This window comes from Vanacampus margaritifer, chromosome 18 (genome assembly GCF_051991255.1).
Source record: "Vanacampus margaritifer isolate UIUO_Vmar chromosome 18, RoL_Vmar_1.0, whole genome shotgun sequence".
Lineage (NCBI taxonomy): Eukaryota > Metazoa > Chordata > Actinopteri > Syngnathiformes > Syngnathidae > Vanacampus > Vanacampus margaritifer.
This window is the reverse complement of record NC_135449.1, coordinates 3,751,786-4,034,897: the sequence shown is the minus strand read 5'-3', so window position 1 is coordinate 4,034,897 and position 283,112 is coordinate 3,751,786. Positions and strand designations below refer to the sequence as shown.

General features: G+C 40.7%; 16 protein-coding genes, 1 long non-coding RNA gene and 1 other non-coding gene across 38 annotated transcripts in view; 6 read left to right on the top strand and 12 right to left on the bottom strand.

Annotated features, from left to right (window-relative positions):
* The window catches only part of svild (supervillin d), a 39,530-nt gene extending 3,462 nt beyond the window's left edge, over positions 1-36,068 (top strand). For both annotated transcript variants that reach the window (XM_077550272.1, XM_077550273.1), the window contains 28 exons: positions 7,017-7,497; positions 10,870-10,910; positions 13,719-13,771; positions 15,583-15,674; positions 17,952-18,027; positions 19,617-20,062; positions 21,372-21,513; positions 27,256-27,403; positions 27,579-27,665; positions 27,733-27,819; positions 27,895-28,072; positions 28,152-28,324; positions 29,018-29,173; positions 30,103-30,239; positions 30,305-30,452; positions 30,666-30,811; positions 30,877-31,055; positions 31,172-31,307; positions 32,239-32,539; positions 32,635-32,789; positions 32,867-32,969; positions 33,847-34,054; positions 34,122-34,255; positions 34,359-34,514; positions 34,583-34,726; positions 34,911-35,023; positions 35,080-35,235; positions 35,337-36,068. In XM_077550272.1, the coding sequence (XP_077406398.1) occupies positions 7,124-7,497; positions 10,870-10,910; positions 13,719-13,771; positions 15,583-15,674; positions 17,952-18,027; positions 19,617-20,062; positions 21,372-21,513; positions 27,256-27,403; positions 27,579-27,665; positions 27,733-27,819; positions 27,895-28,072; positions 28,152-28,324; positions 29,018-29,173; positions 30,103-30,239; positions 30,305-30,452; positions 30,666-30,811; positions 30,877-31,055; positions 31,172-31,307; positions 32,239-32,539; positions 32,635-32,789; positions 32,867-32,969; positions 33,847-34,054; positions 34,122-34,255; positions 34,359-34,514; positions 34,583-34,726; positions 34,911-35,023; positions 35,080-35,235; positions 35,337-35,423 (4,356 nt within the window). In that variant the 5' untranslated portion in view covers positions 7,017-7,123 and the 3' untranslated portion in view covers positions 35,424-36,068. The remainder of the gene's footprint in view (positions 1-7,016; positions 7,498-10,869; positions 10,911-13,718; positions 13,772-15,582; positions 15,675-17,951; positions 18,028-19,616; positions 20,063-21,371; positions 21,514-27,255; positions 27,404-27,578; positions 27,666-27,732; positions 27,820-27,894; positions 28,073-28,151; positions 28,325-29,017; positions 29,174-30,102; positions 30,240-30,304; positions 30,453-30,665; positions 30,812-30,876; positions 31,056-31,171; positions 31,308-32,238; positions 32,540-32,634; positions 32,790-32,866; positions 32,970-33,846; positions 34,055-34,121; positions 34,256-34,358; positions 34,515-34,582; positions 34,727-34,910; positions 35,024-35,079; positions 35,236-35,336) is intronic.
* A 165-nt stretch (positions 36,069-36,233) lies between these two features.
* Positions 36,234-84,151, top strand: znf281b (zinc finger protein 281b). 4 transcript variants are annotated; one of them, XM_077550278.1, is made up of 12 exons: positions 36,234-36,443; positions 36,618-36,695; positions 64,610-64,767; positions 67,405-67,515; positions 74,745-74,964; positions 76,394-76,612; positions 79,092-79,604; positions 79,686-79,799; positions 80,633-80,756; positions 81,099-81,182; positions 81,267-81,385; positions 82,403-84,151. In XM_077550278.1, the coding sequence occupies exons 7-12, from the start codon at positions 79,161-79,163 to the stop codon at positions 83,993-83,995; spliced, it is 2,478 nt and encodes an 825-aa protein (XP_077406404.1). In that variant the 5' UTR covers positions 36,234-36,443; positions 36,618-36,695; positions 64,610-64,767; positions 67,405-67,515; positions 74,745-74,964; positions 76,394-76,612; positions 79,092-79,160; the 3' UTR covers positions 83,996-84,151. The 4 variants fall into 4 exon arrangements, with proteins under 4 accessions (XP_077406404.1, XP_077406400.1, XP_077406401.1 ...); XM_077550274.1 differs by having other exon boundaries at positions 81,090-81,182; XM_077550275.1 differs by lacking the exons at positions 36,234-36,443; positions 36,618-36,695; positions 64,610-64,767; positions 67,405-67,515; positions 74,745-74,964 and having other exon boundaries at positions 76,329-76,612; positions 81,090-81,182.
* Positions 63,215-74,034, bottom strand: kcnj19b (potassium inwardly rectifying channel subfamily J member 19b). The gene is made up of 3 exons (XM_077550280.1): positions 72,795-74,034; positions 66,368-66,584; positions 63,215-65,863 (listed from the first exon to the last, which is right to left on the bottom strand). Exons 1-3 carry the CDS (start codon positions 73,461-73,463, stop codon positions 65,223-65,225), a joined length of 1,527 nt encoding a protein of 508 aa, XP_077406406.1. The 5' UTR covers positions 73,464-74,034; the 3' UTR covers positions 63,215-65,222.
* A 6,064-nt stretch (positions 84,152-90,215) lies between the features above and the next one.
* Positions 90,216-95,105, top strand: muc13b (mucin 13b, cell surface associated). Its single transcript, XM_077551520.1, has 12 exons — positions 90,216-90,228; positions 90,754-91,011; positions 91,105-91,227; positions 91,340-91,449; positions 91,546-91,604; positions 91,672-91,835; positions 92,367-92,495; positions 92,632-92,677; positions 92,775-92,812; positions 92,968-93,055; positions 93,883-94,171; positions 94,279-95,105. Exons 1-12 carry the CDS (start codon positions 90,216-90,218, stop codon positions 94,504-94,506), a joined length of 1,545 nt encoding a protein of 514 aa, XP_077407646.1. The 3' UTR covers positions 94,507-95,105.
* Positions 95,106-99,138: 4,033 nt separating this feature from the next.
* Positions 99,139-139,778, top strand: lrp2b (low density lipoprotein receptor-related protein 2b). Of its 3 annotated transcripts, none has more exons than XM_077551003.1 (77): positions 99,139-99,424; positions 99,577-99,693; positions 99,809-99,925; positions 100,655-100,798; positions 101,165-101,281; positions 101,347-101,475; positions 102,679-102,848; positions 102,924-103,147; positions 104,203-104,409; positions 104,478-104,680; positions 104,748-104,888; positions 105,400-105,609; positions 105,691-105,883; positions 105,994-106,119; positions 106,820-106,950; positions 107,033-107,170; positions 107,232-107,510; positions 107,618-107,857; positions 109,359-109,481; positions 109,565-109,681; positions 109,753-110,130; positions 110,380-110,628; positions 110,927-111,135; positions 111,855-112,039; positions 112,112-112,340; positions 112,414-112,591; positions 112,689-112,817; positions 112,904-113,070; positions 113,714-113,857; positions 113,928-114,037; positions 114,115-114,292; positions 114,366-114,579; positions 115,160-115,396; positions 115,470-115,661; positions 116,817-117,289; positions 118,196-118,643; positions 119,328-119,493; positions 119,565-119,723; positions 119,798-120,087; positions 120,166-120,369; positions 120,872-121,114; positions 121,212-121,337; positions 121,415-121,534; positions 121,606-121,737; positions 122,659-122,860; positions 122,957-123,252; positions 124,485-125,001; positions 125,817-125,972; positions 126,044-126,214; positions 126,288-126,511; positions 127,173-127,350; positions 127,818-128,014; positions 128,082-128,327; positions 128,951-129,076; positions 129,147-129,266; positions 129,339-129,455; positions 130,478-130,594; positions 130,680-130,817; positions 130,899-131,021; positions 132,956-133,084; positions 133,168-133,299; positions 134,323-134,448; positions 134,517-134,660; positions 134,732-134,897; positions 135,028-135,156; positions 135,920-136,140; positions 136,202-136,384; positions 136,452-136,571; positions 137,196-137,283; positions 137,357-137,421; positions 137,508-137,661; positions 137,831-137,894; positions 138,011-138,136; positions 139,014-139,106; positions 139,263-139,343; positions 139,452-139,508; positions 139,608-139,778. In XM_077551003.1, the coding sequence occupies exons 1-77, from the start codon at positions 99,400-99,402 to the stop codon at positions 139,647-139,649; spliced, it is 13,359 nt and encodes a 4,452-aa protein (XP_077407129.1). In that variant the 5' UTR covers positions 99,139-99,399; the 3' UTR covers positions 139,650-139,778. The 3 variants fall into 3 exon arrangements, with proteins under 3 accessions (XP_077407129.1, XP_077407130.1, XP_077407128.1); XM_077551004.1 differs by having other exon boundaries at positions 139,260-139,343; positions 139,611-139,778; XM_077551002.1 differs by having other exon boundaries at positions 139,260-139,343.
* Positions 139,779-140,697: 919 nt separating this feature from the next.
* On the top strand, positions 140,698-160,409 carry LOC144038691 (MAGUK p55 subfamily member 3-like). 3 transcript variants are annotated; one of them, XM_077551371.1, is made up of 19 exons: positions 140,698-140,859; positions 144,301-144,460; positions 144,928-145,046; positions 145,636-145,713; positions 145,791-145,871; positions 145,926-146,063; positions 146,127-146,208; positions 147,113-147,198; positions 147,840-147,914; positions 148,003-148,199; positions 148,896-148,960; positions 149,813-149,830; positions 150,014-150,043; positions 159,013-159,171; positions 159,247-159,327; positions 159,417-159,510; positions 159,597-159,705; positions 159,840-159,962; positions 160,227-160,409. In XM_077551371.1, exons 2-19 carry the CDS (start codon positions 144,421-144,423, stop codon positions 160,407-160,409), a joined length of 1,758 nt encoding a protein of 585 aa, XP_077407497.1. In that variant the 5' UTR covers positions 140,698-140,859; positions 144,301-144,420. The 3 variants fall into 3 exon arrangements, with proteins under 3 accessions (XP_077407497.1, XP_077407495.1, XP_077407496.1); XM_077551369.1 differs by having other exon boundaries at positions 159,013-159,327; XM_077551370.1 differs by lacking the exon at positions 150,014-150,043 and having other exon boundaries at positions 159,013-159,327.
* LOC144038693 (uncharacterized) lies at positions 158,688-160,312 on the bottom strand. Its single transcript, XR_013289268.1, has 2 exons — positions 159,639-160,312; positions 158,688-159,563 (listed from the first exon to the last, which is right to left on the bottom strand). It is a non-coding gene; the product is annotated as an uncharacterized LOC144038693 (long non-coding RNA).
* Positions 160,410-161,005: 596 nt separating the features above from the next.
* On the bottom strand, positions 161,006-165,486 carry psmc5 (proteasome 26S subunit, ATPase 5). Of its 2 annotated transcripts, none has more exons than XM_077550877.1 (12): positions 165,379-165,486; positions 164,654-164,725; positions 164,510-164,579; positions 164,337-164,434; positions 164,205-164,261; positions 163,027-163,257; positions 162,837-162,963; positions 162,575-162,765; positions 162,404-162,502; positions 162,210-162,320; positions 161,242-161,328; positions 161,006-161,163 (listed from the first exon to the last, which is right to left on the bottom strand). In XM_077550877.1, exons 1-12 carry the CDS (start codon positions 165,400-165,402, stop codon positions 161,110-161,112), a joined length of 1,221 nt encoding a protein of 406 aa, XP_077407003.1. In that variant the 5' UTR covers positions 165,403-165,486; the 3' UTR covers positions 161,006-161,109. The 2 variants fall into 2 exon arrangements, with proteins under 2 accessions (XP_077407003.1, XP_077407004.1); XM_077550878.1 differs by lacking the exon at positions 165,379-165,486 and adding an exon at positions 165,288-165,349.
* Positions 165,487-165,906: 420 nt separating this feature from the next.
* On the bottom strand, positions 165,907-174,109 carry smarcd2 (SWI/SNF related BAF chromatin remodeling complex subunit D2). The gene is made up of 13 exons (XM_077550876.1): positions 173,658-174,109; positions 172,553-172,752; positions 171,986-172,028; positions 171,775-171,897; positions 170,463-170,582; positions 169,844-169,939; positions 168,608-168,709; positions 168,360-168,521; positions 168,163-168,260; positions 166,973-167,108; positions 166,783-166,905; positions 166,591-166,692; positions 165,907-166,507 (listed from the first exon to the last, which is right to left on the bottom strand). The coding sequence occupies exons 1-13, from the start codon at positions 173,796-173,798 to the stop codon at positions 166,454-166,456; spliced, it is 1,500 nt and encodes a 499-aa protein (XP_077407002.1). The 5' UTR covers positions 173,799-174,109; the 3' UTR covers positions 165,907-166,453.
* A 458-nt stretch (positions 174,110-174,567) lies between these two features.
* atxn7l3b (ataxin 7 like 3b) lies at positions 174,568-181,895 on the bottom strand. 5 transcript variants are annotated; one of them, XR_013289307.1, is made up of 14 exons: positions 181,672-181,895; positions 181,417-181,592; positions 180,887-180,958; positions 180,600-180,734; positions 180,469-180,524; positions 180,344-180,395; positions 180,153-180,205; positions 179,913-180,054; positions 179,796-179,837; positions 179,166-179,225; positions 179,021-179,089; positions 177,628-177,705; positions 177,422-177,545; positions 177,319-177,345 (listed from the first exon to the last, which is right to left on the bottom strand). XR_013289307.1 is itself a non-coding variant. In XM_077551746.1 (12 exons), the coding sequence occupies exons 1-12, from the start codon at positions 181,679-181,681 to the stop codon at positions 178,911-178,913; spliced, it is 906 nt and encodes a 301-aa protein (XP_077407872.1). In that variant the 5' UTR covers positions 181,682-181,895; the 3' UTR covers positions 178,300-178,910. The 5 variants fall into 5 exon arrangements, 3 of the variants coding, with proteins under 3 accessions (XP_077407873.1, XP_077407874.1, XP_077407872.1); XM_077551746.1 differs by lacking the exons at positions 177,319-177,345; positions 177,422-177,545; positions 177,628-177,705 and adding an exon at positions 178,300-178,949; XR_013289308.1 differs by lacking the exons at positions 177,319-177,345; positions 177,422-177,545; positions 177,628-177,705 and having other exon boundaries at positions 179,035-179,089; positions 179,796-179,863.
* A 242-nt stretch (positions 181,896-182,137) lies between these two features.
* Positions 182,138-193,429, bottom strand: slc4a1b (solute carrier family 4 member 1b (Diego blood group)). Of its 4 annotated transcripts, none has more exons than XM_077550902.1 (19): positions 193,331-193,426; positions 193,047-193,202; positions 192,738-192,786; positions 190,170-190,344; positions 189,947-190,082; positions 188,654-188,726; positions 188,473-188,515; positions 188,097-188,284; positions 186,729-186,933; positions 186,441-186,644; positions 186,225-186,373; positions 185,118-185,312; positions 184,797-185,045; positions 184,645-184,734; positions 183,716-183,882; positions 183,068-183,309; positions 182,804-182,973; positions 182,547-182,720; positions 182,138-182,463 (listed from the first exon to the last, which is right to left on the bottom strand). In XM_077550902.1, the coding sequence occupies exons 4-19, from the start codon at positions 190,327-190,329 to the stop codon at positions 182,383-182,385; spliced, it is 2,526 nt and encodes an 841-aa protein (XP_077407028.1). In that variant the 5' UTR covers positions 190,330-190,344; positions 192,738-192,786; positions 193,047-193,202; positions 193,331-193,426; the 3' UTR covers positions 182,138-182,382. The 4 variants fall into 4 exon arrangements, with proteins under 4 accessions (XP_077407028.1, XP_077407030.1, XP_077407026.1 ...); XM_077550904.1 differs by having other exon boundaries at positions 188,097-188,281; positions 193,331-193,425; XM_077550900.1 differs by having other exon boundaries at positions 186,441-186,933; positions 188,097-188,281; positions 193,331-193,429.
* Positions 193,397-193,469, bottom strand: trnar-ccu (transfer RNA arginine (anticodon CCU)). Its single transcript has one exon. It is a non-coding gene; the product is annotated as a tRNA-Arg (tRNA).
* Positions 193,470-195,651: 2,182 nt separating this feature from the next.
* Positions 195,652-219,593, top strand: ngfrb (nerve growth factor receptor b). The gene is made up of 6 exons (XM_077550905.1): positions 195,652-195,893; positions 201,369-201,510; positions 205,767-206,129; positions 214,505-214,733; positions 215,321-215,481; positions 216,645-219,593. The coding sequence occupies exons 1-6, from the start codon at positions 195,840-195,842 to the stop codon at positions 216,980-216,982; spliced, it is 1,287 nt and encodes a 428-aa protein (XP_077407031.1). The 5' UTR covers positions 195,652-195,839; the 3' UTR covers positions 216,983-219,593.
* A 12,637-nt stretch (positions 219,594-232,230) lies between these two features.
* Positions 232,231-239,756, bottom strand: spop (speckle type BTB/POZ protein). The gene is made up of 10 exons (XM_077551572.1): positions 239,677-239,756; positions 238,488-238,693; positions 236,767-236,888; positions 236,531-236,682; positions 236,305-236,432; positions 235,224-235,401; positions 235,097-235,152; positions 234,893-235,015; positions 233,936-234,078; positions 232,231-233,465 (listed from the first exon to the last, which is right to left on the bottom strand). Exons 2-10 carry the CDS (start codon positions 238,563-238,565, stop codon positions 233,321-233,323), a joined length of 1,125 nt encoding a protein of 374 aa, XP_077407698.1. The 5' UTR covers positions 238,566-238,693; positions 239,677-239,756; the 3' UTR covers positions 232,231-233,320.
* A 1,299-nt stretch (positions 239,757-241,055) lies between these two features.
* On the bottom strand, positions 241,056-247,258 carry cenpt (centromere protein T). The gene is made up of 15 exons (XM_077551771.1): positions 246,944-247,258; positions 246,644-246,749; positions 246,449-246,575; positions 246,313-246,382; positions 246,099-246,238; positions 245,893-245,950; positions 245,704-245,813; positions 244,830-244,887; positions 244,593-244,732; positions 243,788-244,420; positions 242,574-242,819; positions 241,773-241,860; positions 241,530-241,691; positions 241,361-241,465; positions 241,056-241,288 (listed from the first exon to the last, which is right to left on the bottom strand). Exons 1-15 carry the CDS (start codon positions 247,027-247,029, stop codon positions 241,159-241,161), a joined length of 2,259 nt encoding a protein of 752 aa, XP_077407897.1. The 5' UTR covers positions 247,030-247,258; the 3' UTR covers positions 241,056-241,158.
* Positions 247,259-247,744: 486 nt separating this feature from the next.
* LOC144038912 (cytochrome c oxidase subunit NDUFA4-like) lies at positions 247,745-260,489 on the bottom strand. Of its 4 annotated transcripts, XM_077551775.1 has the most exons (12): positions 260,164-260,488; positions 259,871-260,095; positions 257,658-257,815; positions 256,089-256,202; positions 255,856-255,981; positions 254,819-254,947; positions 253,304-253,508; positions 253,078-253,231; positions 251,621-251,826; positions 248,516-248,604; positions 248,336-248,396; positions 247,745-248,018 (listed from the first exon to the last, which is right to left on the bottom strand). In XM_077551775.1, the coding sequence occupies exons 2-11, from the start codon at positions 259,974-259,976 to the stop codon at positions 248,373-248,375; spliced, it is 1,311 nt and encodes a 436-aa protein (XP_077407901.1). In that variant the 5' UTR covers positions 259,977-260,095; positions 260,164-260,488; the 3' UTR covers positions 247,745-248,018; positions 248,336-248,372. The 4 variants fall into 4 exon arrangements, with proteins under 4 accessions (XP_077407901.1, XP_077407899.1, XP_077407900.1 ...); XM_077551773.1 differs by having other exon boundaries at positions 253,078-253,508; positions 260,164-260,489; XM_077551774.1 differs by having other exon boundaries at positions 253,078-253,508; positions 259,871-260,489.
* Positions 260,490-262,140: 1,651 nt separating this feature from the next.
* On the bottom strand, positions 262,141-270,174 carry rundc3ab (RUN domain containing 3Ab). Of its 2 annotated transcripts, none has more exons than XM_077551777.1 (11): positions 269,751-270,174; positions 268,282-268,397; positions 266,827-266,954; positions 266,643-266,728; positions 266,471-266,560; positions 266,321-266,401; positions 264,653-264,818; positions 264,413-264,570; positions 262,956-263,075; positions 262,769-262,869; positions 262,141-262,699 (listed from the first exon to the last, which is right to left on the bottom strand). In XM_077551777.1, exons 1-11 carry the CDS (start codon positions 269,843-269,845, stop codon positions 262,557-262,559), a joined length of 1,284 nt encoding a protein of 427 aa, XP_077407903.1. In that variant the 5' UTR covers positions 269,846-270,174; the 3' UTR covers positions 262,141-262,556. The 2 variants fall into 2 exon arrangements, with proteins under 2 accessions (XP_077407903.1, XP_077407904.1); XM_077551778.1 differs by lacking the exon at positions 269,751-270,174 and adding an exon at positions 268,619-268,795.
* A 583-nt stretch (positions 270,175-270,757) lies between these two features.
* Positions 270,758-283,112, bottom strand: part of pth3r (parathyroid hormone 3 receptor) — a 12,925-nt gene continuing 570 nt past the window's right edge. Inside the window, 12 exon segments of the mRNA XM_077551772.1 lie at positions 270,758-273,058; positions 274,793-274,834; positions 274,915-275,056; positions 275,118-275,212; positions 275,554-275,620; positions 275,687-275,747; positions 275,818-275,971; positions 277,104-277,260; positions 277,328-277,422; positions 277,492-277,616; positions 277,704-277,814; positions 279,031-279,136. Of these exon segments, the coding sequence (XP_077407898.1) occupies positions 272,594-273,058; positions 274,793-274,834; positions 274,915-275,056; positions 275,118-275,212; positions 275,554-275,620; positions 275,687-275,747; positions 275,818-275,971; positions 277,104-277,260; positions 277,328-277,422; positions 277,492-277,616; positions 277,704-277,814; positions 279,031-279,136 (1,620 nt within the window). The 3' untranslated portion in view covers positions 270,758-272,593.

Sequence of the window (283,112 nt, the reverse complement as noted above, 5' to 3'; positions counted from 1 at the left end):
ATTAATACCTGAATGTTTTCAATCTTATTTCAAAGCTGGCAAGTTTATAGGCAAAAGCCGTCCATGCGCGTCCGCCGCAGTTTTACGGCTTTCACACGTGCATCGTGGATGTTGCCGTAAAACGCGCTCGGATAATTGCGCGTCAAGATTTATGTTTGCCGTCCAAATGTGTAGTGTTTATTTAAAAGGCCTCTTGGAATACGGTTTATTCTCCTGCCATGAAGTAGTTAATACCACTACTCTTAATACTAACCATCTCTAAGCTATAAGCCCCCCCCCCCCCCCGGCAAGATGGAGGACCCCTTAACCTCTCCATCCCCGACTCGCTAGCATTCCATCCAGCCAGATGGCAGCTGAGGGAAACCCCGCAAGTGGGATTCCCGCGATGACACCCCTTCTCCCGTCCTCCTCCATGGGGCGACCAGATTTGCCAAATTACAAACCGGGATCCGACAATTTCGCTGAAAATTAACTATCAAAAAACTCTCAGAGAGGGGGACCAGTTGAGGTGGCTCGGGCATCTGGTTCGGATGCCTCCTGGACGCCTCCCTTGGGGGGTGTTCCGGGCATGTCCTACCGGCGGGAGGCCCCGGGGACGACTACGTCTCTCGGCTGGCCTGGGATCCCGTCGGAGGAGCTGGGTGAAGTGGCTGGGGAGAAGGGAAGTCTGGGCTTCCCTGCTAAAGCTGCTGCCCCCGCGACCCGACCCCGGATAAGCGCAATTGAAGACGGAACGGAACGGAAAAAACTCTCACCAGGAATTAATTAGAACAAATTTTATCACTAGTCAGTCTGATGGCTGCTAGTTCGCTAGTAAATCATGAATGTACACGCCAAAGTGGGAACGGTTTAAACAAAGCCTCTTAAGCTTTATTTTTCTATTATAAGTAAGTCCAGTGCGGCGAAGTTCATCCTGGCCGACGTCTTTTTGCCGTTTTCATCATCGCTAGGTTGAGTTTATTTGAAGGGTTCGCCGGAGCGAAGCGGCGTTTGGTAGCAACGAGTGGGAGGCCGATGTTTGAACTGCGGCCATTGCGTCGGTCCAGTAAAAAAGCATGCGTGTCATGAGAAGTCCACTCGAGCATATGATGTGCGTGCGCAATATGGTCCCCCGGTGAGATAAAGCCCCGTCCACCGCCACCCCGCCCTTCCCACACACAAACACACAGAGAGTCAAACACTATTTTCCGTGCTTTCTGCCTTGTTTTAGAGCCACAGTGTGCATTTCCTCGCGGTTCTTCACTTCGTCGCGTCGTCCTTCGTGTGTATGTGCGTGCGTGCGCTCGCGTTCCCATACGACACATTTAATGGCTCCTTTCAATGCGGCAAACAGAAGGCCGGAAACCAAGGACAAAGAAGCTAGTCTGTGTAAAAATAGAGCAAAACACACACACACTCCTCTGTGCAAACCCTCGCAGCTCGATTGACTTTGAATTACTGTATTTTATCCGATACTTACAAAAAAATTATAATTAATTGGTCTATAGTATAGATAGAGTAAGTATGTAAAATGAGGCTTGAAAATGCTGTGGGCGTGTCCACTGAATGAGCTGAATGTCCCTCTCAACTGTCTTAAGGCCTCCGGTGGTTGATTATATTCTATTCAACAACAAGGCACTCTAAGTACACTCTGATAGTAATGTTGGACTTTGTAAAAAAAAAAAAAAATAATAATTGTTAAGCTTGCTCTCATGGCCAACAACGAGGCGCTCTAAAGTAGCCACACCAGCACGAAGCCCTTGTCCTCATGCTGGCAGTCACATTGGACTTCATTTGTCTTTTTTTTTTCGTCACTCTTCCGCCTTCTCTCCGTGACATGCGACACTCGTGGTTGACAATGAGGCACTCTAAAGCAACCGGCCTAGCTGCATTTTGGGGGGTTTAGGCATAGCAAGGCCTTTATTTAACGTTTTTATACACATTGAACATTATAGATCGATGCCTAGTACTCTAAAGCAACTTGGAGGAGGGGATGTTCTTTTGGGGCGACAATGGCGACTCCACCAAAAAAAAAAAAAAGCAGTTCAGCCGAGTTTTTACAGCGTGTGTTACTAAGGGAAAAAAAGCCGAGCTCAGGCATGAGTAACCGGGGCCTCGTTATGTCAACTGGCTTCCGGCTGACCGGCTTCAGTCGGCGGGAGTTCTGGTCAAATGGATTTGAGGAGGGTTTACGTCTGGGTACGAGTACAGAGCAATAGATTAGTCTCAGGCCCAGTGTTAGCCCTCCCTCCTCCCTCCTCCCCCTCTTCCTGTCTTCTCAGGCGGCAGATGTCGTCCTCGCGCTGCCCCTCCGACACTATGCTCGGCCATCGCGGCAACCCCGGAGACATATGGCCCACAAACCACACCATTGCGCACCCCCCCCCCCCCCCCCCCTCACAAAGGCCCGTCGTCTTCAGCCTACTTTCTAGCTGCTTTCCCCTTCACGTCGCACACACCCTTTCATCCTTCCCTTTTTTGTATCCTCCACCCTGAGTACTTTCTTCCTTCCTTCCTCTGTTACTGTACACTCATATTCAGGGAAGAGGTGAGTCATGTGATTTTTTTTTTTTTGGGGGGGGGGGGGTGAACAAAACACCCTTTTGAAGCATTCTATTTGTGCGGCCACATTTCAACAGGATGAAGTGTTCCAGCCCACAATTGTGATTAAAAGCTAGGAGGTCAGATACTTAAAGTCCTGTAAGTGCTTAGTGATTGCTTTTTAATTCGAACCACGTTGGCCCCTCAGCGTGAGCTTGATTGTTGTTTGAGGGTGGCTTAAAAAACGGTCACACCGCCCACCAGCCCTCCCCCCTTGTTGGTTTCTGATACATTCGATTAATTAGAGTTGTACCATCCGGGACGGGCGGTCACATGACCTCTGCAAAATCTCGGGTCTTTCATTCAGTCGTTCATCGCACGCAAGATTTCACTTCAGATGTTTGAAATGCAAAAGGAAGTTTCCATTCTCCGTGTGTTCCCTCCAGGAAGAATGTGTCAGGACCTGACGCCATTAAACTGCATCCTCTTTTTTTTTTTGTACCAAAGTCTGTGCGTCGTTTTTGTTGGAAATATGGACTGAAAAGAAATATCGTCTCGCGTGGAATCCGTCCTTGCCAATGCAAATATTCTACGCGTAATATATAGTATGTGATCCGTTTTAGCTGTTGTTGTTGCTGCGCATCAGATTTTGCAAGAAGTCTCTAGACCTGCGACTGTAAAAGACCTCTTCAAGCATTGCTCATTAGAAGGAAAAACACCTGGTATATATATATATATATTTTTTTTTTTCCATAGCCAAGATCCCCTTTTTTTTCCTAAAAAGAAACCACATTTTATGACTTGGGCGTAACCAGCATTCCTTCTGTCCTCCTGTGTGGACATGTGGAGGGGGGGGGGGGGGTAATATGTGGACAAATGTGTTTCAAGTCGACTTGAACATCTTGCAAATGCAATTACAGTACAACGTCTGAAAACACCTGCTGGATATTTTGCCGAGTGCCCCCAATGATCTCACTGGGGCACCTTGTTGACAAAGCCGGGTGCCAAACACCTGGTTATAAGGTCAAAACCTGATTGGCGACGTTTCCATGCTGTCAATGTTCGGGTTAAGGTCAAAATTCCAGTTTCTGAAAGGTTCGGAATAACCCAAGAACAGTTACTTGCATATCCGTAATCTGATTGATCCAGATCTAAACCGCAGACGTCATGAGGCAAATGGACATTATTTCTGCATTAAACCATCAGTAAGACAAAGTAGTCCCCAAAAGTGTCCTACTGTGCTGCGTCCCAAGTTTCACCGTGTTTGTTTATCCCTACTTGTGTATATTCCCGGCAGGTAGCGTGCGGGATGTCGCGTTAAAAGTACTTCCTGTACTAAAAAGGAAACAAGATTCCTTGTACGTAAAGCATGCGCAAATTTGGGTTAGAAAAGGGGGTACCCCAAGGGTCTTATTCGGGTCTTTTGAAATTCGATTAAGAGCATATTTGGATTTTTGCACGGGGTTAAAAGGGACTTTAAGTCTGTGCCAAACACTCTCGAAGCATGCGCAAATTTGGGTTCGAAAAGGGGTACCCCAAGGGTCTTATTCGGGTCTTTTGAAATTCAATTAAGAGCATATTTGGATTTTTGCACGGGGTTAAAAGGGTTTGCATGTAAACGTAGTTATTGTACCATTGGTCCGTGGTCTGACCAGCATCGACCCTTGAGCCGAGGCAACCCAAATGGCACCATGGGCTCATCTTATCTCATCTGAAATTCTTGTAAACCTGTTGCTTCTTGTCGCGCCGTCGACTGGTTATTCACGATCCATTTATAACCTCCCTTTTTCTTGGCCTCAAACTCGAACCATTTAACATAAAACGACCCACTCAAGATGGAGCACTTGAACTTTCCAAGTGGACGTCCGTCTGTTGAACCCGAGCGAACATTTCACATTCCCTTATCAATCTCCTCTCGTAAGAGTCCTCTGGGCATTTTCCGGCTTTGACATTTCCTGATTGAATTAAATAAGGGTATATGGCACAGTCAGGAAGTGTTAACACTTGGCTTTTGTTGAGACGGATCTTCCGCCCCCCCTTAGCCAGTAACGAGTCCCAGTGGGCAACAGGAGGTTAAAAGAGCGCCCCCCGTGACTGCAAACAGAGGATCCCGTTGGTTTGCATGCCCTTGAGGAGCAGAAATAAAGCAGCCCTTGTAAAACTGGTATAGCGACATACCGACCGAGGTAGATGAGGTTGTGAAACAAAAACTGGAGCAACTAACGCAGTTGTCAACAACAGTCCTATTTTTGAGAAGAAAAAAAAAGTCAAATCTGTGACTCACTTTTAATGCCTGTTGCTGAAAATAACAGTGGCACCTTCCAAACAAAGTAGCCCCCGACGTTCTGGTTGTGCTCGCTCGGGCCTCAGTGGTGCCGTTTTGCACTCCTTTTTTAGCAAGTAATCTTAGGTGACTTATGTACTGTAAGCTCGTGCCTACTCCTGAAATCAACATGCAGCCTCGGGATCCTTTTTGCCTTCTTAAGGCAATTCGCGAGGATGCGAGTGACACGTGAGGAAGGTGTTCCAAAAAGTAAAAATAGTTTTTGGGAAAAAAAAAAAAAGCAAAGTAAGTCTGCTTTATTTTAGATTTGTTTTGTCGTTTTGCAATGACCATATTTGGTAGTGAAACAATGACCATAAAGTGTCAGTTCTGCATGAAACTATTGGTGGCAAGTTTTTAGCATTGGACCCGCACGCACTAAACAAGAACGCAAAAGTTGTCGCAAGCCTCTTTTATTTATACAGATATTCTGAAAACGGTCTGCATCAGTGCCGTAACAGAAATCTCTGCGTTTACTCGACACAAAGATGATTTGTAGAAATTAGCTACGTGACAAGTGGCTGACAGTCAAAGGTTTTCTCTTGAGTAGAAGATTGAAAACAAAAGAATGGAGGTGAACGTTAAGAAATCATATAGTTGTTATGTTTCTAGTAGATGTTTCTGGGGTTGGTGAAAGAGCCCGGTGGATTTCACTTTCCTTTCTTTTCTTTGATCCTTCCTCGGGTCTCCTGACAACCTCACGACTCTAGCTGGATTCTGAAGTATTCGGTTTAGGTGAACGGTATGGGATTTTTTTTAATAGGTTTTAGGTGAATTAATGAGTACACACTCACTCACGCGCACGCACATACAGTACATAATAAAAAAAAATAAAAAAGATAGCAATAATGATGACCTGTCGAATCGGTAAAATTGCCCAATGAACAATACTGAGCTCTCTCTCAGAGAGGTGGAAAAAAAGAAGTCCTTAAGTTGCACCGGTTTACTCTAATTTGAAGGTGTTTTATTTTTAACAAAATTTAGTCCGCTGGACTACAAGTCTGTGCCAAGCGCTCTCCACTTCATCCTCACTGTGTTTTGTCAACTGGGGGGGGGGATTACAAGAGGTTCGGGCGAACACCGTAATATTTGAGAGCCTTATTACTCTTCGGAGAGCAAGAAAACCCGATTCTGGCTCGTTCTCACCGCCCAGCAGGTGGTCATGAGTCAGAGCCGAGGGCCTGCGAGATTTCTTCAAGCTCCACTTGTATCATAACAGAAAATGTTCTTGGAGTCAGCTAATTGATTCCACTTCATGAGCACGCTCACCTCTCCGTACCCCCGCGCACCGAACCCCCCCCCCCCCCCCCCCTCCGTTCACTCGCTCGCTTTTTACTGTCCTCGCTCTCGTTACTCGCACCGTGCAGGCAAACGCCACTTCTTGCCAACGCGTGAGAGGTCACGTGATGCGCTGACCTCGTACTCCGCGATGCCCCAAAGCACCTTCAGCTTACTCGTGCTGGAAGGGGCAAGCGTCTGTGGAAAAGCCCCCCCCCCCCCCTACCTTCCATGTGGAACGCGCCGACGTCTGACGTGCGGTTTTCTGCTCTTCAAATATTCAGTGGAACAAAAATGAGCTCATCACGGCGTTCTAATTCGTTCAACCTCCTTTTTTTTTTTTTTTTTTGGATGAAGTTGTCAAATTGTTATTGAATATTCCGCAAAATGTCAAAAAGCCGTGATTGTTTTTACAGCTCCGCTTGACCGTAGTTGGTGGATAATATATGCGGACGCAACCACGCTTATTTCGGCAGTTAGTGGGAAATTCAGTTTCTCATGCGTATGTTTGTAGTAAATACAGAGCGGTCGTGGTTTGGATCATGTTCAAGAGGGGATTTAAAGACCCCAATTAGGTGAACGTTAAAATGGGGTCGAAGTCTTTTAATAATCCTTTTCCAATCGGCTGCGACGGTTGATGGAATCGATGTCATGAGAGTCTCCGAGCGGAGCCGGCTGACATCATTCTCATTCTCACAGGCGGCTGTTAGCGGACTCAAAGGGGCTGGGCCCGAAGCGCCGCAGCTGAGCAAACTGTGGCCAATTCCGTCTCAACGCTGGCGACGCACTCGCTGTCATTTTAAATTGAGTTTGACTTCCGTCTCGGAGAGACGTTAAAAGCACACTCGTACAATTTTGTCCCGTCGGTGATGTCTTCCTGTCTTGTTCATTTCAGCGCCGTCGTTCTGATGGAGTGAGACGTATTTGGTCCACGCATCGGAGCGAGTCTTCTCCTTTTTTTGCATCTACCGCCTGAGCTTCAGCGCCATCCAAGTTGCAAAAATGGACGCCGTCGACACCTTGCAGAGTTCCGAGCCGGAGACCAAAGCCGAGCGGATCGCCCGCTACAAAGCCGAGCGCAGGCGGGAGCTGGCCGAGCGCTACGGCAACCCCGACGAGTTCACCTCCAAGTATGCGCGCACCCGGGAGAGGAAAATTGCGGATCCGTCTGAGACGGCAATCAAGGCGAAGGGCAAATGTGAGGATAATGGCTCGGAGCAAACGTACGCCAGGAGGGGCCTGAAGAGTCAAATTGAGATCGACGCTGACGTCAAAGCAGATTACGGAATAGAGAAGAGCGCTTGCGTTCAACGGGGCACTCGGATGACTTCTGAAACAGAAGTTCAGACTTCCACCAAGACATCATCCGACATTAGGTGAGTTGGTTACGCTTGTACATCAACTCTCCAGGTTTTTCTCACATTTCGAAAACATGCATGTTACGTTAATTAAAAACTAATAAATTTCATAACTTTTCTTTTGCTCCATATTGCTCGCCGTTTTAGACTATTTTGACTGATCTTTCGAGACCCACTGAATTTTGTATGAACTTATCAAATGAGTAGACTTTTTTTTTTTTCTTTTACCAGAAAAAAAATATTTCAAGTATTTTTTTATGTTTTACAAATCAGCTGTAGAACATGGTTTGTTTGTATCAAAAACACAAATTTCGCACCCAAAAAGCAGAGAAAACTAGCTTTTCATGAAAAAAAAAACACACCGACTTTCGACATGTTGATTTTTCTCTCCCTCCTAATTGACTCTAAAAACCAAGATTTACCCCCTTAACTCATTCCCAGCCATTTTTTTTTACTGAAGCAACTCCCGTTTTACTTGGATTTTGACAGATTTTGCAAGGCTCACAGAATATTATGTTCTCTTGCTATAAAAACATGGAACCTACCAAAAGAAAGATTAGTCTTTTCTTTCATCAGGAAAAAAAAAGTATATTTCTGTCTCCGTTTTGCTGAAATTAGCATTAGAATATAGTTAAATTTCGTCATTATTCACAAACCTGTTGAAAACACTGGGAAAAAGAGCTTGTTGCAACATGGCCCTGGCTGATCTCTTATACTCTGCTGCCACCTGCTGGCCTTTTTTTTTTTTTTTTTATAACTACCACTACTTTAAGCGGCCTCTTCAGGTCAGAAGCTGCACCAAAGCTTTCTTTATGCTTTGGCATTTAAAAAAAACAAACAAACATTAAAACGTATAAAAACGTTTTTGGGAGTGAATGACAAAGTATTAAAAAACATATTTATTAGTTTTTGGGTTTGGATGAGTTAAAATGTATCTTCTTCCCAAAAGATGTGCTAATCTCAACTCCAAAAACCCTTTTCCATGCCTATGCATTGGAAAAAAAACGCATATTCGGCAAATAAACACGTCGGTGGCAGTAAACGTTCCAGCTGATTAATATAGTAAACATCTGCCAAAAGTGGATGGCTGTTTTAAGACTCAATGGCTAATGTGTCTTAACCGCCTCCCAAATCAAGTGCGAAAGCTAACTTTGCTTCCAGCAAAATGTGCCCGAGTCGAACTGTTAGGGTGCAGGAAATGAAGAGGGAGATATTAAGCCTTGACGTAAACACATCTGCGAGCATTTCCTTAAGCGGCCATGTGCCGGCAGTTGTATTTATTTTTGCCACGCTGTGTTTTCCTGCACGGGCATGCACGGACCTTGTTTCGTTGGACTCCAACGTCCTATGAAAAGTCCCGACTTGAAAAGACTTTCCAAGCGTTTCGATTGGACCGCCGGGTGGCCGGATGGAGCCAAAAACATGTTGAGTCACGGCCCTGCGGGGGATGTTTGAGCAGCAACCGAGCTGAGGATTCTGCGACGCGCGCAAAGCCCGACTTGTCTGTTCTCAACAAAAAAAAAAAAAAAAACAGCCCGAGGAGGGGAGAAGTGAGAAAGACAGAAAGAAGTGTTGATACATAGTTTGGCGCTTGCGGGGATAAGCGGCGTTGCAGTTTTGCCAAATGTTCATGCCTCGTGGGTAATCAAGCGAGATATTGGGAGGAGGAGCGTGATTGATGAGCCAGGGACCGCTTCTTTTTATTAATTCGAGGAAGATGAGTCCCAACACGAAGCACTTACAGTAAATGTTAGTCATGCCATTTTCGCACTGGTTCTAATTTTGTGCTTCATATAAAGCCACACGTGCTTTATCGGCCAGATCATAAATATATGCTGAAATGAGCCACAATTGTTATTATTCACTTCTTTGAACTTGTCGCGTGCTTACCGGCGGCCCTTTTGGTTGACTGGCGTGTTCATTGCGATGACACTTGACGCTCATGATTACTGGCCCTTGTATGGCGAGATGTTTGCAGGCCCGCGCGACAGAAATAGCACAAAGGAAACAAGAGAGAGCTCAGTTAGCCCAGCGATAATTTCAACTGTCAGCTCACAGGTTTGTCACAACCAAACAGGAATCCTTCCGTGTACAATACAACAGTTCGCTTTTAAGTCAATGGCGGACTCATTTTTCGATCTAAAATTGCTCATATGTGTTTCGGGACATTTGCACTCTACTGTGGAATAGTGGTCCCTTTTCTTCTAATTTGAAGTTTGTGATTGTAAAACGGTCACAAGTTGGTGGCCGGCGTCCATTCATAATATACAGTATTTAATACGATGTTAGAAAACCGTTTTGTTTTGTCGTAAAAGACGGGAGTGCATTTAATGGACTCGTTTCACGATGAAATACATCAAAATATGTATTTTAAAAAAAAATCGTCTTTTATTAGCGGGATATATCCAGGGCTGGACTGGCCATCTGGCGTAAAGGGCAGATGCTCGGTGGGCCGGCATATTTTGGGGGCTGATGCAGTGCTTTTTTTTTGTTATTATTTTTCCTCCATTTTACCCCAAGAGACTGGCCAGCAATTTAGAGGGGCTCGGCCATTAATCCATTTTTTGAATATAGACGGCAAACTGAACAAACATCAGTCAAAACATCAGTGGCAGAACAATGTATTAGACAGGTATGGTCAGGAGTCAAAATGGCAGGGACGATTTTTTTTTTTGGGTGCCAGTCCATCCCTGGATATATCTTAGAAGGAAATGGCCCATTTACAGTACTGACGAGTTGATTGTGGTTTGGGGCCCAAAATAACAAATGAAGGACAGAAGAGAAGCGATCCTTCCAAAGTCTGCATTCTAATCCTTTTCTGCGCTTATTTCTCCAACCATTGGCCCGCTTCCTTGCATCACTTTACACCCTCGGCGACATCATATGAAATGGGAAATGTTTAGCTTTTCGCACTTTTTTTTTTTCGGTCAAACTTATGCTGAAATGCGCAGTCATGATAAAATAACCTCACGACCTTCTAAAAAATACCGCCTGTGCAGACATCCCTTAGGTTAGTTTAGTTTTTCTCTACCTTTTTTTTGTCCACACACCAACCCTGACTCGTCTTTCCCCAGCGACCTCTGACCCCGCCCAGCTGCCCGCCGCCGCCGCCGCCACCACCATCATGATGCTTGATTATATTCAAAGCAGGGCGCGTCCGGCCCCTCCCCCTGTTACATCACTGCTGCTACCCCACAGGCAGCTTCCGTCTGCATCCATATTTAACGCCCGTTACTTCGAGATGAACGCTCGCTTCTCATGCAACCGTCTTTTTGTAGGATGCCCTGCTTAATTTTTTTTTTTTTTTTGTATGCTGCTTAATATCTGTCATCACCTCAGTATGTTGGAGTGACCTCACGTGTCTCCTCTCTCTCTCTCTCTCTCTCCCAGGCATCTGGCAGATGATGACATAGACGACGACGAGTCCAAGGGTAAGAACAAGTCTCCACTTTGACTTTACTGGGGTCTTGCGTGGCGGCTCGACTTAATTTTGGCCCGCTCAAACATGTCGTATACGTTGCTTGCGATTCAGAATCGCCTTGTGGAAGTGTTTTGGCACTGCTCGGCTCCAACGTTAGGTCATATGATGTTATAGCGGGAGTCGGTCGGTCTCAGCCAGCTTGGGTTGTAAAACCTCATTGGGGGCTAGTAACAAGAGCGCTGATTGTTTTTTTAATTTATTCGCGGTTGTTCACTTTCAGTGGAAATAATAATACATGGTTTGAAATTGATTATACTGCATATGCCGCAAAATGGCAGCAAAATCATAAGTTAAGTACTTTCGATCACTTGCCGCAGTATAGCGCCAACTACTGCTGAGGAGTAAATCTGACATCATAAATCATCAATCCTAAATCTGAGTATCTGTGGCCAGTGTCGGCAGCCTTCACGAGTACCCAATACCTGGTATCAGTGCTTGTCCGTCCCTCGCCTAACTAACCTAACGAAATTTGTCTCCTCCCCTTATTTCAATATAGTTCCCCGGCTCCAAGATGGCGCAAAAGTATTTTTTTTTATATATATATATATATATATATTTGACATTGCTTTGGCCTAACTGGGGAGTCTTTCAGTGAATAAAGGAGGATAAAAAATGTGCAAATCTTAACCCTCTGTTAGTTAAAGGGACAATGTAATGTATAGAAAAAAATGTTTTGCAATGTTCATTCATTTGGGAAAAAAACACTTAATTTCAATAATATGTACACCAAAAAATCTATCACTTCAACATACGTTTTTTTTTTTTATATATATATATATATATATAATCGTAGGTTTAGTAATCACTAATTATCTTACATAGGCCGGGCCACACCTTGCAGGAGGAGGCTGACATATTTTTGCCGCCATCTTTCTGCTACGGATACCTGAAGGACTTGGCGAATGTTGTAATCGATGCAAGGCTTACAAAGTCTATCTGAGGCAGGTGTGCTATAAAATGAACACGCTTCCAACTTAGGTTTATTGCATTCTAATAGTTGACCACGAGATGGCACTAAATGCGACACACTGTCCCTTTAACCACATGTTGCAACAGTGTGTGCCTCCATTTTTCCATCATCGTCATTTTATTTTAAACACTCATTCCACTTGACAAAAGTTCTATTCTACTCTAGGTAACAATTGTTTCATAATATTCCCCAAAATGCAATTGCAAAACAAAGGCCCGCCCCTGCTCGGCTCCTCCCCCCCCCCGCGCGCGTGCGTGTGTGCCTGCTGCCAGTTTGTGATATGCATACATGTGTAAATCCAGCAAATGAGCGACCGTGACAGATGCTTAACGGAAAAACATGATGATGTCATCGCTTGAGCTTCTGCAACTGGACACTAATGGAGAAGTTAAACAGTAACCTGCCATTCAGTGTGTTTGTGTTTTTATAGACGTTGACATATAACAGCTTTGCGGGGTTTTTTTTTTTTTCTATAATGTATTCTTGGCGTGACGCTCAGCAAATCGCTACAGTATGATCCACTTTTCAGATCTCCGCAATGTCGCGGCAAGCGGAAGTAGGTCAGGCAAGCAATAAGTCGATTGATGGCGAAGGAAGGAGACGTTGGAAGTCGTCTTCTTGGCCGGCCTGATGCCGTAATAAAGATTAAAGATGACATCAGAAGCAAAAAGCGAGAAGTCCAAGTGGAATCGGCAGCACTCTGCGATGCTTTTGTGTTCAAGTCGTCCCCACTAAATCACAATCGGCTCCGGGGACGGCAGGAATGATGGAAAGCATCGTTTAAAACTGCTGGACCGCGGCGTCAAGTGGAATTTGACGGGGTTTTTTTGAGTGTGCGTGTGTTATTCCTTTCACTTTGGCTCATTTAGTCAAGCACTTTCTTTGGAAAGGGTTTGCGCCAGTGAAATGGCACCGTTTCGAGCAATAAAAAAAAAAACGATTTGCAGTGAGAGAGCAACATTCAGGCTCCCACACACAATAGAATATTATTCTTCGATAAATGGTTTTCATTAGAACAATTACATGAGAACTGTAACCAAAACCGTAATCTCTTGCTATTCACCAGTAATTGATGCCCGCTCTAAAAAATGTTTTATTATTGCCTGTTTTAATAGTCGAAACCAGAAATATTCCCACAAACTATGACCCAAAACAGTTTGTCATTTCAAAGTCATCTTACGTTAGCCGTAATAATAAATGACTTCCAGACGTTTGTGTTTGGCAAAAAAAATAAATAAAAAATCCACTGAAAGTCTACACTGGGGATGTTCGACAGCGCTATCGTCGTCGCGTTGTCCTACTTGTGACGACGAGCGGCGTCAGCGGCTCCTCTCGAGCAGAAGCCGACGTCTCAGCGCCGCTCAGCTGTCACTGAGACTCGAGTCTCGACCCGACCGAGGACGCGCAAGATCCAGACTCTTAAGATAGCGACAAAAAGCCTCACAGACACTCCATATACTCACGTTTGTATCCGCTAGCCCAAAAAAGCCAGTTTGCATGCACACAAGCTTCCTTTGCGTCATTCGGCCCCGGGGCTCCCATTTTAATACCCTGTAAGCATCCCTATTAATGAGCCATTGAGGCGGCTTTTTGGCAGTAGCGTTGCGTGTTTACAAATAGCCCGTACTGGGTTGACCATGTTTGGCCCGAGCGCCTTCCAAAGTGCGTTACTGCGCGGGTGCCAAATGTCCGTCTCCCGGCCGCCGTCCGCCTACCTCGCCTGAAGACGTGTGACTTTTAAGAACCCGCCTTCAAAAAGATATGCCCTCTTGCTGTGGTTTCTTTCAGTTGACCAGAAGACTCAGGACAAGCGGAATGACACTGCTAAGATGTCTCTTGAGGTAGGATTTATTTTTATTTTTATTTTGTAGCTGTTTTATGTCTCGCACTTTTTTTTTTGTGCTTTCTAAATCACGTCGAGTTCAATTGATTTCTATTTATTAGGGCTAATTTCCCCAATCGATTCGATTTCAATTTTTCCCCGATTCGATTCGATCCTGCTTCAATTCAATCGAGATTGATTAATTATGGAACGTCAATTCTTCTAAAAGATCAAGGGCATGATTTAAAAACTCCACAAGCAGAGGCTGCAAATGGTTAAATAAATCAATAATTGTAAATAAAGATGCTGAATGGTCATAAAGTGCAGGTCTTTTATTAATTTAAGGAAATACTTTTAAGTTGATGTGGCCAATACATTTTGAGAAAACAGTAAGATACCAAAAAATTAACCTTTTAAAATTCTATTTTCTTATGAATTTATGGGGAAAAGGAGATATAAAAATAATCAATTCATGGTTTTATGAATCAATATCAGGCTCAAAGAAAATCGATTCGATATCGATTATTCGTTTTTTATTATTATTATTATTATTTTTTTTTTTTTTTTTTTTTTAAACCCAGCCCTAGTATTTATTGTTTTAGATCAAGATTAGTCCCAAAACGGGTCACAGGTTTATTTAATATTTTTTTAAAGTGTAAGTTATTTTATTCATTATCAAAGACACGCCAGGATAAAAGGCTTTCTCATTCATATTTGCTGGACGAAATAATGTCTGTCCCAGTCTTTATCATTAGTTTGCGTGTCCACTTTACTGTGGCTTTTTTCGGCACTGTGTTCCAAGAACGTATTTTATTCATCAAGATCCCCCTTCATTAAAACCTAAACGCTCAAAAGGACTTACAAGGCCGCTCGCAAGAAACCAAACTTCGAAAAACATGGCTGCAAAAACAATGACTTAATTTCAACAGTTTGTGATCAATTATTCGCAACTGCCAAGCCGATTTCCTGACCGTCTTTCCCACCGCAACCTGAGATAGCTCCATTTACAGCAAATCGCGCAATTCCAGATGGCATCAGCCGGGGCCGTCTTGCACCTGGTGGCGCGCTTGGCCAAAGTCGTGACACGACACGGTCTGCGGAGGTCAGGAAACTTGACTTGCGGCGCGCCGGGACATTCGGGGACGAAATGCGTGCTCAGAAAAAATAATAATAATAAAGTTTTGGAGATTTGGGGGTTTTCCCAGCCTGCTTATGTTTCAGAAAGGATGTTGGATGTAAATAGCTGTTTTGTAGCTTGCCCTTCACCGAGCAGGAGCGATGCCAAGCTTGGCCAAGTAAACCCAGATGGCAGTAAAAAAAAAAAAAAAATGCTGGGAAAACGGAATGCTGTCGCAACACTCTATATCTCTGCTATTCTAATCTCTCACCTGGAAGTCGTCAGAAACCAAAAGGAAAAAAAAAATGCTTCAACTCTCTCCGTTGACAGCCGGGTGAGTCAGCGTCTCCGACAGCAGGTGACAAATGCGTGTCGGCCTTTCCGGATCAATGGAGGTCATGAAATGTAGACTGGAGAATGGAAATAAAAACGGACTTATATTTTCCTCGTTTCGGAAAATACTGCACTCGCGTTAGCTTATCTCTCGTTTTACAATATGTACCAAGGGAGGTACTTTTTGACTCATAAATCACTTTCACACCCCGCGCTTTGAACTCTGATCGACGGGGCGACCCACAACCTCTGCTCTTTTATCAAGATTTTTTTTTTTTTTTTTTACGGTCCTCGTATTTTCACTTCTGGTTTGCTCTCGTTCACGCGACAAAACAGAAGTGACGGCAGGCGTTTCTCCCTCCTTTTGTTTTATCCTGAAGGATCCGGAGGATGGCAGCCGCGATCGTGACGGCGGCAGAGTGAAGCGTCAGCTCGTCCACGACGGCGGTAATGAAGAGGAAACTTTTTGCCGGTAAGATAACAAGAAGTCTGTTTAGCTTGAGTGGACGCTTAATTCTTACTGTGTGCTTAATAGATTGGGAAATAATTCATATGGGCGGGAACTTGTATTATTTTTGTAAAAAAAAATAAAAATTTTGCCGGGTGACGTATTTGTCGAGTGCTGACATAAATAAAAATAAATAAAAAACGGTATTTCTTAATATGTCTTAAAGACATACAATATTTTGACAGACTGACAGAAACGTATCAAAACAAATGACCGCCAATCTTAGTCTTAATCTCAGCGGTGGTCAAAATAGCTAAATGCTAACAAGGCTAACTGCTAACACACCACCTTATTTTTTGGACTCTCTGACCCGCGTAGACATTTACGGTCGGCCATTTTGCTGCTTCACAGTGCATTATTGTCTAACGACAGCAAAAGACCAGATGTCGTTGCGTGATTAGTAATCAGTCTACTTTTATGACAGCTAGCTTTTGTTGACTTGATTTTTCTGATTCCCTTCCCCCCCGAGTCACATAATCCTTTTCTGCTGGCGGACAATTTGGATTCTATTAAGTCGTATTCCTTCCTTGTTTGTTTGTTTTTTCTTTGCCGCTTGGGCCACGTTGTCCAATCCGAAGAAAAAGCGGCTCACTTTGACACGAAACGGCACACAAACCAGGCTGGGCGAACAGATAACGGAGGTCATTCCAGGCCATCAAACGTTGAGAGCGAATAACCAGAGCGCCTGGACCGCTGCCAAGCCCAGCGGCCCAGAAACGAGTTACATTTTTATCAACCTTTGTTTTTAGTCCATTGCCGTAGTCAATAAGGCTGGAAAATGGGACGAGAATGAAGCGGCACATTCAATGGCGCTTCCCCTTCCGCCGATATTCATGAAAATCATCCTTCCTGATTTTGCATATCGTTGCCAAAGGGAACGATATCTTTTGCGGAAGTAACCGGACCGACCTGCAGAGCTTCTTCTAATGCCACAATGACAAACTGATTTGATCTTTACTCGCTCGCCAATGTCGCCACGGTGATCCGAATCAGAATGGCGGGCAGAGCTGCAGCTTTTAGTACTGTGGCATTTCGTGGCTGTGTGTGTCTACTGGAAGGTTAAAGGCATCATTCTTCTCTTCTTTTTGTCCAGTTTGAACTACAACTTAATTGATGCTATTATAAAAAGCTTTATTAGCGATACATGATTTTTATTTTATTTTTTTTTTTTGATGAAATGTTTTCAGGTTCTTAACAATCATACAAGTGTAAAGACTCTTTGTAAACAAAATGTTTCCATATCTCACACTGTACCCCCTTTTTTCTTAACTCATTCACTCCCAGCCATTTTCACCGAAGCAACCCCCTTTGCTCCTGGCTTTTCGACTGGATTTTGCAAGGCCCACAGAATATTGTCTTCTATTGCTATAAAGACATGGAACCTACCAAAATAAATATTAGAGCCTCTTCTTTCATCCAGAAATCAATTAGCATTAGAATACAGCTAACTTTCATCGACATTCACATTCCTTGTGAAAACACAAGTCAAAAAGAGCTTGTCGCAACATGGCCCTGGTTGATCTCTTATACTCTGCTGCCACCTGCTGGCCGTTTTTTGTAATAACTACCATTGCTTTAAGCCACCGCTTCATGTCAGAAGCTGCATCAAAGCCTTCTGTATGCTCTTGCATAATTATTTATTTATTTTTTTAACGTATAAATACGTTTTTGGGAGTGAAGGACAAAGTATTAAAAACATATATTTATTTTACACATGTTTGGGTTTGAATGAGTTAAGGCGATCAGATCAGGACAGCTCGAGTTGGCATTATGGCTTTTTTCCATGATGATTATTTTATTGTATTGTCCCGCCCACTAAACTGCAAATATAATATTTCCTACAATGTTCTCATGATTTCCCAATTAATTTCTCTTTTTATGACTTGAGGAGTTCCAGAAGACTCCGACGCGCATGCCAGGCTTTGCCGTGGCGCTCTCGTCCTCATTAGGATTGTTTGCAGTCACGCTGGCCCCGCACTGACATTGACGAGCGGCCATTACTGTTCATGTAGCGCATCGGGTGATTCATTAGGGACGTGAGACGGGGGAATTTCTGTAAGCCTCGAGGAAACCTTAATAACAGATAACAGATGCTGTGATAGCAGAAAAGGGGGCTTAAGGCTCCCTAACCCCCGACCCCCACTTTGATGACTTTTCCTACGTGTCATCCATCACGTTTAGGCAGAAATGTTTCCCTTAAAATTTGCTCACGTCTTCTCTATGCGTTCTTTCTGCCAACAGCAACGAAATGGAGGAGAAAGCCACCGTTGAAGAAACGCCATCGAAGGAGCGAGCAGAGGCTCGAGAAGAAATAAGGGTTGGTCTTCCAGAATTTTCTTTGAACCTCACCGGAGAGCTGGTTTCGTTTGCACACGACGCCGGTTACGTGTCGCGTGGCTTTCATCACTCGGAACTGCGCACTGACTTGATTGATGCATACAGCGTAATTTATTGCACCGACATGTCATTTAGACGAGGCGCATTCTTTAAATGGAGCGTCATCGGATCCTTCCATCTTATAGGAAACGTTGCTCTGGTGTTTTAATTTGTTGTTTTGCACGAAACAAGACCACCCGCTTTGCATTTTTCACACCCGACCTTCGCCGCGGCGGCCTTTCCCTTCATCTCTGGAATCAGCACTCACTCGTGACCTTTGCACTCCGGTAGGGACGCCGCCTGCTGCGGTTCCAGCTGCGCTCCTGGCATGTCATCTATTGCATATTGAAAACATGTTTTTTTTTTAAAGGCGCATTTGTTACGACTTGCATCTGTATGCTTTAAAATCTGCACACGCAGAATTAATGGCGTGTCTGCAACATTGCTTCTGTCGACGTGACGCAGCATGTGGTTGTGGTTAATGTGTCTGAGAGACACGCAGGGATTTTGCAAATAGACTGACAAATAACAACGACAGTGAGTTCCTGTAGTGTTTATGAGCAGCACAGATAACAGATGGGTGGAAAACACTATTTTTAAAGTATTCATTTATACATCTTCATTCATTCATTCATTCAATTGCTGCACTGCCAAGAAATGGGAAACGATCATAAAAAAAAAGGAAGAGGACTCGCTCACACAGTTCTCCAAATTGGAGGCGGAGCTTCAAGCTGTTTGTTGACTGTAAAGCTGACACACACAAAAGAAAAGTAAACATTGCACACTATATTGACGCAGTTTAATTCGGAAAGTGGAACTCATATTATCCAAATTCATTAAAACAAAAAAAAAAACATACTTTTCAAAAGACCAAATCTTACCTAAAAAATCGTTTTGATGTAATGTTCAAAATTCTTGAATTTGATGCTTTTGTTGAGCTGTTGTGAAGCACCAAAATGAAAATGAAATTCTCAACATATTCGATTTTATGTTGTGAATTTATACAACGAATTTCACTTTTACTAAAAATACATGACCGTTGTCCAACATAATTTGAGATGCACCTGTGTCATTTCATAGCTAAATTATCATAGCTAGCAGGAAATTAGCATTGATGTCGCGGTGGTTGTTAAACCTTCAAACAATTTCTTGGTCAACGCCCACAGAGCAAACAAAAGCGCAGCATACGACATTCCTCACAACCTTGAGACAACTTCCGTTGTGATTTTGCACTCTGAATGAATTGAGACTGAAAAAAAAAAAAACACTTAAAATCTGTCTCATGGTGAGACTTTGTTGTCGTCCCACGTTACTGTCAGGCTGCAGGCGTTTTCCCTCACATATTCGCCCTTTTCATGTCAAAACAAGCCCCTCCCCCGTCCACGCCATCCCGGCACATCGCTGGTCTAACCCACTAACCCAGAAAGCCTCGATAACAGCAGTGAGTCATAGTTGCCGCTTTTGTTTACTACTCGTTTAACGGCTCGCTTGTAAAAAAAAAAAAAAAAAAAACGATTTTCTCGTCCGCAGAGGCCCTCGCTGCAGCGCCAGGACTCCGGGCCAAGAGGCATCAAGGGAATCCTGAAGAAGAGCCGCTCAACCAGCGTCGAGTCCGACCAGAGCGAGGGCTCGGCGCAGGAGTGCGCGCCGCTCCGGCAGAGCAGCGTCACGCTCAGTCACCCCGAGAGCGAAGATGCGGAGGATCGCGATCGGGCGGACGATGTCGAAGACGACGACGAGGGTGAAAACGACGGAGGCGCCGACTCGTTTCTGGACGACGCGGCGGACGGAGACGACTTTGGCGTCCAGAGGCGGCGCAGCGAGCGCAGCAGCGGCAGCAGCGGCAGCCGCGGCAGCCTGGAGGAGATGCGCAGCCCCTCGTCGGACGGGAGCCTGGACATGACGTCCAACGTGTCCGAGGACACCGAGGAGATGGACAGCTTGGATGGAAGCCAGGGATCCTCCAACAAACACAGGTTTGAATGTTACTCGCAATCAATTCAGGCACATTTTGCATACTTAACAGCAAAATTGTCAAATGGTTGAAAGAAGCGACAGGTTAGAAAATGTGACACTTGCCTTTGAAAAGAAATAGGAATTATTTTGTGAAAAGTTTTGCCCCAGTGGTTGCATTTGACCAACAACAATCTACATCGAGTCGTACATTTATTTAGAACACATTAAACAATATATACTATGGAAGAAATCAAATGCGCTCAAATATTATTTTGGAGGTATCTGTACTTTTGACGGTAACTAGAAATGACAAATTAGAAGAATAGAAGTGCCATAAATTTCATGCAATTTTAAGGAAAATGCTATATTGAGATATTTTTCCTTAACTCATTCACTGCCAGCCATTTTCACTGCAATCTCCTTCGCTCCCGGCTTTTTTTACTGGAATTTGCAAGGCCCATAGAATATTGTGTTCTGTAGCTATAAAAACACGAAACCTACCAAACGAAAGATTAGTCTCTTATTTCATCAGGAGAAAAAAAAAGTATATTTCTATCTGTTTCCGTTTTGCAGCAATTAGCATTAGAATATAGCTAAGTTTCATCATTATTCACTCGTCTGTTTAAAACTGTGGGGGAAAAGGGACTTTTGCAACATGGCCCTGGTTGATCTCTTATACTCTGCTGCCACCTGCTGGCCGTTTTTGTAATAACTCCCATTGCTTCAAGCATTCTCTTCAGCTCAGAGGCTGCATCAAAGCCTTCTGTATGCTCTAACAGAGTGCTTCTCAACCCTGGTCCTCGAGGAACCCTATCCAGTTTGTTTTCTATGGTTACTTCAGCCAACACAGGTGATTCAAACGATCAGCTAATCAGCAAGCTACGACAACGATCCCCACCTGTGTTGGCTGTGGGAGACATGGCGGGATAGGGGTTACTTGAGGACCGCGGTTGAGAACCACTGCTCGAGCATAAAGAACATATATAACATCACTTCTTATGTCTTTGGGAGCATGGTCATATTTAAAATAGAACATATTTATATGTTTTTGGGAGCAAATGAGTTAAAAATGATGTCATTTTGGAAAAAAAAGTGGTATTGAACATCCCTAGTTGAAATTTAGGGTTACACACGGCAGTTATGTTTAGTTGGCGTTTTTATGAGGGGGTCCTTGGAAAATGTTCCCCCCCCTTGACCCAAATAGTTTCTCTGCTTTACAGCACAACAAGGAACAATATTGAGGAAACTTGAGCCCCAAATGGATGCCACATGTAGATCAGTTGACACGCGTTGATTTACTTTCTAAGCATTTTGTCTTCTATTTTTCAGACTTGCGGAGTTCAGCAGCAGCGGCGACGGCGGCGAGACGAGAGAATGGACGAAGAAGCCCAAACCAGCGGCCGTGATTCAGACATCGCTAGCCGATCGCTTCAACCAGCTCCACGATGCCGAGGGCGCCTGGAAGAAAAAGGTGATTTTTTTTTTTGTTGTTGTTATTCTTGAGTAAATATGCCGTGATCTGCAAGCTCATGTTTTGTTATCAGGTAAAAGAGCTTTAAAGAGTGGAGGTGAAACTACTTTACGTGTCTAAGGGCTTTGCCGTGTCAGCTTTTTGTGGATTCCGCTACCTTTTGTGTGGAAAAGTAAGCACTTGGCTGAATCCGCTTTTGTTCTTGCGCTGCTTCCAGGAGGGTGAGAGATTCATTGGGCCTTTGGGAGGGCTGTTGCACATTTGGGGAGCAGCGATGCCAAAGAATCCAGGCTTTAGCTAACCTCTCCTTGTACAAATAAAAGCTTACGCCGTGACCACACACCTGCCGGCCTTTCAAAGTCACGCTCGCTTCTCCTGTTGTTGTTTTTTTTGCCCCCGACTTCCCTCCGCCCCTCTCACCTCAATGGCAAAGAATTCCCTCTGAAAACAAGCTTGTGCCTAATATAGACTTTGTATGTTAAAGCAGCTAGCTTGAACGGCGAGCTAACATGCGGAGGTGGAAGTGCAAAGCTCGTTTTTACATGCATACAAAACAAACAATACAAACAAGTGCTTAGCGGTGAAATATGAGAAAAAAAACATAGCACTACATAATCACTATGCATTTGGTTAGTCCAAATATAGCTTTCTGCTGTAGTTTGCGAAAAAGACTGCACTATATACCCTTTGTTTGTACACAAACATTCACGTTATAAATAGTTTTCATCAAATTAACTTTCCCCTTTGAAATGAATAGAAGTGCTTTTAATCTGTTCCAGTCTTTCAAAAAAAAACTGAAAAATAGCTACCTCGCTACCACCACTCTGTAAAGGCATGGCAGGTCCGTTGTTGTCACCGTCGCGTTCTGACAAAATCACGTCGGGGTCACCAATTGTGGAGATGCAGTAAATGTACTCTCCACACAAAAACGGATACAGAGTAAGCAGCAAGCTTCTCTTGTTCAACACTTTCATTAGCATCATCTCTTTCAAGTGTACCATCCCTTTGAACCACTCCCAGCCATTTTCACTGAAGCAACCCCCTTCGCTCCCGTGTTTTACTGAATTTTTACTGATTTTGCAAGGCCCACATTATGTTCTATATTTCTATCTGTTTCGGTTTTGCAGCAATTAGCATTAGAAAATAGCTCGGTTTCATCATTATTCACAAATCTGTTTAAAACTGTGGGGAAAACAGCTTTTTGCAACATGGCCTTGGTTGATCTCTTATACTCTGCTGCCACCTGCTGGCCATTTTTTGTAATAACTACCATTGCTTCAACCGTTCTCGTCAGTTCAGGAGTTGCAACAAAGCCAGCTGTATGCTCTAGCATAAAAAACGTATAAATACGTTTTGGGGACATTGGTAATATTTTAAATAGAACATATTTATACGTTTTGGGGAGCAAATGAGTTAAATGTACAGAATTGGGGTGAATGTCTCTCCCTTGTAGGTCTACATGTTATTTTTTTTACAAAATGTAACATTGTCCCGGCGTAGACAAGAGAACATCAATTAGTGAAACTATGCATGTTTGTTTCTCTTTTGAAGAAAACCTCATCGGTTTTTTTCCCCTGCCTCGTCCGCGGGTCATTTCTCCGCCCCGCGGTGGACTTTTGTTGCTCTTCGGTTGATATATGGGCGAGCGGGGAAATGTAACATGCTTGGTACACAATCATGGCCATCCCCAAGCAGCTCCAGATGTTTCCTGTTACCTCTGCAAAATAGTTCTCCGCGCCACCGTCGTCGCGCTTTAAAAAAACTCTAAAGAATTTTCATTGCCGCTCTGGATTTGTCATTATAAAGCTTACATAATGTCCGCAGGTTAATCATTTAATTAAATAACTTGGGAGTTCTGACTCCACATTAAAAGATCAATTCTTTGGCATTTTGTTTTTAATAGGCGCAGCAATTCATTAAAGAGCGGATATAAAACATATGTCGAATGTTCCATTCCTTGAAGATCTCATGGTTTCGGAGTGTGGCGATGACTCAGCGACCGGCCTGTCAAAACACTGTCTGTGCAGCGTTGCACCCTCACCCCCACTCACAGATAACAGTCCCGTAAGACAAATGCTCTGCTGGAAACCCCCCCCCCCCCGTGTCTTGCTTCTTGGATACTGTTGAATATTTGAATGAAATAAAGATGCATTGAGTTATCTGCCATACGGTGCATAACTGTAACATAACCCTGTTTAGAAAAAAAATACAAAACAATTCCGATGTTGACATTGACAGTTTAAATTAACCCTGGAGAACCCAAGAACCCTTTTCTTCTTTGGAAAATTATGAATTATACATTAAAGGATTGCCAAAATACCAAAATATATGTTTTTTCAATGTTTTTTTCAATTTATTCCCTAATTTAGGATTAGGGCGAAATTTGACCCTTTGGGATTTAGGGGGTATCATGTCGAAAAATCTGAACAACAAAAACTGTCAGTAAACTATTTAGAATTTCAGAAAAATAATTAATCAAATACCCAACAATGAACAATATAATTTTTTTGTTTTATTTGTTGCATTTTAGCCATCTTGTCACCAGCATTCTGGCTCATGTAGGTGCAATATTCATCCACTAGATGGCCCCATGCAGGGGTCAGAAGTGGCACTCTGGACTTCTGAAGTTAAATTTGTAAAAAAAAAAAAAAAAAAGTCTTTGTTATTTGAGTAGCAGAATTTATAGGGGCCAAATTTGACCCCGTGGGTTCTCCAGGGTTAAAAAAAAAAAAAATCACTCTTTGTGAATGCACATCCATTTCCCCTTGAATTTCCTCTTGTCCTCGCTCATGCACTTGTTTCGTTCTAACGTTTTCCTCTCTTCATTCCCACTTTCCCTCTCTCGCCACCTTTCCTCCCTCTTTGCCCCCCCCTTCACATTTGTAGTGTCCCCTCCCACCAGACCACTCTAGCCCTTTCTCTGACTTTGACTCCTGCCTGTCGACCTTTCCCGGTGTCTTGAGGTGAGTAGTGTGCAACGCGCGTCGTGCGCCCCCGAACGAGCTTTCATTTGAACACAGAGTGCCAACTTAGGACTGTTAATGAAATCAATTTACATCCGCAAATGAATTGTACAAAGCTGATGTGCCATTAGGAAGGGCTGAGGAAGACGGGTTTCCTGTGGGAGACCAAAAGCCTTTTTTGGCTCCTCCCCCTGGACTCTCTGGGGTCCTGTTAGGTTTATGTAGCATTCCCCCCCACACACACACACTTTTGATTGGCTCCAGATATCGGCTTTGCCACTCCGCAAGTGTGTGAGAACCATTAAAGGGCTTTCTGTCGAGGTATCGGGTGTGAAATGTTTATGTAAACAAAAACTAGCTGCACAAAAAGTGCTTGCTAGTCAAAAAGTGACTCATTTTGATGTGTGCGCTAACCGCGTGCGTGCGTCATTCTATCGCTTTGAATGGCAATGCAACGTGTTTGGCGCCGGCCCAGAAAATCTGTTTCCACTTTTACCTTTTTGCTGGCAATTTGGCAGCGGTTTTTTTGCATAAATTCACAGCACATTGGGCCATTTTTTCACCATTGTTGCTCAGGCGGGGTTTATCTACTGGCCTGCGTGGAACAATAGAGCAAACCCGAGCTCCGTTAATGCCAAGTTGTCCGAAATTAGTGAGGGGAGGGATCAGGCGGCTTACTCATGGGAACAGTAAATATATTAAGTGACTTGCTGACTGCTGACGCGATTCAACGTTTGACCTTAGAGCTGCAAAGAGCCTCCCTGATTCAGTGATTTATCCGCCATCATCTACATCAGGTGAAAATGGCAAATCTACCGTACTTATTTACGTACGAATTTACAGACAAAATGTAAAAAAAAAAAACCAACATTTTAGCAATCACATCCCAGTCAGTAAAATTTTTTATGTTTACATGGAAATTTGGAACTGCTAGTTTGGAGTAAACATTTTTGACCGGCAAGTCTGTTTGAAAGTAGTTGCGAGTACCTTGGAATGTACATTTGAACATACTTGAGCGTGCTTGTAGGCTAAACGCTAAAAACGACAAGTACCTTCGAGTGTACATTTCCAAGTCAAAAATGTTCACTCCACATTGGAATTTCCTCACTTTCGTACTTTTAGGAAAGGTGATGTACTAACTCTTTGACTGCCAAAAACGTTAAATAACGTTTAGTAAAATCCTATGGAGGAGTGCCAAAGACGTTAAAAGACGTTTGTTTCAAAACAGAGGTGAAACTAACCATTTTCTATTGTTGATTACTGAAAAACGGAATAAGGTAGAAACAAACTTTTTTTTCTGATGAAAGATGAGAGTCCAATCTTTCATTTGGTAGTATGTGTGTTTCCATAGTCCAAACACATAATTTTCTGTGGACCTTGAAAGATCAGTCAAAAATGCTTAAATCGGCTGGCACCCACGGCATCCCTTTTCTGAAAACGTCTGGCAGTCAAAGAGCTAAAAAGTGAGATATAACTAAACTGACGATTCTATGGTGTACCACTAGAGGGAGCCTGTGTTTAGCAGGTCCACACCGCTCTACATTTTGCCCACCCAAACAATTCCATCAAGTGATTGCAGGTTACATTTGGCGATTTTTATTTATTTTTTTTTTTTTAAAACACATAATTTTCCCAAGTGTACCACGCGTGGTTTTATTTGCTTTGTTTGAGTGCGCTACAAATGCATGTGATGGATTTCAGGCTGACGACATCTTTTTAGTAAGTAACATAGACGTGCTTGTATTGTATCCATTTCATGACAGATTGACAAGATTGGCTAATTTTTGAGGGGAAAACGTGCCCTAATCTGATGCCACATTGACATCAGTTTGGCTGCCGTTCACCGCTGGAGCACATGCCCCCCCCCCCCCCCCCACACACCCCCTTAACCGTGCACATCTGTAGATGTTTAACTTGGCTCGTCTGGCCTTCATGCTAAAGACGGTTTACAAGTTGGACGCCAGCAAACGTCTTTCATTACTGTCAGTTACTGCAAGCGTGCATGCACGCTGTAACGAATGAACTGTTCGTTTCCAAATATAGTAACTAAGATGTTCACGTTTGGCATTGGTGAACTTTTGCAACTGTGTGGGATCTTTTTATGGCAAAAAAAAGGTCACCTCCATTCGTTGCAAATTACTCCTTGCTAGCAAATGATAAAGATGTGTTGTGTAGTAAAAAAGACATTTAGGGTGATAAAACGCTTGAGAGGTGAAGAACTGTATCATTGGTTAGCATAACACGGCTCCTGGGGGTCAATTGGCCGTAAGGGGATTATAAATGGCCATTGGATTTTTTTTTTAAATAGAGGTGCAAAAATGGCAGCAGAAATGAATCAACTGAAGCATCGGGTGATGAACGGCCCACCGGGATTGCAGCGTTGCGCAACATTTCTCATGTGGGTTTTTTTCCAAGAGAGCAGTTTTAAACGTTGTTTTTGGAAGGCGCGACTCGCCACATAAAGAAACTGACGAGGATACGATTTCAGTCGACACGAATAATTGCCGAGTCGCGTCGGGAGGCGACGGGTTCACGCGGGCAAGCCTCGTTACCCGCAAGGCGAGTCTCCCAAATTGAGAGTTGGTCGTGTTTCACTTCATTTAGCCAGCTAGCATGAGCTAAGTGGTCATGTTTGACGACTGAGTTGTAAACATAACCTCAATTGCTGTGTTTCCGTGAAGAAATATTTTTTCTACTCTTCTCGATGCTCAACCCAAACTAGGTCTACATGTTATTTGTTTTTTCTTCCCCCCCCCCCAAAAAAAAATTATTTGAGCAGAAGTCCGGCATGGAGGCGTCGCCCAAGGTATCTCTGGCTGATAGGATGAAGATCCTCAAGGACAAGGAGGAGCAGTGGAAGAGTAAAGGCAAAGGAGCCGCCAACGATTCGGTTCAGTTCACAGTCGCCGGGCGCATGGCAAAAAAAGGTGAGGCTGCAAAGATTGTGGCTTGAAATGGCACGACTACTTTTTTTCCCCCTATTAGACAAGGCTATGTCCTGACTAAATGAAGCTCCTCCCCTTACTTCAACTTGGTCCCTTGACCTCTAGATGGCACCAAAAGCAATGTATATAATTATTCTCGTCCATCATGTTTCACCAGGTCTAGTGTCAGACGTGGGGAAGGGAGAGTCTCGTCTGACCCCCAATAAGAAGTCAAACCCCGCCACGCCCGTCAAGCCGCTCGAAGGTAGCGAACACTCCCACTTTTTTTTTTTTTTCCTATCTTGAGCATATTTGATTGCTCTGGTCCGTAGAAATCTCCAGTAGAACTGATGTCAAGGTGGAAGGAGACAAAAGGCTCGACAAACTTGAGTCCTTCCTGGACAAACTTCATAGCAAAGGTACAATCTTCGTTTTTTTTTTACCTCTCTATTTATGAAACTAAATTACTGTCCGGTGTTCTTTTCTCTCCTCAGGCGTGAGCAAGGGCAAGACATCCACCATCGAAGTGACGGCAGAGGCGGAGAAAGAAGTGATGACCCTGGACGATGACGAGACCTTCGGCAACTTCTACAGATCCATCTCGCCCTCGGCCTTCCGGGAAGTCATCGTGACCCAGGAAGACCTGAGCCAGATCCAGGCCAACACGCCCACGTGGGTCCAATTCAAAAGCGATGGAAATGAAGCCATTCGTGGGGAAGGCCATATTGACGAAGATCAATTTGTTTCTCAGGCTCACGTCAGCTGTGGCCGAGCATAAGCGCGCGGTGCGGCCGAACCGGAGGAACCAGGGTTCGAGGAACCCTTTGAGGGCGCTTGCTGCACGCAACGACATCCGGCAGGTGTACACGGAACAGAGGCTCAACATCGCTAAAGTGGAGACCAAGAGGATCCAAGTGGAGCGCAGTAAGTCATAGACCACTCACCTTACGTCAGTATTTCAAGGCAACGCTCGTTTTACATTAGAAAAACGTCACAAAAGTACTTTATATATAAATTAGAGATGGTCGCAAATGAACTCATTCACTCACAGCCGTTTTCACTGAAGCAACTCCCTTCGCTCCCGGCTGTTTTACCAGATTTTGACTGATTTTGCAAGGCCCACAGAATATTGTGTTCTATTGCTATGAAAACATGGAACCTACCAAAAGAAGGATTAGAGTCTCTTCTTTCATCAGGAAAAAGTATATTTGTATCTGTTTTTGCGTTTTGCAGCAATTAGCATTAAAATATAGCTAAGTTTCATCATTATTCACAAATCTGTTGAAGAGAGTTTTTTGCAACATGGCTGTGGTTGATCTCTTATACTCTGCTGGTGTTTTCTTGTAATACCTACCATTGCTTTAAGCGACCTCTTCAAGACAAAAGCTGCATCAAAGCCTTCTTTCTGTACTTGAGCATTTAAAAACGTATAAATACGTTTTTGGGAGTGCAGGACAAAAGTATAAAAAAACATTATTATACACTTTTGGGTTTGAATGAGTTAATTTACAAACGCTGCCATTAATTTCAATGAATGGCAAAATGCTGATGCACAACATCCCATTTAGGATTTAAGAAATGGTTGATCTTGTGTCTCGCTGCTTCGTGTCCACCTAGTGGCCAAACACTCCAACCTGGCCGACGTGGCCTTGGCGGGCCTGGCCAGCAAGGAGAACTTCCGCAAGGTCAACCTGCGCAGCGTCAAGTCCACCGACGTGGTGACCAACAACAGCGCGCTGCCCTTCCACAAGCTCATGCTCATTCGCATCAAAGGTCAGACACAGGTCTTGTTATGCTGGACGTTTGTGGAAATGCTGTGTTTGCTCTAAAAACAGTTGGGTCAAAAGTAGGCCAATTATGGATCAAAAATGGACCGATTTACTTTATGGGTCAATCTGACCCAACTTTCTGGGTTGTTTTATATAAAATGACCAAATTTTTTGCCCCAAGTAAAGGATTTGACCAATATTTATGAGTTGTTTTACACTAAAACACCCATTTCTTGACTCAAAGTTGGGTCAAATTGACCCAAGTAGAGGACCGGTCCATTTTTTACCCATCGTTGGGTTATTTTTGACCCAAGAGTTTTTAGAGTGTTTAGTGGTAATTTTACATTCTAACCGAATTTAACAGTTTGGTCAAAAATAACCCAAAGTGGGTCAAAAAGGGACCAATAAGTTGACCCTAAAAAGTTAGGTCAAATGAATAACCCCAAATTTGGGTTGCTTTGTGGGTTATTAATTTAATATTTACCAACCTTTTGGGGTTAAATAATTCTAAAAGTTGGGTCGGTCATTTTTTTCATCCAATTCAATTGTTTTGTGGGTTATTCATTTGACCCAACTTTTTGGGTAAATTGAATAACCCACAAAACAACCCAACAAACCGGGTTGCTTTGTGGGTTTATTATTTAATTTGACCCAACGTTTTGAAATAAATAATTCAAAATGTTGGGTCTGTTCGTACTTGCCCAAATTCGGTTGGGTTATGCAATTAACCCAAAAAGTTGGGTCAAACGAATAAATCTTAACACAAGCCAAAAAAAAAAAAAAAAGTTTGCTTTGTGAATTAATAGTTTAATAACTCAAAAGTTGGATCAGTCCATTTTTTTACCCAATTTGGGTTACCGTATTTTTGACCCAACTGTTTTTAGAGTGTTGGGTCTTTCACATGATGTTGATTAACATAAAGCTTGTCTGTAGGTCGGAGGCACGTGCAGGTGCGCCTGCTGGAACCCACGTCCAAGTCACTAAACAGCGGCGACTGCTTCCTTCTCATCACGCCCAAACATTGCTTCATGTGGAGCGGAGAGTTTGCCAACGTCATCGAGAAAGCAAAGGTAAAAGAGCTAACAGGATTTGGGATTTGGGCCGTGACGCGCTAAATCTATCCTGCCGGCACCAGGCGTCGGAGATGGCCTCCTTCGTCCAGGCCAAGCGGGACCTGGGCTGCAAGGCCTGCCAGGTGACGGTGCTGGAAGAGGGCATCAACACCGACAGCAAATGGGCCAAAGAGTTCTGGAGCCTGCTGGGAGGGAAGAGCCCATATCGAGGTTTGTGAAAATTGCACATTGACTAACACAGGCAGGAGACGACTTGAGTCACATGACTTGAGCCAAGTCGATCTTATGACTTTGCACATATGCGACCCGGTCCCACCTCTGCTGGTTAATGAGGCGTGCGAGTCTTACTGGTTCTCAGCGTGATGGTTTTAGCTCCCCCTGCTGCTCGCCACATATGCTCACCCTGGTGTGTGCGTTTAACAGGGGCGGGAGAGCCAGACGAGGACGAGCTGTACGAGAGCGGCGTGCTGGACTCCAACGGGGTCTACAGACTCCAGGGAGACAAACTGGTCCCCCATGAAGACGCGTGGGCCTCCATTCCGAGCGTCACCTTGCTTGATTCCAAAGAGGTACGCCGGTAGCATGAGGAAACGTTTTTGAGATTTGTACTCGTTGCCGTTTCCTCCGTCTTCAGGCCTTGGTGTTTGACTTTGGCGGCGAAGTGTACGTGTGGACCGGCAAGGACGTGCCGCTGGGGGACAGAAAGGTGGCGGTCAAACTGGGCAAACAGCTGTACAGTGGCAGCTACGACTACAGCATCTGCAGGGTTAACCCGCTGGATGCCTCCTGCGCCAATAGCGACGACGTGCCACAGTGAGTGGCCGCTTTGAGATTTGTTGGCTTAGTGCACCCCCTACTGGTGACATGTTGCCATAACAGCAAGCGTTGATGTCATCATCAACATGGCCGATTGTCCACTTTGTGCTCAGGCAAGGAGAGGGCCGCCCAAGTTGGACTCTGTTTGGCCGCCTGTCGGAGCACAACGAGACGTCCTTGTTCAGAGAGAAGTTCCTGGACTGGGCTGAGAGGAGGAAGGAGGAGGCGGCGCTAACGGAGGAAGTCAAGGTGCTGAAGGATTTTTATTTTTTTTTTCTGGATTCATTCCAAATTGGACACAGAGGTCGTTTATTGGTATCCGTTGGTTAGAATTTTTTTCTTTGTTCGATGTTTAGACATTTCGGCAACAGAGCAGGGTTTTCTGGAATATAATTTATCTTTGGCAACACCCCGAAGAAGAAATTCATTAGGGTGAGGTCTGGTAATCATCAACTTGAATTAATGACAATTTTTTTTTTTCTTCCATGATTTTACATAAAAATATATTTTAAGAATGTTTGTCTTTAATTGATGTTTAGATGTTCTTATTCTAAGCAACAATAAAAGCCATTTACTCTTTAATATGAGTATTTCGGGCTTATTTTAAAATTTAACTATTTGTTTTAAGCTTTTTTTAAAGATTTTAATTGACTTGAAATGAGGCCATTTAACCTTTAAAAATAAGCATTTCTGACTTATTTTAGTCTTTGACTGCCAAAAACGTTAAATAACGTTTTGTAAAATCCTATGGAGGAGTGCCAAAGACGTTAAAAGACGTTTTTTTTTCAAAACAGGTGAAACTAACCATTTTCTATTGTTGATTACTGAAAAACTGAATAAGGTAGATACAAAATTTTTTCTGATGAAAGATGAGAGTCCAATCTTTCATTTGGTAGTATGTGTGTTTCCATAGTCCAAACACATAATTTTCTATGGACCTTGAAAGATCAGTCAAAATGCTTAAAATCGGCTGGCACCCACGGCATCCCTTTTCTGAAAACGTCTGGCAGTCAAAGAGTTAAGATTTAATTTCCTTGATTTGTTGCTTGGCAGATCATTTCACTTGTTTCAAGTAAATTTTCACTAAAAACAAGTGTATTTTATCTAATATAATTAAGGGGACGTGTTTTTGCAGTGACATGTAATGGGAAAAATAAATATATATATTTTGTCCACTCAGAGTCCAATCCACTCCAGCGTCCGCTCCTCGCCCGACCTGGACCTGCAGCCGTGCGACGCCAACGCGCTGCTGGACAACGAGCCGCCGGCGGTCGGCACCGTCCTGGAGGGCGTGGACGTGCAGCGGGGCCACGGCGTGGTGAGGACGGAGGACGGCAGGCAGGCGGAGCTCTCCACGCTGGCCGTGGACGCCTGGCACATTAAGGAGTACGGCGAGGAGGAGTTGCCGGCGGAGAGCCTGGGGCAGCTCCACGAGGGGGACGCCTACATCGTCCGATGGAAGTACTCCATCACCACGCTCGGTGGGGCTTTTTTTTTTTTTTTTTTTTATAAAGAGTTGTCGTTTCGACCGCCATCGCCGCTGCACTGCCGCAACCCGACTATTTTCTCCCTCTAGTGGGAAAACGGCAAAAACCCGGAGAGCTGAGCGCCGGCGTGGCGGGCAGGGAGAGGACGGCGTGCTTTTTCTGGCAGGGCCTCCAGTCCAGCGTTAGCGAGAAGGGAACCTCGGCGCTCAAGACGGTGGAGCTGGGCAGCTTCAGGGGCTCGCAGGTGGGTCTCGACTGCCAACGCGCGCTCCAAATCAAGCCCGGTTTGCAAACTGAGCGCTTGAATGTGATTGGCTGCAGGTGCTGGTGAGTCAGGGGAAAGAGCCGCCCTGCTTCCTGCAACTGTTCCAAGGTGGTTTGGTCATACATAAGGGCAGTCGTGACAACTCAGAAAAAAACTCAGGTAAAAGGGACAATTTAGAGTCTAATATTAGGATTGCACGAAAAAGAAAAAAAAAAGTTTGCGTAAATGTTTGAAAACGAAAAAGTTTAAAAACTTAATTCAGTGATTCTTCACATACCACTAGAGGGAGCCATTTTGAGATCTATTCTAACTCTTACTGAGTATTTCCCTAAAAGAAAACCCATAAAGTGCCAGCCGATTTCGAGCATTTTCACTCATTTCCAAGCCTGACCAGAATATTGTGTATTATGAAAGATTGGATTCTGCCTTTTCTACCTTATTCTGTTCTTTAGTGATCACCATAGCTTGGTTTCACCGAATTCACCTATCGCTCACAAAATGACGAGAAAATTAGCTTTTTGTAAAAAGATGCATTTTCTGCACAACAGTGACTTTGACACGAATATTTTTTGGTTTTGTGACATTTTCAAACATCTCAACAGTCCTTCCCTTCCCTTCATTGAACAAGAATAAAAACAATGAAAATGTGTTTTTGATGGCAAAATGATCAAATTAGCATGTGTGGGAATGCTAAAGCATTCAAATCTTAGCATTCAGCTTTTCAGCATTCCCACGCAATTTCTGCAGAAATTGCACTTTATCTAGTTTACAGAAGATGTTTGTCAACAAACATTTTCACATTTGGTAAATTACTTGCAAATTATCAGAAAAGTGTTTGTGTACGTGTGTTTTAAACCCAATATTTTTGTGTGTGTTGCAAAGTTGCAAAGAGAGCAACTGCTGCCATCAAGTGGTCACCATTAACCATTACAGTGCTTCTCTCGACACTGTTACGTGACGTCATGCTTTTATCTGACAAGAAAATCTACTCAGTGGCAGAAAAAAAAAGAGTTATTATTGTTGCTGCTGCCCCCAGGAGGCTGGAGGCTGTTCTGCGTCCGCGGCGAAGTGGCGGCGGAGGCCACGCTGTGGGAGGTGGCGTGCACCGGCGCCAGCCTGCGCTCGCGGGCCGTCCTCGTGCTGCTCCACGCGCGGGACGCTCGTCTCTACGTGTGGCACGGCTGCAAAGCTCACGCCGGCGCCAGGCAGGTGGCCAAGCGGGCCGCGGAGCGACTGAGCCAAGGGTAAGGACGGCGCGCGGATTGGACGCGCTCCGAGGTCGGCCGACTGACGGCTTGCGCTCTCTCCAAGGCGTCCTCCCGAGTCGGGCCTGAGCGGCGGCAGCCGCGTGGAAGTTGAGGAGGTCGAGGAAGGAAGCGAGCCTGCGGAACTCAAGAAGCTTCTTGGCGTGCAGGACAGGAAGTCGTACGACTGCATGCTTCAAGGTATGCCAAGCCAAGACACACATTTGGCCTTGGAAAGCACAGCGCACTCCCAAAAAAAAAAAAAAAAAAGTCACAAAAATGAATGTGTGTCGACTGCTTTCAGATCCCGGCAAGTACAATTACACCCCCCGGCTGTTCCGGCTGAGCGCCAGCTCGGGCGTGTTCGAAGGGGAGGAGCGTCTGTACCCCGCCAGGGTGACGGAAGGGGTCATGGCCATGCCCTTCCTGCAGGAGAACCTCTACTCGGCACAGCAGCCCGGTAAGCCCGACGCCCGCTCGCTCGCCCGTCCTCACCTTTTTGTTCATCGCGCCTGTATCCCGCGCCAGCTCTCTTCCTGCTGGACAACCGCATGGAGGTGTACCTGTGGCAGGGCTGGCAGCCCGAGGAGGAGCAGTGCACCGGCTCGGCAAAGATACGCTGGGACATCGAGAGGAAGTGCGCCATGGAAACGGCACTGCAGTACTGTAAAGGTCAGCAGTTGTTTTGTTTTTTTTACACAGTTATTAAAAGCCGAAAACCTGGGTGGGTCAAAGGTCAGAAGCTAGCTTGAAAGATTGTCAGCAACTATGTGACAGCCACTAGTAGCCGTGATTTGAAAAAACAGCAAGTATGCTAACTGAGCATGCCTTCTCACCATTTCTATTATGTTTGCAGAAAAGAGCTCTCGGCGCCCCCCTCAGGCTTATCTGGTCATGGCAGGCTGTGAGCCACTCACCTTTACCAACATCTTCCCTTACTGGAAAAAGGACCCCAGCATTGCCTCCAAGGTGAGGAATATTATTTTCGGTGACTTTTAAACACTTTTAACAATTGCTGTTTTTAGTCTGAGGGTTCCAAAAACAAAGTGGCCTTAGTGAAGGAGGTGCTGTCCAAGCTCAGTAAGCTCCAATACTCCATCGAGGAGCTCACCGGGTCGCCGCTGCCCGACGGAGTTGACCCTCTCCGCCTGGAGGATTATCTTTCCGACCAGGACTTCAAGGTAGAATGAAGCCCCCCCCCCTCAAAAAAAAAATAAAAATAAATCAATTGGGTCCAACAAGCTTTGTAACGCTCGTCTCGTAATTTGTCTTTGTTGTCTAGAAACTTCTGGAGATGAGTCGTGTGGAGTTCAACGCGCTGCCAAACTGGAAGCAGAAGAACCTGAAGAAAAGCAAGGGGCTTTTCTAAAAGCAACGACAAAAAAAAAAAAAATCTTACATTTAAAAATCACCTCATTTTGTAAAACAAATGTACAATTTTGTATAGTCTTTTCTAATGATACTTTTAGCCAATTAATCGTGCAATTTTTTTTAAGGAACTTTTGTGTTCCTTGTGCTAAGTAAGCTCTTTATGCTCCTATCGTGTAATATACTGTCAATGTATTGTTTTAATCCAATTAGTGTTGCTTTTTGTGCCACAATGTAAAAAAATAAGGCCAGTGGCTTAAAAGTCTGTTACATGTGTTGTTGTCCAATAATTGACTTTTGTCACCTGATGCCTTACAAAAAGCGGACATTATCTCCCCCTGCCCTCCAAAAACAAACAACAAATATGTACATTTTTTTTATATTGTTTAATTTGGTGGTAAATAATTGAGGATTATTTTGAATAATCTTCAGCAACTGATCTTGTAAGGACCAAATAAGACTTTCTCTTTTTTATTTTTATTTTTATTTTTATTTTTTAAGACTTGCCAACAGTGTTTGTGTGGAAAGTATTACATGTATCTCATTGAACATGTCATACATATGTTGCATGACTTCCTAGCCTCCTGAATTGTTCGTTTTTCTGCAATATGATACTTTTTTGTTTGTATAAAGAAATACGGATGGATGGCAATTTTCCTTTTTGGCACATGAAAAACAAACGTGAATAAAATGTTTGTTTAAAAAAAAAAATGATGCCACGGTATTTTAAAAATCATCGTAACTATTCTTTAAAAACAATCATGTAAAAAAAAAAAAAAAAACTCACACGTGAATGCAATTTGCGGTGGTCACGTGATAAGCGACGAGTAGCAAGCAGCTAGCTAGCCGGTGGGTTGTCTAAACCGCCAAACAAAACTAGGGAACTAACATACACATAAATATGTAATTATATTTAACTATATACTATAATGAGTTCCTAGGGGATAAGGGCAACCATTAGAACACAGTCTTAGTATTCTTAATAATAATTCTTAATACGCGTGTGTGCTCGTCCAGGAAGGTGAGTTTGTGTTTCCATTTTTGGCATTCCAACTCAGAGTTCAAGTCAGTTTCTTGTTTGACCTTGTGTTTATTTATTACATCACATAGTGTTTTATTTGTCGCTTTTAATTGTACCAACGTGTATAAAAGTGCCTGAAGTATTTATTTTTTTCCCCCCCTTCCTTCTCCGTAGAGGACTGCAATGTTCATCTTTGTCCACCAGAGAGCGATATGTGATCTCATTTGTACTGTGCTGCAGCTCATCTTTCAGGTAGGACTAGTGTGAAAAATGTTACACGTCATGTTATCGGTTTGGGTGATTTTTTTTTTAGCAACTACACGACTACATTATCTCATACTGAGTCAAATACGGTATTGATACAGCTATTTCAAATTATAGCTTCATAAAGCGTATAAGAAATAGTGGTGTCTATTATTGTTGTTTTTATCTTTTAAGTTAGCAGTTTGCTCTTTAATAGTTATTGTTATATTGACCATAAATAATGAATGAAATCGGTTTCAGGTGTCAAGTTCATCTAAGTTACCAATATGTGTTTTTCTACAGTCGTTCCCAACCACCTGCGCCTCAATTAGACGAGATCTCAATTGTTTAGTTACTAGTTTCCGCATTACCTGAAATGACTGAAGCATCACAAATATCCCTCTTTTGATTGAAGAATCAGCTGTATTGATTGGATTTATGTATCGATCTGCACATCACTAATGTGGGATCAATTCAGGTCTAGGAAACTTCCGGGCTTGGTTTTGCAACACTGGGCAAATTCCGTTCGATCCTTTTACTTCCAAGTACCAAGAAGTATAAAACTTTGCGGAACCTTTGCTGGAAATGCTGCTCAATTTTTATGAGCCACAATATATAACGACCGCTGGGCATGATGCTGTTCTACACCACTAAAAGCAAAACCAAGACAATAAAAAATAATAAGCATTATTAGATTTGTCAAGCAGACTTTTTTGGTACCGCTTGTATTCAATGTCATTAGAAAATGGACGGGGAATTTTTTTTTTCTTCTTCACAGTTATAAAGTCATGATGTTGATATTGCATTTTTTTTGTAAATTTGGATCTCTCATCCTAATTTGTTGTTTGTTAGACATCCATATAAATGTGTCATGGCTGCTTTAGAGCGCCTCGTTGTCAGCTGTGAGTGCACGCTTGTTACATGGAGATAGGTTAAAGAGTGAGGGTGTTGGGTTCGAAAAAGTCGGACTTGGCAGCCAGTGAGTTTTGCTCTAGGCATTGTCGCTTTAGAGTGCCTCGTTGTCACAACATTGAAAAGTCGCACTGATATATATATATTAGCCACCAAATGCTTTATGTTGATCGAACATGCTATTTACACTTTTTTAAAATTATCCTTAAATGTACACGAGAATTGTTTTCTATTTGACTTCAACGAGTGAGTTTCTCTTCATCACGGCGGTTGTAGTCAACGGTACACTGGCTTGGCGCATCCCTTTTTCAAACTTCCACACAGAATGAAATGAGGGTGAAAAATCCCCCAGCGCGGTTGGCAAACGCGTGGCGCTGCCGCAGCTGCGGGGACGAGCACGCGCACAAAAGGCTGCGCGCGTATCAGCCGCGACATCGGGCCCGGCTTCCTGCAGATGACAGATTGATTGAAACCTCTAACTGCACCTCTCATCCATCATTCCGGCCTGTTTCTCATCCACCAGCTGCTCAGCTTTCCTCCTTTACATCACCGCACACACACACACACACACACACACACACACACATACAGAAATGGACGCCATGTTATGATAGAAAAACACCTACACGGCATCCTGGCGGACACGCAAACAAAATGAGTCAGTAGTTTGGCTTTCCGGGAGAAACACATGCTCGGTTAGTCAGTGGCCGTGAACTCCTCTCCCACCTGGGCCGCATTAACCCCGCGCTCGCTTGCTCTGGACAGGTGCGAGCACGTTTCCGTTTGGCTTCATGTCGACTTTGGCTTTTGGAGAGAGAGGTGGCGCAGCTCAAAAGACGAGCTGTATAAAAGTGCATATGGCGGAAATGTTCACTTTCTGTGAGTTGCTATGATGTGAGCAGTTCAGTACGACGGCGTATACAATATATATATTTTTTTTTTTTGAGGTTAGGGGCAATATTTAAAGAAAAAAACATGTAAAATTGCGAGTTTATAAAGTGGCAAATTTGCGAGGAAAAACTAAAACTCGTAAATTTGCCACTTTAAATTTAAATTTGCGAGAAATAAACTCCGAAACTTCCAAGAAATACACGTAGCGTAGCTATAGTCTAATGTGAGGATTCATTGGTGGTTAACGGGACACGGTTTATAAAATGAAAAGGAACGATGGAGACGGATTCATTCTTAATTTCAACTTTACTCGTCGTACACGGCAGCTAGAGCGACAACACTTCCTGATCCCCTATCAGCTGACTAAACACTAACCAATCAGAAGCTAACATACTTTAGGTCAATGCAAGCGTATGACGGAGAGCAGCAGATTCGACACATCAACTTAGCTACTTGTACAAAAAAAAATATCCAAAATGTATGAATGTGTAAATAATAATTTGGTAAACATAAATGTACAAGTAAATATTTATTTTACCAAATTAACTTAAATGCTTGATCCTCAGGGGTGTGGATCTTGGCAAAGCGAGGCGTCTTTGGAATGCTTAACATGATGTGGTTAAAGCCATAACTAAGTCCTTATTTGAAAACCCAACCGAAAAGTATTGGCACAAACATCCGAGTAGTACGCTACGTGTATTTCAAGTTTTTTTTTTTTCTTCTTGCAAATCTGCCACCTTATAAACTCACAAATTTGTGAGGTTTTTTTTTCTCTGTATATTGCCCCTCCCCCTTAAAAAAAAATAAATAATAATAATTATATGTGGACCTAATACGCCGTCATAGTTTAATTTGTTGAAAGGAAAAAAATACCCGTAATGCTGTATTATCGCCATCTTTTGTGTTCAAGTAGCCGTTGCTTTACGGGTTATAATGCTGTGACGCCAATGCTATTCATTAGCCGGTTTATGCCATTATGTGTTAGCATCAAGCTAGCAACTGTTAAGGCAATTTATATACAGTATGTTATATAGTATATTATGTGTATATGTATGCGTGCAGCATTTTAGCTGTTGCCATTTTCACTTTCCACACTTTCAGCAGCTTCTCCATCTTCTTATGAAGTAAAATTCGGATAAACACGCCACGTTTGTAACCAGCCGAACACGTCAAAAATGTCTTTTGATCCATTGAGCTGCAAACTTGTGTCGATGACGCCTGCCACTTGCTGACAAAATTCATCTCATTTAGACCTGAAACCACTGGCTAATTGTCTCCAGTGGTTTCCCCTTTTGCCTGACAGACAGTTGTAAATATATTTGCGCCGTCACGGCGTATAAGCAAGAAAAATCTCAAGCAGCGTGTGCCATTCATTGGTGGCCAATTAAAATGGACGGCTAGCGAGTAATGTTGATGAATGTGCCAGCGTGTAAGCAGGCTGGCTGACGCTACTTAGCCTGCGCGCTAATAAGCCCGCTAACCCTTAAGTCATAAAGACATTTTATTATTGAAGTTTATTAATGCCACATTTGCTTGTAAAAATTTGAACATAGTTATTGCCATGGTAACCTTAAATCACCTTTTAGTAGTAAGCAATATTGGTGCTTTTTTTTTTTTTTGTTGCGTTAGCATCTGTGCTAGCAAATGTGTTGAGTGCGGTTCAGCACTTTTGCAAATTTTTCCACTCGCATTAAAATTATTGCACTGTTCTGTATGGCTTTATTTCGTATTCACACCAATATTCACCATACAACTGTTATCCAAATTGTATTTATTTATTTATTTTTGCTGTTGTTTAGCCTAAATCTCTTGTGTGTTAGCGGTAGCATCAAGGCTAACTTCAGCTTTGTAGTTGTGTACAAGCTTTAAACATTCTAAAACATCCCTGTTTTTTTTGGGTTTTTTTTTTTACTTCATCTTTGTAAGTAACATAATGTATTGTAATATGACAGTAAATAGTTTTATTAATTAAAAACTTGCATACATTTGTACGGGGAAAAAAAGACCTTCACTCAACCAAACCCAATTGCGTAAATAAGGTATTTGTTCGGCCTTTTATTTGCAAATAATGTGAAAACATTTCATTTGATTGGATGATGATGAGTCAAAGAAACATTCTCCTTGGAAAACCTTGATTTTGTCAGACGTCTCTTCTTGGCTCGTCAAACAAAAAAACTCTTCTTGCCATGTAGACTGAACAAATGCATTCACACGCGCGACCTTCATTGCTAAGAGCGATCAATACAAAACAATAATGGATGTTTCTGGCAGCGCGCTCATTGGCTTGTATGCTGTTAATTTTTTTATTTCAATTTCAGGATTTAGAATAACGTTAATGTGATGACGAATCTTGAAAGAAAAATAGTGATCACCTTTAGATGACATTTCTAATCGGGGCAAAAGAAAAGGAAAACAATCGTTTTAGGAAAGGTTAGCTAATGGCAATGTCTGGTATTCGCCGTTAAAAAAAATAAATAGTGATAGTAAATTGTCCTGTATCACTAGGGGAGAAAAAAAGTTAAAAACTTTTTTTTTTCTTACCTTACAAAAGCCAAAAGTGGATTTAAAAATATATATATGTACATCAAAATGTTGTTAATTTTTTTTCTAACCTTTCAAGTAATTTATTGCATTTCCAAAGTTAAACTGGCACCGCCAAACTAAAATAAAAATGACGACAAAATATAAATATATACTTTTACACAATGTTATTATTTGTTGTAGTATATTTATTGGCACTTTTTAAAAATTTTGGAGAAATCGGCCTTATTTTAAGATATTGGATACTCATGGAGGCTGCTGATACCTGCCACCGATACTTACTGTAAGGCAAAAAAAAAAAAGTAAGACCTCCTCTACAGTAGTTGGCGCTGTCCACGTTGGCAAATCGTATATAATTTATACTGATATTGAACATAATTTTTTATTTTTTTTTTTTAAATACCTAAAAGTATTTGTCATTGTTGGCCTCTGCACATAGTTAAGTAAAACTGAAATACTTTTTTTTTTTTTTTTTTATGTTTCAATTTTCATTTGGCATGTAATATTGTATGTCTCCATTTATTTTTGTGCTCGTTAACAAGAGCACTTGTCGTACCTCCAAAATCAAATTGACAGCTCTCATGGTTGGTTAGCGACCGAGCTATCCACAGGAGGCCCCGACACACACACACACACACTCGGGTTCCCGACACCGTTCTCTGTGCTTGGTTGCTTCTTTGATCCTTCGCTTGCGTGGATGCACACGCTGATGCTCATCAAATTGGACGCGGCGTATCGCATCTCACCACCACGACAACGTATAGTATCCGTGCATGCAGCATTTAAAGAAGTGCTACATGCACCTTTTGAAAGCCTCCAACGGCCTCTCGGTCGCCCCACTTCAAAACTCTTTTGAAAAATGGATGCATGTTGAACGGGCTCCTCGGGGACTCGATGATGCCGTGCGTTACACCGTGTATGCGTGCGCGTGTTTACGCTCACTGAACTGATGCAACATGAAGTAGAAGAAATGGAGTGACTTTGAACACAGTGCGGCGAGGTGCTGTATAAGCCAAAAATAACATTTGCCTCTCATGTAAAACTTTTTTTTTTTGTGAGACCCGTTTTTTACTAAAGTTTTGACCTTTTTAGTTAAAAGAGATTTTTTTTTTTAAATGCACGTGGAATGGAAGACATCTCAAGTCTGTGTGTGAGAGGTTTGGTCGTGTGAGTGAGGTTTTTTTGTAAGAGTGGGTTTTCCTGGAAGAGTAATTCCTGTATGTGAAAGTTCTTTTTATTCGAGTTTTCTTTTGTGTATGTGAGTTATTTTTTCTTTTCTTTTTTTATGAAAGGGAGTTTTCTTTGTGTGAGTCTTTTGTGTGCGTGTGTTTGCGCCCACTGAACTGATGCTACATGAGGAAGAAAAAGAAATAGAGAAACTTTGAACACAGTGTGATGGGGTGCCGTATTAGCCGAAAATGGTATTTACCTCTCATGTGCAACTTTTTCTTCTTCTTCTTTTTTTTTGGGGGGGGGGGCTTTTTTGATGAAAGTTTTGACCTCTTTGGTTTAAAGGAGAGTTTTTTTTTTTAAAAATCGCATGTGGAATGGAAAACATCTCAAATCTTGTGTGAGAGTTTTGGTTGTGTGAGTGAGGCTTTTTTTTTTTCGTAAGAGTGTTTGTCTGTAAGAGTGAGGTGCCAGGGAGTTTGTGATAGGAGATGTTTTTTTCAGGTGTATAAGACTGATGTGGTCAAATGTGAGAGGTTTCCTGTTGTGTGAGTTTTTTTGGGCTGTATGTGAAAGTTTTCATGCGAGTTTTCTTTTGTGAATGTGAGATGTTTCTTTGAGTGTGAGTTTTTTGGGTGAAGGTGAGTTTAATTTGTGTGACAGTTATTTAGCGTGAGAGATGCATTTTTGGGTGAGTGGGGTTTACGGCGAGAGGTTATTGTGATGCATATGATTTTTTTTTTGTGAAAGGGAGTTTTTATTGATGAGTGAAGTGTTTTTGGACCTGTGAAAATAAGAGATGATCTAGTTGCATGTGAGAGTGCGTGAGAGAGTTCTTGTCTTTCTGATGTTGTGCGGCACAGCCCTAGTTTTCCCTCAACCTTTCTTGAGACATTTTTTCTTGTCTCGGTCTTTTCAGTATACAATAAGGTCTTGTTTGTTTTTCTTTCCACTGCGTGTGAATCATGTATGGAAGCAGATGGAGCCTTTGACAGCGTTTTGAGGAGGAGGAGGAGGAGGAGGCGGCAGGCGACACTGCGGTGATGTCACTCACTCGGCCCTCTTCCTGTCTGCCCTCCCTAATCGAATCAAGTGGCTGTGGAGCTCTCGAGCCCACTCTAATTCCATCAGATCCGGATCCCCACGCTGCAGGGGAAGGTCGTGTGTCTCGCTAGATTTGTGTGTGTGTGTGTGTGTGTTTGTTTCTTAAAAAGTGCGGATCAAACAGCAGGTGCAGTCAAATTCATGGAATCCCTCCACTGCTTGATAAATGACTGTCCACCTTGCAGTCCCGCCACCAACCTTCAAGGTGACCACCATGGAGCATTTAAAAAAAAAAAAAAACATTTTAGAAGGCATATATTTGAAGAGACTGTGGTCAAGTTGTAATTTGCAATTAAAAAATGTTGCAGATTTTCACAATTTACTTAATGTTAAAGATTAGGTAGCTCTTAATATGAAAATAAAATTGCACTGAGCTGTCACCGTCTTACAAATGCAGTTATGCCATCTAGTGGCAGAAAAATGACCAACGCAAATCAATATCACTCGTTTTTTTACAGTACAGTACATCGTTTTAATTTTAACTCAATTTTATGAATTACTAGACTGAAATTGTGTGGGAATGCTAATAGCTGAATGCTAATAGTTGAATGCTAAGCTGAATGCTTATGAAGTAAATTGAAAGATAAATTACGTGGAAATCATAAAGTACTAATTTGTCGTTGAGAGATAAATGAATAAAAAGAGCACTTAAACCCGGGAGGCGTACATTTTTGAAGCAAGTTGAAATTTATATGGACAAGTGTTATCTGAAAGTACCCTCTATTCATTTAAATGGAAAAAATGCACACAAAAATCACTCTGGCAAACAAGAAAAAAAAACTCAACTTATAGAGCAATAACAGAAAAGGTACAAGAAGCTCCTCCCCCTCACTTCAACATAGCATGATGATGTCACAAGAGCACAAATTTTACATTAAACTTTAATTTTGTCCTGAGCACAGAAACGGTGAATACGGCAGTGTTTCCGCAAATAGTGAATAATGTCCTCATCAGAATTTGCTGACTTTGTTTGGATTACATTAAGTTTTGTCACGTTTTCCTCCTGTGCCCGTTCGTTGGCTGAGCGTGTCCTGTGGAGGTGTGCGATGTGAGAGAATGATGTGATGGAGTCGGGTCCAAAGTAGCGCCATCGCAGTTGAGCACTTATAAAACCGGCACTGGAATGGAGGCGCGTGGGTGTCGTCAAACACTCGTCGATCTAATTGCATGTCCACATGGCAGATAGGATTTTTTATTTTTTTTTTTAAGTAGCCAAACTGTATTTTGTGCTTAATGTGCTTTGACTTAATATCTAACAATGGTGGCCTCCCGTAGAGGCACAGGAAGTAAACTTTGGTAAAGGTGTTTTGTAGAACACTCCAGTAATTGCTGTCTATAGTGGGTGGAATTATGCACGATCATTTGCATAATGTCATTTTACCCCTGCTCGGATTTGTTTACGTATGCAAGTAGGCTGCACGGTTGCAGTCGCTTTGTCTCATCATCAGCGAAAAATACCGTTGTCAAGTCGTGGATGTTTTGTTTTGAGAGGGACGATGCCGTTGAAATGTTTCGTTGTGGTCATTGAGCTCGCACTTAACATGAACAAAACAGCAGATGATTGGATTATTCTTACAGAGCAGGATTTAACCATTGATCAATATTGTATCAGCTTCTTATGCACGTGTCTCGTTAAAAGCTAAAAAAAAAATGTCAACTACTGTAGTACTGTCCTGTTAATATACTTTGTTTTCCACATTTGGAAAGAGGGACATTGAATAGAAGGGGATCGGGCGTTGAGCCTTGTGGGATGCCGTTAACTGGACCTAGTCCCATTGGTAGTTAAGAGATGAATTTGTATTCATTATTCATTTGATATTTGACTTCTTATTTGTTACCGTACAATATTGTCACTTGAATTCAAACAAATATGTCATGTTGATTATTATTCATGATTGCGCTTGACCCTTGACCCTTTCAACCTTATCTCCACATTTCAAGGTCACATTTATTCATTTTATTTATTTTTTTCCCCCAACAAAAATCCCTTTGTTCACTAATGAGGCCTCGCAAAGCCGAGCCTGTCGTCACCTCTACTTAGCCGCTCGCTCTGCGGGCCCAACGTAGCTGCCAATCAACGCTAAACGACAGCAGCGGTCGCTGACGCGCCCGTCAACGCAATTAGCGGCAAGCCGGTACGCCGCGAGAGGCCATGTTTGATTCATGACACAAGCGTGATCAGGTGTGTGTGCGTGCGTGCGTGCGTGCGTGCGCGTTCCACTTTTGTGCAGTGCCTCAGAGGGAATTGCGTGTTTCATGTTTGCATGGATGAGCAGTGCATGACAGGCAGTAAGCCCCGAAAGGGAGCGCTGTCTGCATGTTTTTTGCATGAGTGCACATTTGTGTGTGTGCGCGTGTGTGTGTGTCTTATAAACATTCTGTATGCAAGCACATATGCTCCTCATGTTTACCTTCATTATATAGCTTGCGAGAATTGATTTGCGTCACAGCAAGCAGCAGTTTGGCAGATAGTAAGCAACTCTTCAAAAAAAAAAAAAAAAGGAAAGAAAGAAAAAGGTTTGAAGCCCTAACCATAAACGGGCTCACAAGCATATATTCTTTATCCTCTGCAAAAAACCAACCGCTTTACTACATCTTACTGAGTCTCTTAATTAAAGTAATTGGGAAAGATTTCTTCATATGTGTCTGGCTATTGTACTGCCCCCTAGTGGCAAGTGCAATATTATAGAATGCAGTTTTCATATTAGAATTATTTTTTTTACTTTTTTTTTTTATTGTGGCTTTTCGTGTGCACTTGGTTGCAATGAAATGTCGAACTTTTTCATTTCGTTTTGAACTTTTTGTATTTGTTTTTTATCTCTACCAAATTTATGTGCACTGTATTGCAAAGTATTTTTATGTTTTTTCTTCTTTCTTTTTTTTATTTGATCGCCACCAGACTGATTTTCTCCCCAGTTGTCATTCTAGTTTAATCGACTCTCAAAGAAACACTTTTGTGAAAGACTTTAACTTCTTCACCGAGGCAGAAAAAAAGTGAAAATGCCTCCTTAAAGAGTGACAGTTTGCACTGTTGATAAATGGTTCTTCTTTTCAGCAGCGACAGCTGCACGCTGGCAGAATCCTGATTTTTTTTTTTTTTTTTTTTTTTTTTTGCCGCTCATGTTCGTAGAAAATCTGTTGTTCAGCTTTTAAAGACTCGAATGCAACTTTTTCCCAAGCACAGAATCCATAGAAGCGGATGGCTAATAAATATCATCACCTAATTGGCCAATGGCGACTTCAATGTTGTATTGCAGCCAATATCACGTGAAAGTACATTTTCTTGTTGTGCTTACCTTGCAGTCGCCCTACAACGCGACAAGCGAGCCTTTTTTTTTTCTCCACGTGAACATAACTCTTAGAGTGACGGAGAAGCCGGGGTGAGGCTACTTTACTTTAATGGCTCATTCATTTTTAAGTACCCCTTTTTCTGGCGGCGCCCCGAGCTACAGAATCGTACCACCGTCCGCTTCACGAGAATACAGACGAAGCCGCGTTCACTATTCATGTGATGGCGCGCGTCGTCCTCGTCGAGATGCTACACGGATTCTTTGTCGTTGACATTTTACACTTCAGGGCCGGTCGGTAAATCACAGCGCTCCAGTTAAATCGTCCGATAGATCAGTGTTAACAAGCAAGGGGCTGGATTTTAATTGCGCCGCTTGGGTTGTTTTTAATCTGGAAAGTATCACATAATCGCTTTTCGCTGATGGATGATTATCTAATTCCCAAACATGCTAATTGCTGCACGTGCGTCTCAACAGACGTGGGAGTCTAGGCTAAACCTCGAGTCGCACTCGAGGTTTAGCCTTCAAAATGGATGGATGAAATATTTTTTGTCAATTATGGGAAGAGGGCCTTAAAAAGAATCGCTTATTAAATCGCAATAGCAGATTAGTTGTCATTAGTTGCTCTTCATTTTGTCGACTAAAATTGCACTTTATTTTTGTCGACTAACTTAGTCGAATAAAATTGCTCTTTATTTCATCAACTAGAATTTCTCTATATTTTTGTCGACTAATTCAGTCAACTAAAATTGCACTTTATTTTCGTCGACTAAAATTGCACTTTATTTTTGTCGACTAACTTAGTCGACTAAAATTGCTCTTTATTTCATCAACTAGAATTTCTCAATATTTTTGTCGACTAATTCAGTCAACTAAAATTGCTCTTTATTCCGTCAACTAAAATTGCACTTTATTTTCGTCGACTAAAATTGCACTTTATTTTTGTCGACTAACTTAGTCGACTAAAATTGCTCTTTATTTCATCAACTAGAAATTCTCAATATTTTCGTCGACTAATTCAGTCAACTAAAATTGCACTTTATTTTTGTCGACTAACTTAGTCGAATAAAATTGCTCTTTATTTCATCAACTAGAATTTCTCAATGTTTTTGTCGACTAATTCAGTCAACTAAAATTGCTCTTTATTTCGTCAACTAAAATTGCACTTTATTTTCGTCGACTAAAATTGCACTTTATTTTTGTCGACTAACTTAGTCGACTAAAATTGCTCTTTATTTCATCAACTAGAATTTCTCTATATTTTCGTCGACTAATTCAGTCAACTAAAATTGCTCTTTATTCCGTCAACTAAAATTGCACTTTATTTTCGTCGACTAAAATTGCACTTTATTTTTGTCGACTAACTTAGCCGACTTAAATTGCTCTTTATTTTTGTTGACTAACTTAGTCAACTAAAATTGCTCTTTATTTCGTCAACTAAAATTGCACTTTATTTTCGTCGACTAAAATTGCACTTTATTTTTGTCGACTAACTTAGCCGACTTAAATTGCTCTTTATTTTTGTTGACTAACTTAGTCAACTAAAATTGCTCTTTATTTCGTCAACTAAAATTGCACTTTATTTTTGTTGACTAAAATTGCACTTTATTTTTGTTGACTAAAATTGCACTTTATTTTTGTTGACTAACTTAGTCGACTTAAATTGCTCTTTATTTCATCAGCTAGAATTTCTCTATATTTTTGTCGACTAAAATTGCTCTTTAATTCGTCAACTACAATCGCGTGTGGTTGTTTCGTAAGCTATTTTAAACTAAAGCAGAATTCATCGAACTTGTTTGCTGTTATGTGTTAGGGAACGTGGATTTTGTGTGAGCGCGAGCTCTACCGTTCTTGGTCTCGGTTTTTGTCAAACAAATGCCCCAAAAAAAATGCGTCTTGGACACCAGCGCTACTTATAGTCTAAAAAAAAAGGGTAGAGCAAAAATATGAAACTGACTACATCTGAATCATGTTGAACGCACTCTGGCTTGTAATAAGAAGGATAACCTCTTTTGTCGCCATGGCGACCCGGGACAACCTACGTGTATCGGTGAACCGGCAAGGACACAAGCGCAGCGCTTGTAAAAACTCATCAATGTTTATTTCCAGACACGGGTGCTATAACAAAGACAAGTTGTGCTAGGGTAGAGAAACCAGCAGCGGGGAGAAAAAAAAAAAGTGTTCGTTCAAAGATGACAACAAAGCCCTTACAAGTGGAATGAGGAATGTCGAGGCAAGGTCTGAAAAGGACACAAATCCAATTATACCGCTCATAAAACACCCTCAAGGCTCGGCGGCTCGTCGTTCTTCATTCACCTGCCAGGAATTTAGATCCAGCGATTTGAATTTGATGAATAGTTAAGGCGTTGATTTCGAGCAAAGACACTGCGGTGGGAAATCTGCACATTGGAGCGCATTGGCGGCCTCCAGTTTCTTAGCGCTCGCCGGCCATCGGATGATGTAATCGAATCAATCAAGTAATCAAATGTACAGGTTTCAGCAGCAGCTTGTCGGAGAACCTTTGCAATCCGATTAAGTCCCGCCCCAACGCAATTTGTATGCGGCTAATGAAAATGAATGTAAACCGTCTCGCCGCCGTCTCATTTTAACAGTAAACATGCAGGGATGAGTTTGTTTGTCGTACTTTGTAGTTTCCCGGCGTACCGACGTCACACGCCGAGATGGATGAATTGATTGTTCATTTTTGGAAAAGGTCAATGAACATGCGATGGTCTTTCTGTGACGTCCTGTCGACAGTCGTCTTGATGTTATTGTCTTCAAGCCTGAGGGCTCTCGCACCGGCTCGATCAATAATGTGCATCACATGCCGCGATCGTCGGATAAACACGGATCTTAAGCCGAGTCAGCACATGCGCAGCGATTAGTAGAATGTTGTTAATCATGAGCCTCTGGTTGCTATGGTAATATGGATATAAAGCGTTCTTTGGAGGGCAAAATAGGTTCGTCCATCGTGTGCTTAGCCTAAAAAAAGTTCGTTTTAACTTTCTGTCACAAAATCAATCAATATGCTAGCCAAAAATTGTGGTTTTGTTTATATCTACGTAGATTCTGAGTAAAGGTACAATCGAGGCCTATATTTTGTTTTACAAAAAACTTTCAAACATAACAGAGGCAACTATGCTATTAGGTTACAGATATGTGTATTTTGATTGAAGATGTAAGTTTGCAACAAAATATTTTTAAAAAATTACGATAATTCATGCATAATATCACGTTAAAATCTAATAATAAACCCGTAGTCTTACCAGAAACAAATCTGCTTTTCAAGAATCCGTTTTGTATATTTAGACAATTTAAAAAAAAAATTTTTTATTATTATTATGTATTTATTTATTTATTTATTTTTTTAATTCATTAATTTAATAAATTTGATGAAGTTAAAATTTAATTGAATTATTACGACAATAAACTCAACGTTTTAAGTTATTTTTTTTTGGGCGGGGGGAGACTTTAGGAAACTTTAGGAAATTTAACTTTTACTATTACTAGAATAAAGTTGCATTATTATTAGAATCAATTTAGAATTTCATAAGAAAAAAGTTGTAATTTTCTATTTCAAAAAAATAATGATATAAGGACAACAAAATATTAATTTTACAACAATTAAGGTATAACATTATGACACTTGGACACATCAGTCTGAAATCAATCAAACCACCGCAGAAGGCAGTCGCCGCGGCTCTTTTTGGCGTATTGCGTTGCACGCCGCAGCATTTCCCGACACTCCGCACACTCAACGGCTCCTCCGTGAAATGCTCGCAACCAACGCAGGAGTTCACGAGGCCGCCCCTCCACATCGAGAAATCCGAAACAAGAGGCTTAATAGCGGAATATTGATTCGTCATGGGGACGCAAATTCTGAGGACCAATTTCATCTGCCCGTTTTCCCCCGCCATGCTAATTTGGCGCGTGGAGAGCTTTATGGAGTGGCGTTCCCTGCATGCTGATGAACAGGAAGCTGAGTCACTTAAGCCTAATGGCGCTTCATGTTAAGGTCTCCGACTAAAAACGGACAATGCCGTCCACGTTAATACTAAATATGCACAAGAAGCGTTGCCACGGTAGCCAGAAGCGTGAGAATACGGCGCGCTTGCCAATTCATTTACTTTGATGTCAATGATTTATTTGTATCTTTTTTAAAGCTCCATTTAGGATGGACTCCAGTGCGGCTTGACCTTGCGACAAGCTAGCTGTGGGGGGGGGGGGGGGCTCCTGGGACTGTTAGCCAGCTTGCGGCCTTTAATTAACTGACTGGGAAATATGTGCGTCGTAAAAGATGGCAAATGAAAACGGAGAGGCGGCGGGAAGTCGGTATTCTCATTTTCATTTCAAGCAGGTCGAGTCGGGTCATACAGATTTGGACTTTGGCCACTTTGCACTCTTGTACTTGTGCTAGTTAGCTGTGCTAGCACAATAAAAAAAAAATCATCTTTTTAACGGTCTACACGTTGATACTTTTACTTTATTTTTTTTTAAATTAAACTCTTAAAGGGTAAGTCAACCCCCCCAAAATATGGAAAATATTATGTTCTATATGAGTTAAGCAGCAAAATCCAGCAGTTTTTATCAATAGAAGGCAGCGGCCATTTTTTAAAAAATATTTGTTGAACATAGAAGAATAATACTAATGTTATTTATATGAATCACATAAAATAAAATAAAAATTATAAACAGGGAAAACATACATTCAGGTAGCTTAAAGAGTTGTTTTTAAAAAATAATTCTGCATGGATATTAATTATCAAATGACATTTCTTCTTTAATACAAATTTAAGAGACTTAAAATAATTGTCAATTTCAATCAACAATAATTTGAATAAAGGTTTCAAGTTAAGGAATTTACATTTATGGATACAGAATTTTCCCAATGCAACATACAAATTAACCAACGTTGACAATGTTTTTGTTCTTAGATTCCAAAAGAGCAATAATGTTTTTACCATCCAATATAATCTTGTGTTTTGTTTCACACACAAAATAAGTTTCAACATGCTTCCAAAAAACAGCACTAATGGAGCAATCGAAAAATAAATGCGTTACACTTTCAGGTACAACTTTACAAAAATAACATTTATCATCAATATTTACAAAACGTAAAAACATGCATGTTTGTTGGGTAAAAATTGGCGGCGGCCATTTTGCCACAAGATGACATCATTGTTGCTCAGGTAACAACCAATCACAGCGCAGCTTCAGAAAACAGGTGAGCTGTGATTGGTTGTTGCCTGAGCAACTGTGATGTCATCTTCGGTTGACAGCAAGATGCAAAATGGCCGCATTTTTGCTTCATAACTCATATTCCACAAATGTAATGTCATGTTTAGACTAGTGAGGTCACATTATTGCCAAGAATTGTTTGAGGTTGACTTCCACTTTAAACACTAAACCAACATGAAGCATACTAGCAGTTAGCTTAACGTATTTTTTGTCGGCCTTAGGGGCTGGGATTTGAGTTTTTATTAGACTTCCAGTGGGCCGTTAAGTCCTGCCAAATCGTCTTTCCAAGCACACGAGCGTACACCTTGAAGACAATTACCTCTCACTTGCATGCAAGCAGATGGTTTAAAAAAAATAAAATAAAAATCATTCCTGGCAAATGCATTGAGCGTGAGGAACAACATATCTCGCTTTTATCCTCGGGACAAGCCAGCTGGCGTGACGTTGCGTCATAAAACGTGCATGTAAAGACACCACCAGGCCTGGCAATCCAACATACAATCCACTCTCTTCTCCTCCTTTACAGAAAATAAGACTTATTTCACATCCTGGTGTGTGTGAGTGGATCACGTCCCCACAACAAGATATTGGATGTTGTCCCGCTAAGGTCAGCCGTGCAGCCTGAGGACAATCTTTTAATGCTGCTTGAAGTTATATTAAGTCCACTTTAATGGATTTGGGTTGACCTCCACCACCGATAAGGACGGCGAGGCATGCACCCGCTTTTTATATATATATATATATATATATATATACACTCACGGGCCATAAGATTAGGCACAGCTGCGGAATTTTACGACGACCGCACTGCGTCGCCACTGCTTTGGGTTCAAAAGGGCCGAATCCATATCGGAACTGTTGGCTACTTTTATTGCAAGCCTTGCCGAGATTTCAGAAGCCAGAGAGCATCGCCCTCTCTAACAGGGGTATTCCCTGTTGACTCGCCGCCACATTATCTCACTCAGCTACCCCCCCCCACACACACACACACACACACACACACACACATTGTCACAGATGGCCCCGCAGCTCAAAGTGTCCCTTCCTTCCAGGGAAAAAAAAAATGGTATAAATAGTAATCGTATAGCACCCCAATAACAGCGGACTTAGTTAATTATTCAAAGCAATAACTCCCAAACACTGCGCCACGAGTCGAGATCATCGGAAATGATTCAATTTCATCTAATAAAAAAAAATAAAAAATCATAGAGATATTAACTACAGTGGAAAACATGTAAGCACTTGACAACCCCCCTCCCCCACCCACAAAAAAAAAATGCTTGTGATTTAAAGCATAAATATACAACAAACAATAATTCCCAATTCCTCTTTAGTATATTTGCAAAGGTGACTTATAGAACATTAACCATGAAAATGGTCAATTTACAGATAATCCCCGACATACAAAGCTTATTTTCCAGTATTCGAGTTATTTCTTGTCTTCTATTCAATACCTGATGACGTATTTTTTTATTATTATTTTTTCACCCCAGCCCCCGTCCACTTTGTTTCTCTTCGTCTAAGAAAATTGGTGCGCTGTCTGGCAACCCGTCAGGCTTCTGGTTCTATTACTCTGTTTTACTCATTTGCTCCCCAAAACGTATTTATACGGGGGGGGGGGGGGTGTATGTTTTTTTTGTGCTAGAGCATACAAGCATACAGAAGGCTTTGATGCAGCCTGTGAACTGAAGAAAGTGATTGAAGCAATGGCGGTAATTAGAAAAACGGCCAGCAGTTTGTTAGCAGAGTATAAGAGACCAACCAGGGCCATGTTGCAAAAAAAGCTTTCCCCCCCACTGTTCTAAACAGATTTGTGAATATTTTTTGCAAGGATTTATCTGTGACTCTAGTATTATGCTGCAACAGATGCTACAATAATATTGTTTGCTTCTTCTTTTTTTTTTTTTCACCCTCCGCCTCCGAACGATAACGAACAGCAAGCGCCAAGTTGCGATGCGCGTTGTTCTCCTTCAGAAGCGAGGAGGATGAGCCATGCTGTAATTGCTGTTGTCTGTGCGAATTCTGCGGGGACTCGCCGGGTAAATAATGGAGGGCTAATTGATTGGAACTACTCCAGTCAATTAACTGCAACCAGTATAATAAACTTGGAGGTCATCATAGCAGCTGCGAGGCAGAGTGAAATAAGGCCCAACGAAAAACGGTACCTAAAAAAAATATATATTCAGTATATTCCATTAAAATGTATTGCACATAAGATTTGTAGCTAAATGAAACATTTGAAAGACATTCATCACATATTTTTGGGGCGAGTTAATACAACTGAAGTGTACTTTACAAATGTACCATATTGGGTTTTAAAGGCAAAGTCAATGGCAATTTTATTTATTTATTTATTTATTTCCAAATATGGTATTCTGGTTGATATTGTGTTAGAGGAATATGAGTTAGCAGCAAAATCCAACAGTTTTTATCCATTTTGCCACTTGCTGTCGACTGAAGATGACATCATTGTTGCTCAGGTAACAACCAATCACAGCTCGGCGTCAGAAAACAGCTGAGCTGTGATTGGTCGTTTTGCCTGAGCAACTGTGATGTCATCTTCAGTCATCAGCGAGTGGCAAAATGGCCGCCTTCTGCGATGGATAAGAACTGGCTTCATAACTCATATTCCACGAATGTAATATTAGTCAGAATGTCATGTTTAGACTCGGGAAGTCACATATTTTTGTCAAGAAATGTTTATGGTTGACTTACACTCACATACCACTAGAGGGAGCGCACGTACCACTTTGATGTCGAAAGTATAGAGACACTACTTTCCATTTACCTGTTATAAAAAAAAGTCAGATTTCCCTGTTATATAATTTTGCTTAAACTAATACATTCCTTGTTTCATTACTTTGTTAAAAAAAAAAGAAAGACCAGTTTTTGCAAATACAGCCAGTCTGTGACGCGTAGACTCCGCATTCATGTACACTTGCCAAAATGGAGAGCTTGTTTGCTCAGCTGCTACATTTTTTTTCTTCCCTATTTGTTTTTTTATTGGTCACTTCTCGGCTGCAGTGATGAGAAACCAAACGTGTAGACAAATGGTTCATTCTGAGAGTTAATTACAAGCGTACCTTTAATTAACTCCTGGAGGACAAGTGTGCCTAAAGATGGATTGTTAGCATGACTCATTAACAACGGCAGCGTGAATTGCGTGCCAACTCGTTTATTGAAAGTGGTTTGTGATCTATGGGGTGTATTGTGTATTTGTTATGATTGATTACACTATTATTATTATTGTACAGGTCGTTTTTTTGCTATTTCATCATGTAGACTTGTACAATCGTATGTGGTGCAGTGCCGAAGTCATGCAATAATTGACATATCGTTAAATAAATACGTCTGACAGTGTAAATCCAAAGAAATGTTGCATGCGAAGCCCTTGAGGAGCTTTTATTTTGCCTTCAATGCCGCTGCCATTGTCTCATCCCAGCACTTCAGGAGTCTGCCGCTGTAAAAAAAAAAAAATGTTTATTAAGTTTAGTGTGCATTAAAAATACGCCACTCACTCGGCCGGCACAGCAGTGCACACTGGGTAAATTTGAGTGCATCCGACTGAATTTGCTATTAAAGCTGCAGTGGATGGCTGTCAAGTCAAAGGGGTTGTTTGGAGAGACGTCGGTAATGATTTTCCTCGGCCCGAGGTCACCTTTTTATTTGGAAATCTAATTTATGTCTGGCTTTTCTTTGTCGAATACACACACTTAAATGGGAACAAAAATTAAAACTACACCTGCAACTCAGTCAAAATCAATTTGCAATAAACAACGTAGATGGACGTCATATACAAAGTATTGATCCAAAATTGAGCTCTGCCATCATCAGAAAAAGCCAACAAGAACAGCTGATGTTCATTTGAGGTTAATCGGAGGTACTTTATGTAAATGTTGGGCATGTTGCCATGTAGTTTGTGCGCCTTTCCTCTGGTGAATTGCGAGGAGCCACTTCCACTTCCTTTTGGCTAGAAAGCAATTTGGCTGTGTTCACTCCCACAACGGCGCAAACCAAGTGGAAGAAAACTCCATCCATGCGCACAGTTTTTGCGCTTGAATTGTGCTAGACGAGAATCAACATCCCCGGTTAAGAGGGTGTGCGCACTTTTGCAACAGCATTATTGCAAATGTTGATTTTTACTTCCCCTCTCAGGAAAAGTTTTGAAATGATTAACCTTGGTCTCATTTTTATTTTTACATCACACAAAAAAAATTATTTTCTACAGGGATGTGTAGACTTTTGCAATCATTGTAAATCACAACAAGCTCTATTTGTAGCTCGAGAATAATGAAGTAAACATCCTGTAATACTCATTTGTAAGCGTTTTTGTCAACATGAGAAATAATTGAATGGTGTTAGTACTTTTCTGGACTAAGTGCAATTTCTGCAGAAATTGCGTGGGAATGCTGGAAGCTGAATGTGAAGCTGACTGCTTATGAAGGAAATTGAAAGAAATTATTTGAAAATGACACCTTTTTAATTGAATGGTTTAATTAAATGTAATTAAAAGGTGGTATTTAATCATTTCAGAGAAATTATACTCCATTTCCTGATATGATAGGCAGTTGGTATTGAAAGATATTATAACATTTTTAATGCCTAATTTCATATATCAACTATTGTTACATATTATGAACATTTCAATTCTTTATATTAACCTTGTCGAATTTTTTTGTGTCCTGTGCAGAGCAGATGGTGTTGATTATAATAATATAATCTGACCTTAAACTGGGTCATACTATTTAGTCTAAAAAAGTTCCTTCTTAGCGCTTCGTGCGAAAACACATTTGGTCCTTGAGAACAGAATCTGTTTTGAACACCCACATCTGAGTCTGTTTTCGCCATCGCTCACGGAAAAGTACCAGAGAGTATGTTTTGTCCACAAATGAAAGAGAGGAGGTCTTTTTAACTATAAGAAACCGTTGTGCACGCGGAAGAGACACATTTGACGCTCTGAATCCCACCTGTTTAAGTGATGAATTAGAGGCTGTTATCTGTCCAGAGATCTCTGACTGATTAAATCATTTTTGCAAAGGTGTATTTTTCTTACATTAAATCTATCTTCATTTTTGGAACACGCAAAGAGGACAAATTCTTTTATTCCTCTTCAGTATCGAACCATCGAATGTACTAAAATGTGGTCCAAGCGGGGTTTGAACCCGGGTTCTCCGTGGTGGCTTCCAGCATTACCACAGTCATAACTTGCCACTATTCCCAAATCTCTTCTAACAATTGCGGGCGGGATGATGGATACGAAGAACAAGCGCTTTTGCTTGTTGCTGCCCTACAAAATATGTAAATAGCGTGGGAAACGTGAATATTTTCCACAGCACGGAACAAATCTTTATTCCGGTGCCGCTGTTTGAAGGTTCTCCAAACGATCCCAGATGGTATTATTGACTGAACGTGTTACTTTGTGATGGAGGAAGATGAAATATTTGCATGATAGATGACAAGACTGCGAGGCCGTTTGAACCATTAAGCGCTTGGTCAAGGTTGTGGAGTATTGACGCTTGCTTTATATTGTGCCATTTTTTTTTTTGAAAAGATCCAAACGATTTTGTCACTCAGCATAGACGACTGTAGCTTGGTGGGGGAGGAGAAATGTGCTCATGTCAGGAGAGACTCTAATCTGTCTCTCCTCTGTAATGCAGATTTTAGTCGCTGGAAGTCATCAAAAGCAGCCTTCGCTATTCGCTGCCATGTACAAGATTTTGATTTGAAATAATAATGACACACAGTTTGTCTTGCGCCTCACAAATGCAAACCCGGGGGGAGTCGTCCCCGAGCAGCGCTGCTCAATTATTAAAAGATCAAAGTCTTTTATATATATATATATATATATATATATATATATATATATATATATATATATATATATATATATATATTAGGGGTGTGAATTGCCTAGTACCTGGCGATTTGATCCATATCACGATTTATAGGTCACGACTCAATTCTGATTAATCCCGATACGAATCTACAAATATATTATTGTGATTTTTTTTTTCATTTAAAATTTATAAAATACTAATCAGTGAACTTGTTACATGTACACTAATAAACATGTCTTATTTATCTGACAGCGTTGAAATAAAATATTATGGATTAATGTTCCATTAATATAACATTCTCCCATGCTTAAAATGAGTTGAGTAAGACGTTTTGTTGAATATTTCCATCAAAAATTGATGTTTTATTTAACATGGATTTGGCTGCTTGTTGAACGATACGGGAATTGCGCGCTGTAATGTCGCGATTAATTGCCAAATCGATTTTTTTAACACCGCAGAGGGAGAGGGAGTGAAACTAAAACATTTGTATTTTTTATGCCTGAATGGGGTAATAATATATATTTTTTAATTATTAATAATATATTTTTGTAATAATTAAAAAAAAGAGTAAAATGTCTGTTGAGGAATATTATAATATTGTCACTGTACATCCAACAGTTGCATTGAGCCTTAACATAGCCAGTTTATTTTGAGCCGCATTGACGCATGATAATGAAATTACTTTTTCTCTGCATCGCATCCATTCGGATTAAGAGCATCAGGATAGCATCGCAGCATTGAATTGCGAGTCATCCGATTTATTGTCAGCATTTGAAAGGAAGGCGTCCGTAGCGTTCTATTCACCAACTGCATCCTGGTTTGCCGCAAGGACAAAAGTAACTTTTGCAAAAGTCCTCCGGGGTTATTCCAGGTTAGAAACAAGATTAATGCCGAACCTTCACACCGTTTGTACCTAATGCGGCGTTTCATCTCTGTTCATGTAAATGTATTCCATCTTTCTTTTATCTCATGGCCCAAACGTCGTCTGTTTTGTTGCATTTTAAGCAATACAAGCGCCTCACTGCCTCTGTGCTGAAATTGATTGAACTCGGAGAAACACTCTACATTGTCTGCTTTTAAAATCGTTACCACTCACGAGGCAGAGTGTGAGAGTAGAATAATGACTGCTTTGCTGTTACCTGGTGGGGTGGCCGTCTTGACTGTGGAAGTGGAACCGAGCAATAAAAGGTGATTCAGAGTCGGAAGAAAAGCGTTTGAGAGCCTCTGTAGAGACGGAGCACAGCACTATTTACCTCCGCTGCCTGGAGCCAGCCTGGAGGTACGAGAACAGTTGGTCTATGACGCACACGCAGCGCACTCGCTCAAGGATTCTTCCGGCGGAAAAAAAAATCATCTGAGTTTTACTTGTCAGAGTCAGACTCAGTCTACACTTTTATTCTGTGATCAATTTCAGCATTTTAAAACAGTCGTTTTTTTTTAAAAAAAAATTGTATTCTGAACCCAAACCGTGAAATACAGCAGACCAACAGTCTGCGATATATGGCAGCAAACACTACAAATCTGATTTAATAGCGCTTTTTGATTGTCACTGTCTAAACACCTGAACACACGACTACAACAGTTGGAAACTATACCAGGGAATGCTAGACGCTAAGCTAACTTGCTCCGTACTAGCCTAGCTACAAACTACGGCTGGCTAGCTGGCGCGGCTAACCACTATCTTTTCCTAATCATCGCCGAATAAGCTAAACTTTTGGCAAGTATCGTTTATCACTAAAGGAGGACGAGCTAAGCTAAGGAGTAGCAGAGATTTGCCGCCATTTTGTGCCTCTTTGGGGCCTTTCAGAAAGAGTGACAAAAAACATGAATAGCGGGGGGTTAGTGTTTAGCTAGGGATAGTTTCCTCATGAAAAAATAACCATAATACATAAAATAATAATAACCTTGAGTACTAATAATTGTATTGTTTTGGGTCGTTAAAACATGAAACATCCATTCATCTTAATAAAAAACAAATACCAAAACTATTCATTTCTTAAAATAGATGTAATATATAAATATTAGCGCACTCTAAATTCATACTTTTATAGCCAGACTTTTTACTTTTTTTTATTATCACATTTTGGTAACTACCAGGGAATGGCAGGCGCTAAGTAAGCTAACTTGCTCCGTGGCAACCTAGCTACAAACAACGGCTAGCTAACTGGCGCAGCCAAACGCAATCTTTCCGCTGTGTGGATCCACTCCAAAGTCACTAATCTTTGCCTCCATGCTTAAAATTTGTATTGTTACCACTAAAGAAGGACGAGGAGTAGCTAAGCTAACGAGTAGCAAAGCTTTGCCGCCATGTTGTGCCTTTTTACTTGGGTGTGAAAACATGAGCATAGAGTTCATTTTTTAGCTGGGTGTAAATATATACTTTTTAATGATAAATATTAGCTCCGACTAAATTTATAACCATGACTTTTATACCTTAGTGGAGCTTAAATTGTCTGTGAAGCTTCTTTGGGGATATTACACTGAAGAACCAGATCTTTGGTTTTCATCACAATCACACATTTCCTCTGCCATCACTGGATACTTCTGTAGTGTCTCATCAGAAAATAAATAATACAATCACGAGGCCGAGTCTCCCGACATGTTGTGCGGTATTATCACCATGTTTATTTATGGAGACCTTTGGCACCTGTAAATAGCTTGTTGTCATGCGCACAGGTCAAAGTTGAGCTCGCACAATCCCGCCTCCCGTCGTACTAATGACACTGCTTTTCCAGCCGCCGCCGCCGCCGCCTTTCTACCTTTTTCGCGCTCATTGACTATGGATGAGCATCTGGTCAGTGCGGATGTTCAGTCAGATTGCCGCGCTCCTCCTGAGAGCGCCTGACCGCGTTTCCAAAGCCAGCACGAGGATAAACAACGTGCTGCTCTCCCACGTCACAATGACAATGACTCACGTTGTTGTGGAAAGTGTCGAAAGAACATTTGAACTTGTCGGCAATATTTTGATGACTCAATTCTGTGTGGGTAAGTTTAAGACCACACTCTCAACAAAGAAAAGTGTATACCGTCGTAGACATACTATTTGAGGGGTACAGTGACTTGTGTACCCACCATAGCTTAGGAAAAAAAGATGATACATTCTGGACATTATAGTTAAAACGAATGGAAATAGACAAAAATTGTCTTCTACTGCTCCTGATTGACTAACTACTATATTATGTATTAAAACATTTAATCATGATGTTATTTATTTTACAGTGGATAGTAAAGGTCTACACACCCCTACCATGTGTTTGTGTTAAAGGAATTAAACCAAGGTAAACCATTTCAAAACTGTTTCCACATAAAGTGGCTCTGGTTAACCCAAAATCAAGCTCAGATGTTCTAGTAGGCTTTTTATCACAATCTGAAATGTGTGTTAATGTGTGTAGACTTATTTTTATCTATTGTAAATGTTGAATTGATGTTTTCTACACTGATCTGGTGGGGTTTTTCAATGTGTGTGTGTATATATATATAAATTTATTTTTTCAATTTTTTACTTTTTAAATTAAAAAACATTTTAACTCATTCAAACCCAAAAACATGTCAAAATGTTTTTAAATACTTTGTCCTTCCCTACTAAAAAGCTTCTGACACGAACAGGTGGTGTATAACAATTGTAGTAATTAAAAAAATAAAAAAAAGGCCAGCAGGTGGCAGCAGAGTATAAGAGATCCACCAGGGCCATGTTGCAACAAGCTCTTTTTAACAGTGTTTTCAACAGATTTGTGAATAATGATGAAACCTAGCTTTATTCTAATGCTAATTGCTGCAAAATGGAAACCGGTACAAATATATATTTTCTCCTGATGAACGAAGAAACTCTAATCTTTCTTTTGGTATATTCCATGTTTTTATAGCAATCGAACACAATATACTGAGGGCCTTGCAAAATCAGTCAAATGCCAGTAAAAAAAAGCCGAGAGCGAAGTCAAAATGGCTGAGAGTGAATGAGTTAATCTAATTTGTTGTGAATATATTCTATTTTATTTGTATTTATTAATTCTTAGTTGTGCATTGATTTACATGTATTTATCACATTTGATAATTCAATGAAAACAGATTATTTGTCATATTAAAAATGGTCCATTTTTACCATAGTTGCATTTTCTAATTTACTTATACAGATCATTTTAATAATATTAATATAAATATTAAACGACCACTGTTAATTATAATGAATCGACTCGGAACTTTCCGCGGTCATGTTGAGAATGGTGACGAAAACACAACTTTCCCAGTGGACTTGGCCACCGGCGACCGTGGACAAGCCATCAAAATAACACTTTGCGCTGACAAATCCCCCTCCCTGCAGCCACTGTCATGATGGCTCCCGTCTACTGGGACCAATCGAGAAAACACTTAAAGAGCACTTGAGAGTGACAAGAACACGAGGCGGTGCTCAAGGCTCATCCTGGACTTTGGTTCCCAGCTGACTGGGAGGATTAGCGAGAGAAGCGGAGGAAAGCCACACACAAAAAAACATCGTCCTCATTGGGGCACACCTGTAGACAATTTAGTCTTCAATGAACCTACCATGCATGCTTTTGGAATGTGGGAAGAATCTGTAATGCACGGCGACAACCCTCAACAAGCACAGGGAGATTTGAACGTTGAGTCTCCAAACTGCGAAGCAGATGTGCTCACCACAATCCACCGCACTGGTAGATCCAGATGATCTAACAATCCTAAATACATTAGCGTTCCGATTCTCAATGTGGTTTCACAACCCAAATACACAGCTGAATATAAATTGGTTTTCATAGTGATAATAAATCAACAAAATAAATACAATTTCTGCAAGTACAGCAGTAGCCAGAGGCATTTATTGACCCAACTGCAGAGAAGGGGGAGGTGTCAATTATGGCGGAGGCCTTTATTTATACAAATGCATTTCTGAAATATGAAGCCGTTTTACTGGAATATTAAAATTACAATGTCAAGTGAAACTGTGGGATAAATCGCCACGCTGCTTTTCAAATGGATTTACAGTTACTACCCGGCCACTACTTGAGGGAAAAAAATTGTTTTTCTTTTAATATACAACAGTAATGATATGATAAGTGCCACCGGAGCCAAGACTGCACTGATCAATTCATCAAGTCCAATATTAGGATACATTTCCTTCACGGGCTGTTAAATCCATAGTGCATTAGCTGTGTGTGAGATTGATCTGCCTCAGTCTCAGTCATCTGACGCCGTCTTCAACTGGACAAAGGGGTCAAAGTGGGGAAAAAATAGCCCCCCCGTCTTGAACGCTTCCTTCCTCCACAGCCACCGGTGCGACGACCACCGTTTCATATACAGAATAGCCAAGATCTTGAATTCACCCAGGCGGGTTTTAAGATGGACTTGAATGCGTCAAAGCTCACACTCGCATTCAAGGCTTTTTAATATTTGATGTTTGTTGATTTAAGCGCCGCAGCAGGTGGCACATGGAGCCACGCGGGCTTTTTCGGCAGCCAAAATTATTACACCAACACACACGGCTGGGATTTTAAAGAATTTATTTAGCACTTGAGATCCCCCCCCCCCCCCCCCCTAGCTTCTCTCAAGTAATAGCACATTTCTCCCCTGAAAGCCTTCCATGTTGTTTGACATTTTCCATAAATCAATTCGGGATGGAAGGGTGTTATTCAAAATGGATTTGTAGTGTTGACTCGTTTTGTCACATACAATGTAGTTTAGCAAACATAAATGTAAAAACTGTCTATATTATATCAAGGTAGTGAATACAAGCTTTTGAATTGATTTTTTTTTTTTTTTTACTTTACTGAATCACTCAACTTTTTGCAATTGCTGGTATCAAGTGTTGCTAGCATGATGATTACATATACACTGCACTGTTCTTATAGTTTATAATATTATGGCTCATTTTTGAGTCGTATAGACTAAAAGGAAATCCTTTCTTTACTGGATGGCTTTTGATAAGTCTTCGCAAAAGGAAATGGGACACAAATCAAGGACTGCACATTTACAGTAAATAACCAGGAGCAACTTGTTCATGTCGTACAATCTTGACCAATTCACAGTGAGTCCTCAAAATAAATTAACAAATAAATAAAAAGCTCACCTCGTTACAATAGCAATCAACATCCGTCTGTTCCTCGTCAGAACATTTCTGTCCATGTTTTTAGCGGCCCACTGATATCACAGTGGCTATGTATCCTTTCATTTAACAATAAAAAGACATACTGTGTACATGTTTAAATTCAAAATGGTATCAACCTGACTTGTGTATCAGTGATTTAATGCAGTCAACCGCCCGCTTGCTAACACCTTTATCGCTCTTGCGCGGCCACTAAACCGGATAAAGAATTTGGAAGAAAGAGGTACAGTAGAGTTGTTTTTATACACAAAACAGCTTTTGGGGGGGGGGGGGGGGGATATAACCTTGCAAACGCTGACCCTTAAGCCACTAAAGTGATGCTAACATTAGCTTCCAGGATGTGCATTATCAGCAGGATTTTTTAAAGAAATATTTTAGCTATCTCACCTTTCTAGTTTTGTGATAGTTTGGCACATTTATAGCTACTGAAGACAATTTGTGGAACGATTGTATCGTAGGACAGTGACTCCCAATCTGTCCATCGAGCTACAATGTACGTTGATGCTAATGTGCTAATGTTAAATTCGCCTAAAAACAACTTGTACTTGATTCTTATCTTGCTTGGGACATTCAAAGCGGTAGTACTTGATCATCAAAACTACTTTTGTTGTTTGGTGATAGTTTGGCACGTTTATAACTATTGGAGACAGTGTGTGGAACAGTTGTGTAGTAGGACAGCTATAATATGCGCTAATGCTAATGTGCTAATGTTAAATTTGTTTGAAAACAACTCGATCCTACCACTGAATTATTTGACCTCCAAGAGAAAAGGGGGTTAGCAAACGGGTACGGAGACTGTTGGTGACTGACACTTTTTTTTTTTTTTTTCAGATAAATTTTATCTCGTAAGAATAACTGTGAGAGAAACGAAGAAGCTCAAGGGCAGAAGGGTGGGGGCACAGATGGCGAGCTATCAAAAGAGACTCACAGTAGGAGCGGATGGATGGCTTATTGTCTTTCTAAGGGTAGACGGCAAATAAAACCTGCAGGTAAATTTACAACTGATATCACAGTTATTTATTGTCTGCAATGCCAATGCAGTGTAACCGCAGCGTGTACACAAGGCTTCACTTTCTTCACGCGATGTCCTTGGGACATTTAAAGCGGCAGCAGATTTCTTTCTGTGCCATCCCTCACTCACTTTATGCTTGGTTTATCCTCTGGCGTACTCTGTCAACTTTGGTACCTTCTACGCCTTTCCTCAATGATCTTGTTAACTATGTCAGAATTTCCGCCACGTCTGTTTTGTATCTGTTAAATTTAGTACCACTTGGACAGACAGTTCCCAAATTCAATCTGCTGCTACGCCATTGCTCCGCCTTCTGTTTATACGCGGAGCCATTGGCGCAATCAATTTTGGAATAACGCGGGGAAAAGTGAAGTCGCGACTACGTTGCGGCTGCACCGTAAAGCCTGAATTCATCTCCGAGTTTGTCCTCGGGAATTAACGGTCCGCGTTCATTCTGCGCAGTTTAGCGGGCAAATTGTCCTCCGGTCGCCCACCGCAGGCGGTGATGGTGTTAATGGCCGCCGGCGGTCTGTGCCTCTCCAGCTCCACCTCCTCGGCGTCCCCGTCCAAGTGCTGTACCTGCTCCTCGGGCCGGCCCCCTTGGCGAGCGGCGGGGATGGAGCTGGACCTGAGCCTCTGGATGCTGAGCGGCAGGTCGCCCGTGCTGGAGGCCTTCCCGCCGGGCAAGGGCACCGCCGACTTCATCCCCCGCCACGGTTGCTCATCTCTGGTGGAGCTCATGCGTTGAAGTTTGCTGGGCAGCCTGGTGGCCTGGTCCTCGGCGGGCTCCACGTTGTCGGCCGAGAGGAGCCTCCCTCTGCGGGGCCCTCGGCCGCCGTTGCCCAGCGGAGGGGAGGAGGGCGCGGGGGCCACGGAGAGAGGGTTGGGCGACGTCAGCGACGACTTCTCCTCCTGCTCTTTGACGCTGTAGGGAGGCGTCGGCACCTCGAAGGTGTTGTGAAACTGAGAGTAGTCCACCCTGAAGAAACCCTCCTCCAGGGACATGACGGGCAGGAAACGATGGCCCCACAAGACTTCATCTTCCGTGTAAGACGTCCGGGCTTGACATGTCATACCTGCCGCAGGGAGACCATCCATCAACGGGGAGGAATATTTCAAATGGCAATGAGCGGAAAGGCTGGATGAGGATGTGGCGTGGGAAATTGGACCATTAAATAAAAACGGACAGCCATGGAGTGAAGTAAAAAGTGGAGAATTGCTTCAGGGAAGAAAAGACCGATGTTAAAAAAAAAAAAAACATGACGGAAATGGAGACGAGCTTGAGCCATTGCATTATTCAACGCCATTAATTAAACATTCCGTTAAATATTGCATTTCATGTGAGAGAAAAATAGCTTGAGGCTAATTTACACAAATTATTAAGGGAAGACTTTTGTTATTAGTTAAATACGAGATTTCCCAAACTTTATCAGTTGACTCAGACTTACTAAATTTAAAGTAGACAGCGTAAGTTCAATTATTGGCCAGTACGCAGTCACAGCTGAACCCAAGCCCGGATAAGAAAAATTTGAGGAGCCCTCGTCAAATCTGAACCCCCAAAAAGACGGCTGATCTCTAACCAGTGGTCTCGACGATGCCTTCCAGGATGACGACAATCTCAAACTGCTCGTTCATGAGCGAGCGCTGTGACAGGTCGAAGAACGGGCTCTTGCTGTTGATCTCGTGGCAGATGGTGAGCGGCGACACCAGGAAGAGCTGGTCCGCACCCGTGCCGAAGCCCACGTCCAGCTCGCACTGATCCAGAGGCAGGAACTCGCCTTCGGGGGTCTGACGAGACTGCGGGAACAATTCGGGTGGTAGAGCGTGAAACTCAACGCTAAAACAATCACTGGCCAAATAGCTCAGTCAGATAAACACTCGTCTTCTGACCACGCGGACCGGGTTCGAGTCTGGCTTTTGTATTTTTGCGCTATTTAACATTGCCGATAGAGGTCGCTAAACTAAAACGCGTAACACTTGCTCGTTATTTGGCACCTTTTCAAAACGACAAAATGTGGTCGCGTCCAGTGATCCCCTCGCCATAAAAGAATGTTGTCTTCATTGCTTAGCTCAAGCCTGCTAGCTTGTGAACTAGCTGGTGGCAACAGGAGCACCTGCGCACCACAACAGGTGAAGGTGAGAATGTGTAATATGTCCCGTAGCTTCGAGTGTTTCATAAAGGGATCTAGAGGAGTGTGAGCTTCTCCCCTTGAACCCTGCAAAAAAAAAAATAAAAAATGAAAAAAGAGGTTCCACAGCAGTCCTAGATGGGCATCATTAGGCTGTAAAGACAAAGCAATTTCTTGCTCTGCGGAGAGCCTAATGGTGTGAAGTCATCTTTTAGCATCTCATTTAAAATTTGGAGACACAATTATAGGAGAGAAAAAATGGAAGTTGGCCTTTAAACAATCCTTTCCATTTAATATGCAATATTAGGATATTTTGCCAAACTTTAAGACCCGTTTTCAAACATTTGTCAACTGAATGCTAATGCTAAAAGCTAACTAAAACGTGCCTCAAACGGCGCCGATTCAGAGATTTTTTTTTTTTGATTTTGTTTTTTTGTTTTTGAGTGAGCGACGACAGATGGCAAACTGGCAGTGATTTGTATTCACAGTGATGTGGAGGACAGGAGGGTGTGACATTTCACAGGAAGACGTCTGTGCCCACAGATCCCTGGCTCGCCTCGACAGGAGAAGCGTCACGACGCCCTGCTCCAGTTTTCGAGGTGAACTAACTCTGTTTCATCCACTCAAAGTACTTTGGGCGTACCTTTTCCACGTGTAAATGCTGAATCGGCTGAAAACAAAACAAAAGGAACCACCTCTGTGTGTTTTGCTTTTTCTTGGTCTTTATCCCCAAAACGGAGCAGCCTCAACAAAGGGATATCAAAAGAGGATTAAAAACACATCAGGAGTTGACCCAAATTCAAATCAGTCGAACTGCAGTTGTTCGGGTAAACATTGGCCCAGTATTTCAGTCCTTTTACGAGGCAATGTCTTGCCAACTGTTCTTGTTGCCCAAGGTCCCAATTGCCTTCAGATCATTAACATGCTCCCGCTGTGTACTTTGAAGTTGCTTTCTTGGCCTTGCTCATGATCGCCCTCACGCCACAAGACCGAGAGCAACTCAAAATTTTGACAATAATATGTTCTATGAAGCCCCACTAGTCTAAATATAGCATTCTGGTTAATATTGCGTTAGTGGAATATGAGTTAAGCAGTAAAATCCAGCCGTTTTTATCCATCCCGGGGCGGCCATTTTGCCACTTTCTGTCGACTGAAGACGACATCAATGTTGCTCAGGTCTCAGGTAACAACCAATTACAGCGCAGCTTCGGAAAACAGGTGAGCTCTGATTGGTAACAATGTTGCCTGAGCAACTGTGAAGTCATCTTCAGTCAACAGCAAGTGGCAAAATGGCCGCTCCCCTGAGATGGATGAAAACGGCTGGATTTTGCTTCATAACTCATATTCCACAAATGTAATATTTTCTCTCTTTGACTGCCAAAAACGTTAAATAACGTTTTGTAAAATCCTCTGGAGGAGTGCCAAAGACGTTAAAATACGTTTTTTCAAAACAGAGGTGAAACTAACCATTTTCTATTGTTGATTACTGAAAAACGGAATAAGGTAGAAACAAACTTTTTTTTCTGATGAAAGATGAGAGTCCAATCTTTCATTTGGTAGTATGTGTGTTTCCATAGTCCAAACACATAATTTTCTGTGGACCTTGAAAGATCAGTCAAAAATGCTTAAATCGGCTGGCACTGGGGACAACCCGTTTCTGAAAACGTCTGGCAGTCAAAGAGTTAATCAGGATGTCATGTTTTGACAAGTGAGGTCACATATAACATATTATTGTCATGAAAAGTTGATGGTTGACTTCCAATTGTGTTGCTGCCACATTATACTTAAAGTTTGGAAGAAAATGACTATTCCAGAGCCAGCAGAGATCCACAGTGGGCAGAACTGGACCACGTCCCTCACGTTTATGCGTGTGTATGACTATGCAAATCACATTTCTCAATTTTGCCATTGGGGTCAGAGCATTTCTGCATTGTATTGATTTATTAATGAAAGCGGCATTAACATGAATGGCAATTCAAGAAGGGATAACTTTTTGAAATGAATATGCATTATGAAGACTGCAGGCGGATAATTTCATTTATAGCACATACTGTATGGTAAGTAGAAAAAATCTCTACAAAAAATGTATGTTGAAATAAATCACATTTATGGAAGATTTTACTATCTATCATTTGAGTACATGTATTGATTAATTGTACACCTGTAAACAAATAAGCACCACCTCATCTTTCTTCAGCTTAGACAAAAAAAAAAGGGCTGATTGTTAATGCGAAAATATTATTCATTTGAAAGCATTTAGTATTGAATCGTGTCGTCCAATTTGGGCCCAAATAGTTTTCCGCCGTTTTTATCTGGCATTTTATAGATGAAACCATTAACCAACTCGTAAAACAAGCAATCAGCGCATAATGGAAATCAGGGTCAATTTCGAGCACACGTAAAAAGGGTTGTAAATAACGAGCATACTGGCAATGTAATCAACTGATTTTTCTTTGGCAAAATCCAAAGTATCCAGGCCGCGCAACGATTTACAGCCCGTGTCTGTGCCCGCGAAAGCCACATCACTTGATCACGGCAGGTTTGCGCAGCTCCACATCTTTATTAGGACTTGAGATTTATTACATCACGCCTTACCCCACCCCCCCCACCCCCGTCACCTTCAATGGCCACCCGCCAGACTCTGACCTTGAGCCGTGTGTTGAAACACTGGGGAAAGGAACTGCCGTCTTGTTGTTTCCACACGCAATTGATTGTACAGACCCAACACCAATGGCAATGATCTCTAAACCTTATCCTTAAAAGACACAGCCATAGATATTTTAGCAAATTTTTCTTAAAATCGGCAATTGGTGCATATTAATTGGTTCATTTTGAGGTTTTAAGTAAGCCACATTACGCCTTTTTGTTTTCTTTTTTTTAATTGTTTTAAGTCAAAATGTATTGAAACTACGTAAATTTACGTGATAATCTGTCATCATAATCAAAGTTAAGATAAAAATGGGGTCTATTAGGGGTTGAATGGCTAAAGATTGTTTTGGGAGTCGAAAGTTGATAAATCAATTACGTCATTCTGGGGTTCCCGCCTTGGCCACCAGGAGGCAGTATAATACCGTCATGTGTACACAAATGAAGAATTGTACTTCTACAAGTTTTTCTGTAGAGGGTAAAAATAAATAAAAATACACCTCTTGTTATATTGTCTGTCAATGTGTTGCTCCACAGTTTGTGTTCAAATAGCCATTATTTCGAAAGCTGCAGCTCTCGATGCTAATCGCTAGCAAATCATTGCCGTTTTGCAATTTGTTAGCATTAAGCTAAGCTTTTGCCATTGCCACCAAACAGTGCTTGTATTTCAAGTTTGTGCTCGCAAGTCAAAGCAAAAATCTGGAAACGTGGAAGTCAGGTCACTCGTATCTCAAGGCACCCCACTATATTTGACTTGTTATTGGGTATACATTAACATCTCTGGTATTGGATATCAGGGGTGCCTAATGTTGTGTTGAGTTTATACGCGTTGACTTCTCTGTGACTTTCCCCGGAGGATGAAACTGTCACTTGAGATCATCACGCCGCGACAAAAGCGCGACTAAGTCTCTGAGTCACAACAAAGCAGCGTCGGCGCTCGCTTTATCGGCAAATGTTTGGACTGCAGGGAAAAGCGCTTTTGATGTGAAAAGCTTGTTATTATGAGCCTTGGACACACCGGACTACAATGACACAACATCAATGTATGCCGCCGCCTTGTAGGAGACGCCAAACAGAAGTTAGTGGCAGTAAATCCAACGGTGACGACAGCCAAAATAACATCAGCCATCTGGGTTGCAGATTTCCACCCTTTGAGCAAGAGTGACTAGAAAGACACGCAAGGTCCACGGAGTACACGAATTGGCTCAATTACGGCTGTGATCAAAGCGTATCTAGTACCCCACCTGCATTGTCCCCTGGGGGGGGGGCCATCCATCTGAGCTGAGGACATTTAGAGGCAGGCTGAACTTCGAATTACAGCCCCTTTGAAAGCTTTTCTGCTGACTGAGGCAGGACACGGTGCGATGACCCTCATGCTGCGCGGGTCCACGCAGCTGAGCCATGAAGAAGCAAGAGCACACACGGGCGAGGAGTCGACTTCATGAAAGCTACTGCATGGGGGATAATCTCATTTGCTAACACTAGCGCGGTACACTAGTGGTTAGTACGTCTGCCTGGGGGATTGGAATCTTCCCGTGTTTGAAGACTCGAAATCAGGGATGGGCACAGTCAGAGTGGCTCTCAGTTTTTATTGTTGTCATTATTTTTAATTGATGTAGATGAGCAGTTTCAAGTTGTAATAACAGTTTTCACCACTAGATGGCAGACTGCACTTGAAGGTGTGACAGAACTACTTCACCAGAGAAGAATTGTAAGTCTTAGGTTAAGAAAATTGCCTCGCTCAGTTAAAATGCCAGCAAACTTTAAGACTGCCGAGTTTCCAAAAGTGCAAACAAGATTTGAGCATTAATAATGTGGCCTGATTGAAATTGTCCATAGGTTGGAATGTGACTGTGAATATATTTGTTTAATCTGCACGTGCCTCCTTGTACAGTCAGCCGGCACAGGTTCCAGTCCGCCCATGACTCGAAGAACAATAAGTGGCATAGAAAATGGATTGATGGAGTTTTTCATTCAACATGCACTTTTCTTATTGACCGGCCCCCGTTTTGATTGCACGGTGCCATAATATGATGTGCTGTGTTAATCACGCCGGCCCTCAGGGGTCACAATTCAATTCCGGAGAGGAAAGGAAATCCAATGCGGGCCCGTAGAAGGTGCTCATAAACCATAATGAGTCATTTCAGAAGAATGGAGGTGGTTCGAGTATTCACACACTGTACTTAAGTGGAAGTAGGGATAAAAGGAGTAAAAGTAGAAGTACTGATTAAACTATTTTAGTAAAAGTCAATATTCTGATATGTGGAATTTCTATTTAAGAACAAAAGTAGAGTAAACATTTATTTTTTACTGTTGATTATATACATCACCCATTTTTTGATAACTTGGCACAAAGGAAAAAATATTTTATTAATTTGTTTAGTGTTAAAAAAATCTAAATGAATAAAATAAATGTCAAAATGAGTGCGTTAATTTAAAGTTTCTTTAACGCCACCATTTTTTTTTTTACGCTGTCACCAATGTCTTGCAATTATGCCATCTAGTGGCAGAAAAAAATGACCAACAGAAATCAATATCATACTCATTTTTTACAATACATCTTTTTAATTTCACCTCAATTTTATGTATTATTATGAAATTACTGTATCAATGACTAAAAGATGCAGCCATATTTCTATTAGTTTATTTTTTTTAAACATTTTTCCCCACTTTTATGTTGAGTATCAAAGCTTAGAAGAAATTATTCCACATTTTATTGAAGTCATGCGATTCATTACGATTGAAAATTGTAATCGCCTGACATCCCTAAAAATAAAATAAAAAAATCTTGGGAACGTGTTCTTGTGTGAATTGACAAAAAAAAAAGAAAAGAAAAGCTAAATTAGCAAATGATAATAACTGGAAATAATGTACTTGTCCATTGAGATTGTGCTGCAGATGCTGTAATAGAATATAGTGAGAATTGTAATTTTGTCTCTCTTTGTTGACCATCAATTCGTTTTATTACCCCGTCTATGACGTTTTGCATTGTGTGTTAGCATTTAGCTAGTGGGCTTCCGTAAGGTACATTTATGTCGATTTGAAACGCAACATGCATTGTTTCTTCGTTTGCTGTTTATTTTCACGCTAGTAAACACTTCTCCTTTCTTTCTATCTTTCTTTTAAACGTTGGCCGCCAACATGGAGCCGATTGCAAAGTCCCACTAAATGTTGGGCAGCCTTCGCGAGTGCACAGAAAGGTCGAAGTTGAACTTTTGCTCCTCTTCCTCACCTTGATGAGCTTGCACCTGATCTGCGCGGACACCATGTGGCTGTTCCTCAGGTTGCCCACCCGGAACATGAGGCACAGCTTCCCGTCCCGCTGCGAGATGACGGCGTCCTGGCTGAACATGAGCGTCTCGGCGCGCTTCTTGGGCTGCGACATCTTGATGAACATGCAGCCGATGAGGAAGGCGTCCACGATGGAGCCCAGCAGCGACTGGAAGAGGAACAGGATGATGCCCTCGGGGCACTTCTCGGTGATGTAGCGGTAGCCGTAGCCGATGGTGGCCTCGGTCTCGATGAAGAAGAGGAAGGCGGAGGGAAAGTTGTAGACGTTGGCCACGCACGGCGTGTAGGACGCGTCGTGGCCGCCGCCGCTCAGGTCGCCGCGGATGAAGGCGATGAGCCACCACATGGACGCCATCACCAGCCACGCCACCGTGTAGGTGAGGATGAAGATCAGGAGGTTCCAGCGCCACTTGAGGTCCACCAAGGTGGTGAACAGGTCCGAGATGTAGCGGCTGGTCTCGCCGCCCAGGTTGCCGTGCTGCACGTTGCAGCGGCCGTTCTTCTCCACAAAGCGTTGCCTCTTCCTCTTGGCCGGCGCGCACAAACTCACGCCCCGGCTGGTGTTCACCACCTGGTAGTCCTCGCCCAGTTTCCTGCGGATGGCTGCCATGGCGCGGGTGCGGATCGATCGGCCCCTTTTTTTTTCTTTCAAGCGCTCAAGACTTGCTGTTGGCGCAAGTTTGCTGCCCCGCGCCCCCGCCCGCCCGGCCGGCCACCCCCCCTTCCCACGGCAAGAGCAGTGCGCTTCCTACCCGCCGCTCGCATCTTCTGAAGTGCAAAACTGCAAATGCGTGCGAGGGTCTCGTGTTCGAGTGCAGGCGCGCGCGCGCGCGCGCTCACGGTCCTTTGGCGCATGTGCCAACTTTCCCTGCGTGATAACGACACTGCACCGCACTTACAAAAAAAAAGCTACGCTCTCCAAGTTAAGATCTTTAATTGGTAATTATCTACTTAAGTTGCCGCTAAATGCTAATAACAAGCTTCAGCGAGCACTTCAGCATGTATGGAGAGCTTCCCCAAACTGGACGGATAGAAAAATGGATAGAAAGCCTTCTAGAACATCTGAAATGTAGGCTATTTGGGCTAAAAAAATATATAGGTTTTCATACTCTTGTTAACAAAAGTAGAAAAAATGTAAACTAATAGAAATAGTTCAAATGAATTTTTGACGTCTATAGCCGTCAATGGTAGTGAATGAATTAAATATTGCAAAAAAGTAATACACATAAAAAAAGAAATGAAAACTAATCCTGAAACTAACCTAAAATTAAGTATTTTTTAAATAACTAAAACAAATCAAAACAAACAGAACCTAAAGACTAACTAAAATGAAAATTCCCAAACTATAATAACCCTGGCATCAAACCTCCAGGTTGGAGAAATGTCAAGAAGCCTACTAGAACATCTAAGCTTTATATGTTGTTGATTCCCCTCGCAAATACTTTTTTTTTTTTAAATTGAGTTGTACAGCTTGTAGGTCACATTTACTGATGGAAAAGGGTTTGAAATCTTGCTGAAATTGTTTTAATCACAAAAACCTGGCATTTCAACAGGGGTGTGTAGACTTTCTATATCCGGAAATATTAATAAAATTATGCCTGACGTATCCGAGGGGAAAAAGACTACAGTATGGCCAGTGTCTATTAGAGGCTATTTAGTTCCCCCTAGTGTTACTGTAGGGGAAGCAAGCTGTGCAACTGCAGTCAGTGTACAAAAAGCTCGAGCTGTCATTGCACTTTTATGGCTTTAATATCCTGCGGGGTGGGCAACATTTGACATTGAGTTTGGGAAAAGTACAAATAATAATACCCCGGAGTCCAATATGTGATACATGAGCGTCAATTGAGAAAGAGCAATTTACTTGTATTGTCCCTCTGTTTGTGTCTGCCAGCGCATGATCCCCGGAATGAGAATGAGCAGGATGCTGATTCACGCCGCATTCCCCGTCGGATCATTCCCATGAATGTGCCGCCTTGCTATTGTTGTCAAAAGTAGCGCAACTATTGATGGAGTATGAATCATCCATCCTCCGTGGCTGAAAACTGCAGCTTGTACTTCAACGTGCAATCATCGCCACAAATGTTTTATGGTCTTCCCTTTGGAGTAAAACGGTAAGCGCCGTGGTTGTGTATTTACCTGAGGGACGGCAATTGTGTTATTTTGTTGCAGAAAACAAGACTGCGGATTCACACAAGCCAGGGGGAACATTATGAAGTACTTTTTCAGTATTTGTCGTGAAAACAACTGCAGCCCTTGATGGTAAATGAATCATGCGGAAATCTGCAGCTCTGCTTCAATTTAATGTCAATTCTCTATTTTTTAAGGCCCTAGAAAATAACGTACACGATTACTATCCACGCGGAAAAATTGGAAACAGATGCGATATTATGTGTACTTTCTCCTCATTAACGTTTCTAAATGGATCATTACTTCTTCTTTTTTTTAAAGCTTTTAGCAGATTATGACAAGATGTAAAGAAAAAGAAAATAAAAAAGTTTCCCTTTTTCGCTTTGATTTAAGTAAAGGAGTTGAATTACTACTTTATTAGAGTACCGGTCATTTTTTACAGAAATATCCATAGAGTACCTTTCCTCTGCTTTTGAGTCAGGCGGTCTAATTCAGATTCATAAAGTAAATGAGGAATAAAAGCGGACATCCCCCCCCCCTAGAAAGTGAATTTGAACAAGTAAAAAAAAAAAAAAGTGCAAAACAATATTGTACTTAAATGCAATCCCAATATAGTAATTAATAACTAGGGGTGTTGGAAAAAATCGATTCGGCAATATATCGCGATATTACAGCACGCAATTCTCGAATCGATTCAATATGCGGCCGAATCGATTTTTTTGGCAATTTTCAACAAAACGTCTTACTTAGGGTTAGGATTCACACATTAAGCATGGAAGAATGTTATATTAATGAAACATTAAGCCTTAATATTTTTTATTTCAATGCTGTTCAAACATGAAACAGACTGCAACCTGTTTTTTAAATGCAGTGGCTCAGTTATAAGCCTGAATTTTCAGATAAATAAATACATTTTCATACAAATCTTACAGTGTACATGTACAAGTTTACTGATTTGTATTTTCTAAACTTAAGTAAAAATAATAATAATAATAAAAAATCGCAATAATCAATTTATAGATTCGTATCGGGATTAATTGAATCGTGACCTATTAATCGTGATACGAACCGAATCGCCATGTACCAGGCAACTCACACCCCTTGTAATAACTATTTGATTTAAGAAAAAAAAAATCCACGATAGGGTGGGACTATATAGCATGAACCGCGATATATAGCACAAGATTACAGTATCACTTTATGGATGCGGTGGTTGTGCCTATTGTTCTCTTGTCCCTCTCCCATACTTGCTGTTGTACTTTTTAAGAGTCTGTACTTTATTTATTTTTTCACAACGTTTGTACCAGAGTACTTTTCTTACACACGTATTTGTTTTTTTAAGTGTGAGTGTTTTTGCATAATGATAGCTTCTTTTCTTTCTTTCTTTTTTGCACGGTGCATGCAAATGCAAAGGCTAGTGAGTCCCCTGCGTCATCATCTGCACCCTGGCTGTCTCTGGCTGCGGCTGTCTCCTCTCACGACCCGTCCGCCTGCACCCATAATCCCCCGCGCCACGACAAGATGGAAGAAAGCAGCGGCCGCCGGAGAACAGTGTTTTGGCAATAAAACCTCCAAAGCTGCGAATACGGGGGCACCACGGGCACGTTCCAAGGCGTCTGCGGTCATGTGTAGGTGAGCGAGAATCCAACCGTGGGCTCCCGGTTCGGTCCGGACTCTGTCGAGGTACACGCGACGCAAGGCTGTCTCGCAACCGCGGGGGAGATGCACCGAAAGGCAGCATCATTGTTTTGTGATGCACGGGCCGTAATGCGGCGTTTCACTCGGAGCTAACTGCTAGCACGTTAGCAGCCGGCTAACTAGCTCGTGGCTAGTTTGATTGTTATAAACACAGCTGCGTGGGGAAAGCTCGAAGCTCGGTTTTTATTTAGCCGCGATGGCCCATGTTGGGTCACTGGAGCCGGAGTTGACGTGGAACCGAAATAGCCCAGGGAACGTTTTTGCCAGCCACACGCACGCTCGGTAATCATTATCCGCTCGTAATTACGGCTAAAGTTAGCTATCAATAAACGGAGCGCCAGCCAGTCTGATTTAATTTTCCCAGCGAAGTTCGGGAAATAAGCGATTCACGCCACCGGTGGAAAATGAACCGTTAATTTAGAACTATGGCGAGTTTATACAAATGTAGTTTCATTGCAATGAGGCATTATGGCGAGTAGTCGCTTACCATTTTTAAATAGCCAATTGATAACGCGAATTAACCTGGTACACACGAGGCCAATTTAGTGCTTATTTCACACGCCGTGGCGTCAAATACAACTTTGGAGAATGATTTGTGCGGCTTTTCTAAGCATTTTTGCTCCCAAGGTTTTTGAGTGCGACCGCGATGATGCGTCGTCGGGCTCATTGTGGCGAGTCGGCTGCTATGCTAACTAGCTGGCTAACTATTATGTATGACAAAAGCTCATCTGCTCGGTGGTGAATGTGTCGCCGAGACAAATGGTCGCCGGGATTTTTGGCTTGAGAACAAGCCGTCGAACCTTTCCACAGCTCGTTTAGTCACAAGAGTGTGTCATGGTTACATTGTGCAAATGTCAAGTCGTGTTTGACCTAAATACCGTCTGTTTGGGCAAGTCTGTCCAACCGACTAATTAGTCGTGTTGCAGTCCGATTTATTGGCATTCACGTATGATAGGCCAAGGTGCAAACGAGTGCTAAAAAAACACCAATTCACTGATTTGACATTTTGACTTGTATGTAGTTAAAATCAAATGCACATTTTTAGATTGAATTGTGTACAGATAAATATTTACACTATTGAGAACAGACTTACATAATTTGCTTTCACATTCGCTAGGCCAAAGTGCAAATGATTGTATAAACAATGCAAAATAGACTTTAAAACGACACAATTTCATTCCAAATGATACATTTAGGCCCCTGGTTGCATGTGCCTTCATGAGTGGAAATGTACATTTTGTTTATTATTATTATTTAAATTCACTCGTGGACAGGCTTCCGAGCTGTTCTGTAAGGATTTTTCACCTTAATTATTTTACTTATGTCTGTCATGGTACATTTCAACAGGAAATCAAGCAAGTTTTAATCTAGGAGGGGTAAACAAAATGTACCAGCTATTAGTGTTCAAGTCACTGATTTGCTTTCACATTTGAAGGACCAATGTGCAAAAGAGTGATAATAACTCTTATTTCGCTCCAATTTTGCTATGCCTATACAATATAAAATATACACATTTTAAATTCAATTGTTGATCGAGGCCTGGATTGTTATGTTAGGATTTCTGACGTTATTTGTCCAGTATTAATTACATGCAAGTATTGTGTAAATCAAACTGATGTATTATTAGCGTTATATAATAAATCATTTAGATTGTTTGTGTTATAAATCAGATTTAAGAATGTTCAAAACTACAGCTATTCAGTCAACATTTTACATTTTGGGTTCAGGCTGCTTATGGTGTCATTAAAACAAATGCAAGTGCACTGTACATAATTTAGGTTTAATTTTAGACACACATCTGGACTGATATTCCTTACAATTACCTAATGTGCGATCTCTTTTGCTGTAAAGGCGTTTAACAAGATTATTTACTTATCTCGGGGAAATAAAGGAGAGAAAAAACTCATGATCATTGTTGGAGTTAGATTTATTTGCTTACACATGATGTGATAGGCCAAGCCAAGGTACAGAAGAATGTTCTAAACATCAGTAATGAAGTCCAAACTTCACATTATATTGTAGACAGAGCACTGGACTGTTCTATAAAGATTTTCACTTCCACTGTTATTGACGGTGCCATCTGTAAAGGCATTTAACACTAGGGGTGGAGAAAAAAAATGAAATTATTTTCGGGACAGTATCTTTGAAGGTGCGCAAACGTTTTTGACATTTTGCCTGTGACTTGGGGTCAAAATCCTCCCATACATTTGACCTAAATGAGCTTGGAGGGTCCACAATTTCAGGCTTGTTCACGAGCCGTGTTTCCTGCTGTCCTCACAAAGTTGAACTAGCATGAACAGCAACTGCAATTCTGTTCATACGACCATCACCAAAACAGTCACATGGCACACAGTTAGTTGTTCGAGACTTGAATAACTAATGCCTACATTGTCACAATTTTCCTTTTTTTCAGGGTGTTCTCCTGCATTCCTCTTTAGATTTCTTGGCCCGGCCCGCGCCCGCACACAGCAAAACTACCACCATGAGTATGATCCAAGACAAAATCGGCAATGAGTTTTTGCGCAACGGTGGCATGGATCCCAATTTTGCACCCGGCATGCTCATGTTCAGCCACCTGCCGCCCGTCACCAGCTTCACGCGGCTCACCTCGCAATCGGTCATGGGCGAGCTCCCGCAGGAGATGGTCCTCAAGAAGGAGCGCGATTCGCCCCCGGACCACCAGGGCGGCAGTGTGGCCAACGCGGGCGGCTTCCTCCACAGCATGGGCATCAAACAGGAGCGGCTAAGCGAGCTGGATTATCGCATGCCTCTCTATGGCGGCGGGGGCGTGGCCATGAATTGTGCCGGCGCGGGGAAGAGCGGTGCCGACATGCCGGACATGTCTTACGGCAACCACCACCAGAATCACCATAACATGCTCATGCATGACCTCAGCCACAGCAGCGTGCGCTCACTTGGAGAACCGGTCAGTTGGGAGTCCAAATGTGAACGTTGGACTTTTGGGCCACTTTGAGATATTTGATATGGCTTGTGGTTTTCCCCTCAGATGTCAGGACGAGCGGGTAAAGAGCCAAAAGATCCCTCGGGTAAAAGAGGGAGGAGGACCAATGGGGACGGACAGGGAGGCAAAGCCCGAAGGAAACGCAGCGACGCCGCTAAGGTTTGCTTTGACAAATCGTGCGTCAGGGGTGTTTTTCTTCTGCTGAAAAATAGGGGGATTAATGAACAGTTCAGAATATGTATTTATTAGGGGTGTCAAAATTAATACGTTAATTTAAAGTTCCTTTAACGCTACAATATTTTTTTAACGCGCAATTAATGACCGCCTCTTACTTGGAAAGCCTGTACTGGGGGATGCCAGTTGCAACGCAGCAGACGCGTCCACGTCAAAGTTTAGCAGTAATAAGTTTAATAATGGAGGTGGTAAAAGTATTTACACCCTATACTTAAGTGGAAGTAGGGAAATTATGTGTTAGTAAAAGTCAATATTCTGAAATGTAGAATTTGTATTTAAGTACAAAAGTAGAGTAAACATTTTTTTTTTATTGTTGATTATATGCAATACCCATTTTAACTTGGCACAATGGAAAAAATATTTTATTATTTATTTATTTATTTGTGTAGTGTTAAAAAAAATCTAAATTAAATAGGGGTGACAAAATTAGTCGCAAAACAGACACGTCCATGTCAAAAATTCAAATTGTATTTTACAATAAAAAAATGCTGAATTTCACAAGTTACTTCATGTTAAAGATTAGCTAGCTCTTAATATGAAAATAAAAATATACTGAGCTGTCACCAATGTCTTACAAATACAATTATGCCACCTAGTGGCAGAAAAATGACCAACACAAATCAATATCACTCGTTTTTTACAGTACATCTTTTTAATTTCAACTCAATTTGGCAAGTGTGAAAATGTATGTCTGTAAAATGTGATGAACCACCGTAAGTAACCGGACCTAACCGTCCCTCATTGTCACGTCCTCCCAGGCCATGATGCTGGACGCCGACGGAGCCTGCCTGTCCCCCAACTCCAAACCGCATATCTGCGAGCACTGCAACGCCGCCTTCCGCAGCTCCTATCACTTGCGCAGACATGTGCTCATACACACAGGTGAGAGGCTTTCACTGCTTGCTTGCGCCTTTGTGCTTTCCAACCTCCCACATACAAAAGGGAAATGTAGCGCACGGTGCGCCGTCGGGGCGCATCATGTCACGGTGGACTCTCGGGGATGACTCATTGATTGCTCATGTGTTTCTGGATGCGTTAGTCATCCCCTTTGCTGGGAACGGATGACCAAAGTGGAACCCGAGTCGCTTTATCTATCGCAATTGCCTTCTCCCTGAATGAGTGCTGTGTTGAGGAAGAGAAAAAAAAAAAGTCATGTGGCAAATGAGATTGCGGCTGAGCAGTCATTAATGTGTTGGGGGGATTGTTGTACTCTTGATCGCACAGGTGAGAGGCCTTTTCGGTGCAGTCAGTGTAACATGAGCTTCATTCAGAAATACCTGCTGCAGCGGCATGAGAAGATCCACAGCGGTGAGTTGCCCGATTTTGAATCCCAACTTTTTCCCCCGACGTGTGGGCGTAAACGGCAAATCACGTCACGGTGTTTGGTTTCAGGGGAGAAGCCTTTCAGCTGCGACCAGTGCAACATGCGCTTCATCCAGAAGTACCACATGGAGCGACATAAACGCACGCACAGCGGCGAGAAGCCGTATCGGTGCGATACATGCCAACAAGTACGTTTGGGGGGGGGGGGTTTCTGCACTTTTCATTTGAACGTAGGAGATTGGTTTTGAGCGGTGTTCAGTTCGGTGTTTGACAAGACCGTGCGAGGTCGTTTGGAAGTACAAATAAAAAACGTAAACTAAAATGTTAGGGCTGCTTGATTATGAAGAAAATATTAATCATGATTATTTTGGTAATATCTGAAATCACGATTAGGACGATCATTTATTTTTTGCTACAGAACAAGAGACCATTTTTAAATGTAAAAAATGTTAAGACAAATTAAAAAGCGATAATTATGCAATTCCTTTTGGATGAAACAAAATGTATTAAATTAGTCATTTTAAAATTTTTAAAAAGGTGCAAATGCATTTAAACAACTAAAAAATTGGTGTTAATACGTTGTTTAAAAAAAAAGAATAAGACTGCTGATTTTGTAATTGTGGAGTGTAACAATTGAAATTTGAAATTTAATTTCAAATTGAAAAAATAATCACGATTAATTTGGTAATAATTTAAATCATGATTAGGATGATCATGTGTTTTTTGGTAAAAAACAAGAAAATGTTTAAACGTAAAAAAATATTAAAACAAATACATTTCTTTGAAACTTGATTTATGCACGTTTCTTTTGGACCAAACAAGATTGATTAAATTTGTTATTTTAAATTAAAAAGGTATAAATATATACATTTTAAACAACTCAAAATTAGTATTAATAATCTTTTATATTTGTTCACAACTATGCCTCTTTTGTAATTGTGGAGTGTAATAATTGAGATTGTAATTGAATTTTGATTAATTGCACAGCCCTACAATAAACCCGCAATTTGCAAGGGATTAGGACGGAGCCCTGTTGTTTCTCTAAATGTCTTATTTTGAACACAAAAATAAGCAATCTGTTTTCATGGACGCCTGCAGAAATTGGAATATTTTCTTTTGAAAGGCTGAAATTCGAAAAACTGTATGAATGACATGCCGGTGAAATTGCGTCTGATTGTTTTTATGTCTCTTTGTCAACCTTCTAGTTTTTCTCAAGAACCGACCGGTTACTGAAGCACAAGCGGACTTGTGGAGAAGCCATAAAGAAGGGCCTGGACCCGAACATGCTGGAGCTCAGCGACGAGGGCAGCTATTCACTCACTCAGGGAACCGCGACCACCTCCGGGCGCAAGCGGGCCAAGTCCAAAAACGGGGAGGGCGGCGAGCGCAAGAGGAAGAAGAACGCGGCTGCGTCCATGGCGGCCTCGTCCTCCGGGGCGATGGCGCGGGACATGGGCCTGCAAGACTTCAGCATGGAGCAGCCCTCGGGCTCGGCCATGCAGGGGCGCTCTCCCAAACTGGTCTTTAAAAAAGCGGGCCGCAAGGGTTTGGATAAGGGCCTTCTTTCCCTAGAAGATGGCGCCGACGGACAGAAACTGTTGGGCCAAAAAGCCGGCTCCATGGATCACGTGGACGCTTCCGGACTGGACAACATGGGTCTTCACAAGCAGGGTCCGACCACCAGCAGCAACTACGACGATGCAATGCAGTTTGTGAAAAAGCGGCGCTACCTCCACGCCGTCACGAACGACTACGGCGCAGGTGCTCTCCACATGGCGTCGCAGGGGAGCAGCGTCATCCAGGTTTCCCTGGGACCCGAACCCACGCTGGCCATGCTGGACGCGTCCCCCCTGGAACTTAAGCACGACAAGTCGGGCATCCCGGACGAGGTTCTGCAAAGCCTGCTGGAGCACTACAGCCATAAGCCGGACGGGGCGCACCACCACGACGTGGCTTTCGACCTGTCGGACCACCCGCACCACGTGGACCTCCAGCCGGCGGCGCCCGTCACCCCCGAGCTGGAGGACGACGCGGCCAACGGGGGCGATAAAACGGCGGTGATGAGCGAGTACTCCAAGTTCCTCCTGCAGGCCCTGGAGCGCACCAGCCACAGCGGGCCCTTCCCCAGCCTTGGGGCCTCGGGGCCCTTCCCGCTCCTGTCCAGCAGCTCCAGCCCCACCGGGCCCCTGTTCGCCGACAAGCACGTCTACAGCACGTCGCCGCTGGATTGCGGCTACCCCCCCGCCGTTTCCTCGCCCTTGCCCCTCGCCGCCCCCTCGTCCTCCTCTTCCTCCACCTCGTCCAAGTCCCACTACGGCATGCTGGTGGGCTCCCCCTCCCAAGCGGGCTTCCACCTGACTTTGGAGCCAGCCAGCCACCAGCAGCTAACGCCATCTCAGGAGCTGACAGAGCAGCTGGAGAAGCAGCACTCCCCAGGAGCCTTCAACCTACCTCCCCAGGATCTGACGGTCCAGGCGGAAAGCTCCAAGGGGCAACAAGCCAAGGCCGGGGGGAGCGCCGCCCCCGCCAACGGTTCCGGCTACTCAGACCTCTCTCCCCTCAACCCCCCGAAAGAGTCCACCACGTACCAGATTGAGAATTTTGCCCAGGCCTTCGGCTCCCAGTTCAAGTCGGGACGCCGCACCCCTCTGAGCTACGGCAGCGACCCCACGGCGGAGGTGGACCACAGAATACGGACTCCGGTCTCAGAGTTCTCAGGGTATACCAGCTTGTTAGCTGATGTCAGCGAGCCAGTGAGTACAGGATCAAAAACCCCGACAAGCCAAAGTTTCAGATAAGGGTCAAATGAGGTGAGCCCAGTTAGGAGGGGGCGAGGGGTTGCTGTTTTGGTCCACTCCCCCCTCCGCCCCTCCTCCTACTCATCCTAATTTTGTTCTTGTAGCAAAATATTATTATTTTTTAAACACTGCCATTAAATGTTGATGCAAACATGACCAGGGAGGGTCTGCCATGGCCTCAAATGCAATTTTTTTTAATTCTTATTTTTATGATGCATTTTAGTCGGTTACATTTTGTTGGGGGGAAAAGTAGTGACTTTTTTTTTTATTATATATATATAAATATGATCGTAAGCCGTAGATTTTAAACGTAATTTAAAACATTTTGAGGGTAGAGATGAACTTGCATTTCTTTTACGTTGGGAACCCTTGTGTTTTACCAATCATCATACCATTGTAAAGTAATAATGTTGATAGTTACAAAAAAACAAAAACAAAAAACACTTGTGGCAGGGAAAGCCCAGAACTCAAATGGCAAAAAAAAAAGTATATATTGTCTGTTACAAGAAATGTATGAACTCAGGAAATAGGCAAAATTGTGTAATAAGACTTTGTATTATGAGATGCAATTAGCACAGTTTTTACAGGTGTACTTTGAAACTACAAAGCTTTGATTTTTTTTTAATTTTATTTTTCCTTTTCACTTTAACTCCGCGCCATCTTGTTTGCGTGTTTTAGTCCAAATGACGGTACTGTTGCGTGTCAATGTGAAACCAGCATGTAGAAAAGAACTCCCATTGAAACACGTTTGACTGAAAAGCACGATGATGGCCAGCAAGCAAACTCAGTCTCCTCATTTGTTAATTTTATTTTATTTTAATTTTATTTTGAACACGTCAATGGAATCAAGCAAGCACTTTTTTTCCCGAACATATCATCAGCAACAATAACCCATTCAATTTGTGATTCTTATGCTAATAATGCTTATTTTAAAAGGCGGAAACTGTGAACAAGGGTTTTGGGAGGGTGAGTTATATTTTTTTTAATTTTTTTTTTTATTGTTGCTAGGAGGGGAGGGACGGGGTTCAATTAGTTTCTTGCGGTTTGTAGGGTGATGTAAAAAAAAGAAGAAGAAAAAAGTGGATTTGCCATAATTTTGTGATCCGACATTTTGAGAGTAGCTCTTTGTATTTAAGTGTTTCTCCAGAGCTCGGCTGACATGCTGGAACTTGACTCTCTCTCTCTCTCTCTCTCCGTTTAGTTTTTTCGTATTTATTCTCCATTAGCCGCCTCACACCTTTTTGTAGCATCCACGCAGCAGAAGAGTTAATTTATACGACACGCCTCCTGAATATGCAGCAGTCCTGCCTGCACTCACAAGAATGAACAATGGCCTTCTTTGTCTTCCGTAGTCGAAGCCATTCTCTCTGTCCCGGCAGCCAGGGTTGATATTTCATTTAAGTCTGTTTCCTGCGAGCCTCAACAGCCCCTTTTGCCTGCCCCCCCCCCCCCCCCACCCCTCCCCTACCCTCGTCCCTCCCCCGCTGGTTTTCTGGGACTCTCAAGCTGCAAGGGGGCTAACAACAAAAGAAGAAAAGTTGAGCGAGCAGCCGCCTCCCTCCAAAAACACACACTATGCTTTGAACGGAAATGGAGAGAAAAAGACGATAAGATTGATGAAATATACCTCATATCACTAAAAGCGTAAGAAAAGCAGGGACACGCGTTTCATTGTATGTAGTGGAAATATTTGTAGAATAGCTTGGTCATGTGTCTTTTTTTTTTTTTTTTTTTTTACACTGCCTGTGTTTACAATGATAGAGCAAGTGACTTGTCAAAATGTATTATTATTTTTCTTCTTATTTTAATGTAAAAACAACCATGCCAAGCAGTGTTGCATTCTAGATGCCTCGTAGGATCTTTTTTTTTCTTGTTATATCCCTTATTTTTGTTACTTGCCATAATGTGTTTTTGATATGACCTCTAGAAGGATATTGTTTACAAAAATGTACAAAAACACTAAAAATGTGTTTCTTTTTTTTTTTTTGATTTTTTTGATTATTTTTTTTAAATCAAGTATGCATGATTTTTATGGCTTTTTTTTCTGACTGTCACCTCAATACCAAATGTTGTAGCAGAAGCCTCCCCTTTCCTTTGTCTCATTAGTACTAGAATCTCGTGACACGATTTCCCGGGCTGTACCTGTTATTGAGATGATGAACGGATTAGAGAAGCCAATAAAACCTTTTTTTTGTTACAAAAGAAAACAAAGCGTCGACTTTTCTATGTAGCGACAAAGAGAATTTTCACCTGATCTGATTGTGTCTGTGTACATTTGTAGGGATGGGGGCGTACCGGCACCAAGTTTCGTATTGGGTGCTTGTGAAGGATGCAGATACCAGCCACGGATACTTAAAAAGGGATTAAAAAAAAAAAATCTCACATCAAGTAAGTGTTTCTTGCAAAGTCGTTGGTGCGTCAGGAAGACAGAAAGGTCTTTGTTCAGAATGATGTCATTTAAAAGCCCAAGATTCAAAATGAATTTGCATTTATCCATAGTGGAACCACAAGATGGCACTATTTCCTGCCTTCTTTCTGATTGGTTGTGCAATATGGCCCTTTTCATATTGTTGTAATTTTATGAAGGGTGCGTGTCAACTTCGAAACATACAATAATCTACTGCAGTATAATACATTCCATATGCAAATTACTTACTGTATAACATGAATGATACATTTTGTCCAAATTATATATTTAATTATTCAGTATCTGAATAATACTGGGATCTAAGGAACTAAGCGGAAAAAATAAAAAGGGGGTCTTAACGAATTAATTTATTTTTTAACTTGTAAAGAAATAGTGACCACCCTGCCACAACCCGCCCCCCGCGGGGCCCAATACTAACTGCCTACAAGCTATATATGTCTAATCTGTACGTATACCGTATAGTTTATACAGTAGTCTGCTCGCGAGGTGGGAGCAGCAAGATGGCCGCCCTTTGACTTCAACGGCTTGCATGGGCGTGTACGGGCCATACCAGTCATATATTCAGATCGGTGATGAAAGGTTGCTTTTTAATTCATATTCCACAATGATTCCACATCAGAATGTCGTGTTTACACTAGTGGGGGCTTGTATCACATATTTTAAAGATATTTTTTTTTGTCTTCAACTATAAGGATTTAATTAAAATGATTTGCATTCATTATATTGAAAATGTAACTAACTGTTTGACAAGCGTTTTTCACCATTAAATTATATTTTATTTAACTGTAGTTAAATGTGAGGCAAGATTGGGGTCATTATTTTTTGAAGCAGCTGAAAATGTTGCTAATTAAATTAGCATCATTTTTATCCACAGCTGTAGGCTATTGTCTACTGATTACCTGGCGACCCATTTCTTGCTCAATTTTACTCATCAATGTGAGTACTTTTTAGCCCTTGTTGGATCAAAATCTTGGCCCAATGTGTTAGGTCAAGTTGCTTTTGGGCCCAGCGCTGGGTTAGCTTTTGACCCAACAGTTTTGAGAATGCATGGCTAATCTTTTTTGGATTATAATACTTTTAAGTTTAATGGTATTTGTGTTCCAGGCATACAACTTCCTACTACATTCCAGTAAATATTTAATCGTTTTTTTTAGAGGATTGAGATTCTATTAAGCAACCTGTCATTACAAATCACTTGTCCTCTTTCACATAGATACGCAAAGCACACCGATGACTGAAACCACTTCAAATGTTATCAAGGTAAGAAGAACGCATTCAACTTTGTTTGCTTTTCGTTCCCAGTTCTACCGACGACAGCGTCGGCTGTCGCGCCCGTTGCCAGGAGCAGTAAGCTGGGTGGGGTCCAGGAAGGCCATTAGTGTTTTTGACTTTGGACTTCCAGTTAGTCCGCACCGTGATACGAGCTGATGTTAAGACTCTTATCGCAAATGGATTGACGTAGCAACATGCTCGTAAAAATATATGTATAAGGAAGGGGAAAATCCAATACGGTATTATATATACAGTATATATAATATATTTTTTAAAAATTGGGCTAAGTAAGATTTTTTTCAGATTTCGTAAGTAACTGTTAGATATTATTAACATTTAAATTCTTTATTTTCATATATTAACCATTGTTATACATTATTAACATCTTAATTCTTTATATTAACCATGTTGAAAGGTTTTATAGACGTGTAAAGCAAGTAGTGTTGAACTCGGTATAATTTGACCTTAAGCTGGGACATATTATTTGGTCTAGAAGTTCCTTCTCTGCGGGAAAACACATTTGGTCCTTGAGAACAGAATCTGTTTCGAACACGCACCCCTGACTCTGTTTTCGCCATCGCTCACGGAAAAAGTACCCAGAGAGTGTGTTTTGTCTACAAATGAAAGAGAGGCGGCCGGTTTTAACTATAAGAAGCCATTTTACACGTGGAAGAGACACATTCGGCGCTCTGAATTCCACCTGTTAAGTGATGAATTGGAGTCTGTTACGATGTCCAGAGATCTCTGTTAGATTAAAATCATTTTTGCAAAGGTGTTTTTTTTCTTACATTAAATCTGTCTTCAAGTTTTGGAACACGCAAAGAGGACAAATATTTTTAATTCCTCTTCATAACCAAAAAAACAACGTATATTTAATAATAATTTCATTTCACGAGTAGAGATATCTTTGCTTGTCTATCTATGCCAATGACCTGTAGTGACAAGCAAAAACAATTAAATGTTCTTCTGCACCTGTTTTTAGCCTGTTTAAAATATTTTATTCACATGTTGTAATGTATGTATTATATATAACTATATTACAATGTACAGTTAATTGTGTATGTAATTATGTTTGCTTTTTATAGCTAGATACGCAAAAAAATCGATTTAATGCTTTTGGTATTCGTCTGCTGAAATGTTGGCGATTTGTCCTTTGAATGACTCGACATTTACTTGAAGCGTATCAGTTTTTATCAGTTTTTTTAGTATATAGGAGAAGTTTTTTTGCGTCATTTTTTTCCACCAACACCCACTGATGGCGTCGGGGCTGCACTTAAGGTGTGCGCGCTTCACAAACGCATCCGGGATCAAAGTCATCTCAGATAATGCCATCAAAATGGGAATTTATGGGATGCCTGCTTGGTTCTACTTCTAATTAACTTTTATTGACCAAATTTGAGCCTGTGCGGAGCACATTTATCAGTGTTATGAGTTTATTTTTGGAAGCAAGGTGGAATAATCCATTGTGACGTCGAGGGCTCAAAGGTCACTTTGCACCTTTTGTCCCAGCCCAGACTTAATGGCCAGCAGGTATTCTCGTAACAACGTTTAAGTGTTGCGAATCATGTTTGTAAAGGATGTTGTCCCAGGGTTAAATGGAAACTAGAGGAGCTGTTGTAAATTCATAAAAAGACAAAAGCCCCATTTAATAGATTACTGGGAAAAAAATAATAATTCATCTTTAATTTTATTCCTGCTTTTGTATTTGTTTATTTGCATCAGCAGATATAATGAGGACGTAAGTTGTGTTTTGAGAAGTTGGGAAAGTCGCTGCTGTTTTCATAATTAAATGTTATTTAAGTCTATAACTTCCTTATTTACTTGATCGACCTGTCTTGAACCATTTTATGAAAAAAAAAAAATAATAAATGAAATAAAATAAAATAAAATAATAATAAAAAAAAAAATATATATATATATATATATATATATATACATATAATATCTAATTGGCCGCAAGCATGTTGCGCATCCAGGAAGTAATCTCTGCACGCATTCCCAGCCTCCTCGAAGGAGTGGCTAATGATTAAAAAGTGACTACAACAGCCCAAGTCGTCGTCGTCCGAGGTGAGAGGACATCGAAGACTCTTTGACGCGCGGCCCTCCGTGAATCGTCTTTACTTTTTATACATCTCGATTGTTTTGGGGGGGGTTTATGATGGCGCCAGGATTGAAACTTGCGTTTGTCCTTTGCCTTTTTGCTGCCTGTAAGTAACATTATTCCTTTCTTTATTATGATTATTATTTAATGGCATTATGTTATCTTTAAGTTATCTTTCTGCATTTTGTTATCTGAGAAAATATACTCACTACGTAACTTCCTTGTTTTAGTATTAAATCCGCAGAGAAAAGCTAAAATTTTACATCTTAAGGTTTCGAGATTATTATTTTTTACCTGATTTGCTACTTGTATATTGTTAGAGGTTTGAAATTGAAATATAGCATATCTGTATCAACATGTATATATATATTTTTTTTTTTACTTAACCAAAATGAGCTTCACAAGTAAAACCTGACAAAATGAATCAGTGTGGTGCGTCCACGCAATGTCAGAAGGAATTATACAAGCGTGTAAATATTTGACCAGTATGTTGATAACCGCAATCAAATCCTACTTTACGGCCCTCGTTATACCTTCCCTTTTTCTGTGGGCTTTATTTGTTTTCAAGCCCAAGTGAGCTTTCAAAGCATGTTTTGCAGTTTTCACAAGGTGTTAAGTGAATCCAGTCTCGATCATATACAATGCAGCTCATTGCTCGTGGTTTGAGGCTGATTAAATGTTCCTTTACTGAAGGCAAACTATGAATGAAAAGAATTCGGTATGTGGACAAGCCGTTTTGTTGGTTGTCATTACACTCCATGCCAACAGGGGGCAGCCAGTCAAAACAAAGGTCTCATAGAATGAGCTAAGGAAGGCGAAACGTTCATATTTGAATTTTGTTAATGACTCCTTATTTTAGCTCCGATGATACTTTTGAAGGCAAATGTTAACATATTCATTCAAACTAAATCTATTCAATACAAACTCTCAATTTTGCTGTTCCGTTGTTTGTTGCAGATACAGTTGAGCTAGTTGTGCCGGTCGATCCGACCAGCCCCCCAGAATCGACAACACCGGGATCGGTCGAACCGACCAGCCCGCCAGAATCGACAACACCGGGATCGGTCGAACCGACCAGCCCGCCAGAATCGACAACACCGGGATCGGTCGAACCGACCAGCCCGCCAGAATCGACAACACCGGGACAAACCGATTCTACCAACTCGGCTGATTCCGCCAGTCCAACAACAGATCCTGCTACCACAGCTTTACCAGGTATTTACGACCAGTTCTGTATTGGTGCTTTGACTTTGATTTTAACACTTGGAAAGGCTTATATGATTGTGTTTGGTTTTTTTTGTGGTTGAGATGTCTGCGAGCTGCAGCCGTGTCCTGACGGGAGCCAATGTGAAGCTCGTGCCAATGAAACCCGGGTATGCTTGTGTACGGCTGGTGAATCCTACAATGAGGACAGCCAACTTTGTGAGGCTGGTGAGTAGCGGCGATACTGAAAACAGATACCTGCACTTTACACTCTGTCAAAATAGCAGCTTTTTTTTTTTTTTTTTAACTGTATTTAATTGTAATATTTGTAACATTCCAGCCAAAGTCTTCCCCGGACAACTACAAGTGCCCGGATTAGCATTTGTTAAAGACATGGAAGTCAAAACATCAGTCGCATTTCAAAACGCCGCCCAACAAATTACTGATCAGGTAGAATTTCTCTTTCTTGTCCACATATAATTGATCACACTCTTTTTTTTTTTTTTTATTATTATTTTTTTTTAATATTCTCTCTGTGCCACACAGATTGCTTTACTCTTCACTGAGGGTTCTGGCTACTCTCGTTCGATTGTGCTTGAACTCAAGTAAGTCACCGAAGCAATCGCTCCTCTCTGGTTTTGCTTCTAATCATGACAACTTGGCCCTTTATAGACAAATTGCAAGTAAAAATGTCCGAGCCGAGCCTGGAGTCAGCGCTTCTGTGGAGATGATCTTCCGGACGTCGGCTCCAGTCAAAACGCAGGACATCCAGAAGGCCATATCTGACGCCTCAAAATGTGTCGATGCCTGTTTTCTCGCGGGTTCAAACTTCGCAGGTATGTTTCCTGCGATTCCTTATCAGGCTTGATACGGATATCGCATTTGCATATACGTACCGCAAAATATTATCTTCCCACAGAATATTGTCTCCTATTGCTGTAAAACATGGAATCTACCCAAAAAAAAGATTAGAGTCTCTTCTTTCACCAGGAAAAAGTCTATTTCAATATTCTAAGTTTCATCGTTATTCACAAATCTATTTAGAATTGTGAATAATTGAGTTTTGTTTTTTTTCAACATTGGCCCTGGTTGTGCTCTTTTGCTCTGCTGCCCCCTGCTGGCCGTTTATGTAATAACTATAATTTCTTCAACCGTTCTTTGCAGTTGAGAGGCTGCATCAAAGCCTTCCGTATGCTCTAGCATTAAAAAAAAACGTATAAATACGTCTTTGGGACACTTGAAGCATTTCGAATAGAACGTATTTATAGGTTTTTGGGAGCAAATGAGCTAGTTAGCTAGCCAGCAACATCGGAGCCAACTTGCCCTGATGCTGTTCTTCTTTTCCATTTTCTTCCAACTTCTATTAGAAACGAATCTGTGTGAGAAGAAACCCTGTGATGAGAAAACCACCACATGTACGGCGTCGGACGGAGAGTTCCTCTGCAAATGTTCAAAGGGTTACATTGAGACAGACTACAGTCAGCTGATGTGTGTTGGTAAGTGCGGCAAAAAATTTAAAATTTAAAGAAACGTAGCAACATGTCAGCTCTGATATTGATTTTGTGGCAAATAAATTCAATTCCTACTCTGCGTTGTTCACATCTAATTCCCGACTGTTTTTTTTCTCTGCAGCTTGTCCGAGTGGCCAGAAATCCCAAGGAACTCTGAAATGTGTGAAGTAGGTGCTTTCGTTGTCACGGGAAGCCCTGAAATGTCTTTTAATAAATTTAATTATTCCATATTAATGACCTTCTCTTCTTTTGTTTTCATTTCAGCTGTCCATTTGGTTACTCCGGTTTTGACTGCAGTGAATGTGAGTCAATGCCACGCAAATAACTTCCGATCCTTGTTGAAAACGACGACAAATTTCAAATACTTTTAGTTCTGTGTAAACGAGCATCAATTGCCATGATTCTGTTTTTTGTTTTTGATGTCATAACCCTTTTTTTTTCTTTCTTTTTTTATTAGCATGGAAGCTAGTCTTGGTTATCGTTGGCTCCGTGCTCGGGGGACTGCTGCTCATTACAGTCATCATTCTCATCGTCGTATCTACCAGGTGAGGTTTTTTTTTTCTTCTATTAACTCATTCACTCGCAGCCATTTTCACTGAAGCAACCCCCTTCGCTCCCTGGCTGTTTTACTGGATTTGGACTGATTTTGCAAGGCCCACAGAATATTGTGTGCTATTGCTACGAAAACATGGAACCTACCAAAAGAAAGATTAGAGTCTCTTCTTTCATCAGGAAAAAAAGTGCATTTGTATCTGTTTCTGTTTTGTAGCAATTAGCATTAGAATATAGCTAAGTTTCATCATTATTCACAAATCTGTTTAAAACAAGTGGGAAAATAACTTTTTTGCAACATGGCCCTGATTGATCTCTTATACACTGCTGCCACCTGCTGGCCGTTTTTTTGTAATAACTACCATTGCTTTAAGCCACCTCTTCGGGTCAGAAACTGCATTAAAGCCTTCTGTACTGTATGCTCCAGCATAATAAAAAAAACAAAATAAATTAATAAATTAAAAGTATAAATACATCTTTGGGAGCATGGTAATATTTCAAATAGAACGTATTTATACGTTTTTGGGAGCAAATGAATACTTCTTAGCATATCATTACCAAAAATTATAAACAAAACAGTTGGGTCAAAAATAATCCAACTATGAGTCAAAAATGGACAAATCCTCTACTTGGGTCTATTTGACAGATCCTTTACTTGGGGTAAAAAAAAAAAAGAAAGGTCAGTTTGTATAAAACAACCCATAAAGTGGATCGGTCCATTTTTGACACATTATTGGGTTACTTAATTTTGACCCAACTGTTTTTAGAGTGTAACATTCAAGACCTTCTTGTTGTGTAATTCTTCAAATGATCCTCTTAGATCCCCAAAGAAGACTTCCCCAAAAAAGAACAAAGACTCAGAAGACTCACGTCGGAAACCCGACGTGATCCATTTTTCCGACAAGGATCCCCTCGTCACGAACCTGCCGACCAATCAGCAGGAGTCTCTGGTTAATATCGAGCCGGCCATGGGCGTCAAACCCTTCCCCAGTGGAGGGATTCCCAGGATCCCGCGGGCCACGGCCGCCAGTGCCTGGGACAGCGGGACCAACATGGAGATGACATCGAGCAATAGCCGCCCTGGCTCGGAGGCTCAGGAGAGACGATCTGTAAGTATTAAAAATATTATTATTATTTTTTAAAACAATTAGCGTGCACTCAAACCATACAAATCACGTTTTATTTGCAAATAACGAAAAACATTCTTGAATTGCAGTGGCTCAATGACAACTCGGAATACACGAACGACAGTCCGTACTCGCGGCCTCGCAACCAGACCAACCCGTACGGCCAAACGCGGCCCCTGAGCAACCCCTACTCAGAATCCCGAACCCTGAACAACCAGCACGCCCAGGACCGGCCTCAGACCAACCCTTACGCTCGCAGCCAAGGCCAGAACAACCCGAGCTTCTCGCACGACAACGAAAGGCCGTTCAATTACTGAGGAGTCGTTTTCTCAACAGAAGCAACAAAAGCTGCTCAGGGATTTTGCAGTGACTGGAATATGTTAGGGGGCTGAACACGGCACCAGGGGGAACACCAGTCTGGCTTCTTATATGTGTTAGTTGAAATAGTTTATTTAGCCATTTAGTTGGCTTGGATTATTTTAATCGTCTTCCATGTTTTTTGTTTTGATTTTGTACATTTATAAATCTATTACTGTATTAACACACAAATGTATGAGTTATAATCCTTATGTACTTTATTTTCTTATTTTTTTTCTGTTTGTAATTTTTGGGGGGGAACGGAGGGATATTTAAATCTAACGCCATTCACAGTAAGCTGCCACACAATTTACGCAACATTATCTGTACTGTACCTATTTTGCTATTTAAATGCATGTTGTTTTTTATCTTTGTCATTCATTTATTTCATTTCAAGTTTTAGGTTTATTCGACCCACACGAGTAAGGAAATATTTAGTTCTTTCTTCCGACGCCACGGCTCAAGTCAGATGTGCTCCAATAGAGGGCCGTGCAACACAGTTTGATATTTATTTTACCTGATTAAAGTTTGACATACTTTGCTTCTGGTGAAAAGCAAATCGTTTACAGTCTTTAACTTTTGTCACATTCTTGTTTTTTTTAATCAAGGTAAAGTATTTATTTATTTTTAATTGAATCAGTTTGGCTTTTGAACGCAGTTCATTGTTTGGCCACTAAGGGACGCTAATGTTCCACTGAAGTATTGTGTTGAGGGTCGCTCATGATTTCTTTTTCTTCTTTGGTCTTTCAACAAAACACTTGAATGTAAATAATATAGAGCGAGGTTTTATTTCGGAAAAGTACATTTTATATTGTTAAGACAACAGCATTATGCATAGTTTCAACATTAAAAACACTTTTATAGTCGAGTCGGTAAATTTAATCAGTTCGGCTTTTGAACACATGTTATTGTTTGGCCGTTAAGGGGCGCTATTGTTCCACTGAAATACTGTTTTGTGTTAGATGGTCGCTCAAGATTATTTGGGGGGTCTTTCAACAAAATACTTTCATGCAAATAATAGTTTAGTTCCGGGAACGTACATTTTATATTGTTAAGACAACTGAATTATGCATAGTTTCAACATTAAAATGCACTAATATGGACAAGTCGAAGCTTACATCACAAGTCCAAATGGCGGTCTTCTTCGGTTCTTTCGATTTCAAAATGTGATTAAATGTCGTTTAACTACTATTAGAAAATAAAAAAACCTGCCTGGTTTGTATGCTAGTCACAGGCAAAAGCAGTACGCTGGTTGTTTTAACGACTTAATTTGTTTGAGTACCTGAATAAACATTTACATTAATACTAAAGCTAAATACAAAAGAATTGTATTTAAGGAAATGCACTGCACATGAAGCAAAAATATTTACTGTGTTTAACTTGTGTCTCACAGGACTGAACGTTTACGACACGTACCACTAGAGGGCGCCAAAATACGAGTTGCACAGAGGTTCAGGCTCGCCTGCCGTGACACAAATGCGGACTAGCAAGCAAAATTGGAAATGGATGGATGGATGAAAGAAGAAGAAAAGTAAGCAATATACCTTTGTGCTTTATTGCAGTTAAGGAGACTGACATGTAACAAGGTCACATGCTATAAAACACACAGAGAAGGTGTGATAACTCAATAATTTGTGATTTTTTTTTTTTTTTTTTTTTTTTTTTTACAGGGCCTAAATGATGTACTTTGAGAGAACTTTATTGTTTGGGGATTTTGAAACGTCATGACATATCAACCCACCTTCATAAAACGATCAAACAATAGAGAGAGGTTTCAAGATGCTAAATTGATGTTTACTCTCAAACTAAACATAAAACTAATTAAATTACACACCGTATTGAGGACAACATAACTTTACCTTAAAAAAAAAAACGCTAGCTTAATGTTAACACATAATGGAAAACAACATAGATGGGCTAATGAATAGCATCCATGTGATGATGTAACACTCAAAGGCATATATTATTTATCCTCTGCGAGGAACGACTAATACTGTATTACTGTTATTATGCTGTATGTCTGTATTATACTTCCCACAGGTGGCCAAAACCTGCTGTGTTTTGTACTTTTAGCTTAATTGCTCAAATACATCCCGTACTTGTTTACGTGTGTGACTCCTTTTTCTTGCTGATGTAGACAACATGCCAACAGGTAAAAGTTCATCTTCGATCAAGTTTATGTAAAAGGGCTAAGCCATAAAAAATGCTGTACTCCTCCGAAGACATCATTATTGGTTTGCTGCTCACTGCGCTTGACAGTACACCTCCATCCTCCGCCCTCTTCGCCGCCGCTTCGGGATAACCGCTTAGCATGATTTTGGTTTTTGAAGTGAAGCGATAAGTGAAACGAATCGAAAGGGAAGGCTGAGGATTCGTCAGTGATGGACCTTGCGGGTCTTCAGCTTCTGTGGCTTCTTTTGCTCGTTCAAGGAATTCGCACAGCTCAAGGTAATGTGAATTCTTCATTATGACTGGTGTGTTTTCAAATAATAACAGAAGGGCGTGAGGGAAGGATGCTAAATGTTAAAGGAAAATTGTAATATATATTAAAAAAAAAAAATGCTGTATTCCATAACCATTTAAATCCTTTTCAATGTGTTTTGTTATCATAGAGTGGCATCATACTGGCTAACTTAAATGATATTTTAATTCTCATGGTATTTCAGCGAAAAATTATTATAACTAAAATATATTTACGTTAGGTTTTGTCACATAAATCCTAAAACTATGTGTGTGTATATATGCATTGATCTCAACTTTACTTATAAAGGACATAAGCCCATCACTAAAATTAAAATTTAAACATATATGCCAAAGAATAATAACAGGTTAAAAAAAGAAGAAAATAATTTAAAGATTGACAAATGAATCAAAGTATCTTAAAATCAACTTTAATCAAATATACAGTTGATTGGGGTCAAAACTGGATTTTATTTTTTGCTCCCTCTTACGTGCTCCAGTTTTGAGCTGGCTGACTCCAAAATAGCATTTTCCTTTCCCCGAGTAATCCAGCCAAGATGTCATATTCACTTTGCTACAAATTCAGAATTTTTGTGCATATTTTGTCACCTGTCTGGCATGTCGTATAAAAAGACGACAGTTTGTGGTTACAAACTACAGATCCAAAGTACACATAATACATTTACGATTTGCTGATTCAGTTTGACTATTGACTATAAAGCGGACCCATCATTCACGGCAAACAATGAACTACCCAAATCACATGTTTTGAGTGAGAAACCGTCGTAAACCGCCCTTGTAAACGCGCCGCCATAAACAAAACTCAGCGGTCTGAAATTGGGAGAAAATCCAAAGAGAATCATCTACTTTTAACTAGCTGGGTTATTTTTGAGTGAATCTGTGGTTCTTAACTTTGTATATGAAGTACTACTTTGAAAAAAAGAAAAAGGAAAAAAAAAGCACAGACCTTAATGACCAACATTAAATTAAATGGGAAACATAATCTATAAAGAATATAAGGAAATTGTATATCTTTTTTTTCTTTTCTTTTTACTGCATTTTATTTTAAATCTATTTTATTTATTTATTTAATTTAGTATTTCTTCCTGCAGGGAGTTGTGAAAGTGGGGAGTTTCAGTGCACCAATGGACAGTGCATAGACATCGCCTGGAAGTGCGATGGAACCAAAGACTGCACGGACGATTCCGATGAGCTCAACTGCCGTGAGTAGCTATCAGGATCCGTCCTATTAGGAGTTGCATTTCATGTAACAACCTCATTGCGGTTTCTCTGCGTTGGCAGCTCATCCATCGTGCAGCTCACAGCAGTTTAAATGCGTGACCGGCGGCGAATGCATCGCACTAGAGTTCGTCTGTGATGGCGAAAAGGACTGCCAGGATGGTTCAGATGAAGAAAGATCATGTGGTATGGAGAGATACAGTAGGACCCCCCCCCTCCCCTTATAATTCCAATTGGATTACTCTTTGTTATTATTTTTTAATCAAACAGGCGGTCGAACCTGCAGCCCAGACCAGTTCACCTGCAAGGAGGGCCAGTGCATCCCCGGCAAATACAAATGTGACCGTGTGAAGGACTGCGTGGACAATTCTGATGAAAACAATTGCAGTAAGTGAAATGTAGTATAAATATATTTAGTACACGCATTTTTATGAGCTAACTTATTAAAATATTTATTTGTATTTTATTGTAATTAAATATTTATACATTTATAAATATAATATTCAGCAACCTTTATGGTATTAAAAAAAAATGCACATTTGCATTTTAATTTAATTTTTAATTTTTATTTTTAAGACTACCCACAGTGCACCGAGAAGACGTGTGCTAATGGGGCTTGTTACAACAACTCCCAGCGTTGCAACGGACTCCAAGATTGCAGAGATGGTTCGGACGAATATAACTGCAGTGAGTAAAGAACTTTATACTCATAACAACAAGACCACCTCGGAGGGAACATATCTCCTCCACGGTCAAATTAATCGATTTTGCTCCTTGCTAGCTTAGCGGCTAGTGCGCTATAAATAGTAACTGTCCTAAGGTGGCGGTAATGATCTTTCTAAAATGGTGGACAGCTTTCAAAATGCCGATGGCGAAGAAGACAGAGTGGCACTGACAGACACTTTTCCGAAGGTTTTGTGTTTTCATTTAATTAATTAAAACATGAAGCTATTGGGTAAACTAGTAATGTAATGATTTATGTCTTTATGCTAGTCCAAATTCAAAGTTTTGTGTAGGTTTTGTAGATAGTTGTTGACTGGGAAAATACAGGATGAAAACAAACCAAAACAAAAAAAATCTAACCACCATTTAACTCAGACAAAAATAATTAACAACCACAGAATGTGTGTGGACCTACAAGACACATTGAGGACATGATGTTGGAATACTGGTGTACAGGTACTAAGAAACCACTTGGACTTAATCTAATATTTTTGATACTTTACAGTGGAAAAGCTTTGGTAACAACTCTCAACATGATGCAGTGCTTTTCTCCATCATTGCAAACAACAACCAAATAATAAACAACAATTGCTCCATCTTCTTTGCAGCCATCAATCATTGCTCCATCCACCAATATCAATGCGCCAATGGCATCTGCATCCCAAATTTCTTCACGTGTGACCACTTTGATGACTGCGGGGACAACAGTGACGAGCAAGGCTGCGGTAAGGCCAAGCGGGAGCAACACTGAAGTCGACGGGCTTGAAATGCTCCAGTTGTTTTTAACACTGTGGACTTCAAACTGCGTTCATGTGACTCCTGCCTGTTTTCTTTTTGCAGTGTATCAGAGCTGTCGCGGCGACGAGTTCACGTGCACGAGCGGCCGTTGTATTCCTCAGTACTGGGTGTGTGACAAGTTCAATGACTGCGGGGACTACGTGGATGAAAAAGGATGTGGTAAGGACACTTTTGGCTGGAGTGTGGATGTTCAAATTTTTTTTTCTTTCAGTCTCAATGTGCTGACTTGTCGATATAATCTGTCTAGAGCCCTCAGAATTGCTCATGCTGGCTAATGTAATTTAAACTATATTAACAAAAGAACTGTTAAATTTTAAATTAATCGTCAAAGATGACATCAGCAACCTACATTATCAAGAGTAAAAATTAAAAAATAGGGATGTTCGAAACCACTTTTTTGAGACTGTTTCCAGCATGACGATGCCTCTAGCACTTTTGATACATAAAATAAAAAAAAAATAAAAAAGACAGATCATTTTAACGAAAAAACATCCTAATATAGCATTTTCCTTAAAATTGCATACATTTAATGGCAATCTTCTATTGTTCTAATTTCTACTTCCTGATTGTAAAATGGCCTGTCAGTCTCCATTGAGAGTACCGATGCCTTGAAATAAGTCCGGTTATCGGTACTCGCCCATCCCTAAAAAATAAAACGATGATTTAAAAAAACATTTTCGTTTTTGATATCCGACCTCTGCTTTACATTGATTTTCACAATCCATCGATAACTGTATTCACTGTAATTTTCAATTGCTAATATAGCAATTATAGAAATGACTGTCTGAGGCTGAAGGATTTCTCGGGGACTACCCCCCCCAAAAAAAAAGACCAATAAAGTTATCTTCAAAACTTGAAAAAATGGACAATGAATGATGTCGCCTGCAGACAGCAACTCCCGTGATTGTTACCCTGGCGAGTGGGGCTGCCCGGACTCGACAGCGTGCATCCCGGTGGGGAAGGTTTGTGACGAGAAAGCCGACTGTCCCGGCGGAACAGATGAGACCAACTCCACCACCGGGAAGACCTGCAGTAAGATTTGAAGTTTGATACACTGAGAGTCAACACTAGAATATCCCGAATTTTCATAGGGCTCAAAGTGAAGGTCCAAGGGTTATTGGCAGTGGACGATAGTGCCCCCATAAGCATTTCTTGGACGCGAGCTACTGAAGTTTTGATATGGTTTCAACCTTATCACTGCCCTTCCAAACGCTCGGTTTAACATTAACCTTTCTCTAGGACGGAACGTGATAATTGCCTCTAATTGCGGCGCATGATCGCCGTCATTTAGCGAGCAAAGAATTATAATGACACCTCTGCAGATGATTAGAGCCATTTAACGGGATGTGTCAGTAAACTGTATTTTTTATTTTTTTTAATGACATCCATCGCCCGCAGGCCTGGAGCGCTGCTCAACCTTGAGCTGCGAGTACCTATGCCACGTGTCGCCAGAAGGGGGCACTTGCTACTGCCCCGATGGTTTCGTTGTAGGCAATGACAGTCGCTCCTGCGTAGGTAAGATGGGACGATCTGGAAAATTGCGTTGCTATGGGAGGAAATGACATTTCCTGTTCCTGCAGACTACAATGACTGTCAAATCTGGGGGATATGTGACCAGCTGTGCGAAGACCGGCCTGGAACGCACCGTTGCAGCTGTGCCAGTGGATACATTCTGGAACAGGGTCACGTCTGCAAGGCCAATCTGTCAGGTGCTAACTGCTAACCGCGTGTGCTCAAATCGACATTAAAATCAACAAGCCTTGATTCGATTTTGTAAAATGTCCTCAAAACTCTCCTTGTAAAATGTACTTTGAATTTCGGAGTGAAAAAAAATAGATTTTTCAATTAAATTGTTATTATTTTTTTTTTACAGTGTTGCGCTGCTCCTCCTGTTGTGCCTGCCTTGGCCACCGGGGGCAGTATAGTATAGTACAGTACAGTCATATATACAGGGATGTGATTTTTCCGCTAATTCGCGGAATTCCGCTTTTTTTTTTATCTCCCCCCCCAAAAAAAAAAATCCGATTTATTTTTTTTTGATTTATTTATTTATTTATTTTTTAGTAGTTCATTGTGTATGCACATGACTCCGACAGATAACATCTTCTGCTATAACAAAGACATTTGTGGTATGCTCTAATATGAGTTACTTTTCATTTGGTCATGATACAATTATTTGTTCATGAAATTTGAACTCTTCAACATTATTTATGTGTTAACTTAGTAATCACATTAGTTAGATATGATGATATTCTCAGTGATAGTTTTTAAAAGCAAAGGCAGTCCAATGTTTTTGAATGTGACTGATTTTGAGTTGACTAAAACTGCCATTTTATATGGGATAGTTCAATATACATTGAAAATTTATGCTGTTGTTTTGTCTATTTCTTTGTCATGTGAGTGCATTGAAAGTACTTAAAAACACGGAAAACCCATGAGCTCCGGGGGGAGCTCCTGGACCTAGCTGGGTGTCAGACCCCCGGCTAAATTTTCAGATAATTTCACTTTGGTCAAATCACATCCCTGCAACAAGCCTTGATTTGATTTTGTAAAATGTCCTCAAAACTCTCCTTGTAAAATGTACTTAGAATTTCGGAGTGAAAAAAAATAGATTTTTCAATTCAATTATTCTTATTATTTTTTTACAGTGTTGCGCTGCTCCTCCTGTTGTGCCTGCCTTGGCCACCGGGGGCAGTATAGTACAGTGCAGTCATATATAAATGAAGAAGAACCAGCTTCATCCTCAATACCCTAACAATACAAACACATTTAAACACATATTCGGAGCAAGAGCAGTAGATAAGAAATAAAGTATTGTATACAACCAGTATAAAAAAAAAAGTTTAACTGTAATAATTGCAATAGACAGATGGCAAAAACGGAACTGTGATATGTCAAACGTTTATTTCCAGATGGAATGCCGCACCTCATTTTCCCAGACGGGGGCGACGTGATGATGGCCGACATACACGGCCGCAACGTTCGAACTTTGGTGCCCGCTCAGGGCAAAGGTACGGTTGTGGGCGTGGCCTACCATCGACACAGTGAGACCATCTTCTGGAGTGACACGCACAACAAGAAGGTGAAGCCCGCTCGCTGATTTTTAAATGAACCTTTCCGCACAGCAGCATCATTTCCCCCGTCTTTTTCTCACCAGGTGTACTCTGCCAACTATAACGGCGGAAACATTAAGGAGGTTCTGACTGCGGCAGTTCATAACGTGCAGAACCTGGCGGTGGACTGGATCAACTTCAAGCTGTACGTGTTAGAGGCCGCAGTGGAGCGCATCGACATGTGCGAGTTTGACGGAGGGAATCGGGTCACGCTGGTTGCTGAGAACCTGCAGAGTCCTCACGGCCTCGTCTTGGACCCCACAGTGGGGTGGGTTGATGACACGTTTTGAAATCAATTGAAACTGGACTAATTTATTACTAATCCAATTGTAATGTTATTTATTTTAATGTTAAACACCTTTTCATTTTGTGTTCTTATGGAATAAAAATTTGGGAGCTATTTTCAAATGTACAGTGGATTAAAAAAAAAAAAAAGTCTACACACCCCTGTTCGAATGTCAGGTTTTTGTAATATGAAAAAAATTAGACCAATATAAATCATTTCAAAATATTCTTAGTCAAATTTTTTTCACATCCCAAGCACATGATTAGTACTGCACATTTGAACAGGGGTGTGTAGACTTTTTATAGTCATTGTTCTTATGCAAAGGGCATTTTTAAATATAATCTAATTAATATTCCCACCATATTTATTTTTTATAAAGAACATGTAATTTAAGTGTAATTTTCAAATTTTAATTACTCTGATTTAGTTTTAAATCTGAATCTGTTAATGATGTATTAATTTCAGTAACATTTCTGATTTAATAAAAAAAACAACTATGGAATTATAATATGGTTTTAATTTTCCAATGTTTTCCAATTTTCATCGGAAATAACCATTTTTAATATCATTGTAGCATAATTACATTAGTTCTGTAAATATCATTAGGTCGATGTGCGGTAATTTTCTTTCTAGTTTCATACATTTTCCTCATGTAATTTTAATGCATTAAATTAAATTCAAATGTCATAGAGAAAATATGAATGGATGGATAATATATCCAATATATAAATGTACTTGTGTGTATTTTTTTATGTAACGTAACATAATTGAAATTGCATTAAATTAAAAACAATGACATCTTTTTTTGCTTACTTTTTGCTTCTATGATTGTCATAAATTTAATTATAATTTTCCTTTTTAGTTCTCATGTAATTATAATGTGTTAAGTAACATTTCCAATGTACAGCTACATTTTCTGCAATTATTATTATTTTTTAATATATTATTTGGAAATGAAAAACAAAGAAGAACAAAAAAAATTGAAAAACACCTTAATGTGTGATTTATTCGTATTTATTTGACATGCGTGTTTGCAGTTACATGTTCTTCACCGACATGGGCGTCAGTAAGGAGCAGATGAAGCTGGAACGGGCCTTCATGGACGGCAGCAACCGCGTGGAGCTGGTGAAGACCAGGCTGGGCACGCCAACCGCAATTAGCATTGACATCGTCACAAAGAGGGTCTACTGGGCCGACAGCCATTTTGACACGGTGGAAACCGTCACCTATCACGGGTTGGACAGGTAAATAAACATCAACGCCGGATTGTCCTCGACTGTGCCCGATGGCCGTTCTGTGGCGTTCTCTGCAGGAAAATAGTGCTCAATGGCGGAACCCAGGCTCCGCATCCTTTCGGGATGGCTGTCTTCGAGAACCACGTCTTCTTCACGGATTGGACCAAGATGGCGGTGGTGAGAGCCAACCGCTTCAACGGCAGCAGCCCGACGTTCCTCTATCGTACCGCCATGCGACCCGGCCACGTTGTCGTCTCACACTCAGCGCTGCAGCCCGCTGGTAAGCGCCGGCTCGCACCCCCGCTCCCAGCTCATCAAACACACTCGACTAACATCTCCTCCCACAGTGATGAACCCCTGTGGCCGTCACAATGGCGGCTGTCAGCACATTTGCGTTCTGAGCCACCGCACCGACAACGGCGGTCTGGGATACCGCTGCAAGTGTCGCCATGGTTACGACCTGCAGGCGGACCTTCGTTCCTGCTACAGTGAGTTTATGATAGGGCAAAATCCATGGGTAGTTTTCAAAATGATTTATTTTAAACAGGGGTGTAAGGCGATTAAAATGTTAAATCGTAATTAATCACATGACTTCAATAGTTAACTCACGTTTTTATACTCTTGGGGGGAAAAAGTGTTAAACTAATAGAAATATGGCTGCATATTTTAGTCATTGATACAGTAATTTCATCATAATTCATAAAATTGAGTTAAAATTAAAAAGATGTTCTGTACTGTAAAAAATGAGATTTTGATTTGTGTTGGTCATATTTCGGCCACTAGATGGCATCATTGCATTTGTAAGACATTGGTGACAGCTCAGTGCATTTTCCTTTTCATATTAAGAGCTATCGAATCTGCAAATTCTGCACATTTTTAAAATTGTAAAGCACAACTTGACCCCAGTCTCCACAAATATATGCGTTATTACATTTATTACTGCTAAATTTTGATGTGGACGTGTCACTCGAGACAAATACGCTTTTGCTTGTCGAACAGAGATAAAGAATTTCTTGCTGCTGGCCACCTCCATGGCGGTGCGAGGGATCCCGTTCTCCATTTCCCTGCAGGAGGACGTCACCCTTCCCCTCACTGGACTTGCCTCCTCTTTTTCCGGCTCTGCTGTGGAGTTCGATGGCAACGAGGAGGCTATTTTCTACAACGACAGGTCCCGGGGCATTATTTATAAGTCCAACCTCAACGGGACCGGTGAGTAAGCAGTATAGAAAATGGATTTATTTTCCGATTTCCAATTTCTAAATTCTCTGAATATTTTTTCCCCCGTTTCAGTTCAACAGATTTTGACAGGCTACAGGGCTTCATCCGTCGAAGCCATGGCCTATGATTGGACCGCCAAAGTTTTGTTCTGGACCTCAAGCTCCTACAAGGCCGTGACGGCCTTCAGAATCACTGACAAGTCCCGACGAGACGTCGTCACCGGATTGAAGTACCCAAAAGGAATTGCGGTGCATCCCGGTGCTGGGTGAGTCCTCATTTGGATCCATCATGGAAATTAATTTGTGTCATGTGGGGTGTGTAGACCTTTTATATGTACTTCCTGAACACACATTAACCATTTGTGTCTGTCTGCAGATACTTGTTTTGGTCTGATTGGTTTCGTCCGGCAGTCATCATGAGGGGCTTCCCGGACGGCAGCAATGCCATACAGCTGGTCAACACAACACTTGGCTGGCCGTATGGACTTGCCCTTGACTATGTGTAAGCATACAACACCTATCTATTGTTTAACTCATTCACCCGCAGCCATTTTCACTGAAGCAACCCCCTTCACTCCCGGCTGTTTGACTGATTTTGCAAGGTCCATAGAATATTCTGTTCAATTGCTATAAAAACATGGGCTTACATAATTGTATCTGTTTCCATTTTGCAGCAATTACAATTAGAATATAGCTAAGTGTCATCATTATTTACAAATCTGTTTTGAACTGTGGGGAAATCAGCTTGTTTGCAACGTGGATCTGGCTGGTCTCTTATACTCTGCTGCCACCCGCTGGACGTTTTTTTGTAATAGCTAACATTGCTTTGAGCGACCTCTTCAGGTCAGAAGCTGTATCAAAGCCTTCTGTATGCTCTAGCATAAATGTAAAAACAACAACAACAACAACAACATAAAAACGTATAAATACGTTTTTGGGAGTGAAGGACAAAGTATTATAATATGTATTTATACGTTTTTTGTGTTTGAATGAGTTAAGAAGCATAGCTTTATAGTTTATATATACAGTTTTTTTGTGCGTCCTCAACAGACAAAAAAACAAACATAAAAACGTATAAATACGTTTTTGGGAGTGAAGGACAAAGTATTATAATATGTATTTATACGTTTTTTGTGTTTGAATGAGTTAAGAAGCATAGCTTTATAGTTTATATATACAGTTTTTTTGTGCGTCCTCAACAGACAAAACCGCTTGTACTGGGTCGACGCCCTCTTGAACCAGATTGGTCACGTTGACATTCAAGGAAACAACAGACAGACCTTCACCAATATTGGACAAATCACAAACCCTTACTCTTTGACTGTTTATTCCGGTGTGTACAAAATATTTCCATTTAGTTCTCCAGAAAGTTACTGTACATAATACACAGTAAAGCATTTATTTGTGCGGTGCAGACTACTTGTATGTGGCCGATACCCGGACCAGGGCGATATTTGAGATGAGGAAAAGGGACGGAGGAGGAAACTTTATGATCAGACAAGGAATCAACGACATTATGAACATCAAGGCCTACACTGCCGACCTCCATAGTAGTAAGTTCCGCAGTAAGACGATGAGGGCAACGCATGAGCTGACTTGCGTTTCTCCGTCTAGGCATCAACAGCCGTTGCAATTCGGTGCCAAACGGCCGCTGCAGCCACTTCTGCTTCCCGACGCCGTCCTCCAGCCGCGCGTGTGGATGCCCGTACGGCATGAAGCTGCAGGTCAACCAGCAGGACTGCGTCAAGGACGACAGCGTCCCCCCGCCGGACAACAACTGCGGGGACTACTCGTTTGAGTGCGACGAGGGGCGATGTCGGCCCAACTCCTACCGCTGTGACGGCTATTTGGACTGCGTGGATAAGTCGGATGAGGCCAACTGCACCAGTACAGGTGAACTAACATGAGACGTGAAACACTTGATGTTTTTTTGTGGTTTGCCAAAAAAAAAAACAGACAACTGTATTTTGTATCTGGATCCTCAAACCTGCATCATCCAGGAGCAACATGCTCGCCTTACGCCTTCACCTGTAACAACAAGCACTGCGTCCTTTCTGGGTGGCGCTGTGACGGCACCGATGACTGCGGAGACGGCTCGGACGAGGAAAACTGTCCCACGAGCGTCCCCGCCACCTGTTCCGCCAATGCCTTTGCCTGCGATAACAACAGATGCATCTCGAAAGCGTGGGTGTGCGACGGCGACAACGACTGCGGCGACGGTTCCGACGAACAAAACTGCAGTAAGTGTCATTGTGCTATTTTTAAAATTCCTGCCTTGAAGTCTGCTGAATAAACTACCGCTCGCAGGTAAAGACATTTACAGTATCATCCTAACGAGAAAGTTTCTCATTCAAACAAGAGAAGGATGAGAAATGTTCTCGTCCTGAAGAGAAATTCTCTTGTTTAAATGAGAAAACGTTCTTGTTAAAACAAGAAAGTTTCTCATTGTGATAAGAAAGTTTCTTGTTCGGATGAGAAATTTTACTTTTGGTTAGGGTTGAACGAGAGTTTCTCATTCAAATGAGAAAACCTTGCTAGCGAGAAGAAAGTTTCTCATATTTTCTCATCCTAAAGAGAAATTCTCTCGCTCAAATGAGAAAACGTTCTCATTAAGATGAGAAACTTTCTCATGCTGATGACAAACTTTCTCATTCTGACGAGAAACATATTTGATTTAAGGGTTTGTAATTTAAATGAGAAATTATTCTCGATAGAAAGAAAGTTTCTCGTTGAGATGAGAAAGTTTCTCATATTTTCTCATCCTAAAGAGAAATTCTCTCGCTCTAATGAGAAAACTTTCTCGTTAAGATGAGAAACTTTCTCATGCTGATGAGAAACATATTTGACTTAAGGGTTTGTAATTTAAATGAGAAATTCTTCTCGATAGAAAGAAAGTTTCTCGTTGAGATGAGAAAGTTTCTCATATTTTCTCATCCTAAAGAGAAAATCTCTCGCTCAAATGAGAAAACGTTCTCGTTAGATCAAGAAAGTTTCTCATTGGGATGAGAAAGTTTCTCGTTAGGATGAGAAAGTTTCTCGTTCGGATGAGAAAGTTAAACATATTTTACTTTTGGTTAGGGAGAGAGTTTCTCATTCAAATGAGAAAACCTCGCTAGCGAGAAGAAAATTTCTCGTTCAAATGAGAAACTTTCTCGTTAAGATGAGAACTTTTCTCATCCTAAACAGAATTCTCTCGTTCAAATGAGAAAACGTTCTCGTTAAGATGAGAAACTTTCTCATGCTGATGAGAAACATATTTGACTTAAGGGTTTGTAATTTAAATGAGAAATTATCCTCGATAGAAAGAAAGTTTCTCGTTAGGATGAGAAAGTTAAACATATTTTACTTTTGGCTAGGGTTGAACGAGCGTTTCTTATTCAAATGAGATCAAACCTCGCTAGAGAGAAGAAAGTTTCTCATTGGGATGAGATTTTTTTTTCATCCTAAAGAGAAATTCTCTCGTTCAAAGAGACCGGTGAGAAAGTTTCTCATCCTGATGAGGAACATATTCTACTTTCTATTGTTCCTCCCATGTCACTTTAGGATCTCTGTACTTTTTCAAATTTGTATGAAATGTGTGACTTTTTGGGGTTGAAGGGCTGCTAGTGAGGAATTAACCACATTTGAGTCTAATATTGCTGAACTACATTCAACACAAATCTCATTGGATCTTGGAATTTCCAAGCATCCTATAAAGTTGCTGTGACATCGTCTGCTAACCTCACTTGTACCGTTTCTCAGGTTCCACCATCACAACCTGCGGTCCCGGCTACTTCCTGTGTCCCGACCACCGCTGCATATTCAGCAACTTCGTGTGCGACGGAGACCAGGACTGCTTAGACGGCTCGGACGAGAACAATTGCGGTACAAATACCTTCGTTCCCCGTTGGACCGTTTTTAGTTGTGCCGTGATAACGCTTGATGATTTTTTTTTCTTCCAACCAAAGAGCTCTCCTGTCCCTCCTACCAGTTTGCCTGCGCCACCGGCGACCAGTGCATTAGTAGCAGTTATCACTGTGATGGCGTGTTTGACTGCAGGGACCATTCTGATGAGCGAAACTGTCGTAAGTTTTGCTCCATCGTTTGCGATCGCTTGTTATCAAGTGTCTGACCTGACGTCCGCGCTCGCCTTCAGCCACTCGAGGCCCCGGCTTGTGCCACGACAACGAATTCCAGTGCCAAACCGATGGATTCTGCTTACCGGACGAGTGGGAGTGCGACGGCCATCCGGACTGCGAGGACGGGTCCGACGAGCACAACTCCTGCCTGCCCGTCACCTGCTTACCCGCCTACTTCCAGTGTCCCAACAAGTTGTGCATTCCGAGTTCCTGGCTGTGCGACGGCGAAAACGACTGCCGGGACAATGGCGACGAGCAGAACTGTCCCACGCCGCCGTTCAAGTGTCCGGGTGGACAGTGGATGTGTCCCACCGACCAGGTGTGCATTCAGCAGGACAAAGTGTGCGACGGCCACAAAGACTGCCCGAACGGCGCTGATGAGTCGCCGATCTGCAGTGAGTTTTGCTTGCCAATCATATAGAATTGGAAATTTTAGGTTTTAGGTGAACTAATGAATACACACACACTCGCACGCACACACGCACATACAAAAAAAAAAGAGAGAGAGCAATGATGATGACATGTCAAATCGGTAAAATTACCGAATGAACACTGAGTACTGAGCTCTCCAGAAAAAGAAAAGAAAAAAAAGAATTGGAAATGTTTGCAATAAAAATGAAGGATTGCTCATTTTGTCCCCAAAGATGAAGAGGACTGCATCCTGAACAACGGCGGCTGCAGCCAAATCTGCCTTCAAGGGCCGTTCGGGGCCGAGTGCAAATGCCTGCCGGGTTTCCAGCTGCTCAACGACTCCAAGACGTGCGACGACGTCGACGAGTGTCTCATCCCGGGCTTCTGTAGCCAGGAGTGCTACAACGAGAGAGGAGGCTTCCGCTGTTCCTGCTCTTTCGGGTACCTCCTGGAACCGGACGGGCGCACTTGCAAAGCTGTAGGTGAGAAGAATGGGAAGAAGTCGCGTGGGTGCAAGTCGAGTCAGCATGGGGGGAAGTTACAACGGTGCGCTCTCGACTGTAAATGTGTCACGAAATCTGACAACCGGTGATGAATCAAACAACTCGCTTAGCAAAACTATGAAGTTAGCAGGAAGTTAGCCTTGCTCACACGGCCGTCTTTGTGGTTTTATAGCAACATAAGCCCTGAAATTTGCGACTTTTAAGTCTGACTCGAGTCGTCCACTTCTAACAAATACAACATAAAAAAAATGAATTCCATTTCTTCCTCCTGGCTTAGACCCTCTCGCAGCTGTTCTTCTGATAGCCAAGCGCAGCCAAGTCATCGGCTACAGGATCAACGCCAAGCCGCCCACCATCAGTCCAGTGGTGAGCGGTTCAAGCATCGTGACCGTGGACTTTGACCGTGTGACCTCCAGGGTGTATTGGGCAGACGCCTCCCAGAAGAAGATCTGGAGTGGCTTCCAGAACGGAACTGGTAGAAAGGAAGTAAGTTTACTCATGCAGTCGTCTACGTCCACTATTGAATTCTGCCTTTACAAAGAAAGTTTTTGAACAAAGCAATCCAATTATCAGGTCAGTTCGAATGAAACCAGTAACTGTCTTTTCAAATATCACATTAGTCTAATTAACTCATTCAAACCAAAAACGTTTAAATACGTTTTTTAATACTTTGGACCTCACTCCCAAAACCATATTTATACGTTTTTTTTAAATGTTTTATTATGCTAGAGCATACAGAATGCTTTGATACAGCTTCTTACCTGAAGATTTTGCTTAAAGCAATGGTAGTTATTACAAAAAACGGCCAGCAAGTGGCAGCAGAGTATAAGAGATCAGCCAGGGCCATGTTGCGACAAGCTCCTTTTGACAGTGTTTTCAACAGGTTTGTGAATAATGATGAAACCTAGCTTTATTCTAATGCTAATTGCTGCAAAACGGAAACAGATAGAAAAACATTCCATTCCATAATTTCCCTGATGAAAGAAGAGACTCTGATCTTTCTTTTGGTAGGTTCCATGTTTTTATAGCAATAGAACACAATATTCTGTGGACCTTGCAAAATCAGTCAAAATCCAGTAGAACAGCCGGGAGCGAAGGGGGTTGCTTCATTGAAAATGGCTGCGAGTGAATGAAAGCGTTAAAGAAGAAAAAACAAGCAAAAAAGATGAAGTCATGAAGTGTAGTGAGTGCTGATTGTGCTGCAGATATTCTCCAGTGGCCTGATGGTGCCAGAGAGCATCGCAGTGGACTGGGTGGGCAGAAACCTTTACTGGACCGACTCAGTCCTGGAGAACATTGAGGTGTCCACTCTGGACGGTCGCTTCCGAAAAGTGCTCCTCAGCAAAAACATTACGAGCCCCCGCGGTCTGGTTTTAGACCCTCGTAACCAGTAAGGAAGCTCAAAGTTGGCTTATTTAGTTCCAAGAGTCGTTGATTACATTTGTTTGATCTCCCCACGCAGTACCAACATGATGTTCTGGTCGGATTGGGGTCAGAACCCGAAGGTGGAACGAGCGGACATGGATGGATCCATGAGAAAAGTGATCGTCAGCACAAAGATATACTGGCCCAACGGCTTGGCGCTGGACTACACCACACGCAGGGTCTACTTCGCCGACGCTTACCTCAAATATATCGACTACTGTGATTACGAAGGCAAGAACCGCCGTCAAGTGATGGCGAGCGACATGGTACGTTGAATTCAAATCGAATCGTAAAACGCGGTGAGACTCGGGATCCGGTCAAGACTTGCTTGGCCTTCAGGTTCTCCAGCACCCGCACGGAATGACCATCTTTGAGGACACCGTCTTCTGGTCGGAGCGCAACACCGGGAAAGTGATGAGCACCAACAAGTTCCACGGCGGCAACGTCACCTTGCTGATGAACAGCGTTTATCAGCCCATGGGCATCGTCATGGACCATCCCATCAAGCAGCCCTCAGGTGACCTCTCGTAAACCCCTGACAGATCGTCCCGATTCGGATTTGATCCAAGTGTGCTGCAATTGGTCAGAAGGTCAAACGCTTGTTTTGTATGCAGGGCTCAATCCATGCAGAGAGCATCTGTGCAGTCAACTGTGCCTGCTGTCGGGCATCAGGCCAAGATATTACACCTGCCACTGCCAGTCGGGATGGAAGCTGGATGCTGATCAACGCACCTGCATCAAAGGTGGGACTTTTTTTCATTTGAGCTATTTACAAAATATGCAAGCTCCGTTTTGCTTCAAAAGAATCCACGTGTTTACTCGATCTCAGATCAAACACCCTTCTTGATGGTGGCAAGAGATTTGGTGCTTTTCGGGATCCCTCTGGACCCGGCCGACCCCTCCAACAACGCGATGGCGTCTGTGTCGGGCATCCGTCAGGGGCGGGACATTGACTTTGATGACCGGGAGCAGTATGTCTACTGGGTCGAGTCATCTGTGAGTGCTAAGTTTAGAGCTGTTAAAATCAATCGATTAATCGACAAGTAATCGATTAATCGGCAACTATTTTATTAATCGAGTACTCGTTTGGAGCCATTTTTTTGTTTTAAAATGGTCCAAATCTTCTGATTTCAGCATATTAATAGTAATTGTTTGCAGATTTCTGTAGTCCTTGATGAAAGAAGACTGATTATCTTCTGTGTTGAATCAAAATAAGACATTTGCAAACATACGTTTTTACTTTGGAAAACAAGGACTGAACCGGTATCATAGTACAAGTTCAATCCCCACGAAATAACCACCAATCACTGGTTAATAAACAGTAATCAGGCAAAAAAAAAAATATTGTAATACACTTAAGTGCAAAATTCAAATTAATTCGATTAATCAAATGAATAATCGATAGATTAATCGATTCTAAAAATATGCGATAGTGACAGCACTAGCTAAATTGACGAGTCATGAGGACAGAACAACGAAATACACTTTAAACGGTTGTTAAGAGACATAAAAGAAACATCATGGGAAGCCTGACGGGTCTTCAAACACTGCCCTGATTTTCTTAGATGAAAAATAAAAACATATGGAATTTTAATCCCTCTATCTACCACATTACCACATTTGTTTTTGCTTTTGCCAGGGTTCGATATGGCGCGTGCACACCAACGGCACCAACAGGTCGCAATTTGCGCCAGCTGCTCTTTTGGGTGCGCCGTCTGGTTTGGCTTTTGATTGGATAAGCCGGATAATGTATTACAACAACCCCACTGCTAAATCCATAGAGGTGAGAAGAACCAAGATGCGGTCAAAACGTATATCTGCATTTGAATAAAAAATTGAAACCCTTCATTCAGGTGATCCGGGTTGATGGAAAACAGCACTATCGGAAAACTCTCATCACCTCAAATGGCAAACCAGAGGGAGTAGGAACACCTGTTGGAATAGCCGTAGATCCAATGAGAGGGTATGGATTTCCTCTTTAAATACGATCGGACAAAATATGCTGACATTTTTTTATTTTATTTTTTTTTACCCCCACAGGAAATTATTCTGGACGGACTCAGGGTCGAACAACGGGGTCCCTTCAAAGGTGGCCAGCGCTGACATGGATGGCAGCAACCTGACAAACCTCTACACAGGCAACCTGGCAAACGTAGGCTACATCGCTACCGATATTTCCACCAGGAAACTTTACTGGGGGGTGTCGGGCTCAGGAGTGGTACGTCCGTAGATAGTCATGCACAAACGTCCTTACCGCGTGTGCTTGTGCTAACATCTTTAGCATTCTTTAGATCGAGAGCGGCACCATGGACGGGGCGAGCCGGGTGACGGTCGTCAGTGGCCTGTCTCACCCGTGGGGGTTGACCATCTACGAGAGCCATCTGTATTACACGGATATCGACTACCAGGTCATTGAGAGGGTTGACAAAGAGACGGGCGGCAATATGGTGGTGATGAGGAGTGGCTTGTCCCAACTGCGAGCCATCAAAGTGCACGCCAGAGACAGTATGTGGATTTCAATTGAATGCAATTTCAGGGGTTTGGCGGCTCAATAAAAAGCATTCAAAGTCATTACGTGGATTTTGCTCAAATTCAGTCCTTAAAAAGCATTAAATATGATGACTAAAGGCGTTTTAATTTTAAATATAATTCATGAATAGAATACGGTTGCTCTGAATTAGAAAAGAAAAATGTACTAATGTCCAACATGAAACAATAATGCCACATAGTGGCAAAAAATTACACACCCCCTTTAACTGTTTAGTATATCTTTTTAACTTCAAATAATTTTATGAATTACTATAAAACTAGACAAAGTGCAATTTCTGCAGAAATTGCGTGGGAATGCTGAAAGCTGAATGCTAATAGCTAAATGCTAAGTTGAATGCTTATGAAGGAAATTGAAATATAAATGATGTGAAAATGACAAAGTATCAATTGTAGTTGAAAGATAAATTAATAAAAATAACATGAACTGCAATCTGTCAAAGGTGGGATTCGAACCATCGCCTCCTGTTCAGTTTGAGTTGTTTCCATTGTGAATACGTCTTCCCCCCAACATTTCCCTATTATTTGTTGCCTTAAGACTCAGCAGGAACCACAAACGCCTGCAGCTCCAACAACGGGGGCTGCCCTCACCTCTGCCTGCCCAAACCCAACAACCAAAAGACCTGCGCCTGCACCACGGGCTTCCACCCGTCCCCGGACGGCGCCCGCTGCCAAGAGTTTGACTCCTTCGCCATCGTCTCCACGCCCGCGTACATCCGCGGCTTCCACATCAACAGCTCGGATCATTCTGAGGCGATGGTGCCCATCGGTGGATGTAGGTCGACTTAACCGTTGCGTGAGACTTTTGTGGACGTTTAAGTTTGTGAGCCAGCTTTTGATTTTTGCAGCTTCTTACAACACGAAGGAGAGCTTGGGCGTCCACATCGAATCTGGCTACGTCTACTGGATTGACAACAGCACCTCGAACTCCTATAGGGGCATCTACAGGAGCAAAACGGATGGATCCAACTTCCAAAGGGTGGTCTCGAGTGGCATTGGAAGAGGAGGCATCCAGGGTCTTGCGGTGGACTGGGTTGCTAGTATGAAACTAACTCTATCCGTTTCTTTATATACTGTATACTATATTCGGGGTGTCAAAATGTGTGCGTTAATTTTGAATTTAAAGTTCCTTTAATGCCACCTTTTTTTTTTTTTTAATGTGCGATTAATGAATGCCCCTTATTTGGAAAGCCTGTATTGGGGGAATTTCAGTCGCAACGCAGCAACATTTAGCTGTAATAATAATGCATATATTTGTGGAGACTGGGGTCAAGTTGTATTTTACAATTTGAAAAATGTGCACAATTTCACAAGTTACTTCATGTTAAAGATTAGATAACTCTTAATATGAAAAGAAAAATGCACCGAGCTGTCACCAACGGTTACAAATGCATTTATTTTGATATATATATATATATATATATATATATATATATATTTATTTATTTATTTATTTACCTGAACACAGATCAATATCACACTTATTTACAGTACAGTACATCTTTTTAATTTTAACTAAATTTTATGTATCAATGACTAAAAGATGCAGCCATATTTCTATTTTTTTTTCATAATAAAAAAATCCCATTTAGAACAGATATTTTACTCATTCACTCCCAGCCATTTTCACTGAAGCAACCCCCTTCGCTCCTGGCTGTTTTACTGGATTTTAATTGATTTTGCAAGGGCCACAGAATATTGTGTTCTATTGCTATAAAAACATGAAACCTACCAAAAAAAAGATGAGTCTCTTCTTTCATAGGGAAAAAAATAGCTACAGTATATTTCCCTTTTGTAGCAATTAGCATTAGAAAATAGCTAAGTTTTGTAATTTTTCACAAAAGCAGCTTGTTTCAACATGGCTCTGGTTGATCTCTTATAACTCTGCTGCCCATTTTTGTAATAACGACCATTGCTTCATCCGTTCTCTTCGGTTCAGAGGCTGCATCAAAGCCTCCTGTATGCTCTAGCATTAAAAAAAAACGTATAAATACGTCTTTGGGACAAATAAAACCTATTTATACGTTTTGGGAGGCAAATGAGTTAATCATGAGTTAACTACTGATGTCATGCGATTAATTCCGATTAAAAAAAAAACCCCACCTGACTAGTATGTATACTATATGGGGTTTGTTAGTGTCATCATATAATCATTCTTTTTGTTTTTCTAACCCCATCTTTCTTTCTCTCCTCAGACAACTTATACTTCACCAACGCCTTTGACAGCGAGACCTTCCTGGAAGTGCAGGCCATCAACACGTCCTACCGACTGATTCTCCTTAAGTCCTTCCACGACAGGCCCCGCGATCTGGCAGTCAACCCCAAGCAGCGCTACCTCTTCTGGACCGACGGCGGCCAGATGCCCAAGATCGAGCGCGCGCTGCTGGACGGCACCAACCGCACCGTGCTGGCTTCCGAGAGTCTCATATCTCCTGGCGGCCTCACAGTCGATTACACCAACGACTTCCTCTACTGGACCGACGACGCCCTGGACATGATCTCTCGTATGGCTGCCGACGGCTCACAGAGGGAGATCATCCGCTACGGGAGTCGCTATCCAGCTCCCACAGGAGTCGCTATACTAGGAAATGTCATGCTGTGGGTGGATAGAAGACTTGGGAAGCTCTTGCAAGCCAGTAAAGAGCCAGGCAATCTTAACCAGTCACAGGTGAGGCAGAAACACAAAATATGGGCCTGACCGATTAAGCGACAAATATAAGCCCTTTGCAATTTTTCCCCCCCTTTTTAAATTGAGATTTTTTGCAGATTTTTATTTTTCACATTAACACGTAACAACATAAGAGGATAATGATATTCAAGCAAACGTTTTTTCACATTAACATTTTAAAACAAAACAGAAGACATTCAAACAAACAAAAACAAAAAAAAAAAATCACTTTTTTTTTGCCGTTTTTTCCCCTCACCTTAACACATTGCATGCAGCCTATGACAAAGGTAATGACTTTCAAGCATTTTTTTTAAATCAGCGTAGATTACACCCCCCCCCCCACACACATTCAAACATTAACTCATTTGCTCCCAAAAACGTATAAGAACGTTCTATTTTAAATATTGCCATGGTCCCAAAACATTATTATTATTTTTTATGCTACAGCATACAGAAAGCTTTGATGCAGCCTCTGAAACGCTTAAAGCAATGGTAGTTATTTAAAAAATAAAATAAAAAAAACGGCCAGCAGGTGGCAGCAGAATATAAGAGATCAGCCAGGGCCATGTTTGTTTCAGCAGATTTGTGAATAATGATGAAACTTAGCTATATGACAATCAAATGTTTTATTCACATTAACACATCACAAAAGACAAAGATATCTGCACTCATTTGTCACTTTTTTTGGGCTATTTTTTAACGCATTCATTACATCACAACCCCCCCCCCCCCCCCCAAAAAAAAATGTATTTGATTGATTACATATTTTTGGAATTTATCATCCGTTTAATCAGTTATCGGAATTTCATCCTGCCAAATATCGGAATCGGCATTTGCCTCAAAAAGTCCAAATCCATCGGGCCCTCGTTAACTCCGTAATCTAACAAAGACGTGTGATGTCATCAGGTAATCCGAGACAACCTTGACGGCGCGTCGGATGTCGCCATCTTCGACCCTCACGTGCAGCCTTTAGCGGCCCACCAGGTGGGCTTCAACCCGTGCCACGAGGACAACGGGCGCTGCCAGCAGCTCTGCTTCGCCCTCCCGGACCAGGACCGACCCAAATGCGCCTGCGCCCACGGCTCCCTCCTCACCAACGGTGTGACGTGCGGTTACGGACAAGATGACTTCCTCATTTTCACCACCGACTACACTCTGAACAGTATGAGGCTGGACCCCCAGGACCACAGCAGTCCTTTCCCGACCTTTAACCTGGGCTATAACTTGATGGCCTTGGATTTTGACTACAAGGAGAGGCGGGTTTTCTTCACCCAGTACAAAGGCTACGGCAAGAGTATAATTGGCTACATCACCACCGCGTCCCCCAGCAGCGCGCCCACCATCATCGCTTCAAGTGAGTTGACAGCAAACGTAAACCTGAGTGGAAAACGGGCAACTTGAAACTCTAACTCGAGACACTAGCTACAGTTTTCAATCCCTACTTAGGGCTGCTCAATTATTGATTTTTTTTTTTTATCACAATTATTAATTTTTTGGTACAAAAAAAAAAAAGGTTTACATATTTAAAAATATTAAGACCAATTTAAAAAAAATTAAACACTATAATTATGTAACCAATAATAATACATATTTATAATAATGTGTATATATATATATATATTTTTTTTTTGTATTTATGTTGGCAAAAACTTGAAGTTGGAGTGCAGCATGTGCACTGTGCAGTAGGACAATCATTTATATTTTATAAGAAAATATTTAAACGTAAACAAACATTTATTTTTTAAATAAAAAAAAATATTAAGACAAATAAAATTATTTGAAACACTATAATTATGCAAGTTCTTTTTGGATGAAACAATTTATTAAATTAGTTATTTTAAAAATTTAAAAAGGTGCAAATGTAAAAATGTTAACAACTCAAAATTAGTATTAATAATCTTTTTTTTACGATTATGCTGATTTTGTAATTGTGCAGTGTAATAATTTACATTGTAATTGAATTCCGATTAATTGCACATCCCTATTTGAAACCATAACTCAAATTTGAAAGCTTTGTTTGAACTGAATTTGCCGTCAGATTTGGATGACCCCGAAGGCTTGGCATACGACTGGGTCAACAAACGTCTCTACTACACCGACTACCGTCTCAAGAACGTGCAGTCGATCGGCCTGGACGGGTTGAACCGCACCATCATCGCCCACGCCAACCGTCCGAGGGGCATCATCGTCGACCCTTGCTACGGGTAAAATCTGACATCTTTGAACAATATGACGACGACGTCAGAAATGACGTCGCTCTACCGCCCCCGTCCAGGTACTTGTACTGGACCGACTGGGCCAGCCCCGCCAAAATTGAAAGAGCCACGCTGGGTGGGAACTTCCGAACTCCCATCATCCACAGCGGCTTGTCAACACCCAACGGGCTGGCCATCGACTTTGAGGAGAGGATGTTGTACTGGGCCGACGCCTCACAGTACGTCCACTTGAACTTTCAACCCAAGACCAACTTCAATATTTTCTCAACGCCTTCTTTTTCTTCTCCATCAGAGACAAAATCGAGCGCTCCACCCTGACGGGCGCAAACAGACAAGTGATCGTGCTGGGGGTCCAGTACCCCTTTGCCTTGACTGTCTTCAAGCAGGACATCTTCTGGACCGACTGGACGGAACGGGCCGTCTTCAGGGCGGGGAAGGACGACGGTTCTGACCTGACAGTGCTGGGCCAGGACCTGCAGTACCGGCCCAATGATATTCACGTTTATTCCGGGTCCAAGCAGGAGGGCTGCTCCAGCTCCTGCCTGCAGTTCAACGGAGGCTGTAGTCACGTGTGCGTACCTGGTAAGCAGCAGAACCAAAAAAACTGTACACATACTAAGTTTGCATCGATAGTTGAATGAACTGAAATGTGTCCAACAGGCCCGGCGGGACCAGAGTGCCAGTGTCCCCATGAAGGCAAGTGGTACCTGGCCAATAACGGCAAGGACTGCATCCAAGACAACGGCAAGCGCTGCCAGGCCGAGCAGTTCACCTGCCTCGACGGCAACTGCATCCGGGCCAGTTGGAAGTGCGACGGCTACAACGACTGCAGCGATCGCTCGGATGAGCTGGAGAGAGTTTGTGGTGAGGGATGACGGCAAACCCGACTTGGAATCCTCTTTTTCGCTAACCACAAAAATGGACTTCAATAAGGACATGGACGGGGAAAAGCTTGTCTAAAGCTGTTGCCGTGGCGGTCACTGTTTTCTTGGTTCACGTTCCGTTCGTATCGCTATAATGCTTTTTTTTTTAATATATAAAACGCCCAAGATCTCAACTTAGGTCTGTCGTCATCCGAGGAGGTAAAAAAAAGTAATTAGTCAATTTTGACAAAGTAAAGAGCAGAACGTATTTTAGTTAGGAGTGTCAAAATTAGTGTGTTCATTTTGAGTTAATTTAAAGTTCCTTTAACGCCACAATTTTTTTTAACACGCAATTTAAAAAGTGACATGATTCGATTTGATGCACTTTTAGATAAAAATGTCCAATTTCAAATCGCTTTTCATTGCACGCCCTCACAATATTCCAGCACTAAAACAAACACAGGAAGGAAGAACATGTTCCTCTGTCCCCCCCCCCAACGCAGCCTTCCACACCTGCTCGGGCAGTCAGTTCACCTGCGACAACGGCCGCTGCGTCCCGCTCAGCTACGCCTGCGACTACATGGACGACTGCGGCGACAACAGCGACGAGCGGGGCTGCCCCTTCCCCACCTGCAACCCCGACTCGGAGTTCACCTGCCAGAACGGCCGCTGCATCAGCGCCGCCTTTGTTTGCGACGGCTTCAACGACTGCAAGGACAACGCCACCTCGGATGAAATCAACTGCCGTGAGTGCCTTGAGATTAGGACTGAACACGCTTTAAAAAAAATAATAATAATTTTTTATGGCGTTGTGATTTGAATTTGTTGTTGACCCCTCTCCAGCTGACAGGGAGTGTCCCTCGGGCAAAATCAAATGTGACAACACCAACATCTGCATCTACGACGACAACCTGTGCGACGGATACAATAACTGCGGCGACAACAGCGACGAGAATCCTCTCTTCTGCGGTAAACGCATTGACCTGCCGGGCCTTGTTTGTGAGAATTAGCAGCTGAGCTTTCAAGTTCCATTTTTGTGGCACCAGCGGGCCGCACGTGCCCCCCTAACAAGTTCCAGTGCGACAGTGGGAAGTGCATCCCTGAAACGTGGGTGTGTGACACCTACAAGGACTGCATTGATGGAACCGATGAACCCCTTACCTGTGGTAAGTTCATTTCGCCATAAACAGAGATGTTTATGCGTATGAAGGATCTTTTCTTATTTGTTGATTTCCAGAGCATGAAGTGCGCACTTGCAGCGTCAGCCAGTTCACTTGCACCAATGGAAACTGCATCCCTCAGTACTTGGTGTGTGACGGCAACAATGACTGCTCGGACAACAGCGACGAGGCTCCTGAGCTGCAGTGTGGTCAGATGTTTACCCCTTTTTTTTATTTTATTTTATTTTATTTTATTTTTTTCTGGAGAGCTCAGTATTGTTCATTCGGTAATTTTACCGATTTGACATGTCATCATCATTGCTCTCCTTTTTTTTTTTTATATATATATATATATATATATATATATTTTTTTTTTTTTTGTATGTGGATGATTATGTTTACCCCTTTAACATATCATCATAATAATAATAATAAATATAGAGCTACAATGGAACTACATTTGATGAGACAATTGCCCCCGTCAATATGACCGCCATTTATAAACATCCATTGCTTTTGATGGGAAAGTCGCCCCTGCCAATGTGGCTGCCATGTAAATACAGCCATTGCTTTTAAAGGGAAAGTCGCCCCTGCCAATATGGCTGCCATGTATAGTATACACATCCATTGCTTTGGATGGGAAAGTCGCCCCTGCCAATATGGCCACTAATTATATACATCCGTTGCTTTTGGTGGAAAAGTCACACCTGTCAATATGCCCACCATGTATATACATCCAGTTAATTGTGATGGGATAGTGGCTCCTTCTAATATGGCCGCCACATAGGTACATCTATTGCTTTTTAATGGGAAAGTCGCCCCTGCCAACATGGCCGCCACATTTGCTGGCTTTTTAGCCTGCTCTAATCTTCTGTAAATGTTTGTTAATGTCAAGAGAGCAGTGCAAACCATCGTGGCCAATTGTCGAACTAACAGACTTTGAAACGGATTTTCTGTCCGTTGAACCCGGGATCCGTTGGTTCCGGGTCCGTTAAATCCAGGTTTCACTGTATACATAACACACAAACAGATCTCCACCAAGGTCTTTTTCTCATGTGTCATGTATGCTCTGCATATGCCCGATTTAAAAAAAATTTGGAGATCAAATATTTTCTTTTCTTTTTTCACAGGTCAGCGTACTTGCAGCTCTAACCAGTTCACTTGCCCGACTTGGCTGCCGGGTCACCCGCGCTGTGTGTCTTTAAATTACGTGTGTGACGGTGAGAAAGACTGCGTCGACGCGGCCGACGAGCTCCAGAACTGCCCAAATCGGACCTGCCACCTGAATGAGTTTGCCTGCTCCAATGGCCTTTGCATCTACCTTCCCTTTCAGTGAGTAGAACGATGGCTACAACGGAAACGAGTTCAACTGAATATAAATAAGATATCCAAGTACATCACAATGAACAAGATTTTACTCCTCCTCAGCTGCGACCGTGTGAACGACTGCGGCGACGGCAGCGACGAGCTGGGCTGTACTTACGACACGTGCGGCAGCCAGCAGTTCACCTGCGGCAACGGGGCCTGCATCTCCGCCTCTTTCACCTGCGACGGAGAGAAGGACTGCCTGGACGGCTCGGACGAAGCGGCCAGCCTGTGCGTGACGCCGCAACCCACCTGCGCACCTCAGCAGTACATGTGCAAGTCGGGCGAGTGCATCGACGCCAAGAACGTGTGCAACGGGGCGAAGGACTGCCAGGACAACAGTGACGAAAAAGGCTGCGGTGAGAAAACAGCACTAGCGCCCGACCGGTATGCTCTTTTTGAGGCCGATGCAGATACAGATTTTTGGCAGAAAAAAATACAGATTACCCATTAATCGGCCGATTATTTAAAAAGTATATATATTGCATAAAAAGACCCCCAACCCCCCCGCCTCCCCAATTAATTGTCAATGGGTGTCACTTACGTACAAACTTCCGCTATTAAGATTCTCTGCTTTGAGTCCATAGTATGACCTTATAAAAAATAAAAAAAATGAAGTAAACAAGGTCAATTCTTACTTGTTTACAACTGCTGTAAAGCATTAACCTTATCTTATATATATGTTATTTTCACAAGTCTTGGGACTTACTGGGCGAACCTGGGATTGTATTTTGTGCCATGTCATGTGGAAATGTGTGTTATTAGACAAAAGAAAATCCTTGGATGTTTGCGTCCTTGAATTTTGAGGAAACAAAGTCTTTGAATCCTTGTGATGTCAACTTTAAATACAACTTGAAAGGACAATGTCAAATTAAAACAATAAGAAAGTGAAATAAGAATAGAATAAACTAAAATAATAGCAACTGAAAAAAACTGTAAGAACAAATATTGACTGTTTCTGCGTGTTTTGGCCTCTTGGGGGCAGTGTGGTGCCGTGCAGCCATGATGTACACACTTAAAGTGAGTACAGAAGAAAGTTGCAATTTAATTCTATTAAAATAAATTGTTTTTCACACATTGAGAAGAATTTGTGCCTTTGCGTAGTGTTATCTCACCCGTTGGTATGTGTTCCCACAAGATTTGTATGTGGATATTCGTTATTAGAAGGAAAAACACGCCCGACGTCGATGCTAACTTCCTGTTAGCATTTGAATGAGATCCTCCCTTCGCTTTTAGCATTAGCGCTAGGCTAGCGAAGTTTTAAAAACGAAGCATGTTGTTTTGTATTTAAATATACAGTGGATGTAATACTAAACGTCGTGTGTTTAGTTTTACAGTTAGCTCCAACTGCTGTGACGTTAAACAGCTTAAAGGGCGATTGGGGGACAACAGAATTACCAGAATAACATATGCAAAATGGTGCATTCAGGGTACTTTCACAGCGTCGGAAAATTCAGCTTTCTTCGATAACGTTTTAAGGGGAAAATAATTGTTTTGCCAATGTTTGAAGGCCAAAACGATTAATCAGTCGGGCCCTACTTTGTACATCTGCACATGGTTAATTAACCAATGAACCATTTTCTCTCTTTAGGAATCAATGAGTGCCTCAACCCTTCGGTCCACCAGTGTGCCCAGTTGTGCACGGACATGCCTACCGGTTACTTCTGCTCCTGCAACCCGGGCTACCAGCTGATGGCCGACGGCAAAGCTTGCGAGGACCTGGACGAGTGTCTCAGCACTCCGTCCGTCTGCAGCCAGATCTGCGACAACACCGCCGGCTCCTATCACTGCAAATGCGCACCGGGATACCTGCGGGAACCCGACGGCCGCACCTGTCGCCAGAACAGCGGCATCCAGCCGTACCTGTTGTACACCAATCGCTACTACATCCGCAACCTGACTACGGACGGAACCCAGCTGAGCATCGTGCTGCAGGGGCTCTCTAACGCGGCGGCGTTGGATTTCGACTATTCGGAGAAAAAACTTTATTGGCTCGATGCGGGCGTGGGAAAGATGGAGAGGATGCGTTTTGATGGGAGTGGCAGGGAGGTGCTGGTGGACGACGGCGTCCTCGGAGCAGAGGGTCTGGCGCTCGACTGGGTGGGCAGGTGAGTAAAGGTTATTATAGTTAAAAAAAAAACTAGTGAAATAGCTTTAAACAAAATGTAAAAAAAACAACAACATGTTCTTTAACAAAGTAAAATATAAACAAGAGTGCTTTTTAAAAAAAAACGATAAAGTATTGAGGGACTTTTTTTGCTGCTTTTATCTTGCACTCGACAAATATTTAAAAAAAAATAAATAAAAATAATACTAAATATAATAAAAATATACACTAAAATCAAGCATTTAAAAAAAATACACTCTAAAAACAAAACAATGAAATAGCTATAAATAAAATGAAAAAAAAAAACATGTTCTTTAACGAAGTAAAATATAAACAAGAGTGCTTTTAAAAAAAACGATAAAGTATTTTGTGACCATTTTTTTGCTTTTATCTTGCTCTCGACAAATGTTTTTAAACTAAATATAATAATAAATCTAATAGAAAAACACTCTAAAAACTAACTAATCAATAAAAATAAAAGTTCCAAATGAAATCAAAACTAACTATAATGAAAATCCCTAAACTCAGAATTATTTTTTAATTTCGAATTACAACATGCAGGAGCAGATATAAAAAGTCTACACACACCTATTTAAGTGGTTTTAGTGGTCTGCGCAAATGAGACGAAGATAAATCTTCTTTCTTTAAATCCTTCATTAATACAACCAATAACCCATACAACTCAAAGTAAAAAAATTATAAATAAACTTTTTGTAACATTTTTCTTATGGTATGCTGTTTTTCTTTTTTTAATGTAAAATATGTGCTCGGTGAATCGAAATCAAATGATGCCAAATTGTTCAATTTGTTATACAGGAAGCTGTACTGGGTGGACGGTTCCTCTGGCTCTGTTCACGTGATGGAGCTGGACGGGCGCTACATGAAGAAGCTGATCGCCGGACACTTCACGGATCGAAACAACACTTACATCGTCAGCCGACCGAGGGCTGTGGCCGTCAACCCTAAATATGGGTACCCAGACACAAATATTGAAGAACACTGGAGAAGCTGGACATTTTTGAAATACATTTGGTCCTTCACAGGTGGTTGTACTGGACCGACTGGGCCGACATTCCGTATATCGGCAGAGCAGGCATGGACGGAAGCAACATCAGCGCCATTATAACAGCCAAGCTGGAGTGGCCCAGCGGTCTGACCATCGACTACACCACCAATCGGATTTTCTTTGCCGATGCCCACCTTAACTTCCTCGAGTGAGTTAACAATTGTTTTCCTCTTGACATACATCGAATGCGGAACGCTCACTTCTCAATCAACCCTTTGCAGCTTTGCAGACATGGATGGCAAGAACCGACATCGGGCCCTTGCTGGTACACTGCCGCATGTCTTTGCAATGTCCCTCTTTGAGGACTCGGTCTACTGGACAGACTGGAACACGCATTCGGTGGAAAAGGCTCACAAGTACACCGGCGATGGCCGCATGGTCATGGGCAACAACACGCACCGACCGTATGACCTTCATGTGGTGCACCCGTACAGGCAGCCACGAAGTAGGATATAAGGATTTTGTGCATGATTGTACAAATTCATGTCGTCTACTAGGGGTGGGAACGATTCCGTTCCGATTTTTGAGTCGATTTTCGATTCAGAAGGGTTTTTGATTCAAAATGATTTGATTGACAATCAATTCTGCTTCAATTTATAGATGTGCAAAGAATCGTCAGGATCTACTCCAGTCTGACTCGCTAATGCTAATTAGCGCGCTACTCGCGGCACTTTTATCACTCAAAAGAACGGCAGTTCATACAAAACGCTTCAGGAAGGTTTACAGAGTAGCATCTAAACATTACTCACCGGCATATGCTCTTCCTACACTGCAAAAAAGACAACTTTTATTGGCATAACTTGATTGTGACTTTTTCCTTCTACTCTCGAATGTGTCTACAACTTAACAGTGTATCAGAACGCAGAGTCACACTGCCCCTAAGTGGCCAAATGGGGTACAGCATGAACAGCGCTCCCAGTAAAGGCACACACAAACAAGGGCAAACAAAGACCATATAAAATACTTTACATAAAATCGATTTTGGGACATTAAAAATCGATCCTGAATCGTACTAAATGAGAATCACAATTCTTATCCGAATCGATTTTTTTGGCACACCTCTATTGTCTACCCAAACTGCAACGGAGAATCTCGTTATTCTGCAGGTGAAAACCCGTGCTCGTCCCACCACCTGACCTGCAGCCATCTGTGTCTGATTGCACCCGGCGGGCAGAGAGCCACCTGCGAGTGTCCGGATCACTTCATTGGAATTTCTCTGGGCTTCAAGGTCCAATGTGTTGCCGACTGCTCCAGCACGCAGTTCCGCTGCGGGGACAACGAGAGGTTTGTTAACTCATTCAAACCCAAAAACGATGATACTTTGTCCTTCACTCCCAAAAACATATTTAAAACGTTTTTGGACCGCTAACGTGAACCTGAATGGAAAACTGGCTTCCAACTTGAAACTCTAACTTGAGACGCTAACTCCAGTTTTGAATCCCTACTTTGAAACCCTAACTCAGATTTGAAACCTTAATCCTACTTTGAAAGCCTACCATTAAAGACCAATCCTAGTTTAACTCATTCAAACCCAAAAACGTTTAAATACGTTTTTTAATACTGTCCTTCACTCCCAAAAACGTATAAAACCATGTTTTTATACTAATAGAACATTGGATATTCTGTGGGCCAAAATCCAGTAAAACCGCAGGGAGTGAAGGGCGTTGCTTCAGTGAATGAGTTAAATATCCTTGATATTGTCGCATTTATAATATCACATTTTCATTCGGTCATCTATCCTTTAACGGTAGATGTATTCCAATATGGTGGAAGTGTGACGGCCAGTCGGACTGCGGGGACGGCTCGGATGAACCTCAAACCTGCCCGCCTCGTTATTGTCCCATCGGCCGCTTCCAGTGTCAAGATGGAAACTGCACATATCCCGGCTTCCTCTGTGACGCTCACCCGGACTGTCCCGACGGTTCTGACGAGGACGCCGCTCTCTGTAGTACGTCCCGGGACATCCACTTTTTGCGGGTATCTGCAGAAGAAAAGCATCATTTGTATTCCTTTAGGTGACCATCGATGCGAGGAAAACCAGTTTCAGTGCACGAACAAGTTGTGCATCCCCATGTCGTGGCACTGCGACGGCTTGAAGGACTGCTCGGATGGCAGCGACGAGGATGCCGAGACTTGTGCCCAGAAGACCTGCCGACCGGGACAGTTCCAGTGCGCCAATGGGAACTGTCTGCCCATGAGCTACGTGTGCGACGCACAAGACGACTGCGGTGATGGATCCGATGAACCTTACGAGACCTGCAGTGAGTGAGACAGATTACACTCAGTGGTATTCCTGCACTTAGATGAATCCAACTAGTCACTCAGAGGTAATAAAATAATAAAATGCTGGATGAATGAATTCATTTATCCCCACAAAACCCCACAAAAAAAGTCTGCTCAAAATCCACAGCTACCCAATGACTGGGTTAGGTAAACAAACCTAGCATTTTTAGTGTGTACCTAATGTTGTGGCCAGTGGATGTATATGTCAGGTTCAGTCAACCTAGAACATTAAATAAACAACAGACAAGGAAGGAAGACGAGACTTAGATTATTTTTTGCTCGCGAGGAGAATGGACAGAGATGTGCACAGATTACAATCTCCTACCGCTCTGAAGCACATTCTGCCGAGCCCTCTCTTTTTATTGGGTTACATAGCCTATTGCTGCTCTAAAGGGTTTGGGGAAGCAGCAGCAACGTGACAATCATCCCGGATATGAGTCATTGCGCAGACAATAATGCAGAAGTTCAACCATAAAATTGTTCCAGCCGCTATCTTGTGATAAGGGTAAAGTTCCTGTTTTGCGATACTATAAGAGTAAATATGGGATAACCAATCTAACGGGCTTTCTCCAACCACACTTCTTATCTCTCCCTTGCCCAGTGGGCCCAGATTACAAGTGCGACGAAACAGAGTTCTCCTGCAAAACAAACTACCGCTGCATACCTCAGTGGGCCCGATGCGACGGCACCAACGACTGCATCGACAACAGCGACGAGCAAGGCTGCGGTCAGTCCCGCAACCCTGTCATATCCTGCGTTAAATTAACATTAACATTTTTTTTTTGTCTTTTGAACAGAGGCGGTGACATGCGACCCCCTGGGCGATTTCCGTTGCGACAATCATCGCTGCGTCCCGATCCGCTGGAAGTGCGACGGCAGCAATGACTGCGGCGACGGCTCGGACGAGAGGAACTGCCGTACGTGACGTTTGTTGACGAGCCCGTTGTGTCGTGTTTTGAAACCGCAACGCCGCTGACCGCTCTTTGTAGAGCCGAGGCCCTGCTCGGAGAGCGAGTTCCGGTGCGAGAACCAACAGTGCATCCCCGGCAAGTGGGTGTGTGACCATGACAACGACTGCGGCGACAACTCGGACGAACGAGACTGCGGTGAGCATCTTCTCGTCAAAACATTCTGCAATACAGAACTTAAAAGGACACATGGAGAGTTTAGTTCAGTATTTACTAGGGGTGTCAAAATGCGTGTGTTTATTTTGAGTTAATTTAAAGTTCCTTTAATGCCACAAATTTTTTTAACACGATTAATAACCGCCCCTTACTTGGAAAGATTGTACTGGGGGAATTCCGGTCGCAACGCAGCAGACACGTCCATGTCAAAATTGATCAGTTATAAATGTAATTATAATGCATATAGGAAACTGGTCAAGTTGTATTTTACAATTTAAAAAATGTGCAGAATTTCACAAGTTATTTTATGAGCTATTTAGATAATAATAATATGAAAAGAAAAATGCACTGAGCTGTCTAATGTCTTACAAATGCACTTATGCCCTCTAGCGGCAGAAAAAGGACCAACATAAATCAATATCACACTCGTTTTTTTTTTTTTTTACATTATAGTACATCTTTTTTAATTTTAACTCAATTTTATGAATTATGACATAAATTTGCAGTAATAAATTTAATAATGCATGAAGACTGGGGTCAAATTGTATTTTTAAGTTATTTCATGTTAAAGATTCGATAGCTCTTAAAATGAAAAGAAAAATGCACTGCGCTGTCACCAATGTCTTACAAATGCAATTGTGCCATCTAGTGGCAGAAAAATAACTTATACACAAGTTTTTTACAGTACATCTTTTTAATTTAAACTCAATTTGATGAATTATCATGAATTTACTGTATCAATGACTAAAAGATGCAGCCATATACTAGTTTAACATTTTTTCCCACTTTTATGTTAAAAAGAGTATGAAACAGATATAACATTTGCGATTAATCGGGAGTTAACTATTGAAGTCATGCAATTGATTACGATTAAGAAATGTAATTGCCCGACACCCCTAGTATTTACCAACCTTTACTGCACCAACACCAGTGAGGAAAGCCGTTCTCTGACACTTCTCTGATGTCCCAATACTTTTGACCACATAGCGTATTCTCTTACCCAGAGTTGCAGACGTGCCGTCCAGGCACATTCCAGTGCGACTCGGGTCATTGCGTCCACGCTGTGCTGCAGTGTGACGGCCGCCCCGACTGTCAGGATCTGTCCGATGAGACCAGATGTCGTAAGTAAAAACGCCACAAAGTCATTTCACGTGCATAAAGTCTCGGCCGCATCATTTGTTGCCATCTTGTCATTCCCTCTCTTAGCCACTCGTTACCCGGGAGGCCGATGGTGCCCTCACGGCCAGTTTGAGTGTGCCAACCATCTGTGTCTGAACATGGCCTGGGTTTGCGACGGCTCCGACGACTGCGGGGACCGATCTGACGAGCAGCTGGCGTTATGCCGTGAGATTTGCCGTCCATAGAGAAGCAACCGGTATTGAGCGGAAACAATATGACGTAGAGCGCGTGTGTCATTTTGCACAGTGAACATCACTTGCGAGATGCCGTCTCGATTCCGCTGCGCCAACGGCTACTGCGTGTACTCGGGCCTGCTGTGCAACCAGAAGGACGACTGCGGGGACGGCAGTGACGAGAAGGAGGAGCTTTGTATGACGATAATTAACAAGTCTGCATTTAGCTTTTATTTTTGGAGAAGTTGAAAAATAGATAAAAAGATCATTTGATTCAAAGTTGACTGAAACAATATCTTATGTTTATAAAACAAAGGGCTTCACATGAGTAATGAGTAAAGATGTCTGTCAATTAATATCATTTATGAGCTTTTGGGTTTAGGCCTGCACTCGATAAATACTAAAAATGTATAAGAAAAAACTAAAACTAATACCCAAACTAATAAAAGCTCAACTAAAACAAAATATTAAAAAAAATTAAACAATTTTTTTTTATTTATTATTTTTATTATTTTTTTATTTTATTTTTACAGAAGAGCTCAGTATTGTTCATTCGATTTGACATCATCATTGCTCTCCTTTTTTTTTTAAAAAAAAATAACAAATCAATTAAAAAAATTTTAATAAATGTTTTTTTTTTATTTTATTTTTTTTAAATACATATACATATATATATACATATACACACATATATATATATATATATGTATATATATATACATATATATACTTTTTTTTTTGTATGTGGGTGAGTATGTGTATGTGCGTGTGTGTGTGTGTGTGTGTGTGCGTGCGTGCGTGCGAGCGTGTGTGTATTCATCAGTTCACCTAAAGCCCATTAAAAAAAATCCCATACTAATAATATAATATAATAATAAATTGCCAAATGCAGAAACATCAATGTAAGTTATCACGATGTAGTGGCTCTCTCTAACAGACAGAATTAAGTAACCGGAATTAGATTAAAAAATTCTATATACGTAGACCATGTTTCTATAAATTTTGATATTTGGTTTTTATTTGAGGCAGATATTTTTTCCATTAAAATGTGATTTATGAGGAGGTTAGACCATTGGTCGATATTCAGAGTTTGTTTATTTTTCCAGTTAACAAGAATTGTTTTTTTAGCGATAGTAAGGGCTACAATTTTTTTTTAAACTAACACACTTGCTCCAAAAACTAATCAAACTAATTAAAATTAACAGAATTAAAAAAAAAAGTCAAAACTAAATAAAAACGAATGAAAAATCGCAAAAGTAATTATAACCTTGATTCAAATTTATGGTTTGCTATTCACAAATTCACTTCTTCACCTTGCATGTTGACTTCGAGACGAGCTTTGTATATTGGGGAGGAGCTAAAAAAAAATTCTAAATCAAATGATCTAATCCGTTTGTGTTTAAGGGTAATACATATTAATTAATTGAAAAAGTGCTGAGAAATATTTTCATGATTAAAGTGTTTTGGTTTTGCTTTTATCTCATATTTTGCAAGTATAATAGAATGACTTATTGATACAAAAATGTGGAATTTATATTTTTTAAGTAGTGATAGACAGAAATTCAATGACATCAGAAGTATGAGTGCAAAAGTGGCACAACTAATGACTAACTAAAAATATAAAAATGAAGAGACTGGCTATTAATAAATTGCAGTTTGATTTTGAAAATCTTTCCATAACCAGATATATTTAATTAAAAAAAAAAAAAATCCGGTTGTGCTCATGTATCTCTTGTGCAAAGATTATTCTGAGCACCACTAATACGTCCTGCTTTTGCCCTGCGAGGCCAGCGAAATGGCTAAATCACAAAATGACATCAGTGGCTCTGCCGGACACAAAGCCCCGCAAACGGACAAGAGATAAGGAACATTTTATGGAATTGTTGTGCAATCAGCTTAAGCGTCTATCAGAACAAATTATTTGTGGTCAGGGCCGGGGATGAAATAGCTTGTGGTGGACATTGGATTTAGACCTTGAGCGAATTTGAGTAAGAATTACATGTACTGCCTCTTAGTTTTGTCTGCAGCCTGATTGTAACTGACCTGGTGAAGAAAAAAAAAGGACATTCAAATGTCCTTGCAAAGTGACACAAAAAAAACAAAGATGTCGTTTTTTTGTATTTTTTGCAGGCCGCCCGCCAACATCGGCCCCCTGCACACTGGACCAGTTTAAATGCACCAACGGCCATTGCGTGCCGCTGCCTTACGTGTGCGACCACAACGACAACTGCGGGGACCGCACCGACGAATTGGGCTGCAGTACGTAACGCCAGAATCTTCTGCTATCGTGATATTGCACAACAAAAAAAAAGCCTCAAGTCGTCTTGCCGTCTCGGTGGCAGATTTCGGCCACGACCGCAACTGTGAGGAAAAACGTTGCCAGCAGCAATGCACCAACTTGAACGGCACAGGATTCATCTGTTCCTGCAGTACTGGATACATCGTGGACCCGGACAACACCTACACTTGCTTAGGTACACACAAGCTGCATATTTGCATCGCTCAGGGATGAGGCTGGGTTTAAAGAATCGAATAATAAATATCGAATCAATTTTCTTTTTCGAGCCTGATATCAATTCATAAAACCATGAATCGATTATTTTTATTATGTCTTTTTTCCCATGAATTTTTAAGGAAATAGAATTTTAAAGCCTGAGGTTTTTTTGTATTTTACGGTTATCTTGACATTTATTGTTCACATGAATTTAAAAGTATTTTCTTACATTTATAAAAGACCTGACCTATTGTACGAACTTTAAGATAATTCAGAATCTATTTAATTTATATTTACAATTACTGAATTAGAATTATGAAAATATTTTCATTTAATCCTTGCTGATGCAAATTGCCGCTATGTGACACTTATGCCCATTTTTGTCATTTTTTATATTTTCATGTTAAAAATCTAAAAAATGGACAGAACACTTGTATCCATTTTTGTCAATTTTTTTTACATCTTTATGTTAAAAAATAAATAAAAATGGACAGATCACATATCAATTTTTGTCTTTTTAAAAAAACAAAAACATTTTTATGTTAAAAATCTAAAAAAAAAAATGGACAGAACACATCCATTTTTGTAATTGTTATGGTTTTTATCTAAAAAAACAATGGACAGAACACTTATGTCCATTTTTGTCATTTTTTAAATTGTTATGTTTTTGGGATGAAACTGAATGCAGACATCCCAAAAATGTACAAATCTAAAAAAAAAAATTAAAAAAGTGATGAAATGTTTGTGTAATACCAGTTACTTCCGCCGCAAAATTGTATTTGGAATTTAATGTTTGTGGAGTTTTTATCATGTCCTTGATATTTAAAACGACTTGATATTCCATAATTAATCAATATCGGATTGAAGTGAAGTGAAGTGAATCGAATCTGACAAAAATCCCAATCGAATCGAACTGAGCTCTTGTGAATCGAAATAGTCGATTGAGGAAATTAGAATCGATACCCAGCCCCACCCTTAAATAAAAATCTGCTCGTTCCCGCAGACATCAACGAGTGCGAAGTCTTCAACGCCTGCCCTCAGCTGTGCAAGAACACCAAGGGCGGCTACGACTGCGAATGCGCCCCCGGCTACCGAAAAGTGGGCAACGGCGACATGTGCGAGGCCAAGGGTGAGAGGAGCCGCCGCCACCGGTCGCGCCAGGAAACGGAAACTCATTTCTGCTGGTTTCGTCACCAGGCGCCGCTCCCGTGCTGCTTCTACCCGAGAGCGTTCGCATCCGCAGGTTCAACCTGCAGACGGAAGGCTACCACGACTTCATCCAGGAGGCCGAGCGCATCATGGCGCTGGACTACGACTGGGATCACAACAACACCGGATTCAGTCAGTTGAGAAAGGACGGGGAGGGGAAAAAAAAAGTTTTCACAAGTCACAATGTTGATGTTTTCCATCAGGTATGGTGTATTTCACCGTGGCCGGCAAGGCTTCAGCACCGGGCGCCATTAAGAGAGCTTATATACCTTCAGTGGATGACGGAAGCAACAACATCGGCGCCGCCGTTGACCTCGGTGTTAAGTACATCACCAGACCGGATGGCATCGCTGTGGATTGGGTTGGCAGGTAACTTTCCTTTTCTACTTTTTTTTTTTTTTCAATCCAAGTGGTCAGTTACGAACACATCAGGCCGAGAGACGTTTTCAGGACTTGAACTTTTAACGATGATTATAACGGCTATATATATATTTTGTAGGAATCTGTACTGGGCTGACTCCCAGCTGATGAGGTTAGAGGTTGCCATGTTGGATGGACGCTACAGGAAGCACCTGGTCAAGACCGATTTGGGCCACCCGTCTGCCGTAGCGGTGAACCCGCGACTTGGGTAAGATCAGAGGTGGTAAAAGTGCTCGGACTCTGTACCGTATTTTTCAGACTGTAAGTCGATCCGATGTGTAAGTCACATTTTTGGGAGAAAGAGCTCATATTCGCACCCCAAATCCTCGTTCCCTAATCATGTCGACGGCAGCGAACGTAAATTTTTGTTAATTTAAAGTTGCTTTAACGCCACAATTTTTTTGATTTTTTTAAATTAATGCCGCCCCTTACTTGGAAAGCCTGTACTGGGGGAATTCCAGTCTCAATGCAGCAGAATTTAGCAGTAATAAATGTATTAATAATATATATATTTGTGGAGATTGGGGGTCACTTTGTATTTAACAATTTTAAAAAATGTGCAGTTATTTGATGGTAAAGATTAAATAGCTCATAATATGAAAAGAAAAATGCACTGAGCTGTCTCTAATGTCTTACAAATGCAATTATGCCATCTAGTGGCAGAAAAATGACCAACACAAAACTATCACACTTGTTTTTTAGAGTACAGTACATCTTTTTAATTTTTACACATTTTTATGCATTATTATGAAATTACTTTATCAATGACTAAAAGATGCAGTTAAACATTTTCCCCCTCTTTTATGTTAACAAGAGTATGAAAACTTCGGAAAAAAATATTTTATTGTACATTCAGAACAGACATAAAATTTGTGATTCATCGGGAGTTAACTATTGAAGTCATGCGATTAATTACGATTAAAAAATGTCATCGCCTGACACCGCGGATGATGATAAATGTGTTTGCGCAGGATGTTGTACTGGTCCGACCGCGGGGAAGCGGCCAAGATCGAATGTTCCTGGCTGGACGGTCAAGAGAGGAAAATCCTCGTGGGGCAAAACATGGGTTGGCCCACCGGCCTGTTCATCGACTTCACCAACAACGACAGAATCTACTGGTCCGACTCCAAGGAGAACCGCATTGAGTCGGTTCTGCCGTCGGGAGAGGACCGCCGAACCGCTGTCTTCATAGGTGAGAACAGATCAAAAGATTTTTGCCAAGCCCAAGTCATAATTTGAAATGTTGTCCGTAGACGTGAGAAACCCGTTCAGCGTGAGCGTCTTCGAGGATCACGTTTACTGGAACACGCAGGAGAAAGGCGAGGTTTTCCGGCAAGATAAGTTTGGCGGTGGGACCAAGACCAAGTTGCTGACAGTTGGACCCTGGCTCACCCAAATTTCCATTTACCAGGAGCAGCGATACAACTCCATTGCCAGTACGTTACACAAACACGCACGCCGATGTTTTCGGAACCTTTAATGTAACGTGCCTCGTCTCCGCAGTGAAGAATCCGTGTAAGGGGACGTGCAGCCACTTGTGTCTCCTTCGTCCTGGAGGCTACTCGTGCGCCTGTCCCGAGGGCACCCAATTCGTCCCTGGAAGTCAAACACAGTGCGACGCCGGTAGGTCACTTTTTAATTTTCAAACTTGTTGTTGCTCGTTGAGTGAACATTTGCAGAGGTGGCAAATCCAGGTCCGGAAAGTAAAAAAACCCGCCATAATTTGGCTTTAGCCCACGATGTTAACTAGCTAGCTCCCTAAAAGGTAAACAAGCACCATGGGAGCTAGCTAAGGAGCTAGCCTAAAGGTAAACAAGCACCATGGGAGCTAGCTTAAAGGTAAACAAGCACCATGGGAGTTAGCTAGGAAGCTTGTCAAAAGGTAAACAAGCACCATGGAAGCTAGCTAGGGAGCAAGCTAAAAGGTAAACAAGCACCATGGGAGCTAGCTAGGGAGCTAGCTAAAAGGTAAACAAGCACCATGGGAGCTAGCCTAAAGGTAAACAAGAACCATGGGAGCTAGCTTAAAGGTAAACAAGCACCATGGGAGTTAGCTAGGAAGCTTGTCAAAAGGTAAACAAGCACCATGGAAGCTCGCTAGGGAGCAAGCTAAAAGGTAAACACAAACACCATGGGAGCTAGCTAGGGAGCTAGCTAACTAGCACCTGGGGCTAAAGCCAAACTGTGGCAAGGTTTTTACTTTCTGGAGCTGGATTTGCTACCTCTGAACAGTTGATTTTTTTGTAGGCTTTGACCCTCCACCAACCATGCCGCCACCTTGCCAGTGTCAAAATGGCGGCACGTGCTACTTTGACAACAACAAGGCTCTCTGCAAGTATGTAGCATAACGTTGTGATTGGCAAACACTCTCCGATTGGCTGATCCGTTATCTGCCTCCTCCGTTTCAGGTGTCCTCCAGACTGGAAGGGCGAATACTGTCAGACGAGCATCTACGACGTGGTGGCATCATCAAGTACATTGACACAAATGCAACACGTTCATCTTAGAGGAAAAGTTGTTTATTTGCACTCACCCACCGTTTGCCCCCCCTCGGCGCAGTCGGCATCGCCATCGGAGTGACGGTCGTCATCTTGGTTCTGCTCGCTGCTCTGGTTTATGCTGCCAGGAGGAAGTCCAACATAATGGAGAGACTCCGGGACAGCCTTCCGTCCATGCCATCGATGCCTTCGATGCCCAACCTGCCTTTCTTGAGGTGATGACATGACAGTGGTTTGTCAAACCTTTTACACCTCAAAAAAAAATATATCTTGAAATGTATGGCATGTTTTTTTGGGTCTCCTTTTTGTTCTGTTAACCATATTTTAAATACATTGACACTACTTCCAATTCAAATAGTTTTTCTGATATTTTTTGCCATTCAGAAAAAGTCCACCTTCAAATGCATCAAATTTAGAAGACCCTGAGCCAAGGCAGAATTCAGAGGCGGTAAGTAAAACTATAGAAACAATCGAGGCCGTTTTTTTTTTTTTTTTACACAAATCGCTTTTTCTGCAGTTGGTGTTCGCTTTTCACGCCACCGTTTGCCTCCTTCTTTGTTTCAGGTTCCATGTATGTCCTTGGAGGAGGCAGAGCAGAAGAGTTTTGAAAATCCCACTTATGTGAATGTACCTCAACCTGGTGCGAGGAGCGCGCCCACCACCGCAGCCACTCCCAAAGAAACAAGCCAGGTCGATAGTTTAGATTGTTTAGATATTCGTTTTTGTTTTTGTTTAAACTGCTTTCTAGAAGGCAAATTGTTTAGGATTTTTACAAGATTCTGATTCATTGTGTTTTAATTGAAAATAGTTTATTTGCATGTTTAGAAAAGCTGTACAGTATGTAAAACAAATTCTTTAGTAGCAGCCGCAATTTTAGTGTATGCTGCGGGCCGCTTAACTCATTCACTGCCATTGACGGCTATAGACGTCATAAATTCATTTGAACTATTTCGATTTGTTTAACATTTTTTCCCACTTTTGTTAACAAGAGTATGAAAACCTAGAATTGTTTTGTGTGCATTTAGAGCAGATATAAAAGTTGTGATTTATCGTGAGTTAACTAGTGAAGTCATGCAATTAATTACAATTAAAAAATAATAATTGCCTGACACCCCTAATTTAAAAAAATATATTTTCTTTTAAAAAAATTAAAAAATATATTTTTATTTTTATTTTTAATCTTTAAAAAAAAAAAAAAAAGATAAAAAAATTAGGGGCGTCAAGCGATTACAATTTTTAATCGTAATTAATCGCATGACTTCACTAGTTTACTCACGATTAATCACAAATTTGATATCTGTTCTAATACAATAAAAACATTCTAGGTTTTCATACTCTTTCTTGTTAACAAAAGTGGGAAAAATGTTAAACTAATAGAAATAGTTCAAATGAATTTTTGACGTCTATAGCCGTCAATGGCAGTGAATGAGGGGTCGCAAATGGCCCCCGTGCCATAGTTTGGACACCATTGCTAAAGATACTGTAGATATGTTTGATAGATACATCACTGAAGTCATTAAATGTACGGCATATATTCGACGCTCACGTTTTGCTCCTCTATGCACAGAAGAGCATCACAAATCCGTTTTACATGGAGGAGGTCAAGGTCGTGGACGAGCCCGCCGGAATGAGCGCGAACAAACCTGCAGCTTCCGACAAGGTTCCTCACTCAACATGCATGGCCAGACTTCCGTTCCCGCTTTATCAGTTATAAATCAGTGTTGTTATGACGCCCGGCTGATAACGTTTGTTTCTCGCCATTCGTTTCTATCTGCCCATGTGAGATTGAACTTTTCATCCGTGCTCGTTTAAGCAGGAGGCCTTTGAAAACCCGACCTACAGCTCAGAGACGGAAGACGGCGACGTCCCTTCGCCACCCGCCGCTTCCAGTGCGCAGGTAACCGTGGAAACGGCTGTCAAAACTTTTGGACAATACCCGGCATATCAAGTTTTTTTTTAGTTTCTTTGTGTGCAGGCTTTAAATTGATTTTGATTTTTTTGACAGAGGTTTGAGCCCATCGAGGATGAGGGTTTTGTGTCTTTCAAAAACCCAATATACACAGTGAGTCCGTCTAAAATTTGACATGAGCTTTTACGAGTGATAAGTGATATCGATGTCGGAACAGAACACGTCTGTACTGTACTACTATTTTCCTAATTGCAGGAAGACGGGCGTCCGTTAAATGACGATTCTGACATTTAACGTGACGACGGCAGGAGAAATGAGGCCAACATTCCTCATTTGACGCTGAGGATGCTGAAATTATTCTGTATTTCTTTTCCACTTCTACGAGACATGGAATATTAAAACACCTGCATCAAATCAGCAAAATTGTAAAATAAGTCAAGCATTTGGTTTGATCGAATCTCGCTGTATGTTTTTTTTTTTCTTCAATTGTGAAGGATACTATTTTGTAGCCTCGTGTACATTCTGATTCTTACTCATTTCAATCCTTGTAATTTTTTTTTTTTTAAGATATAAAAAAGATGCCTGGTTTGGCTTCATTTGATTCAACAAGACATGATGTCGTTGCATCATTTGCTGTCCTCGCCTGCTTTAAACAACGTTAACATTTCCGTGCAGAGGATCAGCGTGTGATTGCCGCGTCCATGTTATCACGTCGGCGGTTCCTGTTTCTGCCACAAATGCATTTGAACCCACTGACACTGTTTGAGAGAGGCCTGAAGTGATTCTTAGAATTACAGTCAGAGCGCGTCAAAAGGGATAATACTAGTAATTAGAAATTTATATTTTATAATTAACAGCCAAAAACAGTCAGTTCATATTATTTTAGTCGCACAATGATTTAGCATATAATTATGACTTTGCATCTGGTAATTATGATTTCTTACTTTACTCAGATTTTATTTTCAGTTTTCTTTTATTGGGGAAAACATGCATTATTGGTCCATCCGTGTTTCAAAACAAAACAAAACAATACAATATAGGTAAATAAAAAAAAGTCGTTCTTCATAGTACACGGTGATGCATTCATGTGCAACGTAACGTGCCTACAATTTGGAACTTTTTGCACTAATGTGCGTGTTCTTAGTTTAAAAGACCAAGAAGAGGCATTTTTGACCTTACTCACACTGATAGAAATGCTCGTTTTAACTATAGCGTTGCGTAAAATAAAAAATAAAATGGAGTTATTCTATCGCTTTTCAAAACTATACGCTTTCGCTCTACGTGAGACAGAAAGGCGAATTCACGAGGTGCTCTTGAACGCGTCGCGGGCAGGAGAATGGCGACCGTCCGAGAAGGGAGGGAGGGAAGAGGGGCACAAATAAAACCTCATGTGCGAACGCCGGCGAAGAGAGAGTGAAGACCGACACAAAAGAGCAAAGAGACGAAGAGACGAAGAGAAGGAGGGCAAAAACAAAAGAAAGAAAGAAGACGAGCCTCGAACAAGGTGAGGATCGTCGGTATCGCGCATGTTCGTTAGAGGCTGCCTGCCTCTATTCACTGACACCTGTAAACTGCATTTGCACAAATATTCAATTGTACATTCCGGTTTTGTTGATTGTAAACCGTGTCAATTTATAGAGACAGCAACTATTATTAAATTGAACTGTTAAGGGAGCATTAGAAAGTATGCACATTTTGATTCATTACATTTTTGATCAATTAAAATCACCACAGTTAGTGTGTATATATATAAATATATATATATTTTTTTTAAGTTGTACTCTTGTTTAGCTTTTTTTTCCTCTGTGTCATGTCATGTATGTATGATGCGTATTTTCCCTCTTGGACATTATTTAATGCTCCTAATGGAAGTCAATTGATTCCCAAAGAGCTTTTGCAGCACTCCATGCGTTGACACACACATAATAACAAGCTCAAGAGGGAGTTGGACGGGCAAAAGCTTCTAACGCTTGGCCACCCACCAACAACCTTGGCTGTGAAATCCCCCAATGCCTTGCCAAAGAGACCCCAGGGCGCTAGTCTGCCCTCCCGGGCCACAATCTGAGTCCTATCTGCAGGCTGGCTCCAGCCGGCCATCCTGCTGTGTGTCATGAAGGTGTTTGGAAGTCGTGTTCCTCTCGTAAGCCTCTTAAGAGCCTTCTGGCCTTCCTGATCTCCTCGGCACTGCATTCTTTATTTCCCACCCTTGTAATTGTGCATCATCCAATCATAGAACAAACACTGGCAGCTCAACTCACTGTTACTCTAATCAAGGCTTCATGCTATTGTCAAATGATTTTGGTGCGTCGCCCAAATGTTTATTCCCTTCTATGTCCCCATGTAATAGTGTGTATATGTCAAACTACACACTTCCCCGCCATGATGGGCAGATGGCCCTTTCTATGTATTGGCGACTTTGCCGTGCTCCATCTCCCTCCAGAGAGTCATCCCGCAGCAAAACAAGCTTGGCAAACAGGTGGCGTGTGTGCAGGGAGAGTTTGTATGGATGGACTAGACTACGCCGGATCCTCCTTTTTACTCGATTCATTTTTAACCCGTCGTTAGCCTCGCGGCATAATTGCCAAAGTTAGTTCAACTTTTATTTTTTGAAAAAGGCTAAAAGTGACTAAATAGCTTTTTCCTTTTTTTTTTATCCAGTTTAAAAACCCTCGGGAAAAAAAATCACATTTTCGCCTTTTATTGATATTAATATGAAATGTAAAGCATATGGGAAAAAAACATGTTGAAGTTCAAAATGGCACCGTCCAAAATTTCAAAATTATTATTGTCATTATTATATGTGGGGAAAAAATTATTTTATAGTAAACATGAGGAAAAATGTCCAAATTTTGGCCCATTGACTCCCATTATAAATCATCATTTTTCATGTTTTTTGATGCACCGTTCACGTGATGTGTTTTAGTGCATTTCCCGTGATTACCCAACCTATCCCTTCACTGGGGCATCAACTAAACGTAGATTTATTATTTTTTAACTCTAGAGTCATAAAAGCCATAATACACCAGATGGCGCTGGAGAGCTAGTTATCATTTTTGGATGAGCGGACTTATGTGCTTCCTATGTCCCCAAAACAAGAAAGCACGGTTGGAATCGAAATAAATTTTACGTTCGAGGTTGGCAAATTGATAATTTGCTGGAATGTCAGTCGCACAAAAAAGTCTCTATTAAAGCAACACGCATTTTGTTTTTTACGCATCATTTTGTGTGATGCCACGCACTCATTCTGAAAGGGTGCCGCTGTTTTTCTATCAAATTGTTTTATTATTATTATTTATTAAATCTCTAGTGAATCATTGTATGGTTGTCATGGCAACCCTACCAATAGCCTCTCAGCTTGACATGAGAATGTTCCACAGACATTTACGTAAATGCCTCATGAGTGCTTGCCGCAAGGTTGACATTTTTTGTTGTGAAATATTCAACTGTTATTTATAGTTGGCGTACTTGAATGACTCCCTTCACGTTTTGCTTTATTTCTGATTCTACTTTTCTCGACTAGTCTACCACTTGCGTCTCAACTCTCCAAGGATGCCGTCGTCAATAAAGGAGGCAAGCTAAGGCCGCCATATGGCCGCCAGCGAGGGAGATCATTGTGAAAAGAAAAGGGGGCTGCTGTTGGCTTACAGCTCTTGTAATTAGAGAGAGTGAAGAGATGAAGGGAGGACGAGGCGGCGTGAAAGATGAGGAATCACCATATGATCTCGGATGCATTTATTGACACTAGCTGCTTTCAGGCTGGAAATGAAATCCGACACATCAAATTGAACTGATTTGACGCTCGCAACTGCATGATTTTATTTCTTTGTAGGGGATGGAAGCAATTTGATGTAATGTGTTGTTTGGTTGCTGAGCAGACAGATGGATGGACTAGTGGAATCGGTGCCGATCACATGACCCGCTTGGTTGAGGTTAGCGAGGCGATGCCACAGGGCCGAAACACTTTAATCACCGGCTCGGACCTTTCGCTGCAAGTTAAACCGACAATCATACAAAAGCAGTCGACATTGGCGACCTTATAATATGGATGCTACAAATGCTGTCAAACAATTTCATTCAAAGATGGGATTGTTGTTGAGCTTCTGTCTCGTGCAGCCTTTTTATTCAGCCACAGGAAATGAATTATAATAATTTTATCTTTCTGACTGTCTCACGGTTTTTGATTCAAAATTATTTGATTGACAATGATTTCTGCTTCAATTTATCGATTTTTTTTTTTATACATTTATTAAGTTTTTAATTCGTTCCCCACCCCCACAAAAACTGTGTGGCCCACAGCTGCTACTCTATGTGGCTAGCTATAAATGTTATATATTTATAATTTTATAAATGTTCTTTTACAGTATATAATGCCCTCCCTGAGCAGACTGACAGCGAACAGTCCCTCAAAAAGAGTCTAATGCTGGTATCTGTATCACCCTGTTCCGTTTTTTACTGACCATACAGACTGGACGTTTAAAGCAATGACTAGTTTAGCTTGTTTCCTGAACGTAGCTAGCTCAAGGCTAACGCACGATGGAAAGTGCCATTGACTTGCTAGCGCTAATTAGCGCGTCACTCGCGGCACTTTTATGACTCAAAAGAACGGCAGTTCATACAAAACGCTTCGGGAAGGTATACAGAAAAGCATGTTAACATTACTCATCGGCATATGCTCTTCCTACACTACAAAAAAAAACTTTTATTGGCATAACTTGAGCGGGACTTTTTCCTTCTACTCTCTAATGTGGCTACAATTTAACAGTGGATCAGAACGTGCGGAACTACACTGCCCCTAATGGCCAAATCGTGTACAACATGAGCAACAAGACAAACAAGGGCAAGACAGTATAAAATAATTTCAATAAAATCGATTTGTTTGCACAGCCCTAATATCTTAAAAAATATTCTTTCAAATGATGTTGCTATTTTTGTGTGTGTATTTTAGTGTATGACATTATTCATCCTGACTGACCTTGAGGAGCGGCGGGCATCATTGGAGCGACCTCGCCGCCGTGGTTCACCCTCCTTCCCTGTTGCCCCCCTCCGCACCCTCCCGCCTCCTTGAATGACTCAGCCAAGCATGCCTGTGGTGTCTGCGAACACAGGTAGAGCACAAAACGTGTCAGACGGTACAAAATGTTGGATGCAATGCAAGTTCGGCCATCGGTTTTGTTGACACAAGGTGTGACATGAAACATTTTTGAGAGGTGGCCCTGATTTAGACCAATCATTATCTTAAATCTTCATTATATGTGGAAACCTGGGCGAAAAAAATAATTGTGATTTAAAATAATATTTAACAAAATGTGTAATTATTAGGGGTGTCAGGCGAGGAAAAAATTAGTTAACTCATGATTAATCACATTTTATATATGTTCAAAATTTAGTAATTATATATAATAGTAATTATATCATGTTAAGTGCACAAACTCAAAATATTGATTAGATATTTATAAATAAATAAAAAAGAAAATTTTTCGTCACATTTATTTATGAGATCCCAGAATGGATTTTTCAAATTTATTTTTTTGCTGGAAACCAACATCCATGATACTGTTGGGTCATCCATTAGATCTACATGAGACCCTGGCCCTGCTCACCTCTCAGCTCCATCCTGATGCCAACCACAAGGAGGACCTGGTCTTCCTCAAAGACGTATTTAGTGAGAAGAACCTCGGCTACCTCATGAAGGTACGGTTATTAATATTGTGCCGGATCACATTTTGTTAGCCTATTAGCATAATTGCCAAAGTCATTTTTAATTAATTAAAATTAATTAAAAATTAATTAATTACGAAATACAGGGCAAAAAAGTATTTGAATAACAAAACAAAAAACAAACCAATTAAATAAATATTTATTTAAAAAAATATTATAAATATTTATAAGACATTTTAAAAACTCTAAAAAACAGAGCATCAGCATGTTTTTGGGGAGTTTTATTTATTTATTTATTTATAAATATTTATAATATTTTTTTTTATAAATATTTATTTAATTTAGTATTTAGTAGAATTACTCAGAAAAACAGGAAAAAAATCCCCCCCCCCAAAAAAAAACCCAGAAGAAAATATATTTTTTAAACTGAAAAAAAAGTACCTCAGATGAAATGGGGAAAATAATATTCAATAAAAAGGTTTAAAAAACAAACAAAGCTCCCCCCAAAAAATAGTAGGAAAAACTGGAGTTTTTTTTCTTTCAAGTGAATGCAATACGCTTCTGTAACTTATAAAATATTATTGTCGAGCAATGTTTGAGGTTGACTTCCACTTTCTCTCAGATTCATGAGAAACTGAAGCAGTACGAGAAGCAGAATCCGTCGCCGTTCCTGCACAGCGCCTCCTGCCTGGCGGAGGATGTAAGTGCAGTGCACCCTTCTTCCCAAAATGTCATTTTTCTTGATTTTTTTTTTTAATGGCCTCATTTGTTCGCCAGCTGACCGAAGAGCTCCAGAACCGACTCCTTGAAGAGGATGAGAAAGAGCTGCTGCTTCTGCTCAGCGCTCCTCACCTCAAGGTAAAACACGACGCATGACAACACTCGCTTTCGAATCTGAACGTCACTCGACAGGCTGTGCTGTCGGCCCACGACACGGTGGCCCAGAAGAACTTTGACCCGGTGTTGCCTCCCCTGCCGGAGGACTTGGATGACGAGCTGGAGGAGGAGTCGGTGAAGATCGTACGACTGGTGAAGAACAAGGAGCCTTTGGTGAGACTTTGAATCTATTTTTTAACAAATGCAAGTCATAAAGGAATCTGTTCCCTCGTCCAGGGTGCGACCATCCGGCGAGACGAGGCCACCGGCGCCGTCATCGTGGCGCGGATCATGAGGGGGGGAGCGGCCGACCGCAGCGGTGAGAGCGACAACGTGCAGAGGTGGCAAATCCAGTTTCAGAAAGTAAAAACCCTGCCACAGTTTGGCTTTAGCCTCAGGTGCTAGCTAGCGAGCTCCCTAGCTAGCTCCCATGGTGCTCTTTTACCTGGTAGGGAGCTAGCTAGCTAATATCAGGGGCCAAAGCCAAACTGTGGCAGGGTTTTTACTTTCAGGTGCTAGCTAGTAGCTCCCTAGCTAGCTCCCATGGTGCTCTTTTACCTGGTAGGGAGCTAGCTAGCTAATATCAGGGGCCAAAGCCAAACTGTGGCAGGGTTTTTACTTTCAGGTGCTAGCTAGTAGCTCCCTAGCTAGCTCCCATGGTGCTCAATTACCTACTAGGGAGCTAGCTAGCTAGCATCAGAGGCTAAAACCAAACTGGCAGGGTTTTTACTTTCAGGTGCTAGCAAGCTAGCTCCCTACAGAGCTCCCATGGTGCTCATTTACACGCTAGCTAGCTAGCTTGGGTCTAAGGCAAACTGTGGCAGTGTTTTTACTTTCTGGACTTGGATTTGCCACCTCTGACAACATGGAAGCTTTTCTCCCCTCCCCTCCATCCCTTCCCGCCCGCATGAGCGTGACGCCACGCTTTCCCTTTTTTGGTATCTTTAAACCTGAACTTTGCGCCAACAGGACTTCCTTGTCATCCCTGACACACAAGTCAGGAGATTACGTTGTGTAATGCTTCGCAAACTGTCAACAGAGATTAAATCCTCCAGATTACTGCCACGAGATTGCATATTTGGAGATTCCAAACGGGTTGTTTCCATGGAGATGTTATCAACTTCATGCCAGTGGGGAAATTGCACCTTTTGTTGCTTTCTTTTTCATTTTTTTTCAGGGTTTGCATCCTGTGAGAGTTCACATCATGGCGTTTGTGTTGCCAGGTCTGGTGCACGTGGGGGATGAGCTGCGGGAGGTCAATGGCAACCTGATAACCCACAAACGGCCGGATGAAATCGGTCACATTCTGGTAAATGTCGTGTTTCCACCAGGTTTATTTTCTTAGTTTTTATAATTTTTTTATTGTATTATTATTATTATTATTATTTTATGTAGTTAGTTTTTTTATGCTTAGTTTTAGTTAATTTTAGTATTAATTTTCTTTTTTCATGTGTATTACTTGTGCACAATATAAAAAAAAACCACCATGGTAAAATGAAAAAAGTAACGCATTTGAGTTAAATGAAAAAGCCAATCAAAATTGGCAACTGGGAGTGATGTCATCTGAAGGTGCTTTTCTATTGGCTGCTGCTAGATGACATCACTTGTGTCTGACACACTTTCAAATGTCTTTTATTCCGCTTAATATCAAAATAAATATACTTAAAATCACATTTAATAGGCTCATGTATTAAATTAATTACCAAAGACTTCAACAAAGAACAGGCTATAATTATAGTTTAAGTTAGTTTTGTAAACATAAACTGCAAGTTTCAGTTTTCGTTTTTTAAAAAGCATTTTCGTTTTTATTTTTATTTCGTTAACGAAATAGTTTTTGGAATTTTAGTTGTATGGTTTTTGTTAGTTTTCAGTTTTTTTCGGTCACTAAAATAACCTTGGTTTCCACTGATTCGTAAATTCGCTGCTTGATATTGTGACGTTTTCCACCAGTCGCAGTCACAAGGCTCCATTACGTTGAAAATCATCCCGGCCATCATAGAAGACGACAAGATGAAGGAAAGCAGGGTGAGGACTTTTTTTTTTTCTTTTTTTTCAAATTCAGATGAATGAAATTTATTCAAATCCATTATTTTACATTCCCTCCATTGTGCAGGTCTACCTGCGGGCTTTGTTTGACTACGTGCCCTTTGAGGACAGAGCCACGCCCTGCCAGGAGGCGGGGCTTCCTTTTAAAAGGGGGGACATCCTTCAGGTGGTGAGCCAGGAAGATTCCACTTGGTGGCAGGCCAAGCGAGTGAGCGACGGCAACCTGCGCGCCGCTCTCATCCCCTCCACGCACTTCCAGGAGAGGTAACCTCGAAATGTACAACATTTTTCAGATTAATGTGTGTGAAAATCCTGACAAAAAAAGTCATCAAGAAGCAAATCATAGTGGCAAATCCAGGTCTAGAAAGTAAAAACCCTGCTACAGTTTGGCTTTAGCCCCTGGCGCTAGCAGGTAAACGAGCACCATGGGAGCTAGCTAGCTAGCTAGCTAGCTAACTAGCATCAAGGGCTAAAGCCAAACTGTGGCAGGGTTTTTACTTTCTGGACCTGATTTTGCCACCTCTACTTTTAACATCATTCATTTCACATTATTCCATGTCAGTCAATATCATTTCACATCTTTCATTATCGTTCAAAATGGTTTTCAAACAGCACAAATTCCGTATAGAGTTAAAAGTCTGTTACCATGGAACATTTGAAAAGATGGTGCGTGATGTAATAAGTCTTGTGACGTCTTCCCACTCCCTTTTGAACGTGGAAAATTGACGTTAGGTGCAGTTTGTCAAATTCTGCTTGTTTTGTAGTTATTTTTGTTTTATTATTTTTTCTCTCGTACTTTTTCATGTTCAAATGAACTCAAACTCAACTCAAACAAATTTTAAGCAACATTTTTACAGAAATATTCAATTTCTTTTAATCTTCATTCCACAATTTTTCACCACTTATTTCACATTTTACAAATGTGTAAAATGTTTTTTTTTGTTATTTGTGCATTGCCAGGCGCCTGAGATACCGCCTGAAGACGGGCTCCTTCCCGGCCTCCGTGTCCCCCCACCTGGCCACACGTAAGCCGCAATCGCTGCTCTCCTGCCTGCCGTCACCTGTATTATGCATTAACCCTCAAGCGACTGTGACGAGATCGTTGCCCGTGCGCCGAAGCGCAGTTCAAATGTAATCTAACAGACGAGATGCATAAAGAGAGATTATGGAAACGGAACAGCGGATCCCAGCGGTTTAATCTCCACAAACGATCGTGTCATCGCTTAATCCAATTTGAAGGCGACGTTGAATGAAAAAGGGACGCGCAAACAAAAGGTGCCGCTCTGCGCTGTGGTTTGCTTTTTTTTTTTCCGGATCGTTTTTATATTGTCATACAAGAAAAACTCAAGCGTCTCCCACTAACAGTTTTATTAGTAGTAGAAGCCGTTGTGATTTGTTGATGTGAAGAATATGACTTCATGAAAATTTAACTATTCTGAAATTTTATGTTGGTTACAACTACTTAGATTAAATCTACAAAATATTAATATTGAATTCATATATTAATCTAGAAAATGTCACATTAGAAAATATTAATTCGCAGCCATGCAAATGAAAGCCATTTAAATAATTTAATATCAAAAGTGCAATTCTTAATGATCAGTTTCATTATTATTAATTTTAAGTTAAGTTTTTAAGTTTTAATTTGTAAAAATTAAGAATATTACTTTTTACATGGCGAGAAAAAGTCAAACTCTGCCTTAAACATCAAATATAAACATTTGTTTGAAATCCTTAAAATGACTGAAGTTGCTTAGTGTGAAATATATATATTTTTTTGTGTGTGAAAAAGGAACAGTGGTTGTCATGTTGTTGCGGTCTGCAGTAATTGTGTGTGTGTGTGTTCCTCCTTGGATTAACCCCCCCCCCACCCCCAGATGAGCGCAATAACCAAGGTAGGACACAACGTACACTCAATGCCAATTAAGCGTCTGTTCCAGTTGTGTATTTGACACGTCCTCCTCACTCCATGACTGTGTTGAACGTGTTGTGTTGTGCCAAGTACAAGAGGCTTCACCCTACATTCCTCTCCTCCTCCTCCTCCTCCTCTTCCTCCTTCCGCTCGCTCCTCCCCACAGACGGCAGCGACCTTGAGGAAAAAGACGTAGGTGAGGACGAAACACTCGATGAATGTATGAAAGAATAACTGGCTGTGCTTTTTCAGACAAAAAATGACATGATGTATAGTTAGATTTTTTTCCAGATGGTAAGATGACCAAAAAAATGCATTTAAAAGTTTTATTTTTTGGGGCAAAATTTTTTAATGACATGAAGCAAACCTGTATATAGTAAGGCGTTCCCCACCCTTCTCCCCCAAAAACAAACAAACAAACAACCAAGGCGTGTTTCCCCCCCAAAAAAACAACCATGTAGCAAGGCATTTTTTTCTCCCCAAAAACGACGAGTAAGGTGTTTTTTTTTCCACCAAAAAAACGACCATGTATAGTAAGCCGTTTTTTTCTCTCCAAAAAAACGACCATAGTAAGGCGTTCTTTTTTCTAAAAAAAAAAAGACCATGTATAGTAAGGCATTTTTTTTCTCCCAAAAAATTACCATGTAGTAAGGTGGGTTTTTTTCACCCAAAATACGACCATGTACAGTAAGGCGTTTTTTTCTCTCCAAAAAAACGACCATGTATATAGCAAGGCATTCATTTTTCTAAAAAAAAAAAAAAACAAGACCACGTGTATAGTAAGGCATTTTTTTTTCTCCCAAAAAATTACCACGTAGTAAGGTGGTTTTTTTTCCACCAAAATATGCCCATGTATAGTAAGCTGTTTTTTTCTCTCCAAAAAAACGACCATAGTAAGGCGTTCATTTTTCTAAAAAAAAAAAATGACCATGTAGTAAGCCATTTTTTTTCTCCCAAAAAATTACCATGTAGTAAGGTGGGTTTTTTTCACCCAAAATACGACCATGTACAGTAAGGCGTTTTTTTCTCTCCAAACAACCATGTAAGGCATTTTTTTTCTCCCAAAAAATGACCATGTAGTAAGGTGTTTTTTTTCACCAAAAAATGACCATGTGTACGTGTAATAAGGCGTTTTTTTTCCTCCAAAAAACTACCATGTATATAGTAAGGCGTTCATTTTTCTAAAAAAAAACCAAAAACGACCATGTACAGTAAGGCGTTTTTTTCTCTCCAAAAATACGACCATGTATATAGTAAGGCGTTCATTTTTCAAAAAAAAAAGACCATGTATAGTAAGGCATTTTTTTTCTCCCAAAAAATAACCACGTAGTAAGGTGGGTTTTTTTCCACCAAAAAACGACCATGTATAGTAAGCCGTTTTTTTCTCTCCAAAAAAACAACCATAGTGAGGCGTTCTTTTTTAAAAAAAAACGACCATGTACAATAAGGCGTTTTTTTCTCTCCAAAAATACGACCATGTATATAGTAAGGCGTTCTTTTTTCTAAAAAAAAAAAAAAAAAACGACCATGTACAGTAAGGCGTTTTTTTCTCTCCAAAAAAACGACCATGTATATAGTAAGGTGTTCATTTTTCTAAAAAAAAAAAAAAAGACCATGTTTTTTTTCACCAAAAAACAACCATGTATAGTAAGCCGTTTTTTTCTCAAAAAAAAACGACCATAGTGAGTCGTTCTTTTTTCAAAAAAAAAAAAACGACCATGTATAGTAAGGCATTTTTTTTCTCCCAAAAAATGACCATGTAGTAAGGTGTTTTTTTTTCACCCAAAATACGACCATGTATATAGTAAGGCGTTCTTTTTTTCTAAAAATAAAAAAAAACGACCATGTACAGTAAGGCGTTTTTTTCTCTCCAAAAAAATGACCATGTATAGTAAGGCATTTTTTATCTCCCAAAAAATGACCATGTAGTAAGGTGTTTTTTTTTCACCAAAAAATGACCGTGTACGTGTAATAAGGTGTTTTTTTTTCCCTCCAAAAAAAAGACCATGTACAAAGTAAGGCGTTCTTTTTTCTAAAAAAAAAAAAACGACCATGTATAGTAAGGCATTTTTTTTCTCCCAAAAAATTACTATGTAGTAAGGTGGGTTTTTTCCCCCCAAAATACGACCATGTATATAGTAAGGCGTTCTTTTTTCTAAAAAAAAACAAAAAACGACCATGTTATAGTAAGGCATTTTTTTTCTCCCAAAATACGACCATGTACAGTAAGGTGTTTTTTTTCTCTCCAAAAAACAACCATGTATATATAGTAAGATGTTTTTTTCTCTCCAAAAAAACGACCATAGTGAGGCGTTCTTTTTTCAAAAAAAAAAAGGACCATGTATAGTAAGGCATTTTTTTTCTCCCAAAAAATGACCACGTAGTAAGGTGGGTTTTTTTCACCCAAAATACGACCATGTATATAGTAAGGCGTTCTTTTTTCAAAAAAAAAAAAAAATGACCATGTATAGTAAGGCATTTTTTTTCTCCCAAAAAATAACTACGTAGTAAGGTGGTTTTTTTTCCACCAAAAAACGACCATGTATAGTAAGCCGTTTTTTTCTCTCCAAAAAAACGACCATAGTGAGTCGTTCTTTTTTCAAAAAAAAAAAAAACGACCATGTATAGTAAGGCATTTTTTTTCTCCCAAAAAATGACCATGTAGTAAGGTGGGTTTTTTTCACCCAAAATACGACCATGTATATAGTAAGGCGTTCTTTTTTTCTAAAAATAAAAAAAAACGACCATGTACAGTAAGGCGTTTTTTTCTCTCCAAAAAAACGACCATGTATAGTAAGGCATTTTTTATCTCCCAAAAAATGACCATGTAGTAAGGTGTTTTTTTTTCACCAAAAAATGACCGTGTACGTGTAATAAGGTGTTTTTTTTCCCTCCAAAAAAAAGACCATGTACAAAGTAAGGCGTTCTTTTTTCTAAAAAAAAAAAAAAACGACCATGTATAGTAAGGCATTTTTTTTCTCCCAAAAAATTACTATGTAGTAAGGTGGGTTTTTTTCCCCCCAAAATACGACCATGTATATAGTAAGGCGTTCTTTTTTCTAAAAAAAAACAAAAAACGACCATGTTATAGTAAGGCATTTTTTTTCTCCCAAAATACGACCATGTACAGTAAGGCGTTTTTTTTCTCTCCAAAAAACAACCATGTATATATAGTAAGATGTTTTTTTCTCTCCAAAAAAACGACCATAGTGAGGCGTTCTTTTTTCAAAAAAAAAAAAAACGACCATGTATACTAAGGCATTTTTTTTCTCCCAAAAAATGACCATGTATAGTAAGGCGTTCTTTTTTCTAAAAAAAAAAAAAAAAAAAAAGACCATGTACAGTAAGCCGTTTTTTTCTCTCCAAAAATACGACCATGTATATAGTAAGGCGTTCATTTTTCAAAAAAAAAAAGACCATGTATAGTAAGGCATTTTTTTTCTCCCAAAAAATAACCACGTAGTAAGGTGGGTTTTTTTCCACCAAAAAACGACCATGTATAGTAAGCCGTTTTTTTCTCTCCAAAAAAACGACCATGTATATAGTAAGGTGTTCATTTTTCTAAAAAAAAAAAAGACCATGTACAGTAAGGCGTTTTTTTCTCTCCAAAAATACGACCATGTATATAGTAAGGTGTTCATTTTTCTAAAAAAAAAAAAAGACCATGTATAGTAAGGCATTTTTTTTCTCCCAAAAAATAACCACGTAGTAAGGTGGGTTTTTTTTCACCAAAAAACGACCATGTATAGTAAGCCGTTTTTTTCTCTCCAAAAAAAACGACCATAGTGAGGCGTTCTTTTAAAAAAAAAAAAAAAAAAAAAAAAAACGACCATGTACAGTAAGGCGTTTTTTTCTCTCCAAAAATACGACCATGTATATAGTAAGGTGTTCATTTTTCTAAAAAAAAAAAAGACCATGTATAGTAAGGCATTTTTTTTCTCCCCAAAAATTACTATGTAGTAAGGTGGGTTTTTTCCCCCCAAAATACGACCATGTATATAGTAAGGCGTTCTTTTTTCTAAAAAAAAAAACAAAAAACGGCCATGTTATAGTAAGGCATTTTTTTTCTCCCAAAATACGACCATGTACAGTAAGGCGTTTTTTTCTCTCCAAAAAACAACCATGTATATATAGTAAGATGTTTTTTTCTCTCCAAAAAAACGACCATAGTGAGGCGTTCTTTTTTCAAAAAAAAAAAAAACGACCATGTATAGTAAGGCATTTTTTTTCTCCCAAAAAATGACCATGTAGTAAGGTGGGTTTTTTTCACCCAAAATACGACCATGTATAGTAAGGCGTTCTTTTTTCTAAAAAAAAAAAAAAAAACGACCATGTTATAGTAAGGCATTTTTTTTCTCCCAAAATACGACCATGTATATAGTAAGGTGTTCATTTTTCTCTCCAAAAAAACGACCATAGTGAGGCGTTCTTTTTTTCAAAAAAAAAACGACCATGTATAGTAAGGCATTTTTTTTCTCCCAAAAAATGACCATGTAGTAAGGTGGTTTTTTTTCACCCAAAATACGACCATGTATAGTAAGGCGTTCTTTTTTCAAAAAAAAAAAAGACCATGTACAGTAAGGCGTTTTTTTCTCTCCAAAAATACGACCATGTATATAGTAAGGCGTTCATTTTTCTAAAAAAAAAAAAGACCATGTATAGTAAGGCATTTTTTTTCTCCCAAAAAATAACCACGTAGTAAGGTGGGGTTTTTTCCACCAAAAAACGACCATCTATAGTAGGCCGTTTTTTTCTCTCCAAAAAAACGACCATAGTGAGGCGTTCTTTTTTCAAAAAAAAACGACCATGTACAGTAAGGCGTTTTTTTCTCTCCAAAAATACGACCATGTATATAGTAAGGCGTTCTTTTTTCTAAAAAAAAAAAAAAGACCATGTATAGTAAGGCATTTTTTTTCTCCCAAAAAATAACCACGTAGTAAGGTGGGTTTCTTTTCACCAAAAAACGACCATGTATAGTAAGCCGTTTTTTTCTCTTCAAAAAAGCGACCATAGTGAGTCGTTCTTTTTTCAAAAAAAAAAAAAAAACGACCATGTATAGTAAGGCATTTTTTTTCTCCCAAAAAATGACCATGTAGTAAGGTGGGTTTTTTTCACCCAAAATACGACCATGTATAGTAAGCCGTTTTTTTCTCTCCAAAAAAACGACCATAGTGAGTCATTCTTTTTTCAAAAAAAAAAAAAAACGACCATGTATAGTAAGGCATTTTTTATCTCCCAAAAAATGACCATGTAGTAAGGTGTTTTTTTCACCAAAAAATGACCGTGTACGTGTAATAAGGTGTTGTTTTTCCCTCCAAAAAATGACCATGTATATAGTAAGGCGTTCTTTTTTCTAAAAAAAAAAAAAAAAACGACCATGTACAGTAAGGCGTTTTTTTCTCCAAAAAAAACGACCATGTATAGTAAGGCATTTTTTATCTCCCAAAAAATGACCATGTAGTAAGGTGTTTTTTTTCACCAAAAAATGACCGTGTACGTGTAATAAGGTGGTTTTTTTCCCTCCAAAAAACGACCATGTATATAGTAAGGCGTTCTTTTTTCTTTAAAAAAAAAAAAAAAAAACGACCATGTATAGTAAGGCATTTTTTTTCTCCCAAAAAATGACCATATAGTAAGGTGTGTTTTTTTCACCCAAAATACGACCATGTATAGTAAGGCGTTCTTTTTTCTAAAAAAAAAAAAAAAAAAAAAAAAACGACCATGTACAGTAAGGCGTTTTTTTCTCTCCAAAAAACGACCATGTATAGTAAGGCATTTTTTATCTCCCAAAAAATGACCATGTAGTAAGGTGTTTTTTTTTCACCAAAAAATGACCGTGTACGTGTAATAAGGTGTTTTTTTTCCCTCCAAAAAACGACCATGTATATAGTAAGGCGTTTTTTCTTAAAAAAAAACAAAAAAAACGACCATGTATATAGTAAGGCATTTTTTTTCCCCAAAAAAATGACCATGTAGTAAGGTGGGTTTTTGTCACCCAAAATACGACCATGTATAGTAAGGCGTTCTTTTTTCTAAAAAAAAAAAAAAAAAAAAAAAACGACCATGTACAGTAAGGCGTTTTTTTCTCTCCAAAAAAACGACCATGTATAGTAAGGCATTTTTTATCTCCCAAAAAATGACCATGTAGTAAGGTGTTTTTTTTCACCAAAAAATGACCGTGTACGTGTAATAAGGTGTTTTTTTTCCCTCCAAAAAACGACCATGTATATAGTAAGGCGTTTTTTCTTAAAAAAAAAAAAAAAAAAACGACCATGTATAGTAAGGCATTTTTTTTCTCCCAAAAAATGACCATGTAGTAAGGTGGGTTTTTTTCACCCAAAATACGACCATGTATAGTAAGGCATTCTTTTTTCTAAAAAAAAAAAAAAAAAAAAAACGACCATGTACAGTAAGGCGTTTTTTTCTCTCCAAAAAAACGACCATGTATAGTAAGGCATTTTTTATCTCCCAAAAAATGACCATGTAGTAAGGTGGGGGGGGGTTTTCACCAAAAATAGGACCATGTAATAAGGTGTAAGGTGTTTTTAAAAAAAAAAATATATATATATATATATATATATATATAGAAAAAAAACAAGCCCTTACCCCCAACAAAAACATATATAGTAAGGCATTTTTTTCTTTAAAAAAACCGACCATGTACAGTAAGGCATTTTTTTTCAAAAAAAAAAAGTATAGAAAAAAAACATGTACAGTAAGGTGGTTTTTTTTCACCAAAAAATTACCATGTGTACGTGTAATAAGGTGTTTTTTTTTCCTCCAAAAAAACGACCATGTATATAGTAAGGCGTTCTTTTTTCTAAAAACATACAAAAAAAAAAACGACCATGTATAGTAAGGCATTTTTTTCCCCAAAAAAATGACCATGTAGTAAGGTGGGTTTTTTTCACCCAAAATACGACCATGTATAGTAAGGCGTTCTTTTTTCTAAAAAAAAAAAAAAAAAAAAAAAACGACCATGTACAGTAAGGCGTTTTTTTCTCTCCAAAAAAACGACCATGTATAGTAAGGCATTTTTTATCTCCCAAAAAATGACCATGTAGTAAGGTGTTTTTTTTCACCAAAAAATGACCGTGTACGTGTAATAAGGTGTTTTTTTCCCTCCAAAAAACGACCATGTATATAGTAAGGCGTTTTTTCTTAAAAAAAAAAAAAAAAAAACGACCATGTATAGTAAGGCATTTTTTTTCTCCCAAAAAATGACCATGTAGTAAGGTGGGTTTTTTTCACCCAAAATACGACCATGTATAGTAAGGCGTTCTTTTTTCTAAAAAAAAAAAAAAAAAAAAAAACACCATGTACAGTAAGGCGTTTTTTTCTCTCCAAAAAAACGACCATGTATAGTAAGGCATTTTTTATCTCCCAAAAAATGACCATGTAGTAAGGTGGGGGGGGTTTCACCAAAAATAGGACCATGTAATAAGGTGTAAGGTGTTTTTCAAAAAAAAAAATATATATATATATATATATATAGAAAAAAAACAAGCCCTTACCCCCAACAAAAACATATATAGTAAGGCATTTTTTTCTTTAAAAAAACCGACCATGTACAGTAAGGCATTTTTTTTCAAAAAAAAAAAGTATAGAAAAAAAACATGTACAGTAAGGTGGTTTTTTTTCACCAAAAAATGACCATGTGTACGTGTAATAAGGTGTTTTTTTTTCCTCCAAAAAAACGACCATGTATATAGTAAGGCGTTCTTTTTTCTAAAAACATACAAAAAAAAAAACGACCATGTATAGTAAGGCATTTTTTTTCTCCCAAAAAATGACCATGTAGTAAGGTGGGGTTTTTTCACCAAAAATAGGACCATGTATATAGTAGTGTTTTTCTAAAAAAAAAGTATAGAAAAAAAACAAGCTCTTCCCCCCCCAAAAAAACATATATAGTAAGGCATATTTTTCTTTAAAAAAAAAAAACGACCATGTACAGTGAGGCGTTTTTTTTTTTTTTTTTTTTTTAAGTATAGAAAAAAACCATGTACAGTAAGGCGTTTCTTTCTCCCAAAAAATGACCATGTAGTAAGGTGGGGGGGGTTTTCACCAAAAATAGGACCATGTAATAAGGTGTAAGGCGTTTTTCAAAAAAAAAATATATATATATAGAAAAAAAACAAGCCCTTCCCCCCCAAAAAAAACATATATAGTAAGGCATTTTTTTCTTTAAAAAAAAACGACCATGTACAGTAAGGCTTTTTTTTTTCCAAAAAAAAAAATGTATAGAAAAAAAACATGTACAGTAAGGCATTTTTTTCTCTCCAAACAAACGACCATGTATATAGTAAGGCGTTCTTTAAAAAAAAAAAAAAAAAAAAAACGACCATGTATAGTAAGGCATTTTTTTTTCTCCCAAAAAATTACCATTTAGTAAGGCATTTTTTTTCTCCCAAAAAATGACCATGTAGTAAGGTGGGGTTTTTTTCACCAAAAATAAGACCATGTATATAGTAAAGTGTTTTTCTAAAAAATAAAAAAAAAATTAAAAGTATAGAAAAAAAAACAAGCTCTTCCCCCTCAAAAAAACATATATAGTAAGGCATTTTTTTCTTTAAAAAAACGACCATGTACAGTGAGGTGTTTTTTTTTGGTCAAAAAAAAAAAAGTATAGAAAAAAAAACATGTATAGTAAGGCGTTTTTTTTCTCCCAAAAAATGACCATGTAGCAAGGTGGGGTTTTTTTTCACCAAAAATAGGACCATGTATATAGTAAGGCGTTTTTCTAAAAAAAAAAAAAAAAGGGGGGGGGGAAGGGGAAAGTATAGAAAAAAATGTAGTAAGTGTAATGTAGTAATGCGTTTAAAAAACAACAGAAACAACCATGTATTAAGGATTTTTATTCTCTCCAAAAAACGACCATGTGAAGAAAAAAAACAAAAACATTCTAGTAAGGCGTTTTTTTCTAGAAAAATAAAATAAAAAAAAACAACAACCATGTCTTCTGCGTGCCGAGCGAGCAGGGGCGTCGGCACTGCATAACTTTGGCAAGTTTGAAGAAATCCTCTCGTTTAGTAGTTTCTTTTAATTTAAAGGTCGCAGCTGCCTTCTCGTGGGGAAATCTTTCCCAAGTTCACCTTTTGTGTGTGTATTTTCTATTGTTTGGTGATGTGCCGACACATTTATCATTTACCTGTTACCTGAACACAGCTGGCCTGCGCCGAAGTTTCCATCTCAAAAGAGAGAGGCAAAGTTCACCGGTCGAACCTCGCACTCCCGACGGCGCTCACGCGGACTTCCTGATCTACGAGGAGGTGGCGCTTTATCTTCCCCGGCCCGGCGAGAGGCCCCGCCTCATCGTGCTGCTTGGTGGGTGGCGACCGTCTCAGCAAGGCGCTCGCTCACTCACGAGGGGGCTAACGCTGCTGCCTGTGATGTGTTCAGGATCCCTGGGAAGTCGCATTGCTGAGCTCAAGCAGAAGGTGATCGCAGACAATCCCAGACTTTACGGATTGGCCGTGCCTCGTGAGTGCACTCGTGAAGAGAGAGAAGGAAAAAAAAAAAAAAAAGCACATTGGATTGTGGTTTAGTCCGATTTGTGTGTTTGTTTGAAGACACCACGCGACCCAGGAAGATTCACGAGCGCGAGGGCGTGGAATATCATTTCATCACCAAAGCTGCTTTCGAGGCTGACATCCAAAATGGCAGGCGAGTTCCCGGGCAGCACACATCCACCATTTGTTTGGGCCAATTAGTCACAGCTGCAAGTACGACAAATCAACCGTTATTTGCAGGTTCATCGAATACGGCGAGTATAAAGAGAATTTATACGGCACCAGTTTGGAGTCCATTCACAGAATCCTGCTTCAAAATAAAACCTGCGTCGTGGACGTGCAACCCGAGGTTTGTGCCGGTATTCGTCTGGTCGTGTTAAATGGGAGTTTTGACTGTAATTTGTTTGCATATCACACACGACATGATTTTTAATTTGAATGTTTGCTTGTTTTTTTTCTCCCTTTGACGACATTTGTCCGAAGGCGCTGAAGGTTCTTCGCACGCCCGCGTTCAAGCCCTTCGTCATCTTCGTCAGACCTTCCGTCTTTGACAGCGAGATGAAGTCCGTCAGCTCCTGCTCGTCGCTCGCCAGCGTCGCCATCACGGTGAGTGGGCACATTGGCGAGTCGCCATAGCAACCGCAGACGGGGGGAAAGGGGCCTACATGGAAATGATGTACTTGGGTCCTCCTACGCAGTCGGAATGCGATTGAATGCAAATGAAATACCTCAAAATATTTTCGAAAAATTAAATGGTGTTAAAATAGTCAGATCTTTTTTTTTTTTTTGAAAAAATATTAAATATAAATTTGCCCAAAATGATCGTCAACCTAATGCTATTTACCTGCGTGCCTTGTTTTCATGTTCCAGGAGCACGACATCCAGGACATGAGGCAGTCGGCCGAGCGGATGGAGCAGCTCTACGGCCACTGGCTGGATTACGCGCTGGTCAAGGAGGAGCCCTTCAGTGCCATGGCAGAGCTCCACGCCGTGTTGGAGCGGGTGCGACTGGAGCCCCAGTGGGTGCCCGTATCCTGGCTGAGGACCTCCTAGACCTTCCGGAACCAGGGGTGGGCAAACTCTGTCCTCGAGGGACAGAAGACTGCAGGTTTTAGAGGTTTCCCTTCTCCAACACAGCTGAATCATGTAATCCTTGGAATCAGCTGTGTTGGAGAAGGGAAACCTCTAAAACCTGCAGGACTCTGTCCTCAAGGGACAGAATACTGCAGGTTTTAGAGGTTTCCCTTCTCCAACACAGCTGAATCATGTAATCCTTGGAATCAGCTGTGTTGGAGAAGGGAAACCTCTAAAACCTGCAGGACTCTGTCCTCAATTGACAGAATACTGCAGGTTTTAGAGGTGTCCCTTCTCCAACACAGCTGAATCATATAATCCTTGGAATCAGCTGTGTTGGAGAAGGGAAACCTAAAACCTGCAGGACTCCGACCCTTGAGGACCGTCAACGTTGTCGTCTACTTGCCAAATTGTCCGCTTCACGGTTGTGTGTGTTTCGATTGTAAACTGCAACAGATCAACGAGTTGCAAGTGCCAAAACCGATTGCTCCTCGTTTCGATTGGCAGATTGTTTAACATACTTGTCTGATGTTTTCTAAATGTTTGCTGTTAATAAAACTTTTCAAACCATCAAATGTTTGTGTGTGGGCAATCTATTTATTTTGGGACAAATGCAACAATGAGAAAGTGAACAAAAGCAGGTGCGGCCGCAACGTGTGCAAGAGAACAAAATACTGTGTTACTTCCACAGCTTCTTGATGGACATGTTCTTCTCGCTGTCTTTCTGCATCACCTGCACGACACAAAAACCAAACCGTTAGCAACACTTTTCACGTGCACGCATTTTGCTTTTGGATGGAAGGTGACCGACCTTTGCCACGGCCATCTCAAAATCCTCCTGGGTGACGTGTACCCTCCTCTCGCGCAGGGCGTACATGCCCGCCTCCGTGCACACGCCCTTCACACAGCAAGCGCAACACACGTTTTAAAGGGGAAGTCAACCTTAAACATTTCTTGACAATAATATGTTATATGTGACCTCACTAGTCTAAACATGACATTTGTGGAATATGAGTTATGAAGCCAGTTTGTATCCATCTCAGAAGGCGGCCATTTTGCCACTTGCTGTCGCCTGAAGATGACATCAGTCGCTCAGGGATCAGGCAATGACTAATCACAGCCCACCTGTTTTCTGAAGCTGAAGCTGTGATTGGTTGTTACCTGACACCTGAGCAACTGTGATGTCATTTTCAGTCGACAGCAAGTGGCAAAATGGCCGCCTTCTGAGATGGGATATAAACGGGTAAATTTCGCTGCTTAACTCATATTCCACTAATGCAATATTAAACAAAATGTCATATTTAGACTAGTGCATAAAACATTATTGTCAAGGTTTTGGGGGGTTGACTTCCCCTTTAAATGGACACTTGACTCACTGAGCCATTTTCAGCAGTAAGAAGATAATATTTTGTCTATAATTAATGTGATAACTTAATTATTTATAATGAACAATTAATACTTTGAAAAACTCATTCTAACACTTGCTGTCGACTGAAGATGACATCACGCGTGCTGAGGAAATAAGTAACGACCAATCGTGGCTCAGTTTGCTCATCATACTTAGAAAAGAGGTGAGCCGTGATTGGTCATGACCTTTTCCCTCAGCACGCGTGATGTCATCTTCAGTCGACAGCAAGTGGAAGAAAGGGTTTTTAAAAGTATTAATGGCTCATAAAAAATAATGACGTTATCACATAAATTGCGGACAAAATGTGAACTTTTTACTGCTGAAAATGGCTCAGTGAGCGAAGGGCTAAAATGTCACTAACGAGCGCTCACCTTAACCTCGGCGCCCGACGCTCCGGGCATCAGCTCGGCGATCTTCCTCAGGTTGATCCCGCGCGTCAGGTTCATCTTCCGCGAGTGGATCTTGAGGATGTCCAGACGAGCCTGGCGAGCAAACATTTGAAAAATGAAGGCGTCGCCACGGCGCGATGTCGCAAGTGTCGATTCGAACCCGAGAGAGCGCCTACCTCTTCGTTGGGTGGGGGGAACTCAATCTTCCTGTCGATCCTCCCTGGCCGGAGGAGAGCCGAGTCCAGGATGTCGATACGGTTGGTGGCCATGATGACCTGCCGTCGGCGCAGAGCTCGTTAACCACCGCGCGCGGTCCAACAACTTAAGTAAGCGAAACGTGGGCTCGCCTTGATGTTCTTGGTGGCCTCGAAGCCGTCCAGCTGGTTGAGCAGCTCCAACATGGTCCTCTGCACCTCGCTGTCCCCGCCTGAGCCCCCCTCCAGGCGGGACGAGCCGATGGAGTCGATTTCGTCCATGAAGATGATGGAGGGCGCGTGCTCCCGGGCCATGACGAACAGCTCGCGCACCATCCGGGCGCCTTTTCGTCACAAGTTCACATTCAACCACAAATGGAACGCATGCGCTGATGTTAGCGTCGTTAGCGCTCACCCTCCCCGATGAACTTCTGCACCAGCTCGGACCCCGACACCCTGATGAAGGTGCAGTCGGTGTGGTGGGCTACGGCTCTGGCCAGCAGGGTCTTTCCCGTGCCTGGCGGTCCGTACAGCAGCACCCCCTAAAAGACACCTTGTCAGAGAACGTCCCCTCCATTTTGAACGTCCGGTCGCCGGTCGCTCACCTTGGGCTGCGCGATGCCCAGAGCTTCAAAAAGTTCCGGGTGCTTGACGGGAAGCTCGATGACTTCCTTGATCTCCTTGATCTGCTTGTCCAGCCCGCCGATCATCTCGTAGGTGGAATCGGGAACCTTCTCCACCATCATGAGGGACACCAGTGGGTCCACCTTGTTGGGGAGGATCTTGTGCAGCGTGTAACTGTCGTTGCGAAGGGCCACGCGGCAGTTGGGGGTCACCTGGGACGCAAGGGACAAATAATAATAAGAATAATAGTTTTAGTAATGCACTTCACGTTTTCAATGACATCTCAAAGTGCTATAGTGTCATGGTAATATTATTATTATTATTTTTTAATACAAGTTAAAAAATGCATGTTTGTCACCATCAACAAAATAGAAAACATAAAATTATAAATGTAGTAAAAAATGAAAAGAAGGCTGCGGCTTCTCTACCTGGAGGCAACATTGCCTGCATTCTAACATTTCTTACGGTGTGTAAATGCTAAAAGTGAGTTAAAAGACTGAATAACTTTTTGTGTTAAGTGCTAAAAACTTGCTAGGTTAAAATAATATTACAAAAACAATTTGAACAAATGTAAACAAACTTCAAATTTTACAGCTAGAGAAATAGAAAGTGAATTGTACTTCTCATATTATGAATCAAATATTGTTTCTTTTTGATATTATATTTAATGCTAATTTCCTTGTAAATTAAAATATACTCTTATAACATCACGAAATTGTATTTTCTCACAATTTTTTTCTAACAAAACCACTTATTTCATTAATATTACAAAAACATGAACTACTAAAAAGATTCTTGTAATAAGTGTTTTTATTATCCAAATTTTACCACTTGAAGTGTGTTTTTTAAATCATATTCAAACTTTCCCCAAAAAGTACAGTACAGTTTCTCAATATTTTAACAATCTCGTAATAGTTCCACTTTAAGGTCTCTTAAAAAAAAAAAACTTTCAGTGTCAGTGGCACTGATTTAAATCCTGGTTTTGTTCCTTTTCCTTTTTTTTTTTTTTTTTTTTTTTTTAAAATAACATTTTCCTCAAGTGGAGAAGCACAAAAGGAAAAGAAGGAAAATAATACACATAATTTGTTCCAATTTTAAGTATGACAATGTGAAAACTATTTGACATGATATGTGAATAATAAACTCCCACAATACTCACATCATTGATGTCAATGTTCTTATCCACATCCACCACAAATTTCCCTTCTGGATGCACCTGCAAGAAAAAAAAGGGGAAAATAAATACATGCTAAGCTTAAGTATTTTTGTGTGCAAAATGTATGGTACATACCTTGACCAACACTTTCTTCTTGTCCATGACCCGGACCACTTCTCCAACATAAGATCCTTGCTCCTGAAGCAACTGAAGCTCCTCACGGAGGAGACGCACTGAAACACAAATATTTGGGATTATTATTATTATTACTGTTAAACGACATACCTTAGCATTAACATTGAGTCTACCTTTAGCGTTGAGTTCATTTCTCTGCGCTTGCAATCGTCTGAGATTCTGACTCTTGTCATTCACGGTCAACTGTTGAAAACAAAAACAACGAGGTTAAAGTGGCAAAATTATGAGTGTGTGTGTGTTTTATGGCATCGTCTTACCTGTAACTCTTCAATTTTTGATAAGTAGTACTGACGGAGACCTGATCCACCTTTACTCTCGCCCATCTCCATCTGGAAAACAATTAATAAACCACGTGACTACCGTTATACACTTGGTTTATTTACTATCGAGGAGTGTTTTAGCTTAACTTATTGTCAAAATGGGAAGTATAATATTCAGTGACACAAAATGATGTCACTAACAAATTACGATACAGTAAGTCTATAGCGATATACACACTGCATATTGGAACGAGAGCAATTAAAGATATTAAAATACAGGACTGTATCAATAATAAGTGACTTCTGAACGAGTGCGAAGACGAAAATATGTCGAAGGCGACGTGAGTTAGCGACAAGCAGATTTCTCACGTACTATCTTCGCGTTCAAGTCAGCGGACCAACGAACAGCGCAAAAAAAAAACATACTACCCAGCAAATGTGTAGTAGTTCGTAGTTTACACGTTGAGAGTAAAAGACATGCAGACATTGACGCGTTAAATGGACCGAGCGCGAGCTAGCTCGTCGACTAGCCTAGCCGCAATGATACAGCAAACCCGGAGCAACATTGTTTTGAATGAAGTCGGGTTTTGTTAATACACCCAAAGTAAGACTAGTTATAATTTAACCGAACCTGCTATGGTATAGGAAAAAGAAGCGCGCTGGCGACGTTTAAACGCAATTCTAGGACGAAAGTGTACAAAAGTGTCGATAAATCAACCTACATTGTCAGTGCTGTCCCCTTCCATCTTGGAAAGCTCGCATCCGCTGGACGGTGACCTACTTCCGGTGTAGCACTTTCTTCCAGATGAATGAACGCGGATGTGCCACAGCGCCTTCTACTGGTCAAAAGCAACGCTGAATAATAAGTGCTACCGTAAATCACCCATTCAAAAGGCACGAAAAATATTCGCCAGCCAATCACAGGACACAAATAGTATTTAAAAAAAAAAAAAAAAAGAAAAGTAAGAAAGAAAGAAAAAAATGTCTGTTAGACCAAACATAGACCACGAATCTAACATGAACATGCATGTTTTCGGTATCAACTTATCACTTAGTATCATTTTGTATAATTACAATTGTCGATGGAGTGTAATTTGCTGATTACGTGGCTGCTATTCAAAGAGTAATTTAACAACTAGCAGGACCTGCCACACCAGTTTCAACTGAAGTGTCTGAGGCTTGTCCTAACACGCACCCTTCACGGCGTCACGTCAGCTCCATGCACCATCCAGAAAAGTACGAACATAAAGTGACATTTGTCTGTATGTTTATTAAAAAATACTCCAAATGTATAAAAGATACAGCACTTTGCTTGAAGTTAAAACAACATGCAGATATTTAAGCCCCTCCCCCAAAAGTAAGCAACATTACATTCGTAACAAATTGGCACATCTGTGAACATGGAATGTTTAAGGAAATAAAAGGGGGAAAAAAATATACATTTCAATGATGAGCTGAGCTGATTCAAGCAAACCACACACAAATGGCTTACAATGATTTTCCGGCAACATTTGTTTGTTTAACTCAAATAACGTAATATTATAAAAATAAAAAATAAAAACATGTAAACATTCAGGAAAGTAAGGAAGTAAAGTAAAAGTAAAGTAAACAGACACCATTTGGAAAGAAGCATGCTGGTAGGAAACACAGTACCATAAACATAAGCACACAAAAAAAAATGCATAAAAAGTCAACAGGCTCAAAGCATTTCAACCAATTTGGTGCATGATTTAAGGAATGTCAGAAAGGTTTGTAAACATTTGAAATTGGACTAATTAAAGACGACGTGTTCACTCCTTAGGTGAGTCTGATCCCAAGAACCTGCTCCAGCTCTTGTCTTCTCTGCTGCACCTGAAAGTAAAGAAGTATCCAAGAAGTCCATGGTTATCGACAAAGTTGAGTGTGGGGACGAATTGTTCGGCATGCTGACGTACTTTGGAGTACACGTATCTGCCGACTGCTTCTGGCATCCACGGCGCCTGGTAGAATTCTGTCCTCCTCTCCTCTTCTGGATTTCCTGTCACATCTGTCATCACCTGGAGGGTAAAAAAAAAGGCAAACGATGAAACAACAGAGTGGGTGGCATGCCTAGAAAAATGAAAGAAAACCAAAAACGAAATGCTCACCTTGAGATCTCTGCACTGAGATTTGAGCCAGTCTTGGATGAAGTCCTGAGGATTGTTGCTGAAGCTCAACATAAAGTCTCTCTCCGTTTTCAGCTGGTTGATATACTCGATGGTTTCGTGGATCTGCCAATGCGAAGTAAAAAGTGTTTAATACATTTTTTTTCCTCCTGTATTCGGCAATTAAATCTACCTTGGTCTCAAGTGCGGCGATTTCTTGCTGGTTGGTGGTGGACGACAGGAAGCTGCTCATTTGGCTCTTGAGCGGGTCGTCCACCTCCACGTCGATGTCATAACATGCCGTCTTCTTCTGGTCGTTGGGGTCCACACTGCCCAAACACAACGCCTGGATTTACAGTCTCGAAATGTGCAAGTTTGTATCGATGCCACAAGGTGGCGACAACGTTTTTCAAACAGAAGATTATAGGCTAAGCCATGTCTAACATGTACACAATCATGAACCCGTGTTAAATAGTTACATGAGGCTAGCATAGCGAGCTAGCATCAAGAACACACCGACACAAACTGGCGTGACATCACAATAATGAATGTTAGGAAATACAAGCAAGTAGTCCACACGGGCTATTAGTAGCTGCGAAAAAGATCATTTCAGTTTCACATTTGACAGCAGACAAGAGTTTTTCTCAAACGCTGAGAAGAAAAAAAACAAGATTCCACCAGATGGCGCCAAAGTAACACATGTTGCTCTAGACACAAAAGAGCAAATTTTAAGTGAATAAGAGAGCGTGAGTTTCAAAAAAGAATTTGCAAAAATGTAACGCCAAAACCGCTAACTCATTCACTGCCATTGACGGTGATAGACGTCAAAAATTCATTTTAACTATTTCTATTAGTTTCACATTTTTTTCCACTTTTGCTAACAAGAGTATGAAAACCTAGAATTTATTTTACTGTACATTTAGAACAGATATAAAATTTGTGATTAATCGTGAGTTAACTCGTAAGTCATGCAATTAATTACGATTTTAATCGCCCAACGCTCCTAATTTTTAATTGTAATTAATCGCATGACTTCAATAGTTAACTCACGATTAATCATAAATTTGATATCTGTTTTAAATGTACAATACAAAAAAATCTAGGTTTTCATACAAAAGTGGAAAAAAATTTAAACTAATAGAAATAGGTCAAATTAATTTTTGACGTCAATAGCCGTCAATGGCAGTGAATGAGTTAATATGGGCGATTAAGATTAATTATTGCCCCCAGATGGCGCCAAAGCAAAATTTTTCGATTAGATATGGTCTGCCTTCTGTTTATTTTGCCATGCCGCATTATCAGACTCCATAAATCGGAATAGTGTCACGTGTTAACACAAAAGTCTGGATTGAAGACGGCGATTCCAACCCGATGCACCCGTACCTGATCATGTGATTGATAACGATGTGGTCAGGGTGCTGGAGCAGCCCGGCCAGTTTCATGGGAATCTCGGAGAACCTCATGCGGCTGCAGCCAAATATCTGCAATTTATTACACGTATATTAAAAAAAAAAAAAAAAAGCAGTTACACGTCATATGAAAGAACAAGTAGTGCTTGGGCGCATGTTTTTTTGTCCGACCTTTCTGAAATAGTGGTTACAGTTGATGTACTCCTTCTCGTGACTGTCTTGCAGCTTGTTGTTCTTGATGTAGAGCCAAAGCGCCTGCATGATGCTGGCCCGCGTCTGCGTGTGCACGCCCAGCAGCCGAGCCAGCCGCAGATCCAGTTTGTACTGAGGAGGCTTTTCCGGCAAAGAGGAAAACACTTCAGAATTGTTTTGAATTTTAAAATAATAATAATAATAATTACTAGAAAGCGTGCACACACCTGGTAGTCGAGCATGAGCAGAAGGGTGCATTTGACATTGAGGTCGCCGGGCCTTTTGACCTGGAAGCCGTCCGTCTCCTGAGTGGTGGGCATTCTGTGCCACTGAAGGACAATAAATATATTATATATATAATATATAAATAATATATGTATATAAACATTGTAGATTTTATTTTTTTGCTACAATATTTTATGAGTATAGATTGTATGCCTTTAATTGATTATTATGAATAATTGTTAAAAAAATGGTTGTGGACACTGATGTAGTACTTGGTTACAACCAGCAGAGGTGCTGTTGATTCATTCTCAATTACTTTGTGGCCAGAAGAAGAATAGTGCTTTGTTTAGTGCTGTCAAAGTTAAAGCGCTAACTCATTGGTTAATCACAAAAAAATGATCGCATTAATCATGTATTATCGCAGATTATTATTATTATTATTATTATAGACGGTTACGTTAAAGGTAGCACAGGTTGTGTTTGAGCAATAAACATAACTACCATAACTACATGCTTAAAAGTAAAGCATTTAATAAAATGTTTGCGTATGACCAACTGGGGTCATTTTTTTCCCCCCTTTTAAATTATGCAAGTAATTAATTTAATAGAAAATGAGGAGTAATTAAATATCGAAAGAATTCTTCAAATTTGGCGGGCAAAAAATGTTGATAAAAAGCCTTTTTTAATTTCATGATTAATAAAAATTCTAAGATGTGATTAATCTGATTTAAATTTGTAATTGTTTGACAGCTCTAATTATGTTAGATACAATTTAATGATAAATTTGTCAAATAAAGTATAATTGAAATTAATATTTGACTAATTACAGAATGGCTAGTAATTTTTGAATTACTGTCAAAATACCAACCAGATTGCAAAAAAAAATAAAAATAATTATGACACATTGCGAATCAAACAAATCAGAATCAGTTTGTGTATTTTCTGCAGATATAATAATCATTAAGTTATCATTTAATTGATTTCTACTTTCTACAAATGCCAAGCATTTTCAGGAGCTAGCTAGAAACTAAAGCAAGTCAGGAGCCATTTTGAAAAGGCCAGCTTTAACCTTGATGTGTCGTAATCAAATGTTTTTCGAACTGAGATTTTCGAGGCCCGTCAAACCAAAAAGCTTAACGATTGCAGCCGAATTCCACTTTCTGCTCAAGTCGGGCTGGCGAAAAAGCGTTGCACATGTTGAACATTCAAAGTGGAATGCTTGCGAACTTATGTCATACCTCCACCAAATGGTTGTCGGGCCCGTAGAGCTCCTTATCGAGCTCGATCACCAGGCTCTTAAAGAAAGACGAGAACTTCCTCTTCTGCTTGCCAGGCTGGGAACACGAGAGTGCGCGACGGGACGTGAAAACACTAACATCGATCAAACATTTGAAATGAAGTCATGCATTCCTCGTTCCAGTTTTTGCAGTGTTGCAAATTGGAGGTGGTGAAGCATAAAAAGTGTAGACAAACAGAAACAAGCTGCTCGCACGCCCGCCCGCTCCCTCCCTCCTTCCCTCCCTCCCTCCCTCCCTCATGTTTGCACAACACGACCTCTTTCACTTCTTCCCCGACATCCTTTCTGGTGTGTGAGCAAGCGTGCCTGAACATCCCCTTCATGTGGCCCCGGATGACACCCCGAGCGCTGCTGGAATCGATGGAGGGAGGAGAGGCATGTCAGCCCGGTGGTATGCAACGGCCTGCGGTTTTCGATTCCCGCCTTGCGGAGGAGCGCGAGGCCCCGCGTGTGTCTGCAGTTGCGGGGCGGAGCGCAGTAAAGGCACATCTGGACGCGCCGTCCCGGGCCAAGCGGCCCGAGCGGGAAGCGGCGCGACGACGGAGCGGTATAAGGCTTACTTCTTCTAGAAGTTTCCCCTCCACTCGCAGCTCCCAGGAGGACACCTTCTCCGCCTCCTCGCCCTCGGGCTTGCACGGGGTGTACGTGTTGGAAATGTAGATCCTCAGCTTGCGCTTTTGCTGGGCGGTCGAAAAAAAGGAAACAAACAAGCAAAGCGCGGCTTTTAGACGAGCTGGCGCTTGATGAATCAAGAGTGAAGGGTTGAAAAATTACAAGCAGATTTTTTATTTTTTTTTTGGTGCCTTTGTTGAAGCGTCATGAGTTACTTCACCAAGACAATCTGATCCATTTAATCGAATTTTGTTGTCCGAAAGAGTTGAGGGGCTGTTTCTCATTAGGATTTCATAGTTTATACAGCTCGCAAAAAAGGAGAAAATGTGTCTGCATTAGGGGTATTCAAAGTTAAAAGTCAAGGAAATGCAAAAAATAGAATGGTGGTGTACCCCAGGGAAGCGTCTTAGGTCCAAAGTTTTTCGATATGTTTCAATGTGCACTTTTAAAATGAATAAGAGATTCATTGTGCTATATTGTTTTCATACAAATCAACCATCCATTTTCTATTGTGGTGATTTTCATTCGGGTCACAGGTGAACAGGAGCATATTCGAGCTGACAGGGGAGTGATTTATCAATTTACCAATTAATCGCTTTGTTGATACTACTTTTATAATGACCGCAAATGGCAGAAAAATATTAACAAAAGTATATTTTTCACACTATACCAGTAAGTAAGACACCAAACGGTATAATTCTGGAGGAAACCAACAATGATATGTGGTGTACCACAGGGAAGCGGTTTAAAGCTACTGAACGTAGAATATTCCATTTCGAATCGCTGCTGCCACCTGCTGACGAAAAATGAAACTGCACATACACACCACGCACATTACGCCACATCCGCGCAGACAGGGCGCGGGAAATTCGAACCCGAATCCAGTCTGAAAACTATTGGCCAGAGGCTTGCAGGAGTACCCATTGTGAACAGCTAAGGCGTTAATGAACTAATTAGAAGGCATTTCAGTCATAAATGGTCAAATAAAAAAACTTTTTAAAAGTTCCATATTGCAGCTTTAAAGCAATTTTTTTCCCTATTTATTTTAATTAAGTATTTGAGGATTTTTTTAAAATCTATTTTGGGTAACCGCGTGATGAACTGGGCCTACATTTCTTTGATAAAATTATTTTAAAAATATATTGTTTTATTTAAATCCTAAATACTTAAACGGCAAAAAATATGCAAAGTATTTTTTCCACACAGAGATAATAAAAAATGTAATTGTGGATATGGTGTGTTACAAATATCATTACATACCACAATGGGCTTTTTCATAGCCTCCTGTATTTCCATGCGTTTACGGGCGATGGTCTGATCCAGTTTCCTCTCAAAAGCCAAGAGGTCCATGTAGGCCTGAGACTCTGGCACCAGGTCGCGGATCTAGAAAGTCAACATGAAGATACGATTTTAGAGAAGAACCATAGAAAATGCCCAAAAGTAATTCCCGGAAGGGTCAGAAGTCTCTTACTCTCTGTGGGAGAACCTTGTCGGCCATCTTTCGTCTTTTTGCCCTAAAAGAAGAAGAAAACAACACATGATTATCCACATTAACAGCCAACTAAAATATCATCAATCACGGAAATTTCCACTGACTCATTTAATCACACCATTGTTAAAAGATTGTTTTGAAAAATGGTTTCGCAATTATTTCGGCTTCATCACACTGTGTTACTTCGGGAGCGCTCTGTCTCGTACGAGCGGCGTCGGGAAGACCATGAAAGAGCTTCATTGTGGCGGCCTCACCTCAAGGCTTGCCGCGGTTATGAGTGTGGCATCACGGAGCAGTTTGAAGTCAAAAATAGCCGCCAGTCTTGCAGTCATGAGACGCTACGACGAGCTCGAAATTAGGGATGTTGTTCTGCTAAACAATACGGTGTCAACAAAAAATGGGCAGAGCATTTAGGTCCATAACCGTTGTACGTGCATCACCAAGATGACACAGAATTGAAGGTCATCAGTCTGTCGCAATCCTACAGTCAGTCTTGGCCAATCGGACTTGAAAAACGCTAGTTCTTCATTTATCACATTCTCTCACCCTCGCCGGTGGCCTCCAAGCGCCTCTTGCTGTTGCTGCTGCTGAAGGTGGTGATGAAACAAGCGCTTCCGCGACGCGTCCAGGGCTGCCGGAGGTCCCATGCTGGCTCGCATGGGCAGGCCGCCGTACGAGGGGCCGGGATGCTGACCCCCCATTGAGGCCATCGGGCCCCCAACTCTGCCGAGTGACATCCCCGCACGCTGGGAAGGGGGGAAAGAAAAAGTTGGGTTTTAGGATAATGACGAGCACACAAGCAATGATTATCGTGATGATTCAATGTTGTATTTGAGCATGAAAACAACTAGTTTTTCAATAGTTATAACTTCTCTCTAGCTCATAAGAATTTTGAGGTAAATTAACTTTTCAACATGATTTGTGTAAGTACAAACACACACAAAAAGAACAAATACTTTTAGATTTGTCAACTATCTGTACTTCACTTGAGTCATTATAATTTGACTTTCTACATTTGAAAACAAACATCCTTACTTTGCAAATGCTTGCTGACAAAGTGGACAAAGACAGGGTGGACATATTTGGAATAATGCTAGCATAAGACATTTTACTAAGCAAAATGATTCAGTTAGCTAGTTGCCTTGTTTACGGTTTAGCAAATATATTTCAAATTTCTGAAAACTACAACAAAAACAATTATTACACATTATGGTTAGAAGAATAGAGAAAAACAACCCATGGAAAAAAAAGATATAAAATGAAAGAAAAACATTTAAGCAGCCGATCTGTACTTATGCGTGCCAGTGTTTGGCCACTAATAAGAGCGCGGAGTTTTATTATTCTGTTCCATTTTCACGATGACTAAAATTATTCTGATGAAGGAACATTTTGTGATATTAGACCCACATGTTGCGTTGACCCCATATGGCAAAAAAAAAAAAACTCCAAATGTGCGGTAAACCCTATCGAGCTTCTCAAATGCGGAAGCACGACAAACAAATCGCGCCTCTACTTTAGCATTATATTTAAAAAAAAATAAACTCTAAACATGGACATAAACCATTCCAGTTAACTTTTATTCCGTGGACTTGAACCAAATATAAGCGACTTTAACCGCATACAATTGTCAAAACGAAGCCAAAAGACCAACCTGGGTGTACTGCGGCGCGCCGCTCATGGTGCGAGGGTATCCCGCCGCAGTTGGCATCCTCAAGCCGGCAACGAGTCCAACATTCATCGGGTTCAGACTGGGGCTCATGGTCGGACCCGTGAAGCTTCCCCTCGTCGCCATTTAGTGGTTTCCAGTCCCCAGAAGAAGAAAAAATGTCGCTCCAACGTACCGAACGTGTCTGTTCGAAGTTTTAAAGTCAGTCGCGTTACCTTGACTTAGTTTGACAGCGTGTCGTGTCAACAACAGCAAAAGTGAAGCTCCACTCCAGTCGTGTCAAGTTCCGGGGTTTTGTTTACTAGTACTTGTCCGAACCTTGAACCGTGGTGAATGTTGGAAGCCTTCCGACGCAGTCTGAACATTTTCAAGCAACTAACATTGACGTGACGGCAGTGTTTTAAAGGCAAGATCTCGTATGTCGAATGCTGCCTTCATGAATATCAGTAATTTGGGGAAACATGTCCGTTTCACGCTCATCTCCACGGCAAACAATTGGATTTGTTTAACTGTTGCGGCAAAACAGCGACGCTAATTTTGCACAAAACATATAACAACCCTTTATAACCTATCCACCAACTATTTTTCCACACATACATGTCAGATAAGTGAGAAATATTTAATGTAGGTAATTTGGGAGGCAGCACTTGAAAGCACCACACTGTTTACAGGAGTTCGTTGCACACACGAAAAAACCCGCACAAAAATAAATTTTGTCTCTCTATTTTCTTTCGTCTGATAATCTATTCTGGGACTAAAATCAAAACAAGCAACAAATAGTTCTTGTGTAAGATTTAACAATTCTGTCTGTATTCTATACCGTTGCCGGTTCGACGGCGCCCCCTGTTGTTTGTTAGCGTCTAAGCAGCAAAAAAAAAAAAAAGTAATTTCCCAGTTGCATTCAAGACAAGTAACAAATCATTTATTATGACAGATGAAAGAAACTGAGCCATGATAGCAGCAATTCAACTATCGGAATATTTACACCATCACATCACACCGAGGATTTGTGCAACCCTTTTACACTGTAAACACATGATACAGAGACATATGAACCCTAAAAATCAAGTCCATCCCGACACCTGCTTTCTGCAGCAATTGCCCGCGCAAATAAATGTTCACTCGCTGGTGAGTGAGGTTGTTTCGCATTCAAACACACGCATGCACACGGGTGTGGAAAAGAAAAAAAAAAGAAGACAAACCATTTTGAGTGATTGTCTGAAAAGTAATGTGACCCTTTGACGATATTTTCTTCCAAGAAAAAAAATGCTAAACTGAAATACGCACTCTGCATTTTACAACACTTCGAATGACATATGTAGCGAAATCATGATTCGTCATTACTGAGAGATTCCAGCAAGGAGAGGACTAAAAAGACAGTGTCTGTAACGATGATTTGAGTAAAAAAAAAACAAAAAACTGTCAAGTATTAAGTAGGAGGTCTGAGCAGTCGTCACCGTATAAGCCACACCAAAAAAAAAAAAAAAAAAAAAAACGGCAATACTTTCACCACATTCAAGTACTGCTGGTTGCCCGCGTCGTTATTGAGGGAAGGTTTCGTCTTTCATCAACATGCGCGGGCTTTCCTGGTTGTCCATGCGACGTCGGGGACCAATCATGCCTGTGGGGAAAGAGTCGTAATAATAATAATAATAATAAACAACTGAAGCCTTTGTTAGTGGAGAAAATTAAGATCAGTTGAAAAAGGTTTTTTTTTTTTTTTTTTTTTTTTTAAATGAGCTTAAGTACTTTTTACTCCCATATAAGAATGTCAAGTGCTGATTTCAACTTACTGCTCTTATGCTTGAACGATTTGGATCTTCTTGGTGAATTTGGATTCTAAAGAAAAAAAAAAAAAAAGTGACACAAAACTCAAGGCATGACTTCATAAAAGAGAAAAGAGAATGATAAAAGTACCTTATCAGATTTTCTTTTCTTGGCTGTAAATGTGAGAGGGCAAAAAAGTTTTTTTTTTTTAGCAATTAAACCAATTTAAAAAAAAAAAAAATAATAAAAATAAGCGGAACCTTTCTTTTCTGCGCCGTAAGACCAATCGTTATCATTGACGTCGTCGTTGTCTTCTTGGTCGCTCTCGGACTTGTTGTTGGTGTTGTTACCCGTGACTATTCTGGAAAAATGAGAACACACACACACGTGGTGATGTGTTATGCTTTGGGTGGCGACGTTTTTGCGCTCACCTGCGGTTGGCTATGCGGCTGCTGTTGCGTCCCATGCCGAGGCACTTCTCCAGGTGCGGCGCAAAGCGCGAGGCGGCGATGCTTCGGTTGCAGTTGGGGCAGACGCACTCTTTGTTTTTCCACTGGTTGTACACCTGGCCAAAGACATCCAGGCCCGGCTGGTCCACGATTTCTTCACATTTGCGCGCAGACAACAGGAAGACATATTGTCACATTTGGAAAAAATAAAAGGAGGCAACAGGATTTTTCTTTTGGTTGTAATGTTAAGGATGTTTCACTTTCAATCCAAAAGGCTACTTCAGTTCTAATTTTTTTTACTTATTATTATTTTTATTATCAAATAAAAATAGAATGTTGCATTATTAAACAGAATAAAATGCATATGAGGTACAGGTATTTTCTTTGTCATCCTCCACTGTAACTTTTGGTGTGTATGGCTTTAAAAAGGCGGGGCCTGGACTGGTGAGTGACATCTCCGCTGGCTGTTAACCAGCTAAGCTGCCAGCCAGGTGCGGGTTGAGTGACAGTCAGTTGAGGCTATTGACAGGTCGTCAAAAAATGTGCTTGTGTTTACCACATTTAACCACTAGAGGGAGCCTTACAATACCTAGTGACTACTGATGGTAAGGTTATGTTAAATTATAATTGAATGTAATTTCTAGAAGAAAAAAAAAATGTTTGCACTGAATGTGAATCTGCCCTTGTTTTTCCGCTAGCAAATCAAGATTTTACAAAAATGATAAATTAACTCATTCACTGCCATTGACGACTATAGACGTCAAAAATTCATGTGAGCTATTTCTATTAGTTTAACAATTTTTCATTTCATTTTTTTATGAAAACCTAAATTTTTTTAGTGTACATTAATAACAGATATAAAATTATCATGCGATTAATTATGATTAAACACCCCTTATTATTATTATTTTTTTAAATTAGGCTCGTCAGGCGATTACATTTTTTTTTATTGTAATTAATCACATGACTTCACTAGGTAACTAATGATTAATCACAAATTTTACATCTGTTCTAAATTTACAGAAAAAAAGAGGTTTTCTAGGTTTTCATACTCTTTTTAGCAAAAGTGGATTTTTTTAAACTAAACATTACTTACTAAATATTGTTATTCACTGCCATTGACGGCTATAGACGTCAAAAATCCATTTTAACAAAGTAATGTTTAAGATTTTTTTTATGAATTAAGGATTAAATTTAGCAACAGGTGGATTTTTTTGGGGGGACATGTCATAGTAAAATCTGTAAACAAAAAATTAAAACTTTATCTCTCGCTCGACATTTTGCAGATTCTGGACCAGAGAATCTACGCAGACATGAATCTCACCAAAGTCCCGCATGCTTTCTTGGTCCGTATCATCCAGGAAGAAATAACCCTGCTTCACAGCCCGGTGCACCTCAAAGCAAAGGCCCAGGCACGCATCCTCCACCAGGTCAGACAGGATGTCCTGAGCAAGGCCCTGGAAAGACGGCAGGAAAATCGATGTGAAAGCCAATCCCTCCCTCCCATGCATTTGTTGCCCATCTTGACTGCACCTCCAGCTTGCTGTTGTCCAGGCTGGACATTGAAACCTCCTCCATTTTCATTTGCCAGAAGTCCCAGATGAGCCGTCGCTGCTGTGGTCATGCTGCAGCTCAGCAAGCCTCGGCCAAATCAGGGCTGCGGGGATTGGTGGAAGCCGGGGCTGATGTTGACACCAGTGCCTCTCAAACACATGAATGAAACGTGCTGCAATACTCACAAATTGACGTCAGATCACTTCCGAGGCTTCCCCTCGCCCTCTCTCTCTTGTCTCTCTTTCACGTCCCGCGTCTATGCGCTGAGGGGGAACACGATTAAAAAGCACGTTAGGGTTGACGCTGGTGCATCGACCGGATCGAACCCTCCACCCCCCTTGGAGGAAAAAAAAAAGCAGGCGGAACAAAACAAAGAAAAGCAGTAGAAGGGTTGTAAATGCCAGGTTACAACAAGGCGGCTTACGAGCTAATCAGGCTAACAAACCGCAAAGAGCTTCGACCGTAACACTCGCCGTGTTAAAGTAAAGAAAATGACTCCAAAGTGGTTGTAGTTTCCTCCCTTGAATGGCTTTCGCCGTCGAGATTTGTGGTGCCCGAACGCAGCGAAAGTCCAAGTCAACGTCGCTGCATTGCGGCTGTTTCTCTCTCAATATCTCGCCAAAACGCGCGTACACTCGTTTGCAAGCATGTCGCCGTTGATTCAAACAATCTCCAGTTAGCAAAATGTCTTGATTTCGTTTATTTACCTATTGCGGCAGGCATCCATCTTTATATGCCAGGTCAGACAGAAGCAATCGATCGCAGCGCGACGCCTTCACTTCTTCTCACCTTGTGACGCTCGGATAGATCACTGCGTCACTCGGAAAGTCAACGCTAAGCAACTTGTTTTATTTTTTTATTTTATTTGTAATGCTTTATTAAACACAGTGCACATTAGTTACATTCCACCGGAATTACAACAAAATAGAGCAAATACAGAACAAAGAAAAAAAAAGGTAACTTTTTACAAATAGGTATAATTTGCATTTCACACATATAGTCAATATATTACGATTACAAATTTTAGTCGCCCGATGCCCTTAATTTTAATCTTTTCTTTTAAACCAAAAAAAATAACAATAACAACTTTTAAATGCAATTAATCGCATGACTTCACTAGTTAACTCACGATTAATCAAAAAATATATATGTTTTAATAAAAAAAAATGTTTGATAGGTTTTCATACTCTTGTTAACAAAAGTGAGATTTTTTTTTTTAACTAATAATAGTTCAAATGAATTTTTGACGTCTATAGCCGTCAATGGCAGTGAATGAGTTAATTTATTCAACTTTAGATACCGCCCTTCAAGTAAACTACAATTATTAACAATATAAATGTATCTTTGCATTAATAAACAAAAATAGAGGCATAAATAACATTGTCACTGCTGGTATTCAGAATTTTTTTGGGACAAAATACAAAGGATTAATTGACATCCTTTCCCGTCAAATGAGAGCAACGTCCATCTAAAACACATGAAACCACATATCGCCGGCGTCCTCGTCCTGTGGATGAACGTCGCACGTTTTAATAGACAGCAATGACAAAATATGAACTCGTGTTTTCTCATCCTGACCTCATTGCAACTCTGATACAGCTCCTCTTCATCGCCGGTGCTGACCTCCATGTCTTCATCCTCGGAATCCTGAGCGGCAAATGACGGTGAGAAAAGTACGACGCGATAAAGAAGTGAGTTTGCAACATGCTGGGCCGACACTCACTGAGGGTCTTGCATCCTCTTTGATTCTGGCATGTTGATTGCTTACAGGGTATTGACGTTTCTGAAATATACAAACGTATAGAATGACAATTCATTTGGGCTGAATGATTTTGAAAAATAATCATAATAATTTGTGATTTTTTCCCCCCTCCCCTCAATATTCCTATTTAACTCATTCACTGCCAATGACGGCTATAGACGTCAAAAATTAATTTGAACTATTTCTATTAGTTTTACTTTTTCCCCCACTTTTGTCAACTAGTGTATGAAAACCTAGATTTTTTTTATTGTACATTTAGAACAGATATAACATTTGTGATTAATCGTGAGTTAACTACTGAAGTCATGCGATCAATTACGATTACAAATTGCAATTTTTTATAATTTTTTAATTTTTTATTTTTAATCGCGTCAGGCGATTATTATTATTTTTTTAAATATTAATCAATCACCTGACTTAAATAGCTAAAAATTATAGGTATTCATACTCTTGTTAACAAAAGTGGATTTTTTTTAAACTAATAGAAATAGTTCAAATAAATTTTTGACGTCTATAGCCGTCAATGGCAGTGAATGAGTTAAGAAACGATAATTTTTTTTCAATGCGTTAAGAGTCTTGAAAATGACTCACCAAATGATATGCCTTCATCTGCTGCGCGTGATCTCTCTTCATCTTCAAGATTGGTTAATAGGATCATACTTCCAAGTTAATGAGCAGCGTCCACATAGAAAAAGTTGGCGTTCGTACCTTGAAACAGCGCGTATTAAAGCTGCTCCTCTCCTCTTCGTTTAAATCGCGCCAGCGTTGGGCCCACACGAACACGTAGTTTCTGCTGGGAATGCCCTTCATGGACGCTTTTTGCTCTTTGCAGAAGAGGTTATAACCGCTCCTACACATACAACATAGTTCAATCCAAGATGCAAAAAAAAAAATTAAATAAATACAAAAAATAATAATTAAAAAAAAAAACATGTCTCTGTGTCTTACTTTGGGGGCTTTGGAGGTGGGCTGGATTCCTCCAAATTCGTTTCACTTTGATCCTAGAAATAAATAGTCGTTTATGTAACATATTGTTTTGGATATGCTTTGGATAATTGTTAATATACATTTTTTATATCGTTCTATTTATGACGTGTGCGTTTAAGCGTACAAATGTACAGATGTGTTTGTTCTCATACTTGGGGCGTTTCCTTGGAAAGGCACTTCCTTTTCTCTCGCACGCCCTCGTCCCTGCAACACAAACGAGTCACATCACTATTGACCTATTTTTAAACAAAGTCACATGATTTGTTCATTTTAGTACCTTATCTTCCTCTTGTATTCTGCACGTGCATGCTGGTACTTCTCCACATATGGGGCCTGTATTTAATGGAGAGAGAAAAAAAATATGAGATGTTCCAATCACAGCAAGAAAAATTGAAAGCTTGAGCGTACCTTCTCTTCCTCTGTCAGGGAATTGTACTCATCTGTAATTAGTTTGAAGAGCTTTTGACGTTTCAAGTTTGGGTACTGCTCCTGATATTTGTAAACGTTCTCTTCGTAAAAGATCATCCTCGGATCACTGGGTCTCTGAGTGAAAAGAAAAATGCATCACATTACTGTCTTCAATGTGTTCCAATCTCTGCTGTAAACTACAGCGAAGCCAAACAAGGATGGGCTTTGGACAACGTGTTTAAAATTTGATTCATGGCACATGTTAAAGCCCAATTTGTAGGTTTTACCTTTGTGGTTGTGTTTGAAAGTTCATCTGCAGCTTCATCAACAAGCTCTGTGAGTGTTCGAACCTTGCGCAACTGAAAAAAAAAAAGAATGTGTGCATGTTAGTACAAAATTCAGTTCAAAATGCGTATTATACAAAAAGTACCTTGAACCAGTGATTTGCATTCATCAGGTGTCACTTGGGAAAATGTTCCCAAAATTATTATAGCGATAGGCAAGCACAATTACATGATCTTCCATTAGGTGGCAGAAGGTACGATTAACTTGTGTGAACAGAATATCAACTTTGTGTTTAATTAAACAGGTCCAGAATACACAGAAGTAAAATTAAGTACGTTCAGACGAGATAAAAAAACAAAACAGCTTTGAGTACATATTTTTTTTGTCATATTGCTGCCTTAACCACCAAATCACCATCACATTCTGCAAAGCATTAACATATGACTCTCAAAAATAAACATTAGCAATAGCTCAAATGTAAAGCGACTGTGGGTGTTCAAAACTAACAGTAATACACACGAATTCGGCTCACCTTGTGCGACAAAACTCGCCACTTTTCTTGGCAATCTTTGGGTGAGAAAGGAGAGAACGCCACCTTCTTCCAGTCCAGCGTATTGGCACCAGAATAGAACGTTTTCATTCGGTCACCGGCCGAGATGTTTGTTTTAATCGCTTTCAGAAGCTTCAACAGATTTTCGTGTGTCCACGCTTCGTAACACAAAGGTAACAGAAAAAACATCTTTAAGTGTAGCTCGAGTTGTTGACTTGTATACACTACAGTACCTACCGGCGTCCATTTCGGCTTCAGTCGCCGCAAAACACCACAGCGGTGTCCTCGTAAGTGACTTTAACGTGCCGGCTCAATAGAAAAGTTAGCAAACGGAATACATTTTGTGCTGTCGAACCACATTTTTATAGTTTTAAACACGTAGTCGCTCCTGAAAAGTTAGTTTTAAGCATGAAAACAGCGACATGTGCCGGAAATTATCTTCGAGGGGGCGCGGTCTTCGTGTGAGAACAACCAATGACGAACGAACAAATGTCTTCTTCTTTGTGCGCAGTCAGGTGACATTGCGCCATCTACCGTTCGGTTGTATGTAAAACTCACACCCGTTTATTTGGATTTTGCTCACGTTTAATGTATTGTTAATGTTTTAAAAAATGAAAATAATGTTAAAAACAAGACATAATACTGAGAAAAAAACTTTTATTTTGTGTTCATGTTAGAAATAACACCACAATCCACAATTAGATGTTTTGATAATAATTATTTTATTTACTTTCAGTAAAATATATCTTTTCATGGGGACGGAAAATGCACCAATTGCATTTTTTTTTTAAACTAGACAAATTTGATTTGTCACACCGAAATAACAACAGTAAGAAATAATCTGTACCCATTTTTTAATGGGAATACAATTACTTGCAAACTTCAATTTGAGTCATAATAATTATTATTTTGTTTAAAATTGTTTTTAAGAGTAGCCATTCTCCATTTCTACAATGGCATCTGAGTTTCCCAGTACACATCTTGTCCCGGCTCTTCCTCGAATGTCACTTTCGCGTCATCAGCATCCAACTAAACAACAAAATAAATAAAAAGTGTTTAACAATCACATCGATAAAATGTGTTTTATTAAAAAAAAAAAAAAACCCACTTACACATTTCATCTCCAGCTCAGTGAAGAGACGCCCGGTCATGAACATGCGTAAGGGAATGGTGAGGATGAGGATGAACGGAAGAGCGAGAGATGCCGGACTGGATTTAATAATCCACAGAAGAGCGAGGCACACGATCTGGATGGCGGTGAACAAGTGCATTCTCCCGGTACTCACCTGCCATCAATGTGTAACGTTAGAACCCGAGCCCAAATCCTGCCGGCATGGGATTGGTTGTCACGGCAACAGAGGACTCTTACTTTGGTGGCGTACGGCTCATTGGGATGGTATTTTTTGGGGATGAGAAGAAGCAGCATACGATCCCACAGCTGGATGCCGTTCAGTGACGTGACGCCCATGTAGAGGAAGATCCCGAACAAGGCCGCCATGGGAATCAGCTTCAGGATGGGCTCCATCAGAATGGACAGGCCTTGAAACAGAAAGATAATGGAGCTCTCGCTTTTTCATCATGTTTGTAAACATGCTAACGTGTAACCGAAAAGTCATCTCTCCGTCGCACTCACCGACCAGCAGCGCCACAATGATGCCGCTGACCCTCTGCTCCAGCACTTTCTCGATCACAGGTTTGGTTCCCTTGCTCATGACGGTGAGGGCGTTGGCGTGAGTGACGGAGCGCACCGTGGCGGCGCTGAGCCACGGCGCGCCGAAAATGGCGCCGATCCCGCCCATGCCCACCAAAAGCAGAAGGTCAAAGTGGAAGCCGGAGCCTTTGGCCATCTTTCTCTCGGGTTTGCTCACGATCAAGCTGGAACGTTTCATTCGAGACCATGAGCGTGGAAAGTAAACACTTTTATTAAAAAAACAAAACAAAACTCTTTGACTGCCAAAAACATTAAATAACGTTTAGTGAAATCCTATGGATGAGTGCTAAAGACGTTAAAAGACGTTTTTTCAAAACAGAGGTGAAACTAACCATTTTCTATTGTTGATTACTGAAAAACGGAATAAGGTAGAAACAAACTTTTTTTTCTGATGAAAGATGAGAGTCCAATCTTTCATTTGGTAGTATGTGTGTTTCCATAGTCCAAGTACATAATTTTTTGTGGACCTTGAAAGATCAGTCAAAAATGCTTAAATCGGCTGGCACCCACGGCATCCCTTTTCTGAAAACGTCTGGCAGCCAAAGAGATAATAATGCAGTACGATCTTACGTTGTGATTTGAGACTCCAAGAAGATGAGGATGAAGACGAGCAAAGCCGGGACGCAGCATGCAAACATCATCCACACAGGGAAGGGTGAGTGCTCGCCAAATGGGTTGATGAGCCAGCCTCTTTTGGATGGATTCGACACCATCAGACCTTTTGGGACCACCAGTTTCTACAAATATAGTTTTAACCCGTGGGTCATATATATATATATATATATATATATATATATATATATATATATATATATATATATATATATATATATATATATATATATATATATATATTAGGGGTGTGCCAAAAAATTGATTCTCATAAGAATCGCAATTCTCATTTAGGACGATTCAGAATCGATTTTATTTAAATTATTTTATACTGTCGTGCCTTTGTTTGTGTGTGCCTTTATTTGTAGCGCTGTTCATGTTGTACCCGGTTTGGCCACTGAGGGGCAGTGTGGTTCCACGCGGTCTAATACACAGTTAAGTTGTAGGCCACATTAGAGAGTATAAGGAAAAAGTCACGATCAAGTTATTCCAATTAAAAAAAAAAGTTTTCAGGGGGACAAATACCACCCAAGGGTTAAACTTTAAAATTGCCTGAGATTAACCCCTGGGCGTTATTTGACCATTTTTTTGGCTTTTTGTTGGTTCTGACCAAGCCATTTCAAAATAAAATAACGCCCAGGGGTTAAATGAGATAATTGTTAAGAAACAAAAATGGTAACTTGTGGTTTCGATTAAAATCCAAAAATGTAGGCAAAATTTAGATGAATTATTTATTTTTTTTAACCAAAACATAATCATGGCATACAAAAACTGAAGTTGCACTGTTGCTGCTATCGCTTGCTAAATGAAGGTGAATATTTCAATAAATATAAGAAAAAAAAACTCATATCATAATATACAGCAACTGTAGAAAGATCCACGCCAACCTGAGTGTAGGTGTCTCCGATGCTGTAGTCCACAACAATCATGAGGAAAATGGCGATGGGCACACCAAAGTCGCCCAACAAACGTCTGACCTATAACACAAATACAACGATGGCAACTTTGTTGATTGTAATCAGTAAAAAGAGGGACTCACTTTTCCCGGCAGAAAAGTTCCATTCTTGAACTGGCGCAGGAAATAAGCTATAAAGAAACAGCCAAGCATGAGGCACATGGAGAGCAGGGCCGTGTTCGGGTACGCTCGCGCTAACGTGTTGACGACAACGCTCGCGTTGCCCGTCGCGTTGTCCAACGTCACCGTCCGTTCCACCTTTGGGTGCCAGGGGTTTTCCACCGACGCGTTCAGATGGTCGTAATTCAGAACCAGCGGATGAGCCTTGAAAATCTGGAGGGACGGGAGAGCTATTGCGTCATGGTTTCGAGGTGATGCAATCCGGAGCGACGGCTGAACGATTACCCTGGCGAGCTTGGCGAAGGTTTCGTAGATGAAGATGATGGAGATGAGGATGGAGAATATCTCCTGGGTGAAGCGGGAGATGAAGCGCACCAGGAAGCTTCCCTCGCACGCTACCGTGACCACCACGATGACCACCAGCCACACGCCCACCCACACTCGCCCGACTATGTACTCAATCTCCTGGGACTTGCAGAACTGTTTCAACAAGACAAGATGTGGTATTTATGGATACTCGTAGTCATGCTAAACTCATTCACTGCCATTGACAGTTATAGTCGTCAAAAATTCATTTGAACTATTTATATTTGTTTAGCATTTCTTTTCCATTTTTGTTAACAAGAGTATGAAAACCTAGATTTTTTGTCGTACATTTAGAACAGATATAAAATTTGTGATTCATTTGTGAGTTAATTAGTAAATTAATTAAATTAATCGTGAGTTAATTAGTAAAGTCCTGCGATTAATTATGATTAAAAATTGTAATCGCCTGATGCCCCTAAATTTTAATTATCTTTTCTTTAAAAAATAAAATAAAATAAAAAATAAATATATATTTATTTATAAATTTATAAGAACCTTTTTGTTTTGTTTTTTTTACATGGAAAAAAAATAATCTCCCCCATTAAGGGATTTTTACGACAGCGTATTAGGGCCACGTATAAATATTAAATTTATGAGTTTTTTTCTCTCGCAAGTTTGCCACTTTGTAATGTTGCAAATATTCAAGTTTTTTTTCTCAGAATATTACCGCCCTCTCTAAAAATATAAATATATATTATTACAAGTTATATTATATTTAATATATTAATATTAACACATAAAAAAATTCTCATCAATTTGTGACTTTTTTCATGCAAATTTGAGACTTTATAATGTCGCAAATATTCAAGTTTTTTCTCTAGAAGGCCACCAATATTTAATTTATGAGTTTCTCCACCAAGTGTAGTATCAACCTACTATCAGCCTGACTACTACTACAAATAGTACTTGTTAGCATGTTAGCATCAACATTAAGACTAGCTAAGAAGAAGCCATTCAAGTGGAAATGGAACAATGGTACGGCTCAAGAACTTACATATGGATAAGGAACTTTTTTTTCTGACTCACAGCATAGAAGGCCTCCTCAAACACTAACAGAGGCCCCGAGAAGCCAATAACAAGCACAGGCTGGGCAGCAATGAAACAGAAGATAATCCCCTGGATGCTCGTGGAGATGAGAAGCTCCGGGACGCCCATCATATCCTCCACCTTGTCCGCTAAGTGAGGAAATAGGAAAGTTGACCGCCACGCTCTCATCTGTTAGCAGCAGAATTGCATACAGACCGAGGAGGCCCCCGAAAGTGATGGCCGGGGAGAGAGCGGCAAAGTAGATGAAGATGACGGCAGCGAGGACCTGAGCGTTGAGCGCATCGGTAATATCGCTTTTGTAATACTGGTATCGTCTTCTAATGTCTCGTATCATCCCGCCGAACGGTCGACCCGTGCGGGACAGCGGGTCTTCGGGCGCAGGTGCGGTAGAGAAGCAAGCTGGAATAAAATCAGCATTTAAAAAAAAAAAAAAAGTTTTCTCAATAAAGTTTGGGAAAGACTGAGGCGGTGAGGTAGCCTTACGCTGACTTGGCTTGCTGTCCAACACGGGCTCAGATGAGTGGACTCGATCCTTCAGCAATTTTTTCTGGAAGTCGACGATGGAGTTGAGCATGGCCTCGTTTTGGATCTCAGTGGGTGGGATGACGATGCTGCAGTCCATGAAGTCGCTAACGGCTTCAGTCAAGTTTCGGAGGCTTTTGGCTCGGGACGCCGCCTGGTTGAACAACTGGCGGACAGAAATAGAGACAGTCGTGATATTAACTCATTCACTGCCATAAATTCATAAAAAAAAAAAAAAGATTATTAAAAAATTAGGGGTGACGGGTGATTAACATTTTTAATCGTAATTTATCGCATGACTTCACTAGTTAACTTAATCACAAATGTTATGTCTGTTCTAAATGTACAATTAAAAAAATCTAGATTTTTATACTCTTGTTAACAAAAGCGGAAAAAAAAGTTAAACTAATATAAATAGTTCGAATGAATTTTTGACGTTTATAGCCGTCAATGGCAGCGAATGAATTAAAAAAAAAAAAGATCATTAAAAATTCGGGGCGTCAGGCGATTCAAATTTTAATCGTAATTAATCGCATGACTTTACTAATTAACTCACGATTAATGACAAATTTTATGTCTGTTCTAAATGTACAATTAAAAAAATCTAGATTTTCATACTCTTGTTAACAAAAGCGGAAAAAAAAGTTAAACTAATATAAATAGTTCGAATGAATTTTTGACGTTTATAGCCGTCAATGGCAGCGAATGAATAAAAAAAAAAAAAGATCATTAAAAATTCGGGGCGTCAGGCGATTAAAATTTTAATCGTAATTAATCGCATGACTTTACTAATTAACTCACGATTAACGACAAATTTTATGTCTGTTCTAAATGTACAATTAAAAAAATCTAGATTTTTATACTCTTGTTAACAAAAGCGGAAAAAAAAGTTAAACTAATATAAATAGTTTGAATGAATTTTTGACGTTTAAAGCCGTCAATGGCAGCGAATGAATTAAAAAAAAAAAAGATAATTAAAAATTCGGGGCATCGGGCGATTAAAATTTTAATCGTAATTAATCGCATGACTTTACTAATTAACTCACGATTAACGACAAATTTTATGTCTGTTCTAAATGTACAATTAAAAAAATCTAGATTTTTATACTCTTGTTAACAAAAGCGGAAAAAAAAGTTAAACTAATATAAATAGTTTGAATGAATTTTTGACGTTTATAGCCGTCAATGGCAGTGAATGAGTTAATGAAGATATTAGGAGACTTGACGTGACTTGAGTCAGACTTAAGTTGCCAAATTTAGGACCTGAGACTAGCTTGATAACCACCTCATGAAGCACGAAGGGAGATCCGGAAGAGAATTTAGACTCACTTTATCAGCCATTAGCGCCGCCATGGCTCGGCCAGTCTCGTGGTAATCCATATCGGCATTGCTGGGTCCGATCAGCATCAGGACGAAGCGTACCGGCTCCGGAGCCTCCAAGGCCGAGTCGAGCGGCACCGCCTCTTTCAGACGCACAAAAACCACCGCAGGTTTTTCCAGAAAGTCTAAAGCTCCTGCTGCAAACATCAGGATGTCAGTCTGATGAAGGCACTAATGTACCGGAGTGCTGTTAAGACGAAAACATTTTTTTCCTATAATGAATCGCGATTAATTTCGTTTTTCTATTGCTGCTTCCACTATTTTCTACAAAGCGTGTAACAGATTTACTTCAAAACTGTAGGACAGTGAAGTAAGACTTTCCCACCTACTAACACCATCGAAGCCTCGACACGGTCAGATTCATCCCTCTGTGCAAAACAGAAACATTCATTAACAAAAGATCAATTCAAGTTACTAGATTTTGGATGAGTTTGTGGTTTAGTTTGCTAGTCAGTCAGATTACAAAAAAAAAAAAGTCACACGCATATCACATCATGGCATCTTACCCTTTCCTTGACGGAAAACTTGCGGAGATCCGCTCCATCAGTCAGGGTTTGACTCTCCGGATCAGCTTGTTGGCTGCGGGGAGGAAACCGAAAATGAACCAGAAGAGCTCTTCTTCATTCATCCCTGCATTACAGCAGTCCACAACAATGTTATTGTATCGACTTGTTGGTGGGATATGAGATAGAAATCAGTGTGCTATAAAACCTTCGATTTCAGTTTCGTAGAAAGTTAATCCACTGTAATGTTTTGGAGTTTTACAAGTAAGCCCTTCTTCACCAGGTTGAGAAGAGACTAGATAGTAGAGCTGTCAAAATTAATCGACAAGTAATCAATTATCAAATTAATCGACAACTACTTTAATAACCGAGTAATCAATTGGAGCCATTTTTCCATTTAAAATTGTCCAAATCCTCTAATTTCAGCATATCAACAGTAATTCTTCATAAAAGAAGAATGATTATCTTCTGTGTTTAAATCAAAATGAGACATTTGCAAACATCTGTTTTTACTTTGGAAAACAATGACCGAACCGATAACATAGTACAACATCGATTCCTCCTTCTTCTTCTTTTTTTTTTTAAAATCACTATACAAAAATGAAGTACAAAATAACCACAGTAATCAAATAACCTTTTTGTAACACACTTTAATGCAAGATTAAAATTAATCCGATTAATTGATTAAATAATCGGTAGATTAATCGATTCTAAAAATATTCAATAGTGACAGCACTTCTAGATAGTAAACATTTAACTCCTTCATTCGCAGCCATTTTCACTGAAGCAACCCGCTTTGCTCCCGGCTCTTTTACTGGATTTTGACTGATTTTGCAAGGCCCACAGAATATCCAATGTTCGATTAGCACAAAAACATGGAACCTATCAAAAGAAAGATTAGAGTCTCTTCTTTCATCACGGAAATACGTATATTTCTATCTGTTTCTGTTTTGCAGCAATTAGCATTAGAATATAATAAGTTTCATCATAATTCACAAATCTGTTGAAAACAAACATGGCCCTGGCTGATCTCTTATACTCTGCTGCCACCTGCTGGCCGTTTTTGTAATAACTACCATTGCTTCAACTGTTCTCTTCAGTTCAGAAGCTGCATCAAAGCCTTCTGTATGCTCTAGCATTAAAAACAAACAAACGTATAAATACGTCTTTGGGACACTGGTAATATTTAATATTTATTTTTTAGGAGCAAATGAGGAAAGTGGTTTCAGTACAGAATTAGCTCATTATTAGTCCCAGAGTAAGTGGATCCGTTCCCTATGCTGTTTTAGAGTCTACCTGCGGTTCTGGAGCAGACACTTCATGACCCCCTCTTGGTCTCCAGGCCTGATCTGCTTCTGCTTGAGCATCTCAGCAACCATTTTCTCGACGATGCCGTCCAAGGTTTTCTCCACGCAGTCAAAAAGCATCACACCTGGATGCAGAAGAATGTGGACGTATCGTTGGTTGTTGATGACCATTTTGCTATTATTTATGCTTTGGTGCTTAGTCACGAGATGACCTGTGTTCATGGAGCGTCGCAGCTGGACCAGGCTCTTGAAGGTGAGGTACGAGACATACGAGGACGCCCACACACCGGACTGGGGGTCGAAACTCTCCTCGTGGGCCGCCCATCGGCCCGTCTCCTGCCAGTAGGTCTGCTCGTTGTGGTCCTTCATCATCTTTTTCAGCTACAGCTAGCATCAAAAAGTGTGATGACACAAGAACGTGCAAGAACATGGCTGGAGATGATAGAAGATTCCCCCCCCCCTCCGTCAGCTCTTCGTCTGAATTGACATCTTAGAGTATGTCTAAAAGTTAAACATAGTGGCAGCAGGCTTTGGGCCAGTGAAATCTCACCCTGGGCATGTTTGGAGTGTCAATATGTGTCGCGTGCTGGAAGTGTGTATCCCTCATTTGACAGTCGGCGACAGGGATGGCGAGTGTGTAAGAGTTGTGGACATTGAAATGTCACATTTAAATCAGGCCAACTGAGGTTAATTCATTTTTGGGAAGAAAGAAAGAAAGAAAGAAAGATAGATAGATAAATAGATATATAGATAGATAGATAGATAGACCATTAGCTTGATAGCTAGTTAGCTTAATAGCTATACTGCTACCGTGATAGCTTGCTAGCTTCATAGCTAGCTTCATAGATAGATAGATAGATATATAGATAGATAGATAGACCATTAACTTGATAGCTATTTAGCTTAATAGCTAAACTGCTACCGTGATAGCTTGCTAGCTTCATAGCTAGCTTCATAGATAGATAGATAGATAGATAGATAGACCATTAGCTTGATAGCTATTTAGCTTAATAGCTAAACTGCTACCGTGATAGCTTGCTAGCTTCATAGATAGATAGATAGATAGATAGACCATTAGCTTGATAGCTATTTAGCTTAATAGCTAAACTGCTACCATGATAGCTTGCTAGCTTCATAGCTAGCAAGCTAGCTTCATAGATAGATAGATAGATAGATAGAAGCACATTTCAATAAAAATGAACTTGTCATTGCGCCATAAAATGCATTTCAAATGTTTGTTATTTGTTGGCTACAATTATGTATTTATTTTTCTTTTTATTTAATTGAGAAAATGTTTGTAGTGCGATGATGTTAATGACGCGTTGTACGGTGGCCGCGGCGCATTTCGTGGATGCGACACTGGACTGGAACACTGAAGTTGTATGTGAAAACAGAATGATTTATTTCCAAAACACCATCCAAGACCTGATCCAAGGGTGAGGAAGATTAATATTGGATTGACATTCGGCGGAAGTACGAGTGGCGCCTGTGTGTGTGTGAGTGTGTGTTGACTGTCTGCAAGTGTGTGACATTGTGACATTGAGGTTTATATGGTGCACATTCTTCCATGTACTGTACATGTGATGACTATTCATTGTAGGAGGCGGTGCAAATACTGTCTATACTTTACAATATATATTATAGCAGTTGTTCTCAAAATTTTACACCAACATTTAATACAGTTTCATTGTACATACATTACAAATATGGTAGAGGTTTTATTACTAAAAAATATAGTTATATATTATTATTGTATATTTCTAAGTATAGTAAGCCAGTGTAACATTATGCACTGTTAATTATAAAAAAATATTATATATTAAAATATAAATATTAAAATTATATTAGCTAAATACAGTAAAATAAAATAAAAATGAACGTAAATAACGACTTAATTCAAATAAATTGATAAAAGTTCAATATAAACAGTACTTAAATAAACAAAACAGTTCCGGGCCACATTCTCTGTGATGAGTGTGCACTCACAGCAGACAACAAAGCGCTCTAAAGAGGACACGGCAGTGGACAATGTAAAGGGAAAATGCATTTTTTGGGGTTTAGGCAACTGCATGTAGCAATTGTGTTGGATAACCGCTAATGTGCACGAAGGTGCTCAAGTTTTTGTGTAGTAAGGGAGGGGCGCCTTCTTAGCCACACCCAGAAAAAAATCTGGAGATTTGAAAAGGTGAAAAACAGCTGAACGCTGTATCTCCGCGTTTCAGTATGAATACTAATAATAATATGTGCAATGTATTCTCAAACAATTCTCTGATTACACTATGCATGTAAAAGTTAAATACAACTACACTGTACTCAATAAATGTACTCTGATGGATTAAAAAAAAAGAATCCCTGAATTATAGAATTGGAATAAAATACCTGGATTTGATTGGTCGAACTCACACATTTTTCAGTTTTTTTTAATAACAATCTTCAAAATTTCTATTCATTTATTGCCTTCAGATTTGCTGCAGAGTAAATTTTGAATGAAAACCTTTTTTGTTATAAAGAAATTCATTTTTTTTAATGTATTACTTGAAAAAAAGAATCTAAATAATTGACTGACAGAGGAAATCCAGTTCTACATTTCTGAAAACTGCATTTATTATTATTATTATTATTATTATTATGATATTGTGCATTTTGGAGTCCCTCATGAGATAAAAACAGACAAATTAGCAAACATTTACTGTATCACTGCATTGCTTTCATATTAAAACCCTGTGCGGCGCCATTGGGGAACTGACGGTCAGAACTTTCTCAGCGAGAGTGACACCTACCTCGTGCAGTCATCCACCAAGCGGGCAGAAGCTCTGACAAGCGACTGACCTGAGAAACAAGACGAAAGTGCGACTTTATAGAAGGCTATATGTACGGATGCATGTTGCAGGATGATGACGCTTGCATGCATACGCACTCCAATTCACAGTCCGACATCCCACAACCCATAATATTGATAGTATATACAGCTGCTTGGTATGTGCGGAGTCACACTATGTCATTATCCAACCAGCATCTTATCCCATTTAATGTCTGTGTTTAGAGGTCAACAAAGGCTTGGATTACACTGTTGGGTTTGATGTGCTCACCTTCAAAAGCGCACTGGTGGATTCTTGGCGTGCTGTCCATTTGACAGGAAGCTCGGCTTCCAGTGGAGAAAGCCGACGGGGAGTTTGGAGGAGGTCCACCGCGGCCATTTTGGCAGGTCCACTGCCGAGTTTATCAACAGCATTAGCTGAAACCATCTGAGGTTAAGTTGAGGGTAGATCCTATGAGAAAATATCACTTTGGACCCCACTACTTTTATTCCACAATTAGAAAAGAGTGCACTATTTTTGGGCTCTTGTATTAAGTCAAATCAGAGGGAATGTACTTCAATTAGTCAGCAACGGAAGTAAGGCATCAAAGATGGTTAGGAAGACACAGACGTTGGTGGCAGCACCCCAGATGGGACTCGAACCCACAATCCCTGGCTTAGGAGGCCAGTGCCTTCTCCATTAGGCCACTGGGGCTGTCTGCTCAACCTGAAATGTGTCAAAGGAAAAAACAATCAATCAAGTGCCACGGCGACATGCAAGGCCAATTCACAACCTATAAAAACATTGCCGCACTGACAAATGCAACAAATAATGAACAATTGTCTGCATACGTACATACAAGGATGAGTCTTGTGTGATACAGACTTTAAATGGCGTAGCTGCGGATCTCTCCCGCCAGGGGGCGACATTGTATTGTATTACAGATGAAACAGTTGATTTATCCCGCAAAAAAGCACAGTAGATAGATAGATAGATAGATAGATAGATAGATAGATAGATAGATAGATAGATAGATAGATAGATAGATAGATAGATAGATAGATAGATAGATAGATAGATAGATAGATAGATAGATAGATAGATAGATAGATAGATAGATAGATAGATAGAAAACTATTCACGTTAGGGCTCGACCCCTTTCCCTCTGAGTTCACTGCACGGCTACTCAATTAGTCACTGCCCCCCCAAAAAATAAAATAAAGATGTGACAGAACTATCTTCAATTTCTTATCTGTCTGTGTGTCAGTGAGCGAACATTTGCACCATATCAAGCATATCTCCAAGTCCCTGGATGGATCCATAATGACTGCATTGAAAGCCAAAAGTGCCCGAGGCTAAACACATTTCCCATTTGAACCGTGCCTTCTCATATCTGATCAATACAAAAGACTCAGTCACTGACAAAAGCCCCCCAAAAAGTCCCCCCTCAACACAAGGTTGAATAATAGACAATAGCTGTCAAATTACGACTCCTGGTTGAACGCATTCCGAGTTCAAATACTGCCAGCATTAGAATGCCACGTTTTCATTTATGTGATTTACTCTGAGCAAGCATATAAAGGCGGAGGACTGCAAACGAGCGGAAGCTGGCGTTCCTGTGGCTGTATAGCATAAATAATGTATGAATGCAAAGAGGAACAGACGCACAGAGAGAAAATCCATGTCACTGTCGGTACATCAGCAAAAATGCATGAGCGACATCATTAATTTAGACTCTTTGCTCGGCCGTAAGAAAAAAAGAATGTCATTGTCATGTGAAGTTCACTTCAATGTAATTCTAACCTAAAGACCGGACTTTTTTTTTTATGGACTCAAAAGTAATTGAGCAAGGTTAGACCACACACACACACTTCCTTTCAACGGGACTGCTCACCTGGAAAGCAATCCCTGATTGGAACCTGAGAGGGGACAGTGAACGCCTCGTGGACCACCCGTCCTCTGTCCACTTGACAAGATGGTCACTGCGGCGTCAACAATGCCACGATGGCAACGTGAGCCGCGGCCATCTTGTTTTAATGCACTGATACGGATGCAGAGGTAATCCAGCTGTTTGCGATCACCGGATCAGATTTGAACCCCAAATGCGGCCAAAAAAGCAAGCGTGAGAATATGACCTTAAAGGTCACATGAAATGTTTTTCTCGCGTGCCAACATTGCACAAGATGAGGGACTTTCAAAAGACGAGCGGAGATAATTGAGCTTGATTATCTTGCCGTGTATCAACTAGTAGCGTGTCCTGCTGGGAAGACGGCAAACTCGCAGCTCCTCCAGCATTTGAACCCAACGTCGTTTTTCCTCTTCAACGGGACAGCGTGTTTAGTCATGATCTGAACCCATGGAGCGCGTTTTTCGTTTTATATCAAGCCAATATTTTCGCCTCAGGTGTCACATTATTCAACAGAATGTTCATGTTGTGTCCTCCCCAATGCATGAAGGCGTCAGTGTTTTGTCCACGGGGCAACCCGGGGATTTTCAAGTCACAGATTAATGGACGGTTAAAAAAATAGAAACGAAAGAATGAAAGAAAGGAGTCCATGCAGGGGACGACCAAACACCAAAACAGCAGAGGCTCCAGAATTGAACCCTGTGGAACGCCAAATGTTCTGTTATACATGTGAATTTACATTTCAAGTGACATTGAGAAAGTTGGTCCCATTATTATATGAAAACTATTTTCCTATGTGTGCATATTTGAGAAAGTTAAGAGGGTTTTAGCATTAAAACTAGCATCTGTGTATATGTGCTATTCAGAAAGTTGGTTCGTTTCCTAGCTATCAAAACCCGTATCTGTGTGAGTGTGTGTTCATGTAGTGGGCGTGGTCAAGGGTGAGGAAGCCTTGGAGCTGCGAGCCGGTGTCACAAGAGCAGAGCGCGCGCAAGAAGCAAACATCCAATGGGCCCCTCCGAGTGGAAGCTGCACACTGACAGCGTTTGCGGACCCCCGGTCTGACGTCGCGGAGGGCTTGCTTTCCTTCTAGCATGGTCGGCCACTTTTGTCCGATTGGAAACCTGTGAGCGTGTCACCCCTTTGGCTCCTCCGGTCAAACCGCTCCTCTCGGGAAGATGGGAAGGACTTACGGGATGAATATGATTTTAATAACAATACTGCTGGGACTGGTGAGTAGCTTTTGACTTAAAGTGGCTCAGCCCTGTGTTGTTGTTGTGTGTTCAAATTGAGAAAATAACTTGAAAGTGCACAGAAGTTGCACCTGCACATGAATACTGGTTGGAATGATGTACTTAAACTTAAAAAAATATTATTTTACTTTTGTTTACAAGATAGATAGATACAAATTAAGACACTCACAGGGAACAGGTACATACGGAACCCCTAATATATATATATATATATATATATATATATATATATATATATATATATATATATATATATATATATATTAGGGGTGTGAATTGCCTAGTACCTGGCGATTCGATTCGTATCACGATTCATAGGTCACGATTCGATTCGATACCGATTAATCCTGATACGAATCTATAAATTGATTATTGCATTTTTTTTTTGAACTCAAATTTAGAAAATACTAATCAGTAAACTTGTACATGAACACTGTAAGATTTGTATGAAAATGTATTTATTTATCTGAAAATTTAGGTTGCAGTCTGTTTCATGTTTGAACGGCACTGAAATAAAATATTAAGGCTTAATGTTCCATTAAGATAATTTTTTTTATGCTAATTGATTCGAGAATTGCGCGCTGTAATATCGCGATTTTTCTAACGCCCCTAATATATATATATATATATATTTTTTTTTTAATATATATATATATATATATATATATATATATTACTAACCCCCGCCCCCTCTATGTTACGTTACATGTGAACCCAGTGTTAACATGTTCTTCCAACATTCATCATTTTTCTAACCCGCGGCAAAAAAGGATCATGCAAGCTAATGTCAGACCCTCCCTAATTTATCTAAAGTTCCTCCGAGGCCTTGTGAGGGAATAAATATTTCTCCGCTCTGTCACATGTGACAGGTTTGTCAGGGCTGCACGGCGCAGCGGGTTCGTCAAGGTTTTTACACGCCGACAGCGGCCATGTATCACGTCCTGACTCAGGCATGCAATATTGATAACTCACTCTCCTTTCTATACGTCGAATGCACGTCTGGATTGAAACCAGCTCCGGCTTGTAAGGAAGGCCGGCGTGGCGGCCCTCTAATGGTTTAACAAGCGCTGACAGCCCGGGTCCTGAGGTTAAGTGCTTCCAAGTGAAAATTGACTGCAGCATTAGTGAGATTGGTCCGAGAGAGGTCACGGACGAGTCCAGATGCCTCGGCACGGCCGCTTTCATGCGGTCACGTCAGTAACTTGGCAAGAAACGGATTCAAGAAATGTACGTTTCTTCAAATCAGCCACTGTTGTGTTCTCTCTGAGGTACACGCAGGAAAAAAATAAGCATGCAGTGAACCCCCGCCATATTGTGGTTCGTCTTTCGCGGCCCAACTATATAGCAGATTTTTACTAAACTGCAATAATAGCACTACACAAACACACAAAATAAAAAAAAAATAAAAAATTCAACTAATTTAGGACAATTTTGCATCACAGAATATGAAAATCACAACCATTTCTCTTGTTCAGGTTATTTTTTTAAGGCTAGGGTGAACTTTTTTTTGGGGTCTGATTTTCTTTCTAAATCGACTGACATTATCGGTATTTTTTTCTTAATATTTCTCATCAGAGAAATCATTTTCTAATAAAATAAAAATAAAATACCCATACATACAAAAACGTGATAAAACAAAAATGTGGCTATACTGTATTTCAAAAAGTTGATTCAGCAAAGCAAAATTGTCCTAAATCAGCTAAAGAAAATCTTCAACAACACATTTTTTTTGTTGACCAAAGAAGAGTGTTTGAAGGTTTATAACTGCTGTAACATCTATGCTAATTTCTATTATGGCATTTCGCATTAAACAACATGTTAGCATTAAGTGGCATTTCGTTTGCATTCAAATTTTGGTGCATAAATGTACAATGGTAATTCTCGCGCCAGCATTACAGTAAACTTCAACTGGGAGTGACCCAAAAAAAAAGTTGGAACCAAGAATGCTTTGCTAGCTATATTGTAGATTTTCACCTATCGTAGGCTAATTAGCATTAGCAAACAGCGCTAGGCTAGGCTAGGCTAGGCTTGTGGAATCATCTTGTCAGGGTGTTGGAAGTTAAACAATCCAGTCTCACCATAATAAGAAATATGCTGTCAGTAATAAATCTGATAATGACATAACATGGTACTCCCAACTATAATTCTTGACCTTTGGGGTATTTTGATAAAATCATGCCACAGATATGTTATTAAGACACATTGGAAGTGATGTAAATGGTGAAAAAAATACATAACATCTTCTTCAATTGCTGTATAGTGATACTATTGTTGACAAAATATGACAACTATCACATATAGTGTGCTTCTGCTCGGCGGTGTTGCACCCACACCCGCAGCTCGAACCGACAGCTCGCGGTGTAAGAAGCACCTAAAGAGCAAACAAGGGTCAAAAGGGGACGAAATTAAAAGCGCTCCGGGACTTGGCGTCGTTTCGAAGGTGTCACTCAAATATCCGGGAACAGGTTTGTTCGCATGCGAGGCCTTTTGACGTTCGCGTGCTGTCAGCTTACATCGCCGTGTTGTCTTTAGCTCTTAGTGGACTGGCAAACAAATGACGCGGTCGTCAGTGTGCTTACTGTTAATGGGGCGGGTTTGCGCTAACGTCCTCTATGTGGTGTGTTCTTTTACTTAAGTGGACACCTCGAACATCGGAAAGTTCTCAAACATACATACGACATAAAAACACAGATACTGGTTTTCAAGCTGTAATGGGGACCACCTCGCTTTACACAAATACTGGTTTTCGTCCTGTAAAGGGGACCAACTTTCTAACTGTCACTTATTCACTTAAGGGACTATCCCAAACACACACACACACACACACACACACATACACACTACCTGCCAGCTGACTCGCAGGAGCCCGAGGGGGCCACCTGATGTTCCGTCGGCAACATTCCGCACACACCTCAAGCTTGACGATTTATGAGCCCTCACTTACATTAATTTGTGCACGCACACACACTGTGTCAACGTGAGGTTTTTATGAGGGATGCATCAGCTGATGGTGGTGGTGGGGGGTTGCACAAGGACACAACATTAGGAACACCTACAAAACCTAATGAAGGTAGTAATAAGAATAGATTTTGAGATACTAAATGAACAATAGGTTTGCGTAGTTGTACTACACATTTTAATGCTTTTTTTTTTACGCATTCACTTGGGGGTGAAGTTGGGGGGGTTGGGTAAACATTTTTTCTGATGACATTTTCTGGAGAGCTTTGTTTTTTGAGTATTTTGAGTTTTTTTTTTCTTCAATTTTTTAAAAAGTAATTTTGTCCCTGTTTTTCGGAATTTTTTTTTTCTGTTTTTCTTAGTATTTTCCCCCCTGATTTATATTAAAAAAAAGAACATCAGCCTGTTTTTCGGAGTATTTAAAAAAAAATGTATCTGGTTTTTAAAATAATAGTATTTTTTTCCCCTCCTGTTTTTCTGATTCCCCCCCTCTTTTGGAATATTTTTCTAATAACAGAAAAAAAATATTCAGTAAAACAGAAAAAAAACAGATTTTTTTTTTAATTACACACACAAAAAAAAGTCCCCCCAAAATTAGTCAGAAAAACTGGAATTTAGTTTTTTATGCTTCCGTACTTTTTGGGGTCAGAGTTGATGAACTTGCAATTCATTTTGCTGTCTAAATAACACAATGTCAGTTCTGCTCAATCTAGGGGGAGAGATTGTCTAAGTGTACCTAATGTTGTGACCCTTTTGCATAAATCAGCCAACAGTCAGTAAAAATAAATAAATAAATAAAAACAATCATTCGTCCTTTGGCCTCATGAGGCAGATGGCTGATGCATCTTTTATCGAGGTTGGCCCAGGAGAACAAGTTGCGCTGCTTCCAAAACACACACGCACATACGTATGTGATGACACACAAACATCCCACTCTGTCAGAAACACTTGACGGTGCGAGGAATGCGTTCGTGCGCAGGAGGCACGAGCCAGCTCCTCTGCAATTTGTTCAGAAACGTTTGTTACTTAAGGGGAGTTATTTACAACGTGGCACAACCATGTCAGCAGCTTCAGTTACTCGTTTGGATGCCCCCCCCCCTTTTTTTTTTTAAAATAATGCGAAAGAAACAGTCCAAAATAAATGCTCCCAAATCAGCCACTTACAGATTTGTGATTGATGGACCAGGCAGAAAATTAAGCACCTGTACAGTACATGTAAGAGATGCGTGCAGTGCTTGTACAAACTTGCAAAAAAGGATCTGTGACTGTGGATTCCAATACACAAATTACTTGTGTTACTGTCTGGGGAACACTGGGAGCAAAAACAAAAACAATGTTCCTATTTGCTGTTGTAAATTAATTTCCCAGACATTTTGCTTTGGAACTTTTTGCAAATGAAGCAAAGATTATTTATTGTGTCTTTTAGTTGTAAGAGAGCCAACCTAAGAGTAATTCTTCTTCTGTTTACCCCAAGGATGTAAAGCTATCTAGTGTTTATGTAACTACATTGCTATGGAAGGAGCAGGGAAAAAAATGATGTCACTGAAATCTGCACTTGGAATCCCGTGTGGGAAAATTGAGCATTCTTTATCCTATGCGTATAAACGACTAAAAGAAAAGGGATGGAACGAGGCCAATTGATCAAATCCACCAAAATCGAAGCGCCACAATTTAGACCACCTCCGAGCTGATCTAAAGTCTAATCCGGGAAATGTATTTTCTCAATATTATACTGCCCCCTGGTGGACAAGGCACACACACACATTATTAACTCATCCCAGCCATTTTCACTGAAGCAACCCCCTTCGCTCCGGGCTGGTTTACTGGATTTTGACTGATTTTGCAAGGGCCACAGAATATTGTGTTCTGTTGCTAAAAAAACATGGAACCTACCAAAAGAAAGATTAGAGTCTCTTCTTTCATTAGGAAAAAAGTATATTTCTATCTGTTTCCGTTTTGCAGCAATTAGCATTAGAATATAGCTAGGTTTCATCATTATTTGTAAATCTGTTTAAAAGAGTGGGGAAAGAGCCTTTTGCAACATGGCCCTGGTTGATCTCTTATACTCTGCTGCCACCTGCTGGCCTTTTTTTGTAATAACTACCATTGCTTCAACCATTCTTTTCAGTTCAGAGGCTGCATCAAAGCCTTCTGTATGCTCTAGCATAAAAAAAAACAAAACAAAAAAAAAAACAAAACGTATTAATACGTCTTTGGGAGCATGGTGATATTTAAATTGCAACGTATTTTTACATTTTTGGGAGCAAATGAGTTAAGCTGTTATTACTGAATAATTTTATCAAGTCCAATACTGTAGAGTGCTATTTTTGTCATTGATATTTCACAGAGGCTAGCAGCAGTTTGAGAACTGAATTTAAACAGTAAATCAAGTTCGCTAACTTACACTTACAGAGGCAATTGATTCTCGCCTGTTGCCTCATGTCGTCTTTGCCAGCCTGTGTCGCACATGTTGATGATGTCTGTGATGATTGGCAGGCGGGGGCCTCGGCCAAAAAGGAGGAGTGCTTGTCGGGCCAGTACACCACCGACGGGAAATGCTGCAAGCAGTGTCCGCCCGGCGAGGGCGTCGTCAAGCCCTGCGGAGCCACGCAGCCCGTGTGTGCGCCCTGCCTGGACAGTAAGCAACATTCATGAACACACACATACACGTTATTGACCAAATGCATGGATGCAAATGAGAATGCCAGCACTAAGGTTGTTATAGTTAACGAAGAGTAACGGAAACATTTAAATTGAAAAAAACATTTTTGTTAACAAATAAATAAATAAAAACAGAAAATAGTACGTCTTACATTTATAAAACTAAGTAAAAGTAACTATAATTATAGCAAAAATGCAAAAAAATGTGTATGTCCGAACAAAAGAAAGGTCAACCAGTTAATTGAGATTTGTTTACTTTATTACATAATACTTTGTGACCTTTTTGTTAAAATTTTGCAGCCAACAAATACTCCAAATGTAAAAAAATTGAACTAATACTAAAACTAAATAAAATAAATAAATAAAAACATGCATTATTTTTTTTTCAAACTATCAAACATGCTCCCAAAAACAAATAAAACTAACTTAATTTTTAAAAAAAAGTCAAAATGAAATAAAAAACTATTATAACCCCAAACAATCTAGATCAGGGGTGTGCAGACTTTTGTGCTCAAGGGCCACATCATTTTTAAAACAGACAGATGGGCCAGTCATTTGCAGAATGAACCAATCACAGTCAAACTCTCGTTAAATCGGCCAGCACACACCTGCTGTTCTAGTAGGCTTTTCCTGACATGGTCCAAGAGCACTTCCACAGCATCAAATGTCAGGAAAAGCCTACTAGAACACCAGATTTTTTTCCCCGGCCCACATCCCCAGTTAAAATAACAACAACATCTCTTTTGTTTATTTTTATTTCCTCTTGCTAAAATATTTTTTTTCCAGTTGAGTTGTACAGGTCAAAGGTTATATAACTTGTTTACATTCATACAGTTAAAAAGTCCCATTTGTAAATATACCTGAAGTAGTCAACCTATAGAACTTTCACATTTATCTGTGATCTGCGGTATTGTTATACGTTTAATTTTTGTGCTACTCCCACATCCGAATCGGATAACAATGCTAATTCCGTGAGCCTGTCTATGGTGTTTCCCATTGTTTGTTAGCATTAAGCTTACTTAAACGAGAATCATACAATCATTTTTTTGATTCCGATTTTGGTTTGCGCATGAAATTACTGATAAGTTTGTCAGGATGTTTTTTTTTTTTGAAGCATCCCCAAGCATTTCCCATCAGGATTCCTCTGAGCTGCATTTGAAGCTGGAAGATTCAGCTTCGCTTGGCAGCGTGTTTGGAAATCAGCTGGTAATCAGAGCTGACCGTCCGTTGCCATGTAGGGAGTGAATCTCGACCATGCAGAGACTTTATGCACCGGCACAGGATATAAGAATGGGAGCGGGTCCAAATGTTGTCGAAAAATATACAATGGAGAGATTTTTTTTTTTTTGTGCTCCAGACGAAGTGAAATGGTAAGAATGGAAGCAGACGAGATGGCGGATGAGCTCCAGAAACGCATTCAGGGTACATCTGTGTCAACAATTGGATTGAAGGTTATTTATATGTGAGTCTGCCTTATTTCATGAGGTCAACGGGACACGTTCAGACCACAGAGGCCAAGATTGGTGTAGAGCCAGGGCCGGCGCTTTTCCCAGGAAACAGCAAAACCGATGTGGGCCAAGTCGCAGATAAGGAGACCCGCCATTCCAAATTGATGCAGGTCGTGAGAGAAGTCATGGGGATAATTTATTGCACTTTTTTTTTTTTTAAAGAAGACGACATCCTTCAAGGGACGGACGTTTTTTTTTAACACCTTGATTTACTGTTTCCTTGTTGATTTAAAGCTTCCTTCCGAAAAAAAAAGAGCCGTGCGCCCATATGCTTGCAAAACTTCTTGAAGCCTTTCGAAAAGACGTAACTGCAGAAGTTCATGTGCCGACAACAGGAACATATTTGTCACAAGCTGCTCACAGACCAGATGGCCAAAATGATGAAAAATGCTTAACGGGTCTGATGTGTGCTTGTCTTTTTGGCTGAAAATAATTACCATTTCCATCAAATCAACTCTTTTGACTTCCTGTCATTGCGCAACAGCGTCATCGTTGTTTAACTCATTTGCTCCCCAAAACATATAAATACGTTCTATTTTAAATGTTTTAAGTGTCCCAAAGACGCATTTATACGTTTTTGTTGCTAGAGTTTTTGATGCAGACTCTCAACTGCAAAGAATGGTTGAAGAAATGGTAGTTATTACACCAGCAGAACAAAAGAGATCAACCGGGGCCATGTTGAAAAAAAGCTTGTTTACTCACAGTTTTAAATAGATTTGTGAATAATGATGAAACTTGGCTATATTCTAAAGCTAATTGCCGCAAAACGGAAACAGATACAAATATACTTTTTTTCTGATGAAAGAAGAGACTCTAATCTTGTTTTTATAGCAATAGAACACAATATTCTGTGGGCCTTGCAAAATCCGTCAACATCCAGTAAAAGAGCCGGGAGTGAAGGGGATTGCTTCCGTGAAAATGACTGGGAGTGAATGAGTTAAGACTCACAGTTCAGCTGCTCAGACCTGATCAACCGCAGACGACCCATCAAAAAGGTGCCATGAATGCTTTGTGTTGAGTCCTGAAAAAACAACAACAAAGACAAACAGAAATGACAGTCATGAGTTAACACAAGTTTTCTAATGAGGACAAATCAAAAGTTGAGGACACTCTGAGCCAGGAAAAGACCATCTGTAGCCTTGCTTCAACCCCCACATACTCCAGGCTAGCGTTATTAATGTATTGACTTGCATTATTGATGAACGGCATTATGATAATGGCTCTGAGAGTACTCGGGGAGGAGGAGGCGGAGGCAGCGGCACGTCTGAGTGTGTCTGGTAAGCAGGGCAACCCCTTGCCCAACCCCGGCTGACCCCCCCCCCCCCCACTTTGGCCACATAAAAGCAAAGAGACAGCTAGTTTGCACCCGAAAATGAGAGGAGGCCACATTTGATAGCATGATAGCATCAGACAAGAACTCTCGGGTTCATCTCGAGTGACACGCCATCTGTCGGCACGGCCAAATCTCTCCACTTCATCAGAGCCACCACTGCAGTGGGTGGTCGAATGACACTGAACCACAAAGACCCTTGAACCTTAGTTGAGTGTAATCAACATCCATGACATTTGCGTGTGTGAGAGTAAATATGCATATAGGGCTGTCACAATTTAACTCATTCACTCGCAGCCATTTTCGCTGAAGCAACCCCCTTCGCTCCCGGCCGGTTTATTGGATTTTGACTAATTTTGCCAGGCCCACAGAATATTGTGTTCTATTGCTATAAAAACATGGAAAAAGAAAGATTAGAGTCTCTTCTTTCATCAGGAAAAAAAAAAGTATAGTTCTGTTTCCGTTTTGCAGCAATTAGCATTAGAATATAGCTAAGTTTCATGATATTTGTAAATCTGGTTAAAAAGAGCTTTTTGCAACATGGCGCTGGTTGATCTAGCATAAAAAAAAAAACATTTATAAAAAACGTATAAATACGTTTTTGGGAGCATGGTAATTAAAAAAAATAGAATATATTTATAAGTTTTTGGGAGCAAGTGAGTTTTAATTTAAATACTTTAAAGCATTAAAAAAAACTCATTTAAGTTAACTCAGTTTTATTTACTTCCTGTAGCGGCCTTGAGCCTCCACTCACGTTTGGAGCCAAACTCGGAAGTATTCAATGGCGGGAATGGCATGGATAAACACAGACTACAGGTTTCAGTTTCACTTGCTGGAAGCTTGTTGGGGAACTCTGAAATAATTTGCGCACTTTGCAAAGCCAAATTCAAATAGCAGATTAGTTCATCTTTGGCGGATTATCCATCCATTATTTGAACCGCTTGTCCTCATAAGGGTCACGGGCGTATCATAGCTCTCTTTGGGCAAATAATTCCAATATTTTTAAGTAAATATCTGTTACAAGCTTTGTAGAACATATTTATAAAAAAAAATGTGATTAAATTGCGATTAATCACCTCAAATGTAGTCAAGCGCGCCGCCTGTCAAATATTTAGGGCCATTAATCGAAGCTCGGTGGTAGTGAAAACCGCCCAATTTATCTCCGTGTCGCACCCACGCGCGCGCACATTGCTCTTACAAATGGGTCTGTTGCATAATTTAGTGCGTTTCCCAGTTCTCTATCCATCTGAAATACAATTCCAAAAAACATGCAATATTGATTGCATCCTCTGCAGATATATTTGTGGAGAAAACAACGACGCATTTAAAGTCAAATGCAGCAAAGGATTGTTTTGCAAGAACGCTAAAAGGTCATTTCCTTCCCTTTGCTTGCAGGCGAAACCTTCTCGGAAAACTTCAGCCACACGGAGCGATGTCAGCCCTGCACCAAATGCACGGGGCTCTTCCGCATGGAGACGCCGTGCACGGACGCCAACGACGCCACCTGCGTGTGCAACTACGGCTTCTACCTGAACGACCTGTCGCAGAGGTGCGAGCCGTGCACCAAGTGCCCCGTGGGCCAGGGCATGCTGCTCAGCTGCGAGTCGGACCACGACACCGTGTGCGAGGAGTGCGGCGGCGACACGTACTCGGACCAGGAGAGCTCGCGGGAGCCCTGCATCCCGTGCACCACCTGCGACGAGGGCGAGGAGCTGCTGCTGCAGGCCTGCACCGCCGTCACCGATACCCTTTGCCAAGGTAAGACACCCGAGCCCTTCTTGTTGCTAAGAACTTTAGCAGGAGCTAACGCTTTCTAGTTAACCCTTCAAAAATCCTTACTAATTAAAAACTGGAATTGTATTCGCATCCCATCATGACTAGAGGCAGAGCCGCCGGCTGAATAGCCCGAGGTCACGAATCCGAACAATGTCCGAGCATATTTGCGGCCGATGACTGTACGTACAGTAGGAAACCACATTGACACACATCATCTGGACGTGACACTATCGTCATTGTTGATCCATCGATCCAAATGTCAACCCGGAGCTCATCCCGCTGTCTTTGGCGTCGCGTCTCCACCCGAAGCGCACAAAGGGTCTTTCTCCTGGAAGTTGAGGGATTACGGGAAGGTCACGTCTATGAACCGTGCTCTGAGTTTCCTTTTATACCACTGTACCCTGTGGCTATCGCACGTCACATCTCAAATTCCCCACGGCTGCCGTCAGCGGCCACCGCCACGACCCGATGCCTCGCAGATTAAATCAATGCTTTTTGTCCCGTGACAATGAAAGGAGTGTGCTGATCAGCCATGCGGCAGTCGCAAGGCTGCTGTTATCACAGTCCAGTCAGAAGCCGACTCGGGCTGAAGGGAATCATCATCATCATCATCATCATCATCATCATCATTTGTGTGTCATTTCGATTTTGGCCTGTTTTCAGGGATGTGATTTGACCAAAGTGAAATTATCTGAAAATTTAGCCGGGGGTCTGGGAGCTCATGGGTTTTCCGTGTTTTTAAGTACTTTCAATGCACTCACATGACAAAGAAATAGACAAAACAACAGCATAAATTGTCAATGTATATTGAACTATCCCATATAAAATGGCAGTTTTAGTCAACTCAAAATCAGTCACATTCAAAAACATTGGACTGCCTTTGCTTTTAAAAACTATCACTGAGAATATCATCATATCTAACTAATGTGATTACTAAGTTAACACATAAATAATGTTGAAGAGTTCAAATTTCATGAACAAATAATTGTATCATGACCAAATGAAAAGTAACTCATATTAGAGCATACCACAAATGTCTTTGTTATAGCAGAAGATGTTATCTGTCGGAGTCATGTGCATACACAATGAACTACAAAAAAAAAAAAGATTTTTTTTTTTTTGGGGGGGAGATAAAAAAAAGCGGAATTCCGCGAATTAGCGGAAAAATCACATCCCTGTGTTTTACTGCCGCTTCTCTTCTCTCTCTAAACGTGGCTTTATAACTAATGAGAGCTCGCTTACAGTATATATGGCAGGGTTCACCAATTCTGGTCCTTGAGGTCTGGAGTCCTATAGGTTTGAGATGTTTCCGCCTGCCAACACACCTGATACTAAAGATCAGGATCGTTATCAGGCATGCTGATGAGCTGATTATATGAATCATCTAAATTGGTGAACCCTGCCATATATACTGTAAGAGAGCTACAGTTAGTTAAAGACAAGTTTAGAGAGAGAGAGAGAAGCGGCAGTAAAACAGGCCAAATTCCAAATGATAGGGGTTAAGGCAAGATGTGCTTCATCCTAATGCAAGAGTATAAAAATAATTCTTACGTTGAGATTTAAACATTTCTCCAGAGGTAACCACTCGAATTTCTGCTGATAGTGGCGGATAGCCGTGTCGTAGTCGTTTTGCGCAGCCTCAGCTTGCTTATGCTCTTTATTCCCATGTTCAACAAGCGGTGTGTTTTTTGGTGTGACTTCTGGCCGTTGTGTGATGTCTTTATTATAATCCCTTTGTACTATGACAGGCAAAAAAAAAAAAAAAAAAGTGGTCGGAAGAAAATGTGCAATATGAATTCACATGTATGACAGAACATATGGCGTTCCACAGGGTTCAATTCTGGGACCTCTGCTGTTTTCATTGTATCTCATGCCCCTGACTTCCATCTTAACTCATTCAAACCCAAAAACGTATAAATATGTTTTTAATACTGTGTCCTTCCCCCCCCAAAAAAAGTTTTTAATGTTTTTTTTTTTAATGCTAGAGCATACAGAAGACTTTGATACAGCTTCTGACATGAAGAGGTCGCTTAAAGCAATGGTAGTCATTACAAAAAAACGGCCAGCAGGTGGCAGCAGAGTATAAGAGATCAGCCAGGGCCATGTTGCAACAAGTTCTTTTTATACCTAGTGTATGTCTTGAATTTGAGACCTGAGAAAGATTGTGATCAGGCGTGCGAAGCCCAAATTTCAACACCACACACCTACACTGTTGGTTTACTTGGAATCATTACAGAAACGAATAGGGAAAAGGCACAGTGAAGATATTAGATGCTTCCCATTGAGTGGAAAAAGGACAGACTGAAATTTGAGGTAAATGGAGAGCTTGAAACATCTTCTATTGAGGATGGTTCCTTAATGCAACTTGATTGCATTGAGAAGGATGTCAGGAGCCAGAACAGCAGAACATCCTTTAGATAACCAACACGGCGCATCACGTGATGAATGCGAACTCGCCGGAGGGCCTCCGCGCCGCGTATGGGCGGCATCATCATCCGTCGCTCTAACCTAATCACAAGCTCCTTATTCCCTGCGTAATCTTTTTAACGGAGCACTCGCGTTATCGCTGCCTCCGAATCTTTCGCCCTGCCAGACGTCCGTATGCATTAGGCCAGTCAGACAACACGGGCCCGGGGGCTGCGACTCAAGTCGGTCGGGAGGTTGGAGAAAGAGCGAGTGAGTCGCCGCCTGTGTAACGACAAGTCGTAACTTGAGATCCCGCAGGCATGGCTGCGTTTCAGGTGGAGGCACCACAACATCCTTTTGACTAACCGGTAGTTTGCCGTCACAATCGAGGCTGTTTGTAATTACCAGCGCAGTATCGTTGATGTTAGATTGAAGGTCCTGGTCTCTTTGAAATGAATGGCAATGCCGTTAAACAACAAAGAATGCCACTGTCAACCACTAGATGGCAGACACTTTAGTTTGACACTGTCTAAATCTGACCAAAGAAGAAGATTAAAATCAGGAAGTTCGGTATTTGCTGAGGATTATTGAATGTGAAATCCTCTTCAATCCTGCTTTTCAAGCCAACAGAAAGCAACAGCAGTGGTTAATTTTATAAAGTTTTTTTTTCCCCACGAGTTGCTTCATGTTCCAAAAACCAGTTGCGCTGAATTTGAATTTTTTTTTTTACTGCTCCTGTCACCAATGTCCAGCATGAAACATTAATGCCACCGAGTGGCAGAAATGATTTCAACACAAATCTATGACTCAATATTTCATTCTCCTTTTTAACTGTAATTGTAACTTTATGTATTAGTATAAAATTACTTTATTTTACAATAACGCAACGGTCTAGCTCAAGTGGTGAAGAAATAAAAGAATTGCTTAATATCTGCCAAGTGCTGCTTGCTGTGTAGTAAATGGAGGCTTAGTCATGCTACATCGCTAAGTGGAGGGTCTGAGTGCAAGATACGCATCTCAAAACATACGCCTTCACTCCACTGTCAGCTTGGTCAAAGGTCGAAAGTGACCTTGTTATGCAAGTAGAAACTCCCCTCAAAGATATTAAGACAACAACAGGGGGCAATCCCGGGTCACGGCAGCAAAGTATTAAGCAGAGTTACATTCATAAAAATCAAGTCTAGTGCTGTAAAGCTGATATATAACGACGCTATAAAGCTGTCATGAATCGTTCATTGTACACGGATGAGTTAGAACAACATGAATGGAGCGGGAAGGGGCTTGCCGCTTAAAATAGGAGTGTAGTCAAAGCACAGATTTTACGGTAAATGCGTGTCAACACCTGAGGAGGTCTTTCAAGAGTGGGCGTGGCCAGCCATCCTTTGACACGGTCCTTTCACGCCTCGATTAAACTTGTGTCTCCGTATACTTACCTACTCAACACAACCTGTTTTTTGTTTTTTTTAGATCACTTCCAGAGATTGGCTGCCCTATTTTGCCAAAGCACACATGCTACATATGCACCTTTATTCATGCGCATATTTTAAAAGGTACTCAACTATGACCCTGAAATACTACACAATGCCGAGTATGATGCAGTGGCAGAACAGTCTTAGGAAAGTCTGCTAGCTTAATATAACACACAATGCAAAAGTCATACACATGCTAACGAATAGCATTAGTGCAACGGTGTTAAAAGTCTACTGGCTTATTAAACTAGTGAGGAGGAGGAAAAGGAGGAAGAGGAGGAAGAGGAGGAAGGAGCCGATCCTGAGTTTGGTTGACCTTAACAATCGAAAGCCTATAGCCGCCCATGAGGATTTGACTGACGTAAAGAGAGCCAAATGCCAAAAGTAAAATGCCACGGACATTCCGGATTGAGTGTGTCCACAACATTAGCACATCAATAACCGGGCTGGAATCCCCAGCGGGCCCAAGGCCATCAGACTGCTGATCTTTGTAGGGCACAGTCGCTTATTGTGCGCCTGGCCGCGGCGCCTCGACAGACTTGTGCCACCTCTGACTCCGTCCTCCGGGCCCATAAGTTCCCCGCGCTGCACACTATGAGCATTGTCGCTTGAATCGTCCCCTTGTGGACAAACGACATTTTTGGGAGGTGATGTTCCGCGGGTCCAAAGTTGAGCACAACACTTGCACTCTGGCTCGTGCCGTCGTTCGGCATGAACAATTGCATTTCAGAGACAGAGTCGCCTTATACTTTGTTTTCTAAGCACAGGTACAAAATAAAACCAATTCATTAGGTATAAAATAATAATTATAATATATTAGGGGGGGCAAGCGATTACATTTTTTTAATCGTAATTATTCGCATGACTTCGCATGATGATTAATCACAAATTTGATCTGTTCTAAATGTACAATAAAATGTGCAGTAAAATATTTTTTCAAATTTTCCATACTCTTGTTAACTCATTTGCTAACTTTTAACTCAAAATGTATAAATACGTTCTATTTTAAATGTTTTAAGTGTCCCAAAGACGTATCTGTGTATTTTTTTTTATGCTAGAGCATACAGAAGGCTTTGATGCAGCCTCTGAACTGCAGAGAACGGGTGAAGCAATGGTGCTAATTTGAAGAAGAAAAAAATGGCCAGCAGGTGGCAGCAGAGTATAAGAGATCAACCAGGGCCATGTTGCAAACAAGCTGATTTCCCCAAAGTTCTAACAAATTTGTGAATAATGATTAAACTTAGCTATATTCTAATGCTAATTGCTGCAAAACGGAAACAGATAGAAAAATACTTTTTTTCTTAATGAAAGAAGAGACTCTAATCTTTCTTTTGGTAGGTTCTATATTTTTATACCAATAGAACAGAATTTTCTGCGGACCTCGCAAAATCAGTCAAAATCCAGTAAAACGGCCAGGAGCGACGGGGGTTGCTTCAGTTAAAATGTCTGGGAGTGAATGAGTTTTTAACATAAAAGTAGAAAAATGTTAAACTAAAAGAAATATGGTTACATCTTTTAGTCATTGATACCGTAATTTCATAATAATTCATAAAATTGAGTTAAAATTAAAAAGATGTACTGTACTGTAAAAAACAAGTGTGATATTGATTTGCGTTGAGGTCTTTAGGTCTTGGTTGAGGTCTTACGTGGAGGAACGTTAAATTAACTCAAAAACAACGCACTAATTTTGACACCCCTATTAAATATTATTGTAAAACACCAAAATATGAAATATTTTATTTAAGTACAAGAGTCTTCAGTTAACTATCACACGTATTTGGGAAGAAGTCAGGGAAAACCACCACAAGGACAGGGAGACAAGATTTGAACCTCGGACCTCAGAATTGCGAGGCATGCTTGCTATCCACTCCTACACTATGCTACACAAAAAAAACACATACACAACCGATGATTTGAACGAAATGTCCGCCAAAGACGAGCACCAAAAGTGTGCCCGCTGCAGAGACGGAGAAAGACAGCAAAGCGTGAAAGAACAGATGCTGGAAAACAGGCTGCGCTCGATAAAAGCGATGGGGTTACTCTTCTGCGCGCTCGAGTTTCTCTGCTTGACCTCCACGAGTGCTGATTGAATTTTGTCGCAGAGCGCACGCGCTCACACACACAAAGAAAAATGAGAGGGGGGGGGGATCATGCGAGGGAGCAACTGCGGCCTCAAGGAGAAAACAGCAAAGCGACGGGATTATTCCTGATTGGTTCACTTTTCATTTTGTCGGCGGAGCGCCGGGCATGTTGCGACACTGCTGCGTTCGCGCGGAACAACATTTTAGAAAGAAAAGAAAAAGCATTAAGCTTGTAAGTATATGTTGAAAGAGGAGCAACATCTGCTTTCGAAGATGGAGGGATGAGTCAGGCGTGGCTGCCGTTCACCAATATACACAAACACACATACTGGTTATCAAGTCGTGTGGGGACCAAATATCGCGGGACCTGACACACGCACACACACACGCTCACACTTTCACACACAAAACTGGTTTCAAGTTTTGTGGGGACCGAACATCACTTGTGAGGAACACCCAGACCTGACACACACACTCACACTCACACTCACACACACACACGACTGGTTTTCAAGCTATGTGGGGACCAAATGTCACTTGTAAGCCACACACACAAACACCTCCAAGCAAAACCTTAATAGGAAATATAATGGTTGGTTTGGAGGCCCATGTGGTATTCCGGTAATTTCAAGGACAAATTCCTACTAGTAAATACAAGACCTAAGTGTTTTTTCATCCGCTCCAGCTGCTTATTTTGTCAGTTACACTTCTTCCAGCTATTGTGATCTCAATCACAAGTTCTATTCTGGTAGAGTTAAACAACAGCCTCCAAGGAAGCAATCTTGAAAATCAAATAAAAAGCCTTGTTAAGAGTCCTTGTTGTCTTTACATCTACTTTAATCCAGGCCTTGTTAGTTTTAAGCTACTGAATAAAGTAGAAAAGTTGATACACTCTCAAAACATGAATTTAACAAAGAAGATCCCCCCCCCCCCCTTAACTTTTCATCTTTGACATAGGAAGATCAAATGGATGCAGAGATGGGAGGTGATAACGGAACTAAGCGGATAAAAAGACATAACCAGGTGGACTGGACACAAATCGGATTGAGTTACTGTCTTTGAAAGGCTGCTTCGGAAAGCAGAGAGCCGCCAAACGAGCGCCGGCGATTGTTCGGAAAGAAAACGTCTGTTGAAGAGGCAGTAAAATGCGAAGAAAGGGTTGCGGAGGTGGGGGGTGGGGAGTGGGCTATCGTGCGGAACAAAGAGGATCTTTGTCAGGGATTGGTGTCTGGTTTCAAGTGGGCAAAAAGACAGAGACGGTGAAAATGAAGGGAAATCAATACACTGCAGTGGATCGCAAGACTTTTATTGACCTTTTGGCCACGACGTCACTTCCGGGTGGGAATAGCACCAAACATAGACGTCTTTGGATGCCGCAGTACCTGTCAAGCGGTGTAAGTCGGGGGGGGGGGGGGGTTTCTGCCACCCAGAAGTACCCTGACGCCTATTGTTTACAAACATTATGAAAGGGTGTATTTATTTACACACAAAATAAATGTACTTTTTTCGTATTTATACAGTATATGAAAAAAAAGTGGCAACCTCTTTCAAGTGATCTTTGAGAAATCAATGGCTTTGAAGAGCAAAGGATTGATCGCATATTACATTTCACTTATAAAAATTCCGGGCCCCGGCTAAAAGCTCGCCACACAGCATCCATCCATCTAAATAACATTTGAAATGTTTTCGCCTCGTCACGGCACTCAGCCGCTCTCTCGAGGTGCCTATTCCCCGTTCCTCGGCATGACTTCCTGTTGTCGGTGCCGTTGAGTAACAGTTAAAGTAGGTGACGAGGTGGCGAGGTTCCCACAAACACGCGCGCTCGCCGTTAATGGACGGCTAAAGTGGAGATGGCTGGACTGGATGCGGCAAGTTGCTCCTTAATGGCCCTCTGGGGAGGTTGGAGGGATAACCACGCCATGAGGCATGTAATATACACTCAGCGTTTACAATATAAGGTACATTTACATCATCATATAATGATGATATATACTTTATAATTGTTAAGTATAATTATAATTAATTATTTTTTAATTAAATATTTATTAATGATAATGACTAAATTAATAAATATAAATAATATAAAAAATAAATATAAATTAATTAATTTAAATTAATAATTAATAGTAATTAATTTGGTAATTTTTTTTTAATTTTTTAAATTAATTTAAACCAACCCATTTCTCTCTCTCTCTCTCTCTCTATATATATATATATACTAAATTAAATATAAATAAATTCATATAAATAATTTAATAATAATTAATTTGATAATTAAAAAAAATTTTTTTAATTAACAACATATACATATATATATATATATATATACAGTTTTTCTATATCACAATTTATCACTGTCGTTGACAAATCCCTCCTTTTCGTTGCTCTTTGCGCTCCACAGCGCAGTACCCCTCTGTGTCGCCAACGCCGTTCACCGAGGCCACCTACGACGACTTCTCCATAGACGGCCCCCCGTCGGACGGCCCGACTGACAGCAGCGCCACCACCACGACGGATGGCGACTCCCACGAGCGCATATACCAGAGCTTGAACGACAAACTCATTCCCGTCTACTGCTCGGTTCTGGCGGCCGTCGTGGTCGGCCTGGTGGCCTTCATCATCTTCAAGAGGTGAGCAAAGGGATTATTTGCTACATTACAGTTAAATGTCTACCATAAAAACTTTTGCAAAACTTTTGGGCACCGGGCACCTTTAAGAATTTCAAATGCTATTTATTAACTACAAAAAAAAAAGTATCTTTGTGAATTTATGCCTAATGCAAGTCTAGCGGAAGGTGCGATTATATCTGCGCAGGGGCAGGCTAGACTGGGTTTTGGTATTTTCGCAGACGTAGCTTGGTATAGCTAAAAAAAAATTATCCATTTTGTGCCGATGCATGCATGAACAAAACCGACTTGATTTCCTGCCATTCACTTTCAAATCTGTCTGCAAAAAGAAAGTCACTGGACCCCGTACAGAAGTTCAAGCACGCAATGTAACTCTATAAGGACCTTTTTGTGACATTTTATTTGGTGGAGTGAGATTTTTCCCAAATTTGGGAAACAACTGAATCACAATTTGTGACCTTACATATTTAAATAACTCATCTGTTCTCCTGGGGCCGCACCCTGCTGCTCAGTGTTTTATAGTAATGCACAATATGTTCATGTAACGCAAAAGCTGGTGCCGCTCTGACTTGTTCCTCCACTCCGTGTAGGTGGAACAGCTGCAAACAGAACAAGCAGCAGGCCAACAACTGCACGTCCAACCAGAACCAGACGCCGTCACCCGAGGGCGAGAAACTGCACAGTGACAGCGGCATCTCGGTGGACAGCCAAAGTCTGCAGGAGCAGCTGGGCCAGACCCAAACGCATACAGGTAACAAATACCTGCTCAGAGGACGCTACTAGCCTTATATCTTTTAGGACCGACCCAATGGTTTGGATGAGTTGAACCAAAAACTTGGGTCAAATGAATAACACATAAAGCTCCAAAGAGCAATTGTTTGGAGTTTTTTTTTCTTAACAACTACATTTTTTGGGCCCGACCCAACTTTTTAGGTTATGCATTTAAACCAAAAAGTTGGGCCAAAAGAATAACCCAAACCCAATTTTTGGGGTTGTTTTGTGGGTTATTCATTTTGAAAACCAAATATGAAAAAAACTATTTTTTTAGGTAGTTTTATTTTATTTTATTTTCGGGGGGGAGGAACCAACACAACTTTTTGGGTTAGACCAAAAAGTTGGGTCAAATGAATACCCACCCCCCCCCCCCCCCCAAAAAAAAACCATCAATGGTTTGAGGTTTTTTCCCCTTAAAAACTAAATTTTTTGGGACCGACCCAACTTTTTGGGGTTATGCATTTAAGACAAAAAATAACCCAAACCCAATTTTTTGAGTTGTTCTGTGGGTTATTCATTTTGACAACTAAATATGAAAAAACTTTTTTTTGGGGGTAGTTTAAAAAATATATATATTATTACAAAACAACTCAATTGTTTGGGGACCAACCCAACTTTTTGGGTTATATATAGACCAAAAAGTTGGGTTATGCATTTAAGTGAGAAAATAACACAAATGCAGTTGTTTAGGTTGTTTTGTGGGTTATTCATTTTGACAACCAACCAAATATTTAGAAAAAAAACTGTTATTTTTTACAAAACATACCAATTTTTTGGGGTTGTGTTTTTTTCACAAAATAGTTTTTGGGACAGACCCAACCTTTTGGATTATACATTTAAACCAAAGAGTTGTGTCAAAACGCTAACTCAAAACCCAATTTTTTGGGGTTGTTTTGTGCGTTATTCAGTTGACCCAACTTTTTGGATTAACCCAATTAATTGGGTCAGCCCCTTTTGGACCCAATTTGGCTTATTTTCAACCCAATTGTTTTTCAAGTGAGTCGAGTCTTTCGCCAAATTAGCCAAGCAAGTCCCAAGTTCAAAAACTGATGACTTAAATCTGACACCAGTGAAGTCTGTGATGTTAATCGTTCTAAACAAAAATAAAAGGCTGAATCTTTTGTGCGTTTACCGTCGCAGTGGTCACAATGGACGAGGACCCGTGCCTGCTGCTGCCTCTGCACACCAGGGACAAGGTGGAGCAGCTGCTGTTCAACGGCGGCGAAGGGGACGAAAGCAACATGGAGGACGACTGGTGCAACCTGGCGGGCCTGCTGGGCTACGAGGAGGAGCGCATCGCCGCCTTCCGCCAGGACCAGCACCCGGTGCGCGCGCTCCTGTCCGACTGGGCCAGCAAGGACTGCGCCAGCGTGGACGCGCTGTGCACGGCGCTACGCAAAATCAACCGCGACGACATCGCCCAGAGTTTGGCGCTCGCTCCCGCCGCTCCCAAACCCACCGCCACCTCGGTGGTGTAGCAGACGAACCCGTTGTTTGTCTTCGTCCGAACATGGAAGGATATTAGCTTTACTTGTTCGCTCTGCAATCACTCCAAAGTGGATCGAAGCTGATTTCTGCAAGCTTTACTCCTGGCTCCCGAATAGCCGCAATTGCACCAAAGACGCTTTCAAGACTCCGCTGTAGCTGACGAACGACAAGCACCAATATTTACATTCCCGCCTCTTCTTTTCGCCTTGAAAAATGTCAGCCTAGCGGAAGGAACGTCCGTTTTACCGGGGGTCTGGATTCTCGCAAGCGTGACATGCTCAGGGGAGGATGTTTGGATTCTTTCTAAATGGACCTCTTCCACAAAATGGACATGGATCACGGACGTTGAAGGTCGTTGAACTTTTAGTCATCACGTGTAACGTAAACCAGTCCCCACATCCACTCGCAATACGTAACCATGCATGGATTTAGCATTGAAAACACACCATGTACATTTCAAGGCAAATGACTACGTGACAACCTACAAAAAAAAATACTAAGCTCACCAAGTATCAATATCATGACCAACATTAAAATACAGTAAAGTGCTCTTCATAACAAGACAATTGGAAGCCACTGTGACAACATGCACAAAAACTACTTAAACATTGAATCAATTCATATGGATTGATTGTACATACAAATTCAATACACATTGCGCCTACATACATGTTTAAAAACACACAATTTTTAAAGATCAAATACAAACGTATTAAACCTAAAAGTTCAATACAACTGAACTGTAATTAGGTAGTGATTTTTTCCCGTACCACTAGAGGGAGCTCAATCACACATACAGCCCAAATTTCTTCATAGCCTGGGTGAATTTTGAGAGTAAATGAGTATCTCTTTTTTCAACTTGAAAAATGATTCAACTTAGGTGTCAAAAATAATCGATTACTCGACAACTATAATCGATAACCAAATTAATTGACAATTATTGTAGTAATAAAGTAATCGTTTAAAGTCATTGTTTATTTTAAAATTGTCCAAATCTAATTAAAATAAAAAAATTATTGGTAAATAAACAGTTATCTGATTTTTTAAATACACTTTAATGCAAAATAAAATTTTATCCAAACAGTCGGTGGAATAAATGATAGTATAATCAATTCTAAAAATATTTGATAGTGACAACCCTAGTTCAGTTAAGATGCATTGTTCGTAAAGTTAAAACAAATCATTATTAAATATTAACTGAAAAGGTACTGAACCTAAAAGTTTGACTCACCACTAGAGGGCAAATTGATATCTCCTCTTCCCATTCCCCCCCCAAAAAGTAAATGTGATTTGTTCATAAACATTATTATTTCTACATACAGTCTGAACTGCATTGCTAACAAAAACAGTAGCACCTATGTATAAAAGTGTGGCGTCCCGTCACTCAGTATTAAAGGTGATCTTATATGTCAAATGGATTGTATATGATTTCATGTATTATTAATCAAATGTGTGCAAATAAAGGCCTCCCTCCTAATAAACACTCTTGACAACTATTTGCGGATTTACAGTATAACATTTGATTAAAATTTCTTTATGCGATACATACGATTACTGGTAAATAAATCTGTATTCGAGAAGCCAGTGTGTGTCCACAAAGCGTATGTTACATACATACATGACGCCGCATGCAGACATTTTAGCAAACCCCAAAACCATTGCACACGTCATCAGGATGCAAAAATAACAATAAAAAAAATTCAAGAATGCCAGGTTTTCCTCCATCTCCTCTCCGCGTCCTTTCTCAGGGTATCGCCAAGCTCCGACCAACGCCACAATCACGGCGGTGGTTTTCCAACTTGTCAATTTTGCTGCCCACGGAGGAAACCAAGCACCTATTTTTTGCAAACGGATTTCAAAAATATTTTGTTTTTAGGGAGGGCGGGATTATATTTGAAGGAGCAAATGTTGCTAAAATGAAGGTATTCCCATTTCTTTGCACTCGTTCACCGCCAGCCTAGTCCCAAATGGATCTTTGACGTCTGCAGCCGTCAATGGCGGTGAACGAGTTCATGTCGTTCTCTTGATTGTAAGCACTTAAACGTGTCATTAATTGCGTTAGTCTGTTTTGCATCACAAGTGCCTGGCAACTGTTTCAGGGCTTCTTGTTGTTGTACAGTTTTGTTTTGGGATGTTTTTGTAAGAAGTTTGTTCCTGTAAATAGACCAATTATCTTGATTTGATTTTTTTTTTTTTTTAGGAAAGGTATTAAGACCAATATACAAACTCAAATATCAACAACATTGCATGCATGTTGTGTATTACTAGAACTTTTCAGCGGGAAACTGTGAGCGGACATTTTCTCTGGACAGTATTTTTGTTTGTTGTTGTTGTTTCGACTTTTTGCACTTGAGCGTGGTGCGGAAGCGTTGATGCAAAATGAGGGGAGCTCTTGATGTAGCCGAAATGTACAGTCCAGCTCTGTCTGGCCATTACTGAATGTTCCTCATATACTAACATACTGTATTATACTTAATGTGAATTTAAGAGCTTCTTATACTTCGACAGTAATAAAGGTCATGAATCCGTTTTGTTTATTAACTGCCACCTAACGACCAGAAAATGTAATCATAAGCTGTTAAAATAAAAGCTTCAAAAATCCTGGTGTATTTGATTGTTAATAATGATATAAAATGTAAATTAATAAATAGTTTTGTATCACTTTTTGGCTTAAATTCAATGGACATTGTGCTGCTCATTTCTGCTGTGCCCGCCTTGGCCATCAGGGGGCAGTATAATACAGATGTAGAGAAACACACGAAGAAGAGTTTCACTACTGACTTAATTAGAGGCCGTATTGCTATTGTCTGCTACAATCATGCTATTTGTTAGCATGTCTATTAGCATTCGACAAAACTGACTTTCATAAGGCAAAACTATACGGTTGTTTAATTTTTTTATGGGAGTATATATTACAGTAATTATAAATCAATAAGTAAATAAGTTTAAATAGTTAATGGTTAAAAGTAAATGAAACTGAGGTTGTTGTTTTTTTTAACCCTTTAAAGAATTTAAGTTAATCTCCAGTTAACACTTAAAGAGCGGCAAAACTATACGGTTGTTTAATTTTTTTATGGCAGTATATATTACAGTAATTATAAATCAATACGTAAATAAGTTTAAATAGTTAATGGTTAAAAGTAAATGAAACTGAGGTTGTTGTTTTTTTTTAACCCTTTAAAGAATTTAAGTTAATCTCCAGTTAACACTTAAATTTTTACAGCCCTAATATATATATATATATATATATATATATATATATATATATATATATATATATATTTCATGTTATAAAACCAATGGTTAGTTACAGTTAAATTGTTTAGAAATAATACAATTAAAATTGATCAGTACAAAGTAAGATATTATCTTGGATGAACTACTTTAATGGTTACTTGTTGAGATTTGGCCCCTAATGTCACCCCAAAAAAATCCCTGCGGCACGTAATCCAAGCCAAACAGGACCCCCGAGGGCTTCAAAGTGGCAAAAAAGTAGTTCACACTTCCCGCATGTGCTCCAGGTCAGAGACAACAAACAGTCCGTCAAGTCAATCAAGTCGTTGAAGTGACACGAGAAGCTAATGAGGCATGAAATCGCACACGCCGGCCCCGCGGCTTCTATGTTTTTCTAAGTCACCGCGGGGTTAAGTCAGATTTAAGCAGCAAAATCTCGGACCGGTTCGGAAGTCAAACGGGGTCCAAATGGCAAACACATTCCCGCTGTAACTGCGCCGAACCTCCAGTGAGTCGTTTGTGAGGAATGTCGGACGTGAGAGGAACCATGTGTGTCCACAGAACATGGAGGCCATGTTTAGTTCAGATTTATCATTTGTTGACAATAATACGTTATATGTGACCTCACTAGTCTAAACATGACATTCTGATTACTATTACATTTGTGGAATATGACTTATGAAGCAAAATCCAGCCAGGGGGCGGCCATTTTGCCACTTGCTGTCGACTGAAGATGACATCACAGTTGCGCAGGGCTCAGGCGACGACCAATCACAGCTCACAGCGTTTTCTGAAGCTGAGCTGTGATTGGTTGTTATCTGAGATCTGAGCAACACTGATGTCATCTTCAGTCGACAGCAAGTGGCAAAATGGCCGCCGCCTGAGATGGATAAAAACGGCTGGATTTTGCTACTTAATTCATATTCCACTAATGCAAAATATTAACCAGAATGCCATGTTTAGACTAGTAGGTTGCACACAACAACAACAAAAAAGAAATGGGTTGACTTCCCATACTTGATACTCAAATTGGGAGAAAAGAAATCTTAACTCATTCACTGCCATAAATTCATTATTTAAAAAAAAAAAAAAGATTGTTAAAAATTAGGGGCTAGGTTAACAAAAGTGGAAAATTTTTTTAAACTAATATAAATAGTTTAAATGAATTTTTACGTTTATAGTCGTCAATGGCAATGAATGAATTAAAAAAAGAAAACATTATAAAAAATTTGGGGCGTCAGGCGATTAAAAATTGTAATCAGAATTAATCGCATGACTTCACTAGTTAACTCACGATTAATCGCACATTTTATATCTGTTCTGAATGTACAATGAAAAAAATCTAGGTTTTTATACTCTTGTTAACAAAAGTGGGAAAAAATGTTAAACTAATAGAAATAGTTCAAATAAATTTTTGACTTCTAGCTTTCCTTAAAATTGCATGAAATTAATTATTTTTAATTCTTCTAATTTCTAATTACTCGTCCATCCCTAACACATTTATTTAAAAAAATATATATATCCGTATTTTTAACAAAGAAAACACATTGAACGCGTTCTCACACTATTTCTCCGCGACTGGAAAAGTGATCCAGTCTCTTTCGAGCTTTGTCACGTTGATTTACGCAACGTTATTTATTCTTCCAATGACCTCTGGGATGGAGCAGGAAAGAAGACTCCCCCAGGAAGGTGGACAAGCACGAGGTTGTGGAAACGGTCGGTGAAAGATGTTCCCAGGGGTCGCGCTCAGAATACCACACGGCGACGTGGTTTGCTCGCTCGCCACGTTAGGCCGAGCCGCGCAATCTGATGGGAAACACCGATGGAATGACATCAGATCTTCACCGTGCTTTGCGTTGGGGTGGTTCGTATCGTGGCGGTAATCTTAGGATGAGCTTTTTAAGACCCCGCCGAGTGTTGTGATGTGTTTACAGTCAGCTACTCAGAAGGGACCACCTACTATCCACTAACTCATCGCTTTTACAAACTGTCCATCCGTAAAAATGAAGTGCTGCGGTTTGCACCATCGCCTTTCCGACTCTCCTCCACCCCCTCCCCCTCCTCCTCAGTTTGCTGGAAGAAAAAAAAAAAACGAGGGAAGCTCCGACCGGCAGCTGCCAATTAAGTGAAGAGCGATGAAATTGAATCTGCGCTCGGAGCAAATGGACGGCAGGACGGACGGACGGACGGATGAGTGGATGGGCGAGGAGGGAGAGTCCACTCTGGGAAATTCTATTAGGCCGTGTAACGCGACCATTGTTCACCTGCTCCTATATCGCTCCATCATGGCAGCCTTTTGCTTTTTAAACATGCGCTCTCTCTATTATTCATGTTCACATTCTTCATCTGATTGCTTTTCCTCAGGAGGTACGTCGGAGATTTTAGAAAGTGCTCGATATGCTTTCCACATAGCTCGTGTTTTCGTTTCAGGCTACGCTACCAAAACAGGGAAATAAAAAAACAATGAATTAAAAATGACAAATACATAAAAGGCCAATAAAAAAACACAACGGGCCCCTTATGAGCTGTTTTTGGCCGGTTGAGACAGCTGATATTGGTCCGTTTCAACGACACATCTGGAAACCAAAAACTGCAATGACAACATGTTGGGAATCCCCCTCAGAGGGCCCCTTACTAGCTGCTTCTGTCTGGTGGCGAGTTGGGGTTCCTGACAGACAGCTGCTATTGGTCCATTTCAACGACAGCCATACTGTAGACCAGGGGTGGCCAAGTTCGGTCCTCGAGAGCCCCTATCCAGCCTGTTTTCCATGTTTCTCTCCACTAACACACCCGATTCATGATCAGGATCGTTGTCAGGCTTCTGCAAAGCTTGCTGATGAGCTGATCATTAGAATCAGCTGCGCTGAAGGAGGAAGACATGGAAAACAGGCTGGATAGTGTCTCTCGAGGACCGAACTTGGCCACCCCTGCTGTAGACCTTTAGACACTGCACTGACATAGTGTCAGGAACCCCCCAAACAGGGCCCCTTACTAAAGTTTGACGACTGGTGGTTTGTTGGGACCCCTGAGAGACAGCTGATGACACTGCACTGACAAGGGGCCCCCCAAGAGACGACTAACATTAGCCCGTATCAATGACAAAATAATGACGTTGCTTTAGACACTGAGTCGGGACCCCACCCCCACCCACCCACACAGGGTCCCTTACCTTTTACTGTTTGGTGGCTTGTCGGGGGTCCTGACACGACAGACAGCTAATAGTAGTCCATATCAATGACACTGCAATGACATGTGGGGAATCTCCCTAATGGGGCCCCCCTTCTTGTCAAAAAACACAAAGGAAGTGAAGCACTATCACTAAAATGTTCTCCTTTCCATTTCTTTTCTTTTTTTTCTTCTTCTTGTGTTTCACATTCAAACTCCACCATGTGCACTGCATAAGGGCCCACAGCATCTGCGCACAAGTTGCCTTTGCAAAAATAGACTCTAATTTTCATGAAGCTTTTAACGGCTCACTTTGCTTAAGAGGGCAGTTCAAAGCTACGTTGCGGCTTCCTGCATTCAATACCAAAAGCCCAGGACTTCTTTTTTTTTCTTTTAAACTGCTTCCAAGCTCCCATGTGGATTCCTAGAATGGAGCTTTTTTTAAAAAAATTTTTAAAAAGATGCCATGTCTGCATTAAAAGACTGTAAAAGCATTTCACTTTTGTCACATTTTGTTTTGAATTCCATGCAAATAGACAATGTTGTTTCAGTTGGTTTTCTTTTTAAACAAAATTTTTTATTTTATACGTAAAAAAAAAATGTTGGGGTCAATTACAGTTTTTGTTATTTTATTCGTTTTCATTTACTATAATAGCACACAGAAAAAGCTCCAGGCTTCTGCTAGAGAGTAAAGGAAAGAGCAGGAAAAGCCGACTAAAACAGCAGAACTTTATTTAGGGTTAATGAAAAGTACTTTAAATTGGGTCAGATGTGTTTCTCCTAAATTACTGGTGGATCACATATCTATGGTGTACAGCGGCGCCACCTACAGCGGTGGAGTCCCCTCTCAATATCCTCAAATGAAGAACAGATGGAAACGGGCATAACTCGCACGTCCGTCTTGCGCATTTTTCAGTAAATTCGCTTAAAAAATTTGAAACAATTAGATGGAAACCTGACTACTGTATCTTTCGTCACTTTCGCCCATTCCTCCATGAATATCTATCATTTAAGGGAAAAATAATAATAATTTAAATATGAAGCGGTGTAAAGGGAGGATAAAAAAATCCAATCAGTTATTATTAAGTGTGTTGAATTTTGACCCAAAAAACATGAATTGATTCCATCTTTGCGACCTCTCCGAATGCACGGTCCAACCTCATTAAAGCATCGCGTGTTTGGAATGTTCTGTGGGGCGGCGACGGATGTTTATCAGCGATCATTTTGTTTGCGGCGGTTTTGCGGGGCCAGGAGGAAAAGATCCATTTATTCGTTGCAGGTTGTCGTAAGTGAAGAATGCCTTTTTTTTCTTTCAACTAATGGATCTTTATGTGAAGCCACATCAAGTCTGCATCGTTTGCGTTCAGGCCTGCTTACCAGACGCCACAAACCATCAGACGGACACTTTTCTTCTGAAGCTTGAAGTACTTTGCATAATCTCAGCTGGTTTTGACGCTCTAGGTGCACGAGCTACCGCAGACACACACAACTATGCAACAATAACAACGTGGGCGTATTTAGACCAGGGCTGGGCACATTTTTTATTTATTTATTTAGTTATTTTCACAAAGAGAAAACCGCAATTTAATGAGGAAAAACTTGTAATAAAACATGTCACTTGATGACCAAAAATATATATATATATATATATATATATATATATATATATATATATATATATATATATATATATATATATATATATATATATATATATATATATATATATATATATATTAGAAGAAGAAAATGTGGACTTTAGAAATAAGTAAGGTTGCAATATTACAAAAAATGTTTTTATTAATTTTATATATATATATATATATATATATATATATATATATATATATATATATATATATATATATATATATATATATATATATATATAGATTTGACAAGAATAAAGTTGTAATTTAATGAGACAAAAATTTAGAATTAAAAAAAAAGCATGTCATTTAAGGCAGAAAAAAATCTTTATATGACAAGAAAAAAAAATAGTAATTTAGCAAGCAAAAGTCACAATATTACAGAGTAGGTACAAGTTAATTCGAGTCCCAAATATTAAAAGAAAAAATGTGTAATTTGACTCTTTTTTTTTTTTAAATGTCTGGAAAGGCCCACTAGAACATCTGAACTTCATTTGGAGATAATCAGAGGCAATTGAAATTGTGACAGATGTATGCTGACTCAACAGTTTGGCTAGTTTTCTGAACACATCCCCAGTTACAAGAGGGTGTGCACACTTATGCAACTGCATTATTTAGGTTTCGTTAAAAGTAACCCTCTCAACAACAAAAATGACATTGACTTGTGGGAAAAATGTAAATGACTTAACTCTGTCTCATCACTAGCTGTTCTTGTAGGCTCTTCCGGACTTCTTTTCTTACCTGTTATTTGGAACTCTTTATAACTCCTCCCACCTTGATTTAGGCCACGGTGATTTATGATTGAAGTCATTTTTTTGTCATATATCAATATATCACACATGCTGAGAAGAGCGAGCAAGGCAAGGATCAGGTATTTTCAAATGTGTGTGTTAACACATCGTGGGTTGTACGCAGACCTGAGGCGCAATGCGCCGCGACTTGCCTGTTTGCGCTGCATGCAACGCACACGGAGGGAGGGAGGGAGGGAGGGAGGGAGGGGGCCGAATACGTGAATCACAAGTGAAGAATTATTTTTAAGTATTTCTCAGAACGCCAAAGACACTCCCCAAAACAAAGACATGCACATTATGTTCTCACGACTGATTGAGCATGCAAAGATTTCACTTGGGGTGGGGGGCGGGGGGGTATCTATCCCAAGGGAAGGTTGGCTTCGCTGCTGTTTAAAAGCTTTTTCTCTCTGTTTAATTCAGGAGGGCTCAGGTTGCTAAATGCTATTCAGCTAATAGAGCTTGAGTGATAAAGCTGCGTTACATAAAAAAATAAAATATATATATATATTATGTATAAAATGTACATTTGGGAGCACAAAATTATAATATAAATAAATAAATAAATCTCAATTTTATTTTGGAAATACTAAAATATTAGTTCCTGTTGTGCGCACGTTGGCCTCTTAGGGGCAGTGTGGTGCCCGTGCATGCATGGAGTAAACACAATGAGATAAGAAGAGTAGAAGAAGAAAGTTGGGATTGAGCCGTAAATATTTCTCTTTTCTCACACATATGGAAGAGTATGTGCCTCTGGCTATTGTTAAGTCATATTTTTGATTGTGTGTTTAGTGTTTACATTAAAGTCCAACTGTCATTAAATACCTTAAAGGACACTTTTGAGATGACAGAGTCACGTAACGTTACATGCTAGCCGCGCAAGCTACATGGTGCGTTCAAGGTTCTTTCACGTCGTCGTAAACTAGCAAAGTACTTACTTTTTTTCTGTTTAAAAGTCCTTATTGCTCTTATATGTGAGTACGTTCTATCAGTATTAAATTAGAATGCGTCCCAAACAACAACTTTGGTTTTGAGTGTTTAATTCAACATAATCTTAACTTTCATAACAAAGTTTTACGCCAACCTTTAATAGCATAATTATGTGTCTCTTGTGCAACACTGACGGCGCTGGCGTATAAACAAATTATTATCCTCCAATTTCATACACTCATTATTTTGTGGTTACATAGTAAGCGAGTGTTTTAAAATGAATCCCACGTCATTTTTGGCGGCTGACTGATTTATAGCATTGAGCTTGAAGAGAAAATTGGACCCGTTTACAGCCAATTGCAGGGCACATATAAAAAAGTTAAAAACCTTTTGATAAATAACTACAGTAGACTGCAGAAATTGCGTGGGAATGCGGAAAGCTGAATGCTAATAGCTGAACGCTAAGTATTAATTGTAGTTGAAAGATAAATTAATGAAAAGAACACTTGAACCCGGGAGGCGAGAATTTTTTAGGCAAGTTGAAATTTAAATGGAGAAGTGTTACCTGAAAGTACCCTCCATTAATTTAGATGGGAAAGTGGAACTAATGTTATCCAATGGAAAAATGAAGAAGAAGAAAAAAATCACTCAATAGCGCCACCTAGGCATGCAGTACCCTTCATTCATTTAGATGGTATGATAGTCAGTTGGTATACATGTATATCCCTTAGCATAATTGCCATGGCTATATTTGCAATGTACAGTCGGAGGTGGGATTCGAACCCTCGACCTCCTGGTTACGGGACAAGGCAATTTACCACAAAAGTTGATATTTAACGTTAAATTGTGCAAATAGTGTAAGTAATGTGGAATCAGACGATAAATACCCCAGAAGGCGTGAATTACAGCTTCCAGCATTCCCACAATTAAATCGAGTTGAACCAACTTTGTAAATCAAGGTAACCACCGTACAAGCTTATGATCCATTGAGTTTAAGGCCCTTTCGTAGAGGTGACGGATGATAAAAATCGAAATCCCCAAAAAGCTCTCAAACTCATTGTTCTCTTCCTAATCTGCTGCAGATTTTGTGCAACGACAGCGCCAAGTGTCGTGTTCGGACCGCAGTATCGACTGTCAGGGATTGGAGTCGGATCAAAGCGGGCCAGTGAAAAGATCGGGATCCACTCACTCCCTGACTCCCCCCCTCGGGAGGTGTCGTGGGAGCGGCCGATTAGCCTCACGTGGGACGACGGGGTTATTATAGTTAATGAAAACAAACCCAAATAACAACAGTGAATTGTCCGTTTACAAAACTAAGTATAACATGGAGAAAATCAATTCACTGTATTTCATAAATACGCTACAGAAGCACAGTTCAGTTTCATTAGTTTACTTTTTTACATGGGAGTTCTATCTATGCCAATTTAGTGCATCATGACGCCGCCCACCCCCACCCCCCACCACCTCCTGCTCCAAAGACACCAAGAGCAGATTAAGTTAGGAGCGATATGCTGCCCAATTGATCTCATATGCTTGATGATACAGATCTAATTTCAGCCTCTTAGTACCACAAACAGGAAGGAGAAGCTCGTCGATAAACAGCCCATGGCCGCTCTGGTGGGGGGGCGGGGCAGGAAAGATAATATGATGACACAGTGGAACGAGGAGGGGGGTGGAAAGAGGCTTGTTGTCCATGGCAAACTCTATCAAGCTGTAATTCCTGTCATTAACCTAATTAGGATTTTTACAAATTCACTTAGAAGCATTTGTATGTAAATGGAGAATACTCGGATGCAAGCCTCGCTTGTCTTGTTTAAAAATAGCATCAACAAAATATTGGGGATCAAATCTCTCTTTTCAAGTCACAATTTTTAGCTGAGTTTTAGTCCAGTTTTCCTCATCGGTATCAACTTGGGGGTCCCTCAGGGTACCATTCTAAATACATTTTTAATTATAGTGTTGCTCCCAAATATTTAAGGATTTTTCTTTTTTTTATCTAATTCCTTTGACTTCATGCTTTGTTTGTGGTTGGACATGTCACCTTTGGGATCTAATTGATGTGATATAGGGATAAACAAAAATTGTAAGTATAAAATGTATAGAAATGACATAATAATGGCAGAAAAATGACAAACATTTATTTGTAATCACATCAAAGCCTTTTTAAACACAAACATATTTCGACTCACACAAAAAATTATGAATATTGATAGCCCTTGAAAATTGATTGCGAACGATGCGTAGGGGGAATTTAAGTTTGTGAACTCAAATTGTACTGCCAAAATTCTAGCTCAGATGTGCAAGTGAGGTAAAGGAGGTCAAACGTCAGGCAGCGTGAACTCCACACTGGGGATTTGATGATGAGGGACTCCGATTTAACCCGCTAAGATCTCAACATCTCGTTAATGTCAACAAGCTGTCACTCACCTTTGCATTTTGGCACCTCCTTCCCTCTTCTCCTGCTTTGAACCGATAACATGTCCTCAATCGTCCTCAATCAGCAGTTCAACCAGAAACGTTTCTATTAAGAAAAAAAAATAAAATTAAAATATGACTCACCGCATGTGGAATCACTTAAATTGACGTTTGAGAGGAAGAAGGCAGAATTGAATTGAATCGTTTTAGTAATATGTTTAGATTAGACGAGTGTTTGCCAGCCTCTACTGAGTAAAGGCAAATATTGCAATAGAGAAATCTCACGGAACACCACCAAACAATGTCACAAAAACTATGAATATGAAAATAACGTTAATCTTGTCTTAATTTACTCACAAATTAATTCTGACGGAAATCTCGTTTGTTCACTTGAACACAAATCTACTATCCTGTTGTTCTTAAAATAATAATAATAATAGTTTGACCTATTAAATGAAAAACTAATGTGTCATTCGGGGAGAGAAGACATTTCAAAGACAAGAATTACACAAATAAAAGGGTCCAGCTTCTACCAACAAAAAAAAATGTGCCTCAAGTGCTTTTTTTTCTTTGTGCTATGCTAGCGCTAACCATAGCTTGTAGCTGCTAACAACACTTGTTCCAAAGCTGTTGTTTTATTTACACTGGGGTCTCTACAGATTATTAAACAAGTACTCTTTTATAAATGACTGTGTGTTATTATCATTGAACTTTGGCACTGCTAGCGATATTAGCATACTTTTCCAATTAAATTAAGCCTTCATTGATTTAGCGGAGCTACTTGCTAATAAATAGTGCTTGAACTTTCGAATGAATGAACACGTTTATAGTACCAAAAAAAATAAACTTAGTGAAAATTATTTCATAGTTAACACGGTCATGAGGGACTGGCTAATAAATTTTGTTTTGGATAAATGGTGATAATGTCCGCTTTTGACACTGAAATACACAGTGCTGCGAAGTAGACGTTAGCTAGCAGGCTAGCAATTGTTTGGCTAAATTACTCATAAGCCCGAGTAGAAACTTGATACATACCTGTGAGAAAATGTGAGTTTGCTTTCAGCTACTCCACCTCTTGGCAGGCTTGCGGTCGTCTCTGCACAAGTATTTATGAAAAACGTTTCGTGGTATGTCTGGCAGTGCAAGCCACAAACAACTTTGTGACACCATTTTCAGTTCAAATCAGCAGTAGTCAATCAATTTCTGCCACCCAGAAGTACAGTGTTTTTTTTTTGTTTAGTAACATTCTAGGGGTCGATGTATATATAACATAAGTACTAAATCTAACTTATAACTCTTGAAGTGAGGGCTGGAACAAATTAACTCACTTTACTATGGGGTAATTATTTCAAAACTTGGATTGTGTTCCACTTTGGAGTTCCCACAAGGGCCAGAGAGAGATGGTCACAAGCTTTCTTTTTCTTTATTTAGCCCGTTAAACAAAGACATGTGATCAATTATGACAAGCAAATAAACTTGCAACAATGGCAAACTGTATTTTATGTCTTGTGAATCTCCAGCATGCTGTCACTTTGATTTAAAAGATTGCGAATGCCTCACAAACCACAGGGTTAACCCTGAAATTGTTCGTTGTTAAACTCTTATTATTTATGCAACAATAACATAAACGAGACGTTAGTTTTGTCATTTATAACCTTAAGTGCAAGTCTACTGTAGACTTCACACACACGAGCTGACAGTGATGAATTTCCTCCACAATGGGAAGACACAAGATTTATCAAGTGCCAGGCGGTCACAATGGAAATTGTGGATGAAAAAAAAAAAGAAAAAAAGAGGGAAACTTGACCCCCTTTTCATCGCCGACAGCTTGTTTCATGAGGACTGTTAACTATTTGGACTTTTCAAGGGTGCAGTTTGCATCTTAACAATAAATTGATTAATTTTATTTTTCGATATATTTTAATTATAGAGGTATTACCAACTTAGTAGTAGTAGTTGTAGTTTTAGTGCCACTGGTGGTACATTGGCTCCCTTTAGCGGTGTTCAAAACAATTCAGGTGTACCTAATGTTGTGGCCGGTGAGGCGAGCGTCATGCTGCTGCCCTCTGCCGTTCAACATGAGCAACTGTCACGTTCTGCGCGTTGTAACGCGACTGACGGACGACTGTCACTCAAATTACACATTAATTAGGTACTTTCTTTTATTGAATTTTGAATGAATGTTCTTTTCTAAAAAATAGTATTTAGGTAACCTACAAAATGCTTCGGCCTTACAGCAGTTCAAATTATCTATAACAACTTTTTAATTACAAAATAGATACCAATACTACTTTACACCAACGATCACCAACATTTTTGCATTGTCATGATAAAGGTTCAATTCAATTATTTTATTTTTCCTTGAAACATTTTAAACTTGTTTACCTCAAGTATGTTAGTTTCACAAAACGACGAGGTGCCTCTTCGTACTTTACACTTTCTGTTTGTGCCGGTGGAGACGTTAGGGCAGATTTGTCTTGCAATGCATTATTTTGGCCAACAGATGGCGGCATTTTCCCTCATATTAGTTATGCTGCTAGCATTTTGCTTCCAAGACGTCTAGAATACCTGAACTTCAATTGGGTTTAATCAGAGGCACTTAAAATGGTGGCAGGTGTGTGCTGACTCCCATTTTGAGTTTGAATCTGATTGTTGAATACTGAACACAGCCACGTTGCAGTTATAGAAGGGTGTGTACACTTATGCAAACACATTCTTGCAGTTGTAGTTTTACTTCTGCTCTGGAAAAGAAGAAGTTCTACTGGACATAGGTCATATTAATGGTGTAAAAAGTTTTGAAATGATTTATCTGGGATTTATATATATATAACAAAAACCTGTTTGAACACGGGTGTGTACACTTTTTATATACACAGTATAAAGTTTTGGAAATGTGCACTATGCATTTTGTTTGTCCACATATGCTCACGTAATATTAAGGGTGATTTATAATATGAGAGTTTTTGAAAATGACCAAGTATTGATATTAATTGGCAAAATTATTTCACATTTGTAGTTCTATTTGAAATATAGGCTTTAAAAAAAAATCTGTCAAAGTTTGCATTCAATACAAAATAGTTGTGGTTTATTCTTTCGGGAACAAAAAAAAAGGTAACAACTAAGTGTCACTTCTCATAAAGCAACAATATCAACAGGAAAGAAACAACTACGGTTCCTTCTTAATTCAATGAGCACTTTTCCTCTCACTGGCAAAGAACAATTTTGTGTTTGTTTGTTTTTTTCTTCTCTTTTCACATTCTGGTCTCATTTGAACATTAAAACGTGTTCATTTAATTTTAAATGGCCAGTCAACAAGCCTGCAAAGGAAAATCATGTTGAACGCTGGTATAAAATGAAAAAAAAAAAAGAAGAGTTTTGGAAGAAAATGCTCTTTAAACGTGCATGCATGAACGTTATTTTGAATGTTGAGGCCCCGGGTTCGATTTGTTCTCAAGGCCATTGTCATTTACGCTGTCTCAATGCCATGTATCTGCTTTTGATTGAAAATAAATAAATAACGGAGCTTGCCGATAAAGCATCTTTAAAGGGTGTACTTATCCTGTGTGTTCCAAATGTGCGTTCGTTTAGTCCATGTGCTTTCCCCTCCAGTAGTTCGACTTTACTGCTGGTAACACAAGAGTGTTAAGGGGGCGGGGCCTGTGGATATTTTTTAGTGCAATCTTTCCCAATTTTTGTTGTTGTTGAGAAAAACATTTTTTCTCTCCATTTGACTAGCCCTTTGGGAGTCTTTCATCGGGATGTTAAAGACCTCGTGTGCGCTTGGCGTCCGCTTTCCATAGGTTGTTGCAGGAATCCGGTCTTCACAAACGGGTGACGGGGGGGGGGGGGGGGGAAATCAAATAAAAAATAAGAGCGCAACGTCGCACCTCACTAGCCACAGAGGAAAGTGCGGGTTTGTTTTTCTGTAAACGACAAATATCCACTTGCCTGTCCCTCCCCCTTGTCCTCGCGCTTCCCTCCATCTTTCGAAGGGACTAAAATACAGCAGGTTCTGGATTGGGGTGGCGGGGGGAGGGTTCGAAGGGGGAGGCGGTAGGTAGTGTAGTAGGTAACAGCAAAAAAGGGGGAGGAGAAAGGTTCTCCTTTTTTTGTGTGATGCGTGGAAAGCGGCGAGGCCCGCCCCCCATTAGGATTGTTTGAGGCGCTTGCGCGGCGGTCCGAGGAAAGGGCACTGGGCCGAGGCCAGCGAGCGGTACGCTTCGGCCACCAGGTGAGGATGGGACTCCACCATGGACTTCCAGCCCGCCGTCTCCATCACCTCGGCGGCGTGGCTGGCGGACAAGGGGGGGGGGGGGGGGAGAGAGAGAGAGGGGGATGAAGAATAGCGTTCAATTGCTTTCATGTAGAATGAGAGAAATCTCGGTAGGAGAATCAAATTTATTCTATTAACCGTCATTTTAAAAATCGAACGGGTTGAAAACGAGCTAAATCGTGAAATCAAGATGCATATAAATAAATGAATGAATAGAATTTTTTTCTCACAAGCTATGAATGTTAAGCTTATGTTAAAAAACTTTTATAATATTTTTTTAATAATTTAAACACAAACAAACCTTATATGATACATATTCATTAGTCTAATAAAGCCTATTTATTTGAAACGCAACAATTATAACCTTTTTTTTTTTTTTTTTTTTTACATTTTTATGTTTTTGGGATGAATCTGAAATGCAGACATCCCAAAAACGAAAAATAATAATAATTAAAAAGCAAGTGCGAGTGTGTGCGTGCGTGAACTCACTAATTGATGAAGTCGACTGCCTGCGTTTTGAGTTGGTCGGCGCTGTGCAGGTCGGCCAGGATGAGGATCTCGGCCGCGTTGTCTACCGACAGGCTTGTGCACAGCGCGTCCTCGCACATGACCTTCAATCTCTCCAGAGCATACTGGCGAGGAAGCGGGACATGGTGAATGGTCAGACATCGGACAAAACAACCAATTGGGCCAAATGGCTAATTATTTTTCCCCTAAAACGTTATCAAAGAAAACCAAAGTTTCAGATGCTCTGAAAGTACCCTGAATGCACCATTTTGCTTGCGTAGCATTAGCAACTAGCAAATGTGTAGGGTATGTTATTCTGGTTATTCTGTTGTCCCCCAAGCGTCCTTTAAGCTGTTTAATGACACCCCAGTGGAGTTAACTGAAAAACTAAACACACGACAATAATAATAACATCCACTGTATATTTAAATGCAAAACGCTTCATTTGTAAAATATCGCTAGCTTAGCGCAAATGCTAAAAGTGAAGGGAGGATCCCACAAATGCTAACCGGAAGTTAGCATCGACTTCCTTCTAATAACGAACATTCACACACAAATCTTGTGGGAAAACATGGACTCGGGTGAGATAACACTACACAAAAGGCACAAATTCTTCCCTATGTGTGAGAAATTATTTTAAGAGAATTCAATCGCAACTTTCTTCTGTACTCACTTACCATGGATGCGCAGCACCACACTGCCCCCAAGTGGCCAATAACGCACAGGAACAGTCACGATATGTTCTTACAGTTTTTTCAGTTCATTTTTTTTTCGGCTCAAAATTTTTATTTCAGTGCATCCCTAATATATTTTTAAATAATTAGCAGATTAATCACTAATCAGTATTTTTTGGGGGGCTAAAAAAATGCATATCGGTCGGGCCCTAGATAAAAAGGCCTTAGCCTAACATTCCGAGGTTACCGTCCAAGGTGAACTCACTTTATCAGCTGCAGCCAGCAGGTCGTCGGCCATCTTGTCAAGGTTGGGGGCTTTATCGGTGTAAATGAAACACATCATCTCTTTAAAGACCTCGGGCTCGACGTCGTTGATTTCCACGCGGTTCTGACGGGAGAAGGCGGGCAAATGATTTCGCGCTCACTTATAACCGCCGTGAAAGGAGAGGAAAAAGGCCCCGTGACTCACCTTTTTGCTCTCCTCCATCTCATGTTCAAACATAGCGCTGAACACGGGAGAGCGCGCTGCAACAAACAGGAAAGACGACTGTGTGACGACTTCACAGGCAGGATTTATTTATTTATTTATTTTTTACCTGCCAGGATGGCTTTGTGGGCTTGGAACTCCTGGCCGGCCACGCACAGGCAGCAGTCGGTGAAGCGGGAGTTCTCCCACAAGCCCCCCAGCTCGTCGGCCAGTCGGCAGTCGGGAACCTTCACCATGTTCATGGTGTTCTGGCCCGATATGTTGACCGAGTCCTGAACCACACTCACCTGAAAGGTGCGACGGATTGTTATTATTATGATGTGGAACCCAAAGACAAACGTCGGCTTTAACTTTACAATTTTGTGACATGTTACTAAACCAGTAAACAAAATCATTAAAAAAAATAATTATAATAAATAATTTTGCTCTGTCAAATTGAAAAAAAAACCATCCTGTTTTCTAACTCATTCACTGCCATTGACGGCTATAGACGTCATAAATTCATTTGAACTATTTCTATTAGTTTCACTTTTTTTCCCACTTTTGTTAACAAGAGTATGAAAACCTAGAAAAAATGTTTTGGTACATTTAGAACAGATATAAAATTTGTGAATAATCGTGACACCCCTAATTTTTAATAATCTTTTTTTTTTTAGATAAATAAAATAATAATGATGAAACTTAGCTACATTCTAATGCTAATTGCTACAAAACGGAAACAGATAGAAATATATTATTTTTTTCCTGATGAAAGAAGAGACTTTAATCTTTTTTTTTGGTAGGTTCCATGATTTTATAGCAATAGAACACAATATTCTGTGGGCCTTGCAAAATCTGACAAAATCCAGTAAAACAGCCAGGGAGCGAAGGAGGTTGCTTCAGTGAAAATGTTATTGATGTAATCAATCGATATAGAATTGAGTCAAAAAAAATCCAAATTGATGAAATGAACTCATGTGAATCGAAATTGAATCAAAATGAAGCCCCAATGACCAATTTGTGTAACTCTTTTTTTAAAAAATTTTAACCATCCTGGCACTTAATTTCCCCTATTTTTTCCCAAATCCAAAATTCGGAATTATTTAATTTCACAAAAGAGCAATTTTTCTCCCCTTTGTGGTTCACTTTTGATTTCAACTCAACGAACTAGCTCAATTCCAAGCAAATAATTTGAGCTAACGGCAGCATACCTCGCAGAAGAGTGTGAGTTTGTCGTCCGGCAGGAGACCGTTGGCTTCATCCAGGAGGAAGTCCCGCCGGATGAACTTCTTAAATCCCCAATCTTTCCCTTGCACAAAGCGATACGCCCGCTGGCTTTCTGCGTCGTCAGGAGGAAAAACAACAACAGGAAAAACGCCGTCATCAGATTATCGGCAGGAAAACTCAAGTCAAAGATGGGCGGCGGCTTCTGCTCACCCATGGCTTTGGTCTCCTCGCCCTTGGCGTTGAGGATGGAGAACTTGAACTTGGCTCGGACCTCGGCCTTCGGACAGCTGACCAGCAGCAGGTAGAGGGACAGGTAGTCTTTGCTCTCCTCGTCCAGGCCTTTGGGGTTGACGCGTAAACACCTGAAGGATGGCGGCGGGCGGGCTTTCAAGGTCAAGAAGAAAAATGTGGCGGCGGCTTCACAGTCAAGCTTTTGGAACGCTCACCACTTCAGCTTGTCGTTGGCCCCCGAGGAGAAGGTGGAGCTTTTGATGACCTCGCCCATCTCCTCACGACAGAAGCTGAAGTTGTTGATGGTCCACATGTACGAGAACTTCACTACTTTGATCTGCGGGGGAGGCGGGGGGATATCTTAGTGAAAGAATCAATGTTGAATACAAACAAAAGCGAAAGTTTTCACACACAAAAAAAACTCAAACGCTTTTTAAGTAGGGAGTGTTAGGCGATTAATCGTAATTAATCGCCTGACTTCAGTAGTTAACTCACAATTAATCGCAAATTTTATGTGTTCTAAATGCACAATAAAATGTACAATATTTTTTTTCTTGTGAACGTAAAAATGAAAAAAAAAAATGTTAACCCAACAGAAATATGTCTGCATCTTTTAGTCATTGATACAGTCATTTCATAATTCATAAAATTGAGTTAAAATGAAAAAGACTGTATCGTAGAAAAAAAACAAGTGTGATATTGATTTGTGTTGAGGTCATTTTTCTGCCACTAGATGGCATAATTGTATTTGTAAGACGTTGGTGACAGTTCAGTGCATTTTTTTATTTTCGTATTAAGAGCTATCCAATGTTTAACATGAAGTCAAATTCTAAATTATAAAATACAACCTGACCCGAGTCTACACAAATATATGTATTATTACTAAATTTATTACTGCTATTTTTTGACGTGCACATGTTTGTTTGCTGTGTTCCAGTACAGAGGCGGAAAGGGCAGTCATTAATCGCGCGTTAAAAAAAAATAGTGCCGTTAAATGAACTTTAAATGAACTCAAAATTAATGCACTAATTTTGACAAGCCAATCAGGGATGGGCGAGTAACAAGGGATCAGTACTCGCGACGTCGGCCATCTTGTGCCCATTTCACAATCAGGAACTAGAAATTATACATTAGAAGATTTTATTTTTTTTTAAGCCATTAATTTCATGTAATTTTAAGGAAAAATGCTATTTTGGGATTTATATGTCTTTCTTTAAAATTATCTGCCATTGTTTTTTGGGGGGAAAATTTTATGCATCAAAAGTACTAGTCATATCAGTACCAACATTGGTCACTACTCAAAAGTTGAGTACTCGTACTGCTGGTATCAGTCTCTGGGAAATTAAGTGTTATTAAACATCCCTAATATAAATCAATACCCTCGGAATTATGTTAAAATATCAGCAATGTCAATATATTACTCTAAAAAATGTTTAATTTGTTCAAGAAAAGTGTGTTTTGGATAATATTTCATGAAAAAAATGATACTTGTGAGATGTAATGGCATTGTAAAGTATAAATCCTTGGTATCAGTGAGTACTCGATCTGAATTTTTTTTTTTAACAGTGTCACACATACTCGAAAACAATGGTGTAAAAATTTTTTTTTTTTCACCTTACAAAATGAGCGGAGTAATTTTTTTGCATTCAAGGGTAACAGAGGGGGAGGATGACGCACATGTGGAAGAACATTTCACAGTGTGAAGTTTCATACTTGACCCTCACTTCTCCTGCTCTGCCGTATCGAAAGCAATTGTCTGCCAGATAAGCTTTGAACACTTCACGCCAGACAACAATGTCATGACACAGCTCATTATCACATTATGAGACGGCAAAGGTCAATTCTGGGTCTTCTGTTTCTGTTTCGTTGAATCTCAAAAAATAAATCTATGATACTAATTGTCGACAGGTGTTTGAAGAGGATTTTTCTCCGTTACCTGCGTGTAGCACCAGCTCTCAGCCACAGGCCCGCTGGACATTTCCGCCGGGGGAGGGGGACTCGGGACTCTTGACATTGCCAGCGTGACAGAAGGTGTTGTGGGTCTCAACTGGAGCTGGAGGGGGAGCCGCCGTTTCCACTCGTCAGCGCTCGGTCCAAAAGTCCATCTGCAGCGTAACCCGCCAGACGGACGCGGCTCGCCCCCTACGCGCCATTAAAAACGGCGGAATCAATCAAAATTGTGCGTCAGACGACTTTTGACTTGCGGAGGTGCTTACGTTATGGAAACGAGAAGTCAAGAGTTTGATGTTTCCTCTTAACGGTGTGGGGGATTTTCTGACCTCCAAAAATATCAGGCCATGCTGGACGACACCTCGTTTGTTCACTATCAACTCTTTCTCTTTCATTTCTATGCATGTTCTGAATTCTTGATTTGACTTTGGAATTAATCAAAATTATTTTCAATAAATTGCATTTGTTGTCAATTTCTGTGTTTAGAAAGCTTCCAATGATAACCATTTGAAAGCAGTATATTAATTAATGGTTATGAAAGTTGAAACTTAGATTTAAAAATTGGCCAAAAATTTGGTTTGAAAGATTAAGAACTTTTGGTATATTTTTATCTTAAAACAAAAAAACTAAAGTTATATGTTTCAAGCAAATCAATTCATCTTTGACATTTTACTTTGCTAAAAGAGAGTTTATCCAGCACACAACTGTCATACATTTGTCCATTATGGACACTTAAGCTTCACTACTACATATAAATGCCGCTCGATATATATGACATATGCTGACATGTGTGTGTGTGTGTGTGTGGGATGACAGTTAGCAGGTAGACAACCTGCTAACACCAATTGACAATCATGTCCCCGATTTTAAAAAAAAATACGTTTCAACATGTCAGTGTTTGATTACACGTGAAAGTTGAGGGAAAGAGCACTAAATGACAACGTGGTCTTGAAGCATTTGAAACGAGTTGGAAGTGGCGCTAAAGCGATAGCACGCGAGCTAACTTCAATCAAGCGAGCTAGCTGCTAGTTAGCCACGTAGCCAAGACAAGCGAAACGCTTCGCAAATTGCACAAGCCGTAACTTAAGAACACACAGCAGCGGGCTCCGCCGTGTTGTTTTGAAGCCCCGCGTCCCTTACGTGTCGCGTTTGGTGTTATTTATCGAAGGTTTTACCTCTTGTTTTGAGCTCGCTAGTTCTCCGGGGTCTTGTGTTGTTGTTAGCTTAAGTAGCAGGCAGAACTGAACCGTGTGACGTCACCAGGGGCACTGTGCTCGTTTGGTCGATGCGTTTATTTTACAATTAAAACTTTATTACAATGCTTATTTGGGGTCAAACGTGTAACAATGATGACTTGGTGTTACCACACTAAGCCATATTAGACTAGAATGTTATCATATATTTTTCTCTCATGCAGTATTACCACTAATAACGGGCTCCCTCAGTCCCTCTAGTGGTGCATTGAGGGAAACAAATTACAAGTACTGTATAGTTTTTCAATTGTCGTTAATTTGCATTTAACCGTACATGTTACAACCATTTCATTTGTTCATGTCGGCTCGGCAGTATGATTTATTTTGGGTTAGACATAGTAGGGTTTGTTACTTACCATTTGCTCCACCTTGTGTGCATTTAAGGCTGTGGTGTGCCCTCTTTGAAACAAAACAAAACAAAACGTATTTTTTAAAAAGATTGCTTGACCCAAGGACGCCTATTTTTCTGTAATTTATACCATAAACAGTCAATTTTGCAATTTTCTTTTTTTATACCATTTTCACTGGCCTATCGGTATTATTTTTAAATACACATTAACTCATTCACTGCCATTGACGACTAAATTCATGTGAACCGTTTCTATTAGTTTGATATTTTTTTCATTTTATTTTTTATGAAAACCTAGATTTTTTTATTGTACATTTATAACAGATATAAAATTATCATGTGATTAATTATGACTAAATGCCTCTTATTTTTTAATAATTTTTTAATTAGGCCCGTCAGGCGATTCAATTTTTTAATTGTAATTAACCACGACTTTACTAGATAACTAACGATTAATCAAAAATGTTATATCTGTTCTAAATTTACAATACATTTTTTTTCTAGGTTTTCATACTCTTGTTAGCAAAAGTGGAAAAAAATGTTAAACTAATAGAAATAGTTTAAATGAATTTTTGACGTCTATAGCCGTCAATGGCAGTGAATGAGTTAATGTTTTTGTTTTGAAGATGAAAAACTAAAACAATTATTTAAAAAAACAAAAAACAATACATTAACTCCAAGCATTTGTGTTTCATATACATATCATCTGTCAGGCAGAATCTTCACATCTCCAAATAATTCTTTTTCAGGATTTATTTTTTATTATATATGAGTGGGGAAGGGGGTGGGGCACTCACCAAATTTAAATTTAATTTAATTTAAAATTACTACAGCTCACAGTGGGTTTTATACAAACTGAAAAAGGAAAAAAATCGGGATCATGTTACAAAAACATTATGGCTGATCTGAAGTCAGCGATGGAACGCGAAGAATACACGATTTGTAGATTAAATGTTGCATCATCAAACTTTATTGGACAATGTCACTCACTTTCACATTGTGAATCCTTTACAAACAAGTGAAAACAAACAGCGTCACACCTCAATGTCTGCGAATTATCTCTTCATTTTGGGGACGACAACGTTCCTGCTGGTTGCTATGGGGATGAGGCGCTTGCGCTGTTCCAAGCGAAGGTATTTCTCAATCAGCACTTCCACTGGCACCTTGTCGTTCACATGACCCTGCCTACAAAAATCGGCGCGGGTTAGCAAAACGTTAGCGCTCCCTCCGAGTAAGAACGATAAAACGACGAGCCACCTCCTCAACAGCAGTACGGCGTCTTCCATCTCGATGGTTTTCCTCCCGGCGTGATTGGCGAACGTCTCCAGGTCCTCCGCCATCCGCTCAAGGAATTTCTCCACTCTGGTTTATTGAACGATGTCATGGCGTACTCGATTGAAGGTGGAAGTATTTGCGGGGCACTTACGTGTCGCTTAAGACGGGGTCAACATCGGCAGAGACGCGAGCTTTGGCAAAGTGCCTAAATGTGCTCATGAGGTAGCTCTTGGAAAGACCGCGCTGCGCCGCTCCACTTCGCCGCTTTCTCGCCCGCTTCGGTTTGGTTGGCGGCTCATCTTCAGCTGAAGTGCTGATGGTTGCATGAGGGATCATCCGTTAGACATTAAAATGAAAAAAACGTGATTAATGTGTGGGTCAAAGTGCGACTTGCCTGGCTTGAGGCTTTAAAACGGTGGCCGAGGTCGGGTCGGGGAGTTGAAAAGTCATTTTCTCTCGAATGAATTCTGGAGTTTTCATTCCTGCATATGTTGAAAAAAAAATCCATTTATAATAATGAATATAGTTTTTTTTTTTTTTTTAAACAGCTCACGCTGATTAACTCATTCACTGCCATTGACGGCTATAGACGTCAAAAAATTATTTGAACTATTTCTATTAGTTTAACATTTTTCCACTTTTGTTAACAAGAGTGAAAACCAAGAAAGAAAAATATTTTACATTTAAAACAGATATAAAATTAGTGATTAATCGTGAGTTAACTAGTGAAGTCATGCGATTAATTATTATAATAATTTTTAATCTTTCCATAAAAAAAGAAAAGATTATTAAAAAATATATTTTTTTAATCTTTTAAACCTTTTTTTTTTTCCTAATTTTTGTTAACAAGAGTATGAAAACCTAGAAAAAAATGTTTATTGTACATTTAAAACATATATAAAATTTGTGATTTATCTTGGAGTCAACTAGTGAAGTCATGTGATTAATTACAATTAAAAAAATGTAATCGCCTGATGCCCCTAATTTAAAAAGAAAAGATTATTAAAAATTAGGGGCGTCAGACGATATATATTTTTTTAATTTAATAGTTAACTCACGGATTGATCACAAATTGTTCTAAATGTACCAAAAAAATATCTAGGTTGTCACATTCTTGTTAACAAAATAGAAATACTTCAAATGAATTTTTGACGTCAATAGCCGTCAATGGCAGTGAATGAGTTAAAAGCGAGACCTTCGGATTGTTGGTCGTCTTCACTGTCAGCGTCCTCCTCTTCCTCCTCCTCCTCCTCCTCATATTCGGCGGGCTCCGCAACTTCAGTAGGCGGCGCCTCTTCGGGTTGTTCTTGGCCGTCGTTCGCCTCCACGAGATGAAAAGACTTCACGCCGGGGCTTGACAAGTCCCGGTCCGCCTCTTGACCGCTTTCAAGGCTGTGGAAATCGCTCGCTCGTTGCGTTCCGTTCTTGACCTCTGACCGGCCTGCACAACATGAAGTCCGACAGATTGCATGATAATAATAATTTTAAAATAAAGTAACCAGCCACCATATTAGGTACAGAAGCACCATCTATTTCGAACATCTGCCCATCACATTCAATATTTTTGTAACATTGCACTTAAGGGGAAGAGTCCATTAGTCTAAACACGACATTCTCAGGGGGCGGCCATTTTGTCTCTTGCTGTCGCCTGAAAATTACATCACAGTTGCTCAGGGTTCAGGTAACGACCAATCACGGCTCAGCTTCAGTAAACAGGTGAACCGCGATTGGTCGTTACCTGAGCCCAAGTAGAAGTAAGTGGCAAAATGGCCGCCCCCTGAAATGGATCAAAACGGATGGATTTTTGCATTTTAAAGATTCAATTAAAACACACTTCACATGAAAATTTAATTAGCAATTAAATCAGTGCTTCTCAATTTTAAAAAAATATATACGTAAAAAGGAAGAAAATATTTAGTTAGTTAACTTTATATTTTTATTTAGTTGGTTACCTTTAACCAAATTACTGTGAATACAACTGAACTGTACTTTGGCGGTGATACTTTGGCATACCACAAGAGGGAGCTTGTGTACCACCACAGCAAAAAACCCAAAATTTAAGATTTGTTTTCATTATCGTTCTGCAACTGACAACTCCTGAAGTCTAATTGCAGTCATTGTGCTCAACAAAAAGCCACACTTCATACAAAAAAAAATTAGCTTTGGCGCTAACCCATGTACTTACGATGAAGTCAGGGGAGGAGCTTCATTTAGTCATAGCGTTCGCCAAAAATGCTTTGCTGCCATCTTGTGGCATCCGTCTGCAATCTTTTGTCCCATCAGGGGGTTATTTCAAAATGCTTGTTTGTTTGTTTTTTTAAATACAACTTTCACATTGGATTTCAGTAGCTAATATTTTATTTTGAATTGGTAGACTTTTTTTTTTAATTATTATTTTTAGATTCCTACCATGTTTAATGGCATCATCCTCTGCAACAGGCACGACGAGAGCGCGCTCAGATCGATGCGCTCGCCGCTGGATGTTCTCCTCGTCATCATCATCATCATCATCATCATCATCATCATCATCATCATTTTCAGCACCCTCATCTTCCTCCTCCCGCTGCCCCTCATTCTCGTCTTCGGCCACAATATCTTCCTCAGACTGAGTCCCGGCAGCGGCATCATCTTCGGTCTGAGGTTCGACCACACCTTCAGTTTGAGAGTCAACGTCTGCCTCCTGGTCTTCGCGTGTTGCTGCCTCTTCCTCTTCCTCATTTGGACAATCACCTGCTACGCCCTCCACTTCCTCTTGCATGTCATCTTCTTCCTGAGACTCCGGTCCAGCTGCATCTCCGTCGCCCTCAGACTGAGAAATCCCCGACTGGTCCTGACGATCGCCGATGGTTTCCCTCTCCTGAATCGGCTCCAGATGTTGACGCCCGACGTCCACCTGAAGCGGAGACCCCGCCGGGGCCGCCAAGTATTCCTGCGTGGCGAGGTCGGGGACGGCGTCGGGCTGGGCGTCGAGGGTGGCGTTGCAGTGGATGAAGTCGGCGGTGACGTCGGTGGCGGTCTCGCCTTGCACAAAGGTGCTCGATCCTGGGAGGGAAAAGTGGAGAAAGCGGATTAAAAATTATATATTGGCAATGGGGATGGAGGGAAAACTAGCATGAAACATCTCGAGTTAGCAATAGCAGAACAGTTAAAAAAAAAAAAAAAAAATCATGCATGAATCATATTTTCTTAAAAAAAAAAAAAAAAGCTTAATCACCATGCTCTAAATGCTTCTTATTTACGGCTTCATCAAACTCGGTTTCATTCATTCTTTGACGGTGTGAAACTCTTCTCCGCAGGCTTTTTTTCTCTTTCTCGTCATCCACAAAAGGCGTTTTGAGACTCATTGAAGTGACGCTGAAAAACAAAGAGCGGGACAAGCCCGGATTCCCATTACACAATTTTAACAAATGACAAAGCATATAAGAGGGGAAACGAAATTGTGCCATCATACTTTGACAACGAAAGCGACAAATCATCTGGCGCGGATTCGTCTGCTTCATTTTCAGCATCTGTTTGCAAAAGAATCAGTTAATCAAATGATCAGATTACTTTTTTTTTTTTTTTTCCCAGAGGAACCTATCCACCACTATTCACCATTTTTTGTGCTTAGCCCAAAGCCATCTCTGATAGGGGTTGGAATCTTTTAATGTCTCACAATTCGATTCCGATTTTTGGCCCTGCGATTCGATTCAGAATCGATTTTTGGGGGGGGTTAAGAACGATTTTTGGTTCAAAATGATTTGATTGACAATCTATAGATGTGCAAGGAATTGTAATGATCCACTCCAGTCTGACTCGCTAATGCTAATTAGCGCGCTACTTTTATCACTTAAAAGAACGGCTCCGCGCTGATTTTTTTTTTAAGTTATTGGAATAACTTGATCGTGACTTTTTCCTTCTACTCTCTAATGTGGCTACAACTTAACAGTGTATTGGACCGCATGGAACCACACTGCCCCCTCAGTGGCCAAACCGGGTACAACATGAACAGCGCTCCAAATAAAAGGCACACACAGACAAAGGCAAGACAGTATAAAATAACTGAAATAAAATAGATTTTGGGACATTTAAAATCGATTCTGAAGCATACTAAATGAGAATCGCGATTCTTATGAGAAACGATTTTTTGGCCACATGTGTGACGTAAAAATATTTTTGTTCGCAATTACAACTCTGACCGTGTTCACCTGTGATTCATATAGCAGCAAAACTAGATGCCGACATTCGGTCACTCATGAAAACTAGCAGCAGAAGACGTTTTCCAAACGATCTCAGCTCAAATGATGTGCAGACGAAAAGAGGATGGATGGAAATAAAAGCTTCACCTAGATTAAATTTGGTGATTCTTTGACGGGGAGAAACTCTGCGCCGCAGGCTTTTTTTCTCATTCTGGTGATCATCCACAAAAGGCGTTTTGAGACTCAGGGATGTGATGCTGAAAAACAAAAAGGAGAGGCAAATGACATAACTGGAACAATGACAATGCTTATTAAAAAGAAATTGTGTCATCTTACTTTGACAGAGAAAGCGACGAATCATTTCGTGCTGATTTGTCCCTTTCATTGACAGCATCTATGTACACAAGAATCCAATAGTTAATCAACCAAATGATCGGTTTTATGATGATGGAATGAATTCACATGAAAAACTGCTCTTAAAATCAAAACCTAGAAATCGATCAGCTTCACTGCACGAATTCCATCGACAACTTTCACGTTACCATCATGGCCTTCTTTGAGTTGCTCTTCAAAGGCGGTTACGCTGAGGACGTGACGCGGTCTCTTCCTCTTCAGTCCTTTTGCCACGCTCGCTGCGGCGCCAAACGTTACATTGGAGAGATCCGACCTATCCAGCTCGAGGCTTAAAACATAAAGTTAGAAACACGGCCTAGAAAAAATTCATTTATATGAATACGAAACCACAATATTGTTCACCTTTGACGCCTGCTGGCAATGCTGGAATCTGCTGCAGCTTCTTCATGAGCCGCAGGCGACTTGACGGGTTCTAAAGAAGGCCGCAATGGATGCTGTTAAACAACTCAAGTGAGGATTTGTAGGATGTGACGTGCACCTGTCTGCAGGATCTTCTTGAGGAGGTGCCGCGGCGTGTCTTCATCGTCCATGAAGGATGCGGTTGCCTTTTTTCGCATAGAAGAAGCCGTACTTTTTCTAGCTGACGGAGGTTGCCTGGATATGCTCTGGAAAGAGAAGTCGTAGGTGAAAAGAGCTGACAAAGCCTGCTAGTACTGTGGGGTGCGTTTCTCACCTCACGCAGTTTTGACCTCAAACTGCGCCTTATGAGGTCCCGCGGGGTTTGCGCATGCGCAACTTTGTCTCGCAATCTGGTGCTGCTTCTCTGCCCTTTGGAGACACTAAAAAATAAATAAAACAGATGGTATTATTTTCTAACTCTGTTGACAAACAAAACATTGGTCGCAACAGTTATAAATTAAATTGTAATTTATTAACCAATTCTTTTTGGTGACATTTAGTTGAGTGGTGTGCCGTTTTTTGTTTTTTTTTTTGTAATCGAGAAAAGTTGAAGTAATGGAGTCTTTTTGCCTACCTGGAGTTTACGGGACTTTTGTTAGGCTCGGTACTGAGAACATTTCTTAAAAGAATCCGCGCAGACAAATCCTCAGTCGAATCCATCTCGCTTGCTTACCCGAGCTCTAGCTCGCAGTATACTAACGACAAAACGGCGTCCTGGGAGGAAGCAAGTGACGCTAACGTACCTGAAGTAATTCTTTCTGTCATACAGTAGACAAAATAGTCCGTTTAATACGATGTTTCTCACACTTTAAATTGTTTGAGGACGCCCATTTCTGTTTAACTGACAATGACGTTTGGGATCCCGCGTTATTTTTAAGTAAATCTCGCGAGATTTAAATTAAGTTCCGCTTCCTGTTCTTCGTCTGGTCTTCCTCATGTTAATAATTCATGGTTACTTAGACGGACATATGCATGTAAAACGTATATTAACATTTTTGGAAGTATTTGGTCATAAAATATGGGATCTAAGGTATATTTTGTTCTCGCACATTCGGTGTAACTCAATCACAATTATGCATTCTGTAAACGCAACAATGGCATCGTGTGGCCAGAATTTGAATTGCAGCTACAGGCTGCAAATGTACAGTAACGGATTACGGTTAAAATATTAAATCCGTATCCTTGTGTAGAATATCGTTATTTATTTTTGCACTAATTGAACAATTATAATATATACATACATCACGTTGATGGCGTTTCTTTTTTTTTTTACTTGTTCGAGATAAAGATCAAATCAAAATTTGTTGTTTGCAAAATGGACTAAATAACAACTGACTGTATTTTGCATATTCAATGTTCAACAAAACGACAAGGGTGATTTCAACACTTTTTAATAATTTACAACACAGTAAAGTTCAAAATAAACTCCCAATTACTCAAACAGGTGCTTGCCTGTCTTTATTTATACACTCATTGATAAACAAATGATTTCCCCCTTATTTCACATTTAACTGACTGGATAACAGCAGCACATATTTTCAGTCAGCATTGTGCAAATCCTCCATGGGGGGACGACAGTATCACAGATGGTCTTAGAAATCAGGCCTATCCTTCTTCAACTTGGAGTAGTCCATGTTTACTGCGAAAAGCTAGAAAGACACACATACACAAGTAAGTAGGTGATATGAACTTTGAGGCAAGATAAGAATGAAGATATGGCTTTATTCTGTGTTGTAAAAAGGCTGTTGCTTGTGTCGAGCTCCGTGAAAAAGAAGCAGGAAGAAAATGAGTTATGAATAATTATTATTTTACATTTAAATAACAATATTTGGATTGGGAACTTGGGAGCTGTGTTGTCAGTAAATTACAGAATAAAACCAAAATGATCATTTTACTCAAACAAAAATAAAGCAAAATCAGAAAAACAAATCATTTTACAACATTGTCTTCATTTGTAAACGTTCACCTTGTATTGCTGATTGTGCTCAATTTTGTTCCAAGGCTCAGGATTGTTCGTGCGATCCCAACTAACAAATAGAAAATGGATCTTTTTTTAATCACAACAACTTATAAATATGTATTTTTTTCTTAATCGAGCAATTATTTTGAACACAGATATGGAGGGGGAGTCATCCCAAGGGCTTACGAGACAGCAGGATTCTTCAGCGCCAGTCTGCCAAGGTACAGCCCGCTCATGGTTACCCCACCACCAATGAAGACAAACAGGGGGATGAGCTGAAGAGGAAAAGGGGAATTTAAATGCAACGCTAAATTTGGGACCCCGCGTTTTATTTGATCAATCATCAAGCAGACAAAATTACTTGGTAAAGGGACTTTTGATTTGTGTTTATATGTTCACCAACGTTGGTTTATGTACGGCAGTAATTCCCATCAAGTTAATGTGGCATATCAGTGTCATGAGAAATATTTTTCTATGTCAGTGTAGCAAAGTGACAGGTAGAACAATTAAATGTTCTTACCGCTAGATGGCAGAAAGTACCGAATTAAACCGTGTATGCACTTTTGTAGGCCACCTAAGGTTAGAAATTAGAAAATGTAATGATACACAAAGCTCACGGATGTTTCTCATTTTCATGGTAATGAGTCAGATTTCGCAAAAACGTCTGTCAATATGTTTTGTCCTTGCGTAAATATACAAGTGCAGGCCTTGAGTCATGTTTATCTTGGGAATGCACAGAACATAAAGGACGGTACAGGGACAATACATACGTGCAGCTGGCTGCAACATAAATGGCCGTGGAGCTATCACGAATGCCTCGGGAATAGCATTTTTATTTTCTCAATTTGGTACGGAAAAAAAGCGTCACGGTGTTGAGATGGAAGCAAATAAGACTGTGAAATACATTTCAGAATCTCCACTTGTCATGAGGCTATTTGAAAGCCATATGATCATACATGATACGATTAATCGCCTGCCATTATTCTTCAAATGCCTCTAATAATCTAAAACCCGATTGTAATTTTTTTTCTTCTTAAATACCATCACAAGTGAGCGTGGCTTTGAGCAAGGACGTCCTTTAGCCGCGCCACATTTCAATGTCACCGGGTCATTTTTTCTTTATATTATATCTAATAAAATTCATAACGTCGAGATACACACTCACAGCTGGATGGTTCTTGAGCTGCTTAACGACGGTCCTAATCATCGACATGGTGACACTGACCGGGTGCGTGGATTAAGAAACGGCTACGCTGTTTTGTACTGACAGCAGGTTTCAGTGCGGGGGAGCAAATTTACCGTTTCCCACAGGCCGGAAGGACCATGAAGTAGACGCCACGCCTCTTTGGAGCTCAGCCAATCAGCACGCGTCGAAGGCAACAGCTGGTGATGCATGCGTCCGCAGTTTAAATTTGTGTAGTGAGTAACCAGTTTTGGGGGCCATTATACAAATTAAAAAGATGAAGAGATAATTGTGACGCGGCTGTGTCATATTTTCAACCTGTGTTGGCATTAGTACAGAATTTATTCATGTTTTCATTTTTTTTTAAATCACAAATTAGGGCAGAAAAGGTTAAATCAATTAGTCGAAGGTTGAGACAAAAATCTAAATACTTTCACTTACGTTTTAATTCCAGATAACAGTCTCATTTCCTGTTCCTCCATAAATCAACGCATTTACTCGGCCTCCGGTGCTTTGCCGTCATCCCCATGTTGCTCACAGCCACGAGGGAAGACATTTGCATGTTTATCTGAGCACTGTTTGCTGACAGTGACGTATTATGTGCCACAGGCCTCAAGTCTGCCCATTTTAAGGCATTCAGGCACAGCGAGACCATCGCTCAGCATTCCCAAAACATAGGAGACGTTAACCCAAACATTTTTCTTTACAATATGTTGTATGCGCCCCCCTTGGTCTAAACACGACATTTAGATTAATATTTTGTTTGTGGAATATGAGTTGCAGCAAAATCTTTTTTTCCCCATCCATCTCAGGGGGCAGTCATTTTGTCACTTCCTGTTGGCCAAAAATGACGTCATAGTTTCAGGTAACGGCCAATCACGGCAGCCACAAAGTTCACCATAACAGAAACTCTCACACACACGTGAGAAAAGTAATTACATAAGCAGCAGCACTAGCACAGAAGCAGTGTTGAACGTTTCCACTTTTAATACAGCACAACATGGCTACATGTATCAATGGTGTCATTTATGTGGACAGAACACAGTACCTGAGATGACAGAACCCCCCCCACCCCCAGCATCCACACACTTACTCACCGCATTGAAAGTCAGCCATTTTTGGTGGGGGAGGGGTGTGAAAAAACATTTCAGCCAATAAACGATTCATCTGGATATGAAAACTAGAAACGGTCTGACTAATGTTCCATCCACATGCACATAAACAAAACCAAACTAACGTTATGGAAACCCTTTCCTGGAAGTGCAAATAAAAATTAACAACAAAAATCTACCTGATACAATATTTCACAACCTGTCTTGATTATACAGATAAAACTAAAAGTAACAGGCTTCTTTTTTTCTTTTTTTTTAAAGCTTATTTTGCAGATTATTTGAAAAAAAAAAAAAAAAAAAATGAAACTAGTTTACAAAAGTACAAAAGTGAATGTAAAAAAATAATTTGCAAAAGTAGCAGTTGAGATTGTGCAAATGTGTCTACCAGGAAATAAAACTACACCGACTAGAAAAGAGGGAAATGACGTTAGGTAGTCAACTACGTCTACAAACACACCGTTAAGACAAACTTTTTTCTTTCTTTCTTTTTTTTTTTTTTACCCAACAACATGTGAACATGTTTCCTTCCTTTCACTCCTGAATACACAAACTGTTGGAAGCAGGAATTTGCACTCTGAAGCCAGCAATCATCAAAGTGTGAATGAAAAGACTCCAACTGATTTGTCGTGCTTTGTACGCCGGCGGTGCGAGGTCAAACAAACGGGATGGTGAGAACCAGATAAATAACCAAAAGGAGTGTGTGTGTGTCAGTCAAGCAGCAACATGTCTTCAACAAGTTCAATTCACAAGAGCATCGCACCTCCCGCACTCGGGTTTGGCCAAAAGTAAATCTTTGGATCACACACACACCCCCCCCAAAAAAAAAAAAAAAAAAAAAAAGCTCCTCTTTGGATTGGTTACTTTCAATAAAGAATTATTTTTTCTTCCAATAAACATTTCACACCGAAACTGAAAAGGTAGCTTTCCTAAAACAAAGCAAGAGTAACAAAAATGTGAGCTTTGATTAAACGGTGTGGGTGCGCACGCCGCCTTCACCTGCGGCGGGAGGATCGAAGGGAGTGCGCGTGGTGGCCCCCTGGCTTGTGACGGTCAGGCTGCAGAAGAGCAGGTCCATGGAGGGCAGCAGCGGGTTCAGGAGGCTGACGGGGCAGAAAGCGGAGCCCCCATGGGGGGTAAAATTGACCTTGTTGGGGTCTGGGCAGGAGGAGACGACGGGCACTGGCTTTTGGTGGCTTGAAGTGCTGAAAGGAAAAGAGAAAAAAAATAATAAAAATAGGATAGGATGAGAAATTTCAAGTTGTTTTCAATGTAGCAAATTTTTACACTTTTATGACAGTTAAGAACACTGACATTAAAATATTGATGGAAAAGTTAAAGGTTTTATGATGCCTGGAACTAATTATACTTTCAGCCCGTATACTACTGAGGTGGTCAACATTCGCGACGCTAACGAATGTTGATTTCACTTCAGGGTTCATTCAAGGTTCCTAAACATTCATAATGGTTTCCTAAAACAGTCTTAATAGTCTTTCTTGTCGCAAGGAAATTTAACATGTGACCTTGAACGAACCCTGATGTGAAATCACCATTTTTATTGAATATCGACGACTTCTTAAAATAATCGCCCATGTCATTTTTTTTCAGATTTTTTAGGAAACAAAAAAAATTGAAACATTTGCATCACGAGGAGAGGATTTAGGCATAAAAAAAGAAAAGAAATTTGCACACAAACAAATGACATAGGGCAATTATTTTAAGAGGGTGACGATATGTTCACAATTTCCTTGCGACAAGAAAGACTCTTAAGACTGTTTAGGAAACACTGCAAATCGGAATGAACCCTGACGTGAAATCAATTTTTTTTAAATAGATACCTTCTTAAAATAAATCACCCAAGTTATTTTTTTCAGATTTTTTAGGAAACACACACACAAAAAAATTAAATAAAAAAAAAAATAAAAAAATCGAACCATTTGCATCACGAGGAGACGATTTAGGCATAAATTGCAAAAACAACTTAACATTTTAGTCAAGACAATCATTTTACCCTTGTATATTTTTTGTCAGCATATAATGTTGAACATATCAGATCTAAAACTATTTCACATACATTTTTTTCCCCTCATCTTTTTGATGAAAAACAACTCGACACACAATGACAGTATATCCACAAGTGGCTACTATGGCTCCATGCTACAAGCTAGTAAGTTAGCGGTCAGATTAATGTTACATTATAACTATAATGTACTTTTTATTTTTTAGTTCCAGGCATCATAAAACCTTTAACTGTTCTGGCAATATTTTAAAATCACATTTTTTTGACCAACTTCAAATTTTCAATGCGACAAGAAAGACTATTAAGACTGTCTAGAAAACCATTAAGACTGTTAGAGAACGTTTAGGAAATGCTTAACAATTTTTTATTATTTTTTAATCATATTTGCCGGGCCTATCACACACACAGACGGAGGTTACAAAACCAGAGCACGCACCTGGTCTCCTCCCAGACTCGGACTTTTTCGCATCCCTCCGGAGGTTCTCTCTGAAAGCAGCAGCTCTTGTTGCGTCCGGGCGAGGTGGAGATCAGCATCGCCAGCGAGGCGTCGACCTCGCTCAGGGATGACGCCGGAGACAGGAGATCCAATCCTGCGCTCAAGACGACGGGAAATAAACAAAGGGGGTCGCGGGAGGAGTCAAGGAGTTTGGGACTGAAGTGACCTTTATGCACGTCCGGAGGAGCGTCTTCAGATATGGGTGGGGAGGCGGAGGGTGGGGAGGCGGAGGCGGGGGAGGGGGAGGAGCACGGCGAGGGCGAAGCGGAAGATGGCGAGGGGGGTGTCACGGAAGCCGGGTCGCTTTGAGAGCCACTGCTGCAGCTCAGTGGCGGGGCGGGAGCACGGTGGCCGTCTGGAACCTCCAGAAGCTGCAGGAACAGGAAACACAAGGACATTAGATGCATTCAGACATTTTTGATCACACCGATTAGTTTTGTTAAGAACAAACACCATTTTTACTCTAAGCTACATTCCACTCACTACTTTCATTTGCGTCTATTTATTATTGCTTGCGCAATCTATTTTGTTTTGGATCGTCAGAGAGACTTCTGCCACAGTTTTACCAATCCAATGTAACCATTAACATTCAAATCCATTTGCACAATCAAATGTAGCCAAGCTAGTCATATTACAGAATGAGAAAAAAAAAAAAAAAAAGAAGTCATTTCAGCCTCCGTTTATGTTCATCTCGGCCTGGTGAGTCGACTGTGCCGTTTCATGAATCCAAACAGAAAGTTAATTTCTGGTGTCAGACTGAATTTGCCTTAAGGGAATCAGTACTAAATATTTTTTTAGAATTGATTAGTTTATTGATTAATAGGATAAAATTTCATTTTGCGTTGGAAGTGTATTATAAAATAATTTTTTTCAAATTGTTTATTTAGTAGTTAAGTGATTTAAAAAAAATCATTATGCTTTCAAGAATGACTACAAAATTAAAAAAATAATTCTAAAAGTTCTGTAAGCCTGAAGTGTGTGCATAGTTTTGTTTAGGTAATCAAAAATTAAAACCACTACAGAGGAAAATATTAATTATCATTATTATTATTATTAATAATAATAATAATAATAAACAATAGGGACCTCAAAGCAGTAGATACTCAGGTCGTAATTACTGTTGAGAGGCTGAGAGCAGAGGATTTGGATCATTTTAAATTAATAAACAGCTCTAAACGAAACATCAAAATACTTACTTTGATGATCAATTAATTTTGACAGATCTATAATTTATTCACATTTATTGGTTTTAAAGTGATATCGCAATATCAAAATTTGCACTTTCCTATTTTACATTTTTTGTTGATGTGATGTTCACGTTAATTAAAAAACAAAACAAAAAATAATAATAATAATAATAAATAAAAAAATCACCAATCACCGATTCAGGAGTTATCCACCAGTTACTCGGTTTAAAAATTTACTAGAAAATAATGCACCTTTGTTTATCTACGGCAGCGACTTACAATGACAGGCAGAACAATTACATGCTTTGGCCACTAGGTGGCAGAAGTCACAACCACCTGTTGCTATTCATACAACCGAAAAATAAGCAGCGCGTTCATCCAAAGGCGCCCGGGTTGCCATGAAATAAATTTGTGAATTAATTGAGACGTGATTCGTCATCATTCGGCGTATGAGCACAGCAGCGTGTGAAAAATGCGCATTTTTTTTGCATCACCTGATGCTGACGATGTCCCGGCTGACAGACGAACATGCCTTCCAGCTCCTGGTTGAGGCCCTCCACGCTGCAGCGCAGCCGAGGCACCAGCGTGGACAGGGGAGCCAGCGGGATGGGAATGGGCTGAGTCTGAAGACACAACACGAGTCAGATTTGGACGCCATCTTCTAAACAGACGCCATTTAAGGCTGTCCAGTCCTGTAATCGTCTCTGATGTGCCTTTCATGCAAAGGGGAGTGCTTGTAAAGCAAATTCCTGAGCACGACTGCAGCATGTGCAGAGATATCGCAGGAATTTCACGAAGCAGCAAAAAAAATAAAAAATAAATGTTCAAAAGCAGCACGAGCGCAACATCGGCTGAGCAGACAACCTGAAAATGAAAGGAAAAAAAAGATGCAACAGCTGTGCTGAAATGCAGAAGCAGTGTGATGTTGTGGCCTTCCTGTTGCTTCACTTTTTTTTTTTTTAGTTCTTTCATTTCCTGCGATGTGCCCAAGCGAGGCAAAGGTGGCCTGACTTTTTATGAATACATGGATTTTTCCCATGACATTTTGGTAAAAACGCTTTTTGTACTTTGCGCCGCTCGATTCTCAACGCATCAGTCGACGCGCTAACAAATAGCAAAGGGGCCAACATTTTGGCCGATTTTCCTCACATTACAGACCAAACCAGTAACTGAATCACAATTAATATGTTCTTTACAATAGCCTTTATATTTGACCGTTTATGAATGAAACATCTTCTAATTAGTCGATTAAAATCTTAGCTGTTCAGAACGGGTCCTCCTGCAAGGATCTGGCCAATAATTTTCAGACTAGATCCGGGTTTGTGAAGAATGGTGTGTGCAATTCCATTTCTCATCAACAGGTGGCAGTAGCGATAAGAAAATAGATGGAGGTGGCAGTTGCAGTTGATCGCTTCAACTTTGGAGATTTCGTTCGCGATAAATCTAAGCTCTGAAAGCACCGATTTCGTGGCTCCCTGACAAAAATGAGGTTGTTCAGTATGTGCATGTTGACGACGTGGCGAAGGAGCACCTGAGCGGTTCCCAGGTTACAGCTCCCGAGAGCCAAGCCACGCTGGCGGTCTCGCTCCTGCCCCCCTGAGACGGCAGGTTTGCTGCGCTGCTGCTGCTGCAGCGGTTGTTGTTTTAGTTTGGTGACCTGCAACGGAAAGAGGTTACCTTCAGTCAATCAGCCGGAAAACCTTCTACACATACGGCGGTATTGGCATTTCATTGGATAGAGATCAATAAGAATGAGTTGCTGACTTCCTGGAGATGTTCAATGCTGCCCCAGGATGCCGAGCGTTTGTGGTTGACGCCGCCGCCGTCGTCGGCGTTGTCGTCGCTCCTGCTCGGCGTTTTGTCCGACCAGTTGGGAGTCTGTGAACAAGGAAAAATGATGTTCAATGAGGTCACTTCATTAGGTACACAAGCCAATGTATTCATTGTATTTATTTTTATTTTTTTTTTAATTCGTCGGCCGGTTAATTGGTTATTGGAATTTTATTCTATCAAATATCGGAATCGGGTTGGCCCAAAAAAATACAAAATAAAATCCATGTTAGTTGCGAGTGCCCCAAATTCCAAATTTTGAGATACAAGCTGCTTTTTAACTCTTTGACTGCCAAAAACGTTAAATAACGTTTAGCAAAATCCTATGGAGGAGTGCCAAAGACGTTAAAATACGTTTTTTTTAAAACAGAGGTGAAACTAACCATTTTCTATTGTTGATTACTGAAAAACGGAATAAGGTAGAAACAAACTTTTTTTTCCTGATGAAAGATGAGAGTCCAATCTTTCATTTGGTAGTATGTGTGTTTCCATAGTCCAAACACATCATTTTATGTGGACCTTGAAAGATCAGTCAAAAACGCTTAAATCGGCTGGCACCCACGGCATCCCTTTTCTGAAAACGTCTGGCAGTCAAAGAGTTAAAAAACTTTGTACTTAAAATCACCCCTCCTCGAGTGAAGTGATTTTTTATTTTTTTTTTAAATAGTTGCTAACGCTAACGCAACACATAAAATGAAAACGCTCGAAGATAAATGAGGGGGGGAAAAAAAAAAGCTTTTTTAGTGACCTTGACACTGTTATGACAAACTATTAAACAAGAAAAACAAGATGAAGGAAGGACTTTTGACGGCAAAATATTCATCTATTTACAGATATACAACTAAGGAAAGTGCCGTGAGCGATGCCGAGTTGAATATCACTCACCTTTTTTTTTTTGTTAAACATAGTATTCGATCTTACCATACAAGCACTACAACTTAAATATCACCGTTTGGTCTATTTGTATTATAACATGCTGACATTAAATTTTAGTGAGCAATTAGTAATGCTATGACGTATTATATACTACACAACTTAATAGTTCCAAGGATACGTAGAAAATGCCCACGGTGACCTTCCTGTTGCCACTCGATCGATTACAAGTTCGTCGAGATGTCTCGAGACAAAAAGGCGAGTCGGTTTACCTCATTTTCAGTTTCATTCTTAACTGGTTAGCATCTCTTGTTTCTAGACAGTGCAGCGTGTTGATGAGTGTGGTGGTTTGGGCCTGGACCGAATTGAGTTATTTCTAAAAAAAAAAAAAAAAAAAGGGGTGCCGAGACGAGTCATATCGTAAGCCTACACGCACAAAAAGGAAGCTAGCGGGCGGAGAGGATGGGCGCAGCAGAGTCGTGTTCAAGGCTGTGGTTCTCGAAAAGTGCAAAATGATCACAAACACTCTTCTCCGGATGTAATTTACAAAAGAAAAATTTAGAGCAGATAAAAATGTCACCCCCCCCCAAAAAAAAAAAAAGTACAGTGGCGCCATCTCAATCATCTGACCTGAGTGGATTTGTCCTTCCGACACGAGTTGCCCTCTGGTTCTTTTGGCCAGTGGCCCTGCAGGTACGGGCCGATGATGGCGTCCAGGGACATCGTCCGCCTCATGCCGGGGCTCAGCTGCTGCTGCTGCTGCTGCTGCTGCGCTTTGGCCTTTCCAGCTGTCATCAGGATACAAACGGCGTCAATAAACATCATACTGGACGCCACTTGAATGAGGAGTCCAACATTAAAATGTTGACTCTAGTCAGGACTTGAAGCTGACATAAGACTGGCTTGACTGTAATAACCTTCGAGAATAGTTTGAATGAACCGCAAGACTTTTAGATGTGCGAATATGTACACTCGTTATTGTGCAAGAAAAATTGCTCGATTGTGATTAAAAAATGCTCACATTGGGGGGGGGGGGAGTATAATATTACGTTTTTTTTATAAATAACAGCAGTGACAAAGAAATAGGCTTGGCCATGTCATGTGCTCTAGGCGCAAAGCATCATGGTCCATGTAGTTCACGATGCAGCGTTTGGTTGAAGCAAGCGAAATGTAATTTTTTGGGGGGGGGCAGATGTTGAAAATTATTTGCTGGTATGACTCATTTATGGGAGTGATAACCGCCGCAATGGCCAAAACAGTCCTAATTAAAATTAATCGGCACTAATAAACTAACCACCAGAGGGTGCTAAAAAAAAAAAAAACACAAATGGAATACAACCTTGTCTTTTTTAAAGGTGTATTCAAGGATTTTTTGTCGCTGCGTCTTCCAGGTGGATCATGCTAATGAATGGTTCTCGATCCCATCAATCCATCTGCCGTAACGACGTCGTGCGTGCTCGTTCCGAGCTACGCATGCAGCTTCGGACTCGGCCATTTATGGTTGTAGCTCCAACCGATCTCACCGAATACTTTGGAAATGGCTGAGAGCGCGCAAGAGGACATCCGTCTATGAAGCATGTGCATTTAAAAAAAAAAAAAAAGTGACAGACGTTTGGCTTCTACTTTGAGATGATCCTTGAATACACTTTTTTTCTTTTTTTTTTTTTTTAAGATTTGCTGTTTTAAATATCGGGACATGACGACAATCATATTGTGACAAAGTTGAGTTTGGAGTTTCTTTTTTCCTCAAAACAAAAAAATAATAATTTTTCCAGTAAAAGACAAAACTGGGAAAAAGAAAACACAATTTTTGTATGGAAAAAATAACAAAAATTATTATTTTTTTTTTTTCAGTTTTCTTTTTACTGGAAAAAAAAATAATTTTGTCTGGAAAAAAAGAAAACTCCGTTAAAAAGTAGACAAGATGAACACCAAAGCGCTGACATTGTGGCAATTTTAATAATCACGATATTGCGATTGTCGTTACATCCCTCTATGACATGTTCAGTAGCTTAAAATAATTTATTTTTGTTTTTCTTAATATCATCTGAATAACATATATTAACAAATGGGTAAGATGCTTTATTATCTTAAACGGATTTCATTATTATTATTGCCCCAAGAATGAATAAAGCATAGACAAGAATATGGATTAGTTTTGCAGTTTCTATTTTACCACGACTGATAAACACAGCATATTAAGTATATTAGTAGTACCTAATAATATATTAATTTCAGTGTTTCCCACAATTTCAAATCTACTTGGGTGGGTGGACTCCGACAGGGTGGGGGGGTTGTTTCTCGGTCATCTTACTTGCGTCTCTTCGAGCCTCAAGATCCACGAGTGAGTGACGGCGAACTAACATTACATATTCTTTTCTTATTTTTTATGTATTTTCATTAAATTTTCTTGAAAACTTCTTGGGTGGCGGCCAGTTTACTCGGGCGGCCCGTCCAAGTGTTAACATGGTGTGGGGAAACACTGTTATCTATCGATGTTTGGGAATTTCTGTACTTGTCAATCATAATTTGAATGTTAATGCTACACAATACAAGACCCAGATCTGGAGACATTGATTCAGCTGCCTTTTGTTTGCATGATGTTTTTTTTTTCTTTATTTTTAGTTTATGTCAGTGAAATCAAGCACTTGACTCAGCACTCTTACGTTACCGGTCTTTTTCCTTTGACTTCTACTTCAGTATCAAGTGTGAGTACTTTTACCTATCTTGTGAGTACTTTTACCAATATTGTTTTAAACAAGTATCCGTACTTTTACTCGACTTTGCATATTAGCCTGCCTTACTGCCTCCAATGACGAGTGACAGGTGGGGGGGGCTCATACCTGACTTTCCATCCCTGCCTTTGGCTCGGTGCTTGCTGGCCAGCTGATAGGGGACGGTCGCCTTCAGGGGCTGCGGGCCCAGAGTAGCTCCACTCCGGCCTGACATGCCTGCAGCAGCCGTTGGTGGATGGACCGGCGACGGTGGTGGAGGAAGGTGATGGGAGTGTGATGGGGGGGGTGGTTGCACTCTGGGAAGCACTACCGCTGCTACCCCGCGACTGTTCGCTTAATAAAGCAGGCGAATTCAAGCCCGAGTCACCGAGTAGACATTTCCACGTGTAGGGAAGAGTTACCTCGGACGGCGAGTGGTTATTTGTAGCTCGTCATGAATTTTGGGCCACTTTTCTTGTCGTGGTCTGGCGAGTTAGCTGCCTAGCAAGCAAAGTTTCTTTGTGAGGATGTGGAGATGTTTTGAGCTCGTTGGCGAACAAGGAAGCAGACACCTTCTATAGAGGGGAAAAAAAAGAAAAAGACGTCAACACAGTGCCGGCTGCAGCGTTTTCTTGTTCAATTCAAAATAACTTTCTGTTTTTGTGAGGGCCGGAGCGGGTTCGAGCTGGCTCCCAGGGTCCAGTCCGCTCGCTCGGTCCGCAGACTCCAAACACCTCCGCCACGCTGGTGTGGGTTTAATTAGGGCAAAGGCGGGACTTAGCGGGGATTCTTACTTCTGATTGGTCAAGGGAACTTGAAGCTGCTTTCCTATTTGATGATTCGCCATAAATCTATCGAAGCACGCATGATGAATTTAGTTGTTAACGCCCCTTTTGTTTCATATCACTTGTTGATACATTGGAACGTAATATAAAATAAACGCAACATCATCGTTCAACACGTTAAAGGATCACTTTCAACACTTTTGATACGTGTCATTAATGACTGAGTGACCTAAAAGTGGTACAGGATGTTCGGAAAATCATTGTGCAGTTATGTTTTTATGAACAGACATCATTCGATATAGAATACAGAAACCTGAACTCTATATTGAAACATATTAGTAATTGGACATAGGAATACTTGCATAGAATTCATAACTATGATGTGATGAAAATGAGTGCTACACCCATGAACCAAATTGTCTTGTTGACTAGCAACCAGTCATACTCTTGCCTCAAAATGGCTGACTCCAGCTCAACAATGATCCTAATGACAAGAAAATGGATTGATGGGTAGATATTTTGAAGCCATTGATTGAATCCAACCTGGCCAGAGCATGTAACTCACAATTCCTCAAATATACATATGATACAAATATTTTTTCAGATAGCGCTTGGAGGCCCTAATGACCCCCTGATAGTAACAAGGATCCACGCCCCTGATTTTAAGGCCTGCAAGCCACATGTGAACATCTTCTGGGTGGACTGGTTTGCGGTAGTGTGTGTCTGTGTGAGCGGCAGTGTGCATTGTGGCAGATAAATGTCCCGACTGTGCAAAAAGGGAGTGCCAATGGTGGGGACTGTCAACGGAGACACAGATAACATGCCATGCCCTCCTTTTTAAGCCAAGTAGCCTCCCCCCTTAAACTGAGAAGTAAACGTGCATCTATGCAAATGGCATAAGATAACACAATTGTCCATCTGACCCAGCAAAAAGGATCTCCGTTGGTGAAATATGCTTCATGGCGTGTCCAGCAGCTCATTATTATGCAGCCAACCGAAATGAAATAACTTATAAATGTGGCGAGTTAACTGACACGTTGATTAGCATCAAGCCCGCAAATCCATTCCATGTTTACATTGAATTGTTAAAAAAAAAAAGGCAAGTTTATTGCATTTAAATAGCACAACGTACCACGTAGCTCTCATTGAAAATATTATCACAGGACTCTACATGATGCTACTTGGCTATGTCGTGAAACAAACGAATCGTTAAAAAAAAAAGAGAGCGCAATTCACAAGCAAAACAACGAGGGTCACGTATATGCGGTTTGGACAGTCGCTTAATTTTTTTTTTTTGCGGTAAAAGACAATGGAAACATTCATTCTGCATAGTCATGATCACGTTTGCGTTTGTCTGTTCGCACTGTAATGCCTATGCTAACCCTGTTAGCCTGATGCTAATATATCAGATCCTAAAATCGAATCTTTGTTTCGGCAACATCTAAACTGGCACGCAAGTATTGTTATCTTTTTGGTCGACATCATTACAAGTAAAAAATAAATGGTTTATGACTTTTTGAGGTGGAGGTGTGGGCTAGCTAGCTAACTGCTAATGCTAACTAAGTGGAACCATTTTAGCCATGGCCAAAAAAAACTATAGTAGTAGCGCTATAGTAGAGATCTCAAGTTTTAATATGTGTTTAGCATTTATCTTCAAATATGTATAAATAATATCGAAAGAAATCTCGGTATTCACTTAGAGAAGCTAGCAAACAATGTGCTTTGTGTTGGTGTTACTAGCTCATCTGCCACTATTACACAACAGTCAAGAAAAAATGATGAATCTGACTGATAAGATACAGAAAAAAAAAGTAGACAATAACAGTGTGTGAAGAAGGGCGTCAGGCAGTACAGCAGCTAAAAAAAAAATTCTTGAAAAGTCCTGCTACTCTTTCACAAACACGTAAAAGTAGCGTAAGTCAAAAGAGGGACGGAAAGTGGTGACAGTCCAAAAATGTTGACGTTTGGTTTCACACGGAATTGTCTTTTGCGGTCTGGAAAGTGGACGGTAGTGTTGGCTTTGGCGCCCCCTAGCTGGGAGAGAGGGCAGGACTGTTTTCTGTGCTGATGTTGACCAGGCACTCGCTGGACTTGAGGCTTGATAGCGACTTGCAACTAGGAAAGGAGCCCAAGGAGCCGCAAAGTCCCATCAGAGAAGGTGTGTAGTCCTTTTCTGTGCGCAAGGACAACTTTTTAGCTGTTATTTCTGTTGTTTTGAAACAAGAACAGCGGTGTTGTTTACCTGTGCACCAGGCGCCTCCGTTCTGCTTCCCCTCCGGCCTTAGCGGGTCAGAATCCAGGCTAATCTCCACTGATAGCAATTCTGTGCTAGGGAAACTCCTCCTGAAGGCCCGACAAGGTAGTGAACAACTTGAATCAATTTAAAATACACAGTTACTTGAGCTAGGCATACGCAAAATATCAGTAACCTGCGGAAGAGCTTGACGTGATCCTGGCTGTCGTACGGTTCGAGCAGAGGCCATTGGTTCACCAGCGGGATGGTCAGGTCTTTGGCCAAGTGGCGGGTGTCGCATGGAATCAAACTTGTTCTGGCAGACGTAAATGGGAGAAATATTGGGACATGTTGATTAGGGGAGGGTGACAAAAAAAACGATTTGAATCGGGAAAAAAAACGTTTTCGCTGTCTGCGAACCTTTTACGAACCCTGACGAAACCCCCAAATTAGCTACATTTGCATATCGCATGTATTTGTCGCTCAGTGAGATACAGGGAACTTTTCATTTATGGATTTATTTAAATTTCCACTTTATAAAAAAATATGCTGACACTGGGAACTCCCTACACTATATATTTTTTTTTAACTCATTCACTGCCATTGACGGCTATAGACGTCAAAAAATTCATTTGAACTATTTCTATTAGTTTAAAAAAAAATCCACTTTTGTTAAGAAAAGTATGAAAACCTAGAAAAAAAAATATTGTACATTTAGAACAGATATAAAATTTGTGATTAATCGTGAGTTAACTAGTGAAGTCATGCGATTAATTACGGAAAATTTTAAACGCCTGATGCCCCTAATTTTTAATAATCTTTTCTTCTTCTTTTTTTAAAGTAATTTTAATTATTTAAAAAATAATAATTATTATTAAATTAAATAATCGTTTCTTTTTTTTTAATTTATAAAAATTAGGGGCATCAGGCGATTACATTTTTTATTCATAATTAATCGCATGACTTCACTAGTTAACTCACGATTAATCACAAATTTGATATCTGTTCTAAATATCCAATATTTTTTTCCCTAGGTTTTCATACTCTTGTTAACAAAAGTGGGAAAAAATGTTAAACGAATAGAAATTGTTCAAATGAATTTTTGACGTATATAGCCGTCAATGGCAGTGAACGAGTTAATTAACAAATTCATTCATCGTGACTCTCTCTGGTGTACACGTGTTGGCCACCAGGGGCAGTATAACAGTCATGAAGCCATAAATGAAGAAGACTTTCACAACTACTGCAAAGGACTTCGGTAAACTGCTGTAATATTAGTCGTACTTCGAAGAGGATAACGCTGCGACTACCAATGCTACTTATTAGCCTAAGGTCTTTTGCATTGTGTGTGTTAGCTTTAAGCTAGCAGAATTAGCAACATTACGTGGTTGCTTTGAATACATGTAATTAATTCACTTTTAGTTTGACTTATTTACCGATTGTGTTAAACGGTTCGATTCCAGTTGACTAATGTAAACATCCATGGCAGTTTGGAAAACTTTATTCGTTTTTAATTTAGCTTAGCACATGCTAATGACCCTGGAAGCTCCCTGCAATTTTTTTTTTTTTTTTTACGCTAATATTTTCTCTTTTACTGCAAATGAATATCGGCTCGGTTATCGTTTTTTCCGTTGTTTTTTAGTTTGTACTCACAGTTGCTCCTGAAGCTCGAGGACGACGGTCTCCAGCTCTTTCTTCTCCTGCTGACTCTGGCCGTGCAGCTCATCCAGGCGGGCCTTCAGCTTCTTGTTCTCCGCCTCCGCGTTCTTCAGCTGCGACTCCCGCAGCCGCACCAGCTCCTCCAAGTAACCCTGACGGCGCGCGCCCGCGCGTGTACATTTCCATCACCACAATTCCGAACGTGAAAAAAAAATAAAATAAATGACGACATACCTTCTGAGCGTGGACGATCTTGAACCTCTGCTCCATCTTGCGGCACTTTGTGCTCCAGCTTTCCTCGTCCGCCACCAGAGGCACGTAAGGATGCTCGGGGATGCTGTCGTCGCTCGTGCTGCTGTCAACACTCCGCCGGTCGTCGTCGTCGCTCACGTAGTCGTAGCTGCGACGGGGATCAGGATCCGGTTGGTTAAAATCAGGGGTGTCAAAATGGAGTGCCTTCATTTTGAGTCGATTTAAACTTACTTTAACGCGACTCATTTTTTTCAGTCACAACGCAGCAGACGCGTCCACGTCAAAATCGAGCAGTAATAAATATAATAATAATGCATAGATTTGTGGAGACTGCAGTCAAGTTGTATTTTAGAATTTTAAAAATGTGCAGAATTTCACAAGTTACTTTATGTTAAAGATTAGCTCTTAAAGGGATAATTGATCCATTTTCAACAGTTTAAGATAATAGTTTGTCTATAATTAACTCATTCACTGCCATTGACGGCTATAAAGGTAAAACATTTATTTGAACTATTTCTATTAGTTTAACATTTTTCCACTTTTGTTAACAAGAGTGAAAACCTAGAAAGAAAAATATTTTACATTTAAAACAGATATAAAATTAGTGATTAATCGTGAGTTAACTAGTGAAGTCATGCGATTAATTATTATAATAATTTTTAATCTTTCCATAAAAAAAGAAAAGATTATTAAAAAATATATATTTTTAATCTTTTCATAAAAAAAAAAAAAATATTTAAAAATATATATTTTTAATCTTTTCATAAAAAAAGATTATTAAAAATTATTTTTTAATCATAATTAATCGAATGACTTCACTAGTTAACTCACGATTAATCACAAGTATTATATCTGTTCTAATGCAATGGAAAAAATTCTAGTTTTTCAAAATGGGGGAAAATGTTAAAACTAATAGAAATAGTTAAAATTAATTTTTGACGTCTATAGCCGTCAATGGCAGTGAATGAGTTAATGTGATAACTTCATTATTTTTATGAACAATTGATACCTTTAAAAACATTTTTTTCCACTTGGTGACGACTGAAGATGACATCACCTGTGCTGAGGAAGTAGGTCACGGCCAATCATGGCTCACCTGTTTTCTGGGTTTTGGTCAGCAAACTGAGCCATGATTAGTCGTTACCTACTTCCTCAGCACAGGTGATGTCATCTTCAGTCAACAGCAACTGGGAAAATAGTTTTTAAAGGTATTAATGTCACATGAAAAATAATGAAGTTATCAAATTTATTCTGGACAAAATAATAACTTTTTCTCAATTAGTATCCCTTTAATATGAAAAGAAAAATGCACCGAGCTGTCACCAATGTCGTACAAATGCAAACGTGCCATCTAGTGGCAAAAATCAATATCACACTATTTTCTTCTTTTTAATTTTACATGAATTTTATGAATTATTATCAAATGACAGTATCTATGACTAAAATATGTGTCCATATTTCTGTTTACTAAATTTAGAAAAAAAAAGTATTATTGTACATTTTGTTGTACATTTAGAACAGATAAAATTTGCGATTAATCATGAGTTAACTATTGACGTCTTGCGATTCATTACGATAAAAAAAATTGTAATCGCCTGACACCACTCGTTCAAATGAATTCAAAGGTCTGTTCATAAATGCAATAAATACCTTTGCGTGAATTTCAAATATGGCGTGTAGTCAACAACTGCAGGGGTTTTGCCATCCAAGGCTTCCCCTTTAAGACAAAAACTGTAAAAGCAGACGATAAGAAAAGGTAACACCAGATTTGACACTCAAAGTGGCTGGAATGACGTCCACCTAAAGTCGATGGCTCCGAGGCCTATCAGCATCCCGGTTAGCACGGAGGCTTCTTCTCGTAGCATGATGGCGCCATCGGCGTACAAGCGTCTGCACAAACACAAACAACTTGAGTTGTCGTTATACATCTCAAAAGAAAGAAATCAATCAATAACAGATTTTCGTCTCTCGCCTTGTCGTCCTCGTGTCCCGAAGTGCAGTCGCTACGTATTCTGACAGCCTCTTCTCCATCAAGGAAACTCTTATCCAGGCTCGGCCCTGAAGGGATCAACCCAAAAACAGTCAAGTTGAATCCACAACGTAGCCTTAAGTCAAACATTTTTTTTTTTTTTTTTAATTTTCATCCCCAGACTTACTTTTGCCCGCGAGTGGCTGATGTTCTCCATGCTCTCGATGCTGCTGATGCAGCTGTTTGGCAGTTTAGCGCAAGCCAGGCGGACGTAGTCCCAGAAACTCCTCTGGCCATCGAACCAGCTACCAGAACCTGAATTATTATTATTATTTTTAAAGAATTTAATTTCTTTCTGTCATTGAAGAAGAAAGAACCAACATTGATATCTAAAGGCAATTCAAGCCTCTCTCCTAATTTGTATGATTTTTAAGGTTGGTGCGGGGGGAGGGGAGGGGCGACTTGGTCGACGCCATGTTTCTTCTTGTTAGTGCCCCATTTAGTGGCAAAATGGTGGATGTTGTTTGTCTGCTTAAAACAGGTGGCCCAGGTGCTAGCTAGCTCCCTAGCTAGCTCGAATGGTGCTAGTTTACCTGCTAGGGAGCTAGCTAGCTAGCATCAGGGGCTAAAGCCAAACTGTGGCAGGGTTTTTACTAGGGGTGTGCCAAAAAAATCGGTTCTCATAAGAATCGCGATTCTCATTTAGTACGATTCAGAATCAATTTTAAATGTCCAAAAATCAATTTTATTTAAATTATAATAATATAATATAATATATATATATATATATATATATATATATATATATATATATATATATATATATATATATATATAAATCTCCAGAAAGAAAAAGAAAAAAATATATATATATATATTTTATACCGTCTTGCCTTTGTCTGTGTGTGCCTTTATTTGGAGCGCTGTTCATGTTGTACCCGGTTTGGCCACTGAGGGGCAGTGTGGTTCCACGCGGTCTAATACACTGTTAAGTTGTAGCCACATTAGAGAGTAGAAGGAAAAAGTCACGATCAAGTTATTCCAATAAAAGTTTTTTTTTTTCAGCGCGGAGCCGTTCTTTTGAGTGATAAGGGTGCCACGATAATTAGCTAATTAGCATTAGCGAGTCAGACTGGAGTCGGTCATTACAATTCCTTGCACATCTATAGATTGGAGCAAAAATCATAGTCAATCAAATCATTTTGAATCAAAAATCATTCTTAATCGAAAATCGATTCTGAATCGAAATCGCAGACCCAAAAATCAGATTCGAAACATGAGACATTCAAAGATTCCCACCCTTAGTTTTTACTTTCTGGACCTGGACTTAGTACTTAGTGGGGGTTTTAAAGACAACACAGCACATCAAGCTTCTCCAAAACAAAGGAAAATCATTTCTGAACGTCCTAAAAAGCACTTAGGCCGTTGTTATTCCAAAATATAACCTGCCACTCAGTTTTAGATGTTCATCACTTAACCAGTAGAGGGCAGTCATGCACTAAACATGCCCAGAAGAAGACAGGAACATAAACACTTGATTATTCAATGGAATAATTAATAGGATAATCAATTTAAAAAAGATTTAATAGTGACAGCACTGATGATGTTGCCGGACTTTTTGACCAGACAGAAACAAACGTACCTTTAAAACGGTGGCTGAGGATGTGCTCCAAGATGGCCGCAAAGTTGATGAACTCCTCCGATGAGTCATCAATTGGCTCGGCTGTGTATTTCTCCAAGAGGGTCTTTACTGAAAACCTGAGGAGGCACAGGGAGGAATGAAAAAAAAAAAAAAAGAAGCATATCTACTGAGGACTCTCGTTGCCCCGCCCAAAATGAACTGATGTCACTCTTAAAGGAAATTGTTTCTGGCGAGCATTCAAGTAGAAGCACAGTCACATCTTACTGGACAGTTCAATTAGATGACTCGTGCGTGACGTAACTATATTGATGATGCACTGTGCTGTTTAATCGGTTACCGGCACAGCTCTCGGCTAAATCCAGCTTGAGCTCCATAGAAGCACCCATTTGCATTTTTTGCCTTCATCCCACCGCGAGGCGAGCGATCAAACTCTCCATTGTTCCAAAGGCATCAATGTGTCATTCAGTAGACAAAAGTACACAGAAGGCAAATCACTTGGTGGCTCTCATCATCAAAATAAACACAATGATTCAGTTACTATCGCCCCTATAGTTGCGGGGTGGTATTACATGTCACGTAAGCTGCTTTATTTACAAACAGCGTATTTCCTCACAAGCTTCCTCACGTTTTTCTTCGTCTCTTATCTATGTACTCCTTTAACATAGCGCCCCCTAGTGTTCAAACTGATACAGCACATAACTGAAATATTTAGTTACAGGTGTTACGTTGAAGTATGTGAGAATGTCACACATGATGGGAGTTGATATTTTCGGTTCAAGTGTTATATTTGAGTGAAACATAGCATGTTCAAGAAAAGCTCGTTTTGGAACAAAATTCCACAAAAATAAAATGCATTTTTAAAATAATTGCGAGACATGATCGAGTATTAGTACTGGATCTAAAAATATACATTTTTTTAATTAGACCCTTTCACGGCGAAATAATGTAACTAAAATATTAGAAACTGCCTGCAGGAACCTTGTCGATGTCATTATAAACCAATACTGCTGCTAATATTATATTTCTACAAGGGTGAGACAAAAGAACAAACACAACTGATGAGAGCTTCGACCCCACATTAGAACCCGCTTATTAGAGCGCCAAATGGACTAAAAGGTGTGCATGAGTGCAAACAGGGCCTCTTATATGGTGATTCCCCAGGGTGCCAGTCAGACCTTGCCCCGAGAAGGTTGTCGTCGTGGCAACCACGCCATCAGCCGATTCAGGGTAAATGGAAGATGACATTGCTAAACTCGCACCCAGCCCCTTTTTGTTGTGTGTGCGTGTTGTTGTTTTTGTGGACATATTTCTGACAGCACTGAGCTGTCACTGTAAGAGGGACTTCTGATAGGATGATGTCATCTGAGGTCATTTGAGAACTGAGTACCAACAACAAAATGAAGTGTGACGTAAATAAATGCACAAATGGAGGTTAGGTTCTAACAAATGTCTGGTAAAGTAGCACTGACCTGCAGACGGTGATGAGGTTCTTCCTCTCCACCGCCACATTCCGGGTGGATGCTTTTTTCGACACTTCACCCATGGCCACACAGCACGGCTCCATCCGGCCGGCAGCCCGGCTATCAAAGGACCCCTCCCTTCCTGACACCGGTCCGCCTCATGCGCCCCCCCGGACGACAAGCACCCACGACGGAGGAAACACTCGGAGGAGCCGCGAGATGCAAGCGGGACACACAAGTCGTGTGCCGTTACTCTGTTTTTATTTTTAAGCTCGCCAACAGACTGGTGGTGGTGGTGGTGGACATCTGCGCTCTCCCTGTCGTTCACGGTGTCTCCGCCTCTTTCTCTGACGTCACTATGACGCGACGAGATCAGAGCGACAAAAAAAGAAAGAAAAAGAAAAAAAACACGAATTTGAGGTTTTAACCATTTGACAGATTCAATAAATATAAATGAAATATATATTTATGTTTTAATTGTTTTCTTTGATTTGTTTCCCCAACCAGTTATGCGTTATTTATCAGCGTGACAAAAAAATAAAACAAAAACTACAATATTTGGATGTGTTAACCATTTTACAGATTAATAAAAGATTATGATTTTTCAACTGATTATATGTACAGTATATTTATCATTTATCTCAAGACACCATATTATAAATGTTAAATGGACTGCACAGCACATGTATTTACTACAGTGGTGCATCAAGTTTAATTCATTCCACGACAATGATCGTGACGCAAAACACATCAATCATCTTTCCTCATTTAAACAAATGAAAATGCCATTAATCCATTACAGCCTCACAAAAACATTATCCTGTTTTTTTAAATAAGGAAAATAGCACTCTATAATAGTTTATTTAATACGCTTGTATAGTAACAGAATTAATTAGAATGTAAAGAATTAAACAGTCCATGAATTAGGATGAATTCATTATGTCCACCTCTACTGCCACCGGGGGCAGTATAATACATGAAGACAAATGAACAAGTTTCACAATTACTGTAATTTATATTAGTCATTCCTTGCATAAGATGAAAAATATATATGCTTTTATTTGTTATATTGTTGGTCTATACGTGTTTATTGCTGCATGTATCCCTTGTTTTGCACTCCATTGATGGTATTCATTCAGCGAGCTGTTTGTTATCACACATTAGCATTGAGCTAACAGAATTTAGGGTAAAATTGTATCTTGGATACAGAAAACGTATCGATAGCAAGATTGTGCATATGTACTCGATGTTCTGATTATTATATAAAAATAGAAACAAGACACATACACGCGAACGCCGGTGCAGGTTCAGGTACGGTTTGCTGCGTGAGTCCGCTTCTAAGCAACCCGTGTGAAATTCAGGACGGTGTTGCGAGGTGATAAAGTGGAAAGGTGGCTGGCCAAGAGGAAGGTGAGGGCACTCGCTTGGGAGCCAAAGGCATCTGCGTGGGCCCTCGGGGGCCCCCGTCGGGACTGATGAATAAACAAGAGAACAACGACCAGGCTGCACTGCAGCGCCCAACCCGTCTAGACGTGTCTGACCACAGCCAACTGTTAGGAAGGAATGATCACATTTACAGAAGTTACCGTGGCATTCAAATTGGAACACAGAAGTTTATTTTGGCCCAATATTGAAAAGTCTGTTTTTATGCAGTCTAAACAACAGTATTCTGATTGATATTGCGTTTGTGGAATATGAGTTAAGCAGCAAAATCCACCTGTTTGTATCACTCTTAGGGGGCGGCCATTTTGTCACTTTCAATCGACAGCAAGTGGCAAAATGGCCGCCCGGCGCCCCCTAAGAGTGATAAAAACGTCTAGATTTTTTGCTGCTTAACTCAAATTCCACAAACAAAATATTAAATCAGAATGCTGTGTTTAGGATTAGTGGAGACACATACAGTACACGACATAATACTGTAAAGAAAATATTTGGTCTGACTTCCGTTTAAGGCCATTTAAAAATGATAAATTAAAACTGGAGAGAGACAATACTGTACAGTATTTTTCCACAAACAAAGCCATCTGTGAATATTAACAACTTAAGCGTCCATAACATTAGGTACAGCTGCACAATCTATTACACACCAATACAAGAGCACTTTTAGTCACTCTGTGAGCTTTATTATATCATATTTTGCTTTATTTTTCCTATTCATTTTTTTGCATTTATATTGTACAGTAAGAGTAGTGGCTTGAGATAAGAATGTAATTTGTTCTATTGAAATGACTGGATATGGCATTAATCTGTTCCAGCATACGGAAAAAAACATTAAATAATATATATTTTTTAAAAGCACTCTTTTATAAAAACAGAATAAAAAATAATTAAATAGAATGCAAAGAATCAAACCGTTTTCCAACATTTTGTGCTTCAGTTCAATGGTTCAGTTCATTGTGCTGCTCCTTCTGGTGAGCGCACTTTGGCCACCTGGGGGCAGTATAACACAGACACACGACATGAAGAAGACAGTCACAATCGCTCTGTAAGCTGCAGTAATGTTAGTTGAATGTGAGTATTGTTAATTTAGCTGTCACACGTCAAATGATTAAAAGGTCATAACGCCGTGTCGCAGATGCTATTTGCTAGCCCGTCTACAGCTTCATTGTTTGTTAACAAGACTGTAAATATAATTTTTTTTGTATTAAACTTTTGAATAATATTTTTTTGGTCCGTTTTTATTTCCACTTTTATTGATTTGATTTTGGCAGTTTTGGTCCTCCATAAAGAACTAAATTAACTCACAAGCCGGTACACTTGTATGTGAAGTTTTTTTTTTTTGTATTAGCTTGCCCAGTACAGCACGACGAGTAAGAAGTTCACCAAACAATATTAACGCAATCCATAGATATTTACAAGACGGTCTCCAACTCTTTCACAGACAAGGAAGAGTCCGGATCCGCTTCTCCGGGTGTCTCCGCCAGAGAACTTTTAGGCTCATCGTGTTTCTTGCTACCTCTCGCATGCCTCGCAAAGACCCCCCCGGCCCCCCCCGACCTCCTCGCCGCCATCCCTGAGCTCTCGCATTCACCAGCCGCGTATCTGGGCAGACCGCTTTGCGGGTGGAGGCCGGCCTGGCGGGGCAGCCTGAGCCCCGCCCCGCCGCCTGCGCCGCCATAGCCGACCACGGCTCCGGCGAGGGGAAACGCTCGGTGATTGGCGGCGGACATGCAGACGCTGTGGGTGGTGGTGGCGTGCGACATCATGCCGCCGTAGTAACAGCTGCCGCCGCCGTTACTGCTGGTTATCCGGGCTTTTTGTTTGAGGTCCAGTGCTAGGCTTCTTCTTAGCCACGCCTTCTTCACCTCTGCCTGCACCTGGAAGAAGGACGGAAGTCAGCAAATGTGAAAAATGGAATAGTAGGTCACAAAAATGCAAGTCTGAAAAGTCTCAAATCTTCATCTTTAAATTTCAATTTAAAGTCAAGTGACAGCCAAGTCTCCGTCGTCACAGCCACAGCCAAGTCATTGCCACTCCACAGCAAGTCAAGTCAAGGCAAGTCAGGTCCTGTCACGTCACGCTCGTTCCAGTCCAGTCACGTCCTGTCCTGTCACGACGACCGGCCTAGTCACGTCCCTTCCAATCACGACGACCAGCCTAGTCCACTCACGATGACCAGCCTAATCCCGTCCTGTCCTGTCACGGCGTCCAGTCTAGTCACGTCCTGTCCAATCACGACGACCAGCCTAGTCCAGTCACGTCCTGTCCTGTCACGACGACCAGCCTAGTCACGTCCTGTCCTGTCACGGCGTCCAGTCTAGTCATGTCCTGTCCAGTCGTGATGAGCAGCCTAGTCCTGTCCTGTCCTGTCACGGCGTCCAGTCTAGTCCTGTCCTGTCCTGTCACGACGACCAGCCTAGTCACGTCCTGTCCTGTCACGGCGTCCAGTCTAGTCATGTCCTGTCCAGTCGCGACGACCAGCCTAGTCACGTCCTGTCCACTCACGATGACCAGCCTAATCCCGTCCTGTCCTGTCACGGCGTCCAGTCTAGTCACGTCCTGTCCAATCACAATGACCAGCCTAGTCACGTCCCTTCCAATCACGACGACCAGCCTAGTCCAGTCACGTCCTGTCCTGTCACGACGACCAGCCTAGTCACGTCCTGTCCACTCACGAAGACCAGCCTAATCCCGTCCTGTCCTGTCACGGCGTCCAGTCTAGTCACGTCCTGTCCACTCACGATGACCAGCCTAGTCACGTCCCTTCCAATCACGACGACCAGCCTAGTCCAGTCACGTCCTGTCCTGTCACGACGACCAGCCTAGTCACGTCCTGTCCACTCACGAAGACCAGCCTAATCCCGTCCTGTCCTGTCACGGCGTCCAGTCTAGTCACGTCCTGTCCACTCACGATGACCAGCCTAATCCCGTCCTGTCCTGTCACGGCGTCCAATCTAGTCACGTCCTGTCCAATAACGATGACCAGCCTAGTCCCGTCCCGTCCAATCACGACGACTAGCCTAGTCCAGTCACGTCCTGTCCTGTCACGACGACCAGCCTAGTCACATCCTGTCCTGTCACGGCGTCCAGTCTAGTCATGTCCTGTCCACTCACGACGACCAGCCTAGTCATGTCCTGTCCTGCCATGTCCTGTCCAGTCACGACGATCAGCCTAGTCACGTCACATCCAATCACGACGACCACCCTAGTCTAGTCAAGTCACGTCCTGTCCTGTCACGTCACGACAACCAGCCTAGTCACGTCCTGTCCTGTCAAAAGTCTACAGCCCCCTGTTGAAAAGCTAGACTTTTACTTAATAATAATAATAACAAATAAAAGAATTAGCAAATGGGGCTGTGTTCAGAGTAAGGGTTGATCCGATTTGTCGACTAGTCAAAGTCTCAACTCGACTAGTCCACATCGACGTGTAAAACTTGGCTAATCGCTAATCTCGCGTTTTTGCCGTCTCATTATCCAACTGGCCATTTTACAGATGACTTTTGACCCGTCCGTAACGCTGATGTGGCTGAGATTAGCGATTAGCCTCGCTAGCGTTAGCCATTCCGATTGCTCGGACTCAATATTGTGCCACGAAGTCATCCCGCCATTACCTCGCCATTGCAGAAGCAGTAGATGAAGGCCACAAAAAATCCCTAAAATGATAAAATTGACAATCAATTCCCAAATCACCTCCCTCGATACAACGAGACGCGACGTGTGGACTCTGTCCCACCTGCGATGAGTTAAAGAACATCTCGTAGTGCATCTGCACCTGCCACAGCAGCCCGGATACTTCCGTGTAAGGGAGAGCCATGAAGACCATGTAGTGGACTCCAAACAAGGGCATGAGCACCAGCGTGGACTTTAGAAGCTTCCTGAAGGGGAAGTTCCACGTAAAACACGTTGTGGGAGGGGTTAAGGGAGAGATTCTCTTACCGGTATTGTTGACGAGGATCCAGTTTTCCGGTTTTGGTTTCCCATAATTTGGAGGCCAACACGCGTATGATATTGACAAACAGCAGGAAGTTCACCTGCGCAAAGAGAGCATCAAAAATAATTCACTAATATTTTAATGTTCATATTTTTTCACTGGCCACTTCAATAGCTTCATATTCTATAAGTAGTACTTTTGATACATCAAATCTCATTGAATTCAATGACCAAAAATTGTGAACAGAGTTTTCTTGCTAACGCTGAGGTGGCAAACTGCCGTAGTGTAGCGCCAACTACTGCCAAGGAGGACTTACTGCATGTCAGAATTATTTTTTTTGCCGATATTGGTACTCGCACATCCCGAGTGACTACTATTGCGTGTAACAATGTTCATTCCTGTGGTACCTAATGTAGTGACCGCCAAGTGTATTTTCCTTACAACAATGGCTGCCAGAATGGGAACTTGATAAATCCACTTCAGATTTCCAGCGCTGATGTCCCAACACCTACAAAATCCAAACATGTCATCCCCAATTGTATTTTCAATTCCCGCCATTCTGACGCTGACTCACTGCGTGTCTGCCAGTGACGCCCGCACGCTGACCCAAATGGACACAAACAAAGCCGGAACGCCTGAAAATAGAACGACGGCCATGAATCGGCATGAGCCCGCCTTCTCTTCCCGTCTCCCGAGTAGGCTTACCCCACCCGATGATGGTGAGGGCCCACAGGTAGTTCTTGTCAGAGAGGAAGGCCATGAAGATGAGGCTGTGTAGGTAAAGGCCTTCCACCAGGATCCAGTAATGATTGGTTGCCAGGAAGTAAAGGAAGAAGGTGACGGCTACTTTGCAGCCAGCCTAAACACACACACAAAAACACAAAGAGATAGCAAAGGATGTTTTCTGCTAATGCTGAAGTTTTGATATATAAAATTACATTTCATTTCATTATTACTAGATTATTTTTAGTTACTTTTTTCAAAGATATTATTGTTTAGTTTTATGGGAAATATTTTCTTTTTTTTTTCAGTTTTTCTAAAAAAAAAATTGTTTGTTTTGTTTAAAGAGTTTTTATCTGTTTTTTTAACTAATTTTTTTTCTATTGTTCTTTCTTTTTTTTTTTTTTTTTTTACTGTTTTTCGGATCATTTGTATTCCGTTTTAGAGACTATTTTTTCCTTTTTTTCCCCCCAATTTTTTATTACTGTTTTTCGGAATAATTTGTATCCTGTTTTATAGCCTTTTTTTTTGTCTATTTTTCAATGTTTTGCCGTTTTTCAGAATTGATTTTATTCAGTTTTTTGGACTAATATTTCCCCCTATTTTTCTGAATTCTTCTCTGCTTTTTCTGAAGAATTATTTTTTTTCTGTTTTTCTAAATACATATGTTTTAATGACAGAAAATATATACATTTTTTAAAAAACATGATTTATTTTTTTTTAAATAAGAACAATTATCAGAAAAAGAAAAAAAATCATCTAAAAAACTGGGAAAAAAATTAGCCTGAAAAACTGAATTTATTTATTATTATTGCCATGTCTCGCCCATCCCTATTGTTAACTCTTTGACTGCCAGACGTTTTCAGAAAAGGGATGCCGTGGGTGCCAGCCGATTTAAGCATTTTTGACTGATCTTTCAAGGTCCACAGAAAATGTGTTTGGACTATGGAAACACACATACTGCCATGAAGGATTGGACTCTCATCTTTCATCAGAAAAAAAAAAGTTTGTTTCTACCTTATTCCGTTTTTCCGTAATCAACAATAGAAAATGGTTAGTTTCACCTCTGTTTTGAAACAAACGTCTTTTAACGTCTTTGGCACTCCTCCATAGGATTTTACTAAACGTTATTTAACGTTTTTGGCAGTCAAAGAGTTAATCCACTGATACAACACATACTAAATTCCAATTCCTAAAACCCAAATTCAGACACTGAAATACTTCCATACAGCCACCACGCGAATATGCCCAAATACGGTCTATCATCTTACCATGTGCTGCTTCTGCTCCCCGAGCTCGGCTTCCGCTTCCGCACCCTCGCCGGAGACCGAGTAGAGCACCGCGTCCTTCACGAAGATGCTGACCGCTCGGCATATGAAGGACGTGAAGAGGTGCACGTGGATGTAGTTGCGGGTGCAGTGGAGCCGCCTGAAGAGATGAACGACATACTTTATCATTTGTACACGCATCAACTTTGACGTCCGCTTGATCTTACTTGAAGTAGCAGAGGATGAAGACGGCCACCAGGAGGGACGCCAGAGAGACCGAGTAGCCGACGGTGTACATGAGGTGCAGTCGTTCAAACACCTTCTGCACGACAAAGACAAACACGAGACACAATTGACTCGGCCCAAGTAGTGAATAATTATTCGACAGCACCTCTTCTTGAGTCCTGTAATTGGATGACAAGTAGGCGGTGCACTCGCTGTAGTTTGCCCACGTGCGGTTGATGACGGACACCTGCTCCCAGTTACCAGACGCATCGCAGTGGCGGTAGGCGCGGCCTAGAAAACGGTCGGAGACATCGACGCCATGTGAAAGGTTCCGAGCGCAGCGATGTCACGGGTTCATTAGAAGGCGCGTGCTACTACCTCCGTGGTTGAAGTCGTAGATGTACTCGGGACACCCGACGGACACCAGCTGACCGGCGCTGCTCCTCGGCCAGCAGATGATGCCGTCCCACTCGGGGATGCAGTCGCCTTCTGCAGCGCACACCCAAAAAGGTCAATTAATGATAAATATGACAACGGAAGCAAATTGCATTCACGTGAGGGGAGAAAAAAAAGTTAGATTTTTCTGAGTAATTTAGTTCAGGCTTTTTTTTAATTTTATTTCAGTTTTTCGAAATTATTTATTTATTGGAAAAAAATATTTTATTTATAAATAAATGACATATTTTTCTGTCAGAAAAAATCAGGAAGACAGAAAAAAATATTATTCCGAAAAGCAACCAATAAATCAATCATGTTCAGAAAAACGGGGGAAAAATGTGTCCAAAAAATAAAAATAAAAAATTGTGGAAAAACAGGGGGGGTTATTGCAAAAAACAGAAATAAAATTCCCAAAATAATAGCCCCCGCCGCCCAAAAAAAAAGAATTGAAAGACAGAAAAATGTCAACAAAAAAACAATAGAAAAAAATATTTGTTTAAAAGAAAAGGGGAAATTAGTCAGGAAAAACATTCTGAAAAACACAAAAAAAAAGTTCCCAAAAAAGAAAAAAATAGTCTGAAAAAAAGAAAAAAAATAATTCTTTAAAAAACTGTAATAAATTATTCCATAAAAAATAAATAAATAATCTAGTCTCAAAAAGAAATCCCCCCACCCCCAACAGGGAATACACAATACATTCTTGTATATTGTAACATCACAGATGGTTTAAAAAAGACTAATCTTATTTGTACTGTATTTCAAATAATAACTTAGAATAAAATATAAGGTGAAACCTGAAATAAACTTGAAGTCAATTGTTATGCCTCAAAATGTGTAAACATTTTGTGTAGATAAATAATAAATAATTACTCACAGTGACAGATCAACTGAAATATGAAATGACATATGAAATGGAAAATAAAATAAAATCCACATTAGAATTGTTCAACTGGCGCTGCCGCATCTCGATGATTTGTCCCAAGAAAGCATTGAGCCGATCGTTCCGCTCATCTGCATTTGCATCACAGCGTGAATGAGAAACGCTTTGCCTTTTGTCTGAGCTTCCGTCGGCCTGCAGGATATGACCTGCGTTCACTTGTATCATATCAGCTACGATACATCACGACTGCAATAACAGCGCTTCGCCCATTAAGGATTCACGCTTCCTGACCTTCAATTAAAATTCACAAATAACCAAAAACGATTCCGGTCATCTGCATTTAGAAACTGAATTACTATCACAATAAAAGCAAAAGTGCAAACCGACCTTGCATGAGGGCCATTTGCGACTTGATGCTGTTTTCGCACTTGGCGTGAGCGCCGATCAGCACGAAGATCTGCTCGTCCCGCGTGATGACGTCATCGGAGTCCACCTGTCCAGTTGGGAAAATGGACATTGCTTGTCAGATTGCGCGGACGTGAGAGTTTACCACTTTCCGGTATGTGCGATATGTGAGGCTGCACAGAGCGCCATTTTTTGGGGGGGGGTCAACACCCACTCAAACATGAACAAAGTCATTGCCGTTTGTAAGGGGAATTTGAGGAATTTTTTTGTTGGTGGTCGTGTGTGTGTGTGCGTGCGCTTTAAGCTATAGCTACTCGGAGTGTAAATCTTTGACTGTCTCACGATTCGATTTGATTCCGATTTTTTGGGGGCCTGCGATTCAAATGGTTTGACTGACAATGATTTCTGCTTCAATTCATAGATGTACAAAGAATCATCATGATCTACTTCAGTCCGACTTGCCTATGCTAATTAGCGCGCTACTTTTATCACTCAAAAGAACGGCTATTCATACAAAACGCTTCATTACTCACCGGCATATGCGCGTCCTACGCTGCAAAAAAAACAACAACTTTTATTGACATAACTTGATCATGACTTTTTCCTTCCACTCTCTACAGTGTATCAGAACACACGGAACCACACTGCCCCTAAGTGGCCAAATCGTGTACAACATGAACAGCGCTCCCAAAAAAGGCCAAGACAGTATAAAATAATGGGACATTTAAAATCGATTCTTAATCGTACTAAATGAGATTTTTTTTTTTTTTGGGCACACCCCTAATAGCTCCCCAACCACCTTTTGGACAATCCCCTATTCTTATAACATTCCGGCTTTATTCTCTGAACGTTACAATCATCGATGCTAGTTTTGTTAGCTATCTATGGCGTTTTCTACTGTGAGTTAGCATTAAGCTAACAGACTGTCATAACTCATTTGGTCAAATACGCAATGTGGAAATCGCTTTGTGTGATGTTTAGTTTGACAGCAAACTTCAAATGGGCGTGGCAGGAAGCAGTATTTAGACTTTGTCACTTCCCGCCGCTGACCACCGCCAAAGACAAACAATCGCAGCAATGTCGGCTCATTCACCATTTTTCACCAACTAGGGCAATCTGTCAGCTCTCCCGGAAGATTTTGATGAGCTGCCTCAAGGTGTTGTGAAATAGTTGAGAGAGGACGCGGTATGTGATGATGCGCCGCCAACCCCTTTTGCTTCCCACCGCCGGATAGGCTCTTAACCCCCGACGAACATGCGGCGGGACACAAGTGTGGCCTTTGTGTGCAAAAAAAATAAATAAAAAATAATAATGCTGCGTCGGGTTATGACTTCTCGTATAAAAGTTTTTTGTTTTGTTTTAGGTTTGAGGTTTTGTTGCTTCACGGGATTCAATGTTAGCACGGCCACCAGCAACCAGATCGCCATTAAATCTCTATTTTTTCTCTAAACATCTCAATAGTGGATTAGACGTCAAAGAAAAAGGTCAAGAAACCCAAAAGACACATTTCATTAAGCGGCCCATTAAAATAAACCGCCAGTAGGTGAATTTGGCTTTGGCTCGGAATGTTGAGCGGGTATCATTTGTTTTCAGAGAGCGAACGCTCAGCCTAAGTCAATACGGACATATTGCGAAATGCAATCGCGGCGGTGAATCTCATGTGGTGATTCCTGGAAGAAGTGTTTTTGCGTGTTGCGTGTGTTACAGACAGCGCAGCGGAAGCTCCGGCATGTGGTTTGACTGATGGAATATATCAGATAGCACATGAAAGTAAAAAAGCCTGCCACAGTTTGGCTTTAGCCCCTGATGCTAGCTAGTTAGCTAGCTCCCTAGCAGGGAAACGAGAACCATGGGAGCTAGCACACGAAAGTAAAAAAGCCTGCCACAGTTTGGCTTTAGCCCCTGATGCTAGCTAGTTAGCTAGCTCCCTAGCAGGGAAACGAGAACCATGGGAGCTAGCACATGAAAGTAAAAAAGCCTGCCACAGTTTGGCTTTAGCCCCTGATGCTAGCTAGTTAGCTAACTCCCTAGCAGGTATAGGAGCACCATGGGAGCTAGCTAGCTAGCACACGAAAGTAAAAAGCCTGCCACAGTTTGGCTTTAACCCCTGATGCTAGCTAGTTAGCTAACTCCCTAGCAGGTATAGGAGCACCATGGGAGCTAGCTAGCTAGCACACGAAAGTAAAAAGCCTGCCACAGTTTGGCTTTAGCCCCTGATGCTAGCTAGGTAGCTAGCTAATAATTAACAAATAAAATACAGGAGGAGACCCAAATTCCTAAAGAAAGAAAGCAAACAACAGTAAGACTGGATTACAGAAGAAAGAGGAACGAGTGTTTACGGCTTGAAGTGAAGCATTCTGGGACTCCACAATTAGCATTCCCGTCTGGGAATGTGGCGTCACGTATGCGCCATGTCACATTTCAAACGCATGAAAAATAAGGAAGACTATTTATTTATTTATTTTAAATAAAAACAAGTAGCCCATTTATGTTAAGTGAAATCCATCCATCCACATAAAATAAAAGAATTAATAATAAATCTACAATGAGTAAAATAATTACTGAAGTCAAAAAAAATGCTGTCTTGTCAATTTTACACTCTAAAAACAGTTGGGGCAAAAATAACCCAATTATGAGTCAATTTGACCCAACTTTCTGGGTTGTTTTATACAAAATTACCCAATTTATTGACCCAAATAAAGCATCTGACCAATATTTGAGTTGTTTTACTCTAAAAGACAAATTCTTGACTGAAAGTTGGGTCAAATTGACCCAAATAGAGGTCAATTCTTTACCCATAGTTGGGCTATTTTTGATCCAACTGTTTTCAGAGTGTATGTTAAACGGTTTATGTCTTAATCTGTTGAATGTAACTAATACAGTAACTTCTAAACTAATTTAGTCACTGAAAAAAATCAAGTAATCAGTAACATAACTAAGTTACTTTTAAAGTCAAGTAATCAGTAAAGTAACACGTTTACTTTTCAAGGTAACTGGAAACACATGATTAATAATTACATATTAAAGGTCAGTTGAGCACATATTAGATGTCGTACTAAAAATATGAGAAAATTAAATAATGAGAATAAGGTCAAACTACTCAACACTTAATGGAGAATTGATATGGTTTTCATCAACCCTTCTGAGGTGACATCACAAAGAAGAAGAAAAACACGTGGAATTTATTATTGAAAGGAATTCTTGATGGTTTGAACACCAAAAGAGAGAATAAATTGTAAATGACCGTAACTGTTGCGCAATACGTTTGCGCTGACGTCCAGATGGCAATGAATTATCCGACCGCACTTTGACCCGTGTCCACAACTTTTAATTCTGAGGCCGAGCGAGCAGCCGGCCCAACGTCGCCCCGAGATGGACGCTCGCCATCGACCCCGCCAAGATGAACTTTCGGAGGGTGAAAGGTGCCTGGGCTGTCAGCGCTAATGGAGATTTGTGAGGGAAAGCAGACACCAGGTTATCGTCTGATGCTGGAGATTGGGAGGGTTAGATTCCTGCTTTGTCGCGTGGCAGGTCGGGACTTTGGTCATGGGGTAACGAAACAAAAAAATTATAATCATTTTAATAATCCAACAACAAATGTTGGTCAAGATCCCCCCCCCCCCCCCCCCCCCCCCGCAACAAAAAAAAGGATACAGAAATGTTTTTAAAAAAAAAATGTTTACTGCTACTTTAAGGCTGCTGCTGCTGCAAAAAAAAAATTAAAATGTTTGTTTTGATTTGCGGGAGCAAAATTCAAGAGTTCTATTTGTCTTCAGTTCTTTTTTCAATTTGTCAAAAACTGCTACTAATACTATTACTGTCAAACTTAAAATAAAACACAATTATCGTACACATTAGGATTTTATAACAGCGCAAATGTACATTCTTCTAGCTTAATGCTACTTATATTGTTAGAAATTTTACCACCTGCTTTAGGTCTGCGCTCTACTAAGGGGCCCATTTGTGTGGCTTTGGATTTTAGAAATCAAATTAGACGCACGTCTAAAATACGCCTTCCATTGCTTTTACATTTCTGCTGAAAGCCCGCCATGTTTCCTGGAAAA

What these genes read in the sequence shown, in the direction of transcription:
- lrp2b (XM_077551002.1), top strand. Translation starts at nt 99,400, where the DNA reads ATGATGTTGGAATACTGGTGTACAG. An exon ending in GTTTTAGACCCTCGTAACCA is followed by an intron (nt 112,040 to 112,111) that starts GTAAGGAAGCTC and finishes CTCCCCACGCAG; the next exon opens with TACCAACATGATGTTCTGGT. An exon ending in CGACATGTGCGAGGCCAAGG is followed by an intron (nt 134,449 to 134,516) that starts GTGAGAGGAGCC and finishes TTTCGTCACCAG; the next exon opens with GCGCCGCTCCCGTGCTGCTT.
- atxn7l3b (XM_077551746.1), bottom strand. An exon ending in AGATGAAGGCATATCATTTG is followed by an intron (nt 179,226 to 179,795) that starts GTGAGTCATTTT and finishes TGTATATTTCAG; the next exon opens with AAACGTCAATACCCTGTAAG. An exon ending in AAGAGGATGCAAGACCCTCA is followed by an intron (nt 179,090 to 179,165) that starts GTGAGTGTCGGC and finishes TTTGCCGCTCAG; the next exon opens with GATTCCGAGGATGAAGACAT.
- psmc5 (XM_077550877.1), bottom strand. Translation starts at nt 165,402, where the DNA reads ATGGAAGGGGACAGCACTGACAAT. An exon ending in TCCCCCCACCCAACGAAGAG is followed by an intron (nt 162,321 to 162,403) that starts GTAGGCGCTCTC and finishes TTTGCTCGCCAG; the next exon opens with GCTCGTCTGGACATCCTCAA. An exon ending in TTGAGATGGCCGTGGCAAAG is followed by an intron (nt 161,164 to 161,241) that starts GTCGGTCACCTT and finishes TGTGTCGTGCAG; the next exon opens with GTGATGCAGAAAGACAGCGA.
- smarcd2 (XM_077550876.1), bottom strand. Translation starts at nt 173,798, where the DNA reads ATGGCGACGAGGGGAAGCTTCACGGGTCCGACCATGAGCCCCAGTCTG. An exon ending in AGGGGAAACTTCTAGAAGAA is followed by an intron (nt 169,940 to 170,462) that starts GTAAGCCTTATA and finishes TCGTGTTCCCAG; the next exon opens with CCTGGCAAGCAGAAGAGGAA. An exon ending in CCGACAACCATTTGGTGGAG is followed by an intron (nt 168,710 to 169,843) that starts GTATGACATAAG and finishes ATTGTCCTTCAG; the next exon opens with TGGCACAGAATGCCCACCAC.
- znf281b (XM_077550274.1), top strand. Translation starts at nt 79,161, where the DNA reads ATGAGTATGATCCAAGACAAAATCGGCAATGAGTTTTTGCGCAACGGT. An exon ending in TGCGCTCACTTGGAGAACCG is followed by an intron (nt 79,605 to 79,685) that starts GTCAGTTGGGAG and finishes TTTTCCCCTCAG; the next exon opens with ATGTCAGGACGAGCGGGTAA. An exon ending in AACGCAGCGACGCCGCTAAG is followed by an intron (nt 79,800 to 80,632) that starts GTTTGCTTTGAC and finishes ACGTCCTCCCAG; the next exon opens with GCCATGATGCTGGACGCCGA.
- kcnj19b (XM_077550280.1), bottom strand. Translation starts at nt 73,463, where the DNA reads ATGGCAGCCATCCGCAGGAAACTGGGCGAGGACTACCAGGTGGTGAAC. An exon ending in TCAGGTGCAAGCTCATCAAG is followed by an intron (nt 66,585 to 72,794) that starts GTGAGGAAGAGG and finishes TTGTTCCCGCAG; the next exon opens with TCTCGTCAGACCCCCGAAGG. An exon ending in AGGCATCGTCGAGACCACTG is followed by an intron (nt 65,864 to 66,367) that starts GTTAGAGATCAG and finishes TCCCTGCGGCAG; the next exon opens with GTATGACATGTCAAGCCCGG.
- slc4a1b (XM_077550900.1), bottom strand. Translation starts at nt 190,329, where the DNA reads ATGATGAAGGACCACAACGAGCAGACCTACTGGCAGGAGACGGGCCGA. An exon ending in TTGAGGAGGCCTTCTATGCT is followed by an intron (nt 185,313 to 186,224) that starts GTGAGTCAGAAA and finishes TTGTTGAAACAG; the next exon opens with TTCTGCAAGTCCCAGGAGAT. An exon ending in CCTTCGCCAAGCTCGCCAGG is followed by an intron (nt 185,046 to 185,117) that starts GTAATCGTTCAG and finishes CCGTCCCTCCAG; the next exon opens with ATTTTCAAGGCTCATCCGCT.
- muc13b (XM_077551520.1), top strand. An exon ending in TCGATTGTGCTTGAACTCAA is followed by an intron (nt 91,605 to 91,671) that starts GTAAGTCACCGA and finishes GGCCCTTTATAG; the next exon opens with ACAAATTGCAAGTAAAAATG. An exon ending in GGAACTCTGAAATGTGTGAA is followed by an intron (nt 92,678 to 92,774) that starts GTAGGTGCTTTC and finishes TTTTCATTTCAG; the next exon opens with CTGTCCATTTGGTTACTCCG.
- LOC144038912 (XM_077551774.1), bottom strand. Translation starts at nt 259,976, where the DNA reads ATGTCAGGCCGGAGTGGAGCTACTCTGGGCCCGCAGCCCCTGAAGGCG. An exon ending in GTAACCTGGGAACCGCTCAG is followed by an intron (nt 254,948 to 255,855) that starts GTGCTCCTTCGC and finishes TTGTGTCTTCAG; the next exon opens with ACTCAGCCCATTCCCATCCC. An exon ending in CGAGTCTGGGAGGAGACCAG is followed by an intron (nt 251,827 to 253,077) that starts GTGCGTGCTCTG and finishes TTTTCCTTTCAG; the next exon opens with CACTTCAAGCCACCAAAAGC.
- LOC144038691 (XM_077551369.1), top strand. Translation starts at nt 144,421, where the DNA reads ATGACTCAGCCAAGCATGCCTGTGGTGTCTGCGAACACAG. An exon ending in TGTGGTGTCTGCGAACACAG is followed by an intron (nt 144,461 to 144,927) that starts GTAGAGCACAAA and finishes GTCATCCATTAG; the next exon opens with ATCTACATGAGACCCTGGCC. An exon ending in TCGCCAGCGTCGCCATCACG is followed by an intron (nt 159,963 to 160,226) that starts GTGAGTGGGCAC and finishes TTCATGTTCCAG; the next exon opens with GAGCACGACATCCAGGACAT.
- spop (XM_077551572.1), bottom strand. Translation starts at nt 238,565, where the DNA reads ATGTCAAGAGTCCCGAGTCCCCCTCCCCCGGCGGAAATGTCCAGCGGG. An exon ending in GCCAACGACAAGCTGAAGTG is followed by an intron (nt 236,683 to 236,766) that starts GTGAGCGTTCCA and finishes GCCATCCTTCAG; the next exon opens with GTGTTTACGCGTCAACCCCA. An exon ending in CCACAAAGCCATCCTGGCAG is followed by an intron (nt 235,153 to 235,223) that starts GTAAAAAATAAA and finishes TGTTTGTTGCAG; the next exon opens with CGCGCTCTCCCGTGTTCAGC.
- ngfrb (XM_077550905.1), top strand. Translation starts at nt 195,840, where the DNA reads ATGGGAAGGACTTACGGGATGAATATGATTTTAATAACAATACTGCTG. An exon ending in TAACAATACTGCTGGGACTG is followed by an intron (nt 195,894 to 201,368) that starts GTGAGTAGCTTT and finishes GATGATTGGCAG; the next exon opens with GCGGGGGCCTCGGCCAAAAA. An exon ending in CCAGACCCAAACGCATACAG is followed by an intron (nt 215,482 to 216,644) that starts GTAACAAATACC and finishes TTACCGTCGCAG; the next exon opens with TGGTCACAATGGACGAGGAC.
- rundc3ab (XM_077551777.1), bottom strand. Translation starts at nt 269,845, where the DNA reads ATGGAGCCGTGCTGTGTGGCCATGGGTGAAGTGTCGAAAAAAGCATCC. An exon ending in TCAGCCACTCGCGGGCAAAA is followed by an intron (nt 266,729 to 266,826) that starts GTAAGTCTGGGG and finishes TGATCCCTTCAG; the next exon opens with GGCCGAGCCTGGATAAGAGT. An exon ending in CGGGACACGAGGACGACAAG is followed by an intron (nt 266,561 to 266,642) that starts GCGAGAGACGAA and finishes GTGTTTGTGCAG; the next exon opens with ACGCTTGTACGCCGATGGCG.
- cenpt (XM_077551771.1), bottom strand. Translation starts at nt 247,029, where the DNA reads ATGGATTCGACTGAGGATTTGTCTGCGCGGATTCTTTTAAGAAATGTT. An exon ending in ATTGCCAGCAGGCGTCAAAG is followed by an intron (nt 246,239 to 246,312) that starts GTGAACAATATT and finishes TTATGTTTTAAG; the next exon opens with CCTCGAGCTGGATAGGTCGG. An exon ending in GTTTTAAAGCCTCAAGCCAG is followed by an intron (nt 241,692 to 241,772) that starts GCAAGTCGCACT and finishes TGCAACCATCAG; the next exon opens with CACTTCAGCTGAAGATGAGC.